Source organism: Suncus etruscus, chromosome 7 (genome assembly GCF_024139225.1).
Source record: "Suncus etruscus isolate mSunEtr1 chromosome 7, mSunEtr1.pri.cur, whole genome shotgun sequence".
Lineage (NCBI taxonomy): Eukaryota > Metazoa > Chordata > Mammalia > Eulipotyphla > Soricidae > Suncus > Suncus etruscus.
The window spans coordinates 80,254,339-80,542,696 of record NC_064854.1 but is presented as its reverse complement, the minus strand read 5'-3'; the positions used below and the strand labels follow the sequence as shown (position 1 = coordinate 80,542,696).

At 35.0% G+C, this 288,358-nt stretch overlaps 1 protein-coding gene, 1 non-coding gene and 1 pseudogene across 3 annotated transcripts; 2 read left to right on the top strand and 1 right to left on the bottom strand.

The window, feature by feature from the left end:
- Positions 1-60,406: 60,406 nt before the first annotated feature.
- On the top strand, positions 60,407-60,539 carry LOC126014810 (small nucleolar RNA SNORA51). The gene has a single exon (XR_007497800.1). It is a non-coding gene; the product is annotated as a small nucleolar RNA SNORA51 (small nucleolar RNA).
- Positions 60,540-94,501: 33,962 nt separating this feature from the next.
- On the top strand, positions 94,502-94,973 carry LOC126014343 (ubiquitin-40S ribosomal protein S27a-like; annotated as a pseudogene).
- Positions 94,974-118,740: 23,767 nt separating this feature from the next.
- Positions 118,741-280,376, bottom strand: BMP5 (bone morphogenetic protein 5). 2 transcript variants are annotated; one of them, XM_049776899.1, is made up of 7 exons: positions 279,887-280,376; positions 213,136-213,328; positions 181,228-181,376; positions 138,998-139,192; positions 123,595-123,671; positions 122,153-122,263; positions 118,741-118,890 (listed from the first exon to the last, which is right to left on the bottom strand). In XM_049776899.1, exons 1-7 carry the CDS (start codon positions 280,374-280,376, stop codon positions 118,741-118,743), a joined length of 1,365 nt encoding a protein of 454 aa, XP_049632856.1. The 2 variants fall into 2 exon arrangements, with proteins under 2 accessions (XP_049632856.1, XP_049632857.1); XM_049776900.1 differs by lacking the exon at positions 122,153-122,263.
- Between the last annotated feature and the right edge of the window lie 7,982 nt (positions 280,377-288,358).

The following is a 288,358-nucleotide window of genomic DNA, read 5'->3' as shown; positions in this document are numbered from 1 at the left end:
CTCCGGCCCCATCTGTCTTTTCTTAAAGTAGACCTTTCAGCTTTTCTTTTATGACTGATTTTGCATCTGTAAAGTTTCTGATCTGTTGCTTATCCGTGAAGCTATATATTCTTCCTTCAAACTTTAACTTGAGTCGGGCGGGTGCAGTATTCTAGGTGAAGCATTCATTTCGTTCAGTTTTGGCACAATATCCCACCACTATCTTCTGTCCTTGAGGGTTTCTTGTGATATGTCTGCTGTAAATCTTAAGGATGCTCCTTTGAATATAATTTCCCTTTTTGATCTTGCTGCTTTCAGTATTCTATCTCAATCTGTTTAATTCTTTGATTTGACTAGGTTGTGTTCTGGTGTGCTTTTCATTGGGCTTCTTTTAGCTGGTACTCTTCTGGCATGCAGAATTTTATTGCCTGCAGTCTTTTCATCTGTGTTCATCAGGGATTTTGATTTGTAATTTTCTTTTTTTTGGCAGCATTTCTGTCTAGTATTGGTGTCAAGGTGATGATGGCTTTATAAAAGCTGTGTGGAAGTGTTTTTGTTTGGTGTCAGTTTGGTTGACTTATCAAGTATTGACAAGGCCATGTTGAGGTCTCCCACAATTATTGTGTTATTATTGATGTCCTTTTTTAAATTTGTCAATAATTCTATTAGATAATTTGCTGGTCTCTCATTGGGTGCGTATATGTTTAGTAGTGTGATATCTTCTTGTTGCACATATCCCTTGATTAGTACGAAGTGTCCATCTTTGTCACTTACAACTTTTCTGAGTCTAATGTTTGTATCATCTGATATTAATATGTCCACCCTAGCCTTTTTAATTGTGTTGTTTGCTTGGGTGATTTTTTTCAGCCTTTTTTTTTTTTTTTTTTTTGGTTTTCGGGCCACACCCAGCGATGCTCAGGGGTTACTCCTGGCTGTCTGCTCAGAAATAGCTCCTGGCAGGCACGGGGGACCATATGGGACACCGGGATTTGAACCAACCACCTTAGGTTCTGGATTGGCTGCTTGCAAGGCAAACACCGCTGTGCTATCTCTCCGGGCCTGGATTCATCTTCTTGATCTATTTATCCACTCTGTGTCTCTTAACTGGTGCGTTTAGTTTATTGACATTGAGGGAGATGATTGTCATAAGATTTAATGTCATCTTTGTTTATAAGTTTGACTTGTCTGTTGGTCTGTCTTGTCTTAAAGTAGATCTTTCAGTTTTTCCTTTAAGGTTGGTTTTGCATCTTTAAAGTTTCTGAGCTGTTGCTTATCCATGAAGCTATGTATCCTTTCTTCAAACTTGAACATGAGTCTGGCTGGGTGTAGTATTCTAGGTGAAGCCTCCATTTCATTCAGTCTTGCCACAATAACCCACCACTGTATTCTGGCCTTGAGAGTTTCTTGTACATATCTGCTGTAAATCTTAAGGATACTCCTTTGAATGTAATTTTCCCTTTTGATCTTGCTGCTTTAAGTTTTATGTCTCTATCTGTAGGATTCATAATTGTGACTAGGATGTGTCTTGGAGTGATTTTCTTTGGGTTTCTTTTAGCTGGTACTTCTCAGTGAAAACTTGACTTTCTTTTCTATCTGGATACATTTGATATCTTTTTCTTGCCTAATTTTTATTGCAAGAACTTTCATTAACATGTTGAATAGTAGTTGCAAGAGAGGGAAGCTTTATCTTGTGCCAGATTTTATAGAAAAGGACTTATGCTTTTAACCTACTGAATGTAATATTTTTCATGGGCTTGAGGTTAATGGCCTTGACTATATTGAGAAAAGTTTTTTCATTTTCATTCTGCTGAGAGTTTTATCATGAATGGACCTACCAAATGTTTCTCTGCATTTATTGATAGGATTAAATGTCTTTTATTTTACTTTTTTTTAATATTATGTATCACATTGATTGACTTGTATATGATAAGCCATCCTGCATCTCTGGACTGAATCATAATGGTCATGTTGTCTGAATTTCTTAATGAGGTTTTGGATCCTACTTGCTAAGATTTGCTTGAATTTCTTTGCATCTCTGTTAATCAAATATTTTGTTCTGTAGTTCTCCTTTTTTTTTGTGGAATGTCTGTTTTTTGTATTAGGGTGATTATAGCTTCATAAAAAATTTCAGTGTTTTTTTCTTCATTTTCTTGAAAGAATTTGAAAAGAATTGGATGTAAGGGTCTTAAAAGGTTTGAAAGAATTTACTGATAGTTAATCTTTGTTCTGGAGAAGGCTTTTGATTACCATCTTAGTTTTCTTAATAGTGATAGTTTTGTTTAGATATGCCAACTTTGGGAGGTATATAAGGGAGTCCAAAATTCTCTACATTTCTTCCAGATATCTTGTTTTGTGACACAGAGCATCTCCAAGTAATCTCTAATTACTCTTTGAACTTAAGTAGTATTTGTAGTAACCTTCCCCTTTTAATATCTAGTTCTGCTTATTAAGTCTCTCCATTTCTTTTTGAGCTTTGATAATGATTTATCAATCTTGTTTTTTCAAAGTTGACAACTCCTGTTTACAGTAAATTTTCAGATTTTTTTTATTTTTCAGTTAATACATTTCTGCTCCAAGCTTATTATTCCTTGCCTCTATTCTGCCCATTTTTTGGTTCATTTTGCTGATCACAGTCCAATTTTTTTTTCTTTTTCTGTCGTTCCAATGCTTCATCAAGAAGATCATTTATTATGATGAAGTAAGTTTCATCCCAGGAATGCAAGGATGATTTAAGATCCATAAATCTTTCAACATAACAAACATCATCAACAAAAAGAAAAATAATACATGAATATATCAATAGAAGCAGAGAAAGCATATGGTAAGTTCCAACACCCATTTTTGATAAAAAAAAAACTCTCAGTAAGATGGGAACGAAAGGAACTTTTCTCAATATAGTTAAGGCTTGCTATCACAAGCCATGGCAATTATTATCCTCAAATGGAGAAAAACTAAAAGCCTTCCCTCTACATTCTGGTACAAGAAACGGCTGTCGTTTCTTACCACTTCTCTTCAACATAATACTGGAAGTATTTGGCTAAAGTGATTAGTCAAGGAAAAGATATCAAGGGGATCCATATAGGAAAAGAAGAAGTCAAGCTCTCACTGTATGCAAATAACATTGATACTCTATTTAGAAAACCCTAAAGAATCTACCAAAAAGCTTTTAGAAATAATAGATTCATATAGCAAGGTGGCAGGCTACAAAATTAGCACACAAAAATCAATTGCCTTTTTATACACCAAATAATGATATGGAAGAAATGGACATTAAGAAAACAACCCCAATCACATTAGTGCCACAAAAATCAAATATCTTGAGTCCAGTTGAACAAATACATGAAGGACCTATACAAATAAATCTATATAACCCTGCCCCAAGATATAAGATAAAACACATTGGGGCCGAGGAGATAGCACAGAGGCATTTGCCTTGCAAACAGCCGGCCCAGGACCTAAGTTGGTTGGTTCGAATCCCAGTGTACCATATGGTTCCCCATGCCTGCAAGGAGCTATTTCTGAACAGATAGCCAGGAGTAACCCCTGAGTGCTGCAGGGTGATTTCCAAAAACTAAAAAAAAAAGATAAAACACGCCAAAATTGAAACACATAACGTGCTCATGATTGGCAGGATTAACATAATTAAAATGGCAATACTCAAAAAGCATTATACAGATTTAATGCGATCTCTCTAAAGATACCCATGACATTCTTAAAAGAAGGGGATCAAACACATTTAAAATATATTGGAACAATAACAATAACCCTCCAAGAGGTAAAGCAATCCTTGGGTAAAGGAATATGGGAGTCATTACTTTCCCCCACTTTAAACTGTATTACAAAGCAATAGTTATCAAAACAGCATGATATTGGAATAAAGACAGACCCTCAGATCAGTGGAATAGGCTAAAGTACTCAGAGAATGTTCCCCAGAAATACAATCACCTAATTTTTAATAAAGGAGCAAGAAATTCTAAATGGAGCAAAGAAAGCATCTTTGCTTTCTTTGGATTAAAGACTGTGAAATCAGACCTGATACCATAAGGTATTTAGAACAACACATAGGTAATACACTCTGTGACATTGAGACAAAAGGCATTTTCAAGGAGGAAACTGCACTCTCCAAACAAGTGGAAGCAGAAATAAACAGATGGGAATATATTAAACTGTAAAGCTTCTGCACCTCAAAAGAAAACAGTGTCCAGGATACAAGAGCCATTCATTGAATGGGAGAAACTATTCACCAAATACCCATCAATAAGGGGCTAATATCCAAATATACAAGGCACAGACAAAATTTTACAAGAAAAAAAAACATCTAATCCCTTTCAAAAATGGGGAGAAGAAATGGACAGACACTTTGATAAAGAAGAAATACAAATGGTCAAAAAGCACATGAAAAAATGCTCCACATCACTAATCATCAGGAAGATGCACATCAAAACATCTATGAGATACCATATCACACCAAAGAGATTGGCGTACATCACAAAGAATAAGAACAAGCAGTGCTGGCGGGGATGTGGAGAGAAAGGAACTGTTATACACTGCTTGTGGGAATGCTGTCTTGTCCAATCTTTATAAAAATTGATATGGAGATTCCTCCAAAACCTGGAAATTGAGCTCCCATATGATACAGCTACACCCTAGGAACACAAAAATACAATACAAAAATTTCTTCCTCACACCTATATTCATTGCAGCACTATTTACAATAGACAGACTCTGGAAACAATGAAGATGCCCTTCAGTAAATGAAAGGCTAAAGAATCTGTGGTACATATACACAATGGAATATTATGCAGCCGTTAAGAGAGATGAAGTCATGAAATTTTGATACCCTCCATTATTTCATCCTCCATTTGTGAGATGGAACAAGATGGTTAAAGTTATGTGGTTCTGTTTGAAGGACAAAGAAAAAAAGTAAAAATAAAATAAAATGGGGCAAAAATCAAACAAAACATGAGAGGAGTCCTTCTAGAGGCCATATCTATCAATTTAAGAGCAGAAAGAAAAATAAGAAAAACAAAACAACAATACAAAAAACAATAAAAGATAAAAAATCAAAGACAAAAACTCGAAAAGTACCAAACCAATATAGCCAGCAGCCACATAATAACCACAGTTGTTTAAAATTTCAAAAATCTGCTAAAAAATGATTGCCTTATGCAAGTACACAATGCTTATTAATTTGTTAAGTATTTATATCTGTGATGTATTTATATATGTATATGTGTATTTATACACATATATGTATATATATATGAATATATATTTATATACATATGTATAGTGAATCCCTATAAATCTCCCTAATAATGATCTTGTTTACATGAGATCTACACTGGTTCCATCCCTGGCATCACATGAAATTCTATGAAAAACACTAGGAGTAATTCCTGGGCATAGCACAGCTTCTTATGTCCCTATACCCCTAATATAAATAAACTAAATAAATTACCAACATATAATGGATCTTCTATTCCATCAATCCAAATTTTGCTATTGTGATATCACTATCAAATACCTCAGTTTCTGCCATTTTGTAAGTCTTGACATGAGAAAATGTGAACTCTCAAATTCTCTTCAATTTTCTGTAAAATTACTCTATTTTTATTTTATTTTGTTTTTGTTTTTGGGTCACACCTGGCAGCGCTCAGGGGTTACTCTTGGCTCTAAACTCAAAAATTGCTTCTGGCAGGCTCGTGGGACCATGTGGGATGCCAGGATTCGAACCATCATCCTTCTGTATGCAAGGCAAACACCCTACCTTCATGCTATTTCTCCTGCCCAAATTACTCTATTTATAACATGAGTTTTCAAACTATCTTGTCAAATTCTAGTAAAACAACATAAAAGATGTGGATGGAGAATACATCGAATTTATGTTTAGCAAGAATTACCTCTTAATGATACTCAAGCTTTCCAAATTACAAAATATCGAATTTTTATTTTCAATTTCTCTTTACAATACTTTATATTTTCAAATTGCATTATAATATCAAATTTATCTCTGCTGCATTATGCCTATTAAAATATTATTTTGTAACAATATACAGAGAACATACACACATACAGAAAACTCATTTAAATATTGTATAGGTATTTGATTATTTTGTTTTTAATCATAAATTTAATAATTTTAGGTGTAATTATAAAAGGCAGTAATTTAAGAGCTGGCACTTTTATATGTTCAACCAGACCTAAAATTCTATTGATAAAGGAAAGAAAATATATGCCTCAATCATTCCCCACATTGCCAGAATTTAATATTTCATTATATTAAACTATATATTTAAAAGTCTCCAAGCAAAATAACATTGCATGATTTTAAAAGGTTATAATACCTCATTTGTAATATATAAAATCACATTTTTCACAATTTTAATGGTTTTATAACTATCACAAGCAAAAATAAGAAAGCAATTAGTGTTATAAAGTTTTGTGGTTTAAGTTATAATTAAATACCTGAAATATCTATCCTCAAAAAAATAGCGATAAGGCACTTCCCTTACACACAGATAATTGTATTTTGATCCTTGACTTTACAGATGGTTCACCAAGTATGATTCAAGCCTCCTGCTCCATCCCCACAAATAACTAGTGCTAATTTAAGAAAAACAAATCAGTATTAGTGGAATAAATGTATTATATTTAGATATTATCTAATTATTTTTAAATCTATTTTACATAAATTTTGAAGTATTTATTAAATTATTTCTACTAACTTACTATGCATATAAAGGTTTATATTTAGCATTCAAAATTAAGTGTGGCAGAAAAATAACATCTCCTATCATCTATTGGTTCTCAATTAGTACTGTGCTTTGACAGAATATAATTAATGACATTTTAGTGAACTTCAAACTAGTAAAATCTTTCCCTCATAATGCACTGTTTGTATTTTAAACAATACTGATTCAATTCAAATAAATGTAAACCAAATTAACATATTTAAGCAGCTGTTTCTTTAACATTTATGCAAATGTAATTTTTATTTTAGAAAATAGTTGTATCTATTTCAAAGCAACAATGATGTATTATATTTATACTGTCAATAAATATTTATAATATCAATTGTATAATTTAAAATATACATATACATGACTTATAATGTCAATATTCCTGTTACATTCTGTTACATACACATTTTACATATGTGTTACATGCATCTGCTGCTATTTCCATTTCTCCTAGGTAATCACTACAATTTACTTACATTAATTTCTACTAATTTTACTGTTCAAAAAATAATTTAAAATCAACTTTTTAGAGATTTGTTTTAATGAAGTGAAGTAATTTTTGAAACTTAGAGGGATGTGAGAAGAGAGAAGAGGGAAGGGTTAATTTGTGTGTTCAGAATAGAATAAAGTTTTTCTGAGTGGATGTATAAAAGTGAAGAAATACTAAGAGACAAGCATGCAAGATACATGTTCAAGGGAGAACATAGGTTTGAAGAGCAAATTTAACATCAACTTTTTGGTATACATGTAAGCTTGGGTTTGCATCAGTGCTACAAACATGTGTTTTGATAGTCCATATATATTGTGTCTGCATCCATATGTCACCCACATCCTCCCACTTGAGATGTGTATTTTCATACTCTAATGTTGGGGTGTGTACTGAAGCTCTTTCTGCCTTTAGACAAACCTGCACATTTTCTTGATTGCACTCCTCACACTCTTCTCTTCTCTTTCCCCTTTCTTAAAATTTCCAAATAAATCCTATTTTTCCTCCAAATAAATAATGATTTATCAATTTCCTTTAACAACCTTCTCTTATGTGCTTAGTTAAGTTATAGATTTAAGTGCTATTACTTATCTTCACATCTATTGTACCCTATGATTTTCCTATAAAAATGTGACTTAATAGGTTTTTTGATGACTACACACCATCATCACCTCTTATATTCCCTTTCTAATACACTGTATTGACTTATTCTATTGACAAAAATATAAATATAACATAAATATTCTGTCAATAGAAATATGGTTGAGAGTTTTCATCTAAGTTAATATTTTTATCTATCTTGCAGTATGCACTAAATGGGGTAAACTGTCTTCATTAAAGAATACAGTATCTATTAATTATCATAGGCAGAAGAAATTTATTCTCTCAAACTGGTCCATGGAAAATTCTATCCTTATTATTGAAGTGACTTAAACCAAGCAAAAATATGATAAGCAGAGAAATAAAAAAAGACCCTAACTATTGGCTAATGCTAATAGAGAGAAGACTGTCTGGAAAGTATCCATGATATTAAGCAGGCCAAAAGGTTCTGAAGTGTGGAGAGTGGTCATGCCGAGCAACAGGCCACTGGAATGCAAATCAGTTTCAAAGCCAAAAGGAAAGTTAGCAGGTGGCCTTGCCCACAATCTGATGTCAACACACTGCTCAACTTGGCCCCTTTAACATCTGGAAGGTTCTCTATTGCTTTTAATTAAGTCAAATATAGGCCATATAGTACTCCTTCATACAGAAAACCATTATCAAAAAACAGAGGTATTGTCTATGCACTGAGTGCCATTTTAGTTATAGAAATTAATATAAGCAATTGACTAATGCACTGTGGCTTTAGTTTTGCACATTTTACATACATTATTTCCACATTTTATAGAATTTCTTTGGAATTTTTATTACAGACCAACATTTTCATGAGAGATGAAATATGTTCTTTTACTTTTCTTATAATTACTATTTAGTACTTAGGAAAAAATTTTATTTAAAAGAATTTTAGAATAACCAAAACACCTTTTAACTGTGTTTATTAAAGATTAAAGTATAATAGTGTAAATTGTCATGGTATAAAATTAACTCTGAAAATTTGAATAAAAATTTTTAAGTTATTTTTGCCTGCTTGTGTACATACACACACAAGTACACACGCAAAACTAAAAGTGAAAATTAGGGCTTTCTGATCCCTGCAGGAGACTGCTGAGGAAGACCCCAGTGAACTTAATCAACTTAATCCCGTCAAATTCACAGGCAGTCCCAGCCCACAAGGCGGTATCATCTCCTGCCTGGTGCATTTATAAAGCCTCTGCATCCCTCCATTTTTGGCTTCCTGATCCCAGTGGGAGACTGAGGAGGAAGACCAAAGCAAAGTTAATCCAATCACGGTTTGCAGGCCAGGAAACAGAGAAGCAGGAGGATCATGGCTGCTTTACATACTGTGCAGCAGCACACGTCTCCTAGCCCATGTACCCCACAACGACACACAGTAAAAGTCGTGCTACAAGCGTGTCAATGAGAGAAAAATGCAGGACAACAGCATGCATGCATAGAGAATGAAGATGGCATCTCTTATGTCCCAGGGAGTATCAACCACATAGTTAAACTTTCAGACAAGGAGTTAAGAGTAGTAATATGGAGGATGCTCATAGAAGTCAAAGAAAAAAATAGATCAAACTGAAGAGAACACAAAGATAAAAATCAAAAAACTCCAAACTGAAATTACAGGACTGAAATACTCAGTAGATGAAATTAAAAACTCAATGGAAAACCTATCCAACAGAGTAACAGCAACCAGGACAGAATCAATGAGCTGGAAGATGAAATGAAGAGCAACTCCATACAGCAGAAAAGGCTAGAAAAGAACCTTAAAGCAAATTATAAGACAATGGAAAAAATCAAAGAATGTAAACAAATGTAAATAGAAGTCCTTGATAAATTCAACAGAAACAATGTAAGAATTATTGGAGTCCCAGAGACCCTGGAAGAAGATCCCAAGGAAGAATCAATAGTCAATGACATCATTACAGAGAAACTCCCAGAGCTAAAGATGGCATGCAACCAAATCCTATATGCCCAAAGAGTATCAGCTAAAAGACCCCTAAGAAAAGCACCCCATGACATATCCTAGTCACAATGACAAATCCTACAGATAGGGATAGAATAATGAAAGCAGCAAGATCAAAATGGAATATTACATTAAAAGGAGCGTTCTTAAGATTTACAGCAGACCTGTTGGAAGAAAGCTGAATAAAATGAATGTTTTGCCAAGAATACTGCACCCAGCCAGATTCACTTTTAGGTTTAAAGGAAGTATACATAGCTTTAGGGGTAAACAGCAGCTCACAAACATTACAAACTCAAAAACAGCCTTAAAAGAATAATTGAAAGGTATACTTTAGAAAAAACTGACCAACAGACACACAAAACTTCTATACCAAGATGACATTAATTCCCATGACAATTCTCTCTCTCAATGTCAATGGACTATATGCACCAAATAAGAGATATAGAGTGGCAAAATGGATCAAAAAAGCTGAAGCCAACATACTTTTGCCTATAAGAAACACATCTAAAAAGTCAGAACAAATATAGACTCAAAATAAAATACTGGAGGACAATCATCAGAGCAAAAACTTTCTTAAAAATATGAAATGTAATTTTCTGATCCCTGCAGGAGATGGCTCAGAGCGTCTCCAGCAAATTATTTCTTCTTGATCCTATCATTTTTTACTGACCAGGCAGTCCAGCCCAAAGACAGTTCCTTCTCCTGCTGCTGTCTTTATAAAGCTCTGCACCACTCTATTTTTGGCTTTCTGCTCCCTGAGAGAGATGACTCAAATAGTTCCCAGCAAACTATTTCAATTTGATCCCATCATATTTCACTGACCAGGGAAGAGTATGGCCATTCTGCTTTGCTCTGCGGCTACATATATTTCCCGACCCATAAACCCCACCACAACCCGTAGCAAAAGTCGAGCTACAACAGTGTCAATGGGGAAACAACACCAGAAAACAGCAAGCATAGAGAATGAAGGTGGCAGCTCTGATGTCCCAGAGAATACCAATCACACAGATAACATGTCAGAAAAAGATTTTAGAGTACTAATATGGAGGATGTACATAGAATTCAAAGAAAAAATAGATCAAGCTGAAGATAACACAATCAGAAATCTCCAAGCTGAAATAATAGAATTGAAAAACACAGTAGATGAAATGAAAAACTCAATGCAAAGCCTCACAAACAGAGTAACAGCTGACGAGGACAGAATCACTGTGCTAGAAGATGAGATGCAGACCAACTCAATACAGCAGAAGGTACTGGAAAAGAACTTTAAAGCAAATAATCAAACACTGGAAAAATACTCAAGAAATGTGAACAAATGAAAATAGAAATCTTTGACTAGCTCAAAAGAAAAAACAATAATTATTGGAGTCCCAGAGACCCAGGAAGAAAATCTTCATGAAGAATCAATAGTCAAGGACATCATTACAGATAAAATTCCAGAGCTAAATACGGCATGCAACCATATCCACTATGCCCGAAGAGTACCAACTGGAAGGACCCCAGGAAAAGCACCCCAAGACACATCCTAGTCACAATGACGAATCCTACAGATAGAGATAGAATACTGAAAGCTTCAAGATCAAAAAGAGAAATTGCATTCAAAGGATCATCCTTAAGATTTAGAGCAGACATGTCACAAGAAACTCTCAAGGCCAGAAAACAGTGATGGGATATCATGACAAGACTGAATGAAATAGATGCTTTACCTAGAATACTTTAGTCAGCCCAATTCATGTTCAGGCTTGAAGGAATAATTTATAACTTCACGGATAAGCAAGAGCTCAGACATTTGGAGATGCACGACCAGCCTTAAAAGAAAAGCTGAAAGATTTACTTTAAGTCAAGAGAGACCAACAGAGGCACCAAACATGACATCAAATGCCATGACTATCATCTCCCTCAGTTTCAATGGACTAAATGCACCAGTTAAGAAACTCAGAGTATCAAAATGGATCAAAAAGTTGAACCTTACCTTGTGCTGCCTACAAGAAACACACATAGTCAGAACAAACATAAAGTCAAAATCAAAAGCTGGGGGAAAATTATCCAAGCAAATAACACCCTTAAAAAAGCTGGAGTGTCTATATTAATATCAGATGACACAAATTTTAGACTCAGAAAAGTTGTAAACAACAGAGATGGATATTACGTACTAATGTGCAACAGGAAGAAATTAAACTATTAAACATATACGCACCCAATGAGAGACCAGCACAATATCTCATACAATTATTAATAAATTTGGAAGAAGATATTAATAATAGCACAATAAATGTGTGAGACCTCAACATGGCCCTGTCAACAATTGATAGATCAACGAGATTGAAATCCAACAAAAATATATTAGCCTTGAAAAGAGAAATGGAAGAAAAAGGCCTAGTAAATATACATGGGACACTTCATTCCCAGAAACCTGGATACATATTCTTCTCCAATATACTTGGATCATTATCCAGGATAGACCACATGCTGACACATAAAACATACCTCCATAAAATCGTGAGGTTAGAAATTTTGCAGGCTACCTTCAAGGACCACAAGGCTCTGAAATTAGATGTGAACTATAAAGTGACACAAAAGAAAAAATTTAACACCTGGAAATTAAACAGCCTACTACTTGGCAACCAGTGGGTCCAAGATAAAATCAAAGGGAAAATCAAAACTTTTCTGGAAAAAATGACAATGAATACAAAAACTATCAGAATCTATGGGAACAGTGAAAGTGTTCCTGAGAGAAAAATGAATAGCTTTGCAAGCATACATCAGGAAGCAAGAAGGGGCATACCTCAATAGCCTAATAATGCAGCTTATAAAATTAGAAAATGATCAGCAAAAGGAACCAAAATAGGGAGAGAGAAGGAAATAACAATAATTAGAGCAGAAATCAATGAAGTGCAAACCAAAAAACCAATCCAAAGAATCATTTTTGAAAAAATAAACAAGATTAATAGACCATTGGCAAAACTCACAAAGAAAAAGAGAGAGAAATTTGACCACCCTTATCAGAAATGAAAAGGGGAAGACAACTATAGATATTGCAGAGATTCAATGAGTAAACAGAGACTACTTTGAGAAACTCTATGCCACCAAATATGAGAACCTGGAAGAAATGGATAAATTCTTAGACTCTTATAACCTTCCACTGTTGAATGAGGAGGACATAGCATATCTGAATACTCCTATCACTATTGAAGAAATTAAAAAGGTAATCAAAGGTCTACCCAAAAACAAAGCCCAAGCCCAGATGGTTTCACTAATGAATTTTTTCAAAACTTTTAAGAGGAACTACTACCAATCCTGGGCAGGCTCTTTCTTGATATTGAAAAAATGGGAACACTTCCAAATAGCTTTTATGAAGTCAACACCACGTTGATACCAAAACTAGATAGAGATGCTGCCAAAAAAGAAAATTATAGACCAATATCCCTGATGAACAAAGATGCAAAGATCCTCAACATAATCCTGGCAAATAGGATCTAATGCCTCATCAAGAAGATTATTCAATATGATCAAGTAGGTTTCATCCCAGGAATGCAAGGTAGGTTTAACATCTGGAAATTTATCAATATAATACACAACATAAACAACAAGAAAAATAAAAATCACATGATCATATCAATAGATGCAGAGAAAGCATTTGATAAGTTCAAACACCCATTCTTGTTTTAAAAAAATAACTCTCAGCAAGATGGGAATGAAATGAACCTTTCTCAATATGGTTAAGGCCATCTACCACAAGCCAGTGGCAAATATTATTCTCAATGAAAAAAAAAAAAAACGCTTTTTCTCTAAATTCTGGTACAAGACAAGGCTGTCCGCTCTGACTACTCTATGCAACATAATACTAGAAGTACTTCTATAGTGATTAGGCAACAAAAAGATATCAAGGTAATCCAGATAGAAAAGGAATAAGTCAAAATCTCACTCATTGCAGATGACATGATACCCTAGTTAGAAAACCGAAAAGCAGGGGTCTCAAACTCAATTTACCTGGGGGTTGCAGGAAGCAAAGTCGAGGTGAGGCAAGGCCGCATAAGGGATTTCACCAAAAAATGTCCTCAAACATCACTATTAACAGTTTTAATTATTTCTTCTGAACATAAATAGAACATTGAGTGAAGATCATGAACAGTTCTTCTGAACATGGCATTTTTTGCCTATTCCTTGCTACCAAAGAATTGACAGTGCTTCTTCTCACAAATCTGAACCACATTTGGCTATTGAGAGGAAGCAGTTAAGAGGCTCAGTATGGCTTGAAGATGATCATCATTATGTCTAGACCTGTACTTTGACTTATTGAAGTTCAATGTGGAGAATAACTTTTCACACAAATATGTGCTCCCAAAAAGGCACATGGTGCGCTTGAACATTCAGGAAAGCTCAGGGAAGCTGGAGGGCAATTCCCTCAAAAATTGCTGATGCAGGTCTGCTGTTCCACTAATCTCCCTGAACTTGGCTTTGAGATCAGAGTTGCATTGTAGGTCAATGAGCTCCATTTGAAGCACAGGAGGGGCATCTTGCACATCAAAGGAAAAGGGGTGCACAAAAATTTGGAAAGTGGCTCTGTGCTTTTTGAAGTCTGCAAATCTGTGATCAAATGTCTTCTCTAGCTTAAAAATAGCATCCACATATTTCTCACCACTGAATGGTATGCTATGCCTGCATCCACAAGTTCCTTGCATGCTGGGAAATGGCAAAGGTTTGTCTGAGAGAGCTGAGATTTCCATAACATAAGTTTTGTGGAGAATGCTCTCATGCTGTCATAGGCAGCACTGATAAGCTGCCCGGGCCTTGTAACATCTTGTTTAGTATTTTCAGCTTATGTGTGATGTCAACAAGAAAAGCTAAGTCCATGAGCCATTTGTCATCACTCAACTCAGAAACAGCATTCCCATCCTTTTCCATGAAGGCTTTCGCTTTTTCTCTCAATTCAAGAAATCTTTCCAGGACATTTCCCCTGCTGAGCCAACTTACCTCAGTGAAATAGAGCACATCTCCATATTCTGACTCCATTTTCTCTAAAAATAGCATGGAACTTCCTGTGCTTTAAGCCCCTGAATCTGTTTTGGTTGATGCATTACAACAACAGACATCCCACTGTCACACGTCAGGCATTTACTGCAAAGGGACTGCTGATGGATAATGCAGTGAAGAGCAATGGCCTTCTCTACACCCTTTTCTTCAAGTCTTTTTTGAACAAGTGTCACCAGTCCATTTTTCCTCCCTGTCATCGATGGTGCTCCATTGGTTATTATTTCAGCAAACTTCTTCCATGGCAAACCTGCATTCTCAATGGCATCACACAGATGCCCAAATATCTCATTAGCAGTGGTCTGGCCATGCATTGGAATTATTGTGAGCAGCTCCTCTGTCAATTCAAAATTGAAATCAACACCACTTTTCTTGAAATTGTCTGTGCTCATCATCAATCTTTCTCTTCACTGCAGGCTTTGATGAAGTCATGATGAAGGTCTGACAAAATCTAATTCTGTAATAAACTTCTCTCCCTTCTCTCCCTTCGGCCTCCGATAATGCAAGGGACAGCAGGCAGGAGCAGCAGAAATGACATCTGCGCTAGGCACAAAGTATTCGCGATTATTCGCTTATTGAATATTCGCAATAAAAAATCGCATTAGTAAGAAAAAAATCGCAAAATATCGCATTAAACTTTTGCATACCCCGAACGGAACTGATCAGGGTATGGAAATGTTTAATGTGATTTTTTCTTACTAATGCGGTTTTTATTGCAGTTATTTGGTAAGTGAATAACATGAATACTGCAATATTTGAAGGCCAGCCAAGGGTTGTATGGTGGGCCACAAACGGCCCGCAGGTCGCAAGATTAGGACCCCTGCCCTAAGGACTCTACCAAAAAGCTTCTAGAAACAATAGATTCATATAGCTATGTGGCAGGCTACAAAATTAACGTACAAAAATAAATGGCATTTATATATACCAATAATGCTCCCCAGGCATACAATCACTTGATATTTGATTATATACCAGTAATGATTATTGATAGATATTATGAAGCCAATCCCATTCACATTACTGCCACACAAACTCAAATATCTTAGAGTCAACTTGACCAAAGATATGAAGGATCTATACAAAGAAAACTATAAAACACTGCTCCAAGAAATAAGAGAGAATACCAGGAAATGGAAGCACATACCCTGCTCATGAATTGGCAGGATTAACATCATTAAAATGGCAATACTCCCAAAGCATTGTACAGATTTAATGTCCCTCTAAAGATACCCGTAGCATTCATCAAAGAAGTAGATTAAACACTTCTGAAATTCATTTGGAACAATACACAGACTCAAATAGCTAAAGCAATCCTGGGAAAGGAATATGGAAGGCATTACTTTCCCTAATTTTTAACTGTATTACAAAGCCATAGTTATTAAAACAGCATGGTAATGGAATAAGCACAGAACCTCAGATCAGTGGAATAGGCTTGAGTACTCAGAGAATGCTCCCCAGACATACAATCACTTAATATTTTATAAAAGAGCAAGAATTTCTAAATGGAACAAGGAAAGCCTCTTCAGCAAGTGGTGTGGGCACAACTGTTTAGACAGTTGCAAAACAGTGAACTCAAACCCCCAGCTAACACCATTTACAAAGGTAAAATCCAAATGCATTAAAGACCTTGATATCAGATCTGAAACCATATGGTATATATAGAACAACACGTAGGTAAAACACTCCATGACATTGACACTAAAGTTATCTTTAAGGAGAAAACAGCACTCTCCAAACAAGTGGAAGCAGAGATAAACAGATGGGACCATATTAACTTGAGAGGCTTCTGCACTTCAAAGGAAATAGTGCCCAGGATTCAAGAGCCACCCACTGAGTGGGAGAAACTATTCACCCAATACCTATCAGATAAGGGGCTAATATCCAAAATATACAAGGCACTGACAGAACTTTACAAGAAGAATACATATAATCGCATCAAAAATGGGGAGATGAAATGAACAGACACTTTGTCAAAGAATACAAATGTCCAAAAGTCACATGAAAAAATTCTCCACATCACTAATCATCAGGGAGATGCAAATCATAGCAACTATGAGGTACCATAGCACGTTACAGAGATTGGCGCACATCACAAAGAATGGCAATAAGCAGTGCTTGTGGGGATGTGGAGAGAAAGGAACTCTAATTCATTGCTGGTGGGAATGCTGTCTAGCCCAACCTTTATGGAAAGTGATATGGAGATTCCTACAGAAACTGGAAATTGAGCTCCCATATGATCCAGCTCTACCACTCCTAGGGATATACCCTAGGAACACAAAAACACAATAAAAAATCCCTTTCTCACACCTATATTCGTTGCAGTGCTATTTACAACCAAGTTGTCCTTCAACAGATGAGTGACTAAAGAAATGTTGTACATATACACAATGGAATATTATACAGCATTCAGGAGAGATAAAGTCATGAAATTTTCTTATACATGGATATACATGGAATCTGTTATGCTGAGTGAAATTATCAGAGGGAGAGAGAAAAACTCATAATAGTCTCACTCATCTATGGATTTTTAGAAAATTAAAGATATTTTTGCAGTAATTCTCAGAGACAAAAGATAGGAGGGCTGGAAGGTCCATCTCACTACATGAAGCTCACCACAAAGAGTGATGAGTGTTGTTAGATAAATAACTAAATTGAGAACTATCATTACAATGTGAATGAACGAGGGAAGTATGAAGCCTGTCTAGAGTATAGGCAGGGGTAGTTTAGGGAGGACGGAGATATGGGACATTGTGATGGGAATGTGGCACTGGTGAAGGGGGGTGTTATTTGCATGACTGAAACCCCCCCAAAAAATAAAGTGGCCATATTAATATCAGATGAAAAAACTTTAAACTTAAGAAAAGTTATAGGGCTCCCTGTGTGTGACACCAGGCGGGGAAAATCCGCGAAAGTACACCGGCCCAGTGGGGCTAAGCTGTGAAAGACTGTGAGTGTGACCTGTCTATGTCTGTCTACTGTCCTCTTGCGTGAAACTCTTGCGAGTGGGGCAAAAAGAGGCTCAGAGGAGCACGGCCGCTCCGCTTCGCTACGCGGCCGTGCACTCTTTCTAAGGAAAGAACTCCATTGCAACAAGAAGGAAAAATCACACTAAGAACGGCGCTATATCACAGAAGCAAACATTTCTCTCTGGACTGTCTTCTCTGTTACATGCTCGGGCCTAAGATTTGACCCAGTGTGAGGCTTCATCCACGGAGGACTCCCCTCCCTTAGAGGCAAGTCAGCCCATCCAGAAAGGGAGGAGCCAGAGGAGTGTGCTGCCTACATCATATAGACAATGAATACCACTACAACACGTAGAAAAACCCACAATACAAGTGTGACAATGGGGAAACAGCGCAGGCCAGCATCAGACATAGAGAATGAAGATGACAATTCTGAGGACCAGATAATGACTGAACAACTAATCAACCTCTCAGATAAGGACTTTAGACTAGCAATATGGAAGGTCCTCAACAGACTCCAAGAAACCATGGATCGAGTTGAACAGAACACTAATAAGAACCAAGAAAATATGAAGGCAGAAATGACAAAACTCCAAACTGAAATAACATGTCAACTAACAGGCCTGAAAAACTCAGTAAACGAAGTGAATGACAAAATGGATAAGCTCTGGGACAGGGTATCAGAAGCTGAGAATAGACTTGGTGCTGTGGAAGATGAGATACATAACAATTCCATACAGCAGGAGAGATTGGACAAAAAACTTAAAGCAAATGAGCAGACAATGGAAAAATTAGTCAAAGAATGGGAACAGACGAAAATAGAAGTCTATGATAAGATCAACAGAAACAACTTAAGAATCATTGGAGTCCCAGAGACCCAGGAAGAAAATTTCCAGGAAGAATCAATGGTCAAGAACATCATTAAAGAGAAACTTCCAGAGCTAAAGAATATATGTGATCAAATCCTGCATGCCCGAAGAGTACCAACCAAAAGAGACCCCAGAAAAACCACCCCAAGACACATCCTAGTCACAATGACAAATCCCACAGATAGAGACAGAATTCTGAAAACAGCAAGATCAAAAGGGGAAATCATGTTCAAGCAAGCTTCCCTGAGATTTACAGCAGACCTGTCACCAGAAACGCTCAATGCCAGAAAGCAGTGGTGGGATATTGTGACAAGACTGAATGAAATGAATGCTTCACCCAGAATACTATACCCAGCAAAACTCACTTTCCGGTTTGATGGAAGAATACATGGTTTCACAGACAAAAAACAGCTCAGAAACTTCACAGACACAAAACCAGTCTTAAGAGAAAAACTGAAAGACCTAATCTAAGACAAGACTACCCAAAAGACACACCAAATTTTGAAATAAAGATGGCGTTAAATCCCAGGACAATTCTTTCTCTCAACGTCAATGGACTAAATGCACCAGTTAAGAGACACAGAGTGGCTAAATGGATCAAAAAACTCAATCCAACCTTCTGCTGCCTACAAGAAACGCACCTGAATAGTCAGAACAAACATAGACTCAAAATAAAAGGCTGGAGAAAAGTTATCCAAGCAAACAACACCCATAAAAAAGCTGGAGTGGCCATACTAATATCAGATAATGCAAACTTTATACTCAGGAAGGTTGTAAGGGACAAAGACGGACATTTTATATTAATCAAGGGGTACGTAGAGCAGGAAGAATTCACTCTCCTAAACATATATGCACCGAATGAGGGGCCAGCAAAATATTTAATACAACTGCTGACAAATCTGAAAAATAATATCAACAACAACACAATAATTGTGGGGGACCTAAACACGGCTTTGTCAACACTGGACAGGTCAACCAGACTGAAACCCAACAAGAATATACTAGACCTGAGGAGAGAAATGGAAGAAAGAGGCCTAGTGGATATATATAGGACACTCCATCCCCAGAAACCTGGATACACATTCTTCTCCAATGTACATGGGACATTCTCCAGGATAGACTACATGCTGGCACATAAAACATACCTCCATAAGATCAAGAGGATAGAAATTTTGCAGACTACCTTCGCTGACCACAAGGCTCTGAAATTATTTGTGAACTCCAAAGGGACTCAGAAGAAACACTTTAACACCTGGAAGTTAAACAGCCTCATGCTCAATAACCAGTGGGTCCGAGATGAAATCAAGGAGGAAATAAAAAGGTTCCTGGAAACAAATGACAATAAAGACACAAACTCTCAGAACTTATGGGACACAGCAAAAGCAGTACTGAGAGGAAAATTTATAGCTTTGCAAGCACACATCAGGAAGGAAGAAGGAGCTTACCTGAGTAGCTTAATGACACAGCTAATAGAACTAGAAAATGCTCAACAAAAGGACCCAAGAACAGGAAGACAGAAGGAAATAACAAAGCTGAGAGCAGAAATCAACGAAGTGGAAACTCAAAAAACAATCCGAAAGATCAACGAAAGCAGAAGTTGGTTCTTTGAAAAAATAAACAAGATTGATAGACCACTGGCAAACCTAACAAAGAAAGAGAGAGAGAGAAACTTGATAACTCGTATCAGGAATGAAAAAGGAGAGATCACTACTGATATGACAGAGATTCAAAGGGTAATCAGAAACTACTTTGAAAAACTCTACGCCACTAAAAATGAGAACCTGGAAGAAATGGATAAATTCTTGGACTCTTATAATCTTCCACGGTTGAAGGAAGAGGATGTAGCATATCTAAACACCCCCATCACCATTGATGAAATTAAAACAGTAATCAAATGTCTGCCGAAAAACAAAAGCCCAGGTCCAGATGGATTCACTAATGAATTCTATCAAACTTTCCAAGAGGAACTACTGCCAATCTTGGCAAGACTCTTTCATGAAATTGAACAAACAGAAACACTTCCAAATAGCTTTTATGAAGCCAACATCACCTTGATACCTAAACCAGACAGAGACGCTACCAAAAAAGAAAATTACAGACCAATATCACTGATGAATGCAGATGCAAAGATCCTCAACAAAATCCTGGCAAATAGGATTCAATGCCTCATTAAGAAGATCATCCACTACGATCAAGTAGGTTTCATCCCAGGAATGCAAGGCTGGTTTAACATCCGTAAATCTATCAACATAATACACAACATCAATAACAAGAAAAATAAAAACCACATGATCATATCAATAGATGCAGAGAAAGCATTTGATAAGGTCCAACACCCATTCTTGATCAAAACTCTCAGCAAGATGGGAATGGAGGGAACCTTTCTCAATATAGTGAAGGCCATCTACCACAAGCCAGTGGCAAATATTATCCTCAATGGAGAAAAACTGAAAGCCTTCCCTCTAAATTCTGGCACAAGACAAGGCTGTCCTCTCTCACCACTCCTATTCAACATAGCACTGGAAGTACTTGCTATAGCGATTAGGCAAGAAAAGGATATCAAGGGAATCCAGATAGGAAAGGAAGAAGTCAAGCTCTCACTGTTTGCAGATGACATGATACTCTACTTAGAAAACCCTAAAGACTCTATCAAAAAGCTTCTAGAAACAATAGACTCATATAGCAAGGTGGCAGGCTACAAAATTAACACACAAAAATCAATGGCCTTTCTATACACCAACAGTAATAAAGAAGAAATGGACATTAAGAAAACAACCCCATTCACAATAGTACCACACAAACTCAAATATCTTGGAATCAACTTGACTAAATATGTGAAGGACCTATACAAAGAAAACTATAAAACTCTGCTCCAAGAAATAAGAGAGGACACACGGAAATGGAAACACATACCCTGCTCATGGATTGGCAGGATTAACATCATCAAAATGTCAATACTCCCCAAGGCATTATACAGATTTAATGCCATCCCTCTAAAGATACCCATGACATTCTTCAAAGAAGTGGATCAGACACTTTTGAAATTCATTTGGAACAATAAACACCCTCGAATAGCTAAAGCAATCATTGGGAAAAAGAATATGGGAGGAATTACTTTTCCCAACTTTAAACTGTACTACAAAGCAACAGTTATCAAAACAGCATGGTATTGGAATAAGGATAGGTCCTCAGATCAGTGGAATAGGCTTGAATACTCAGAAAATGTTCCCCAGAGATACAACCATCTAATTTTTGATAAAGGAGCAGGAAATCCTAAATGGAGCAGGGAAAGCCTCTTCAACAAGTGGTGTTGGCACAATTGGATAGCCACTTGCAAAAAATTAAACTTAGACCCCCAGCTAACATCATGTACAAAGGTAAAATCCAAATGGATTAAAGACCTCGATATCAGCCCCAAAACCATAAGATATATAGAACAGCACATAGGCAAAACACTCCAGGACATTACAGGCATCTTCAAGGAGGAAACTGCACTCTCCAAGCAAGTGAAAGCAGAGATTAACAGATGGGAATATATTAAGCTGAGAAGCTTCTGCACCTCAAAGGAAATAGTGCCCAGGATACAAGAGCCACCCACTGAGTGGGAGAAACTATTCACCCAATACCCATCAGATAAGGGGCTAATCTCCAAAATATACAAGGCACTGACAGAACTTTACAAGAAAAAAACATCTAACCCCATCAAAAAATGGGGAGAAGAAATGAACAGACACTTTGACAAAGAAGAAATACGCATGGCCAAAAGACACATGAAAAAATGTTCCACATCACTAATCATCAGGGAGATGCAAATCAAAACAACGATGAGATACCACCTCACACCCCAGAGAATGGCACACATCACAAAGAATGAGAATAAACAGTGTTGGCGGGGATGTGGAGAGAAAGGAACTCTTATCCACTGCTGGTGGGAATGCTGTCTAGTTCAACCTTTATGGAAAGCGATATGGAGATTCCTCCAAAAACTGGAAATCGAGCTCCCATACGATCCAGCTATACCACTCCTAGGAATATACCCTAGGAACACAAAAATACAATACAAAAACCCCTTCCTTACACCTATATTCATTGCAGCTCTATTTACCATAGCAAGACTCTGGAAACAACCAAGATGCCCTTCAACAGATGAATGGCTAAAGAAACTGTGGTACATATACACAATGGAATATTATGCAGCTGTCAGGAGAGATGAAGTCATGAAATTTTCCTATACATGGATGTACATGGAATCTATTATGCTGAGTGAAATAAGTCAGAGAGAGAGAGAAAATCGCAGAATGGTCTCACTCATCTATGGGTTTTAAGAAAAATGAAAGACACCCTTGTAATAATAATTTTCAGACACAAAAGAGAAAAGAGCTGGAAGTTCCAGCTCACCTCAGGAAGCTCACCACAAAGAGTGATGAGTTTAGTTAGAGAAATAACTACATTTTGAACTGTCCTAATATTGAGAATGTATGAGGGAAATGTAGAGCCTGTTTAGGGTACAGGCGGGGGTTGGGTGGGGAGGAGGGTGATTTGGGACTTGGGTGATGGGAATGTTGCACTGGTGATGGGTGGTGTTCCTTTTATGACTGAAACCCAAACACAATCATGTATGTAATCAAGGTGTTTAAATAAAAAAAAAAATTAAAAAAAAAAAAAAAAAAAAAAAAAAGAAAAGTTATAAATGACAAAGATGGTCATTTTGGACTATTAAAAGGAAATGTGCAGTGTTAAGAAATCTCTTTTGTAAACATATATGCACCCAATGAGGGACCAGCAAAACAATAAAATTGTTGACAAACCTGAAAGAAGACATCAGTAGTAATACAATAATAGTGGGAGAGCCCAGCTCTGTCCTGTCACCTCTTGGTAGGTCAACCAGGCTAAAGCCCAACAAGAATATACTAGCTCTGAAAGAAAAATGGGAGAAAGTGTATGAGTAGATATATATAGGACTCTCCATCCCCAGAAAAATTGATAAGCATTCTTCTCCAATGCACGTGGATCATTTTCCAGGATAGACCACATGTGGGCCCATAACATATATCTTATAAATTCAAGAGGATAGAAACTGTATAGACTACTTCCTCAGATCACAATGCACTAAAATTAGAAGTGAACTACAAAGGATGACAGAAGAAATAAATTAACACCTGGAAATTTAACAGCACACTGCTGAACAACTAGTGGATCAGAGAACAAAATCAAAAAGGAAATCAAAACATTTCTGGAAACAAATGACAATGAAGAAGCAAATTTTCATATTTATGAGACACAGAAAATGCACTATTATGAGGAAAATTTATAGCTTTGAAAGCACACATTAGAAAGGTAAAAGGGGCCTACATAAAGTTTAATTACACAACTTTTAAAATTAGAAAATGATCAACAAATGAAGCCAAAAATAGGTAGGCAGAAGAAAATAATAAAGCTTAGAGCAGAAATCAATGAAATAAAAATAAAAAATTCAAAAGATCAAAGTAAGCAAAACTTGGTTTTTTGAAACAAATAAAGAAGGTTGATAAACCACTAGTGAAACTCACAAAGAAACAGAGAAACTTAATAAACTGCATTAGAAATAAAAAGGGTGAGATTACTAGAGATACTGCAGAGATTCAAAAGATAATCAGAGACTACTTTGAAAAACACTATGCCACAAAATATGAGAACCTGGAAGAAATAGATAAATTCTTGGACTCCTACAATCTTCCACGGTAAAACCATGATGATCTTGCATATCTAAGTAGACCCATCACTACTAAGGAAATTAGTAGAGTAATCAAAAATCTTCATAAAAACATAAGCATTGGCCCAGATGGATTCACTAACGAATTATTTCCAACCTTTCTAAAGGAACTACTCCCAATTCTTTTCAGGCTCTTTAATGAAAGTAAAAAACCAGGAACACTTCCAAATAGTTTTATGAAGCTGACATTACCCTGTTATCAAAATCAGACAGAGATTTTGCAAGAAAAGAAAACTGCAAACCAATATTCCTGATGAACACAGATAAAAGATCCTCAACTAAATTCTTGCAAATAGGATTCAATACCTCATAAAGAAGGATTCATACCATGAATGAAAGGATAGTTTAACATATGTAAATCAGTCAATATTATATACCATATTAACAAAAAGAAAAATAAAAACCATATGGTCGTATAAAAAATGTAGAGAAAGCATTTGATAAGGTCCAACACTCATTCTTGATTAAAACTCTTATCAAGATGTGAATGCAAGGAAGATTTCTCAATATAGTCAAGGCCATCTCCCCAAACAATGGCAAATATTCTCAATGGTGATAAAATAAAAGCATTTCCTCTAAAATCTGGTACAAGACAAGGCTGTCCTCTCTCAGCTGAAATTTCTTGCCTTATCAATTAGGAAAGAAAAAGATTTCAGGGGCATCTAGTTAGGAGAGGAAGAAGTCAAGCTCTCACTGTTTGCAGATGACATAATAATATATCGAGAAAATTCTAAAGACTACAAAAAAGCTTCTAAAAACAATAAATTTATATAACAAAGTGGCAGGCTACAAAATTAACATGCTAAAGTCAAAGACCTACCCACAAAATGGGAGAGACTATTCACCCAACACCCATCAGATAAGGGGCTAATATCTAAGATATACAAGGTACCTATAGAATTAAACAAGAAAATAACATCTAACCCCATCAAAAAATGGGAGAAGTGAACAACTACATTGTCAAAGAAGAAATACAAATGGGCAAAAGGCACATGAAAAAATGCTCCACATCACTAATGAGGGTGATGCAAATCAAAACAATAATGTGGTACCATCTCACGCCACAGAGATTGGCACATATCACAAAGAATGAGAACAAGAAATACTGGTGGGGATGTGGAGAGAAAGGAACTCTCATTTACTGCTGGTGGGAATGCCCTCTAGTTCAGCACTTATGGATAACAATATGGAGATTCCTCAAAAATATTGGAAATTGAGCTCCCATTTGATCCAGCTATACCACTCCTAGGGATATACACTAGGAACACAAAAATCCAATACAAAAATCCTTTCCTCAAACCTATATTCATCGCAGCACTTTTTACAATATCCAGACTCTGGAAACAACCAAGATGACCTTCAACAGATAAAAGCTAAAGAAACTGTGATACATATATACAATGTAATATTATGCAGCCATCAGGAGAGATGAAGTCATGAAATTTTCATATACATGGATGTACATGGAATCTATTATGCTGAGTGAAATTAATCAGAGGGAGAGACACACAAAAATGTCTCACTCACCTATGGTTTTTTTTATGAAAATTTAAAGACATTGAAATAATTCCCAAAATGAAGGCTGGAAGGACCGGCACAATATATGAAGCTCACCATAAAGAGGTGTGAGTGTAGTGAGAGAAATAACTACGCTGAGAACTATTATAACAATGTCAGTGAATGAGAGATGTAGAAAGCCTGTCTCAAATCCAGGTGGTGATTGGGGGAGGGAAGAAATGGGTGGATTGGTGATGGGAAGCTTGCAAGGTGAAGGGGAGTGCTTTTGTTATGACTAAAACAACTACAATTATGTTTGTAATTATGGTATTTAAATAAAAACTTGTTTAATAAAAATAAAGTAATAAAATAATAAAGAGTAGCATGGGATCAGAATGCTAAAGATAGGTGTACAATTAGTGAGCAAACCACCTAACTGAGGTGTGTCTTGTCAGTTATGATGGGTCCTATTTGGATTTTAATTATATTTGAGGATTTCCTGTTTGTGCTTGTATATAAAGTAATTGGACTCATATTTTAACTATGTGCATATTTTCAGTTTGAAAAGGACAAAGAGGCATTTCCAATGTGCAAGGTGGAGTTTGATTCTTTTTTGTTGTTGTTGTTGTTGTTGTTGTTGTTGTTTTCATGTAACACCGAACAGTGCTCAGGGGTTATTCCTGGCTCTATACTCAGAAATCACTCCAGCCAGGCTCTGGGGACCATATGGGATGCTGGGATTCAAACCACTGTCATTTTACATGCATGGCAAAGGCCTTACCTCCATGCTATCTCTCTGGCCCAGAGTTTGATTCTTAAGACAAATTATCCCATAATTTAGGCAAGAACTAAAAGTATGATCTAAAATATGGATGTCAGCTAAATAGGTCTATTAAACTATTTTTAATAAAAATATTTCATCTACTAGCTTGTCATCTAGAGGGATACTATTGCCTTTTTTAAAAGGAATTTAAACTTTTTGTATCTTTTGCCCTCTGCACCAAAATTTGAAGAACAAATACTCATGTTTAGCAAAAAATATATGAATGACCTTATTATACATCATTTTATTTGAAGTTATACTTTTCCAATTATTCAACTTGTGTTCCTATAAGATTTGAAAAATTTATTTAGCTACAGATAAGACTTATACATTTCTTTATTTTGGTTTTGGAACCACAGTCACTTGTACTTATGTCCTATTCCTGGCACAGTGGACAAAAATCATTTCTTTTTTTTTTAATATCTTCATTTAAGCATCATGATTACAAACTTTTTGTAGTTGAGTTTTAGTTATAAAAATATACCTTCCTTTACCAGTGGAACATTCCCACCACCAGTGTCCCCATCTCTCTCCTCCCCGACCTGTGTTCCAGACAGGCATTCTATTTCTCTCACTCATTACCATTGTCCTGCTAGTTGTCAGTGTAGTTATCTCAGAGATTATTTCTTAATGGGCATGGGGTACCATTACAATGCTAGGGATTAAAATGGTCTCTCTGCATGCAAAGCACATGCACTTGCCAAATAAGTTCTCTCTTTTACCCATTTAAAAAAAATTTTTTTTGGGTTGCAACATCTCTCTAGTTTACATCCTTATGTTTTATCAATTTTGGGTGGTGAGATTTCCTAAGCAGTACTCTGAAAGGAGACTCTCACAGTGGTTTTCAATCACTCAGGTCTTCCATTTAATACAAGAACACAAAGATATGTAGTTAGAACTCTGATGTAGGAGGAATTCCCCCAGGTTACCTCAGCTGTATTTATGACCTATAGGACTGCATCCAGTGCTATTTAAGAAACATGGCTGGGGCTGAAGCGGTGGCACAGTGGTAGGGTGTCTGCCTTGTACATGGCTGACCTAGGTTGGACTACAGTTTGACCCTCCCAGCATCCCATATGGTCCCCCAAGCCAGGGGCAATTTCTGAGAGCGAAGATGGGAGTAACCCCTGAGCATCACCTGGTGTGGCCAAAAAGAAAAAAAAGAAAAAAGAAACATATGGTTAAGGAAAAAATTGCACTCAATATTTTAGATTTAGAAGATTTAATTCATAGGTTTTTATTGTTTTTTACTATCTATTCTTCAAGGCAGATAAAATCCTATTATGAAAGATATTTTTAATTAAGAAATAGTTGAAATGATATTTTTCTTTTATTATAAAATTAATTTTTATTGCTTTGAAAATTAATACTTATTTTAATCAAAGAGAAGTGTGGGAAATTCTATTGCTATTTTCTAGACTAAGGAGAGCAAATAGTCAAAAATTTAAAAATAAATCAGAGAGATATCATAGTGAGGAAGTCACTTGCATACAGAAAATCTGGTTTTATTCCCTGGTACCTCATATAGTCCTCAAAAACTACTAATGGTTATCCCTGAGCATAGAGCCAGTAATTATCCATGAGCTCATCCAGGTCTGGTGTAATAAAAATAAATAAATAAATAAATAAAGACAATCACATTTTTACAGGGTGTCAACGCTTGCCATGAATGTGGTCAATCTCTGTTGAAACTTTGGCATCACATAAGAATGATCCATGAACACTGGTCAATAAATAAGCCCTGATAATAACAGTTTGTGTCTCCCCACCCAACAAATAACTCAAGAAAAATTAAAATCTAATTGGGGGAAGATATATCAAGTATCAAAATTATGTATAGGTCTCTGCTATGACCTAAGGTGACAAATCATACATACATAGTACCATCTAGATGTGGGTTATTAATAACCAGTTATATTGAATCTTGGGACCATTCATCTCTAGACAAAGTCTCTAAGGACTTGTGGAGAGAACGGTGAATTTTAAGGCAAACAAATTTAATGAATAAGTATGGGTATGTCCTCTAAGGTAAATATATGCATGATAAATGTTAGAAGGAAAATACTGGGTAAAGAAGGTTAAAGGATATATTAGTTAACAAAGGATAAATGTGATTTAAAAAAATAATACACATTATCTAAGATAGACCACATATTGGGCCAAAAAGTAACCTCAAAACATCAATAGATAAAAATCATATCAATTGTCTTATCTGAACTTTATGCACTGAAAATAGAATTTAATCACATACAGAAATGAAGAAATAACTCTAACACCTGGAAATTACACACACTACTAACAGATCACTCCTGAGTAAGCTGTGGGTTAGAGAAGAAAAGAAAAAAAAAGTAAAAGATACTAAGGGCATCAAGATAATGGAATGTAATAAATCAAGCTCTCACTACTTGTGGATAACATATTATATTTAAAAAATCTTAAGACTCTATATAAAAACTCTTAGAAATAATAGATTTGTATAGAATAGTGGCAGGTTATAAAATCAAAATGCCAATTCCATGGCCTTCCTATATGCAAATACTAGAAGAGAAAAGATTTACAAAATAATCCCATTCATAAATGTGCTTCAAAAAACCAAATACATCACAATACAATTAACTAAAAAGCTGAATAAAGAGAAAACTATAAAACACTATTTCAAGAAATAAAAAAGGCCCAGAGTAAAAGGAAACAAATCTCTTTTTCATGTTTTGAAAGAATGATTATCATCAAAATTGAAAATTTACTTTTGCTTTGCACATACTGACCTAGGATGGACTGCAGTTCAATTCCCCTCCCTCCCATATGGCTCCCCAAGCCAGGAGCTATTTCTGAGTTCATATCCAGGAGTAATACCTGAGCATCACTGGATGTGGGTCAAATACAAAACAAAAAAATTGCAATACTCAAAGCATTGTACAGATTCAATGCAATATCTATAAAAAATACCCATGACATTTTTCAAAGAAATAGATCAAGTGTTCCTAAAATTTATATGGGACAATTAACACACCTACCCCACTAGTGAAAACAAACCTTGTGATAAAGGTGAGAGACATCACTTTCCCCAATTTTAAACTGTATTGCAAAGCATTAGTAATTAAATCAACATGGTGCTAAAATAAGGACAAACTCTTATATTAGTAGAATGATTTGAAAATACTGCAAAGGCTCTTCAAGTATAGATCAGTGACTCTTCAATAAAGGAACAAAAATATAAGGATGATGCAAGGAAAACCTCTTCAACAAATGCTGTTAAGAAAAAAGGGCAATTACATACAAAAAAAAAGAGGACTTTAACTTCATGCACAAAAGTAACACAAAATAAATTGAGAAAATGGGTATTAGATCAGAATCCAAAGGTACATAGAAAACAAGGGAAAGCTCTCTAAATTGTTGAAACTAAAGGTGTCTTCAATATAAGCCACTACTGAACAAGCTGAAATAAAAAATATACAAATGGGACTACATTAAATTATAAAGTTTATGCACCTTAAATGAAATGATAACAAAGATATTAAGACAACCACAAAATTAGGAGAAATAATTTGCCTACCCCCTTTTATGTTAAGGAATTATCTATATAATATATTTTCTATTTGCCTATATATAAGTAACATATATAGATATAATTTACTTATATAAGTGTACATATATATCTTATAAGATATATTAGACACTGGAAGAGCCAATAAATTGGAAAAATAATTTACCTGTCCCTTATATGATAAAGGGTAAATTTAAAAGATATATAGAGCTTTTCCGAATGACAAAGCCAAGAAGATGCTTTCAAATATAATCTCTCCAGGGCTCAAACCCGGTAAACTGTCCCCATCCCATAAATGTGGGGGAGCATTTCTGCCATGTTTTTGAGCACATGAGAGAAATTATAAAAGCCTGCTGCTAGCCCCTTGCCTGCTTTTCTGATTGAGGCAGCCAAGAAGATGCTTTCTAACATGATCTCTTTAAGGCCCAAACCCAATAAGCTGTCCCCACCCAATAAGGTGGAAACAGAGGAGCATGACTGCTCTGCTTCACTCCTTGGCCACACACATCTTCTAAACCATGACCCCCACCACAGCACATAGTAAAAAAACACACTACATGCTTGGCAATGGGGAAACAATGCAGGACAATCCCACGTATAGAGAATGAAGATAGCAGCTTTGTGACTCAAAAAGTACCAACCAGCTAGGTATCCTCTCAGATAAGTTGTTTAGAATAGAAATATGGAGAATGCTCAGAGAACTCAAAGAAAGCATAGATCGAGCTAAACAGACCACGAAGATAGAACTCAGAAAACTCCAAACTGAAATAAGAGGACTGAAAAACTCCATAGATAAGATAAAAACCTCAATGAAAAGCCTCTCCAACAGAGTAACAGAGCTGAGGACAGAGTCAGTGAGCCAGAGGATAATATACAGAACAACTCCATACATCAGAAGAGATTGAAAAAGAATCTTAAAGCAAATGATCAGACAATGGATAAACTACCTAAAGAATGTGAACAGATGGAAATAGAAGTCTTTGATAAACTCAACAGAAACAACATAGGAATCATTGGAATCCCAGAGACTCAGGAAGAGAATATTAATAAGAGGAGTTGGAGGAAGAGTAAGTAGAGGAAGAGGAGAAAGAAGAAGGGGATGAAGAAGAGTAAGAAGAAAAGGGGAAGAAGAGTAAGAAGAGGAGGATGTGGAAGAGGAAAAAGAAAGAAAAAAAGAAAAACAAGAGGAGAAAGAAAAAAGAAGAGAACAAAGATGAGAAAAGAAAGGAGGAGGAGGCTAGTGATGTGGTTAAGTTTGTAGAACAGATGACTTATAGGTGTCAATGCTTAGATTTGATCCCAGATTATCTCGTTCTCATGCTTTAATATTATCACAACTTGTATGAATTTGTGTATAACTGTATGTATAAAATATGTGATATACTTATGCATGCTCACATCTAATAAAGCAACTGTAAAATAAAAAGAATATATAAGGCACTGGAAGAACATGATAAGAAAAAATGCAGTCTTGTTGGATCCCTCTTGTGAAGCTTTTGCAGAATCTTGCAGAAGGAACTCCTTAAATCAACTATTCTGAGGATTCTTCTTGAGGTAAAAGTTGTGGAGACACTAAACCAGATATGGGGGAGGACAGAACAGAGAGATGTCATCTCATGATCAGTGTACAAGGAACCCAAAGAAACTATAGAATTTACAACTATTAAGATGCTAGTATACATAATATATATAATTATATTTACATGCACCTGGGACATTCTCCAGGTTAAACCATAGAATATAAATTGTATAGAATATCTTACTCAGATCATGATGCAGTGAAATAGTAATGAATTACAAACAGAATGGAAAAATAACTTTGAGACTTGGAAATTAAATAGCTCACTAATAAATAATTAGCAGGTCAAAAAGGAAATAAAAGGATTATTGGAAACAAATGAGAATGAGTACACAGATTATCTGAATTTGTATGACACAGCAAATTTAATATTTAGAAAAAATGTATAGATTTGAAGGAATTTTTCAGAAAGGAAGAGTACATAAATATCTAAATGGCATAGTTTGAGAACTAAAACATGACCAAGAAAATAGCCAAAATTAGGCAAATTGAAGGAAAGGATAAAAGTTAAATGTTTGAGACCTGAATGCCACCCTGTCATCCATTGAAAGACAAAGCAAGATAAAACAATAATATCCTGCTCAAATAAGGAGGAATAATACATAAATATATAGGTCATTCAACACCCCCCAAAAAACTGAACACACTTTGTTATCCAGGGCAAATAGGTCAATTTTAAGAATAGATCACATGTAGACCCATAAAACTTACCTTCATAAAAATCAAAAGGCTAGAAATTGTATGAACTACTTTTACAGATCATAATGCACTGAAATTAGAAGTGAACTACAAAGAGGAAAACATTAAAAGCTAGAAATTATTCAGTTCACTAACTAAACAATCAGTAGGTAAGAGATTAAATCAAAGAATAGATCAAAAGATTCCTCAAAACAAATGAGAATGAAAACAAATTATTAAAATTTGTGGAAGATGACAAAATGATAGTAAAAAGAAAATTTATAGCTTTGCCAGCTCACATCATCTTGAATGAAGGGACCTACATAAAGAACTTAATGACACAGTTTATAAAATTAAAAAGTGATCAACAAAATGAACCAAACATATAAGCAGAAGGAAATAACAAAGCTTAGAAATCAGTTAAGTGGAAATCCAAAAAGCAATTCAATAGATCAACAAAAACAAAAGTTGGTTCTCTGAAAAAATAGTACTCCCAAATAGTACTTATAAATCTAACATCACCCAGATACTAAAAGCAGAAAGAGATGCTGCAAAAATTTTTACAGACGAATATCCCTGATAAACAAATTGCAAAGATCCTCAACAAAATAAAATAGGATCCAATGCCTCATCAAGAAGATCATACATGACAAAGTAGATTTTTTTCTGGGAATGCAAGGATGTTTTAAAACACATAAATCAATCAACATAATACATCATATAAACAAAAGAAAAAATAAAATAATGATCATAATGATAGATGTAGAGAAAGCATTTGATGAGAACAACACCCTTTCATGACAAAAACTCTCAACAATTTGGGAACAAAATTAATTTTTCTCAATATATTTAAGGCCATTCACCACATGCCAATGGCAAGTATAATTAATGGGCATAAACTAAAAGTTTTTACTCTAAAATGTGGTAAAAGACAAGGCTGCCCCAAGCACTACTTCAATTTAATATAATACTGGAAGTATTTGCCATAGAAATTAGGCAAGAAAAATATGTCAAGGGCATTCACATAGGAAAGGAAGAATTCGAGCTCTCACTGTTGCAGATGATATGATACTATATTCAGAAAACCCTTATATCGAAAAGCTTCTAGAAACAATAGATTCATAAAGCATAGAGGCAAGTTACAAAATTAATATTCAAAAATCAAGGGCCATTTTATACATGCATAATGATAGAGAAGAAATTAACCTTAAAAATCAATCCCATTATTATTAATGACACTTAATATGTTGAATTTAACATAAAGAGGGGAAGTATCTATACAAAGAAAAACTACAAAACCCTGCTTCAAGAAATAAAAGAGGACACAATGAAATAAAAAAACATACCCTGCTTATAGATTGGGAGGAGTGATATAATTAAAATGGCAAATTCCCTATATAATTTTACAGATTTAATGCCATTCCTCTAAGGATATCAATGCCATTCTTCAAAGAAGTGAACCAAACACTCCTGAAATTCATTTGGAACAATCATTGTCTAAGAATAGCTAAAGCGACCCTTAGGAAAAAGAAGAGAGGCATCAATTTCTCCTACATTAAATTAAATTACAAAGCAATAATAATTAAAACAGAATGATACTGGAATAAAGAGAGATCCCCAGATTAATGGAATAAACTTAAATATTTAGGGAATGTTCCCAAGACATACAATCAATTAATCTTTGATAAAGGGGCAAGAAATGCAAAAATGGATCAAGGAAAGCCTCTTCCACAAGTAGTTATCAGACACATGCAAAAAAGTGAATTTGGACCTCCATTTAACACCATGAACAGAAGTCGAATTCAAGGTTAAAATCATGATATCAGACCCAAACCATAAGGTATAAAAAATAACACATAGGTAAAATACTCCATGACATAGAGACTAAAGTTATCTTCAAAGAGGAAACACCACTGTCCAAACAAGTAGAAGCACAGATAAACAAATGGGTCTATATTAAACTAAGAATTTTCTGCATCTCAAAGGAAATAGTGACTAGGATTCAAAGGCCATCCACAGAATGAGAGAAACTATTCACCCAATACTCATCAGATCAAGACCTAATATCCAAGATATACAAGCTACTGACAGAAATTGATAAGAAAAAATCTATCCCCATCAAAAAGTGGAAAGAAGAAATAAAGAGACACTTTCTCAAAGAAGAAATATAGAGGCCAGAAGGCATATAAAATTCACTACATCACTAATCATCAGGAAGATGCAAATCAAAACAACAGTGAAGTACCATAACATGCCATAGAGATTGGCACACATCACAAAGAAGGAAAACAATCAGTGATGGCAGAATATGGGGGGAAAGAAACTCTCATGTACTGCCGATGGGAATGTTGTTTAGTATAGTCTTTATGTAAAACAATATAAATATTCCTCAAAAAAACCACTCCTGGAAATATACTTTATGATCACAGAAACACAATACAAAAAATGCTCTATGCACTGCTATGTTAATTTTATCTCTATTTATGATTACCAGAATCTGGAAACAACCTAGATGCCCACCAACAGATATGTGGCTAATGAAACTGTGGTACATATACACAATGGAATACTATGTAGCCATCAGGAGAAAATGAGGTCATAAAACTTTCATATACATGGATGGACATGGAAACTATTACACTGAGTGAAATAAGTCAGAGGGATAAAGATAGACACATAATAGTCTCACTCATTTTTGGGGTTAAAAAAATAAAAGACAGCGGCCGACGAGGCACTAGAAGTAAGGTAAGCCTTGCAATCGCTAGCCAAGGAAGGACCACATTTCTATCCCTGGCGTCCCATCTGGCACCCCCAAGCCAGGGGCAATTTCTGAGCACTTAACCAGGAGTAACCTCTGAGCATCAAATGGGTGTGGCTCGAAAAACCAAAAAAAAAAAAAAAGACAGCATTTTAATAATACCCAGAGAAAATTGAGATGAGGAATAGAAGGATTGGCCCATTATATGAAGCTTTCCACAAAGAGTGGTGAATGTAGATAGAGAAATACATACACTAACAACTATTATGACAGTGGTGTGAGAGAGAGAAAGACCGGCAGGAGTAGGGGAGGATGGAGATGGGGGGCATTGGTGGCAGGAAAGTTGCACTGGTGAACAGGTGTACATTTTATTATTGAAATACAAACTACAAACATGTTTGTACCATTGTGCTTAAATATATTATTAAAAATTAAAATATTACATATATACAAAAATTAAAATCAGGTATCCCAGAAAAGGATACTAAAAGTAATAAATATCAATTTTAGACATATCTGATAATCTTTAATTTAAATTTTTCTACTGCCATTAATAATACTGTCACATATTAGAAGAACTGAAATACTTGCAAGTGATAAATAATATGGAAAAATATCTTTTTACTAGTTCAAACATATTTAGATTTTTATATGAAAATAGATATGAAATGTAATATATACTAACATTATTCATTTTCTTTAGTTATTTAACATAATATTTTAGCTATCCATATTACTTTTAGATTTTCTACTGTATTGTCATAAATCAATTCTAATTAATTGGTCATTCTTATTTGGTATTGATAAGTACCTGGAGGGAAATGTCTTCAGAAACACCAAGTGCTTTCAATTAAACTTGAAAATAGATAGTAATAAAAACATTTTAGCATTTACCTAAAAGTTCCTATCATAATTTTTTAAATTTCCTAAGAGTATCTTCCTTATGCTAAATGAATAACCCATGGTGAGCCTTTATATTGCTTCATGTTGAAGGCTGCTTGTCAAAAAATACCTAGCACATAATGAGGGACTTGTAATTTTGGATTATTCCTGGCCAGAATAGTGGAACTAGAGATTGAATTCTCCACATGGTCAATAATTTAACCAACCATGCTAATACACTTAAATCCCAATAAAAAGATTAGAGTCAATAAAGTTTTTGAGTTGGTGAATACATTGATATGTTCAGCGGATGAAATAGGAATTCTTGGTCTCTCTTGCCAAGTTATCTCTTCTAGCTGTTCTTGATATGTATTATTTTATACAAAACTCTATACATAAGTATTGTGTTTGGGTTGAATTCTATTAGACATTTTAGTAAATTGCCAAATGCGTAGATGATATAGGAGCCTTGAATTTTTTAGTTGTTTGCTCAGATATATTAGTGGTCCTGAAACCTAAAGCCAGCATATAAAGTGGGGAAGTACTTTATTAGTGTTTCTTTTCATGTTAAATTCAGTATTAGTTTAATTAAATTACAAAATAGTTTGTGTTCAGAGAGTAATAGGTAAATATAAGTCACTGCAGAATGTATCACAAAAAGTGGGAAATATGCTTAAGTGAAACTCAAGGGAAAATGACAAATTAAAGGTAAGTCTTGATAGAACATTTAATTATTAATTCAATAAATTCATCAAATTACAAAGCACTTTGAAATATTTTATCTATTAATACTAAGGCTAAATTGCACAAAAATTACAATAACTTGTACCAAACCAACTTTTCCAGAGGATTTCCTGGATTTCTCACCCACCCATATAAATAGGAAGGTTCTGTGCCCGTTATTTCTACTGCAAAGTAGAAATTTGGCAAGTATCCAAAGCATTTGAATAGTGTAAGTTGTAACCCTGTAGAATACAGGAACAAAACCTACATTTTAGTCATCATATTTTATTACTTACACATCTTTCTGGCATTGGTGCATCTTGATTTCATTTAAACATTTTTAGTTCATTACAAATAAAAATGTAGGGCTTTCACAAAGAAATACTGGGAAAATATAAACCCAAATATAAACATTATGCCCACAGGATTGTTATAGCAGTTCCAATTATAATGAAAGCAATGTTTTTTTAGCTTTCTTGAATTATGAACATAATGCTCCCAGTATTTTAGAAGCCAGGATTCTATTTATAATGGCCTAGTTCTCACTATGCCAAATCCTTAGCATGTGAACTGAAGCCAGAAAATCAAGAGTCCAAATTATACCATGTAGAATGCCAATGCAAGTTTCCTACCCATTTCCCAAAGCATTATAAGACAAGGAATTTTGTAAGTCTAGGTAAAAATATGCTTGCCCTTGGATCTCTAAGTATGTGTAATGTAAAAAAGTAAAGAATTTGATCTTTATTCATTCATGTCTTGGTTCAAATCTATTTAAAGCAACACTGAAATTACCTTAAACATATTTTCTGGCAAAGAGAAAGCATAACAACATTAACCTACAAAAAGAAATAAAGTCTACATGAGGTCTCATTTCTTTCTTGCAAAACACAATAAAGTTTAATGGTTTCAAAGAAGAAACAAAATTGTTGTTCTGTTAAAAAAAATAATCTAAATAAAGAAAACTCCAGAAGACAAAACACTGCAATTCTACCTACTATCTATAAATCTGAGGTGGTAATGATAACCATTGAAAAACTTTGCTCTCTGATTTAGTAAAATTAGGTTGCTAAGAACCTTCATTTCTATATAAATTTTAATGGGAGCATTGTTTTCAGGGTTTTTTTTTTAACCCACATGATGTTAGGGCCATTTTATAAACTGAAAGAGTGAACCTGGGCTCTATTTTTTCTCTGTTTTCCATCTCCACTTTTTAAATTATACCAAATCTTACAACTGTTATATTATTACCTAGGTTAAAAGCAGTGGAACACTGAGCATTGCCATTATAAAAGAGCCCTATTTTTTGAAACTGCTAAAATTTCCTAACACATATATGCTTAAATTATTTTTTTCTTTCCTCTATGACTTTCTCCAAAAATGAAATCTATACTACTTCTTTCACTTTTAGATTGAAGCAATGAATTGAACTTTTGTAGTAATTTGTTCTTTGAATGCTTTAACTATATTGATATAACAGTTTTCCTATTCAAACAGACAAAGAAATAAAACAGCGTAGACACCTAGTTCATTCATAACTAGTTCCTGATCTCCTAAACCAGTGGTCAGGAAGCTGCGGCTCGCGAGCCACATGTGGCTCTTTACACTTTTTAATGTGGCTCTTCTGTGTGCCTGGCGGCCGCTCCAGAATGCAAGACTCTGCTCCTAACCTCTGTCAGTGAGCTCCCTGTGTGCAGCCCCTGCGGCTGGCTCCAAGAGTGTAAGCTAATACCCAGTATCAACCCCAAACAAAGGTGTTCCCCAACATCATCCTTTCTTAAACCTCTTCTTTTGATATGTAAAAGCCCACTGAATATGTACTTTTGTCTCTCTCTCTTGACCTGAAGCCTCCTGGTATAGGGAATTGGTTTTAATAAAGAAAGAGGTGTTCTAGCTTTTGGGGCTCCAGGCAGAGAGTACAAGGCAAAAGGTCATTAACTCTATGATCATCCTTTCCTGGCTAGCTTGGCTTATTATTTCTTTCCTGCTACTCTGCTTCTTCAGACCAGGTTGGATGGGGTTTAGAAATACAGTGATCATAAAACACATATTTTATTTTGCACAAGAATGGGCATCTTCCATGAAGGGATTCTCAACCCAGAGTTTTCTTTTCCGTGGATTCTCATGTTCAGAGTACTCATGATTAAAGTTGTGGGCTAATGCCCTTAAATGCTGTTTTTCATATTGATTATGACTTTCTGCATAATATAAGTGGTATTCAGAATTTTTTGCAAGAGTGGAAACATTTAATATCTCCTTTTCAGACACAGCTATCCCAGAATCAGATTTTGTAAACACATTCATCTTATGTCTCACTGTAAAAACTACTTGTGAAACTCCCCTGCAGAGAAATATTAAGTTCATAGAGAAAATGAGCAACGTCTGCCAAACACATAAGCTTAGCTACCCATTTCTTGTCCAATGGGGCTGTACAAAGTCAGAGTTCTGCTCTCACAGGAACTGCACTACTTCTTCCCTCTTGCCAACAAGGCCAGAGAGCACCCTTCCCCTTAACAGCCACTTCACATCCTCATGGAGAAGATGCTAGTAGTGGGCATCCATACTCTCACCCAGGGTGGTGAATAGCCTGGATTTGATCAAAATTGTGAATTCCACTGTCATAGAGTTTAGTTCAGCATGGAGTTTGTGTCATCTGTCACAGAGTTTAGTTCAGCATGGAGTTTTTTTTTTAATCCAGTCTATCATACAATGAGTGGGTACAATGTACGAGTGTGCAACTTTAGTTTTTTGTGACTACACAAAAACACTAAGCCATGCACAGTGCATCATCTGTACATACATCAACACATCAGATTATTATTCTCAGTAAAATAAGTCAGAATGAGAGGTATAGACACAGAATAATCATTTGTGGCATATAAGAATAAAAAATGGCAGTATGGTAATAATATCTAGAGAAAATAGGGATGAGGGACAGGAGGACTAGTCCATAATAGGAAGCTTGCCATAAAAAGTTGTGAGTTTGGTTAGAATAGAGAAATGTACATTATGACATTGATAGTTGGAACTATCACTCTGGACAAGAACTGGATGCTGAAAATGGATGTGACATGCATGGTACCCTCTGCAAACCACAGTGTCATAAGGTAATTTGCGATCCTCAATGTCATAAAGGAAAAGAGAGATAGAGAGGAAAAAACAAAATGCCTGCCCCTGACATAGGCAGAGGAGGGTGAATGGGAAGGAAGCAAGGGACATGGTGGTAAGGAAAGTGCACTGGTGAAGGGTGGTGTACATTCTATGATTGAAACTCGAGTATGAATAATTTTGTAAAAATTTGCTTAAATAAAAATTATTTTTAAAATGTTTCAGGTACTCTATCATAATTCCTTTATGATATATCATATGCCTTTAACAAAGTGCTATTTTTGTTTTTTTTTTGTTTGTTTTTGTTTTTTTTTAGTTTTGGGGTCTCACCCAGCAGTGCTCAGGGATTACTCTTGGCTCCATGCTCAGAAATTGCTCCTGGCAAGCACGGGGGACCATATGGGACATCGGGATTCGAACTGATGACCTTCTGCATGAAAGGCAAATGCCTTACCTTCATGCTATCTCTCTGGCCCCCGCCGTTTTTGTTTCTGTGTACATTTTAGTTTGGTTTCTTGCAGTACACACTAAAGTATCAACAGATTTGTTTTTCCTTTCAGTGAAATCACTACTTTTCTCTGGAACACTGTTCTTGCTTTTAAAGATTGCTAAAAGGTTTTTCTCTTTTACCTGTTTCATCTCCACATTGTAGGGTTTCAAATTTTCAGCACATTTTGGTTATCAAGAGGAAACGTTTTGAAACGTTTTGCTTCCTTATTATCAGAAATCAGAGGCTTTTTCCTCCAGAAGGGTGTTCACTATCCAGAATTAACAAATGATCAGTGGATTCAAAAACTGTATTTCATTGTGGATGTTACTTCACATCTAAATCAACTTAATCATAAACTACTGGGGAAAGGAAACACAATTTTTTTCGATGTTAAAAGAAGTTATTTCGTTTAAAAACAGATATCTGTTTTTGCTCAATATTTTGACACAGAAACTTTGATTCACTTTCCAAGCCTGTTGAAACATCGCCAAGAAAATAATTCTGATATTGACATTACCTATTAAAATAGGTAATTAAAACAGCACTTTAAAATATAAGGGAAGTTTTTCTCAAGAGGTTTCAGGATTTCAGAAACAGCAAAGCGATGTTGGCCTTTGTTAAAAAAAAAAAAAACTCTGGATGCCACTGTCACAGAATGAAATTTTTCTCCCTTTAACATCGACATTGGCAAATATGAAATACAATTACTGGACTTAAAAAACAAAGAACTGTGGAGCTCGAAACTTGAACATTTTTGTTCTAATTTAGAAAGATTGGAGAAACACAAATGTGAACTTAGTTCACAGCACAAGGTCTGCTTTGAAAGACCTGGAGAAGGAAGATATGTTGATTTTTAACACCTAAAATAGTATTCCTGACTCATATAATTAACTATAAAAGCTAGCGTCTACTGTTCTTTGTTAGGTCTACATATTTATGCTTACAATAATTTTCATTTAGGAATTTTATCAAGAGTAAATTGAGAAATCGTCTCATCGATGAGAACCTGGAATCGTGCCTAAAATTAAAAACAACATACAAACCTGACTTACTCAAACTATCCAAGGAAATGCAAGGCCAATGTTCACATTAGTGTTTGTGACATTGTCGGGATGTAATTTTCTCTACATTGTAAGGCAAATTTTACAGAATTTAACATTATTGATAAATAATATCGTTCTAAAGTTTTAGTTGTATTGGTTGTGTTATTTGTATCCTCCCAACCTATGTTGATACTTGCATGCAGAATATTCTCAATAAAAACATTGAAACTAAAAACAGTGTACCATCCTATGTATTTTTGGATTTAAAAATGTGGCTCTCAAAATAAATTTCAATCTTGTTTTTGGCGAGATTTTGCTCAGTTGAAAAAAAAGGTTGCCCACCACTCTCCTAAACCAACAAGCAAGATAGAATAATCAACTCTAAAACAAAATGTCTCACTGAAAATCTCTTCCAGACGAATTCACCTCTTCAGAAATTCTGGTATTTTTCAAGAATTCCTCACCACAAAGAGTGATGAGTGCAGTTAGAGAAATAACTACAATGAGAACTATCATAACAAAGTGAATGAATGAGGGAAGTAGAAAGCCTGTCTGGAATACAGGCGGGGTTGGGGTGGGGAAGTGGGAGATTTGGGACATTGGTGACGGAAATGTTGCATTGGTGAAGGGGGGTATTCTTTACATGACTGAAACCCAACTACAATCATGTTTGTAATCAAGGTGTTTAAATAAAGATAATAATAAAAAGTAAAAAAAGAAATTCCTCTTTATCTGGAATTTTTATAACTTAAACTACAAATACATAAATGATACAATATATAATAAAATATTTGAAATTATAGTAGAGCTCTTTAACACAATCATATTGTTTCTACTTGAACTATTCTGCTTTGATGTGATGAAGAGAGACAAAGTAGCCTTTTTTGTGTAACAATAAAACAAGTTTCATTTTGCAATGTTTAGAAATAACCACTTAACCCAGGAATGTTTAGATGTGTGGCAAATTATATGTTTAGATGGATGTCTATCCTTTGTGAATTTTCTGTTTGTTTTTTTTAATTGGGGGATGAGGTACATTGGAACACACCTGGCCATGTTCATGGCTTACTCCTAGCTCTGTGCTCAGGAATCAATCCTGGCAGTTTTTTGTGTTCTATATAAAACCAGCTATTGAACTAGGTCAGCCACCTGCAAGGCAAGAGTTTTCACCTCTCTATTTCTTCATCTCCAAGTGTTCTTTCAAAAGTAATAATATTTGTTATATCTTTTTTCAACTTATCTTCCTTACTCTTCAGATATTACTCATTTTAAAATTCTTTTTATTTAACCCAACTACTATAATATTTAAGCTTTTTCTTGTAAGTTTTAATAAGCATAAAAACCTTGTGACATATATAAGACAACAAATATTCTTATTTATAAAATTTTAAAAATTTTAAGTTCCATCTAAGTAGGAGAAGAAACCTGAGAACACTGCAAGAAAGAACAAAGAAGGGGTGGGAATAGTGGCACAGGTGGTAGGACATATGTCTTACGTGTGCTAACCTAGGACACATGCAAGTGGTGCTGCTCCACCACTCTGATCCCTAGACAGGAAATATTTTTATAGTGAAACAGAAAACACTGTTAACATAAATTTTAATGATATATAAATAATATTAATAAGACCACATTTGGAAAATAACAGATATTTTTGGGGGGGTACTATTCTTTTTTGTGGTTTTTGGGTCACACCCGGCAGTGCTCAGGGATTATTCCTGGCTCCAGGCTCAGAAATTGCTCCTGGCAGGCACGGGGGACCATATGGGGCGCCGGGATTCCAACCGATGACCTTCTGCATGAAAGGCAAACACCTTACCTCCATGCTATCTCTCCGCCTGGGGGGTACTATTCTTAGTGTTTCATTTGGGGGGACCAAACTTGGTCATGCTTAGTGCTTACTCCTGTTTCTACAGTCAGGTATCATTCCCAGGTCTAATGATTAAAGGCAACCAACCTGCTTGCTGTACTCTCGCTCAGGCCTCCAACAGATAAAGATTAATTTTATAGCTCAAAATTTTTGAAGAGCCTGTACCAGTGCTAATCTAATAGGGACCCTGGTTCTATCACCCTGCATCCCATATGGTCCCCCAAGCCAGCAGGGACTTCTGAGCACATAGCCAGGAGTAACCCCTGAAGTCACTGGTTGTGGTCCCAAATCAAAAACAAACACAAAATTAGGAGAAAAAGTAGAATGTTCAAATGTATGGTAACCTTTTGGTAACCATTTAAGGATTTTTTGTGATTTGAGGCTCAACCAAGTGACCTACTTCAATAAAAACAAATTTTTTTTCTAAGTTTTCTTTATCTGTTTTTTTTTTTTTTTTTTTTTTTTGAACGGGTGTAGGGAAAGATCTGCTGGACTGCCAGCATGGCCTACCACCCGCCACTGGGTTGAATCCTCGAGTAGACTGTGCGGACCCCACCCATTTACCTCTTAACGGTTTCACGCCCTCTTGAACTCTTTCTTCAAAGTTCTTTTCAACTTTCCCTTACGGCACTTGTTGACTATCAGTCAAGCTGGTATTTAGCCTTAGATGAAATTTACCACCCGCTTTGGGCTGCATTCCCAAGCAACCCGACTCCGAGAAGACCTGGACCGGTGTGCAGGGGCCCACAACCGGCCTCATATCAACCACGGGCTGGGCCTCGATCAGAAGGAATTGTGGCCCCCACAAGCAGCGTTGGGGAGTGAGTCTTCTGTACACCACATGTCCCGTGTTCCACCCGAGGGCAGGAATTCAGCGCTGGGCTCAAAAAATTTATTTTAAATGTCCTATATGACTGTGAATGCTTCTTAAATACTGTTTAAATTTTAATTATTTTAAAATTGTTATTAAAGTATTATTATTCATATTTGAGTTTTAGACATAAAATACTCCAAAACCAGTCCTACTACCACTGTCAACTTCCTTGTACTTTCTTCTTTTGTTTGTTTGTTTTTGTTTTGGGCCACACCTGGTGATGCTCAGGGATGACTCCTGGCTATGCACTCAGAAATCCCTGATCACTTGGGGGACCATATGGGACACCAGGGGATAGAACCAGGGTCCGTCCTAGGTCAGTGCATGCAAGGCAAACGCCCTACTGCTTGCAGCACCTCTCTAGCACAGGCTCTTCTAAAATTTTTGAGCTATAAAATTCTTTATATAGATAGCTATAAAATTTTTGAGCTATAAAAATCTTTATCTGTTGGAGGCCTGAGAGAGAATACAGCAGGCAGGGTGGTTGCTTTGTAATCAGTAGACCTGGGAATGATACCTGACTGTAGAACCAGGAGTAAGCACTAAGCATGACCAAGTGTGCCTCCCCAAAAAGAATAATAAGAATAGCACCCCCAAAAGAAAATATCTGTTATTTTCCAAATGTGGTCTTTATTAAATGTTTATAGTTATTTATATATCATTAAAACTTATGTTAACAGTGTTTTCTGTTTCACTATAAAAATATTTTCTATCTAGGGATCAGAGCGGTGGAGCAGCAGTAGGGCCTTGCATGCGGCTGACCTAGGACAAACCAAGGTTTGATCCTCTGGCATCCCATATGGTCCCCCAAGCCAGGAGTGATTTCTGAGCACAGAGCCAGGAGTAACTCCTGAGCATCAGTTGTTATATATATATAAAACATATATGCATATATACATATATATGTATTTTTTTCTATCTAGTCAAGAATAGAAATGCTATTTTTGTTGCTTTTTTATGTTTTTTCAGAATTCTGAGTATTGAATTGTTATATTTTAAATAAAGAAAATAAGTAATAGAAGGGAAGTAATGTTATAATTTTATGTTACGACATTTAAAGTTCAATAAACACACATATTTATACTATGATTTATTATTTTAATTTATTTACACATATTTTGTGTTTTCTCTAAAATTATTTGCAACTTAATATATCTTACCATTCTTTGAGAATACAAATATTTATTATTGTAATAATGAGCAAAATATTTCAAAATAATTACATCATTTATACAAATTTAAAATAAAAAATAACCTAATACCTTTATTAATATAATTTATTTTAACTTTTATTACAGGAAATATTCCCTTTTTCAATAGAAAGTATCAGAAGATAATTAACTTTAAAAATCTTTGTTATGGACTAGAGCATTAGCACAGCAGGTAGAAAATTTGCCTTGCACATGGCCGACCCAGTTTTGGTCCCTGGCATCCCATATGGTACCCTGAGCCTGCCAAGGATGAGTTCTAAGCCCAAAGCCAAGAGTAACCCCTAAATGCCTCTCAGTGCTTGCCCCCCCCCCCAAAAAAATAATCACTGTTATGATTGCCAGGAACCTGAGCAGGGGTGGTTGGCATGGGATGGACTCTGGGAATATTGGTGGAGGGAGATTGATACTGGTGGTGGGACTGGTCCTGAAACATTACATGTCTAAAACCCAAGCATGAATAACTTTGTAAATGAAAATGGTTTAAGTTAAAAAAATCTCTTTGAAATCTTATATTACTACAAATACTAAACCATTATATCAAACTTATTCAATGCTAATTAAGATCAGCTCCTGCCATTTCTTTTCATATTTATCTTGTTAAGGCTTATTGTAAAAATCTTAATAAAATTCTTCTGATCTACCTACCTATTCTGATATGCTACCATAGTGTGTGTGTGTATATATATATATACATATGTAAATATATATATATATACATTCCATTGTATCAATGTATTTCCTTCTGACAGAGTTCAAAAAAATGTTGACTTTAGAGTTAGGTAACTGACACTCAATAGGAATATATCAAAATCACTAATTGTTTCTTCAAAATATGTTTTTAGAGTTAACTTAATTATAGATATAAAGCTTATATTAGTTGGTAACCTTATCTTTTAGTTAATTCTAGATAAAAAAAAAAGAATATAAGTCAATACTTTGAAATGACTATTTGGGTTGGATGTGTGTTACCAGTCAGTGCTCATAGAGTCACTGAATAATATTTGCCTACTTGCATCTGATGGTTTAGTGCTTGTTCTGGTTAAATAACAATTCCAAATAATTCAGAACCACAGTAGGTATTGTGGGCCAGGAAAAGGGAGGGGTACAATATGTTTCTCTGAGTTGAGCCTGGAGGACTAGGATTTGTAAGGTATGCCCTCCTGCCTTTGGCACTATCTTTCCAGTCCTTGAAATTATGACAAATAAGGAGGTGGTAAAAGCTCACAAAATAGAAGGCATTATTCATGTTATAAAAGTTGTAATTGGAGGAACTTTCTCCACACTTTTTCCAAAATTTTGAAAGTCAATTTACTGTGTTTTACATAAAGTTTATGACACACCACCACAAAATGAGTAGCATTGGAAAAACCATTCAATACCATTTTCATACGAGTTGGAAAATAAAACATCTGTGAATTACCCATCTTCTTTTTACAGAGAAGAAATATACATTGATTCCTTTGAAAAGTACCATGATTAAAGTGCTGTGGGTAGACTTAACTGAAATTCAGATATAGATCCACATTCATAACTTATTCCACTGGATCATTCCATATCCCCACAGTGTCACCTTAATGTCAAACCTTATACACTACCACTCTGTTCAAAAGCAAGGACAGAGCCAAATTCATGCCTCTTATTTTGAAAAGTCCATGTTTTTCAAAGATTTTGATCAGTGTCTTGTACCCATTAAGTCAGCAAATTATTTTACTGAAAATACAGTTAAAGGAGTGAGGTAAAGATATAAAAAGTAGAATAAAACCAGGGGAGGGAAAGGAGTAGGAGTGGTGGCAGTGTGGGAAAATGGGAATTGAATGGGAAAAACAAATGAGACGCTCTTCACTGAATTTATGGCCTGCAATAGTCTAAGTAACACAAAGAACAAACACTGCTAGGGTCACATAAGCTGAAAAAGGAACTTAAAGAGGAAAACACAGGGACATATGGGCTTTCATGTCTTAAAATTCAGTAAGATTTTATAAAGCACACTTTGTAATCAATCTTTCTCTACCACAGGGACAAAAATTATAGAAAATATATGATTTTACTTCCATACTGACTTAAGTGTTAATTTCTTTGGACTCTGAACTAAGAAATGTCTCTGTTAAACTTCTGAGTGCAATGAAGCCTCAGAATACTTGTCAGTATAATATTTTGTGACTAGCCACGCCTTGCCTGCTTGCCAACTTTTTAGGCTAAAATTATGATAGGCATAGACTTTTCTGTAAAGATGACTGAAGAAGGAGAAAACCACAACTGCATCACCCCCCAATAACTACAAAATTTATGCAAAAATACATAGATTAATCATAGAAAAATATAAGACCCCTAGGAACAAAGCACTACAGAAAGAATAGCATACTCACAACAAAAGATTTCCCACCAAGAAATAAGAAGATATTGTCAAGAAGAAAAAGATTTTCAAGGCACCATCCTCTGTACTGATTAAAAATAATCCTCCAGCACCCCATCCAACAAAGGAGATGGGAATAGACACTAGAAGATATAAATAGGTGTCATCTTGTTGACTTCTCCATCACTGCTTAATGGATACTCTATTGGGTCTCTCTTTATAATAGATTCTAGAAAAATTACTGAGAATAACACTAATCATCCCACTCTAATAAATGAACTAATGGGAGCTTGAGAGTCAATTGCTTAAGCCTAGGAACAGAAACGGATCTGGCCCCTAGAACTTAATATCAGACTACTATTAGGTTCGCTACATCTGTATAGTGAGAAATCACATTTGATTTTCCATCAAAAAATCCTATTAGCAAGGGAGCATCTGCTGCATGTTATACTCCTATAATTTCAGAAAGTGTGCTCCATAATTGAAGTCCCTGCTTCCTCTTTACCCTACCTCAACACAGGCTTCCTAACCATATCTAGTCTATGCAACTAGTATTTATGATCTATAAAATCCTCAAAAAAGACAACAGAAAAAAATAAGCTACCATGAAAAAATGGGCTGATATTTTAACCAATCCTACTCTAAAGAAGATATACAAATGGATATGAGGTACATGAAACTGGATATGTCTAATGATCAGTGAAATGCAATTCAAAATGACAAGGATAATTTCATAGATCAAAAATATCAGAAACTAGTATAGATGGGGATATGGAGAAAATAGAACCTTGTTCACAGTGGTAATGTAAAATTATTTGATCTTTATGGCAAACAATATGGGCAATTCTCAAAAAATAGTACTACCATATTATTTTGTAATTTAACTAAAACACATTTATTCAAGAAACACAAAAAGACCTATATTTAAAAATATATGTATATATACATACACACACACCTCTGCTCATTGCAGCATTTTTTACATTAGAGAACACAGGTGCCCAACAATAGATGAGTGGATAAAGAAATTATGGTATGTGTGCACATGGAACAGTACTCAACAATGGTGAAAGATAAAATTTTGACTTTAGTTAAAACACAGAACTGAATGGTTTCATGCTAAGTGAAATAAGTCTAAAAATAAAAGCAAAAAATGTTTTATTTCACTCATTAATGGTATACAAAAAGTATAGCAAGATACCAGACAAAGCCTGGTAAATGCATAAACTTAGACCACAAAACTGGATTACTCAAGTAGACAAAGTGAGAGTTTTTTGTAGTCAAAACTTGGAAAAACTATTTTTCTTTTAAGCAATATACTTTCTCATTTTAAAAAAGCTACAATACTTTACTGAAGTTATTAAATTAAAAATATCATAGAGAAAAGTCTTAATAAAATTACTTTAGAATTGTGTATCAATGACACCCACGAGTTACTCCTGGCTATGCACACAGAAATGAATCACTCCTGGCTTGGGGGACCATATGGGACACCAGGGATAGAACCCAGGTTCGTACTGGGTCAGTCACATGCCAGGCAAGTGCCCTACCACTGTGCTATAACTCTGGACCCAATAACTAAAAAAATTCTATGAAGGAAATCAACATGTTTTTATAATTTACCTATCCCCAAAATCAAAGGTCTTTTTTTATTTGTTTAAATAAGGTTTAAATAAATTTATAATAAATAAATTATTTATTTATTTATTTATTTATTATTTATTATTTATTTATATAAATAAATATTTATAATAAATAAATTATTTATTATTTATTTATAATAAATAATTTATAAATATATTTATTTATATAAATAAAATATTGTTTAAATAAATTTAAACAATAAATTTGTTTAAATAAAAAAGGTCTTTTTTTATTTGTTTAAATGTTTACCAAATGTACTGACTGTATTGCTGATATATTAAATTTTGACTGATACTGAGCACTACATAAGTAATATTTTTATTTACAATAAAAATATTTACATTCCAGGGAGACATAAATTAAAAGAAAATTTATATGAACTGTAATATTATTCCTTGAAGAAAATTATACCTCACTGTGGAAATCCTAACTTTCATAGAATGTACCCAGTCAGAAAGTCATATTTGTATCAAAACATATACTATTTTTTGTGAGAAGATTCAATTTTTTTCTTTTATGTTTTTTGGGGGCAGAGGTTGGGCCACACCTAGCAGCACTCAGGGGTTGCTTCTGGCTCTGTGCTCAGAAATCACTCCTGGCAGGCTTGACCATATGGATGCTAGGAATCAAACCCAGGTGTGCTACATGCAAGGCCAACACCCTAAGCACTGTCCTACTTTTTTTCTTTTTTGGGGGGTTATGTCACACCTGACAGCTCTCAGGGGTTACTCCTGGCTCTACAATCAGAAATCACTACTGAGAGGCTAGGGAACCATATGGAATGCTGGTATTTGAAACACCATCTTTCTGCATGGTAGGCAAACGCCCCACCTTTATGCTATCTCTCCGGACCCTGCACTGTGCTATTGCTCCAACCCCAAGAAAACTCAATTTTTTATACAGTATAATTATAGAAGTGCTAAAATTATTTATTTGACTTTGGTAGAGCTTAGGCTGGATCAATTTTAAATAACTTATTTTGAATCATAGTAGTTGTTAGGTTCAAACTGTATGTTTTACTTAATAGCAAAGGTCTCATCTTATCTACAAATAATGAAATTTTCTCAAATGGAAACATTGGTTGAATACAAACATAGTGTGAATACAAGCATATAATAACAATTTGCATTAACTAAAACTAACAGGCAGACCTTCAGGGTATATCAGTATTTCAATCAAATCTATAGGTCTTTTAGATTAAATGATACACTACTGTAGTTGCATACAGGATTTCAAAAAAAATGTGCCCTAATGAGGCAAAGAAATATGAGTTGGAAGGGTAACATATTTTAGTATAGTTTCTTACCAGAGATTTATTTCTTAGGTAAAAGGGGAATGAGATAGAAAATGCTAGAAAGACTGAGTATACCTTTTAGGGTTTATCACATAAAAATTGTACTAAATAAGGATAGACAGAAGCCAACAAACTGGATTTGCTATAATATATAATCAAGTATAGGAACCTTGAGCCAAAGATCTTTGTATTCATGATTAGTGACAGGCTTGCTCAACTCTGTGGTAAGTAGTTTGGAAAGTATAACTGAACCCTGCAAGCCTCATCATCTTTATCTCTTTAACTCCCTTTATTTGGAGAGCCAAAAAACATGGAAAAATCTCCTGTGTTTTCATCATAGAGCACCCCTTAATAATATTTATGATAATATGTCTGAAAAGTTAATAAATCTCTTGAGGTGGAAAATAAGCACCAGTGAAGAGATTGTGAAATGGGAAAATCAACAAATGAAGAGCAGTTATATATTCATACTTAAAGGTCATCAACAAAACTTAAAATCAAATTCACATATTTTTGAGAATAGATGACTGTAAATAAAAGTAGCTTTATTATTCAAATTCTGGATTGCAATATATAGTTATATTTTGTTAACATGTTACTAAGATTTTTTTATAGTATGTCTCTATAACAAGTTATATTAAGATGAGTGGTAAAGAGAGATTGGCCACCTTAGATATGTTTGTGAGTCTTTATTCAAAGGTTCATATAGCAACATATAAATGTTGAAACAAATGATATTTACTAAAATTTAATACTTTATCATAAACACAAAGTTTTAAATATTTTTTATGCTTCTGAGAAAAAAGAAAACAATTTTGTAGAACCATATGAAGCTTTCAAAATGGTTACCTATTCATATTGACAAAATTTGTAAGATAACATATACAACTATTACTAATTATCACAAAATAAATATTTAACTGTTCATTTGCTTTGAATCACTTTTCCAACCATGAGTCCAAAAGACTTGAAAGTAGTTATGACTTCTTTTTTAACACTCCACATTCCACTTTTCTAAAAAGCAAATATTGAACTCAGTTAGGGATAAACCTCCCATCTCATTAATTGTCAATAACTTTTCAATTTAAATATTAAAGCATGAATATTAAGTTACTGGTAGAAATTGCTAGATCAATTTTTATAACTCTAATATTAAATATGTGACTAGACTGATTTACAATGCTAAGAAATCCCATTCTACACCAAGATCAATTTTCATAGTGAAAGTATTTTACTGTAAAAGAAAAACCTGACTAGGAAGGATGAGAAAAATTGGGGACATTGGTGATGAGAAAGGTGCACTGATGAAGGTTGTTGTACATTGTATGCCTGTAACTCAATAATGCACAATTTTCTTTGTGGGGTGAGAAAACTATATTTTGACTATTGTAAATAACACTGTAATGAATATAAGTGAGCAGAAGGCATTTTTTGAAATATATCTATATAAACACCATTATTACAAACATGATTGTAGTTGGGTGTTAGTCAAAAAAAAAAAAAACACCCCTGAAGCCTAGGAGAACTCTTTCAACTGTCCTATCTGCCTACTCTGCTTGCCTGGGCCTAAGACTTGATCTAGTGTGGCATCATCAATGGACGGCTCCTTCTTCTTTGGAGGTGAGTTGACCCATCCAAAAAGGGTGGATCCAACTGAACTGTGCCAGTCCCTAATGCCCAGAAAACCTCTTTCAACAGTCTTATCTGCCTCCTCTGCCTGCCTGGTCTAAGACTTGATCTAGTGTGGCTTTATGCTGGACGGCTCCCCCTTTCCTTGGCAGTGAGTCAACCCACCCCAAAAGGGTGGAGACAGCTGAAATGTGCAGATCCCTGAAACCCAGGAGACCTCTTTCAACTGTCCTACCTGCCTGCTCTGCCTACCTGGGACTAAGACTTGATCTAGTGTGGCTTCATTACTGAATGGCTCCCCCTTCCTTGGAGGTGAGTCAAACCATCAATAAAGGGTGGAGCCAGAGGAGCCATCATTTAGCCAATGAATACCAACACAACACATAGAAAAACCTACAATACACGTATGACAATGGGGAAGCAATGCAGCCAGCACCAGGCATAGAGAATGGAAGATGGCAACTCTGATAACCCCAAAACAGGCAACCACTAAGCTAGTCTCTCATATGTGGAGTTTAGAGAAGAAATCTGGAGGATGTTCACAGAAGTCAAGGAAGCATAGATCAAGTTGAAGAGAACACTAATCAGAACCAAGAAAATATGAAGACAGAAATCAGAAAATTCCAAACTGAAATAACAGGTCAAATAACAGGTCTGAAAAACTCAGTACACAAAATGAAGAACTCAGTGGACAAGCTCTCCATCAGAGTAACAGCAGCTGAGGATAGAATTAGTGAGCTAGAAGATGCAATGCATAACAACTCCATACAGCAAAAGAAATTGGAGAAAAGCCATAAAGCAAATGAACAGACAATGGAAAACATACTCAAAGAATGTGACCAGAAGAAAATAAAACTCTTTGGTAAGTTCCACAGAAACACTTAAGAATCATTCGAGTCCCAGAAACCCAGGAAGAAAAACTCCAGGAATAATCAACAGTCAAGAACACCATTAAAGAGAAACTACTAGAATACAAACAACCAAATCCTGCGTGCCTGAAGAATAGCAACTAAAAGGGACCCCAGTAAAAAAAACCCAAGACACATCCTAGTCACAATGATGAATACCACATTGAGACAGAATACTGAAAGCAGCAATACCAAAAAGGGAAATTACATTCAAGGGAGCATCCTTGAGATTTAGAACAGACCTGTCACCGGAAACATTCAAGGCCAGAAGTCACTGAGGGATATAGAGACAAAACTCAATGAAATAAATGATTAGCCTAGAATACTGCACCTAGCAAAACTCACTTTCAGGTTTGAAGAAAGTATACATAGCTTCACAGATAAACAACAGCTCAAAAACTTTACAGACTCAAAACCAGCCTTAAAAGAAAAACTGAAAGATGACACTAAATCCCATGACAATACTTTTTCTCAATGTCAATGGACAGAAAGTGGCTAAATGGATCAAAAAACGCAATCCGAACTTCTGCTGCCTACAGGAAACACACCAGAATAGTCAGAACAAATAGACTCAAAATGAAAGGCTGGAGGAAAATTATCCAAGCAAACAACACCCATAAAAAACTGGAGTGGCCATACTAATATCAGATGACATAAACAGTATACTCAAAAAAATTGCAAAGGACAAAGATGAACATTTTGTATTAATCAAGGGATGTGTACAGCAGGAAGAAATCACTCTCCTAAACATATATGCAACAAATGAGGGGCAGCAAAATATTTAATACAATTGTTGACAAATCTGAAAAAGGCTATCAATAACAGCACAATAATTGTGAGAGACCTCAATAAGCCTTTTAAAAACCAACAAAAATAAACTAGACCTGAAAAAAGAAATGGAAGAAAGAGGCCTAGTAGATATGTATAGAACACTCCACCCCCAGAAACCTAGCTACACATTTTTCTCCAATGTACATGGGTTATTCTCCAGGATAGACTACATGCTGGCACATAAAACATACCTCCATAATATCAAGAAGATAGAGATATTGCAGGATACCTTCTCTGACCACCAGAAACTGATATTATATGTGAACTACAAAGGGACACAGAAGAAAAATTTTAAGACCTGTAAATTAAACAGCCTGCTACTGGGTTCGAGATGAAATCAAAGAGGAAATCAATACTTTCCTGGAAACAAATGACAATGAAGACACAAACTATCAGAACCTATGGAACACAGCAAAAGCTGTACTGAGGGGAAATTGTATAGCTTTGCAAGCACATATCAGGAAGGAAGAAGGCACATAGCTGAACAGCTTAATGATACAGCTTATAGAGTCAGAAAGTGCTCAAGAAAAGGAACCCAAAATAGGTAGACAGAAGGAAATAACAAAGCTGGGAGCAGAAATTAAAGAAGTGAAAATCAAAAAACAATCCGAAAGATCAACGAAAGTAGAAGTTGGTTCTACAAAAAAAAAAAAAGTAAATAAACAATATTGATAGATCATTGGCAAAACTAACAAAGGGAGAGTGAGAAACTTGATGACTAGTATTAGAAATGAAAAGAGCGAGATCACTACCAATATTTCAGAGATTCAAAGGGTAATCAGAAACTACTTTGAGAACTCTATGCCACTAACAATGAGAACCTGGAAGAAATGCATAAATTCTTGGACTCTTATAACCTTTCATGATTGTATAAAGAGGATGTAGCATATCTAAATGCCCCCATCACTATTGAGGAAATTAAAACGGTATTTAAATGTCTGCCCCAAAACAATATCCCAGGCCCAGATGGATTCACTAATAAATTCTTTCAAACCTTTCAAGAGTAACTAATACCAATCCTGTCAACACTCTTACATGAAATCAAAAAAAAACAGGAACACTTCCAAATTGTGTTTATGAAGCCAACATCATCTTGATACCTAAACCAGACAGAGATGATACCAAAAAAATATTTACAGACCAATATTCCTGATGAACACAGATGCAAAGATCCTCAACAAAATCCTGGCAAATAGGATCCAACGCTTCATTAAGAAGATCATCCACTAAGATCAAGTAGTTTTTATCCCAGAAATGCAAGGAAGGTATAATATCTGTAAATCTATCAGCATAATAAACAACATCAATAAAAAGAAAAATGAAAATCACATGATCATATCAATAGACTCAGCTAAAGCATTTGATAAGGTCCAGCATTCATTTTGATAAAACTCTCAGCAAGTTGGGAATGAAAGAAACCTTTCTCAATATATTAAAGGCCAACTACTACAAGCCAATGGCAAATATTATTCTCAATGGAAAAAACTAAAAGCTTTTTCTCAAGATTCTGGCACAAGACAAGGCTGTCCACTCTCACCCCTCCTCTTCAACATAGCACCGTATGTACTTTCTACAGTGATTAGGCAAAAAACATATATAAAGGGAATCCAGATAGGAAAGGAAGTATTCAAGCTCTCACTGTGTGAAGATGACATGATACTCTACTTGGAAAACCAAAAAGACTTGACCAAAAACCTTCTAGAAACAATAGATTTATATAGTAATGTGGCAGGCTACAAAATTAATATAAAAAATCAATCGCCTTTTTATACACCAATAACAGGGAAGAAATGGACATTAAAAAAACAACACCATTCACAGTAGTGCCACACAAACTCAAATATCTTGGAGTCAACTTGACTAAAGATGTGAAAGACATATGCAAAAAAAACTATAAAACCCTGCTCCAAGAAATAAAGAGAGAACACTCAGAAAAGGAAACACATACCCTGCTCATGGATTGGCAGGATTAGTATCATTAAAATGGAAATACTCCCCAAAGCATTGCACAGATTTAACACGATCCCTCTAAAGATACCCATGACATTCCTAAAAGAAATGGATCAAACACTGTTGAAATTCATTTGGAACAACAAACACCTTCACATTGCAAAAGAATTCCTTGGGAAAAATTATATGGGAGGATTACTTTCCCCAACTTTAAACTGTATTACAAAGCAATAGTTTTCAAAACAGAATGGTATTGGAGTAAAGACAGACCCTCAGATCAGTGCAGTAGGCTTGAGTACTCGGAGAATGTTCCCCAGATATACAATCACCTAATTTTGATAAAAGAGCAAGAAATCCTAAATGGAGCAAAGAAAGTCTCTTCAACAAGTTGTGTTGGCACAACTTGCTAGCCACTTGGAAAAAACTGAACTTAGACCCCCCAGCTAACATCATGTATGAAGGTAAAATCCAAATGGATTAAAGACCTTGATATCAGACATGATACCATAAGGTATATAGAACAACACGTAGGTAAAACACTCCAAGACATTGAGACTAAAGGCATCATCAAGGAGGAAACTTCACTCTTCAAACAAGTGAAAGCAGATATCAACAGATGGGAGTACATTAAGCTGAGAAGCCTCTGCACCAAAAAGGAAATAATGCCCAGGATACAAGAGCCACCCATTGTGTGGGAGAAACTATTCACTCAGTACCCATCAGATAAGGGGCTAATATCCAAAATATACAAGGCAATGACAGAATTTTACAAGAAAAAAACATCAGTCCCATCAAAAAATGGGGAGAAGAAATGGACAATTTGACAAAAAAGAAATACAAATGGCCAAAGGCACATGAAAAATGCTCCACATCACTAATCATCAGGAAGATGCAAATCAAAACAATGATGAGGTACCACCTCACATGACAGATATTGGCACACATCACAAAAAATGAGAACAAGTAGTGTTGGCGGGGATGTGGAGAGAAAGGAACTCTTATCCATTGCCAGTGAGAATGCCATCTAGCCCAACCTTTATGAAAATAAATATGGAGATTCCTCCAAAAACTGAAAATTAAGCTCCCATATTATCCAGCTATACTACTCCTAGGAAGATACCCTAGGAAACAAAAATTCAATACAAAAATTCTTTCCTTATACCTATATTCATTGCAGCACTATTTACTATAGCAAGACTCTTAAAACAAAAAAGATGCCCCTCAACAGATGAATGGCTAAAAAACCAATGGAATGTTATACAGCCATCAGGAGAGTTGGTCATGAAATCTGTTCATGGATGTTCATGGAATCTGTTATGCTGAACAAAATAAGTCAGAGAGAAAAGAGAAAGAGAAAGAGAGAGATGCAGAATGGTCTCACTCGTCTATGGGTTTTAAGAAAAATGAAAGACACTCTTGCAATAATTTTCAGAGACAAATGAGAGGAAGGCTGGAAGTTCCAGCTCATGACATGAAGTTCACCACAAAGAGTATGAGTTTAGTTAGAGAAATAACTACATTAAAAACTATCCTAACAAAGAGAATATATGATGGAAAAAGAAAGCCTGTCTAGAGTACAGGTGGGGTGGAGTGGGGAGGAGGAATATTTGTGATATTTGTGATGGGAATGTTGTACTGGGGATGGGAGGTATTATTTAAATGACTGAAACCCAACCAAAATCATGTTTGTAATCAAGGTGTTTAGATAAAATAATATCCAAAAAAATTAAAAGAACACTCCCCTTCAACAGAGCAATATTCCCATTACCAATGCCCCAATCTCCCCCCCCCCTGCCCCGCCCCTGGCAATTGCATTTGAGATAGGCTTTCTTCTTCCCTCACATATTGATATTGTCATTATAGTCCTTAGTGCAGTTATTTCTCTAACTGAACTCACAACGCTTTGTGGTAAGCTTCATATGGTGAGATGGTACTTCCAGCCCTCATCTCTGAAAATTATTTTAATAATGTCTTCTATTTTTCTTATTTTTCTTTTTTTTTCAATGTTTACATCTAAAATTCTTTCTGTCTCCCTTCCTTCCTTTTCTTTTTCTTTTTTTTTTTTATTTAAACAACTTGAGCAGACCTGTGGAGCTGAGTCACTGCGGGTTGGTGCTGAACCACACCTTCAGCCAGGTAGATGGGGAGGGGCAGTTGACCCTGGCTGACCAGACCTGTGGAGCTCAGTTACTCCAACCCAAACCACCAAATGCAAAGAAATATAGGTAAACTAAGGAAGACACTAACAACTGGGGATATGGAGAAAAGTCCTAGCATTTTCCAAGATAACCAAAAACTATGGTCTCCAAAAGCAGCATTGTTAGCCATGGTAAAAGAAATCATGGAATCACTAGCCAGTGAGTTCAAGTAATCCATAGACAAACAAATCAACCAACTCAAAGAAGAACTTTTACAGAAGAAGAGAAAATCCATACATATGGAATTAAAGGAAATAAAAAAATGTCTTAGCAAGCCATTGTAGCAGACTTACACAATTGGAGAATCATATAGAAGAACTTGAAAAAAATACAAAACAAAAATGACAAAAAAGCCAATAAGAAAATAAAGGTAAAGCACTGGAAGAAAACAAAAGAAATAATCTACAGATTGTAGGAATTTCTGAAGGGGAATAATTATGGAAAGGGGGAGAACAAGTGGTTAAGGAAATAATAGTAGAAAATTTTCCACCCTCTGAAAAGAGGCTTCTGTGCAAATCCAGGAGGGGAAAAGAGTCCCTAATAAAATAAACCCTAATAAACCAACACAAAGACATATAATAATCCAAATGGCAAAAGGAAAACAAACAAAAATAAACCCAAATACTTATCAAAACAGCATGGTATTGGAATAAAGAGTGACCCTCAGATCAGGGGAACAGTCTTGAATATTCAGAGAATGTTCCCCAGATATACCGTTACCTAATTTTAGATAAAGGTGCAAGAAATCCTAAATGGAACAGGGAAGGCCTCTTCAATAAGTAGTGTTGGCAAAATTGGCTAGCCACATGTAAAAAAGCAAACTTAGACCTCATTTAACATCATGTACAAAGGTAAAATCCAAATGGATTAAAGACCTAGATAACAGACCTGAAACCATAAAGTATATTGAACAACATGTAGGTCTAACACTCCATGATATTGAGACTAAAAGTATCTTTAAAGAGGAAACAATACTCTCCAAACAAGTGAAAGCAGAAATAAATAGATGGGACTATATTAAGCTGAGAAGCTTCTACACCTCAAAGGAAATAGTGCCCAGAATACAAAAGCCACCCACTGAGTGGGAGAAACTATTCACCCAATACCCATCACATAAGGGATTACTATCCAAAATATATAAGACACTGACAGAACTTTACAAGAAAAAATAACATCTAACCCCATCAAAAAATGGGGAAAAGAAATGAAAAGATAATTTGACAAAGAAAAATAAAAATGGCTAAAGGCACATGAAGAAATGCTCCACATCACTAATAATCAGGGAGATGTGAATCAAAACAACTATGAGGTACCATCTCATGCCACAGAGATTGGCATACATCAAAAAAAAAACACAGTGCTGGTTCGGATGTGGAGAAAAAGGAACTCTTATTCTCTGCTGGTGGGAATGCCATCTGGTCCAACTTTTGTGGAAAGCAATATGGAGATTTCTTCAAAAGCTGAAAGTTGAACTCCCATATGATCCAGCTATATCACTCCTAGGCATATATCTAGGAACACAAAAATACAATACAAAAATCCCTTTCTCACACCTATATTCATTGCAGCGTTGTTTACAATATCCAGACTCTGGAAACAGCCTAGTTGCCACTCAATAGATGAATGGTTAAAGAAACTATGGTACATATACACAATGGAATATTATGCAGCCATCAGAAAGATGAAGTCATGAAATTTTCCTATACATAGATGTATATGGAATCTATTATGCTGAGTGAAATATGTCAGAGGGAGAGAGATAAATACAGAATAGGTCCACTCATTTATGGGTTTTGAGAAAAATGAAAAACATTTGTGTAATGATTCTCAGAGACATAATAGAGGACTAAATAGGTCCAGCTCCTGACATGAAGTTCACCACAGGGATCATTTTGTGTAGTCACAGAAATAATTACATTGAGAACTATCATAACAAAATGTGACTGAATGAGGAAAGTAGAAAGCCTGTCTAGAGTACAGGCCTGTGTAGGGTGGGGAGAAAGTACACTTGGGATATTGGTCATGGGAATGTTGCATTGGTGAAGAATTTTTTTTTGTATATATATATATATATATATATATGTATGTATGTATGTATGTATGTATGTATAAATCAAAAGAAAAGATAAGTCCTACCAATTTTTACCACAGGCCGTGTTCTTTACACTGACTGTATAGAAAGAGGAGGTACAGTAAATGCATCCCATATGCACCTCAAGCTAGGCCTTTTGTCTGGTCTGTTTTGTGAATTGAGAGACAAAAAATAAAATAACTCCCCCCCCCAAAAAAAACAAAGAATAGATGAAATCTTTAAAGCAAAATATGTAAGGCCTTTGCTCGCAAACCGGGAAAAACATATGAAAGGTAATGTGATAGTAGTAGGAGATTTTAATAATCCAATATCACCACTGTACAGATCCACCAGAAAGAAAATTAGAAAAGAAATAAGAGCCCTGAGTCTAGCAGGAGGGGGTTTGGCAGGCTCCCGCCATGCCGGAGGCCTTCCTAACAAGGCCTAGTGGGAGTGCAGGACTTGGGTAACCCCAGCACCCCTCAACCACCTTGCTCCAGATCTCCAGGGCTTCCCCGGGCCACATGCCTGGGCAAGCCAGTGGGTTGGGCCCCTTGGTGGAGCTCGAAGGTACCCTAGGCTTTCCCCCATTATCCATTCAGCTCCTTAGGGAGGGTCTGGGTGGGGCCCTGAACTTCTGGCCTACCAGCTTTTTGAAGTCACTGGTAATCTCTGTCCAGTCTATATTTTCAAAATCGCGCGGGGGCTACACAAGAAACATTAATAGTACTCACTATCATTGAATTGTGTTTTTATATATGCAGAATGTCCATTTTGTACTCTGCCCTTTTGCGTACCCCTTCATAAGATCATATTTCTCTTTAACTTCCTTAACTCCTATCATCATTACTCCTCATTTACCCTTTCTAACTTAAGTACTGTAGAGTCCTAAGTCACAGATCAAAGTGGTGCCCTGGAGTTAACACCCACCCAACTATTTTAAAAGGCATAAAAAGAACACTTATGTCTCTTCAACATTTTATGGGTGTTTTCTTTGATGGCTATAACTTTTGCTGAATATTTTTTATACAGTGATGATCCCCCCATGTTTTTTATTTTCTCTTTGTGAAATGCTCAATATGAAATTTGGTGTGAAAGAATCCCTCAGTTTAATGCTTATGTTTGAACCAAGTCATGGGTATTGTTGGAAATGTTCTTATGCCCCCATATATCTGATAGCACCACGTGGCTTTATTTCTTGTTTGCTTAGGCACACTAAAATGGGAAAATACTATACATACCAATAAGTTCTTATCTAATAGAGATGGGAACACACAAATCTTGTAGTGCAATGAGACCTTACACCCTGAACATTGACATAAAGACCTGGTACAGGCCTCAGAAGAATGGGCATTCTCCATTCACCCCTGATCTAGAGAAGACATCTACAAAACATCCAAGGTTATATATAACATCACCTGGAGGCATTCCTCTACCAGGGAAGACCCTACAGCTGCTCTGACATCGATCTACTCAAAAAAAAACTTCCCTTAACACTAAGAAGACTTAACAAAAACAATGACCTGCTTACTGGACAGGGCTTGCTGTGTTGCCCCTTAATTGTGAGGTTTGTCTATAACATCACCTGGAAGCAATCCTCTACCACAGACGACCCTACCACTGCTCAGACATCGTCCTGCTGAAAAGAGACTTCCCTTAACAATGAGAAGACTTAACAATGACCTGCTTACATGACAGGGCTTCCTGCATTGCCCTTTCATGGTGAGGTGAAACGAGAAGACACTCCACATCATGACTTCAATTTAGGATATGCAGATTCCAGAGTCTTTAATACAGAAACATGATTCCAACAACAGAGACTGTGTGAAAAGTGTGTTGGCACTACGGACAATGTCTTGGATTGGATGATAACTTGCCTGAAGCCTAGAGTTGGTCTTATGCCAGGAAACTTCAGGGGTAGGATCTCTTTGTGTTTTGGCCAAGGTTATTCCTTTCCATGCGTCTCATATTTTGGTGGGCCTATGCAAACAACAATTGCCACTCTAACACCGTTTTTACTGTGCTCCTTTGACTCTAATCCTTAAAATGCACCCACTTAAAATTTGAGGTTAATTTAAGCTAATATGCATATACATGGAAATGTAAAAAATACTATGCCTCTAATGTTTAAGGAGTTACGTAAGTTTTATAGCTTTAGATTGCCTTGTGTGCTGTTAAGAAATATTATAATGTGCTACAATCTGGGGAATTGAGGGACAAAGTAATTGTATATGGATTCTGTTTTATTTATCTTAACGTTCTTTGGCTGAAAGTTCAAAGTTAAGATATCAGCAAGGTGATTCTGATCATTTGAAATAGGCCACTCACTATTTTCTCAGTAGAATGTCAGATGTAGATTCTCTGTGTTTTTTTTTTGTTTTTTTTTTTAATTTATTTAAACACCTTAATTACATACATGATTGTGTTTGGGTTTCAGTCATGTAAAGAACACCACCCATCACCAGTGCAACATTCCCATTACCAATGTCCCAAGTCTCCCTCCTCCCCAGCCGACCCCCGCCTGTACTCTAGACAGGCTATCCATTTTCCTCATACATTCTCATTATTAGGACAGTTCAAAATGTAGTTATTTCCCTAACTAAACTCATCAGCTACTCTCTGCAGGCTAAATGTAAAAGGGGATTCAGCAGCAAATATATATGTAAAATATGCATTTCATGGGCCCGGGTGGTGGCGCTAAAGGTAAGGTGCCTGCGCTAGCCCTGGACGGACTGTGGTTCGATCCCCCGGTGTCCCATATGGTCCCCCAAGCCAGGAGCAACTTCTGAGCACATAGCCAGGAGTAACCCCTGAGCGTTACTGGGTGTGGCCCAAAAACCAAAAAAAAAAAAATGCATTTCATTATTGAATTTTAGCTTAAGGAAGTAATTAAGATGATGTGTAGTATTTTCTGAAAATGACTCTGAAATGCATAAAAGTAACATTTGTATACAGTGAAAGGGATAGATAGGTATGATAACAGAAGAAAAAAAACAGATATCAGCAAGGGGACTTCTTCTGAGAATTATGTTATGGCTGATTGTCCTTCCACTGTAACTTTACCTTGTCCTCTTTCTTTGCATCTTTTGTTCTCATAATTAAAAATTAAAAAATTAAAAAAAAAGAAATAAGAGCCCTAAATGATAAATTAGAAGAATTAGGCTAATAGATTATATAGGGCCCTCCACCACTGGAAAGCAGAATACACATTCTTCTCAAGTGCACATGGAACCTTCTCCAGAATAGACCATGCCTTAGGATATAAATCTAACTTGAACAAAGTCACAAATATAAAGATTATTAGAAGTATCCTATCAGAGCACTATGCAGCAGAGATCAAGATAGACTATAAAAAGTAGCTATGGAGAAAAATCCAATGCCTGGTAATTAAACAACATGCTGCTCACCAATAGCTGGATCAAAGAGGAATTCAAGGAAGAAATAAAAATTTTCCTTGAGAAAAACGATAATGAAACAAATTTTTGAAATGATGGGATGAATCAAAGCAGCCATTAGGGGGAAACTCATAGCAATACAGGCCTATGTCTGGAAAGAGGAGAATGACAAAATCAATTTAAAGGATACCTTAAAGAGCTGGAAAAACATCAGCAAAGAAATATAAATACAACCTGAAGATGAGAAATAATAAAAACCAGATCAGAAATAAACAACATAGAAACTAAGAAAACAATATAAAAAATCAATGAGAACAGGAGTTGGTTTTTCGAAAGAATTAAAAAGTCTGACAAACCACTGGTAAGACTCACCACAAAAAAAGAGGGAAAACTCCCAGATAAATAGGATCACAAATGAAATAGAAGATATTACCAAAAAAATAAAAAATAAAAAAAAAACAAGAATTCAACACATCATGAGGACTTATTATGAAGAACTATACTCAGTAAGGTTAGAGAACCCAGATCAAACAGACAGATTCCTGGAAAAATATCATCTTGCAAGACTTATTAAGGAGGATGTAGAAAACCTAAATAGGCCAATCACATCTGAGGAAATTGAATCTGTAATTAAGAAACTCCGCCAAGAAAAAAGTCCAGGTCCAGATGGTTTTACAGGTGAATTCTATCAAACATTCCAAGAAGAATTACTTCCACTTATCCACAGACTCTTCCAACCATTGAAAAGACATAAATTCTTTCTAACTCCTTTTATGAGGCTAATACTACAGTCACTGCCAAGACTGAAAAGACACTGCCAAGAAAGAAAACTATAGACCAGTCTCACTAGTAAATATAGATGCAAAAATCCTCAACAAAATCTTAAAAACAGAATCCTACACTACATCATAAAGATTTTACACTAGGACCAAGTGGATTTCATCCCAGGGATGCAAAAATGGTTCAACATAGGCAAATCAATTAAAATCATACACCACATCAAAAACAGAAAAAGACAAAAATCACATTATTATATCGATCAATGCAGAGAAGGTGTTTGACAGAATCCAACATCCATTTATGATTAAAACACTCAGCAAAATATGACTGAAAGGAAACTTCCTCAAGATAGTTACAGCTATCTATAAAAAGTCCACAGCCAACATTATCCTTAACAGAGAAAAACTGAAAGAATTTTCACTAAGGTCAGGAACTAGGCAAGGCTGTCAACTCTCTGACTCTTATTTAATATAGTTTTAGAAGTCTTAGCAATGGCAATCAGACAAGAGAAGGAAATCAAAGGAACCCAAATAGGGAAAGAGAAACTGGAACAATTTATTTTTGCAGATGATATGATGATATACATCAAAAACCCTAAAGATTCCACAGTAAACTCCTAGAAACAATTAAACAATACAGTAAAGTGTCTCACTTCAAAGTCTATACACAAAAGACAGTAGCATTCCTCTATACAAATAATGAAGTAGAGGCGAATGGGATTAAAGAGACAATCCCATTTAAAATAATATCCTTGGGCCTGGAGAGATAGCACAGCAGCGTTTGCCTTGCAAGCAGCTGATCCAGGACCTAAGGTGATTGGTTCAAATCCCGGTGTCCCATATGGTCCCCCGTGCCTGCCAGGAGCTGTTTCTGAGCAGACAGCCAGGAGTAACTCCTGAGCACCACCGGGTGTGGCCCAAAAAACAAACAAAAAAAAATATCCTAAAATATCAAGCACCTAGGTATCAACCTTACAAGAGAAGTGAAGGCCCTATATCATAAAAACTTCAAAACCCTTCAGAAATTAATTGAAAAGGACCTAAGGAAATGGAAGAACATCCCATGCTCATGGGTAGGTAGAATCAACATAGTCAAAATGATGATCTTATCTAAACTTCTATATAGAGTCAATGAAATCCCTATCCAAATTCATATATCATTTTAATAACATAACAATCAGTTATAAAATATATGTAGAACCACAAAAGACCCAGGCTAGCCAAGTACATACTGAAAAACAAGAAGCTGGGTGGCATGTCTTTACCTAACCTGAAGCTTTACTATTATGTCATAGTGATCAAAACAACATGGTACTGGAACACAGATAGAGTCCCAGACCAGTGGGTTAGAACAGAATACCCAGAGATAAACTTGCTGCAGACCCTTTATCCTAATGGGATAAAAAAGTCCCTAAGCATAACCTTAGTGGGTTCTTATCCCACTGAGAGTCAAGCGGGAGCACAAAGAGGCAAATATGAAATATGAATTATGAAATATGAAATAAATGAGACCACACAGAATGCATGGGGACTTGCATCTAGAAAGACGAAGACAAATTTTTTTTGAGCTGCGTAACTTTTAAGGGTTGAGCTCTGGAATGCAGGGTGTAATTTTGGAGATCAAAGAAAGTGGGAGATGGTCAGGGAAACAGAATGAAAGACCATGGCTAAAATCTGCATATTAAAGAACCGATACTGAAGGTGAAAGGCAGTTTCTGTTGTGGGTTTGCTTTATTTTGGGTAAGCAGGAGAAACCAGGTAATTTTCAGGGAAGTGGGAAGAGAGAGAAATGTTTTAGAGTTTTGGGGAAAACTGAAAATTGCTTTACTCCTAAGCTAAGTTTTGGAAAAAAAACATGATCTTGGAGCGAAGGTAGCAGAGATCACAGAGAGCTGGTCAGTGGGAGACTTTTGGCGGGATTTGTACTGTCCTCCTTTGTTAGAATTACTGAGGCCTGATTTCTAATAATGGTCAAAAATAAAGAGAGAGATAGTTACAGCCACATTTTAGAATTATGGCCAAACAATCCACGCAAAGGGTCAACTGATTTTGACTGCTCTAAGCGGGCCTTTTTGGCAAATAATTCTTTTTCAGGAGTGCAACAGTTCTGATGTGTGCCCTTCCTGAGTGGGGTGTAACATAAACTCCCAAATATACAGTCAACTAATATTTGACAAAAGAGCCAAGAATTTGAAATGGGACAAAGACAGTCTCTTCAATAAATGGTGTTAGTGAAAAGTTCGAAAGTCCTAATTTAGTTACCCGGCGCAGAGAAATGAAGAGGCTTATGAGTTCCAGCAGATGCTTTGAAAAAGTGCTTTAATACTGACCAGTCAAATGGCCAGGGTCAGAGTTCCCCCAGAATAGAAAGGGGACCAAAGACCTCGTGGGTCCCTCGTCACCCCCTTATATAGGATGGGAAGTGGGAGGGGAAGAAGAGTCCTTGAGGGCTGGACTTCCGCTACGATAACACCAATGATTCGTGAGGTAGGGGTAGAGGTGGGGCCGAGGCAGTGACGACTTCCTTAAGGGTGGGGCCAAAGCCGTGACAACTTCCCTAAAGGGCGGGGCACCCACCAAGGTTGGTGGGGGGGGGGCTGATTTCCCTTTTCAATCCCCACTTCTTGTACTGGAGGCTTCTAATCCTAGAAGCCAATGTGATTTTGGGGCCTTTAGTTTCTGATATTACTGGTCATAATTATTTGCATGAGCTAACCCTGCATGAGCCAATGGCTACCAGAAGTAAAAAGGCTTAGGAGGGGCCCCAGTAGGAGTATTAGATAGGGGAGAATTCCATGCCATAAAGACCATTTTGCTTTAGAGATTTCATTACCCTAGAAGTTATTAGAGGGAACGTGGTCGAAGATCAATTTTCTGTAGCTACTCAGGCTGACAGGGGACTGCAGTTTCAATCTCTAGATAGGGTGAAATGTCATATTTCCCTAAAGGAGCAGTTAACTGGTTTACTTTTACAGTTTTAACACCTGAAAAGGATTAGATTAATTATACAGGGGAATAAGTTACTTCAAAGAAGTGGGTTTTAAATTAGGCCCACTAGAATTTTAATTAGCTACCAAAAATGGTTTTTCTCTCCACCTTTACCTTGTACCTTACCCGGTATTTGAATAACTTGGCTTTTTTCTTTGCACATATACAGCACTGTTGGAGAAATCTCCATCTGGGGCACCCCCATTACTTACAGAGCTTTTCTGAGGATAGGTTGTGGACACTGCAGGTTTTTCACAGTTACTCAGGTTTGGCTGATGAGTTGGTCGGTTCAGCATGAGGTTCTTCTGGCTGGGCATCTCACCCTCTGCAGGAATTTTTAGAGGTGACTTGTCTGTTCCACTCCTCTCCAGGTTTGGAAGAGACTGACCTCGAATTCTCTTCTGAGCTTGAGGGAGAGAGCAGGGCCCACAGGCTGTGATAATCTTCTAGGAAAATCTTCAATTTTCTTACTCAGGCCATTTATTTCAGTTTCTCGCCGGTGCCTGCTTGTCACACCGCCTCAACTCCAATTATTCCTCTGAAAGAGGGCTTTGGGGTTCCCTTACTAATTTTTTTTGATTTTCTGTTTGCATGAGGACTGCTCCCCATGCAGAGAGAAAAGCCATTTGCTTGTATTCTGTGCAAAGCAACATGATGCCATGACATAAATGGTACTAAAAGGTTCTGGGAGAAGAGAAAAAGCAAATATTACTTAAATTACTTAGATAATTTTAGAATTTTTTTTCTGCAACGAAACATTTTATACATTTTTAAATAAAACCATGACCAATTTTATAAAACCTCCTGTGATACAAATATTAATGTTCTTGGTAACATATAATGAAAAATTGCAAAATAATATTTTAATTATGCTTAATTCTAAATATAGAAATTCACTTAGTTTTCTAAACAGAAAACACCAGGAATTTACGTTACACAAATTAATGTTGAAAACCAGAAAGAATGAATACTTACTACTTTTGGTAGAACATGCTTAAAAACATTTACATTTTTTTTTAACCTAGAGACATATTAATAATTATTTAGATTGATTATACACATTTTTTATTACACATTTTTAATTTCTTTTACACTTTTCTTTTTGCATGCAAGGCAAACGCCCTACCATTCGGCTTCTTCTCTTTTTCCTTCCTTTTTTTTTTTTTTTAAGCTTCGCCACTCATTCTTTTGCAGTGGTTCCGCTGCTAAAAATTTTCACGTGCACCGAAAAACAAACAAAATAACAACAGTAATTTGCAACATTTTCTTATTAATTTTTTTAAGAAACCTTTAAGTTAGAAATTTAAATGCTTAAAAAAAATTTTTTTTTTGACTTTCAAACCATTTGCTAGATTTTTCTTTGATATGTAAATGACCTACATTCCTCAGCCAGGTGAGGCTAGGAGGACAATAGTTTGCCCTGGGGCGTGGTGAATTTCTTCACCACGTGGTGAGTTAAAAAGCATTTTTTTTTTTTCGGCTAGAAAAAAAACGGCCAGTTGCTCTTTTTGGCCTGAACGCATGGCAGGATAGTTGGGGAATTGCAAAGTTCAGAAATTCTCCAGGAAAATTTATTCCCGATGGCCATTTGAGAAATCTGGGATTTGCAATTTCCAACACCCCCCGCCAAGTCCCTAGCGTGGACCTTGTATGCGCCAGCTTCCTGGTTGGGTGGGGAGCGGGTTAGGCGGGTTTCGGGCGCCCTCTCGCCGCGCCGCGGGCGGCGGGGGTTGCGCGTTTCGCTGCTGGGACGACTGACGGGCGAGGGAGACGCGGGCTCACCGGCGGTCGGCACCTTTCCCCAGGGGTCGGCCCTTGAGAGGGGGTCGGGCTTGCGTCCCGTGGTCAGACCAAAAAAAAAAAACATAGAACACACAGACAAGAAACAGACAGACAAACAGACAGCGTGGCGCCACAAATAACCAAGCAAAATGCGTTCAAGTAATCTCTGCATTCCACAATAAATCCTAGACAGACAACTATGCCAATGACCAAGTTCTTGAGCTCCAAAAATCACAGACAGACAACCTCTTCAGCAGCTCGGAACGTCTTCCAGCTGCTCTTACTAAACCCCTGGGGTACCACCAGGGTCGTGACCTAAGCAGCCAAAGTTCGTCAACCTCTTGCCCATCTGGTATACGCATCAGATGGGGAACCACACACACCTGGAAACGCATCAGGTGGAAGATTCCTTAGTCACCCGGGGGGACTCTAACCCCCCTATGAAACAAAGTCTGCTTCTACTCGGTTTCCACATCGAGCAAAGAGCTCATAACATTTGCCAAACCACCACAAAGTCAGCTTCCCGCTGGTCACAGACACGGAGCAAAGCGCGCGCTCTCACACACACACATACACATCAGAACTCACCAGACACCTGTTCATAACTCCATGCCGGGAATGAGGACTCCTGGCTGGCTCGCCAAAATGAAAAGTTCGAAAGTCCTAATTTAGTTACCCGGCGCAGAGAAATGAAGAGGCTTATGAGTTCCAGCAGATGCTTTGAAAAAGTGCTTTAATACTGACCAGTCAAATGGCCAGGGTCAGAGTTCCCCCAGAATAGAAAGGGGACCAAAGACCTCGTGGGTCCCTCGTCACCCCCTTATATAGGATGGGAAGTGGGAGGGGAAGAAGAGTCCTTGAGGGCTGGACTTCCGCTACGATAACACCAATGATTCGTGAGGTAGGGGTAGAGGTGGGGCCAAGGCAGTGACGACTTCCTTAAGGGTGGGGCCAAAGCCGTGACAACTTCCCTAAAGGGCGGGGCACCCACCAAGGTTGGTGGGGGGGGGCTGATTTCCCTTTTCATTAGGACAACTAAATAACCACCTGAAAGAAATTAAAAATTGATCCAACCTCACACCTTAAACAAAAGACAACTAAAAATGGATTAAAGGCATTGAAATTAGAACCAAATTTATAAAGTTTATTGAGAACAAAATAGGCAGAACACTTGAAGACCTATATGTCAAAAAAATCTTTGAGGATAGAATGCTAATAGCAAGAACTTTTGCATCAAACCTAAATAAATGGAACTTCATCATCAAACTAAAAAGTTTATGCATGGAGAAAGAAACCCTCCTTAATACTAGAAGACAGTTAACGGAATGAGAAAAAAAATTGTACTTAACATGTCAGATAAAGAGCTGATATCTAGGATATACAAAGCACTCAGAAAGGTTAGCTTTAAAAAATCTAATAAAGCAATAGAAAAATGGGGAGAAGAAATAAATATACACTTATCTGAGGAAGCATGAAAGATGGCCAACAGACACATGAAAATATGCTCACCTTCACTCATCATTAGAAAAATCCAAATCAAGACAACAATGAGGTACCATCTTATATCAGTTAGGATGTCTCACATCAAAAATAACAGGGACTACGTGTGGGGATGGGGTTGGGAGGAGGGAGATTTGGGACAATGGTGATGGGAATGTTGCACTGGTGAAAGGGGGTGTTCTTTACATGACTGAAACCCAAATACAATCATGTTTGTAATCAAGGTGTTTAAATAAAGATATTAATATAAAAAAGAAAAAATAACAGGGACAATTAATGTTGGTGGGGATGTGGTAAGATACGAACTGTCATCCACTGCTAGTGGGAATGCTGCCTGGTCCAACTCCTATAGAAAACAGGGTAGAGAGTGCTCAGTAAACTTAGAATTAAGCTGCCATGTGACCTGGCAATTGCTCTCCTAGGTATCTATCCCCAAGTTGGAAAGACATTCATCCCACAGTATGTGTGCATTCCACTATTTATCGCAGAACTCAACACAATAGCCAAGATTTGTAACCAACCTTACTGCCCAAAAAAAGATGAGTGGATCATGAAGATGTGGAATTTATACACAATGGAATACTACATAGCAGTTAGAAATGATACAATCATGGATTTTGCAGAAACATGCATGGATCTACAAAATATTATATTAAATGAAGTAAGCCAAAAGATGAAGGATAAATACAGAATAATAGCAGTTTTTTGAGGTACTTAGAATATACACCATATATACATAATACTTCATGAACAGATACAATGGTCTAATAGGGTAGAAACTCCAAGCACTGTAGTTGTCAACATTTACTGAGGAGTAGTGTTCAAAACAAGTAAGTAGAAGAGGAACAACACAAAGCCTCGACTATCCATTATACCATAAAGAAACCAGCAACAATAGAAACAGGGCTTAGAGAGAATAGGTAGTAATCAGCCTTTTACTTCAAAAGGCCCATAATAATGTGTTAAGGATCTAATACACAGATATAGGTGAAGAATATGATTGGTTGCCAGAGACTCCAGCGGAAGCATTTCCTAACAAAGTGTTTTAATGCCTTAATCTTATTAGATTTAAAATAAACTTTCAGCTTCTCTGTCCACAGGGGTTCTTGTAAACAAAGGGTGGACACCCTAATTTGACAACTCAGTGCTCAGATATACTAGATACCATATTCAGTTTGCATTATGAAAATGTCTTGATAAAACACTCCAATATGCCCATTTTCTCTGGTTAATGGCCTATAATAGGACCTGAAGCATATGACCATTCAGCCCACTGAAACAGTCAACTGCAAACCACAGACTTATATTACAGGACCTATGCATTATATGCATCTGAGCAAATTAACATTTCTTTTCTCTCTCTTTTCTTCTCTCTTCTCACTACTTATTTTTTTCTCCCCTTTCTTCTTCTACCTTTTCTTCCTCATCATAATCAATACAATCTATGTCAAATAAAAACCACACTGTTACTTTCTCTGTAGGAAAGAAAATCCAATACATAAGATGCAGCAGACAATACTACATAGGGTAGCCATCTACTTAGGTAACCCTCATTAACACATTGTTTAGTACTCGAGGCTAGAAACCTATGTGTATCTTAAACTGCTCCAGCCATTATCTAACCCTAAAACCTTCTTTTAGGAAGGCCCAATCCCATCACTGACGAAATGACTAGAACCAGGAAAAACTTCCTAAATCGGAAGCACTGATCCAATCTCTCTTAGTTGATTTATTAATTTTTTACCTTATTTTTTACTATATTTACTTATTTTTCTGTTCTCTCTTATCTTTTGCTCTCCCTTCCTCTTTTTCATAAGCTATACCTAAGATAATTATTTATCTTAATTCATAGTCCTTAAGAGCTCAGACCCATCCTATTAGGTGTAGTCCTCTATCAAGATCTTAAGAATAGATCACTATTGTATGCCTTTATGTGGGCATGAATACATAGAGAGAGGACTTCTCTATGAGAGTCAAACCTAAATTGTAAACAATCTATGCCTGTAGTGTATATAGTCCCTCCTACATACTATCCCTCCTTAACCCATTTCAGAAATCCTACTATCCCTTCACCCAACAGATCCATTCTGATATCCTGACTTATAAATGTTCATTACCCTCAGTTCTCAACTCACTAAGTATCAATACCAACCTCCTGCCCCAATAAGCCATCATCTTGCTCCCAAGTGAAGGGACACCCTCTCAGCCCAAATCTCGTCTCCCGGCAAGACACTACAATCAACACTCCTGCTGACTCATGTTCTGTGGCCCTCCTTAACCTCCCCAAATGTGGACTGTTTTTTGATACCGGACTCAGCTCCAGAAGAATCCCCAGTGCAAGAACTCTACCCAAGCCCTTTCTGCTGCAAATCATTCTTCAATCTCAACAAGACCAGGGTATGTGATAAAAATGTGCCCTGGTTCCCACCCACCCACAAGAATATCTCAAAAGAAAGCAGGGAAGCAGATAGTGCTTTATAAGTTTAAGACCTATATAATACTACCTCTTACCCTATTTCTCCACAAATGTAAGGTAGTCTCCTGTATTTAAACTTAATTTTATTTATTTTTTCTTTATATATATGTGAGTATGTATTTAAATGTGTGTATATATATACATATATATGTGTTGTTTCTGTTTTCTTTTCTTCTTTAATTCCATCTGTTTTGGTTCTGCTTTATACAAACCTACAAGAAAAGTCTTGTGCGGCAGGAGAGATAGCACAGCGGCATTTGCCTTGCAAGCAGCCTATCCAGGACCTAAGGTGGTTGGTTTGAGTCCCCAGTACCTGCCAGGAGCTATTTCTGAGCAGATAGTCAGGAGTAACCCCTGAGCACCTCCAGGTGTGGCTCAACAATCAATCAATTGGGCAGAAGAGATAGCACAGCAGTGTTTGCCTTGCAAGCAGTTGATCCAGGACCTAAGGACCCATCTGGTCCCCCGTGCCTGCCGGGAGCTATTTCTGAGCAGATAACCAAGAATAACCCCTGAACAATGACGCTTGTGCCCCCCCCCAAAAAAAAGAAAGAAAGAATAAAGAAAAAGTCTTGCCTAGGATAATAGCTCAGGTCAAAACCAAGGCCAGATATGATGGAGCCTGACAATCTCACCCCCAAATGCGTCAGCAATTTAATATAGCACCATTTCTTATTCCAAAGACATACTAAAAAGGGGGAAATTTTATGTATAGAAACAAGCTTTTATCTACTAGGGATAGGAGTGCATACATTTTACAATACAGGGGCACCTTCCACCTTGAACAAATGTCTTGAGGTGCCATTAATTTTTTTGGTTTTGCTATTGTTGTTTGTTTTTTTCCCTTAGCTTTTTTTGTGCTTTGTTTTATTTGTATTTTAGGACTGTGGTTATTATTGTCTTTATTGCTGTGGTGCTTTTCGAGTTTTTTGTTTGATTTTTTTTTGTATTGTTGTTATGTTTTTTTCTTTTTCCCTTCTCTTAAATTGATGTTTATAGCCTCTAGAAGGTCTCCTCCCATTTTTTGGTTTTTTGATTTTTGCCCTATCTTATTTATTTTTTTCTTTCCTTCAAACAGAACCACATAAATTGAACCATTTGTTTCACCTCACAAATTGAGGGGGAAATACCAAGACCAAACAGTCATATGAACTTTAAGTAGATATAAAAAATGATCAAACTTAAACACCAAATCCAAAGCCAAAGACAACAAATCAATATCCAATCTACAACAAGCTAAACACAGAAGGGAACATTTATACTAGCAGTCTGGGAAGTAAAGGAGGGGGATATGGAATGCATGCTTTGAACAGGGGTGGAGGGAGGACAACATTGGTAGTGGGAATGCCCAAGATTCACTGTCACTATGTACCTAAAATATTACTGTGAAAGATTTGTAATACACTTTGGTCAAAATAAAAATTAAATAAAACCAGAGAGGAGTTATACTATTCTGTGTCTCACTCACTTCCCCTGAATTATTTCACTCAGCATAATAGATTCCATGTAATTCCATGTATAGAAAAAAATTCATGACTTCATCTCTCCTGACAGCTACATAATATTCATTGTGTAGATGTACCACCATTTCTTTAGTCATTCATCTGTTAAAGGATATCTTTGTTATTTCCAGTGTATGGCTATTATAAATAGTGCTGCAATAAATATAGGTATGAGGAAGGAGTTTTGTAATTAGTCCATTGACGTTGAGAGAGATAAGTGTCATGGGATTCAGTGTCATGTAGAAGTGTAAAAGTTTGATGTGTCTTTGGTCTGTCTTGTCTTAAAGTAGGTCTTTCAGTTTTTCTTTTAAGGATGGTTTTGAGTCTGCAAAGTTTCTGAGCTGTTTATCCATGAAGCCATCTATACTTCCTTCCTTAGAAGCTAAACTTGAGTCTGCTGGGTGTGGTATTCTAGGTGAAGCATTCATTTCATTGAGTTTTGTCATTATATCACACCACTGCCTTCTGGCTTTGAGAGTTTCTTGTGACAAGTTTGCTATAAATATTAAGGATGCTTCTTTGAATGTAATTTCTCTTTTTGGTCTTGCTGCTTTTAATATTGTATTTCTATCTGTAGTATTTGTCATTGTGACTAGAATGTGTCTTGGGGTGATTTTCTTTGAGTCTCTTTTAGCTGGTACTCTTCAGGCATGGAGGATTAGCTCTAGTAGTTTCTCTGTAATGATGTCCTTGACTGTTGATTCTTCCTGGGGATTTTCTTCCTGGGTCTCTGGGACCCCACTGATGCTTATGTTGTTTATGTTGAATTTATCAAACACTACTATTTTTATCTGTTCACATTCTTTGAGTATTTTTTATTGTTTGAGAATTTGCTTCAAAGTTTTTTTTATCCAATATCTTCTGTTAAATGGAATTGTTCTGCAACTCATTTTTCCAGATAACTGTTTCTGTCATTAACTCCAGTTACTCTGTTGGAGAGGCTTTCCATTGACTTTTTATTGTTGTTGTTGTTTTTCTTTTATGGGGGTCACACCTGGCTGCGCTCAGGAGTTACTCTGGCACTGTGCTCAGAATTTGCTCCTGGCAGGCTCAGGGGACCATATGAAATCCTGGGATTCAAACTGGGGTTCGTACTGTGTTGGCTGTGTGCAAGGCAAATGCCTTATTGCTGTGTTGTCACTCCACCCTCTCCATCGACTTTTTCATTTTATCTACTGAACATTTAAGTCCTGTTACTTCAGTTGCAGTTTTCTAATTTCTATCATTCTGGTCTGTTCAGCTCAATCTATGCTTCTTTGAGTTCTATGAGAACCCTTCTTATTTCTATTCTAAACTCCTTATCTGAAAGGCTAAGAGGTCATTGATACTTTTGGGGTCATTAAAGCTGCCATCTTCCTTTTCTATGCATGCTATTGTACTGCATTGCAACCCCATTGACACACTTGTAGTGTTGTTGTACTATGTGTTGTGATGGGGTTTATGGGCTAGAAGATGTGCGTGGCTATGCATCAAAGTGCAACTGCCATGCTCTTCTGTCTCCACATTTTGTTTAGACATTCTCTTTGCTGGGACATTCTTTGGCTGTCACATGCAGATGACCAGGAATTAGGCAGAAAAAACAGGTGCAACTCTGTATTGTTTCCCCTTTGTGCCCCAAAAAAGGCAGGAGTCCACCCCAATTTTGTGGGCAGAGTCATTGTGTAAGGCCCTGGAAACCTTCTTTTAGCTAGGGTCTTCAGCTATCACAAGCAGGGAACCAAGAATCAGGCAGGAACACAGGTGCAGCTCTTGCATGTCACTGATCCAGGTTTAATCCCCAGCATTCTATATGGTCCCTTGAATTTATTAGTAAGGTTATTAATTTTTTTCTATATCCATAAAATAAACATTCATCTTCTAGAACATTGTGAATCTTGAAATATTGAATAGAGTCTTCTGGTTCAAACATCAGAACACTGGAGAGACAAGGGTCTGGATACACACATTGTCTCAGGAAATAATCCACAAAATGAAAAGGTACAAGAATGAGATCAGAAAATCCAGTACTCAAGCAGAAATTCCAGCCACACAAGCTTTCTGTCTTATGGAAGTTATACAAAATCATGATTTCTGATAAAAATAGATTTAATGGGGAAAGAGTAAAATAAAAAGCATTAATTGGTAGCAATAATTTGTATAGTTACACTTTATGTAAACATGTGACATAGTCTTCATATTTGGGTTTAGAATGTAAAGCCAGGCAAAGGGGCAAAAATGATTCGTAAACCAGTAGATGAGTTTACTTTTAGCCAATTATAATTAGTATCAAGACTGTTTACATTTCATCTGTCATCTATATGCATTTGTACCATGTTAATGTGCAAGCTGTTAATCAAAGGATAGCTGCATAAATCTACATTGTTGTTAGTTAGTAGAGTTTATTGCCCTCTCCTTATTTCCTGGGAGTAACCTCTGACCTTCAGATCAACAGCAAAAATAATTACTTACTTTGGCCAAATTAGGTTGAGTCATTTCAGTTCTGAGTAGCTACCCAGCTGGAGGCAGATGTGCAACTCTCTTGCATGGATCCTAAAGAATCTTCTCCAGTCGTTTATATTATGCTTGTCATTTGTTTATCAGAGGCCAAATGTTTCTCTTTTACAAATGTGTGTAAAACATTCTCAGAATTTCAAACAAAACAAATCAGGGTTAAATATGACCAGAATGCAAAACAAAAATCTCCCATATGTCCAAATTAAACACTGATGTTATCAGAAAACAAGTACTACAACAGCAAACATGCACGTGCACACACAATTTTAAAGTATATTTCCAATAGTTTATTGGGAAGAAGAAAATCTCAGAATAAATTTACAATGAAAACTATTTTACTTATGAAAATACTTTAATATACTAATCCAGAGGAATTTTGGACGAATTAGGGTATTTTGTTGTCCTGACTCCTAGTGGTGTTTGAGGTCAATATGGGTGCCAAGAATCAAACCTGGTCAGCTGGGTGCAAGTCAAGCCTTTAACAGTACTATCTCTCAAACCCTTACAAAGGTATTTTATTGCGAAATTCATTGTTATTTCTTTTTATGTAGATTCTTATGTAAAATAATTTGTATTATTGCTAATGTCTTTAATGGAAAATTTTATGTTATTGATAACTTCAATATTGTTTGCTTAGAGAAGATTATTCAGCTATTTATTAAATATTATTTTAAGCCTATTAGGTACTAGGGACTCTTTGACAGTATAAATATAAATCAGAAAGAACAACGACCTATGGGCACAGAGAACACAAATGCAATTCAAAAGATACAACCAGAAAATGAGTAAACAAAAGTGTCCATTTCAAGTCCACATCAGTGCTACTTGGTCAGTAAACACAATCACTACAAATGCGACAGAAGTGGATTGGCAGCTGCTTTCCATAAAGTGTGAGAAACACTTTAAAATAAAATAAAATATTTTACAGTAAAATACTGTTCCTCAGTATTTGACTTAATGATATGATTTTAAAACCAGGAATGCGAAATGATCAGCAACTGCATGTCTCCTGGATGAGAATAAGCCTGACATATAAGGTTTAGAAAGAAACCTAATATGACCAGAAATTGAAGCTCTAGGGACTTGGCAAGCATTCCTATTTTATGGGGCCTTGGAGGTTATGATTTTATTTTCTATTTATTTTGAGTTTTTCCTTAGCATATTTTTAATCTTACCCTTCAAGGAAAATTGATGGCACAAAATGCTTGAAGATTTCTCTTTATAAGGCAATGAATACAAAAGAAAAATAAGAACAAGGAGGCCTATTCTCATATCTAAACTATCTAATAGGCTTTTTAATTTCAGCAATAAAGTACATGATGTGGTCAAATTATTATTATTATGATTTCACCTATCACCTAAAGCTTGTCAAACACAAGGTGATAAGAGAAATTTAATATGAGATTTCACAACCTGTAAAAAGGCTTTTTTAAAAAATTGAGTTTTGCTTCTGGATTGTCTGACTTGACAGAAGTGACTTTACTAGGGTACTACATAGACACAGTAAATAATTCATAGTATTTAGAAAAATTTATTGTTTTTACTCTAGCTGTTCTTTGGTGTTTCTAAGGTGAATATATTTACTTAAAGTCTATTATATCACTTTTAATTATGGTGAGAGAAATACAAAAAAAATCAGACCATCAAGAGATATCAAATCAATACTTTATATACTGTCTTCCAGATACCAAACATTTAATGCCTACCCAATTAATTACTCATTTGATTTTATTTTTAAATTCATCAAAGGGCTTCCAATACTTTAAATATACATAATTATGAAAACTAGTAAACCACACTTATACAATCAAACTGCTACTATATAATACTTTAAAAGGGTAAACATTCTTTTAAAATTATTATTTTAGGGAAAGAGATCATTAAGGTGCAATGTGATAAATACGTGACCATGAGAATGTACTTTATTTTTTTTGGTTTTTTGGCTACACCCGGTGACTCTCAAAGATTACTCCTGACTATGCATTCAGAAATTGCTCCTGGCTTGAGGGATCATATAGAATGTGGGGGGATCAAACTGTGGTCTGTTATAGGCTAGCACTCGCAAGGTAGATGCCTTATCGCTTGCACCACTGCTCTGGCCCTGAGAATGAACTTTTGAGAGTGGTGTTCTCATCCAATTAAGGCCATATTCAGGACTCAGGTCTAAAACAAATAGTTCAAATATAAGTGGCTAATGATGTTATGCAAGAACAAACTTGGCTTCTTATGTAGCAGGAAAATAATGACTCATCCACATAAACTCTCTTTAGACTTCCCTGATAGTGGAGAAAACTGACAGTGACTGTCAGTGTAGTGAGACTACAAAAGGAACCATTTGTAAAAACAGCACATAGCCCTAATAGGACCTGGGTATAAAGACTGCTTTCCTTCAGATCCAATCAGTATTAATCTCCATAACTGCCCTGAAATGGAGTTTAGAATGGATTGAATCCAACATTTTCCTGCCTGTTAGGCACACCTTTGCATAGTCAGAGTAAATTCAGACTCAGATTCAAATGTTAGAAGACAAACCTTTAACCAGACAACTCTTCTACAAAAGCTAAGGTAGCCAGACAACACTGACCTCAAGTTTAAAAGACTATAAGAGGCAGAGAGATCAATATTTTAATAAGATATGAATATAAATATCAGGAAGATATTACACTCCTAAACATATATGCAACCAATGTGCTGCCAACAAAATATTTAAAACAACTGCTAATAGACTTGAAGAAAGATATTGCAAGTAATACAGTAGTGGTTGGAGACTTCAACACTGCTCCATCACCTCTTGATAGAACAAGAGGTTAAACTCAACAAAGATATACTGGATTTGAAGAAAAAAAAATGGAAAGAGGGGTTTAGTATATATACCTACGTTTATATAGAGAAATAAATAGAAATGGAGAAGACTTTTTAACCCTGAAAAGCATAATATTTATTCTATTCTTGTGCACATGGGACCTTCTCTATTATATACCATATTATGGGTCACAAAACATAACTCCATAAAATCAATAATAGTTATTCTATCAACTATCTTCTCAGACCACTATTCATTGAAAATAGAAGTGAATTACAAACAGAAGGGAAAAATTAACACCTGAAAAATAAATAGCTCACTACTCAAAAACCAATGGGTCAGAGAGAAAATCAAATAAAAAAATAGAAGATTCCTGGAAACATACAAGAATAACGACTCAAACTATTAAAGGTTGTGGGATATAACAAAAATGGCATTAAGATGAAAGTGTACAGCTTTGCAAGAATTTATCAAGAGAGAAGTCAGGGCCTACATTAGTTACCACATGCTTAAGACATTGGAAAATAACCAAGAAAAAGAACCAAGAGTGGGCAGGAGGAAGAAATTAATAAAACTTAGACCAGAAATTATTTAACTATAAATGACAAAAAATAAAAACAAATCAATAGAAGCTGAGTTGATTCTTTGAAAAATAACAAGGTAGATGAACAATTAGCAAGACTCATGAAAAAAGAAAAAAGGCCCTGATAAACTAAATCTGAAATGAAAAGGTGACATCACAACGAATACAACAGGGATTCAAAGAATAATCAGATATTACTTTTGAAAATCTTTATGACACTTAAAGGCATATCCTGGAAGAAATGGATAGATTTATAGACTCTATAGCCTCCCAAGGTTGAATTAATATGATATAAAATATCAGAACAGACATATGACTATCAAGGAAGTTAAAATAGTGATCCAAAAGCTTTCCTTAGGGTCCAAAAGAAAAAAGAAAACATGAGAGAGAGACAGAGAGAGAGACAGAGAAAGAGAGAGAGAGAGAGAGAGAGAGAGAGAGAGAGAGAGAGAGTGTGGCAGGCAGGGTGAGTGTGTATGAGGGAAAGTAGGACTCTAATGTTGGGAAATGTTCTTGGGTGAAGGGTGTTGTACAATGTCAGACTGAAATTCAGTCATGAACAATCTTGTAATCACAGTATTTAAATAAATGTGGGAAAATATGCTTTTCATAAACAAAGGCAGATAGATTCACTATTAAATTCTTTTAAATCTTTAAAGAGGACCTAATTCCAATCACCTTGAAGCTCTTCCAGGAAATTAAAGAAACAGAATATTTGCCATAAAGCTAAAATTTATGTTACTACCATAATAACAAAAGCAGACAGAGACACCACAAAAATGAGAATTACAAGCATTTAATGAATTTCATCATTGATGTACACAGATGCAAATATACTAAATAAAAAAATACTAGACCAAAGCAATAGCACAGTTGTAGGGTGTATTTCTTGCACGCACCAACCATGAACAAACCAGGTTTTGATCCCCAGTCGATGGCATCCCATATGATCCCCTGAACCTGTCATAAGTAATTTCTGAGTGCGTTTCAGAATGTGTGGCCCAGAAATCCCCTCGAAAAACATATTAGCAAATACAATCCAACAATTCATAAAAAAAATTCAAAAGGTCACATGCCATGACCAATTAGAATTCATCTCAGAGATGCAATAAGCAATTCAAACAACATAATACACCATTATAATAAAAGCAAAAATAAAAATTATTAGATCATTTTAATTAATATAGAGAAAACATTTGAGAAGAGCTAGCACTTATTCATGACAAATACTCTCAACAAGATGGGAATTGAAGAAATGTTCCTCAATAGAGTAAAAGACCTTTACCACAAGCCCCTGGCAAATATAAAAATTAGGGAAAAAATGGGACTGGAGAGATAGCATGGAAGTAAGGCATTTGCCTTTCATGCAGAAGGTCATCGGTTCGAATCCCGGCGTCCCATATGGTCCCCCGTGCCTGCCAGGAACAATTTCTGAGCATGGAGCCAGGAATAATCCCTGAGCACTGCCGAGTGTGACCCAAAAGCCACACCAAAAAAAAAATTTAGGGAAAAATCAAAAGCCTTTCCTCTAAGATATGGCACAAGACAAGCTTGCCCTTCTTGTGCATTATAGTACTTCTATGCAATATAGAACTGGAATGCTTGCCATAGCAATTATAAGATAATAAGATATATTGGGCATCCAAATAAAAAAGGAAAGAAATCAAGCTATCACTGTGGATGCATGATACTATAATTAGAAAATCCTAAAAATTGTACAAAAAGCTTATAGAAAAAAGAAAGAGATAAAGAGAATAAAAAAGTCTTCCTCAGAGCAAGCAGGTAGAATGCTAGTTTTGAGGGTGGGAGGGAAATTTATTATATTGTTGGTGGGAAAAGGGCACTGTGAACATTGTTGTATATTGTATAGCTAAAACTCAATCATGAAACACTTCATAACAATGTTTCACATGGCAATTTAATTAAATAATTTATCTATGAAAGGCTTCTAGTAATAATAGGTTTGTATAATAAAGTGGTAAGCTACAAAGTTAATACACAAAATCATGGCCTTTCTATATACAAATAATGAAAGAGAAAAATAAGATATTTTAAGAAACAACCCATTCACAATTGTGCATTAGAAAATCTAGCTTTGGAATCTAACTAAAGAAGTGGAAGACATACATAGAAAACTACAAAAACAGAAGAGGCAATTTTGAACTAAACTGAGCTAAGTCTATGCAAGAACATGCCAAGGAGAAAAAAAAGAATGGCTGCCATAAACTCCATGGTGCCGCCCTTGCTTACCCCCTGAAAAAGGGGGTGTGATTCTGGCAGACACTGCTGAGAAAATAGCCAGTTATGCCCTAGGTTAGTGCTTGGCAGAATAGCAATAATGAGCGTATTAAACATAAATGCATAATGAGATTTAACAATGCCAAGTAGATGAAAAACTGTGTACCTTTGCCCTTTGCCATTAAACAAGAATTGCTGGAACAAACCCTATTTACACAAAGCTGCCTTACCCAAGCTAGAAGAATTTACAATATTTTTGCTGCCTTTCCCAAACTGGTAGAATCTACAATATTATTTTTGGAACGGTTACTTAGTAACATGTAAGTTTGAAGAATATTTGATTTTTTAAGAGTTGCATCTGCTCCTTTTAATAATAGTTCCCTAGTTTAGAATTAATATGCAATGAGTTTATATTTTGTTGACTAAAAACTTACTAGAAAAAATGACATCCATGAAAAAGAATAAGTATATTTTAAATTTTTGTTTAGGGTAAATAAAATGGATGCTAGTAGTATAAATAATTTGTTGAATACATATAATGTCTAGATGTCTGTCTAATATTGTGCTTACTCATAATGTTTAACCCTGTGGCTAAAAGTTATGTCATGCTTGACCTTCTACAAGTACCTACTATTGATAATTTTTTGCTTAAATATGGAAGGAGAACTCTGTATAAATAGGACTCGAATCCAGCAACTTTTGAGTGTGTCAGGTGTCTAAGTACCCACCCTTTGCTGACTCCTAGTTCCAGTCTTCTATGTGAAAATCTCTGAAGCTCCTCTCAGTCCTGCCTGACTCAGCTGGGCTCTGGCAGATGGTGACCTGCAGTGGAGGGAGCAGGTGTGGGCTGCAGGTGGCATTTTCACTTAAAAGTACCATTTTGAATGGAACTGAGATTAGCCCAGACCAAAGTGTGGCCCTCCTCTTCACTCTGTGATTGCACATTTCTTCTAGCCAAGGTGCCCCACCACATAAAAAAACATTTCCACACTACAAAAATCTCAATGAGAAAACAACACAGAACTCTACCACATCTAGTGAATGAAGATGGTAGTTGATATTTCTGAAAACTCAACTAATATCAACAACCTATACAATCTCTCTGATAAGTAGCTTAGAGAAGAAATGTTAAGACTGTCCAAAGCACTCAAAGAAACCAGAAACCATGGAACTGACAGCCCATAAGACTCAAGAGGATATGAGTAGAAATGAGAAAACTTTAAACAAAAATAATATATCTGAAAACTTGGTAAGTTACATAAAAATTTTTACTAGAAAATCTCACCAGCAGAGTAACAGCTGCTGAGGACAAAATCAATGAGATGAAAATGAACTTCATAATACCACCAGGCAACAGCAGAGGATGAAAAGAGTCCTAAAATAAATGAACAAAAGATGAAAAGCAATCTTCAAAATAAACAGATGAAAATAAATCTTTGGGGAAAATTTAGCAGATACAATGTAAGAATTATTGTGGTCCCAGAGAGCCAGGAAGAAAACTCTATAAAGAAGCAACAGTCAAAGACATCATCACTGAGAAATTCCCAGAGCTAAAGAATGCTTTCATCCATATACTGGATGCCCAGATTCTGGATGTTTACAGAGATCCAAATAAAAGCACTCTAAGTCACATCCTAGTCACAGTTATAAAAACCATAAATAGATAAGTAACACTGAAATCAGCAAGATAAAAAAGATAAATTACCTATAATGAAGTAAACTTAAGATTTACAGCAGATTTATCACAAGCCACTCTCCTGGCCCACAGGTAGTGTTGGGAAAAAAAGCTCAATGAAATAAATGCTTCACCAAGAATACTTCACTCAGTCTGACTTTCATTCAGGTTTGATGAAGGACACACAGATTCATGGATAAACAATGTAGATTCAAAATAAAGCATAAAATAAGCACTGAATGGTCTACTTTAAGTCAAGGTTGACCCCATATTTACACCAAGCTTCTCAAAAGACTATGGCACAAAATCCAATGACAATATCCCTCTCAAAGTAAATGAACCAGTGAAGAGATATAGACTGGCAAAATAGATCAGAAGAAGTAATCTAACATTTTACTGCCTTCAAAAAACACAATTCAATAGTCAGAGCAAATTCAGACTCAAAGTCAAAGCTGGTGAGAATGGTCCCAGATATATAATCTATTAATCTTTGGAAAGAGGCAAGAAATGCAAAATGGAGTAGTGAAAGCCTCTTTAACAGCGATGTTGGGATAACTGGTCAGCCACATGCAAAAAAGTGAACTAGGAACTCCTAACACAGTGCACAAAGATTAAATCCAAATGGATTAAAGACCTTGATATCAGATTCAGAACCATCAGGTTCTAAAGTTCCGAATCATAGACTAATAAACACTCCATAAAAATGGGACTAAATGCATCTTCAAGAAGGAAACACACTGTCCAAACAAATGGAAACAAAGATAAACAAATGGGACTATATTAAACTGAGAAGCTTCTGCATCTCAAATAAAACAGTAATTATAAGAGTCCAAGAATTTATCCATTTGGATGTACATGGAATCTATTATGCTGAGTGAAATAAGTCAGAGAGAGAGAGAAAAACGCAGAATGGTCTCACTCATCTATGGGTTTTAAGAAAAATGAAAGACACCCTTGTAATAATAATTTTCAGACACAAAAGAGAAAAGAGCTGGAAGTTCCAGCTCACCTCAGGAAGCTCACCACAAAGAGTGATGAGTTTAGTTAGGGAAATAACTACATTTTGAACTGTCCTAATAATGAGAATGTATGAGGAAAATGGAGAGCCTGTCTAGAGTACAGGCGGGGGTCGGGTGGGGCGAAGGGAGACTTGGGACATTGGTGATGGGAATGTTGCACTGGTGATGGGTGGTGTTCTTTACATGACTGAAACCCAAACACAATCATGTATGTAATTAAGGTGTTTAAATAAATTAAAAAAAAATAATGTGACTAAAAAAAAAAAAAAAAAAAGGAGTAAATTCTAATTTCAACTTAAAACTTGTCTGAAAGCTTCTGATCTCTGTTTTGTGTTTGGGTAGTAATCTTAATAGTGTATGTTTGTCTTAAGACCTGTTCAAATAGTACTGTCCAGGAAGAAAAGTAATGACTTCACTTGAATTAAACCTAGATAGAAAAAAAAAAGTAAAGCCTCCTCATTTGTAACAGTGGAGTAGTACATCCCATTTTAGAACATGATAGTATACCTTGCTTGAATAAAAATAGCATTTAATAAATAATTGTGTAAATAGTTTATGAATAAAGCTGAACTGTGATATTGTGGCATAACTTCTGCTTTAATGTTAAACCTCTTGTTATTTAAATACTGATATCAAAATAACTGGCTTCAAAATATAATTGCTACTAAAACAATTTTATGTACAACTGTGTAGGTGATTTAAAGTTCTGGGCCCGGAGAGATAGCACAACGGCGTTTGCCTTGCAAGCAGCGGATCCAGGACCAAAAGGTGGTTGGTTCGAATCCCGGTGTCCCATATGGTCCCCCGTGCCTGCCAGGAGCTATTTCTGAGCAGACAGCCAGGAGTAACCCCTGAGCACCACCGGGTGTGACCCAAAAAAACAAAAAAAAAAAAAGAAAAAAAAAACAGTAATTAGTATACAAAGGCCACCTACAAAATGGGAGAAACCATTCATTGGATAAGGAACAAATGTCTAAGGTACATAAGGTACAGACATAACTTAACAAGAAAAAAGCTTTAATCCCATAAAAAAATGGAAATAAGAAACGAACAGACACTTTCTCAAAGAAGAAATACAGATGGCCAAAAGGCACAAGAAAAAAATGCTCCACATCATTAATTATCAGGGAGAGGCAAATAAAAACAACAATGAGGCACTGGTAGGAATGTGGGGATAAAGGAACTCTCATTAAATGCTGGTAGAAATGCAGTCTAGTCCAGTCTTTATGAAAATAATATATATATTGCTCAAAAAAACTGGAAATTGAGCTCTCATATGATCCAGCAATACCACTCCTAGGGATATACCTTAGGAACATAAAAACACAATACAAAAATGCCCTCGCACACCTATATTCATTGCAGTGCTCTTTACAGTAGCCAGAATCCAAATACAATCCAGATGACTGACATCAAACCAGTGGCTAAAAAAACTGTAGTACGTAAACACAGTGGTATACTATGCAGCTGTCAGAAAAATTTTCCTATACGTGGATGGACATGGAAACTATTATACTGAATGAAATGAGTCAGAGGTAGAGATATAGACACAGAATAGCCTCACTCATCTGTAGGATTAAAGAAAAATAAAAGACAGTATGGTAATAATACCCAGAGACAATAGAGTTGTGGTTTGGAAAGAACAGTTTATGACATGAAGCTTAGCACAAGATTGTTGAGTGCACCACCACAAACTACATCAACAACTATCGTGACAATAGTAATGAGTGAGAGAAATAGAATGCCTATCTTGAAGATAGGCAGGGCGTGGGAAAAAGGAAAATAAAGGACATTGGTTTTGGGAAGGTTACACTGCTAAAGGCGGGTGTACTTTTTATGACTGAGACCCAACTACAAACATGTTTGTAACCATGATGCTTAAAGATATTTAAATAATAATAATAAAGGAAAAAATAAAAGGTGGCATGTTTGGGCCTGGAGAGATAGCACAGTAGCGTTTGCTTTGCAAGCAGCCTATCCAGGATCTATGGTGGTTGTTTCGAATTCCGGTGTCCCATATGGTCCCCAGTGCCTGCCAGGAGCTATTTCTGAACAGATAGTCTGGAGTAACCCCTGAGCACAGTCAGGTATGACCCAAAAATCAAAAAACTAAAAAAAAAAAAAAAAAAAAAAAAAGAAGAAGAAGAAAGAAAAAGTGGCATATTTAATGGAGCCTGATTGTATCTTTATAAAGTCTAGTCAAAGGATGGAAGACAATCCAAAAATTCCCTTAAAAAGACTGGGGTGAAATGGGAGGTAGGACAAAAACGGAGGTGTAGGGAGGACAATTTGGTGATGGGAATCCCCCCTGATTTTATGTAAATATGTTCCTAAAATATTATTGTCAACAATATGTAAGCCACTATGATCAAAATAAAAATTATATTATATATAAAAAAAAAGACTGGGGTGGTCACACAAATATCAGACCACATAGAATTCACTTCAGGGCTTAGTAGACATATACAGGGTTTTTCATCTCAAAAAGCTTAATACACTTTCTTTTCCAGTGAACATGGAACTTTTTCCAACACAGCCCATATGCTGGGACATAAAACATAACTTCATAAAATCAAGAGAAATTCTAGCAACTATCTTCTCAAATTATCATGCAATGAAAATAGAAGTGAATTACATAGAGAAATGGAGAAATTATTTTAACACTTGAAAATTAAACACTCACTACTAACAAACAGTTGGACAAAAGAAAATCAATTAGGAAATCAAAAGATTACCAGAAACAAATGAGACTAAAGACACAATTATCTGAATTATCAGAATATAGAAAAAAGTGATATTAAGAGAAAAATTTCAGCTTTACAAGCATTTATCAGGAATAAAATGGCCTACATAGATAATTTAATAGTACAGCTTAATAAATTTAAATATGACCAACAAAATCAGCCAAAAGCAGGCAAGAGTAAGAAAATAATAACAAACAAAAATTAATGAATTGGACATCCAAAAAATAATCCAAAATATCAATGAAGCAAGAGTTGCTTAAAAAAATAAACAAGAGCAATAAACCATTAGGAAGTCTAACAAAAAACATAACTTAAATCAAATCAGAAATGATAGGGAGAATGTCACTACAGATACTAGAAAAGTTCAAAGAGTAATTAGAGTTTACTTTGAGAATTTTTCTGTCACAAAGCAAGAGAACCTGAAAGTAGATTAATTATTGAACTCATAACCTTCCAAATTTGAATCAAGATTACCTCAACAGACCTATCAATACTGAGAACATTGAAATGGTAATCAAAATGCTTCCCCAAAACAAAACCCCAGGCCCACATTCACTCACTAGTGAATTCTTTCAGATGTGTAAAGAACACATACCACCACTGCTTTTCAGACTCTAATAGGAAAATAAAAACAAAAGCAGTCCCAAACTGTTTTTTGAAACACCGTGATGCCAAAAGCAGACAAAGACACTACACAAAAAAGAGAATTACAGGCTGATAACCTTAATCAAAATGTATTTTAAAAAATCTTCTATAAAATACAATAAAATAGAATTTGACAACTCATCAGGAAAAGTCATACACTCTGACCAAGTAGAATTTATTCCAGGGGTGCTAAGATGGTTTAACATATATTAGTCAATCAATATAATACAACATATCAATAAAAGGAAAAAATATGATCATATCAAATGCAGAATATTCATTTGACAAGTTCCAGAAACAATTAATGATAAAAGATCTCAACAAGATAGAAATTTAAGGAACGTACCACAATCCCATATCAAACATTATTTTATAATCAATAAGGGATATATAAAATCTTTTTCTCTAAGATCTGACACAAGATAACATTGTTCCCTCTCACCACTTCTATTCAATTGAATACTCGATATACTTGCTGTAGCAATTAGGCAGGAAATAATATCAAGGGCATTTATACAGGAAAAAAAGTATTAAAGATCTCACTCTTTTGCAGATGACATGATGCTATATTTAGAAAATCCTAAAGATTCCATGAAAATGGCATCTGGAAACACTAGATTTGTACAATAAATTTTCAGATTATAAATCAATATGCAAAAATACATGGCTTTTCTGTTTACAGATGAGAGAGAAGATATAATAAAAACAATGCCATTCACAATTATGCCTCAGAAAATCAATTACTTGGAATCATCATAACTAAAGATGTGAAAGACCTATACAATGAAAATTACAAAACATTAAGATATAAAAGAGGACAAAAGGAAATGGAAATACATACACTGCTCATGAATTGGAAGGATTAACATGATTAATATGGCTAGTGCTCCCAAAGCACAGTACAAATTTAGTGCAAATTCTATAAGGATACACATGATATTTTTGAAAAAAATCAAGCACTCTTGAAATTAATATGAAATAATAAACATTCATGACTGGCTAAAGCAATTCTTAGGAAAAAGAAGATGGGATGCATCACTTTCTCCAACTTCAAACTGTATAATAAAGCAATCATCATTAAAACAGCATGGTATCAGAATAAAGTCCTAAGGTCAATAGAATATACTAGGACAGAACTTGGACAGAAGTCCAAGCTACATAATTAATATTTAAGTTCAACTATATGATCAATTTTTTTTATTTTATAAAGAACAAGAAATAAAATGTGGAGCAAAGAAAGCCTCTTCAACAAGTGGTGCCAGGAAAATTAATCAAGTATATACAAATAAGGAAACTCAGAACTCTGTTTAATGGTATGCACAAAATTAAATAGAAGTTAATTATATACCTTGATATCAGACCTCAAACTCTAAGGTACATAAATAAATATCAAGGCAGGAAAAAAAGAATAACTATGCTGTAAACCAAGCAAAATTATATAGCCTAATAAAGAAATCTCAAGATCGAAAAAAAAATGGATTTAAGAATGCCTGTCCCGGGGCCGGCGAGGTGGCGCTATAGGTAAGGTGTCTGCCTTGCAAGCACTAGCCAAGGAAGGACCACGGTTCGATCCCCCGGCGTCCCATATGGTCCCCCCGAGCCAGGGGCAATTTCTGAGTGCTTAACCAGGAGTAACCCCTGAGCATCAAACGGGTGTGGCCTGAAAAACAAAACCAAACAAAAAAAAAAGAATGCCTGTCCCGAATAAAGATAGGGGGTGGTATCACAAAGAATGAGAATAAACAGTGTTGGCGGGGATGTGGAGAGAAAGGAACTCTTATCCACTGCTGGTGGGAATGCCGTCTAGTTCAACCTTTATGGAAAGCGATATGGAGATTCCTCCAAAAACTGGAAATTGAGCTCCCATACGATCCAGCTATACCACTCCTAGGAATATACCCTAGGAACACAGAAATACAACACAAAAACCCCTTCCTCACACCTATATTCATTGCAGCACTATTTACCATAGCCAGACTCTGGAAACAACCAAGATGCCCTTCAACAGACGAATGGCTAAAGAAACTGTGGTACATATACACAATGGAATATTATGCAGCTGTCAGGAGAGATGAAGTAATGAAATTTTCCTATATATGGATGTACACGGAATCTATTATGCTGAGTGAAATAAGTCAGAGAGAGAGAGAGAGAAAAACACAGAATGGTCTCACTCATCTATGGGTTTTAAGAAAAATGAAAGACTTTCTTGCAATAATAATTTTCAGACACAAAAGAGAAAAGAGCTGGAAGTTCCAGCTCACCTCAGGAAGCTCACCACAAAGAGTGATGAGTTTAGTTAGAGAAATAACTACATTTTGAACTGTCCTAATAATGAGAATGTATGAGGGAAATGGAGAGCCTGTTTAGAGTACAGGCGGGGGTCGGGCGGGGAGGAGGGAGACTTGGGACATTGGTGATGGGAATGTTGCACTGGTGATGTGTGTTGTTCTTTACATGACTGAAACCCAAACACAATCATGTATGTAATCAAGGTGTTTAAATAAAAAAAATAAATAAGTCTCTAAAAAAAAAAAGATAGGGGGTGGTGTAGGAGGGAAATGGAGGGCATTGGTGCTGGGAATATAGCACTGGTGAAGGGGGTGTCCTTTTTAATAACTGAAACCCAACTACAAGCATATTTGTAAGCCTGGTTTTTAAATAAAGACATTACTTAAAAAAAAGAACCGTTATGTCAGTGCCTGTTTATTTTGGATATTAGTCCCTTACTAATTGGTATTGCGTGAATAGTTTCTCCCACTCAGTGGGTGGATCTTATATACTGGGAACTATTTACTTTGAGGTGCAGAAGCTTCTCAGCTTAATATATTCTCATCTGTTTATCTCTGCTTTTGCTTGTTTGGATAGTGCGGTTTCCTCCTAAAGGTGTCTTACGTCTCAATGTCATGGAGTGTTTTACCTACGTGTTATTCTAAATATGGTTTCAGGTTTGATATCAAGGTCTTTAATTTATTTGGATTAGCTGAGTTTTGAGTTCTCATATTTTGCAAGTGGCTAACCAGTTGTGCCAACACCACTTGCTGAAGAGGCTCTCTCTCCTTGCTCCATTTAGGATTTCTTGCTCCTTTATCAAAAATTAGGTGATTATATCTCTGGGAACATTCTCTGAGTTACTCAAGCCTATTCCACTGATCTGAGGGTCTGTCTTTATTTCAATACCATGCTGTTTTGATAACTGTTGCTTTGTATTACAGTTTAAAATTGGGAAGAAAATGCCTCTCATATTCCTTTTCCCAAGGATTGCTCTAACTATTCATGGTTGTTTATTGTTCCAAATGAACTTCAGAAGTGTTTAATCCTCTTCTTTGAAGAATGGCATGGGTATTTCAGAAGGATCACATTAAATCTAAAATGTTTTGAGGAGTATTGCCATATGAATGATGTTAATACTGCCAATCCATGATCAGGGTATGTGTTTCCATTTCCACGTGTCCTCTCTTATTTCTTGAAGTAGGGTTTTATAGTTTTCTTTGTAGAGGACCTTCATGTCTTTAGTCAAGCTGACTCCAAAATATTTGAGATTGTGTGACACTAATGTGAATGAGGTTGTTTTCTTAATGTCCATTTCTTCCCATCATTATTGGTGTATAAAAAGGCCCTTGATTGTTGTGTTAATTTTGTAACCTGCCACATTGCTATATAAATCTAGTGTTTCCCATCAGAAATGGAGAGAAGAAATAAACAGACACTTTGTCAACGAAGAAATACAAATGGCCAAAAGGTATATTAAAAATTGCTCCACATCACTAATCACCAGGGAGATGCAAATCAAAACAACTATGAGGTACCATCTCATGCCACAGAGAATGGCACACATCACAGAGAATGAAAACAAGCAGTGAATGACAGAGATATGGAGAGAAAAGAACTCTTATTCACTGTTGGTGGGAGTCTAGCTTTTATTAAAAACAGTATGAAGTTCCTCCATAAAATGGAAATTGAGCTCCCATTCGATCCAGCTATACTACTCCAAAGGATATACCCTACGAACACAAAAATAGAATACAAAAATTACTTCCTCACTCCTATATTCATTGCAGCACAATTTCAATAGCCAGACTCTGGAAACAACCAAGATGCCCTTCAACAGATGAATGGCTAAAGAAACTGTGGTACATATACACAATGGAATATTATGCAGCCATGAGGAGATTAAGTAATGAAATTATCCTTTACATGAATGTACATGGAATCTATTATGCTGAGTGAAATAAGTCAGAGGAAGAGAGATAGACGCAGAATAGTCTCACTCATCTATGGATTTTAAGAAAAATAAAAAATATTTTTGTAATAATTCTCAGAAATAAAAGAGACTAGGGCTCGAAGGTCCAGCTCACGACATGAAGCTCACCACAAAGAGTGGTGAGTGCAGTTAGAGAAATAACTACATTGAGAACTATCATAACAATGTGAATGAATGAGGGAAGTAGAAAGCCTGTTTAGATAGATTATAGGCGGGGGTGTGGTGGGAGAAGGAGATATGGGACACTGGTGATGAGAATGTTGCACTTGTGAAGGGGGATGTTTTTTACATGACTGTAACCAACTGTAATCAGATTTGTAATCAATGTGTTTAAATAAATATATTTTAAAAAAGAACACTGAATTAGAAAAAGTACACTCCATATTGAATGTAAAGTCAACTTCAAGGATGAAACACCACTGGCCAAGCAAATAAAAGCAAAGATCAACAAATGAGACTACATTACTACTACTACTTCTGCACTACAAAGGAAATGGTGATTAGGATAAATAAAAGGACAGCCCACAAAATGGGGCAAACTATTGACCCAATATTCATCGGATTGGGTGTGAATATCTGAAATATACAAGGTACTTATAGATAGAGCTTAACAAGAAAGAAACATAGAATGATATCCAAAAATGGGAAGAAGAAATTAACAGAAACTTTCTCAAGTGATGGCCAAACAAAAAAAATTTAATAAAATCTCCATATTATTAATTGTTAGGATTATTCAGATCAAAACAATGATTTATCATCTCCCACCTTATCAGTGCTGATAAGGATGTGGTGAGAACTGGACTCCCATTTACTGCTGGTGGGAATGTAGACTGGTCCAACCTTTTAGTAAACAATATGTATTTTACTAAAAAATAAATTAGGAATTGAACTTCCATTTGATCCAACAATATCTGCCCTAAGAATATACCTTACAAATTTAAAAACCACAACACAGAACATTCCTCCACTCTCCCATGTTCATTGCAGCATTATTCACAGTATTCAGAATCTGGAAACAACCACATGCCTGAGATCAGATGAGTGGATAAAGAAACACTGGGTTATCTACACATTGGAATAATACACAACTATTAGGAAAAATTAATTCATCAGATTTTCTTATACATAATCTAGATAATATTATCTTAGTGAAATTAGTCAAAGAAAGAGGAACAGACATAGAATGATTGTAGACATTTTTAGGAGATATAAAAACTTTTTGCATGGGCTTTTCTTTGGTCATCTGTGGTAAACCACATCCATTTTTATTAAAATGCTTACAGGGAAGACTATCACTCTCAAGATTGAGATTCAGATACGATAGAAAATGTAAAGGCCAAGATTCAGGACAAGGAAGAAATTCCTCCTGAAAAACAATGGTTTATCTTTGCTGGCAAACAACTTGAAGATGGACGTACTCTATCTGACTACTACTGGTGCTAAGTATAGGAAGAAGTCTTACACCACTCCCCAAAAGAATAAGCACAAGAGAAAGAAAGTTACTTTGTCTGTCCTGAAATATTACAAGGTGGATGAAAATGACAAAAATCAGTCGCTTTTGCCGAGAATGCCCTTCAGATGAATGTGGTGCTGGAGTTTTTATGACCAGCTACTTCGACAGACATTATTGTGGCAAATGCTGTCTGACCTATTGCTTCAACAAACCAGAAGACAATTACCTGTATGGGTTAATAAAGGTCATGAGCTCTAACATTAATTGTTATGTTCTGGTCAATTGATTAAAGAGTGATTTTTAAACATAAAAAAATATTGCATGGTATTAATATCCAGAGACAATAGAAACAAAGACCAGGAGTTCATGGTAAAAAGTTTGCCACAAATAGTGAGGAAGTGCAGTTAAGTTAGAGAAGAGATTTATGATAATAATAGTAATAGTTGGAAAGTATTTCTTTGGACTAGAATTGTGTGCTTAAAAGAAATAAAGTTATATGCATAATATCCCCTCAGTAATAATATCGCAAAACTCAGTGTCAAGAAGATAAAAAAGGAAGAGAGAGAAGAAAAATGTCTGGAACAGAGGCAAGCAGGAAAGAGGTTAAGGGGAGAGGTCAGATGAGGAAACCTGGAGACATTAATGGAAAGAAATATATACTTGTTAAGTGTGTTATATATTGCATGACTGAACTCATTTATAATTAACCAAACTATTAAAATAATACAAGCTTTAAAGCCTAAAAAAATTAACACTTCCCCTTCTTTTTTACATTTTTGTTGTTGTTGTTGTTGCATTGAGCTATGTTATATGCATGTTTGGTTGTGTGTATTTTGGAGGTTTCATATTAAATTATGATTCCAGTACATATGATCTATCTCTCACCAAGAGTCACACATTTTCATAGTTGTGCTTTCTCTCTCTCTCTGTCTGTCTCTCTATCTCTCTCTCTTTGTCTCTCACTAACACATGTAAATGGAGTGCATTGGATATCATACAATTCACTGTGATACTAGGGATCTCATACAATAGAGAGAAATAAAGGAATCATACTCAAAATATATGGGAGACACTAAGGCTCAAATCCTCAATGCACAAGAGCTGCTTTTTGTCCCTAAGCCATCTTTTACTCAAGGTGTTGAGTGATGTAGTGATGATAGTACAGACAGTAGGAGAACTTGCCTTGCATGCAATCTAGAGCTTAATCACCTGCACTTAATATTGTCCTTTTGTCCTTTTGCAGATAGGAGTGAGCCCTGAGCACAGAGCCAGGTATCACCACAAACATTACCAAGTTTGACTCCATATCAAAACAAAATTTACTGTTATAACTCTTTGAAATTTTAAAAATGTTGTTAAACCTTTCTGATTCAACAAGTTTAATTAACCAATCAAAAATGTATTTTCGGGGACCAAAATAATAGAACAGCAGTAGGGCATTTGTTTTGAATGCTGCCGACCCAGGACAGACCTGGGTTTGATCCCTAGCATTCCATATGGTCCCCAGGCCAGGTATTTCTCCCCCCACCAAAAAAAAAAAAAAAAGCCCACAAAAATGACTTTTTTTCAGTTACATTCTTATGTATATAAACAAAACATAAGGAATGATATTTTTCATTAAAGCAGTATATCATACTAAATTTTATGAGAGATAAAAGGAATGTCTTTGTTTTATAACTTGGTCCAAGGACCATTAGAAAGGAATAGTTGGAGATATGAAACACAAGTTATATTCTCCAAGCAGATTAGTATGTACAGTAGTAGCACAAATAAAATTTGAAGACAAGAACATGGCTACTTTTGCATAAAAATGAACTCAGTGGCCCGAATGCCCTAGTTTTCAAGGTCATTAATCTTACTATGGTTTTTGTTTGTTTGTTTGTTTGTTTGTTTGTTTGTTTGTTTTTATTGGAGGGGCACACCCAGCAGTGCTCAGAGATTACTCCTGGCTCTTCCCTCAAAAATCGCTCCTGGCAGGCTCGGGGAAGCATATGGGATGCAGGGATCAAACCTGGGTCTGTCGGGTCTGTCAAGTACATGGCAAACACCCTCCCACTGTGCTATTGCTCCAGCCCCGATCTTACTGTTTTCTAAAGTGTGGTCACTGGGGCCTGAGAGTACAGTGAGTAGTACACTTGCTTTGAATGTGTCTGACCCATGTTTAATCCACAGCAATAAATACGGTCCTCAAAGCCATGCCAAGAGTGATCTTGTGGACAAAGCTAGGTGAAAACCTTGAGCACTGGGTTTGGCCTGAAAACCAAAATAAAAAATAAAGGTTAATTAACAGAAAAAAAATACACAAGTTCATCCACATCCACCAATGCACAGAAATAAAGTAGCTTTAACTTTATATTCTGGTTTAAAATAAAAAGAACATTTTTTTAAAAAGAATATTTATTTTTAAATCAATTCTTTAATTGAATCTTGGTGCGATACATAGTTACAAAGTTATTCATGATTGAATTTCAGTCAGACAATGTCCAATACCTTTCACCAGTGCATATTTCCTACTATCAATGTCACAGTTTTCCTCTCACCCAAGCCCCTGGGTTGTGTTTAGGGAACTTGTAAGGGAAATTGATTTTTTACAATGATTCCCAATATAAAGCTGACAGGTTGAATTCAGTTACCTTTTTTCCAGTACATTTACCACAGATTGACCACTGACATTTCTATATGCTTAACTTAAATTATTAAAGTATCAGAAATTGGGACCGGAGCAATGGCACAGCAGTAGGACATTTGCCTTGCATGCAGCCAACACAAGACTGACCCCAGTTCGAATCCTGGCATCCTGTGTGAATTCTGAGCCTGCCAAGAGGACTTCTGATTGCAGAGCCAGAAGTAAACCTTGAGCAATGTTGGGTGTAGCCAAAAACAAAACAAAACAAAACAAATTAGAAATCATAATTTCTTGATATAAAATTTAAAAAAATCATAAAAATTTATCCTCAAAAGATTCATTAGGTGCTATTTACTGTTTGTCAATATATTTAAGAATTTGTTGAATATGAGTTGATTTATTAAAAATAAATAAAAACACTATTGGAAAAGCTATGTGTACTCATGTTCATTGATGTTTTATTTCAAGTAAGTAGGATATGAAAACAACCAAAGAAAGCAAAATAAGACATTTAATGGCATATTTTACAACCATAAAATGAATACATTTTGAATTCATCAACATGATTGGAACTTGAGGGATGTGTGCTAAAAGAATTAAATCATAGAGAGACAAATACGTACGCTTGCATAGACACTTGAAACTCTATGAGATATATACTATGTATGGGACATAGGATGGGTAAAAGGGTAAAAGTGATCAGAAATGATAAATTAAACGAACACATGGTATGCTGACTGTAGCAAATATTAAATATTTAAATATTTAAAAGTTTCTCAGCAAGTTCAAAATTCTCATCACAAAAATGAGAACTATGCAAGGTAGCATCAGTACACAAGATTATGTGATCATGTCACAACATACCTATATATCAAATTATTTTGTTGTTTATCTGAAACTGTCAAAACTGTCATATGAAAAATTTATTTTGATTTAAAATAAAATTGTTATTTGAAAGCAATATGAATTATATTAATATAAACAGACTTTCTCATTTATTAATATTATATTTTATGTATGCAGTATAGGTATGCCTTTACATTGTAATGAATTAACCATTATTTTAAAAAAATGAATTTTAGTTAATCTAAATTTAAATATATTATTTGGATTTATTATCTTGTTTACAAATCTCTTACTAACTTACCTTGTTACAAAATTTAGAAAAAAGGATTCAGGATAAGCTTTGTCTTTAAGTAGACAATTTTTAAGACAATCTTCTGATTTTCTTTTCATTTCAGTATAGACCCTCTACTTTATCATAAAAATATTAATAGCAAAAAAATAGAAAAATATTAATAGCATGAATACACTATCATCTACCTACATTCTATTGAAGAAATTTTTAAGAAGAAAAAAGGTTTTAAATCAGGAAACAAAATATGTCAGTCTATCGAGGCACAGAAACTAGAAAATGTAAACTTGGATTCTAAGTCAAATGGAGGAAGTATTGTGGTTAATTGATAAGGTTATTGTTTAAAACTTGTTTTAAAGAATTGAAAAATGATCTATATAAAATATGGCATATGAAGACCTCTGGGTTTAGATGGTGTCATTTGACATTTTTGGATATAAATTTGTGGATTTTATGTTTATGTTTTTTTTTCCTCCCAGTAAACTAAATTGCAAACAATTTTAATTAAAAGACTATCTTTTCTTGTTTTATTCATTTATAGGAGGACAAAAGATGTCAAAAGGATTTGGTCTTTGTTTTATTGTTTATTTTTTTCTACTGTTGTCATAACAAGTTACATTAAACCTATGTGCTAAAACAACACAAATACTTTAGCTACAAAATCAGTCAGAAATCTCAACATTTTTTTCTCTCTTTATAGAGCAGAACTGAGGAGTCCACAAGACAGACTTCCTGAGCAACTCCAGGGAAGAATTTCCTTCTCTAGAGTCACTGAGGTTGTTGATTTAGGTTGTTCCTTGTGGTTGTAAGGTTGAGGTTTCTATTTCCTTGGTAAACTGGTGGTTGGTCTCGTCCTCTAGAGGCAATATATACACTATGGCTTTTATTTTCCATTCCTGCATCTCTAAACTCAAGTCAGGAGAAATAGCTCAATGGCTGAGCACACGAATTACTAAATTACATGAAGAGCTCCAGTTTTAATCATCAGCATCACAATATATCCAGAACACTTCCAAGCACAGTATCTACAGAAGCTCCTGATCCTCACCAGATGTGATCCCCAAATAAACAAAAATCAAAACAAAATAAAATAAAGATAGTTCTCTATCTCTCTCTCTCCCTCTATCCCCCTCCCTACCCCTCTCTTTCTCTCCCTCCTTCACCTCTGCTTCATCTTTCACCCTTTCCAGTGGTGTATCTTCGATTTCTATATTCTACTTTGAACAGTTCCTGTAATTATATGGAGTCCAGTCATATAGTACAATATATTCTGCCAATTTTAGAGTCACGACTCTAGTAATCTTAGTTATTTCCTGAACTTTGGTCCCTTCATTTGGCATTTGAGTAAATAACTTAGAAAAGAGAAATTTAAGGTCACTTTTTAAGAATCCTGCTTTACTATAAAAAATTTTGTCACACTGGCAACTCCTTTTAGATATTTCCAACCCCAAAATTATGAACTAGGTCAAATAAATGCTAATTTATTTGCAAGCTCTCTGACTATGCTTAGTCATTATGTAGGAAAAACAGATACATTCAGCAAGTGTCCAATAAAGTAGATGAAATATTTGTCTTCTTTTATTTTAAAAAACCTTCTTAATAAAAGTTCTTATATCAAAATGCAAAAAAATTGCCTACAAATATACAGTTTATTATATATAAATATATGTAGCTATATGTTAAAACGGCAGAAAGACATATCCAAAGACCTACAAAAGACAGTTGGTTACTGATAATTATAGAAAATCCCTTCATTTATGTAACAGTACTTCATAGTAAGAACTATTTTATTTCTGTCTTTAAATATTGAGAATTCTTGACCTTATCCTCTATTTAAGTTGGATGAACAATACCAAGTCCAACACTTTACATTTTTCTGAAGACTATACTACAATAATTTTATATATTGTTCAAGTATTGTGTTGCAAAAAGTAGAAACTATGAGTGAAAATTAAATAAGTCATTTTCTGGCAGAAATTAATATCAAATAATTTATTATGTAGAAATATCTGAGCATATTTATTCAGAGTTATCAATCCTCTAAAACAATGTTTTTTATTTCTGGAAGGAGGATTTAATAAGGAGAGACATAATGAACATTATCTAAGATTCAGACACCTACTTCCAGGTCTGTCCCTGTTGATAGTTGTTAAATTTCCAGGTATTTCTCAAGTGAAAACTCAAATCCATATAAACATATATCGGATAAACACTAATACCGTTTATTAGGTCTGAGAATATCAGTTGTATAAAAAAAGATTAAAAGTCATCTAATCCCATCAAAAATGGGGAGAAGAAATGAATAGACACTTTGATAAAAAAAAAAAGAAATACAAATGACCAAAAGGTACATGAAAAAATGCTCCTCATCACTAAACATCAGGGAGATGCAAATCAAAACAACTATGAGGTACCATCTCACACCACAGAGATTGGCACACATCACAAAGAATGAGAACAATCAGTGCTGCCGGGGATGTGGAGAGAAAGGAATTCTTACACACTGCTGGTGGGAATGCCATCTAGTCCAACCTCTATGGAAAGCGATATGGAGATTCCTCCAAAATCTGGAAATTGAGCTCCCATTCGACCCAGCTATTCCACTCTTAGGGATATACCCTAAGAACACAAGAATACAACACAAAAACCCCTTCCTCACACCTATATTTATTGCAGCACTATTCACAATAGACAGGCTCTGGAAACAACCAAGATGCCCTTCAACAGACGAATAACTAAAGAAACTGTGGTACATATACACAATGGAATATTATGCAGCCATCAGGAGAGATGAAGTCATGAAATTTTCCTATACATGGATGTACATGGAATCTATCATGCTGAGTGAAATAAGTCAGAGGGAGAGAGAGATGCAGAATAGTCTCACTCATCTATGGGTTTTAAAAAAATAAAAGTCATTTTTGCAACAATCCTCAGAGACAATGAGAGGAGGGCTGGAACTTCCAGCTCACTTCATAAAGTTCACCACAAAGAGTTTTGAGTGCAGTTATAGAAATAGCTACACAGAGAACTACCATAATCATGTGAATGAATGAGGGAACTGGAAAGCCTGTCTGAAGTACAGGTGGGGGTGGGGTGGGGTGGAGGGAGATTTGGGACATTGGTGGTGGGAAAGTTGCACTGGTGAAGTCGGGTGTTCTTTACATGACTGAAACCTAATCACAATCATATTTTAATCAATATGTTAAAATAAAGAAAAAATGGAAAAAAAGAAAAGAAAGAAAAAGAAAAAACTATATTCCATGTCAATTTGTTGACTCATATATCAAAAAAAAAGATTAAAAGTCAAGTAATTGATTTTGTATGAGTAATTGATTACAGAAAGCAGCCATAATGGATAAAACAAATAAGGTCCAGACATAACTTCAGTAACATACTTCTTGAATCCCAGAGTTTGTCTCATATTTAATAATGTAAAAAATACCAAGGAGATTGTTTTATCTATTCAATGTGTTCATTTACATTTTGGTAATGTCTGTAATATAGTATTTGACAAGAATGATAAATGGTACTACAAAACACACACTTTGTCTTCAGAAAGGTGATAGTCTTATACTATAGGAAATATATGAAAATCAACTATGGGATTTATGTCTATGCATTATAAATATTTGATACATTAGATTAAATAGCTTAATCTTCATTGACCTGAAGCATATAAAAATAACTCTGGAAATTAGATAATTAAAGATAAACTGTCTTAAGCAACACTGCTTGGTTAAATTATTACAATGAAAATATGGGACAATAAAAACATCCAACCTATTTAACACATTTTTTCTACCAGCACACACTCCCTGATTCCACAAAGCTGTTTTCATCAGCTTTGGTTAAGAAGATATCCACAGTTTTGGCATATGTAAAAGTAATTGCCTGTTACATCAGATGAATGGGACACTTAACTATGTAAAGATATGGCCAGCTGTTCATTTATTCAACCATCTTTCATTTTACTCATATTAGTATAAAACTTTAGTGATTATCTCATGGGAATTCAAAAATCTCCTTGGTACCGGAGATGAAGTTTGTAATTGCTTTTTCATATTGACACTTCATACATTCTTGAAATTAGAAGTAGTAATACTAATATAAGGATCTCATTGACAAAATAAACCTTTATAAAAACTATAATCAAAATTATATTTATTCAAAAAAATCAAATTTCAATTATATCTATTTTATGAAAAGAACTGTTATATTTACTTAATTAAAGGGCTTTACCATGTATATATTAAAATAGATACCTTAAATCAAAAGCACACTAACTTGATTTTCCTTTAGTTGGTTAATCTATAAATTTAAGGGTAAAATAAATGTTTCAGATCCTAATAAAATATTTATAAACCAGCTATACAGTTTCCTCAGTTCAATTGGGTTTAATTAACAGAAACTAAAATGAAAATAGAGACTAAATTAGTGAAACTAACATGTAGCCAAAATTTTTAAAAATGAGAGAACAGACATTTCCTTAAAAAAAATACAGATGGTCAAAAATCACATGAAAAAATGCTACATATCATTAACCTTCAGGGAGATGCAAATCAAAACAACAATGAGGTACATCTCAAGCCACAGAGACTGGCACACATCACAGAACAAGAACAATCAATGCTGAAGGGGATGCAGAGAAAGGAACTCTCCTTTACTTCTAATGAGAATGTAGACTGGCCAGCCATTTTGGAAAACAATATGAATATTCCTCTAGAACTAAAAATTGAGCTTTCATATAGTCCAGCAATATCACTCCTAGGGATATACTTTAGGAACACTAAAACAACAATACAAAAAAAGCCCTCTTCAAACATATATTCGTTGAAGACTGTTCACAATAGTCAAAGCTAGAAACAACCAAAACACCCCAGAACAGAGAAGTGTATAAACTTTTCTACATCTGCACAATGGAGTCGTGAAACTGGGTTGAATATGGAGAATATTATGATGAATAAAATGAGTAAGGGAGAAAGTGATAAGCATGAAATAATCTCATTCATTTGTGAGATATAAGAAAAAAAAGATAGTGTGGTAGTACTATTTAGAGACAATAGAGGTAAGAGCAGGAGGTCCAGTCCATGGTAGGAAGCTTGCCTCAAATAGTGGAGCAGTGCAGTTAAGGTAGAGAAGGGACCACCATGACAATAATAGTTGCAAATGATTACACTGGGTAACTGGGTGCTGAACAGTAATAAAGTGACATGCATGGTACCCTTTCATTAGCAATAGTGCCAACCAAAGTGATTAAAAGGATAAAGAAAGGAAAGAGAGAGAATGAGAGACCAGTAAAATATCTAACTCAGAACAGGCAGAGGGAGTGTGAGAGGGAAACTGGGGACATTGGTGGCAGGAAATATGTGAAAGGTGGTGTATATTGTAAGACTGAAACTAAATCATGAACAACTGCAATCCTGGTGTTTAAATAAAAAAGAAAAACAACCCACATTTTTTTTTTAAAAAAAGTACATTATTTAAATTCAACTATCTGAACTGCCTTTAAAAATAAATACAAATTTCAGTTGTCAATCTATTTTGTCCTTTATTACCCACCTTGGCATATATCTTTTTCTTTTTTATTAATATCTTTATTTAAACACCTTGATTACAAATATGATTGTAGTTGTGTTTTAGTCATGTAAAGAACACACTCCTTCACCAGAGCAATATTCCCACCATCAATGTCCGAAATCTCCCTCCTCCCTACCCCACCCCCACCTGTACTTTTTGTGGTGAGCTTCATGTCATGAGCTGGAACTTCCAGCCCTCCTCTCTTTGTCGCTGAGGATTATTGCAAAAATGTCTTTTATTTTTCTTAAAACCCATAAATGAGTGAGACTATTCTGAATCTCTCACTCTCTCCCTCTGACTTATTTCACTCAGCATAATAGATTCCATATACATCACGTATAGTAAAATTTCATTACTTCATGTCTCCTGATGACTGCATAATATTCCATTATGTATATGTATCACAGTTTCTTTAGCCATTCATCTGTTGAAGGGCATCTTGGTTGTTTCCAGATCTGACTATGATAAAGAGCACAACAATGAATATAGGTGTGAGGAAGGGAATTTTGATTTGTATTTTTGTGTTCCTAGGGAATATCCCTAGGAGTGGTATAACTGGATCATATGGGAGCTCAATATCCAGGTTTTGAGGGATCTTGATACCGCTTTTTATAAAGGTTGGACTAGATGGCATTCCAATCGGTAAATAAAAGTTCCTTTCTCTCCACGTCCCCACATGCATTGCTTGTCCTCATTTTTGTGATGTGCGCCAATCTCTTTGGCATGAGATGGTACCTCATAGTTGTTTTGATTCGCATCTTCCTGAAGATTAATGATGAGGAGCATTTTTTCATGTACCTTTCAGCTATTTGTATTTCTTCTTTAACAAAGTGTCTGTTCATTTCTTCTCCCCATTTTTTGATGAGACTAGATGTTTTTTCTTGTAAAGTTCTGTCAGTGCCTTGTATAGTTTGGATATTAGCCACTTATCTGATGGGTATTGGGTGACTAGTTTCTCCCACTGAGTGGGTGACTCTTGTATCCTGGGCACTATTTCCTTTGAGGTACAGAAGCTTCTGAGTTTAATATACTCCTATCTGTTTATCTCTGCCTCCACATGTTTGGAGAGTGCTGTTTCCTCCTTAAAAATGCCTTTAATCTCAATATCATGGAGTGTTTTTACCTACGTGTTGTTCTATATACCTTATGGTTTCAGGTCTGATATCAAGGTCTTTCATGCATTTGGATTTTACCTTTGTACATGGTGTTAGCGGGGGGGGGGGGTCTGAGTTCTCTTTTTTTGCAAGTGGCTAACCAATTGTGCCAACACCACCGTTGAAGAGGGTTTTTTGCTTCATCTAGGATTTCTTGCTCCTTTATAAAAATTAGGTGACTGTATGTCTGGGGAACATTCTCTGAGTACTCAAGCCTATTTCACTGATCTGAAGGTCTGTCTTTATTCCAATACCATGCTGTTTAGATAACTACTGCTTTGTAATACAGTTTAAAGTTGGAGAAAGTAATGCCTCCCATATTCTTTTCCCAAGGAACGCTTTAGGTATTCAAGGGTATTTATTGCTTTAAATGAATTTCAGAAGTGTTTGATCCAATTCTTTGAAGAATGTCATGGGTATGTTTAGAGGAATCGCATTAAATCTGTACAATGCTTTGGGGAGTATTGCCCTTTTAATAATGTTAATACTGCCAATCCATGAGCTCGGTATGTGTTTCCATGTCCTAGTGTCCTCTCTTATTTATTGAAGCAGTGCTTTATATTTTTCTTTTTATAGGTCCTTCACATATTTAGTTAAGTTTACTCCAAGATATTTGAGTGTGTGTGGCACTAATGTAAATGGGGTTGTTTTCTTTTCTTTCTTTCTTTTTATTTTTTTTTTTTGTTTGTTTTTGGGTCACACCCGGCAGCACTCAAGGGTTACTCCTGGCTCCACGGTCAGAAATCATCCTCAGCAGGCTCAGGGGACCATAGGGGATGCCGGGATTTGAACCACCATCCTTCTCCATCCAAGGCAAATGCCCTACCCCTGTGCTATCTCTCTGGCCCCTGGGGTTTTCTTAATGTCCATTTCTACCTGTCATAATTGGTTTATAAAAAAGGCCTTTGAATTCTGTGTGTTAAATTTGTAGCCTGCCACATTGCTATATAAATCTATTGTTTCTAGAAGCTTTTTGGTAGAGTTTTTAGGGTTTTGTAAGAAAGTATCATGTCATCTGCAAACAGTAAGAGTTTGAATTCTTCCTTTCCTATCTGAAATCCATTAATATATTTATCTTGCCTAATCACTATAGCAAGTACTTCCAGTACTATGTTCATAGGAGTGGAGAGAGACCCACTGGTTGTTCAGTAGCAGGCTGTTTAATTTCCAGTTTTTAATGTTCTTCCTCTGTATTCCTTTGAAGTTCACATTTAATTTCAGAGCATTGTGGTTAGCGAAGGTAGTCTGCAAAATTTCTATCCTCTTGATTTTATGGAGGTATGTTTTATGTGCCAGCATGTGATCTATCCTGGAGAATGACCCATGTACATTGGAGAAGAATGTGTATCTAGGTTTCTGGGGATGGAGTGTCCTATATATATCTACTAGGCCTCTTTCTTCCATTTCTCTTTTCAGGGCTAATATATTTTTTTTTAGTCTGATTGACCTATCAAGTGGTGACAGCCCATGCTGAGGTCTCTCATAATTTTTGTTTTATTATTGATGCCCTCTTTCAAATTTGTCAAAAAATTTATTAGATAATTTGCTGGTTTCTCATTGGGTGCGTATATGTTTAGTAGCGTGATTTCTTCCTGTTGCATATATCCCTTCATTAGTACGAAGTGTCCATCTTTCTCCCCAACAACTTTTCTGAGTCTAAAGTTTGTGGCGTCTGATATTAATATGGCCATCCCAGCTTTTTTAAGGATGTTGTTTGCTTGAAGGTTTTCTTCCAGCCTTTGATTTTGAGTCTATGTTTGTTCTGACTTTTCAGGTGTGTTTTTTGTAGGCTGCAGAAGGTTGGATTCATCTTTTGATCCATTTAGCCACTGTGTGTCTCTTAACTGGTGCAATTAGTTCATTGAAGTTGAGGGAGATGATTGTCATGGGATTTAATGTCAACTTTGTGTATAAGTTCGACATGTCTGTTGATCTGTCTTGTCTTAAAGTGGACCTTTAAGTTTTTCCTTTAAGGCTGGTTTTGCATCTGTGAAGTTTCTGAGCTGTTGCTTATCCGAGAAGCTCTGTATCCTTCCTTCAAACCTGAATATGTCAGGCTGGGTGCAGTATTCTAGGTGAGGCATCCATTTCCTTCAGTCTTGTCACAATATCCCACCAATGTCTTCTGGCCTTGAGAGTTTCTTGTGACATGTCTGCTATAAATCTTATGGATACTCCTTTAAATGTAATTTCCCTTTTTGATCTTGCTGCTTTCAGTTTTCTATTTCTGTATGTAGGATTCATCATTGTGAATAGAATGTTTCTTGGGGTATTTTTCTTTGGGTCTCTTTTAGCTGGTACTCTTCGAGCATGAAGGATTTGATTGCATGCAGTCTTTAGCTCTGGGAGTTTCTCTGTGATGTCTTTGACTGTTGATTCTTCCTAAGAATCCCCTTCCTTGGCCTCTGGGACTCCAATGATTCTTATGTTGTTTTTGTTGAGTTTATCAAAGACTTCTATTTTCATCTGTTCATATTCATTGAGTACTTTTTCCATTGTCTGATCATTTGCCTTAAGGTTCTTTTCCAATCTGTTAAGTTCTATGGAGTTGTTCTGCATTTGATCTTCCAGTTCACTGATTCTGTCCTCAGCTATTGTTACCCTGCTGGTGAGGTTTTCCATTAAGTTTTTCAGTTGAGCTACCTTGTTTTTCAGATCTGTTATTTTAGTTTGGAGTTTTCTGATTTCTGTCTTTGTGTTCAGCTACAGCTGTTTTCTTTGATTGTCATGAGGATCCTTCATATTTCTATTCTAAACTCCTTATCTGAGAGGATATTCAGATGGTTGGTATTATTTGTGTCATCTGAGCTATCATCTTCATTCTTTGTGCTTGGTGTTTGCTTTCAAGATTTCCCCATTGTCATACTTGTAGTGTGATTTTTTCCTGTTTTGGTGTTTTGGTGGGGTTCATTTGTTAGAAAGAGTGTGTGGTCAGGAAGTGAATTGGAGTGGCCATGCTCTTCTGCAGCCTCTCAGAGAGTAATTTTGCTGAGCCCTTCTCGGCTCACTCAGGAGAGGTTCAGGACACAGAACAGTAGAGAAACACGCACAGGCAATCACACATCAGGGGCAGATTCCTCTTGCCTGACTTCACAGACAAAGGATCTGCCTTTCTGCAAATTACCACTCATAGCCAGTTTTCACTCACAGACTCAGTCTTTCATGGCTTTTCCGCCTGGGCAACTCTAAAAGAGCGAGTTTGCTGAGCTCTTTTTGGCCCACTCAGGAGAGGTTCAGGACACAGTACAGTAGAGAAACATGCACAGGTGACACTCATAGTTTCTCCCAATTGGTAATCACACAGCAGGCGCAGATTCCTCCTGCTTAACTTCACAGACTAAGGCTCTGACTTTCTCATCTTTTTTCTCTAATACATATACTGTTAAAGCATACGTTCTGTTCCTTTATTTTTCTTAATGTATTTATTGGTTTTCGGGGTGACACCAGGCAGTGCTCAGGGGTTTCTTCTGGCTCTAAGCTCAGAAATTGCTCCTGTCAGGCTCGGGGGACCATATGTGATGCTGGGGTTCAAACCACCATCCTTCTGCATGCAAGGCAAGTGCTGTATCTCCATGTTATCTCCCCAGCCCTGTTTCTTTATTTTTGAAGAAAAATATATTTATTTGGAAAGCAATGCAGAGAGAGCGAGATATATGGTGAGGTGTCCATGAGATTTTACATGGAAACAATAGCAAAGTTCATATCTCAGGCCATTTTCTCAGAAAGAAAATGCACCCTAAAGTAAGAAAGTAACATAACAGACAGGATATAGGCAAAATGTTATTGTATAAGAAAAGGGAGATGTAGGCAACAGCATTCTAAAATAGAAGCAAGAGGATCAGAGAGATAACACAGTGGTAGGGCATTTGCCTTGCAAGTGGCAGTCCCAGGACAGACCTGAGTTTAATTCCCAGCATCCTGCATGGTCCTCAGAGCCTACCAGGAGCGACTTCTGAGCACAGAACCAGGATTACTCCCTGAGCGTTGCCAGGGTGGCACAAAAAACAAACAAATAAATAAATATATAAATAAAATAAAAATAACGAAGAAAGAAAATGTACATCTGAGGCAGATGCAGACAAATGTTTTGTTGAAGTCTTTTCATTGCTTTTATTAAGTATAAATCATTTTAATTATGTATCATAGTATATTATTGGTGCTGCTTTCTGCAAGATTTTTATTGTTATTGTTAATGTCATTTGACATAGAAATGCAGGCAAAATATTATTTTTGTACTCTGTTTAAAGGACAAGGTAGCTAATGTAATATTGCATAGAACTTGTCTTTTATTTCACAAGAGCCCATAGTTAAATGATTTTATATGACCTGTTTATATATAATTATCTTTTTCACTGAACAATTTCTCTAATTTTTATTGTCAAATCAATTCATTTTAAACTGTAGCCAATTTGACAAATTTAATGATTAATTTATTTAAATTGAAATATATTTCTTGATCAAGTATGGCACCATTCTACAGTCACTTCCCATATAATATTATGAAAAAGATAAAAGCTAAGAATATTTAGATGGCATTTGGTTGTTCGGTAAAGCACCAACTTACAAAGTGAGTGTCTGGCCTGAAGAATACAAGAAGGCATGTCAAACCTTGAGGAACGAGTTTTCCAGATAAACAAACAAGACATAGTCCCCAAATTATTTAAAACAGGAAAGATCTAAGAATCAAAAGGGGAATGATGAATAGGATTGTAATCTTTCTATCCTAAATATTAATCAAATTTGATTAATTGGGTAGAAAATGTCATCCTTTTGAGTTCTGTGTGAAATTATTTTCACATTTTACTTCACTCTTTCCTTTGGTGGGAAAATTATTGTTCATATATTGACTCATTTTATTAGATTATTTCTATATATGTTCTCATGTTTTATTTTCATTAATTTTTTCCTTAATTTTAGAGAATATAATGTGAAATAAGAAAATTTGTGGCAATTCAATCTAATCAATAATAGCTACTTTTTAGATAATAGAGGAATAATTTGTTCCAAAAATTGTGTGTGACAAAAATATTTCTAATTATATTTTATTTTTTCACAGATATTATATTAATCAAATGTGGTACATTTATTCTAAAACTCATTTGTCTTCCTGAATTTATTGATATCTTCTTATAAGAAAATTCATGAAAGGAAATGCAGACACATATTTCTTTGAAACATGAGATCGATTTGGGCACATGCTTCTAAATCTACTCACCTCATCAAAAGATCTGAAAGACTTGGGTCTGGAGCTATAGCACAGTGGTAGGTCATTGGCCCTGTATGCAGCTGACCCAGGACGGACCTGGGTTCGATCTCCGGTGTCCCATATAGTCCCCCAAGACAGGAGGAATTTCTGAGCTCATAGATAGGAGTAACCCGTGAGCATCACCAGGTGTGTCTTCTCCAAAAAAAGATCTGAAATACAGCACTCCCTCAGAGAATTGTTAGAAATTGTGGCTAAGATTGCTTATAGAAAATTTAAATCTGAATGATGGCCTTATGAGATGCTTTCTCTTTTAAATCTTTTATATCATTAATGTATTTTTCTTTTTTTAATTTGATTGATTGATTGATATTTGTGTCACACCCTAGACTCAGAATTACTTTCAAGCTGTGCTGGAAAATCACATCTGAATTGTTCAGGGGACCACCTAGTGCTGGAGTTCAAGCCTGGTCCTTCCACATGCAGAGCTCTTTGGCCCACTTAGTTTTGTTTAATTAAGAACTCATAAGCATGTAATTTTATGTCAATGACATTTTATACAAATATTATTGGATATAATGCCTTTTCTATATTTTCACCACCGTCATATTCATTTTCTGAAGACAAGATGGACTCTTTTAAATGGAAAGAACACGTTATTTTATTATTAAATTGTATTAAGATGCCATGTAAACTAGTACTGAAATTTTAATTTCAGAGAAACTTTCAGAGATTTAACTCGAGTTAAGCTTTTAGAGGGATTTAATGGAAGTTTAACTCCAACTAAACTATGTCAGTACAAAGAAATAGCCTTAAGACTTGATTAGAAGGACTAAGTTAATGGTCATTGAATCAATACCTATTTCCATATATATTTCAATATACAGGTTTTGGTATGACTAATCTAATAAAAAAACTAAAGAAATCTTTTACTGCTAGTATCTTTTATCTACAGAAGGAATCTTATTACTTAGTTTTAAATAGCATTATATGTTGATGACTAACAGATTTATATCTCTGGCCAAATTTTTTATATATATAAATATATATTAATCACATAATATATAATTAGTATAAATGCATGTTATATAATATAAATATATAATACATTATAGAATTATAATTTATATTATATAATGTTTATATTATATCATATGTTATATATGGTTATACAATTATATTGGATAATAATATAATCATAATAGCATAATATAAAATATATATTTATCATATTATAATATATTATAACATTTTACAATATATTATATATTAATATCAATTATATAACAAATTATTAATATAAATATTTATGACATGATATATATAATATATTTATTTGTATATAATTATATATCTTATATATAAATATATTTATATTATTTGATGTATTATACATATTTATATATAAAACAATACTTCTGTGGACTACCTTAATTAGAAGTTAAAATGTTGAAAAATCAACTCAAATCTTTGGAGCCATCCATCCCATATTATATTGAAAATGAAAAAATTCTCTTTCAATTTACTTGGGCCACACTCATGAGACACAAATCTACATATCTTTTCTCATATACCTTTAACAAATTCTATTACCAGCCTTTGAAAAACTTCAGATTTCAGTTATATTCATCATTTTTATATTCACTAGTCACACTAATCCAATTAAATATACTTTAGGACCAAATGTTTCTATACTCCTAATTTCTCTGCTTATGCTTTTACTGCATCCTCCAAGATTATCCTTACAACAGGCAACATTTCTTCTTAATTTCAAGATATAACTTCTCCTACTTAAAAACAGTGATGTTTCCCCAGTAAATTCTAAATCCTTATGACTTATGGTGACCACTGAGACCTTAAATTATCTGAATTCCTTTTACCAATCTCTTACCTCATTTTTTGCTGAAAGAATCACAATGTCTACTTTGGTAGGTCTCAGAAATGCCAGTTTTTGAAACTGTGATGCCTTTTTACAACTATTTACATAAACTTTTCTTTTCTTTGCTTCAACTTTCTATCACCACTATATGACTAGAATGCAACATATCCAGCCTATATGGAGACTTTATAGCCACAACTTACCAAATATTAGAAGTAGCAACTCATATTGGGGGACCAGATTGCATTTCTTGTTTCTTTAAAATCGTCAAAAATTAAAAGGAGCCCTTGCAACTCCCACTTGAGGGGAAGAAATTTAGTCCCTCACGATTTCAATCTTTACTACTCCTCTCTGTGTTTTCTATTTTTCCATTAAAATAATAAGGTGAGCAGGAATACAATGGGTAGAGTACTCACCTTGCATATGGGTGACCTGGGTTTAATCCCAGGGAACCCACATGACTTTTTTCAAGTCCTGCCAGGAGTGATCCCTGAGCACAAATCCAGAAGTAAGCCTTGGCACAAATGTATTTAATGCCTCCCCCAATGCATGTGGAAAATTGCCTGCACACAGACATACATATACAGAAATAATACAACAAGCTAGCTGCTATTTCCAAATAAGTCATGGGATATCAACTCAAAAATTATCTTTATGATCATTTACTTATTTTGTTTGTTTGTTTTGTTTTGAGGTCATATTTGGTAGCTCTCAAGGGTTACTTTTGGCTCTGAGCTAAGAAATCACTCCTGGAATGCTTGGGATCCATGTGAGATGCTGAGGATCAAACTTGGGTCGGCTGTGTACAAGGCAAAAGCCATACTCGCTGGCTCTTTTATAATAATTTCGAATAAATTACAATAAGCGAATAAAAATATATTCATCTTCCAGTTTGTAAAAAGTACAAGGGATTTTTTTCTCCCAAATAACTGTCATAGATGATATAATGTGATGCACAACAAAAATAAGAGTGTTTCTAGAATTTATTGGAAGCTATCAAGCCCATCTGGTTTGGTACATTCAGACTTTGTAAAGAAAGCAGCAAATGAGAAGGGACTTTGGGAATCAGTATAAGCATGTACTTAGCATATAAGCAGGCAACTTTTGGAGAAGACATTCGACTAAATGAAAAAATACTATCAAGGCCCAGAAGCTACATTAGCATACTATAGGTCCAGCAAGTAGCTTAGAGTCTTTTACATTTAATAATAGCCCTGAATAGTATGAGATGAGTCATTAGGAAGCTATATTTAATCCTAAGTTTTTTCAAATATTCCTCCTTTTCATCATTACATCTCCAGAATAAGGCTTGTTCACTATACTTGTTTTAATTAATTTCCTAAGTAGAATCATCTTAGAAAAGTTTAAGGATGTTGTTGAACATAATACTGTGGTCTTTCATCCTTAAGACAAGTTGTTTGAGAATCACTAGTGCCAATTAACTCAAGACAATATCATTTTAAGTTAAGATAAAATCACTTTGATTTATTAATTTCAGGAAGAAATCTTCAGTCTCATTTTGAAAACTCTTATGAGAAAGGCAAACAAATGAGTAAGCAGCAATAACATGTCCTATTTTACAAAAGTGACACAATAATTTAAAGGTGTAATCTTTCTGAAGGACATATTGTTCACTATATAGTTGTGCATCTTAAGGAAGAAAGATGTTCTAATATACTTTTATATCCTTATTATAAATGTAACCTGACTTAACATAAAGTTTCTGAAAGTGAAAGTGGGTGAAATGAACAATATATTTTATGTTTGTTTGAAAGCAATATATATCCTGTAATACTCTTCAGAGTTCATTAAGTTATGCTTATTAACAAACACATTTGTTGTATTAGAGTTATTTTTTGTTAAATGTGTTATTTAATGAGAAATGTTTGTTTTAGTACTAGATGCTATATGTTTAAGTTTCCTTTGTAGTTATATTAAAATTGACATTTTATATTATAAGATAAAATATTGGCATACATAAAGCTTAGAGATTTGAAGTGATTATTGCTATTGTTAAATCTTTTATTTTCTTTGAAATAACTAATTTTGGATTAAAGCATAATAACATTTTTACTTATTATGATTAGCTCAGTTTTCCCTTGGGTAAGTAATGCATTCATATAATTTTACTATCAAAAGTCCTATGTTTGGATATACCTCTGTTTAACAGAATTAGGGAAATAATGCTATAACTTGAGCCATTGTCCTTATGGCTTGAAATACAAAATTTTCCAATTTGGGCCTTCTGTTCAAAAGAGTTATATCCCCTATTTTCATTAGGGCAAAATGGCATAATCTATATTTATGTATATTTATCTTTAGGTATATTTATGTTTCTTCATATGGTAGTAGTCACTATGAACTGGAGTAGGAAAATAAGTTTTAAAATCTCATTAATTCATTGTTTTAGGCCCTGTCTATAAAAGTTGTAGTGAGATCGCTTTTGCAGTGCTTCTTCTCTGATACTCATCCACATAAGCTGATGAATTTTAATTCAGTGAACCATGTATGGACAGAAAATAAATGGATAGGTTAAGATTAGAAAAAAAATGTTCTTAGGAAAAAAAAAATTCCCCCAAGCAAATGGACAAATTAAATGCACCCAGGGTCACAGAAAACAATCTTCTCAAGCAACTTGCTCTTCCTCAGTCCCTTTGTTTACCACTGTGCATGCTTTAAACTCAATGCAAAGTGCTCTCTAGTTAAGAGAATATAAAAGAATATTTTACCAGATAACAATTTAAGGAAATCCCAGGCCTCATTTCCCCACCTTTTTAGCTCCTTTCCTCAATTCCTACTGATTCAACCAATTAGTTCTTGTCCTCTGCTTTCTATCTTAAATTCCTGAGGCCAAGAACCTGAGCACTGTAACAATTTGAGATTTTATTGTGTCTTTCCTTTTCAGGCCTTGATATAAAATTGCACTTTAGAATTGAAAATTCCATAACCCATTTCCCCACCTTTTTAGCTCTCTTCGATTCCTATTGAATTCAGCCAATTAGTTCTTGTCCTCTACTTTCAATCTTAAATTCCTGAGGCCAAGAACCTGAGCACTATAACAGTTTTTTGATAAAAATCCAAACTTTATTAATACCCAAAATTTAATAAAAATAAATAACAGCAAAACTTGAGGCCATGAATTAGCACAGCATATAAATGTATTCATGATACATTTTTTGTTATGCATTATAGAAAGTCAAAATGCATAGTAAATACTATGTTCAGCCCATCATTGAGTGTTTATTATAACAATTTGAGATTCTATTGTATCTTTCCTTTTCAGGCCATGATATAAATTTGTTTTTTAGAATTGACTTCACAGCTGCTCCTGTGAATATAAAACAAATATTTAATGAAAATTCCATGTTTTAAAATTTCTAGAATGTCTTTGTAAATTTTTTTTTGTTTTGGTTTTTGGGTCACACCCAGAAATGTTCAAGTGTTATTCCTGGCTGTATGCTCAGAAATCGCCCCTGACAGGCACAGGGGACCATATGGGATGCCAAGATTCGAACCACCAACCTTGTGCATGAAAGGCAAAATGCCTTACCTCCATGCTATCTCTCTGGCACCCAAATTTCTTTGTAATTTTAAGATTTATATGTGTATTCCACATTCACTTGTTTTTTAATTCTAATACTAATACTAATACATTCTAATACTTTCAAACAAACTTTAACAAGTAGTACAATTCACTTTGAAGTAATTTTTGCAGAATTTTTATTCTCTTTGAATTGCTAACTTGATTGCCAATGATTATTACTTTTCCTTCTAATATTAATAGAACCAACCATAACAAGTCATGATACAATAGAGATATATAGATTGATATTAGCAATGTGATACTTTCTCAGCTAAGATATCCTCATTACACATCTAACATTAAAATAATCCCACACCTTCTTTTCTCCACACCCTCACACACCCCAATGCAAAAGACAGAACAGAAAAGGAGGTTATCTGAGATGGAAATTGGATGATTGATTGAGCACTTAACAGAATGGTTATGAGGCAATTACATGTGATTGAAAATGGGGATTTCTTCTGCCTTCAAACAAATTGTAGCATAAGCATATGTCAATGTCTTGAGAGGTAAAATTTGCCAGACCTTATATTAGACAGGACTTTAATTTAGACTTGCTGCTGGTGACAAAGGACTGTTAAAAAATATAGCTCTTTCATTGAAAAGAGATAACTTTGAATTCTTGCATTTTCTTGTATTAAACTAATGCGATCTGTTTTGCCTTAGCTTAAAATAATTTTAATATTTTTCTCTATATTTATTATTTTGATAAAGAACTGGGGCCACTTTCCAAAGCAAAACATATCTAAAGCATAAAATGTTAATACTACACAGTAAATACAAACCTTTATAACTAGCTAAATCACCTAAGTAGTTTAAATCTTGTTAAACCTGGTTGGGTAATTTTTATTTCTAGTAACAACTTCAATGTTTCTAAAGTAATGTTTGCTAAAGTTAGTTGTTAATACAGATGATAAGATTATTTGCACATACAAATGTAAACATATACAATAGCATATACCTATATAAGTGATTTTCAAAATAAATACTGATGTAAATTATTTCTAAAATGAAAGAGAGCAAGTGATATATTTTTATCTTAATCATATATTGCTATTTTAATATATCTTTATTGCTTGAATACAATAAAATATTTCATCCAGGAGATGATCTTATGTTAACATAGTAGTGGATTATTTATTAACAATACAACCAGTTTGCCACTTAAAAACAAAATTAAAACATCATTTAATCTAAAAATATCTTATAGCTGATAGTCTCACTTTATGACACACATTTCATACATTTTGCATGTCTCTTAGAAAAAGAACCACATGAAGGAACACATAGAAACTAGCATTTTAAGTTTAATATATTTTAAAATATAGAAATATATTTAAACAGCACATTTAGAGAATATAATAGTATTCCTTTTCAGTTCTTACAATGGTACACCTTTAATTAAAAATATATTACTTAACATACTCCCATTATAATTATCAATTTTCTTTAAGGTAAACCATATTTTAAAATATTGAAATAGAACTAAATTAGAAACAACCCTAAAGCAGTTCTGTAGTAACTTCTGGCATAAATTTTATTTCAAAATTCCCAATGGATGAGTAGTAGATGTTTTATGAATATTTTAGATAATTGTAAATAAGCCAAAGCATGGAATCACATATATAGCAAATTAGCAATCTAAATGTCATTCTTCAAAAAGTCTGTGTGTGTGAAAAAAGGAGCTAAGAATTAGAAAACAGAGAAAGAAAATAAATTAATTTCAGAGGAAAGAACATACATGCACATATACATACACATACCTTCCCACTTGGAATCATTTGTGCTTGGAAGGTTTACAAAATCCCCTTACAAAATAAGGTTTTTGTTGAGCTCATTCTCAAAGATATGAAAAATGGATTTAAGCTGTGCTTTTGAAATGGCAATTCTGTCAAAACCATTCTGTGATTTTTTTTATTTCCCCCAGTTTAGTTTCAGTTTTTTAACCGTAAATAATATCTTTTGCATCACATTAATCAGCAAACTCAGTTATAAAGTAAAGCTAAAGAAAATGGCTCTAAAGGCATTTTTGCTCTGGTGTATTTTATATATAGTGACAATTGTCTTTGAAGAGAGAAGAATGTGAAGACACATGTAAATAAATGTTTCTTTATCTTGGACTATTTTTAAATGTTGTGGAGACATGTAGCAGTAGTAGTCTAGATTGTGGGCAGGCATGATTTATTTGAGGTAAGAAGGTTGTACTGTTATTTTCTGTATTAACTGGGAAAGTTATGGACACAGGCTCAAGATGGTCTCTACAGAATTCTTGAAGCTTTAATCTTTTTGAAAAATAAACAACCTAGAAGCCAGAAAGAAACATGCTCCTATAGTTATACCAATTCTGGTAAAGCAAACAATCAAAAAAGCTATGTGCATTCTTTCAGCTTCTATGTTCTGCCTACTGCTCATTGATTCAAATCCATTTCAAAATTTTACTTTAATAAAGAAGAATCTTACAAAAAAAATCTTGTGTTGCATTTTTCTTTAGGTTGCTCTTAAAAATATTTATTTGTAAAAATAATTTATGCCATTGTTTTAATTGGCAGAACCTAACCATATGCATTTTAATTTCTTTCCCCAAAATATAAGTCAAAGAGTTCAAATTTTAGAAAATTAACACTCTATTAGAAATAAATATTTGAAATGGTATTTGAATACACTTGGTAGCCAAACATACAATGTAGTGACCTATAAAATATATTTTATTAAGTATCTGCAAAAAGAATATATATCTTTAAATAAATAGAAGTAACTATATACATGATATTGTACATAGAGAGATGAAATTAGCGAGACTAATTTTACAATTCCCCTTTTGTCTGAAAGCAGTGCTTTTATTGTAATCAGAACCTTAATCAAAACTTTTCTTATTACCATTATTTATTTAATATTAGTGACAGCCACATGAGCGCACTACCATATTTCTGTATTTTTTCAATATAACATTGGAACTGTCATCAAAGTACAGCACAGAGATGGCATTTAATTTGGTCGGAGCACAACAAGGTTTTGGTACATGGTCAGGAAACATCAGATGAACCTGAGAATGAAAAAAAATGTTTTGTTTTGTTTTTAAAGAAATAGGTAGACATTTTGTCTGCAGCTTTAAAATAATATGCTTTTTTATCACACATTCAGCCATAACCTTAAGCTACTATAGTGTCTACTTATGTAGAACAGCAGGAATGGGCATTAGGGACTGGTATGGAAGGACATATTCTTAGACATTACCATTAAGAATCAACCTACTCATTCTAATTAAGTTCTGGAATCTGAAAACATATTCTAACAAGTAAGAAAAAAAATCTCTTTATGGAACAGTTAGTGTAAAAATTTCCCTGGGGTAAAAGAACATGGCAACTATTGCTGGATGACTTTAGTTCAAATGATTATTTCAAATCATTTCATGAGTAGTACAGAATACAAATCAATGAAGTAGCCCACATGAACCGTAGAAAGAGTTGAATTTAAATGATCTTAAAGGATAATTAACAATAAATCATTAGTGTTATAGCAACTTTTAATTTTCTATGGTAAAGGGAGTATAAAAATCACAGCAAATTAAACTCCAGGTACAATCTAAGGCTTGCTTTAAGCAATGATTTCAACTCTTCCCCACAGAATTTTTAAAATATTGGCAGAAGTTTAACTCAATTTAACCCCTTTTTAAAAAGTTGCAAAGAGCAGGCTAAGTAAGCTAATTCAGAAGCAAGTATAGATATTTTATAAATTGCATAACTATTACTCTCTTCCTGCTCAGGCCTAAAAAATGGTAACATTACATGGAAATTTTTAGTAAAAAAATTTTAGCAAAGGGCTTAGACTTATTTTTGATCAGATTGGCAGTCTGCCTCATTTGCAATAATTGAGGAAAGGCTAAAAAGTGGTTCCCCTTTCACAGACACCTCTCCCAGCCTTTCCCCAGACAGAGTTGATGGGAAGTCCCACCAATAACTCTGAAGGGATCTGCAAAAAGCAAATATAGCTTCTTTAGAGTTTTGGCTGCACAAATTCCTGGCTGAAACTATATAGGAGGCCTACAAGTAGACAGAAACAGCAGGAAAAATGAGGTGAGCTGACATGAACTTGAAATATTCTAAGACCTCACTTCGCCTTCCATAACCCCCCAGGTACATGATTGATAACCCAGATTTAATGGCCTTGGCAACCTCAGGAAGCAGTCATTGAAAAAAAGCGGATGGTTCTTAAATAATTTCTCAAATCTATTTGTCACAAGCATGTTTTTCTTTAACAACAAACATTCCTATCTTGTTTCACATACTTCACAGAACAAACATAGAAGGGCACAATACCAGAAAAAAGATCCAGGCTTCCCATAGACACTTCAAGTTTGGCAATGACTTATGCCCTACACCCCAGGATCATAAAGCAAAAGTGAAATCTTGTTCCAAATCTATGTAAATATTTTTATGGGTTTTTTTTTTGACAGAGCTTTCTAAACTATAGTCCTCAGAGCTGAAAAGTAAAAACAGTTAAAATGAGATAAAAATAAGAAAAAATATTAAAGACAGATTTTTGAAGTTTTTTCACTAAGCATTGTTTAGCCATAGGGAACATTAGCTGTATTAGACAGATGTACAAAGGAGTAAAAATCTGCTTTCCAAATCAATAAAAGTACAATAGAAAGAGAGACAAGATTTTAGTGGCATTAGTGGCATTTCTCCATAAGGTAATAGTAACTGACACTCTATGAGCATATAGAGCAACAGTGATCTCAGATATATCCCTTTGAGGTCAGAAATACTAACGCTCTCTTGGTTGAAAGATTTTCAGGTCAATGTGAATTTTCATAGCCAAGGACAGAAAGCCATTCTTTCTAGACATTATATTGACCTGTGGAATTGTGCCTACTACACAATTATTCTGGCAAAACATTCCAATTACTGAGTCCTCATGAAAGAAGTGTTTATCTTCACAAAAAACAAACATGAAGGAATATCAGACTTTTAAATTCCAGGAAGAATAACTTGACCAACTACTTCCTAGATGGCATAGAAGCCGACAAGCTCGTTGTTCACAAATTAATACAAAGAGTAACATGACTAATGACTACTGTTCAAATTATATATTTGTCCAGGACCTGAGGGGCTGAGGTGACCTGAAAGCAAATTTTATTCTACCTTCATCCAATCATCCCATGCTTTGGTAGTTTCTGGAATGGAAGGGTATTGTAAGTACTGTTCCTCTCATTTCATTGAAAACTCATCTCATTTTCCTGAGAAAACGTTCCTATCTAAAGGGCTAGTATTAATGAAAAACAGAAGTGGATCCCCTAAATGCTGTCACATTTAAGATCCCTTTTTGCTTTACATTGTATGGAGACACAGAATTGAATTTATTGGCATGTGGTGACTCTAATATTTTCTACACACAACTATCTAAATGCAGAGATGTGTGCAAAATACATATTGGTTTTACCTTTTTCTCTTTACTCCAAATTTCTCCTGAAAGCTTTCAATTAGGCCATGGTCTAGTCACCACAGAGGTGACTCTGTGCTCAGCTAATTTTTGGAGTAACTACATAAAGATGGAAGTAAATTACCAAGTCACCCAAGGATTTAATCTGTTAACATATACATGCCACTCTATTGAAAGGTAACAACTCTTTCCATCAGCTTTTTTATTTTTAATTAATAGAAGAAATAGTAGAAAAATAATGTTCTGAACAGTCATTTCTCAGAAATTTAAATAGTTACCTTTCCTTTGAGTCATAAACTAGTCACATCATACCCACAAAATAGTTTTCTTCTACTAGTTTCTTTCCTTCCAGCAAATAATGTGTGTTGTTAATTCTTATGTCTAAAATATGGTACCAAAAAGTAAAGGTAAATATTTTACTTACATTATGCATTAGAAAACTTCCTTAACAAATATTATGGGACATTCTTAAACAATTAGAGTAACAGTTCTCTGATGAAATTTAATACAATTACTATTAGTTTTCACAAAGCTGACTGATAAATTGCTAAGTCACAAACAGTCCCCTGGAAGCTGTGTGGTGAGTCTCCTGGGGCAATGAAGAAATAAAGATAGAATGACCACTTCATATGATTGCTCCAATATGCTGACCTTAAAATTGGAACAATTCTAAAATTAAAATTATTTTTTAGACTAATTTGAATCTATAAATTATACCTGCAATTGCCATTTTGGCTCTGGGTTATGATAGAGGAACGGGGAAGACAATGCACTGATAATTATAAACAAGTGTCTTCCTTTTACATAATTTATGTAATATTAGCATTATAAACCAGTTTTAATTCTACAAAAGCAAGGCATACCAAAGTCTGAACTATGGCATGATTGGTGGCATTCATATGGGCATTGAGTGGAAAAGAACATTCTCCATCACAATAAAATGCAGCATATCCTTCTGGTGCTATAATCCAGTCCTAAAATGCAAAAAAATAAATAAATAAAAATAAAAAAGGGAGAGACAGAGAGAAAAGTACATCACCATAATAAAATGAAATAAATTTTAAGAATATTTAAATATACTTATTCTAGGTAGATTTCTCTTTCTCTAACCCTTATTATTATTAAATTGAAATTTACAATAAAAATATAAATATCTCGAGGGCTGGAAAAATATACATATCTCACAAATCGTCTTCTGTAATATCTCCAAGATTGCTAAAAAGTATATTTGTTACATGAATTCACCCATGTGTTCATGAATAAAGTCATAATCATAAAATAGCTTTGTTATTTAAACAGGAAATGATGAACTCTGGAAAGTTTAAGTGAACCCAAAAGGGAAAGAATAATAAACATAATTTAAATAATAATAATTACTTCCTAATGAGTCATTCTTGGTTTGAGAAACTTGCCATTCTATTCATTCACATATTAACTTAAAATCTCCTTATATACATATATACATATATGGTACTCCTTATATGTAATACATTAGCAATATATTTTTAAAAGAATGAATGAAAATTGTTAATGACAAATTTTAGGAAGCTAAAATACACATACAATAGTTGTAAATTTTTCCTCTGTAGATGTGCAATGCTGTTCAAAACTTATTGAATTATTCATTTTGAAATTTTAACAGGAAATGCAGCCCAGATGTTTATCAAAAATGATAAATTTTAAGTATGTCTCAGTAAGAGTCTATATGCTAAGAATCTATTATAATAGTCTAAAAACTTAAAAATAATAGTCTAAAAACTTCAATTAAATTATTTAATTTGATTATGATCTAACATAACAAAGACTTTATAGTTAAGCATTATTTTCTAGACCACTATTTCAAAACTATGCAGAATAAAGAAATTATTCTGACAAAATTATTAAATAGAAAGCTCTGGAATATTTAAATAACACCTGACTATCCTTTTTTGGGAGGCACGCCCAGTGACACTCAGGGGTTACTCCTGGCTATTCGCTCAGAAATCACTCCTGGCTTGGGAGATCATATGAGAACCGGGAGATTGAATCAATCTGCCCTGGGTCAGTCACATGCAAGGAAAATGCCCTCCCGCTGCGCCATAGCTCTGGCCCCTATCCTTTTATTTTTATTTAATGCAGTTGTTGAAAATGAATCCTGCCAATTATGTTTACATGGTGAAAATATAATGGAGACATTTTAGAAATGCATAAACCAAATAATGATACTAAAGACAATTGGTTTCTGTGTTGGGAAAATGCTGACAATGATTATAACAATATATATTAAAATAGATGAGTAGCACCTTAGTTGATTGACTGTTCTTACCTGCCATCCAAGATCTCGGAAACTCACATATAGTTCATGCTTCTTGCAAGCTTGTTTTTGTTCACTTGTATTGTAATCTGAAGATTAAAAGTAAATAAAATTTAAACAATGATAGCTAATCAATTAAACTTTTTTTATTTTGTAAACCAATTGCAACTTTTAAAAAAGGAGCTATTTGAAGCTGTGAAATGTAAGTTTTAGTCTTAACATTAGATTTAAGATTTCTGGCAAGTCACTTGTCTTGTTTTTTTTTTTTAATAAATTATAGCAATACTATTTATTTTGTAAGATACCAATAAGGATTTTACTAAATCCACTTTGTAATAGTAGATAGACTGAAGCCTGTAATTACTGAATATTAGCTATTTAATACATATTCTCTCACTAATTGATTCATGGTCTATTAGCACTTTGTATGAAAATACACATTCATATATGCAGTTTATATAGGTTCATATAGGTTTATTTTATATCTTCCATGAGGTAGACTTTAAGAAGTCCATTGGAGATTCTATTGGTTCTCAAAATTCTTCTGGTTAGGTGCTTGAGAATCACTTCATTTATATTTAGGAAGCAATTTAGTCCTGGGGAGCAAATCCAAGGCTATCTATCACATGCAAATTATGAACTCTAGCTCTCTGTGAAATCCTCCCACCCAGCTCTTCAGTTGGTTCTATCTTAGCAGTTATCTTAAACTATGATTTCTAAAGTTAAGGTTTTGATAATTCCTTCCAAATATTTGTGTCCTGTAGATGTCTCCCTTCTTTAATTGTACCTTCCTGGTTAGAAACATTTTAAAACAAAACTTAGTCAAATAATATTCCTTATTCTTATCACACTGACTACCAAACTTTCAGGATTTCCAACATACTCTAAAGCAGGGGTCTCAAACTCAATTTACCTGGGGGCTGCATTAGGCAAAGACAGGGTGAGGCAGGGCCGCATAAGGGATCTCACACAAAAAAGTCCTCAAACGTCATTATTAACAGTTTTAATTATTTCTTATGAACATTGAGTGAAGATCGTGAACAGTTCTTCTGAACATGGCATCTTTTTGCCTATTCCATGCTGCCAGAGACTTGACAGCGCTTCTTCTCACAAATCTGAACCACATTTGTCTTTAGAGAAGAAGCAGTTGAGACCCTCAGTATGGCTTGAAGATGATCATCATTAAGTCTAGACCTGTACTTTGACTTATTGAAGTTCAATGTGGAGAATAACTTTTCACACAAATATGTGCTTCCCAAAAGGCATATGGTGCGCTTGAACATTCGGGAAAGCTCAGGGAAGCCAGGGGGGGAGCAATTCTCTCAAAAATTGCCCATGCATGTCTGCTTTTCCACTAATCTCCCTGAACTTGGCTTTGAGATCAGAGTTCCATTGCAGGTCAATGAGCTCCATTTGAAGCACAGGAGGGGCATCTTGCACTTCAAAGGAAAGGGGGTCCACAAAAATTTGGAAAATGGCTCTGTGCTTTTTGAAGTCTGCAAATCTGTGATCAAATTCCTTCTCTAGCTTAAAAATAGCATCAACATATTTCTCACCACTGAATGGTATGCCTGCATCACAAGTTCCTAGAATGCTGGGAAATGGCAAAGGTTTCTCAGAGAGAGCTGGGATTCCCATAACACAAGTTTTGTGGAGAATGCTCTCATATTGTCATAGGCAGCACTGATAAACTGCCTATAGCGGGCCTTGTAACATCTTGTTTAGTACATTCATCTTATGTGTGATGTCAACAAGAAAAGCTAAGTCCATGAGCCATTTGTGATCACTCAACTCAGAAATAGCATTCCCATCCTTCTCCATGAAGGCTTTCACTTCTTCTCTCAACTCAAAAAATCTTTTCAGGACATTTCCCCTGCTGAGCCAATGTACCTCGGTGAAATAGAGCACATCTCCATATTCTGACTCCATTTCCTCTAAAAAAGCATGGAACTTCCTGTGCTTTAAGCCCCTGGATCTAATTTGGTTGATGCATTTCACAACAACAGACATCACATTGTCACACGGCAGGCATTTACTGCAAAGGGACTGCTGATGGATAATGCAGTGAAGAGCAATGGCCTCTCCACACCCTCCTCTTCAAGCTTTTTTTGAACAAGGGCCACCAGTCCATTTTTCCTCCCTGTCATCGATGGCGCTCCATCGGTTATTATTCTAACAAACCTCTTCCATGGCAAACCTGCATTCTCAATGGCATCACACAGATGACAAAATATCTCATTAGCGGTGGTCTGGCCATGCATTGGAATTATTGTGAGCAGTTCCTCTGTCAATTCAAAATTGAAATCAACACCACGGACATAAATTGTGAGCTGCGCAATGTCTGATATATCTGTGCCCTCGTCAAGAGCAACTGAGTATGCATCAAAACATTTGACTTTCTCACACAGTTGATGATAAATGTCACCTGACATGTCAGAAATGCGCTCTGCCACAGTGTTGGCAGAAAGGCTGATTTTGCTAAACTGACCTTTCTTTTCCAGACAGATAATACTTGCAGCCTGTAACATGCATTTTTTAACTAACTTTCCTTCTGTGAATGGTTTCCCTACCTTAGCAATCATCTCACTAACCTTTTAACTAGCTTTGACTGATGCAATATTCTCTTTGGTTGCTTTCTTGAAGAAATCTTGTTGCCTCACTAGACATGCTTTAAGACTGGCAACCCGCTTGGCTCTCTCATTTCCTTGATATTTGGCACATTCCTCAGCATGTTTAGTTGAATAATGGCATTTCAAGTTGTATTCCTGTGCACTGCAACTTTCTCTGAGCAAATAAGACATGTGGGGATGCCTCTGTGCTCAACAAAAAAAATACTGCGTCTCCCACTTTTCCTAAAATTGTCTGTGCTCGTCATCAATCTTTCTCTTCACTGCAGGCTTTAATAAAGTCATGATGAAGGTCTGACAAAATCTAATTCTGTAATAAACTTCTGTCCCTTCTCTCCCTTCTCTCCCTTAGGCCTCCGATAATGCAAGGAACAGTGGGCAGGAGCAGTGAAAATGACGTTTGCGCTAGGTGCAAAGTATTCGCGATTATTCGCTTACCAAATATTCGCAATAAAAATCGCATTAGTAAGAAAAAAATCACAAAAAATCTCATTAAACATTTGCATACCCCAAATGGAACTGCTCGGGGTATGTGAATGTTTAATGTGATTTTTTTCTTACTAATGCGATTTTTAATGCGATTATTCCATAAGCGAATAATTGCGAACACTGCGATATTTGAAGGCCGGCCGCAGGCTACAAAATGTTGTACAGAGGGCCACAAACGGCATGTGGGCCGCGAGTTTGAGACCCCTGCTCTAAAGTTAGCTGAGTATATACCTACTATTCTCCCTGATTCTTCCATTCCTCCCTACACCACTCATTTCCTAAAAAAATGTCCAATTAAGGTTATCCACACCTCTAAGTATGGAATATTTGTGCAGTGGCTTATACATTCTATAATATTTGGTCTCATTACCTCTCTGACAAATTCCCTACTACCATTCTTGACATGGTCATCTCTTGCACACAGATCAGTCTTTCCCCCGTTTTAGAGCTTTCATTCTCAAATCAGCTTTCTTTGAAATTCAGAGAGATAGGCTGGATTACCTATTTCCTATGAAGATAAATTTTATATTTAAATCTTCACTGAAGCATTATCTTCTCTTGAATGTGTTCACTAAATATCCTATAAAAGAGGGAGCCAGAGTGATAGCACAATGGTAAGATGTTTAACTTGCATTCAGCAGCAGAACCAGATGGACCCAGGTTTTATTCCCAGCATTCCATATGGCCCCTGGGTCTGCCAGGAGCCCCCCAAACAAACAAAAAAAAATCCATAAACATTTATAACTAATGCCTAATGTTCTTTCTCTGATACTCTCCATATATATATGTTCTATATATATATATGCATAACATATATGCATAAAAATAACATATATATGTGTTTTGGGGCCACACTGGTGTTTCTCAGGTGGTTCTCCTGGCTCTGCATTCAGAAATCGCCCCTGGCTGGCTCAGGGACCATATCGGTTGTCAAAGATCGAAACTGATCTGTCCCTGGTCAGCTCTGTGTAAGGCAAATGCCCTACTGCTTTGATATCACTCCAGGCATTTTTTTAAATACACTATGTTGTTTATTTGCTTACTGCTTATATCAATTCTTATCTGTTTCCTCTACTAGAATATAACTCTAGAAAGGCAAAAATTATTGGTAAATGGAAAGATGGTGCAGCAGGGAGGGTGTTTACCTTGTACACAGTCTACCAGTATTCAGCCCTAGCATCACTTGGTCTGACCAGTAATGTCCTCTGAGCAAAGAACCAGTAGCAAGTTCTGAGTACTGCCAGGTATAGCCCCAAAATAATGTATATATCTCTATATAGGTATGTATATACATTATAAATTTGTTTATTTTATAACAAATATATATATATATCTGGATTTATGATATATTTCAAATGTTGGAAACAATGCTTTCCATAACAAGTATTCAATAAGTGGAAAAATTAATAAGGTGTTTCCTTATTATTTTTTATATATCAATTCCATAGTATTTGCAATGTAATTTTAATAAAACATGAATTCTTACAGTAGTGGTGAAAAAGAATTAAGATTAAATACATAATCCCACTCTTATATTATGGAAAGTATAATAGTAAAGAAACAGAAACATTTACAGAAAAAATAATTTTCTATTCTATCCTCTTGATTTAGACTCTTTCTAATACAAACTTTTGAAAGAAATACTTAGGATAAGATAGCAAGAATTATTTAAAAATAGAGTTCAATAAATTGATAAAAATAGCTAACTTTGACAGTCACCTCTGAAAATATAGTGGAACACTTTACATTTACATTTTATGTATATTTACATTTTACAATATATCTTCAGGTGCCAACTTTAGCTAAATTATCCTCAACCTCCAATAAAAATATAAATGCATCAAAGAGCCAATGGGCCCATCTTAATAGGTCCTGTCACCCACCTTTTATAGTTATTTAATTATTTACTTAATATCATGTAGAAAACATGAGTAATCATATTTTTCCTTCTAGACAAGTTATTTCAATGGTCTTGATTTCAAGAAACTTAGTATGCAGGTAATGGTGAAAAGGAAATGAAAGAAAATATAAAGAAAATATAATTTTATTCTTTGTGTAAACAAACATACAATAAGAACATAATAAGTGGATACATTATCATACTATATTTAGAGAACAGTTGTCTTTAGTTGCCACAACATACATAAACTTTTAGGGGAGCTCAGCCCACCAGATGTATCCTCATATTTTCCTGGTGGGAAGAAAAGAAATAACCCCCACGGGGTTCCTCAAAAGGCCCTCTGTGGATGCCTTTTTCACCTGTGTGGATGGTTGAGGAATTTCCGCAGAGATGCTTGGCATTACAGTTTCAGTCATTATTTGGCTATCTCTCCTTTGTAAATCTCGGGCATAATTGTGGCCTCTATCAAATAATTTGGCTCAGAAATTCCAGCACCAAAGATTACTATAAGAACCCCCTTTTCTGAATAATATTTAGTACCTAAAAGCAAGGACAATATTTTTTCTCTTTTTCAAATATGTCCTTGCAGCTGCAGTTTCTGGTAATCAAGGGCGAAGCAGTCCCTGGACTATTGACTCTCCTTAGAAAAAGGGAACCACACCTAAGGGGCTTTGGGTCCTTCCTTAGCTTGACCTCTAAAATAGTAGAGCCCAGCCTAGTGAAGATCAAGTTCCTAGATATTTTCTACTTCCTAATAATCCCTGATTTTGCATTTGAAGTAAGCTTGCAAAGAGTTTATTACCTTCTCCTTTGTAATTCAAAATCCTTATAGCTCACACCCATAGCAGTAAACATGTTTACTGCTAAACTTTGCTATGTGATTGTAAATCATTCTTCTCTATACCTATGGTTGGCTTTACCCCTATATATCAACCTGCTTAAAAAATTAAACTTGTTGCATTCCTGTCAGATGATGTGTTGACCCCACATTCTCTGTGTGTGGTATCATTATTTCATATTTCCTCTCGTGAAGAATTTGCTCCCCACTAAAGATGCTGAGAAACAAGATGCCTGCAGCATTTAGTACTAAATTGCATGAACTTTTCAATAATTATAATTTTGGGAGTCTCATAACTGGTACTCAAAGATACAAAGGTTATTCTCACTGATTTTCAACCAATGACAGTGGTTCAATGCATAAGGTCACCCTAGCAGTGCTTAGGGCCACCCTTAAACATACTTGGGAGTGTCCAGGGCTTTTAGGGATGAAAACAGTAGTGCTTAGGGTACCATGTAGTGTAAGAGACAGAACAGTAGTTGGTGGTATGCATGGTTTGCAACTTAAACTTGTAGCCTATCTCAGACCTTAATATTTAAAATAAATTTTCATTCAGATATGCATTAGATCAGGCATCGGCAAACATTTTCTTTATAAAACACAGCAAATATTTTAAATTACAGTATCTCTTTTGCTTCTCTGGCATAAAAGTAGACATAAATATCATTAAATGAATGATTATGACAATACTTCTATACAAGCTAATGAATGCTAAACTTGATTTAATTGACTATATATGAAACAAAATATTCTTTTGAGTCTGTTTCAACATTTAAAAATTTAAAAAGCATTTTAGCACCTGAAATGTACAAAAACAACCAAATGATTAGTTTAGAATCTCAGATAATAATACACTGTCAACTCTGTATTCAACAAACATAAAAATAAGTATTCATTTATACTTGCTTTAATTAAAAATAACAAATAGAAATAAAAACATTTTAGTCAATAACACCTACAGATTCATGTGAACCATCATAAGCTAGTTATATGATTTTTAAATTCCATGTTTATGAAACAAGGTAAAAACACTTAAATGTCAAATATATTGATTCTATCTATGCATTTTTCCATGCAGACTAACTGATGTGTATAACATTATATAGAGTCAACGGTCAAAGAAACTTATTACAGGGTCTGGTTACAGGAATTGAGACCATATCATCTCCTTTTCCTATCAAAAATAAAATTTCAGTGAATTTTTAATCAAATTAATAAAATTAATGCTAAAAATGTTAATAAAACAATTTTAATTTATATTTAATAATTCATAGCAATCACTACTTACTAATTTGTATTAATTATATTCTATTTGCATTAATTATAGTATATTAATATTATATAATATTACATATTATGTATTAATTGTATTATATTGATTATATTAGTAATTATATGTAATTAACAAACATATCAATTATAAATTAGTTATATCATATCTATGTATTCTAATTTATATTGTTATTAATCATTAATGGTAGAGATTAATTAATAATAATTATTGTTAGCATTGAATTAATATTAATAATATAATATGTTATGAATCAATATCATTGCAATTCATATATTCAAACCAGCAAAGTCTGTAGTTATGTTTATTACATTCCTAAAGGAATAAGCTGTGAGAGTTAGGGCAAGGAAATTAGACTTAAATCTTTTAAAAATTACTGATTTGCAGCTGCCCTTAGCAACATGAAATAAAGTAGATATAGTGCTACTGTTGATGAACTTATCTACAAATGAGAAGTTATATCAGAAACTAATAAAATTTCCCATTGCCACAGCTGACAATAGAATAATATGCTTATATTCTTCAGCTATAATAAAAGTGATATAGACAAAACATTTTAATGGAAATAGTATTGAAACTCTAGTGATAAAATATCTAAAGTATTTTTAAATATCTTTAAGGTGAATTTCTGAAAAAGAATAAGCATAATCTAATAATTCAATCTAAAATAATTTTTGTCAGAGAAGAAAAAAGTCAGAAAGTAAAAGACATGGAAATTAAACAGTAGAATAAAAATGAATTTTTAACATTTGCATAAGGTTTCAGTGGTCTGTCCATTCATCACTGAAATAAACCACCAAAGAAATAAATGAGAACTAACTTAGCCATGAAGATGTCAAAAACACGCAACTGAGTATACAAGGGGTTAAGGTACTTGTATGAAGTTGACCTGTTAGATCCCAGACACTGTACATAAGTTTCCTGAGCACCACTAGGAGTAACCTATAAATACAGCCAGGCATGGCCCTAACCCTTATCCTCCAAAAGAGAGACAATTTGTTAAAACTCCATTAAATTATATAGGCTTCTTTTTATTTAAACCTTCTTATTAGGTCTTTTAGGAACCTGACTGTAAGTACAATTGGTAGGGTACTTGATTTGTGTGTTCAATCCCACACACTCCATAAGGTCTCTGAGCTTGCCAGGAGTTATCATTGAGCATGGAGCTAGAAGTAAATCCTGGACATTAGGTGTAGCAGAAAAATTAAAAATAAAAATGTAGATCTTTTAGAGGACCAAATACATATCTATAAATTTAAAAAAATCAAAATAGAATTTACAATTTAGGCAATAACTGAAATATGCCAAATGCAATATATTTATTTGTTCAAAACAGATCATTTTTTAGAACTATCAAACTTAGTTCCCCAAAAGAAAGCTTAAAAAGTCAGCACCTTTAACAATAAATTTTAATTAATTTTCAAAAATTAAAAGAGGATGTAAGAGACAAAGACACAAGAATGACATCAGACTATTTAATAAAACATATGACTATCAAACTTAGTTCCCCAAAAGAAAGCTTAAAAAGTCAGCACCTTTAACAATAATTTTTAATTAATTTTCAAAAATTAAAAGAGGATGTAAGAGACAAAGACACAAGGATGACATCAGACTATTTAATAAAACATATGTTGTAATGCTTTGGTAGAAGTTATACTTATGATTAACCCCCCCCAAAATAATAATGAATTCCAAATGAGGCTCACTTCAAAATGCTACTAACACTCTTGCCTAATTATCATCTTAATCATCTTGTCCATTGCATTTCTTACTTGAATTTATGCCAATCCTCTTAGAAATTACTGTTATGGTAGCTAAATATCTGGTGGTATTCATGTATTATTCCAATTCTTTTTAATCATGTATAGCAAAGCTTAGGGGATCATAAGAAGTGCCAAGACCAATCATGTCACCTACATACAAGGCAAGTAGCTACCTTCTGCACACTTTTTGGTCCCTAAAAAAATTATTTTTAAGAAGCAGTTCTTCATTTTTATTAGCATATTATTAGTACTGTACTTATTACATAATGGCTGCTTGTATAACATTTTATAAATATTATTGTTCAATAAATTATTATAGATATTCTCTCTGAATTTTCTCTAGAATATTGATAGTATACAAAAGGCATTAATGTATATTAAGATTTGTCTATTAATATATATAAATGTGTTCAGAAGGTCTGGTCAAATTTGATCAAAAGCTATAAAATTCCTGTAATTTCTGAAGTCTTAAAAGCCAAGAAATCTTCTCATAAAATAAACAAAAGTATGGGTAGTTATTAGAGAGGGAGAATTTTCAGTGCTTCCTGATGTAAGAGTATTAAGTACTTATATACTATTCCTGGAAAAAAAAGCCTTATACAATTATATTAATATAAAATAATTATTATTAATGCTAAATAAACATATATCACTTGTCTGGTTCTTATTCACATTTAATTATGTCCTTATACTCTATGAGGCAGGTATTAATAATAGTCTCAATCCACAGAGGTATCATTTCTAATAGTATATGATTAACAAGTGATTGATCATCAATTAAATAAAAGAAGGAAACATAGTAATAAATTAATAAAGTAGTAGATAAACAAAAGAGGCAGTGGAAGAAAAAAACTAGAAATATGAATCAAAATGAATGTTTTAGAAAGGACTTTTTAAATGTCATATATTATGAGGGCAATATATCGGTTTTTACTTTAAAAATCATTTGAGTTGGGAGTTAGAGCAAGAATATGTGGTCATGGTGTTGCCTTGCATTTGGTAGACCCAGGCTTGAAACCATGAGGTCCACAGAATTCTAGGAGCAATCTCTGAGCATAGAGATAGGAGTAGACCCAGATCACAGCTGTGTGTCCTTCCAAATTTTTTTTTAAAAAAATGTGGATTAGTGGGGGATATGGGTTGCAGGAAGGGAACGGGGATGGGGGTAGGACAAATTTGGTGATGTGTACTCCCCTGATTCAATGTTAATATGTACCTAAAATACTACTGTGAAAGATATGTAAGCCAACATGATCAAAATAAAAATTAAAAAAAAATATCATGTGGATTAGAACATTCTCACATTTGTAGCCTTTCAGAACTTTCACTGGAACAGTAACTTTGGAGTTCTAATAAACATCAAGAGTGACATGATTAATTAATTAAATGGATACATGCTAGACTGAATATAGTGTAACATTTGAAAAGAATATTTTGTTTGTTTGTTTGTTTGTTGTGGGTCACACCCAGCAGTGCTCAGGGGTTACTCCTGGCTCTATGCCCAGAAATCACTCCTGGCAGGCTCAGGGGACTATATGGGATGCCGGGATTCAAACCACCGACTTTCTGAGTGCAAGGCAAATATGCCTTACCTCCATGCTATCTCTCCAGCCCTGAAAAGAATGATATTCTTTAATTAGAAAAAATGGTTAAACTTAAATATATTGTTAAATACATAAAACAAACTATAAGATATTTTGGAAAAGGTTAAATATGATTAAAAAAGAAATTTTGATTGGTATATAGAGGGAGAAATACATAAACAGGACAGATATTTAGGGTGATAGGCTATTCTCTATATAAAAATATGGATATATGACATTATATATTTGTTTAAATCACAGAATTGACAAAACTGGGACTCACCCTGAAGGTAAATTGTAGACCTTGGGTAATGATATTTCATTATATAAAAGATATATAGATTTACATAAATTTATACTTTTAAATGTCATATATTATGAGGGCAATATATCGGTTTTTACTTTAAAATCATTTGAGTCAGGAGTTAGAGCAAGAATATGTGGTCATGGTGTTACAAATACAGCATTCTGGTGAGTGATATTGATCATTTGAAATTTTGCAGGGGTAGGAACACAGGGGGTGAAAGATCTCTGCAGTTATAATCTCAATTTTTTTATGAAATTAGAACCATTTGTTGTGGTAGTGAGTTGGCATCCCTTCTGCTGCTCCTGACACAGCGCTCAGGAATTACTTCTGGCAGTGTCCAGAAGATTGTGTGGAATATTGAGGATCAAACCCAGGTTGGCTGCGAGCAAGACAAATGACCTACCTGCTGTACTATCACTTTGGCTGCAGAACTATTTTTAAAATAGTCCTTCAAGGTATGTGTCATCTGTTGTAAATAAATTCCCACGTTGTGAAATTACCCGACACATCATATTTCCACCTTCAGGCAGGCAGGTCTGAAGAAGGATAGTTGTGAAGAATTAAAAAGTCAAGTCAGGAAAGAATCATGGAGTCAGTTTGCTCTATTCTTCATGATCTCTCCATGCTCCAAGCCAAACCACATTTTTTGTTTTATTCTCCCAGTATTCTACCAGGTCGGGGAGGGTAGAGTCAGATCTAGGTAGACATTTACATTTCTAAGAGATAGGTCAAAAGGAAGAAGGAAGTTTGGGAAATGCCACTGATTTGGGTTAAAAGTTGAGTGTCATTTTACAATTTCACCTTTTCTATTCAAAACAAGTGTTTTGTTATACTGTTCTCTGCCAGAATTGGGACACCAGATCAGAACTTATAAAAGTGGTTGTTATTTTGCATAGGCACAGTAAAAGTTGGCTGTAAAAGCCTCAAAGGCTAAACTGTGCATACACTACTCTCAAAACAGTCAGCTTTTTCCAGATCTTTGTCTTATACATATTACGATTTTTTCATAGACTTCTCTGAATATAAACATTAGAACCTTTCTGCAGATATATTTAATTCAAAAATTATTAAACATTCTTACACTGAACTTTGTATTACAAGTCAATAGCATCCAAATTCCTTTTGCATCAACTTCTGTGGACAGACATTAGAACATTTTTGCAGACATAATTTGACAATAAAGTGCTAAATAGTATACACAATCAAGCATTATAAATCTAAACTTTAAAAATCTTTTGCATTTTCTGAAACTATACAAATAAATATTAAACCACAAAAGTATCTGTTTGCAGATACTAGTAGCTATAAAGCAGTCGCTATTAAGATCTATACAGGTATAAAACACATTTTAAACAGCAATATAGTGACTGATGCACATAGGACCTAGAAGAAAGTTGCAGAAAATTCTTAAAGCAATTTCTCCTCATTTGGGCTTCAGATAGGCTTTGGTCCTCCATCTTCTACACCGTTTCATCCTTCTGTATTAGGCTCTAATGTCACCTGGAATGGAAAGTCTTGTACTTGGGCCAGAATCTGGATGGCAGACCTATTCATCTCCCTGCTGTTGATCCTCCTCCAATAGGGCTTTATCTTTGGCTTCTACCTCATCAGTAACCTCGAGAAACTGCTGCTACTTGAGGGGCCAAGGTGCTTGCACAAACCACCTTTAGTCGAAGATAGGCTGTGGGAATTGGCCTCTGGGATACTATTCAGAGTCTTTTACTCTCTTTCCTCTAACTGCCTGCTTTTGTCATACCTGAGGGGACCTTTGCTACTATGGGTGATGGGGCAACTGAGGGAACAGACTAAAACAACATGAAGCCATTAAGAATGGGAGCCATGTGCACCAATGTTCTGGTCATGGGCATTGTACATCCATGATGGTGATAATCCATTGGAGGGTCAAATAACTCACCATTATTGTGGTCTTCTTAGGTCCTTGGTCGTGTTCAAGCACTAGTTGTAAAATAAATGCCTATGTTGTAAAATCACCTCACAAACTCTATTTCTACCTTCAGATGGACAGGTCTAAAGAAGCAGCGTAGCCACAAAGAATTAATAAACCAAGCCAGTAAGGAAAGAATCATGGAGTCAGTTTGCTTTTTGCCTTGTGGTCTCTCCATGCTCCAAGCCAAACTACCTTTTCTTTATTCTCCCAATATAAATTCCACCAGTGGAGGGTGAGGGGTGGGTATGGAAGAGTCAGATTCCAGTGGACTTTTGCATATCAAAATGATAGATTTAAAAGAAGGAGAAAGTGGGGGAATGCCTTTGTTTTGAGTTATACCTTAAAACTGTGTAATAAAAACAACATTTTTAAATAAATATGTACATATATAGGGGCTGGAGAGATAGTACAGCAGTAGGGCATTTACCTTGCACATGGCCAATTTAGGATGGACCTGGGTTTGATTCCAGGCATCCCATATGGTCCCCCAGGCCTGCCAGGAGCAATTTATGAATGCAGAATAAGAAGTAACTCCTGAGCGCCACTGGGTGTGGCCAAAAAAAAAAACAAAACAAAACAAAAAACAAACAAAAATACCCATACAAATATAAAAAGTGTAGGGTAGGGTGATTGCCTTGCACAAAGCTAATCCTATTAGGAGTCATATAGTCCATATAAAATTCCATATAGACCCCTAAGTCCTACCAGAAATAATTTCTGAATGCAAAGCCAGGCATTCTTCCTGAGCATCACCATCACAGGAAAAAAAATTAAATAATGTTTCCATTTCACTGACTCTCTAAGACATGATCTAAGAAATCACCATGGGAAGGTCTTTCGTATCAAACATATGATAGGCAATATTTTCAAGTATTATTGCAATAAAATATGTTTTGCTATTTGACCTGCTTCAAATTCTAACACTATTTTTTGCCATTCTAATCTAGTCATTGAACAACATGTAAATTACAGTAGATTCTTTAAAATCTTATGCTCTTAGTACATTGTATCAGAGAGAGTTACTAAAGTAAAAGTAGGGGCTGCAACCACTTCTAAGATCCACCCCCACCCAAGATTAAAACAAAAGTCTACTGTGTTGCTTCACTGTGAAATAAGAAATGTTTCCTGTAATACAACTGCTCAAATTTCATGCCCCAAACTTGAAGAACAAATACATGTACTTTTTGCAGAATATTTGAGAATAGTAGACTTTTGCATATTTATCTAAAAAATAAACTTTTTTACATGCAGTTAATATACATTAATTTATTCAATAAATATCTTGGGGTTTCTTTTTATACACTGTTTTCACTATTCTATGTGTTCCTTTTCCTCATAGTTTTGGAGACAGAAATAAAAAAAATAAGAATTTAGAGGGCAAAAGTCTTAAAATAAAAAGTGATTAGGGCAAAGTAAGTAATAATGAGCTGAGTTTTAATATTCATGTACTAATTTCTATGCTTAATAATGTTTGCAGAAAAATGTAATTAAACAAATACTTACTACAACTCTTCTCTTAACCATTGACCTGATTTTTTAGCCATGGAGTCTTGCACAGTATTTTATTGTAAGAGCAGTACTTGTTATTTATATTTGGATAATTTAAAATTTCACTGGCATTTCAACTTGCCTATATATCAAATTTTGTGTTTATATTGGCATTCCCTTTCCTTAAACCTCTGTCTGTTAGGCCAAATCCTCTGAGACTTCTTTCCATCTGCTTGATTACTACCTATTGAAAGGTTAAGTCTCACCAACACAAACCAGCTACTTTCTTCTTCCTTGTTATCAAAATATGAGCTTGTTCCAAAACCATCTACCACATATTTCACAGAAAAGATTGCCAATGACAAAGTTTTTCAAAAGAAAAATATTAGTTTATATTAGAAAAATTTTGTACTCTCAATGGTGTTAGGGAACTGGTGAAAAGTTTTGTGATTTCTGTTCCATGTGTTTTATTCATCTCTAGTTACATAAATAACTAAAGTAAATTTGCTATTTTGGTCAAGAAGAGAAGATAAATAAAAAAGTTCACCAATATACAAAAAGACTTTGATGATTTCAGCTCAGGAGCACTTCGGCCAGAGGCATTATGAAGTTTAATAAGCATGAGACTTTTACTTTTCCAGCTGTAATTTCCTCAAAAATTATTTACTCTTTTATTCAAGGCTTAACAAACCATTTTCTTAATGCAGTCTGCTACACTAAATTAAAATATTTCAACCAACTTCTGAACTTTTCTACATGAAAGGAAAACTATATAACTTTGACAGACTGGTATTTACTAGGAAGAAAAGTCTAAGAAAGTTATTTTTTGCCATCTTTCACATTAAGCAATTACAATTTTTGTCAAACTAAATACCTTTAGTTTTTTGAGGATACCTTTATAATAGCCTTGTAATAAAGCACCAATATAATATTTTACTTTCAAGACAGGCATTTTAATTTATTTGTTAGAAAATTATTTTGAAACATTACTATATATAGCAAATAATTCAATGCAATGTAATTGCATATAAAAGTATTTCTTCCTATTTATATTGATGCATAGAGCAAATAAACTTGCTTAGATTCTAACATAAATTCTGGATGTTGGAGTTTGATTGCAGTTTGATTACAGCAAGGAAAGAACCCTACCTCCTCTGGCCCCTATGCTCTGACTTTCTTACCTCCAACACTGGACATTCTGGAGGATTCCTGATGAGCACTGGATTTATTGCGGCTTTGATTTTTTCTTTTGTTTGCTGCTCTCACAGACCGAAGAAGCACCTCACTTGCTTTGAAGAAGGCCACCATGAAAGGTTGTTTTGATTGAGGCCCCTGGCGTCCCACCAGACCAGCTGATTTGATGTTAATACTACGTCCTAGAACAGAATACACAAGCACTTTGTTCAGTAAAAAGAAAGAACATTTACCTGACATGAACTAATTTGAGAATACTTAGAAAATGAAGAGAAGCTCCAAAACATCATCAAAATATTTGCTTGAAAGGTCAGAGAATCTTATAAATTATAAATTTATTGTCACAGACAAATATCCAAGTTTTTCTTTCTTTCCTTTTTCATTTTCTATCATTCTTCCATCATAGAACTCAGTTCAGGAGCGGCTCTTCATGACTACTACTTCTCAAAACCACTAGAAAAGGCCTGATTGGCAATGTCTACATTAAATAACAATGTTGAAAATATTAGCTATGGGCTCTTCTGCATTACTTGCCCTATAATTTTCTCTAAGTGATAAAAGCTGAATGGCTGGGAGGGTGTTTCTACTTCTTCAGCTTATTTCAAGCCTTTCAAGTGTTAATTAGTCCTGATAGCCTTTCCTTCCCTTTCACCTCTGACCTGTGCCCAATAAACTTTGCAGAGCTGCATTCTACTTAAATCTCTTCATAAGTCATTCTAGAATCCTCAAATGGACAAGGAGCTTAGGCTTCAAATTTCAGTGCTTTCCTAACAAAAAGAATTTTGAAGTAAACATGGAAATTTCAGAACTTTCATTCCTCTGAGACAAACATGAATTTTTACTAAAAAATTTCAAAAAGTGTAAACCAAGCCAAAAGGAGAGAAATGTCAGGGCCTTTGGAGATCTGCCTTTGTGTCCACACTAGATGCAGTCCGGGTTTATTTAAGCCTACTTGCTGTTCAGCTGAGAGTAATTGAAGTCTGGATGAGATTAGAAGTCAAGACATCCTATCAACTACAGTAGATGCTGATAAAATTTCTTTCTATTTGGATAATGAGGATGACAGCTATTATAATACTAGAATAGTGCCTAAATATTGGCATACTTGCTCTATGTTTACTAGGGATATTTTGAGTTTTCCATGCTTTAATAAATTGGGTCCTAGAAATAATCTAGAACTTAAATATAACAATTCTCTCCTTTCAAAATTAATTCTCCTTAAGCATTTTAAATTTTAAAAAATTTAAATTTAATTTAATTTAAATTTTAAAAAAATTTAAAATTTTAAAATTTAAAAAAATTCACTAAAAATAAGACATATAGCATATATTTTACTTTTTAACATGTATAAATAAAGTAATACATATATAACATATACACATATAAATAGCATATACATATATAACATATAATCAATGAAAACTTTGCTCTTTAAAAATAGCCAAAGAGAGCCATTTAATCTTAAATGATAAATTTATTTGGCAATTACTCAGATCTCATGCAAAATCTACACTTTAGATACAAAGTCATCAATCTTTTGAGAGTAATATATCATGCAGTTTAAAATATGGACAAGATTGGCTCTGCCATGCTCCCTGAAAGACACGCATATTTTTATAACATATTAATTCAGTAAACCTATATATTACCTCATTTTAAGATTAGACCCACCTTCCAAGAAAGACAATGAAAACAGACCTTGAAATGGCAGTTATGGTATTTTAGCAAATAAACTCTTGCTATGAATAAAGTTTATTTTGTTGGAATAAACATTTTCATGTATACGTGTATTGTGCAGAGACGTTGTATGTCAGAAAACTGAGATTGTGTCATGTGAGGTTCTGCAGCTGTGGAATGGGACATTAGAGGTTCCTAATAGTCACCATTTAAAGAGAGAAGTAGGAAGAAAGAAGAAAAAAAGACAAAGAAGAAAAGTATGTACCATTGCAGACAGGAGCAGCAGCAGCATCCTGCCTCACAAATACTCCTATATTCACTCCTACCAAAAAAAGAACTTACAAATAATCAAAGAAGTAAACTTTAGACAAATAAGCATATAGGTTTCTCTTTTAAATGTAAACTTACAGTGACTCTATGCCAGAGTCTATATTTCTTAGAAAAACTCTATCACTGGCATAAATGAATGAGGCAGTTTGATTTGTGGTCAGAGCAGTTTCCATTCTACTTCCACTGTAACAAATGTATTAATTCAGCTCAGACTTCCTCCTTCTGGCAGCCTTTTTGCTGTAAAAAGAGAAATTAGAAGTTCTAGCCAAATACCATACCTTGAACTGACCCACTTCAATACATAAACACTTTTACAACATGTTTATTCAGGTGTAGCACTTGAAATTGGTTTAAGATGTTTCAAGTGACAGAGAGCTCAGGGAAAAAAAAAAAGAACTTAGAAAGTTAACTGTTATGGAACAGAATAACTGGCAATCTGTTCATATATTTTAATATTTATTTATTTTTTGTCCTGTAACACAACATAAGGATAAATGTTGTGTTTTTGTTTTTACTTTACTGAAATGTTAACATTAACTAAATTTTCACTTGGATATATTGAAGACTAACTCATTTTTAATATATGATCTTTTTAATATTGAAATAGGTTGCCACAAGATGTTCACAAATGGAATACAGTAAATCGGTTTCCATTTATTACAACACACACTGACCCTTTAACAGTTCAGTAAGCACTTAACACAAAGTTCCAAGTTTTCTTTAGTTTGCAAGAGGGTTTCTTTTATTATTATTCTAAAGGCTTTCAATATGTTTATTTTTATCTGTGAAGGAATAATATGGCTTTCAAGATTTATGTTCTGAAAACTGTAAAGATGTGTGTTACAAATATGAGGTTCTTTGACTCTACAAAGGTGGACATTGTATGTGGGGTAAAGTATTCTTCCAACCAACGGGAACTCCTTTTAAAATAACTTGTAATATTATTAAGTTTCCTCTTGGTTTTCTTTTTACTTCAGCAATGAGGTGACTATTAAGATTCCATAAGTTAATGCTTTCTCTGTTACTCTTGCTCTAAAACTATATTTTAGATACATGAACTATTTTGCCTTTTCAGAAACAATACACCAACACTGATTCTGTTGACTAAGTCTTCTGAATGACTGAACTTTATAGGGAGGACTAATGGGAAATAAGACTATATTGTATATGAGAACAAACAATCTTTAAAAAACTATCCTTTAAAAGGCAGGGTTTTATCATTTAATACATAGTATATTTTACTTATTACAAAAATATATATGTGTGTGCCTGTGTGTATACATCCTTAAATAATTTTGATTCAAGGAAAGTATTTATTGGTATATGTCATTATAGATTTTCTTTGCAAAAATGAAGCTTCTTTTTGATTTTTAGTTTTTAAATATAGGTAGATAATGTGGATTGTGCATTGAATATTTAGTATAAATAAAAATGAGGCAGGAAAAAGAATATTAAAATTAAAAGGTGAGATAACAATTTGAATCCAACCTTAATATCATTAGGATTCAGACATGTCTAAGAACAGTTTAAACATGGTGGGTTTAATTCACAAGGAATATTTCTAAATAAGAATTAAGCAACTTCAAGGAAGTGAATTTATCCTCAGGAAAAGATGCACACCAAAGCAAGAGATTTAGATTCACCTCACAATGTGTCTAAGTGCAGTGATTTTTGGGGATTGGGCCATACCCAATTGTGCTCAGGGGTTACACATGGCTCTGCTTTCAGAAATTCTCATGGCGGTGCTCAGGGAACCATATAAAATGATGAGAATGAAACCAGGGTCTGCTGTGTCAGCAAATACCTATACACTATACTATTGCTCTGGCCCCTACATGCAGTGATTTTGATAGAACAGTTTTACCAAAATATAATACAAAATATTAGGTTAGACGTTAACACTACTTTAGAATCTTATACAGCCCAAGTGGTAAAGAAAGATTCTCTGTATTTAAAGGTGATTTCTTAGCAATTATAGGACCAAAATACAAATGTCAGTGTAAAACTTTAAGATTCTTCATAGATCAGCATCAACAATGATTAAAGAATGGTGGGAATTCAAGCTGCACTAAGCAGTAATCTGATAGTGTTTGAGTATTTTAAGGTACACCAAATAACTATGCCATCATCAGTATACTTTGTGCTATATATGTGCCTCTTCCAGCAAGAAGGAAGTATATGTTATCTACCAAAAGTGGCCATAATTGGAGTTGAGAGTTCAAGACTTAACAAGCTCTTTATAATTTTGTATCAGGGGAGAAGGGCAATATTCGAGAATTATATTTACAGATGTTTCAAGATAGTCATTTCCAATATAGAATCATATATGTAAACTGGCTTAATAATGAATCACCTCAAATCACTGATTTTGTATTTCAGATCATCACATTGGAAAATCTGACTTTTTAAAAAGCTTTAATGACATGTTGATTTTATAAAGATAAGTGGCTCCAAATATTTGTATTTAGTTTCCCTCTACCATACAAAGATAAAAAAAATTCATTTGAGGAATTATCAGTCTTAACCTTGATATCACTTGAAAATATTTGAATAAATTTTAGTTTGTTTTTCTCCCATACATATGCTTAATGACTTAATGCTTAATGACTACTTAAACCAAAACACCTGTGATTGAACTTGAGCACTAATCACCTTTTAAAAAATGTCTTGCAGCACCCTTTATGGGCTTACTTCATAAGAAAAAAATAGTATATTGTTTCTCATTCACATTCCTCCTGGTATTCAGTTATTTTTAATCTGTGATTAAATTTGATTCTGATACTCTTAAATTCTAGTTTCTATGACTTTAAATTATAGTGTTGTATTGCTCTATTTAGAAACAGATGGTTTAAAATATGCAGAATTCTCTATTCAGCATATAGACTAATTCACATTGTATCAGATTTAAGAAATGTGGAAAGATAGTATTGTCTACTCAGATGCTAAATACTAAATCATACCTAATTATAACCTCAAACTAAGTATGCTGTAGTCTAGCTATAAATTTTGACTGTTACAGTTACATGGAAAATTTGCATAGCTTTTAGTTCTATAGTAAAAGAACAGTCCTATTGTCAGATATAATCACATAAACTTGAGATGCAGTAAACTGTACCTATATTCATGCTCAGAAAACTTCCTTGTTTTTATATTGTTTAGATTGCCTTTTAAGCTACAAAACCCAGAAAAATGTGATTTTGAAACTATTTCACTTATTCTAGAAACTCATAGATATTGCAAATTTGAAAAAATATATTTTCAATGATTTAGTGCAAGATATTAAGATGTCTGAGTTATTTCCTTAGTAATTCTGAGGTTCTATTTAGAAAAATACAATTTCTTTATATGCCCTACTTGTTGATTTTTCCATTATTTTCTTTATAAATAGTTAAAAATAAGTTATAAAATAACTACATTTTATAGTATCATATATTCATTATATATTTAATAATGTAGAGTATTAAAATCAAAGGAAGGAACATATGCAAAAATTAACAAAGAGAATTCTAACTACAAAAAATGACATAGTTGGAAGTTTGAAATCCACAGAAAGTAATAAAGAACTTTATCCTGATGCACCAATCTAACTGTCGGTGAAGAAAAAGAAATGTGATTCTAATGTCTAGTAACATAGCAGTAATAAAGTTTTTCTTCTGATTGTCATGTACAAGGGCTTTATAGAAGGGATTTAATACCCAAACTCTCAATTCTTTGCAGAAAGGTCTGATATTCTAGTCTGGGAAAATGGGTATCCAAGAAGATAAGGGGTATTTGGTCAGAAACACTGGTGTGCAGATGGAGTGTAATGGGAGAAAAGCATAAATGTTTGAGAGGGGAAGTTCATGCAACTCTAGGAAGAAGAACCTAAGGAAGAACAGCCCAGAATCATAAAGGAGCAGGCCAGAAGTTTGTGTCAAGATTGGAAGCTGTCCAAAACGTTCAATTGTTTTATTGCACTGAAGGTGGAACTTGAGGTGATGGGAAAAGAAAAGTTTTCTTCCAGGGTCATCAGTCTTAAATAAAGAGGCTTACTGTCTCAGGCAAGATAAACTGAAATGTGCTTTTTCCTGAGTCCGGTCATTTGCCTATGGGAATATGAATGTCATAATAAGAATTGTATCTACCGTCACATAGCACTCACTTTTTAATAGTTCTTCTCTTTATATAGTACCTTTCCCCCTGTGACCCTAAAAGCTTTACAGACATCATGTGTCACATGACTCCAAAATAATGATCAGCATTGGTCTTACAACCCTCATTTATTTTAAGACAGCAGAAGCATTCTACTCATAAAAATGTGGGAAGAGTGAGTTATTTTTAATCTTTTTCGAGTTATGTGGTTATCTCTATATAATAAAGCATAAATACACAATCCTTTTAAATTATGGGAGATTTTAAACAAAACTATTACAATGCAGAGTTTCAAAAAAAAAAATCAACCCAAATTGTCTTTTAAAGCTATTACTTTCTATTATGATTTTAGAATCATTTTTAGAGTTCAGACTGATTTTATTTTATTTAATAACTGTTAAATTAGTTTAATATTATATTCTTATAGCTTATCTATTGAAGATGAAAATAATCTTGGAAATGAAATTAATTTAGATATTTATGACTTGCTCTTTAAAGGAAATGTTTGTTTTATACCAACTTTTATGTTTGATTTAAAAGAATTTTTAACATTCAGAAAAGTAGAGTCCATTAATGTAGAAACTTCCCTTTCAATTTGATATGTACACCTAAAAGGGAATACAATGCTACTTTCAGAATCTTTAGTACTAATAACACCAAAATGGAAGAGAAATCAAATGCTTTTACTCATAATAAAGAGAAAAATAAAGAAAATAATACTTTTTAAATTAGGCAGCAAAGAATAAGCCATTATTTAAAGCAGAAATAATATATTTTATCAAAAACAATGAACAAAATTAAATATTTAGGCATTTTATTTCTTCTCACACAAATTATATGACAAAACACTTCTGAATGAAGAGAAGCATAGTTTTTCCCATCAATTTCTCATAGTTCTGATTCAAAAAAATATCAAGACGCTGATAATGGCGCTGACCATTCCCTCATAAAGCCCAAATGGCAGTATGACTGTACAGTGGCTCCTGAGTTGTCTATATATAAAATATTAGCTGGTTTCCAATGATGTTACCTTTTGTAACATGGGTACAAAAAACAATATTTGATATTACAACATGGAGATTTCATATTTTTGTCAACTATATTACTTCACAGAAAAATAACTGAGGTAAAATCCACATATAAATCAGCTGGTTACTAAAAGTAAAAATCATAACTTTCAGGGGCTGGAGAGATAGCATGAAGGTAGGGAGTTTGCCTTGCATGAAGAAGGTTGGTGGTAGGAATGCAGGCATCCCACATGGTCCCCTGAGCTTGCCAGGAGTGATTTCTGAGTATAGAGCCAGGAGTAACCCCTGAGCACTGCCGGGTGCAACCCCAAAACCAAAAAAAATTAAATTAAAAAATCATAACTTTCTTTTTAATATCTTTATTTAAAAACCGTGATTACAAATATGATTGTAGTTGGGTTTCAGTGATGTAAAGAACACCCCACTTCACCAATGCAACATTTCTATCCCCATTGTACCAAATTTCGCTCCTCCCCACCACACCCCTGACTGTACTCTAGACAGGCTCTCTACTTCCCTCTTCATTCACATTGTTATGATAGTTCTCAGTGTAGTTATTTCTCAAACTGCACTCACCATTCCTTGTGGTGAGCTTCATGCAGTGAGATGAAAAATCCAGCCCTCCTCTCTTTGTCTCTGAGAATTATTGCAAAAATGTCTCTCTTTTTTTTAAATCCATAGATGAGTGAGACTATTCTGCATCTCTCTCCCTCTGATTTATTTCACTCAGCATAATAGATACCATGGACATCCATGTACAGGGAAATTTCATGACTCCATCTCTCCTGATGGCTGCAAAATATTCCATTGTATATATGTACCACATTTTTCTTAACCATTCATCTGTTGAATGGAATCTTGTTTGTTTCCAGGGTCTGGCTATTTAAAAAGCACTGCAGTGAATATAGGTATGAGGAATGGATATGTGTTCCTAGGTATATCCCTAGGAGTGGAATAGCTGGGTCGAATGGGAGCTCAATTTCCAGTTTTTGGAGGAATCTCCATATCACTTTCTATAAAGGTTGGACTAGATAGCATTCCCACCAGCAGTGAATGAGTCGCTTTCTCTCCACATCCCAGTTAGCATTGCGTATTGCCATTCTTTGTGATGTGCGCCAATGTCTGTGCTGGGAGATGGTACCTGATAGTTGTTTTGATTTAAATCTCTCTGATGATTAGTGATGTGGAGCATATTTTTCATGTGCCTTTTGGCCACTTTTATTTCTTCTTGAGTCAGTGTCTGTTCATTTCTTCTCCCCATTTTTGATGGGATTAGATTTTTTTTGTAATGTTCCATCAGTGCTTTGTATATTTTGGATATTAGCCCCTTATCTGATGGGTATTGGATGAATAGTTTCTCCCACTCAGTGGGTGGCTCTTGTATTCTGGGCACTGTTTTCTTTGAGGTCCAGAAGCTTCTCAGCTTAATATATTCCCATTTGTTTATCTCTAATTCCACTTGTTTGGAGAGTGCTGTTTCCTCCTTAAAGATATCTTTATTCTCAATGTCATGGAGTGTTTTACCTACGTGTTGTTCTATATACCTTATGGTTTCAGGTCTGATATCAAGGTCTTCAATGTATTTGAATTTTACCTTCATACATGGTGTTACCTGGGGGTCTGAGTTCGCATTATTGCAAGTGGCTAACCAGTTGTGCCAAAACCACATGTTGAAGAGGCTTTGCTTGCTCCATTTAGAATTTCTTGCTCCTTTATAAAAAAAATTAGGTGACTGTATGTCTGGGAAACATTCTCTGAGTACTCAAGCCTATTCCACTGATCTGAGGGACTCTTTTTATTCCAATACCATGCTGGGGTTTTTTTTTTTGTTTGTTTGTTTGTTTGTTTTGTTTTGTTTTTGGGCCACACCCGGTGATGCTCAGGGGGTTACTCCTGGCTATGCACTCAGAAGTTGCTCCTTGCTTGGGGGACCATATGGGACACCGGGGGATCAAACCGCGGTCAGTCCTAGGCTAGTGCAGGCAAGGCAGGCACCTTACCTCTAGCACCACCGCCCGGACCCTACCATACTGTTTTGATAACTAATGCTTTGTTATAAAGTTTAAAGTTGGAGAAAATAATGCCTCCCCTATTTCTTTTCACAAGTAGTTCTTTAGCTATTCTAGGGTGTTTATTGTTCCAAACAAATTTCAAAAGTGCCTGATCCACTTCTTTGAAGAATGTCATGGGTATCTTTAGAGGGATAGCATTGAATCTGTATAATGCCTTGGGGAGTATTGCCATTTTGATGATGTTAATCCTGCCAATCCATGAGCAGGGAATGTGTTTCCATTTCCCCATGTCCTCTCTTATTTCTTGGAGCAAGGTTTTATAGTTTTCTTTGGATAAGTCCTTTCTGTCTTTAGTTAAGTTGACTTCAATATATTTGAGTTTTTGTGGCACTAATGTGAATGAAGTTTTCTTTTTTCTTTTTGTTTTGTTTTGTTTTGTTTTGTTTTTGGCAGCTCTCAGGGGTTACTCCTGGCTCTATGCTCAGAAATTACTCCTGGCAGGCTCAGGGGACCATATGGTATGCGGGGATTCGAACCATCAACCTTCTGCGTGAAAAGCAAATGCCTTACCTCCATGCTATCTCTCTGGCCCCTGGGGTTGTTTTCTTAATGTCCATTTCTTCCGTATCATTATTGGTGTATAAAAAGGCCATTGAGTTTTGTGTGTTAATTTTGTAGCCTGCCACCTTGCTATATGAATCTATTGTTTCTAGAAGCTTTTTGGTAGAGTCTTCAGGGTTTTCTAAGTAGAGCATCATGTCATCTGCAAACAGTGAGAGTTTGACATCTTCCTTTTCTATCTGAAATCTGTTGATATATTTCTCTTGCCTAATTGCTATAGCAAGTAATCCAGGACTATGTTGAATAGAAGTGGTGAGAGAGGAGAGCCTTGTCTTGTACCAGAATTTAGAGGAAAGACTTTTAGTTTTTCTCCATTGAGGATAATACTTGCCATTGGCTTGTGGTAGATAGCTTTAACTATATTAAGAAAGGTACCTTTCATTCCCATCTTGCTGAGTTTTTATCAAGAGTGGGTGTTCAACCACATCAAATGCTTTCACTGCATCTATTGATATTATCATGTGATTATTTTTTTGGTTTTGGGGTCACACCCAAAACCAGGGGTTACTCCTGGCTATGGACTCAGAAATCGCCCCTGGCAGGCTCAGGGGACCATATGGTATGCTGGGATACGAACCACCATCCATCTGCATGCAAGGCAAATGCCCTACCTTAATGCCATCTCTCTGGCCCCATAATCATGTGATTTTTTGTTGTTGTTGTTGTTGTTGTTGAGTTTGGGTTTTATGTTGGTAGATTTACAGATGTTAAACCATCCTTGCATTCCTGAAATGAAACCTACTTGATTGTAGTGAATGATCTTCTTGATGAGGCATTGGATCCTATTTGTCAGGATTTTGTTGAGGATATTGGCATCTGTGTTTATCAGGAATAATGGTCTGTAGTTTTCTTTTTGGAAGCTTTTTTGTCTCATTATGATATCAAGGTGATGTTGGCCTCAAAAAAGCTATTTGGAAGTCTATCAAGTTTTTTAATTTCATAAAAGAGCCTGGCCAGAATTGGTAATAGTTCCTCTAGAAAAGTTTGAAAGAATTCATTATTGAATTTATCTGGGCCAGGGCTTTTTTGTGGGGGGCAGATATTTGATTACTGTTTTCATTTCCTCAATAGTGATGGGGTGTTTAGATATGCTATGTCCTCCTTATTTAACCATGGAAGATTATAAGAGTCCAAGAATTTATCCATTGCTTTGAAGTTCTCATTTTTTGGTGAAATAAGAGTTTCTCAAAGTAGTCTCTGATTACCCTTTGAAACTCTGCAATATCTGTAGTGATATCTCCCTTTTCATTGTAATACAAGTTATCAAGTCTATCTCTCTGTGAGTTTTGCTAATGGTCTATCAATGTTGTTTAATTTTTTTAAATAGAAACTTCTGCTTTTGTTGATGTTTTGGATTTTTTATTGGGTTTCCAATTTATTGATTTCTGCTCTGCTTTGTTATTTCATTATGTCTCCCTAATTTTGGTTTCTTTATTGATCATTTTCTAATTTTATAAGCTTCATCATTAGGCTATTCATGTATGCCCTTTCTTTCTTTCTGGTGTGTGCTTGCAAAACTATAAATTTTCCTCACAGTAAAGCTTTTGCTGTGTCCCATAAATTCTGATAGTTTGTGTCTTCATTGTCATTTGTTTCCAGGAAAGTTTTGATTTCCTCTTTGATTTTATCTCGGACCCACTGGTAGTTTAGTAGAGGTTGTTTAATTTTCAGGTGTTAACATTCTTCTTCTGTGTCCCTTTGAAGTTCACATCCTATTCCAGAGCCTTGTGGTCAGCGAAGGTAGTCTACAAAATTTCTATCCTCTTGATTTTATGGAGGTAAGTTTTATGTGCCAGCATGTGGTCTATCCTGGAGAATGACCCATGTACATAGAAGAAGAATATTTATCCAGGTTTCTGTGGATGGATTGTCATATATATGTATATGTATATGTATATGTATATGTATATGTATATGTATATGTATATGTATATGTATACACACACTAGGCCTCTTTCTTTCATTTCTTTTTTCAGGGCTAGTATATATATTTTGGGGGGGGTTCAGTCTGGTTGACCTATCAAGTTTTGACAGGGCCGTGTTGAGGTCTCCCACAATTATTGTGTTATTGATGTCCTCTTTCAATTTTGTCAATAATTTTATTAGATAATTTTCTGGTCTCTCATTGAGTGTGTATATGTTTAGTAGTTTGATTTCTACCTGCTGCATATATCCCTTGAATTAGTATGAAGTGTCCATCTTTGTCCCTAACAACTTTTCGGAGTCTAATGTTTGTGTCATCTAACAGATGTATTATTTCTAACAGTTAGAACAAATAATTTGTGTTTTCTGACTTAACCCTACAACTTCCCTGTTTCTAATCTATTTTTTGAACTTAAAAAAAAAGAAAGCTCTTTTCATGTTTTCCTTTCTTTTCTCCTTTCTTTTCTTAAATTGATTTTCATAGTCTCTAGAAGAACTCCTCTTGTTTTTTGCTTGTTTAAATTTTTGCCCCCCTTTTGTCTTTTACTTTTTTTTTCTTACCTTCAAACTGAACCACATAACTTGAACCATCTTGTTCTGCCTCACAAATAGAGGGGGGAAAATGAAGGACACTAAGACCAAACAGTCATATAAACATTGAGTAGAAATAATAAAAAAAAGTTTGTGTCATATTATATTAATATGGCCACCCAAGTTTTTTTGTTTGTTTGTTTGTTTGTTTTTTTTGGTTTTTGGGCCACACCCGATAAGGCTCAGGGGTTACTCCTGGCTATGTGCTCAGAAGTTGCTCCTGGCTTGGGGAACCATATGGGACACCGGGGGATCAAACCGCGGTCCGTCCAAGGCTAGTGCAGGCAAGGCAGGCACCTTACCTTTAGCGCCACCGCCCGGCCCCCAAGTTTGTTAAGGGTGTTGTTTGCTTTGATTATTTTCTTCCAGCCTTAGCTTTTGAGTCTATGTTCTAACTTTTCAGGTGTATTTTTTGTAGGCTGCAGAAGGTTGGATTTATCTTTTTAATCCATTAAGCCACTCTGTGTCTCTTAACTAGTGCAATTAGTCCATTGAAGTTGAGGGAGATGATTGTCATGGGATTTAATGTCATATTTATGTATAAGTTTGACTTGTCTGTTGGTCTTTCTTGCCTTAAAGTCACCTTTTAGTTTTTCCTTTAAAGCTGGTTTTGCATCTGTAAAATTTCTGAGCTGTTGCTTATCTGTGAAGCTCTGTATACTTTCTTCAAATCTGAATGTGAGTCAGGCTGGATGCAGTATTCTAGGTGAAGCATCCATTTCATTCAGTCTTGTCACAATATCCCACCACTGTCTTCTGGCCTTGAGAGTTTCTTGTGACATGTCTGCTTTAAAGCATAAGCATGATCCTATGAATGTAATTTCCCTTTTTGATCTTGCTGCTTTCTTTTTTTTTTTTTTTTTTTTTTTTTTTTGGTTTTTGGGTCACACCCGGCAGTGCTCAGGGGTTACTCCTGGCTCTATGCTCAGAAATCGCTCCTGGCAGGCACGGGGGGACCATATGGGATGCCGGGATTTGAACCACGGACCTTCTGCATGAAAGGCAAACACCTTACCTCCATGCTATCTCTCCGGCCCCTTGATCTTGCTGCTTTCAGTATTCTATCTCTATCTGTAGGATTCATCATTGTGGCTAGGATGTGTCTTAAGGTGTTTTTCTTCGGGTCTCTTTTAGCTGGTACTCTTCGAGCATGAAGGATTTGATTGCATGCAGTCATTAGCTCTGGGAGTTTCTCTGTGGTGATGTCTTTGACTGTTGATTTTTCCAGGGATCCTCTTCCTGGGCCTCTGGAACTCCAATGATTCTTACGTTGTCCCTGTTGAATTTATCAAAGACTTCTATTTTCATATGTTCACATTCTTAGAGTAATTTTTCCATTGTCTGATCATTTGCCTTAAGGTTCTTTTCCAATCTCTTCTGCTTTATGGAGTTGTTCTGCATTTCATCTTCTGTCCTTGGTTGCTGTTACCCTGTTGGACAGGCTTTCCATTGAGATTTTTAGTTTAGCTAACTTGTTTTTTAGATCTGTTATTTTAGTTTGGAGTTTTCTGATTATATCTTTGTATTCTGTTCAACTAGAGATATGTTTTCTTTGATTTTCATGAGGATCCTCCATATTTCTATTCTGAAAGATTAATCAGGTGTTTGGTATTTTGGGGGTCATCAAGCTATCATCTTCATTCTCTGTGCATGGTGTTTACCTGCGAGTTTCCCCATTGTCATGCTTGTAGTGTGATTTTTTTCTGCGTGTTATGGTGTTATTTAGAAATAGCGTGGGGCCGTGAAGCAAAGTGGAGCTGCTGTGCTCTCCTGGAGCCTCTAGGAGACAGTTTTTGCTGGGCCCTTCTGTGCTCTCTCAGGAGAGCTTCAGAGACTGAAAGGTAGAGAAACAGGCAAAGGCGACATATCCCCTCAGTCTCTCACAATTGGCAATCTCAGAGCAGTGCCACATTCCTCCCACCTGCGTACACAGACAAAGGATCTACCTTTCTGCAGGGTCAATGCTGATAGCTGGTTTTCAATCACTAAGTTTTTCTTGGCTTTGAGAGAAACACGCAAAGGCGACAGGCCCCATCAATCTCTTCCATTTGGTAATCTCACAGAGGTCTCATTCCTTCCATCTGCCTTCACAGACAAAGGATCTGCCTTTCTGCCAGGGCACCACTGATAGCCATTTTTTCACTCACTCAGTCTTTCTTGGCTTTTTGTCTTGGGCACCACTAGGAGAGCGATTTTCCTGGGTCTTCTCGGCCCTCTCAGGGGAGTTTTTAGGAGACAGAAAAGTAGAGAAACACACAAAGGTGACAGCCCCCCTAGTCTCTCCAACTGTAATCTCACACCTGCCTTCACAGACAAAGGATCTGCCTTTCTGCTGGGGCAATGCTGATAGCTGGTTTTCACTCACTCTGTCTCTCTTGGATTTTTGGCTTCGGCACCTCGAGGAGAGCGATTTTGCTAGGCCCTTTTCAGCCCTTTCAGGGGAGGTTCTGGAGACAACAGAGTAGAGAAATACAGAAAGGCGACAGGTCCCCTCAGTCTCTCCCAATTGTAATCTCACAGCAGGGGTAGATTACTCCTGCCTGCCTTCACAGGCAAAGGTTCTGCCTTTCTCAGGAATCATAACTTTCAAAAAAGTCAAGGAGATGAAGTATTGAGGTTAGCAATTTAGTATTTATTAAATTAAGACATCAGCAGTTACAACTAACTATTGATAAAATTTTTATTTGTTTGTTTGTTTTGGTTTTTGGGCCACACCCCTTTGATGCTCAGGGGTTACTCCTGGCTAAGTGCTTCAGAAATTGCCCCTGGCTTGGGGGTACCATATGGAATGCCCGGGGATGAATCGCTGTCCTTCCTTGGCTAGCGCTTGCAAGGCAGACACCTTACCTCTAGCTCCACCTCGCCGGCCCCTATTGATAAAATTTATCATCGTTTTTACTTCTCACTATATGACAATGGTTACATTAAAAATGAAGTAAAATAAGGGTTTGGAGGCTTTTATTAAAAAAAATAAGGCTTTGGAGATGTGTCTGATTTTTAATCTAGCCTTCTCAATTCTAAATAAATAATCTGTTTCCTTTGAGTACTGTATTTGGATTATGAAAAATTTACTTTTGTATGTGCTCCATCATATGGAGAACAAACATCTTACACACAGTTCTGTAAGTTATACTGTCCTCATGAAGAAAAGTTTATAGGTGTATTGAAGCGATAGTACAATACATATGATGTTTCCCTTGCATGCATCCAACCTGGGATGCATGGCATTACATTATGGGCCCATGAGCACCATAAGGAGTAATTCCTGAGCACTGACAGGCATGGCTCCTAAATAAAACAACATTTCCAGCAATTTTTTTTAAAAGAACAGTGTATAATTGCTAGTTTTACTAAATTTATGACAGATATTTACTAAGTACTCAACATTTTATACAGGCTATGAAATAGAAGAGTTTCTATTCCACTGGAGTCAAAATTTCTCATACTAAAGATAAATTATCATGTCTTTATATGGAACTGGAATATATATCTTCCCTATCAACATTACTTACCTGTGGCATTTTGAAGCTGGTGAGTGCCTGCATTCTGGGGCTGCGGGATCGCTCTGCCCTGCCCTGCCTTTGTTCACTCTGAGGACTTCGGGGAAAACTCCTATCTCTGTCTGCCTGAAACTGTGCTTCTGAACTTCCGAAGGTTTCCTCAGGGGCCTAGGGAGCGCACCCCCCAAAAATCTGCATTTTGAAGCTGGTGAGTGCCAGCATTCTGGGGCTGCGGGATCGCTCTGCCCTGCCCTGCCTTTGTTCACTCTGAGGACTTCGGGGAAAACTCCTATCTCTGTCTGCCTGAAACTGTGCTTCTGAACTTCCGAAGGTTTCCTCAGGGGCCTAGGGAGTGCACCCCCAAAAAAAACTGCATTTTGAAGCTGGTGAGTGCCTGCATTCTGGGGCCGCGGGATCGCTCTGCCCTGCCCTGCCTTTGTTCACTCTGAGGACTTTCAACTAGAGGCAGCAGAAGCACTCAGCCGCTTTGCTTCCCTTTGCAGCCGCGAACTCTTCCTAATCAATGAACCCCACCACAACACGCAGGAAAAACCACACTACAAGCATGACAATGGGGAAAACTCGCAGGCAAACACCATCCATAGAGAATGAAGACGAAAGCTCGGTTGATCTAATAAATTACAACCACCTGATTAACCTTTCAGATAAGGAGTTTAGAATAGAAATATGGAATATGTTTGTAGAACTCAAAAAGAGCATAAATCGATCTGAAGAGAACACAAAAACAGAAATCAGAAAACTCCAAACTGAAATAACAGATCTGAAAAATACGGTTGCTCAACTGAAAACCACAATGGATAGCCTCGCCAACAGGGTATCAGCAGCTGAGGAGAGAATCGGAGTACTGGAAGATGAGATGCAGAAAAGCTCAACACAACAGAAGAAATTGGAAAAGAACCTTAAGACAAACGAACAGGCAATGGAAAATGTACTCAAGGCATGCGAAGAGATGAAAAAAGAAGTCTTTGATAAACTCAACAGAAACAACATAAGAATCATTGGAGTCCCAGAAACCCAGGAAGGAGATCTCCAAGAAGAATCAACTGTCAAAGATATCATCAAAGAGATACTCCCAGAGTTAAAGCCTACATGCAATCAAATACTGCATGCCCGAAGAATACCAGCTAAAAGAGACCCAAAGAAAAACACCCCAAGACACATCCTCGTTACAATGACAAATCCCATAGATAGGGATAGAATACTGAAAGCAGCAAGATCAAAAAGGAAAATTACATTCAAAGGAGCATCCCTAAGACTTACAGCAGACATGTCACAAGAAACTCTCAACTGCCAGAAGACAGTGGTGGGATATTGTGACAAGATTGAATGAAATAAATGCCTCCCCAAGAATACTGCACCCAGCCCGACTCACATTCAGGTTTGGAGGAACAATACACAGCTTCATGGATAAACAACAGCTCAGAAACTTCACAGATTAAAAACCAGCCTTAAAGGAAAAACTGACAGGTCTACTCTAAGACAAGAGAGACCAACAAACACAGCAAACTTATCTACAAAGATGACATTAAATCCTATGACAATCATCTCCCTCAATGACAATGGACTAAATTCACCAATTAAAAGGCACAGAGTGGCAAAATGGGTCAAAAAGATGAATCCAACTTTCTGCTGCCTACAAGAAACACATCTGAATAGTCAGAACAAACATAGACTCAAAATCAAAGGATGGAAGAAAATTATCCAAGAAAACAACACCCTGAAAAAAGCTGGGGTGGCCATATTAATATCAGATGACACCAACTTTATACTCAGAAAAGTGGTAAGGGACAAAGATGGACACTATGTACTAATCAAGGGATATGTGCAACAGGAAGAAATCAGACTATTAAACATATATGCACCCAATGAGAGACCAGCAAATTATCTAATACAATTACTGACAAATCTGAAAGAAGAATTTAATAATAACACAATCATTGTGGGAGACTTCAACACAGCCCTATCAACACTTGATAGGTCAACCGGACTGAAACCCAACAAAAACATACTAGCCCTGAAAAGAGTTATGGAAGAAAGAGGACTAGTAGATATATACAGGACACTCCATCCCAAAAAACCTGGATACACATTCTTTTCCAATGTACATGGGTCATTCTCCAGAATAGACTACATGCTGACACATAAAACATACCTCCATAAAATCAAGAGGATAGAAATCTTGCAGGCTACCTTTGCTGACCACAAGGCTCTGAAATTAGATGTGAACTACAAAGCCACACAGAAGAAAAACTTTAACAATTGGAAATTAAACACCCTGCTACTGAACAACCAGTGGGTCTGAGATGAAATCAAAAAGGAAATCAAAACTTTCCTGGAAAAATATGATAATGAAGACACAAACTGCCAGAATCTATGGGACACAGCAAAAGCAGTCCTGAGAGGAAAATTTATAGCTCTACAAGCACACATCAGGAAGGAAGAAGGAGCATACCTGAATAACTTAATGGCGCATCTTAAACAATTAGAAAATGACCAACAGAAGGAACCAAAAATAGGGAGACAGAAGGAAATAATAAAGCTGAAAGCGGAACTCAATGAAGTGGAAAACCAAAAAGCAATCCGAAAGATCAACGAAAGCAGAAGCTGGTTCTTTGAAAAAATAAACAAGATTGATAGACCATTGGCAAAACTCACAAAGAAAGAGAGAGAGAAATCTGATAACCCATATTAGAAATGAAAAGGGGGAGATCACAACAGAAATTGCAGAGATCCAAAGGATAATCAGAGGCTACTTTGAGAAACTTTATGCTACAAAACATGAGAACCTAGAAGAAATGGAAAAATTCTTGGACACTTATAACCTTCCACATTTAAGTAAGGAGGATGTAGCATATCTAAACACCCCCATCACTACTGAGGAAATTGAAACGGTAATCAAACATCTACCAAAAAAGAAAAGCCCAGGCCCAGATGGTTTTCCTAATGAATTTTTTCAAATCTTTCAAGAGGAGCTACTACCAATCCTAGCCAGACTCTTCCATGAAATTGAAAAAAAAGGAACTCTCCCAAAAAGCTTTTATGAAGCCAACATTACCTTGATACCAAAACTAGACAGAGACGCTGCCAAAAAAGAAAATTACAGACCAATATCCCTGATGAATGCTGATGCAAAGATCTTCAACAAAATCCTGGCAAATAGGATCCAATGCATCATCAAGAAGATCATACACTACGACCAAGTAGGCTTCATCCCAGGAATGCAAGGATGGTTTAACATCCGTAAATCTATTAACATCATACACAACATCAACAACAAGAAAAATAAAAATCACATGATCATATCAATAGATGCAGATAAAGCATTTGATAAGGTCCAACACCCATTCTTGATCAAAACTCTCAGCAAGATGGGAATGGAAAGAACCTTTCTCAATCTAGTTGAAGCCATCTACCACAAGCCAATGGCAAATATTATCTTCAATGGAGAAAAACTAAAAGCCTTTCCTCTAAATTCGGGTACAAGACAAGGCTGTCCTCTCTCACCACTCCTCTTCAACATAGTACTGGAAATTCTTGCTATAGCGATCAGGCAAGAAAAAGATATCAAGGGAATTCAGATAGGAAAGGAAGAAGTCAAGCTCTCATTGTTTGCAGATGACATGATACTCTACTTAGAAAACCCTAAAGACTCTACCAAAAAGCTTCTAGAAACAATAGATTCATATAGCAAGGTGGCAGGCTACAAAATCAACCTACAGAAATCAATGGCCTTTATATACACCAATAATAATAGGGAAGAGATGGAAGTCAGGAAAGCAATCCCATTCACAATAGTGCCACACAAACTCAAATATCTTGGAGTCAACTTGACCAAAGACGTGAAGGACCTATACAAAGAAAACTATAAAGCCCTGCTCCAAGAAATAAGAGAGGACACACGGAAATGGAAACACTTACCCTGCTCATGGCTTGGCAGGATTAACATCATTAAAATGGCAATACTCCCCAAAGCATTATACAGATTTAATGCGATCCCCTTAAAAATACCCATGACATTCTTCAAAGAAGTGGATCAAACACTTATGAAGTTCATCTGGAACAATAAACATCCTCGAATAGCTAAAGCACTCCTAGGGAAAAGGAAAATGGGAGGCATTATTTTCCCCAACTTTAAACTGTACTACAAAGCAATATTTATTAAAACAGCATGGTATTGGAATAAAGACAGACACTCAGATCAGTGGAATAGGCTTGAGTTCTCAGAGAACATTCCCCAGGCATACAATTACCTAATTTTTGACAAAGGAGCAAGAAATCCTAAGTCGAGCAGAGAAAATCTCTTCAACAAGTGGTGCTGGCAGAACTGATTAGTGACTTGCAAAAAAGCGAACATAGACCCCCAGTTAACATCATGTACGAAGGTAAAATCCAAATGGATTAAAGACCTTGATATCAGACCAGATACCATAAGGTATATAGAACAACACGTCGGTAAAACACTCCATGACATTGAGACTAAAGGTATCTTCAAGGAGGAAACTGCACTTTCCAAACAAGTGGAAGCAGAGATTAACAGATGGGAATACATTAAACTGAGAAGCTTCTGCACCTCAAAAGAAATAGTGCCCAGGATACAAGAGTCACCCACTGAGTGGGAGAAACTATTCACCCAACATCCTTCAGATAAGGGGCTAATATCCAAAATATACAGGGCACGGACAGAACTTTACAAAAAAAAAACATCTAATCCCATCAAAAAATGGGGAGAAGAAATGAACAGACACTTTGATAAAAAAGAAATACAAATGGCCAAAAGACACATGAAAAAATGCTCCTCGTCACTAATCATCAGAGAGATGCAAATCAAAACAACGATGAGATACCACCTCACACCACAGAGATTGGCGCACATCACAAAGAATGAGAACAATCAGTGCTGGCGGGGATGTGGAGAGAAAGGAACTCTTATCCACTGCTGGTGGGAATGCCGTCTAGTACAGCCTCTATGGAAAGCGATATGGAGGTTTCTTCAAAAACTGGAAATTGAGCTCCCATTCGACCCAGCTATTTCACTCCTAGGGATATACCCTAGGAGCACAAGAATACAATACAAAAACCCCTTCCTCACACCTATATTTATTGCAGCACTATTCACAATAGCCAGGCTCTGGAAACAACCAAGATGCCCTTCAACAGACGAATGGCTAAAGAAACTGTGGTACATATACACAATGGAATATTATGTAGCCATCAGGAGAGATGAAGTCATGAAATTTTCCTATACATGGATGTACATGGAATCTATCATGCTCAGTGAAATAAGTCAGAGGGAGAGATCGACGCAGAATAGTCTCACTCATCTATGGGTTTTAAGAAAAATAAAAGTCATTTTTGTAACAATCCTCAGAGACAATTAGAGGAGAGCTGGAACACCACCTCACTCCATGAAGCTCACCACAAGAGTGGTGAGCACAGTTATAGAAATAACTACACTGAGAACTACCATAATCAAGTGAATGAATGAGGGAACTGGAAAGCCTGTCTGGAGTACAGGTGGGGGTGGGGTGGGATGGAGGGAGATTTGGGACTTTGGTGGCGGGAATGTTGCACTGGTGAAGAAGGGTGATCTTTATATGACTGAAACCTTATCACAATCATTTATGCAATCAAGATATTCAAATAAAGAGAAAAAAATGGAAAAAAAACCATTACTTACCTGTAATTCTGCTTTATTTTACCTATAAATTATATTTGGTAACATGTTATAAAATAAGTGTGTATGAATTCAAAATAAACTGTATTCTATGACAAGAAAAATATACAGAAGAAATCACTACACAATTAAAATCTTTCTTAGTGCTTCTGGTGATGCTGCATGATTGATTGTCACTTTTTAATGCCTTTTATAAGCTTTGACAGATGCTTTAGTTTTAGTTTGCTTACTCCTGCAAGCTTATATCAAGTGTTGATATAAGTTGATATGTAAGTTAAAATTGGCAAACTTAATTCTCAGAAGCACAAGACTTTAGAGACTTCTGTGGAATCTACTTTATTTATTTTTTAATATAATTTTCTGTGGAATCTACTTTAAACTATGGTAGTCTGTCTTATTTCTTATTGTCACATTAAAATTTCTGTGTCAGTTGTTAAGTGCAATCTAACTGTGTGCTCCTCATGGTCAACTAGGAAAGAAAAATCAAACAATCATCTGACTATACAACAGATCCTACACACCACCATACTATCTGAAAGCTTTGGAAAACATTTCAAAACAACTGATATAGCTTAGGTCATTTTTCTTCTTCACACTAAAAGATTCTTTCATGACTGAGGAATGGAAGAAATGGAAGAACACACTTTTCAACTGCCTCTTATGTATTAATCTTCATTAACCTAGATATTAATCCCCATTCTCAAATGACATCTTACTGCTTGGTTGACACCTCTTATGCTTTATGTTAATTAAGAGTCCTTTTCTTCTTACTGTGTTTCCTGCTTATGAAGAAAACCAGCACTGCTCTAATTATTTTTGCAGTAATTCTTTAAGAAATATGTGTAAGCAATAAATCAAAAGTTAGTAGAAAAGGCAATTGAAAAAGATAACTCTAATGTGATGAGAATAAGATGAATCTCCTAATTTTTAAAACCCTAATTGATATCACCATAAAATACATTTATTTATTAATAAAATCAGAGTAAGTGTTTACAATAGAGAATCTTACAAAGAGCAATATATTCCTGACAATAGAATTTGTTTGGCAAGATTGGTACCAAACACTTTGCTGCTTCAAAGTTGCTTTTTATGAAAATATCAAAACTAGAAATATGGGTATAGCAAAAAGACTTCCATATTTCTTTTCATTAAATAAAATAAAATGATAAACTATATCCTTAGAAGACTAACATTTTTGTCTCTGATTATGTTAAGTCAAAATGCTTTTTGAATTTTATTTATAATGTAGTGGCAAAATTTATATAAGCAAAGTATGTTTTGTATGTGGCTCACATTCATATATAAATATTCTGTATGTTTAAACAAGAAAACAAACTTTAATTTTTTTCCATTTTATTTTATTGAAACTATTGTGATTTACAAAGTTCTTCATAGTTAGATTTCAGAGATATAATGAGTCAGGACCAACTCCACCACCAGTGTTGATCTCCCCCCACCAGTGTTCCCAGAATGCATTCCTATACCACCACACCACCCCTGGCCTGCCAGTTTAACAGGCTTATTTTAAGTTTATATTGTTATAGTTTGGGTCTCTTGAATCTATTTTTGTAGACTTTAACTTGGATATTGAGTTCTGTTCTTTTAGTCTCTCCTACCTAAGAACATTTGGCCCCTAGACCCCATTCTTTTTTTTCCTCCTGTTTGTAGAAAAATGCAGAAATATGAGGTAAAACAAAGTAATCATTGTCCCAAGGTTCTTTGAAAAAAGGGAAGGCAGTTTTTGCATAGGTGCAGCAAAGTTGTGGAAAATAAAAAGAAAAATCCATTGGCCGAAAAACAGTGTGTCCCGATCAATAAAGCATCTTGCCATAAGACAACCTACAGGCTCCAGGCATACTAAGTTATCTAACCCCAAAGTTTTCCTTTATGATCCCAGTAAATTTTTTCCTTAATCACACTTGTTGAGGTCAGGCTTCAGTAATTAGTTTTTGCACAGATCTTATGTCAAATTCTGGGTGTCACAGAGTGTCTTCTGGTTTCATCTTACCATTAGGAGTTGAGACAGCAAAACGTGCCCAGCAAACAACTTTGCTCTTTTGCAAGTCATTAGAGTGTCTTATGAATCCACAGTGGAGTAAGTAGGTACCAGGGCAGCATTAGGGCCTTCCCCAGTAGAAGTTTGATTCCTGCTGCTGGTGCAAAACACCTCACTGATTCCAAAGGAAGGATCCACTTTTTTGTTTTATTTTTAAGATACACCCAGTGATGCTCAGGGATTGCTCCTGGCTCTGCACTCAGAAATTGCTCCTGTCAAACCTAAGTCCTTCCTGGGTTGGCTGCATGCAAGGCAAACACCCCACAACTGTGCTACTGCTACAGCCCAAGATACAAATATTTTTAAGACATTTTACGGATTATGATCCAGTGAAACAAAGTTTTCAACTCATTAATGAAAATATTCTCTAAAAATACTATTTAAAAATTGTAATTATTTTTATTCTACAGACCAAGAATCAATTAGGTAAGATCTACTTTAGAGTAATGCTTGAGGAAAATTATTGATATATAAAATAAGCTTGAAAAAAAATAAAGTCATGTTTCTTCAATTGAATATAGGACATGAACTCATTAACTCTTCCGTCCAAAATATGAAGTTTTGGAAAATCAGTCTAGTTTACCATATTAAACTCTGGTTCCTTATGTCAAGGTGAGGGTGGAGGTAGCCATGCATACTGTCATATCAAAAACATATTTCATCATCAATTTTTCTCTATTTTCTGTGGAAAATAAATTAGGCTATGGCTGAATTGATAGTGCACTATAAAAATATCGCATATATGTTGCCTAGTTACAGGGTACCCTAGCAAATGTCTTTCATATCTCCCCACTTGACATGTGGGCATTCACAGTTTCATATCTTGATGCTGTGATGTGCACTGGAGTTCTCTCTACATTTGAAGATACATACCCTCTCTTTTCCTCTTTATTCCCTTCCTTATATTTTCTAAATAAAACTTACTTTATTTCAAAAAGTTAATTATTATTACATTATTTAATTAAAAATAATATAGAAACATTTAAAAGGGGGGCAGAATGGTGGCGCAAGCTGTAGTGTTTGCCTTGCACATGCTAATCTAGAACGGACCATACATAGTTCAATCCCTTGCATCCCATATGGTCCCCCAAGCCAGGAGCGATTTCTGAGTGCATAGCCAGGAGTAACGCCTGAGCCTCATTGGGTGTGACCCAAAAACCATACATATATATGTATTTCTTCAGTTTGAAATTCATACTTTTTATGAGAGCCATGGTATATTACATATGATATAATATATTATCTCTGTTATAAATATATTATATAGATATGGTATGTTAAGTATGATATAGCATATAGTATATGAGAGAGCTATATCTGAATTAAAATCATTTTTAGAGTCATGGACAAGTTTCTTGAACTTTCCAAGAATAAGTATTCTTATGTACAAAGGTAAAAGCAGTTAGGAAGGTTTACTAAGTTATTTGTTGCTAATTGTGCATTCTGTGTAATTGGTTTTGTTTGTTGAGCTATCATGTCTTCTATGGCAATTTTTACAACCCATTTCAGAATCTTAAAAATTATCACAAATTATATTTTAGTGAATTTTTAATTATTCATTACCATATAACTGTGACAAGCAATATTAAGTAAATTATTTGTACCTACCAGGGGGGTAATTTTGAGGGAGGGTGGGAAACTGCGGATAATTGTGGAGGAAATGTTACAATCTTGGTGACATTGGTATTGGACATTTAATGCCAGATTAAATAACTATTATGAAAAACTTTATATACCAAGGATGTTTAAGTAAAGTAATAATTTTTAAAATAACAATATCAATAAATAAGAAATAAAAACAAATATAGAAGATAAAGTAAACATTGCATTCAGAGAATTTAACAGACTTGATATTTAGGATACTCAGTAACTACTAATTTTCATTTGCTAATAATATTACATTGATTGATAATTATAGCAAACAAATGCCTGGGAGATTTATTTGGGTGGGTGGGGGGAACACAGCTGAAAGTGCTCAGACTCACTCTTGGCTTTGTGCTCAAGGAACACTCTTAGTGAGCTCAGAGGACCATATACACTGCCAGTGTTTTAACGTAGGTTAACTGTAAAACCATACTATTGCTCTAGCCCCAGAAAGCTTATTTTAATAGGAGTTAATCCTGCACCTAGAAAGTAATAATTGTATCATGAGAAATTTAAAAGTAGTAAAGGAGTCATTGATGCTGGTCAAAAGTAAAACCAGTTCCCCAAAGAAGCAGATATTTATTTGGAACTAAATTTTGAGTCATCATTCAGATATATGAAGTATACATATAAAAAATGTGGTAATGAATATTGTGGGATGAACAAAAATATTCAATAATGTCCCAATATTTTATTTAGTTTCTTTATCATAAAAGGAATAATGATTATTTTACTCTCTATTATGGAGTAGAAAAAAGCAGGCAGAATAAAATGGGTATATTTTGCTCTACCATAAGTCTTTGCATACTAGAAAAGCCATAGTTTACAGCTCACATCAATTTAGAAAAGCAACAAATACTGATTTAATCCCATATGAAAAGGAAGATCAAATCAATTTTATTTTTAGTAGAAATCAAGTCATTTTTACATTTAGGATATCAGAAATCTTCTGAATGAATAATTTTAGTAACATTTACTTAAAATGATGAATGCAATTGATTTGGAGGTGATATTTTATTCAAACATTCCCCATAACTTTCTTCACCAAAAAAAATTTTTAAAAAATCACATATACAGACAATGGTTACTTTAAATTTTTTTTTTCTTTTGTTTGTTCAAACCTGGCAATATTCCTGGCTCTGCATTCAAGAATCACTTTTGGTGGGATTTAGGGGACTTCCTGGATTACCAGGGACTAAATCTAGATCTGCTCATGCAAGGTAAGTGTCCTGCCTACTCCAGCCCAGATAATTTGTTTTAATGTTTTATTTCCAGAAACTTTACTAATTAAAGATTTGAACTAATACCTTTAGTTCATGGCTAGTTGAAATGTGCCTGTACTTAAGCATTTCCTCTCTCTCTCTCTCTCTCTCTCTCTCTCTCTCTCTCTCTCTCTCTCTCTCTCTCTCTCTCTCTCTCTCTCTCTCTCTCTCTCTCACACACACACACACACATACATACACACATGTGGAGAGGAGAGAAGTAGGAAAAAAATCATATGCCTCAATAAACTTAGGTTCATGGTCTGTACCAACTTTCATTATAGTTTCCCAACTGATTTTACATTGGTATTTTATTTTTTTGCCTATATGTTTTTTGTTCTGGGTAACTCAGCATTACTCAGATATTATTCCTGGTTCTGTGTTTAGGGATCACCCATAACAAACAGGACTTGAGGAACTCTTTGAAGTCTTTGAGATCAATCTAGATGGGCCACATGCAAGGCAAGTGTTCTACCTGCTGTACTATCATTCCAACCGTGATCTACTGATTCTTTTGTTTATATTTAATATTAGGCTAGTTTAAGATTCAATATTTAATTCAATGTGTATCTTCTGAATATTATGTATAATGCGTAAATACAAAATGAAGGTTAAGCCTATAATTTGTAATTTTCTGAGACATTATCTCTTGACAAAAGGGTCAAATGGGGGTTTCTACAACTATCTATAACTTACTGGTCCATAGCCAGAAACTTCCATTCTTAGGGCTATTTTCCCTTGATTTTTTTTTAATTACACCTAATCTTCATACACTCTTTATATACCCATTGAGAAAATGGGTAAGTTTATTATTCCTTTTATTTATATGATTACTATTGTTTAAATAGTAGTTATTTACTATTATTTAAATATCCTCCAATGTATTCCTAATTATTCATTCCCAAACTCAAACAAATTTTCCTTAACATTGAACAGTACACATGGAACTACTTAAATTTACTAATACGTATTTATAATAAAGTATAGTAATATATATGTTACTTTTTCAGACTATTGAGTAAGATATGTGATTCTTTCAGGTTCTTGAATGTAAAGCCTTCATCTTTCATTTATTTGAAAACAAATGTCACCATAAATTCAAGAAAAGGGAGCCATGTGTTATATAAACAGAAAAATGATTAAATTGCTCTGTAAAAATAAATCTAAGATAAAGGAATATAAATAAAATATTATCAAAGAAAATATAAATAGAATATTATCAAATCTCAAGCTGTAAGGATTATCTCATAAGTGAATATAATTCAACTACTTGAACTTATATAAATAATAGAGATTCTAGAGTCAAAATAGCAGGACTAAAAGAAAAATAACACCCTTGATCTCTGAATTTCTTCTGCTACTTATTAGCATATGACAGCTGATATTCAGATTAACCAGCCACATAGATCATATAACCTGACATAGATAATGAATTATCTGACTACCAAGGTCTTAAATTGGAAATTTTTCCCCTTGAAGTAAAACAACTATAAAGAAGTCCAAATTAACATAATAAATTAATTAAGTCATATACTTCTATTTAAAAACAACTGATTTAAGGGCTTAATAAAATAAATGTAAGCAGATATTCTAATAGCTTCCCATTTCTTGTATACATACCTGCTCATATATTTTAAAGGTAAAAAATATAAAGTTAGTGGCTTGTACTTTGCTTTACATAACAAAGTCATGAGGAGCTTAACATATAATGTTTTTCTAATTTGTAGTATGTTCTCTGTAATTCAAAAAATGCGATACATTTTGAAAATTGAATTTTATATACAATTTGTAGAAGCTACTATAGAATACTGTCATTTTAAAACAAAATTATAAATATACTAAATTCTATAGTAAAGAGCAATATAAAGAAAAATTAAACTGAAGTTAGGGGAAAATTACTAAATCTGTACTCTTATTTTATTTATTATAGACTTAATAGTTGCCAATTTTCAGGTACAAACAAACAAAAAATATAAAAATATAAATTATAGAGCAGAAACCATGGTGAAACCCTGAATAACAAAGTTTCAAATATATACTGGCAATTGTCTTAAAAATTAAGTTAAACTTTATTTAAAGTTTGCACAATAATATTAAAAATAAAGTGAAGTTAAATTGTTAGGAATTTTGCAAAGCTCTGATATTTATATGATTTCTAAGAATGAAAAATCCTTTGTGTATCAACAGAAAATTGACAGCATGGTAGTAGGAGTGTGGGTTATACCCGGGATCAAACCCAGAGCTCCAACATGAAAGGCTTGTTTTGTACTACTTATGCCACATCTTTATTCATCTATCTATTTATCTATATCTATGTTTATTAATTTAATTGGGGGTTGCTATCATCTATTATATTATCTTATCAGGGTTTTGGAGCCACACACCATGGTTCAGAGGGTTACTTTCAGTTTAGGGAACTGTTACCTTTTTCATGTCAAGGAAATAGTTGCTGACAAGAATGAGCTACAAACTGAGAAGCAGGCAAAAAAGATCAGTTGTTTATTTGCATTCCAAGTCTTCTCTGGTGTGTTCTTCCAATTAATTCAAAAGATATTATTTTATAGGAAATGTCATTTACATGCTAGGGTGTTATGTAATTTATAAATATAGAACAAAATATTGGGACTATTGGACTGACAATATCAATGACTCAATATTTATTTAATCATATGGCCTATAAGCATTAGAGCCTATGTTTTTACAATTATTAAAGCAGCCATCTTATTGTGTAAGGTTGTTAAAAGTTTAAGTAGGTTTTATAGGTACTTAATAAATATTTAATAAATATAAATAATTATTTACTTAATAAATAATTTATACTGAGGACTTTCTGAACCAGAAGATTGTCTGATACATATATCCAGACTGACATTAATTTTTCTTATTTTAATTGATGTAATTTGTTATTCTCCCAATAACTATGATTTTCTAATAATAGAATGGTTGGCCTTAAAATTCTATAAAAAAGGAGTTGTAGAGATGTCCAGGGATTAAAATACAGGCTTGCTTGTGGTTACCCTGGTTCTATACCTGGCTCAATATGTTCCCAGGCATCATCAAGTGAAAACATCAAGGCTCTGAGTACTGCCCAGGTAGCTCAGATAGTGTTCCCTCTTCGTGGCTTGAAGAGCTTGCATGCTCAAGCCTTTGCATTGGAGGCCTGGCTTTGTTAACTAATAATTGCCCTGTAAATAATCAGACCTTCTGTGCTCTGCTAGACACTCTCTGAAATGGCCATATTTAAAAGCATTGTACATTCTAAGATGCCTATGAATAATCAGAGTAATTTATTAATGGATCATGCATGTTTCTGTATGTTTATTTAATGACTACACATCTTCAGTTACAATGTGTTTCAAAATGTCATGCCACCAAATATCCTATTAATCAAAACTGATAAACTATCAGATATGATCTTACTAACATTTGAATTGGCCTGTTGCCAAATGTTTATTTGGTAGATTATTATTTGTGAACTTATCTGAAACTTTTAAATCACCTATAAAATAAAAAGTAATTTTCTCCAAGACTCCAATGGGCCTAAGGATGAGTATCAACTAGATTACACGAAAGTTGCTGTGTTATCTAGTCTAAGTCGTATGAAGACTCGAAACATATCACCAGGTGTTCAAATTTTTATACCATTTGATCTTCCTCATATTGTCTTTTATAAAGTCATTTTATCGATTTTACATTTGAATTATTAAATATTTTGACATAACCAATGAGTCTACTTTTCCTAATGGCTTCTTGAAATCATTTAGCCCAAATGTAGCACTCTGTTGTTTACTTTTATTCCAAATTTAAGTTTAATATTCATACTTTAATCTTGTTCTTTTTGTTTGTTTGTTTTTGTCTTTTGGACCACACTGAGCAGCGCTTACTGGTTAATCTTGGCTCTGCGCTCAGAAATCGATCTTGGCAGGCTCGTGGGGACAATATGGGATGCCAGGAATGAAACGTAGGTTCATTCTGCGTAGACCACAAGGCAAATGCCTACCTGCTGTGCTATCACTCAGGCCCCTTTTATCTTTTTCTATTTAGCAATAATAATAAGTGTTTTTATATGAGGTACAAATTATTAGAAATATACCACAACTTTGAGGCAAAGTGAATTTTAAGTTTTATAAAAAAAATGAATTTATATGGCCCAGAACAATAGTACAGTAGGTAGGGTGTTTGCCTTTCATGTGCCAAGGAAAAAGGACAGACCACTGGGTTCAGTTACCAGAATCCCCAAACGTGAATGCAAAGCCAGGAGTAACCACTGAGTGCCTCTGGGTGTGGCCCAAACCCCACATAAATAAATAAACTTATAATGTTTCTTTCCATTAAATGATATTATGAAAAATTAGCATTTTGATTACTTGAATACAAATGATCCAAAAGCATACGACTGAATTTTTCTTGATGTATAATTGGGTTTAACTAGAATGGGAAAAACTCTGGCAAATAACATTCTGAGTCTGCCAAACTTCTATATCTACAAATAAGACTTTTTAAATACATTTTAATAAACCTCATCTCTAATTATACTATAAAATCAAAATGTTGAGAAACTAACTAATTTCTTTGGTTTAAATTATATAAAACATATTAAAGAGGGATTTTATACAATTTGATACAGTCAAGGATGGGAATTTACATTAGGCCACTGACTAAAAGCAGGGAGTTATTTTATTTGATTTTCTTTGTGTGTTTGCTATGTTTTGCTGAAACAAACATGTAGAGCTCAAAGAGTTATCTATTCTGTGCAAAAATCAATCAATAAATTAAAGTTTTCTGCCAAATACTTTGCAGTTCATTTGTCAAATTTCTGAAATTAATATTTCATAAACTGCCATATTTTTATTTAAAATTTATTTAATCATCTTTGTTTTTATTTGTAGGAACACAATAAATAAAATTTTAGTGATGTCATCACTGACTTTCTTTTCACATAATGATTGAAACTATATACCATGAAACTATATAAACACCATGACTTGGTTAGAGCCTGGTAAGCCTTCAGAGTTAAATGTTCCATAGCAAAACTAAATAACAACAGTTTAAAATCATTTACCTTTTTAAAAATTACATTGTTTTATTTATTGTAGTTTATGTCATTTTTATAGTTTTAAAGTTTGTGCTATTCATATGTAGGATTGCTCACTCAACCATTACCAAAAGACTCATTACCCTCCATCAGTGTTCCCATGTCTCATCTATCTGGAGTTCTTAGTTTTTCCCCACTACTCCCAATGTTTGGTAATTTATTTGCATTCCAGTATCCAGAAGGAAAGGGGTTGCCATTATTCAGTGCTACCCACTTTTTTATCTCGTTTTTACTTTTTATATTCCATAGATAAGTGAGATCATTCAGTATCTATTATTTCTCTGGCTTATTTTATTTAACAAAACTCTAGTTACAAAAATATTACAGAGAATTACATTATTTCATCTTTCTATTACATAGCAGATACAGGTATGGCCATTGAGCAACACTTATTAAATCACACATTTATCCAAATCTCATTCAACACATGTTTTTAGTAACTATATCTTACATTGTACCAAGTACAAAGGCTGTAACAGTAAAGGATAGAACCCATGCATGACACATAAAACATAAAAATGCTGTAGTCTTTTTTAAAGGTTGGCATGCTTTATTTTATTGTTTGATTTTTATTTCAATGGATTTTTAATTTAACCATGGTTATTATTCAGTCACAAAATGTCCAGCACCCATCGCTTCACTAGTGCACACTTTCCACCACCATGTTCCCAATTTTTCTTCCCGTGCTTTCCCCACTGCCTTCCTCTATGGCAGATACTTTTCTTCTTCATTCTCTCTCTTTCTATCTCTCCCCGCCTCTCTTCTGTTACTTACTTGTGTATCCTTTTAAACACTGTGGTGGTTTAAAACTGTGGTGGTTTACTACTGAAGGAGTATTATGTATATCACTTTATCTCCTTTCAGCACCAGTTCATGTCCAGAAGGACAATTTCCTACGATCATTGTCATGGAGGTCCTTTCTCTGCCCTAATAACAGTCCCAGCTCTTTGCGGTAAATTTTCCACCATGGACCAGTCCGCCTAGGCCATATCTCTATTACCTCTGGGTATTTTTATCATAGCTCAAAGGAAATGGTGACTAGGATACAAAGACTGTGCATGGATTAGGAGAAACTATTCTCCCAATACATCTCTGATAAAGGTTAATACCTAAGATAAATAAGTAATAGTAGAACTTAATAAGAAAAATAATCTAAACCCATCCAAAATTGGGAAGAAATGAGTAGACATTTCTTCAAAGAAAAAACACAAATGGCCAGAAGGAACTTGAAAAATCTTCCACATCATTAGTTATCAGGAAGATACAAAACAAAACAATAGTGAGGTATCAACTTGCACTTCAGAAACAGACGCACCTATTAAAAAAGAAAAAAAAACAACAATGCTGGCACAGATGTTGAAAGGGAGTCTCATTTACTGTTGGTGGATATGTAGACTGATCCAGTCTTATGAAAAACAATAGAGATACTCCTCATAAAACTAGAAATTGAGCCACCATATGACCCAGCAATATCTCTCCCTGAATATACCCTAGAGATCCTAAACCTCAATGCAGCAAAGGATCTGCATTCACTGAATCACTTTTCACAATAGCTAGCATCTGTAAACAACTTAAGTGTCAAGGAGCAAATGGTGGATAAAGAAATTGTGATTTATCTACATAATGGAATACTATGTAACTGTTAGGAAAAATGAAGCCATGAAATTTCTTTATAGATTGATATGAAGAGTATATGCTGAGTGAAATGAGTCAGAGGGAAATGAGTCAGATAGGATGATCACAGTCATTTGTGGGATATAAAACAAAAAGACATATTCTTTTTCCTTTTTATTTTATTTTATTTTATTTATAGCAGTGGGTTTTTTGTTTGTTTTTGGGTCACACCCATCAATGCTCAGGGGTCCCTCCTGGCTCTACACTCAGAAATCGATTTTGGCACCCTAGGGGGACCATATGGGATGCCGGGATTTGAACCACTATCCTTCTGTATGTAAGGCAAACATTTTACCTCCATGCTATTTCTCCGACCTCGACAGTGTTTATTTTATGACTTAGATATAGAGTTACTGCACCTTTACCACCACCAAAGTGCTCAACTTCGTCTACCATTTATTATCTTTATGTCACTTCAAACCTACTACTTCTTTCTCCCTCACTCTACTAGTACTAAGTAATTTCAGTCTTTTAATCAAAGGCCAAGAGTTCATTCTTCAACATTGTCCAGTTCTTTTTTTTTTTTTTTTTTTTTATGCACCTCAAAGAAGTGAGCTCATCTGATATTTGTCTTTCTGTCTTATTTTGTTTAACAGTGCCCTCTAGTTACATCCGACTTGATTCACAGTTAATTATAAGATTTCATAACTTTTCATCACAATAGTAATTGTTGTAGACAAACAGCATATATGCTTTTTTCATGACATACAATTAATATATTGAATTACATATTCCAAATCTCCAAATAAAATCTTTAAATAATTTTCTTCAAATTGCTTTTTTAATTGTATCTACAGTCATGGTTTACACAGGCAAATTTGATCCTGCCAATTAAACTATTATTGACCTTTATTAAAATTGCCATTCCATCTTATCTTCTGTGTGTATTGAGTCACTTTGTTTCCTCATTCAAAATTTATCCCCTTACAAGTCCCTTCTTTCTTATGTAAAATTCACTCATTTGTTAAATGTTCTTTCATGTCTATCCTGTTTGAACTTAACTCATATTTTCTTTAGTAACTTGATATCTCACTAGATTTTTAGCAGTTGGGAAACTTTTTTCTTCCTAAAATTAGTTACATACATCTGTCTCCTAAACTATATTTTCTTGTATGTTTTGCCACTCATTGAGTAGCCTTATGTGGTATAAATGAAGAGAATTATAATCAACAAATGAACTTGAAAGCTGGTTTTTACATGAATTGCCCTCAATAACTTTTATTGAGGAGAAAATAAACACATTTAGATCTGTTATTAAAGTAAAGGAAGGTCAGTATATTCTGAAACAGTATCACATTAAAAACATCAGTGTCAATAAGGACTGAAGCAGTATTAAACCGAAGAATCTGTAGATACATATATATAAAGAGAAATGGAGCATGCCTATTCTCTAAGAGGTCACAGTTAATAGCTATGATACCCACAGGGTTACTTGTTTTTTCAAGACAAGATGTGGTCTCCATCAAGTTGAAATTTGTTATAGCTACTGCTAAAACACAAAAGTCAATTTGCCAAACAAACTATATCTTTTAAATTTTTTTCTTGATAGAGTACCAAAAAAAAAAAAAAGAAAAATGCTTTATACCTCAAACCTTATTTTTAAGTAAAAAATTTAGAAACTTTTGAAAAAATAGTAAAATAGCTTCCTTTAGGCTCAAGAAAAAAAACTTCCACTGAAATAATACAACAGTAATATAAAGTTAAATTACTCCTAAAATAGGAGACAAATCTACAATGGAGAGAAGAAAAAGATAATAATAGTCATCACAGAGAAAAGGATAAATTAAAAACATATAGAATCTAAATTCTATAGATACTAAAGAAAAATAGAACCAAATAAAGGACAGTGTAAAAAAATAAATAAAAAAAGTTTCAGGGCTAAAACAGGGGAATGAAAGAGAAAGGCTGGTCATGTTTCACAGATCTCTTAAGCTGTTTAGTTAACATTTCAAGCATATTCCTAAGGAGAAGATTGGAAGAAGCACATACCACCAATTTGGTTTTCTTTTTTTTTTTTTTTTTTTTTTTTTTTTGGTTTTTGGGCCACACCCGGTGACGCTCAGGGGTTACTCCTGGCTATGCGCTCAGAAGTCGCTCCTGGCTTGGGGGACCATATGGGACGCCGGGGGATCGAACCGAGGTCTGTCTCCTAGGCTAGCGCAGGTAAGGCAGGCACCTTACCTCCAGCACCACCGCCCGGCCCCGAATTTGGTTTTCTTGTTTGGGCCACATACCAGGAAAGAAACAACTGTTCAGCTCCACACTGCTGATTTTTGTGGTTACCGTAAATGTACAGTAGTTTAATATTGTAAGAATTCTTGGAAGATTACTTAAAATGTGCCTTTGTCAGTCTATATTTAATGCTTGACCTTGAAAATCTTCAACAAAATTTTAAAGATTTAATTGTAAAATAACTGATAGTTGAAAAAATTTGAAAGTTTCCAGACACCACAGAAGGACCTAGGGGAGAGTAAAAGAGCATGTACAGAGCCTGTATTTATTCCCATGACAGTATACCTCAAGAGCAGAGAAACCTTATATATCTTAGGCAAAGAGAATTCCCTTTCTAATATCCCCAATATTTACTGTGCCTATGCAAGAAAAAAAAGAGAAGCACAAATCAAAAATATTTTTACTTTTGTTATTGTTGTTTTTCTTTTGTGCTTTGTTTTGTTGTTATTTCAGGACCGTGGTTATTGTATGACTGCTGCCTATATTACTCTGGTGTCTTTTGAGTTTTTTTGTTTGATTTTTTTAATCTATTATTTATTTTTTTGCATTGTTGTAATGTTTTTCTTCCTTTTATCTCTCTGCTCTTAAACTGATAGAGATAGCCTCTAGAAGGACTCCTCTCATTTTTTTCTTGTTTGATTTTTGTCCCATTTTATTTTATTATTATGTTTTATTATTTTTTTCTTTTTCCTTCAAACAGAATCACACAACTTGAACCATCTTGTTCTGCCTCACAAATGGAGGGAGAAATAATGGAGGGTACCAGGACCAAACAGTCAGATGAACATTAAGTAGAAATAAAAAAGAATCAAACTTAAGCACCAAAGCCAAAGCCAATGACAAAAGATTCTATATCCAATTTACAATATATTAGACACAAAGAGGACCACCTATACTAGCAGCCTGTGGGATACAAGAGAGGGGTAAGGGATACATGCTGGGAACAGGGGTGGAGGGAGAACAATATTGGTCCTGATTCAATATCACTATGTACCTAAAATATTACTGTGAAATATTTGTAATCCACTTTGATTAAAATAAAAAATTCCAAAATTCTGCATTGCAATTAAAATCTGTGAAAATGTCTGAATTGTTTGGGTCTATCTAAAACTTTTATCACATTTCCAATAAATGAAATTACTTATAACAAATCAATACCTGTGGCATTTGAAATCTTCACTAGACTACCTCTGAAATAATTCTGTATGTACGATCTTTGGATATACAAGAATTTATTGTATTATTCATAAGCTATAACTCTGGTTATAGGCAAAATAGTGCCACTATGAAAATAATTTGCTTACTGAAATAAAATGCCTTAAAAGACACTCAAATTAGATCCACTTTACTGAACTCTGGCTATTAGAATTTAGTGTAATATGGCAAGGAGAAATAATAAGACAAATACTGATCTTATCTAATCTTGCAAGAAGCTAAAATCAGTAAAACATAAAGCACCTTTGCTAATTAATCATTCCTTTTTTTAACTATTCCCCCTTTGGCCTGGCCTTAGGATACTGAGTGTGATAACAGACAGTAGTGTTGTCTGTTTGGTATTCTTCATCTTAAAAATGATAAGTCAAGCTAACAAATCTAAATTGTGTTCCAACTTACTACTGTGAGAAATATAATTGTAAATCACCTGACACTTCAGAATTGAATTTAGAAAATGTAGTCCTTGTGTGGCAAAGGTTGAAATAGCTCTAAAACTTGCCTTGAATTCCCAGTCCTATTGACCAAATATCTCATGGTCCTGCTTTGTGTCACATTCAACTACAGTCCTCACTAAGTCGTTTCACAAGCACAAACCAAATGAATATGTGTGTGCACAAGAATATCATTCAGAGATTCTTAAAAATAAAGATTTGGCTTTTCTTGATCTGGAGGCTAGCTCTAGCCGACATGGGGTCTGGGGAGACCCCAGTTCAAAGGCCTTGTCCCTAGCTTGGGGGTTCTGGGAGCCTTGGTAGGCTCCCAGCCGTCCCCTCTCCTGTCCCCCAGCCTCCAGGCCTTCCCTGGGACCCAGCCCAGATGGCCAGAAAAGGTGGGTGTTCGGTGGTCCCTCCTGGAGGGGATCCCAAGCTTTCCCCACCCTTGCCCCAGAGAAGAGGAGGGGGACGGCACAGGGAGCAGGGCGGGTAGATCCTGGCTTCCGGTTCTTTACCGAATTATTTCTTGATCTGGAGGCTAGCTCTAGCCAGCATGGGGTCTGGGGAGACCCCAGTTTGAAGGCCTTGTCCCTAGCTTGGGGGTGCTGGGAGCCTTGGTAGGCCTCAGCCATCCCCTCTCTTGCCCCCCGGCCTCCAGGCCTTCCCTGGGACCCAGCTCAAGCGGCCAGAAAAGGTGGGTGTCGTGTGATCCCTCCTGGAGGGGATCCCAAGCTTTTCCAGCCCTTCCACAGTGAAGGGGGGAGGGCACAGGGAGCAGGGCGAGTAGATCCTGGCTTTTGGTTCTTTACCGAATCCTTTCTTGATCTGGAGGCTAGCTCTAGCTGGCATGGGGTCTGGGGAGACCCCAGTTCGAAGGCCTTGTCCCTAGCTTGGGGGTGCTGGGAGCCTTGGCAGGCCCCCAGCCATCCTCTCTCCTGCTCCCCGGCCTCCAGGCCTCCAGGCCTTCCTTGGGACCCAGCCCAGGCGGCCAGAAAAGGTGGGTCCAAATTGGGGGTTGCTGAGAGCTGCTCATTTTTATTAAGGCAGTCTCTGGCAATTTCTTACCAATCTACATGTTCAAAACCGCATGGGGGCGATAGCCCCTGCGCACACAGTAAATATTAATAGTATATCCTATCCTTCAGATATGTGTTGTGTATGTAGAATGTCCATCTTGTATTCTACCCTTTCGCACACCCCTGTAAACCTCATTTTCGCTCCTTAAATCTATCACCCCCAAGCATCAATACCCCCCATTTACCCTTAACTTCAGTACTTCATAGTCCCAATCACAGCTTGGGGAGTGTTCCAGCCGTTCCCCTATTTCCCCTTGGACTCTAGACCCAGCCTGAGTGCCACCTCGGGGGGGGGGGGCTGCTGTGGGTTCCAGGTGAACTCTATTAGGGCTCTCCAGGCTTCCCCCCCTACTCTAAGGAGGAGGAGCAGAGGGAGGGGCCGGGTGATAGCTGGCTTCCCGTGCTTTGATCCTGGAGGCTGGCTCTTTCCAGGTATGGGGTTAGGGGACACCCCAGACCCAGACCGCAGGCATTTTCCCTAGCTTGGGGGTGCTGGAGGCTTGGCAGGCCTCCAGCCATTCCCTATTTCCCCCTGGACTCTAGGCCCGGCCTGAGTGCCACCTTGTGTGGCCTGCTGTGAGTTTCAGGTGGACTCTTTTAGGGTCTCCAGGCTTCTTCCCCTCCCTACTATAGGGAGGAGGAGTATAGGGAGGGGCAGGGCAGATAGCTGGCTTCCAGTGTTTTGATCCTGGAGGCAGCCTCTTCCCAGGTATGGGGTTAGGGGACACCCCAGACCACAGGCATTTTCCCTAGCTTGTGGGGTTCTGGGAGGCCTGGCAGGCCTCCAGCCATTCCCATATTTCCTCCCTACTCCAGGTCTTCCCTGGTTGCCAGCCCAGGTGGACTCTATCGTGGTTCTCAGGCTTTCCCTCTTTCTCTCCCGACACTAAGTGGGGGACACATGGAGTGGATGGCAGGCCGATGCAGCACTGGTGTATGTCGGGACATTATATCATGACATTCACTGGTATTTTTTTTCATTGGTCTCCATTTCAAAAACCATATATATTTAAAATAAAATGGGAGAATGGACTTTTAGTTTGGGAAGAGACCATTTTGGGTCGGGGTACCATATATTTTCAAAATAAAAATGAGAGGATGGACTCAGGCTGGGAAGAGGCCAGTACTCTTTTCCTACTTGTTTACTCTCAAGGACCTCTTGGCCTCTTCCTTCTTTTATTGTGTAACTGTGGTTGCTACCACACTAGGTTTCTGATTAGTTCCGATAAACGGTGACAATTGAGTCCACTGTCTTAAGCTAGATTGTTTATTTTCCCCACTCTTTATCTTTTCTCCTCTTTGTGAACTGTTCAAAAAGGTATTTTGATGAAAGAGTCCCTCTCCATCTTTCCTTCCCTTTATTATTTGTTAAATAAGGAAGTTTGTAGAAGTGTCCCTTCATTTAATGTTTATATAAGGACCAAATCAATTGAATTGTTGGACTTGTTCTAGCATCCCCATAGGCACCAATCTTGCCATGTGATACTGTTCTTCCTTTGCATAGGCACATTAAAATGGGAAATTATATACAAACACGTTCTTATAGAGATGGGAACACACAAGTTTTCTTAAACGGTGACAATTGTGTCCACTGTCTTAAGTTAGATTATTTATTTTCCCCACTTTTAATCTTTTTTTTTCTCTCTGTGAACTGTTCAATAATGTTTGTTGGTGAAAGAGTCCCTCAGTTTAATGCTTATGTTTGAACCAGGTCTCAGGGATTGTTGGACTTATTCCTGCGGCCCTCATATGCGCTGATAACGCCAGGTGGCACTATTCCTTGTTGCATGGGCACATTAAAATGGAAAATACTATACATACAAATAAGTTCTTATCTAATAGAGATAGGAACACACAAATCTAGTGGTGCAAAGGAACCTTACACCCTGAACATTGACATGATGACCTGGCACAGGCCTCAGAGGTTTGGACATTTTCCAGTCATCCCTGAACCAGGGAAGCCATCTATGAAACATCCAAAGTTGTCTATGTCATCATCTGGAAGCAATTCTCTACCAGGGAAGACCCTATGGCTGCTCTGACTTCGATTTACTCAAAAGAGTCTTCCCTTAACACTGAGAAGATTTAAACAACAACAACGACCTGCATACTGGACAGTGCTTTCTGCATTGCCATTTAATTCTGAGTTGAAATTAGACACTGCTCCACACCATCCAGACTTCAATGTAGGATAAACAGATTCCAGAAACAAGATACCAACACAGGATACCAACACAGAAACAGGATACCAACAACAAACACTGTGAAAAATATAACTGCATGGGCACTACAGACAATGACCAGGATTGAACAAACTAGTTTGCCTGGAGCCTAGAAATGGTCTTATGTCAGGAAACTTCAGGGGTAAGGTCTCCTTGTACTTAGGCCAAAAGTTTTTCCTTTCCATGATATTTCCCCATATTTTGGTGGGCCCATGCAAATGGTAATTGACACTCTAACATTGTTTTTACAGTGCTCCTTTGACTCTTAACCTTTAAGAAACCACTAGCAAAAATACCTGGAACTGAAAAAAAAATGGTTTACATTAGTGTTAACATACATGCTTTTAGTTACACTAGCATTCTGGGGGATAAAGGAGGGAGAAAGGGATATATGCTTGGGAACAGGGATGAAGGGAGGACAAAACTGGGAATGATGGATATTCCCCTGATTCAATGTTAATATGTACCTAAAACACTACTGTGAAAGATATGTAAGTCATTATGATAAAAAAAATTGCGTTTTATTTAGAAATGTTCATTGACTTACATGCATTATTATATTATATTAATTATATGTTATGTTATGCTATGTTACTATATTATGTTATGTCAGTTTATCTCATTATGTTAATCGATTTTGTCTCTTGAATAAATTCTTACAATAAAAAAATAACCACACAAAAAAAGCCACAAAACAGGGACTGGAGAGATGGCACATGGTGGGGCATTTGCCTTGCACATAGCCGACTGGGGATGTACCCGGGTTCAATTCCTGGCACCCCATATGGTTCCCAGAGTCTGCCAGGAGTGATTACTGAGCAAAGAGCCAGGAGCAACCCCTGAGTTCCGCTGGGTGTGACCAAAAAATCTAAATAAATAAATAAATAAATATTTTTTGTTTTTGTTGTTTTGTTTTGTTGCCCGCACCTGGTGACACTCAGGGCTTGCTTCTGGCTATGCACTCAGAAATCTCTCCTGGCTTGGGGGACCATATTGGACACCAGGGGATTGAACCATGGTCTGTCCTAGGTTATCTTCATGGCAAATGCTCTACTGTTCGCATTACTGCTCCAGCCCCTAAATAAAATTATTTAAAAAAAACCCTGCAAAACAAATAAAAAGGATTTACAGGAAAAAAAATAAAAAATAAAGATTTGCTAAAATACGTTTTACAAATACTGGAGGTACAGTATTTGATCAAATAAAAATTATGTTAAGAACCAACTTTAAATTATTTTGTATTATTTGTGATTCAGTTATCAGATCCTCATTTCTTTCCAATCTAATTTTATTATTGGTAGTATATAAGGCCTGTTTCCTTAGCAACATTTTCAAATATATATATAATCCTTTGTCATTCTTTAGGTAATTTGTGCATGACAGTATTTTTCTTCAATATAGTGTTCTAGTACTCTTTACGAATGAAGTAATTGTATAACCATAATCATAATTATGATATATGTCTATAGTACTATGTAATATCACTTACCAGGGCTTTTATAATACAGTAGTGCTATATATATTTTGCATATTTATCTTCAATATTAGACTCTTTGAGAATAATAGTAACAATATATCTTTACACCTCAAATCCCACTGCTATTCTAGTTAAAAAAAGTATATTGAGAGTATTTTCAAAAGAAACAATTATACAATTAATACATTGCACTATGATCTGTAATGTGGTATTTATATACCATAAAACATAATTCAACTATATCACATAAAGTGTAATAACTCCTAATACATATATATATACATATTTATATAGTAGGACACTATAAAAGTGAGCTACTTACCATCTCCTGTTTCTGCACAAAGCTGTAAACCCAAATTGTTCTGTGGATTAATCACCCAATGATTGCTGGTTATGGTGATATCAAAGACAAGCCAACCCACATCAAAAGCTTGGGTCTTTCTTGTGTCTATCAAGAATAGATCTGCATCCCTAAGGAGAAAAATAAACAATTTTCAAAAAAGTTATAGGTTGAACAAAGGTCATGACCCTCTATATTTAAGTAAAAGCATCAAAATGCTCTCTTTTATAAAAATAATATCTTTATTCAAGCATTATAATTATAAGCATGTTTGTAGTTGGGTTTCAGTCATAAACAGAACACCTCCCTTCACCAGTGCAACATTCCTACCACCAATGCCCCCATCACCTTCCTCCTATACCATCTGCCTGTATTTGAGAAAGTCATTCTACTTCTCTCACTCACTATCATTGTCATGGTAGTTGTTAGTGTAGTTATTTCTCTAATGGCACTCACCACTCTTTGTAGGAAGCTTCATATTCTGAACCAGTCCTTCCAGCCCTCATCTCTATTGTCTCTGGGTATTATTACGATAATGTTCTTTATCCCTTATATAAGTGAGACTATTCTGTGTCTATCTCTCTCCCTCTGACTTATTTCACTCAGCATAATAATTTTCTTGTCCATCCATGTATAGAAAAATTTAATGACTTCATCTCTCCTGATGACTGCATAGTATTCCATTGTATATATGTACCGCAGTTTCTTTAGTCATTTATTTGTTGAAGGGCATCTGGGTTGATTGCAGTCTTTAAACTAGCAGGAAATAATTAAAAAAACAAAAGGGACAAGTACCACAAGTGATGAATAATAAAATACTGAACATTGTGCGTTTCCCAACCTAAAACATAGGCAGTTTAGTAATTCTGAAAACAATTTTCATTTTGGGGTGTTATCACTGGCCTTTCAAACTAACCTAGTGGTCTTGATTTTGTCCCTAATAGTCAATATTCCATGAAAGCACTCTGTAACAGCATTCTCAGCCAGTTCAATGGCAAAAGTAAACTAAATGAGATGAAAATAAAAGTTGCTCCTGCTCTAATTTAGTATAGAGATGTAGAATTTCAAGAGATGGAGTACAGAAGAAAATATGATGTAAGCATCTGTTTTCAAGATAGTTTTTCATTTTTCCTTAACCATTATATATTTATAATATTTCAATGGTTAAGAGTAGTCAAGCAGAATGAGTCAGTGTATTTAATGATAAATTCAATGAATTGAGCAGTACATTTACTCAAACTCACCTTGATTTCTATCTGCATGCATTAGTGCTCTAATCTAGGAATATTAACACGAATGCTTAAAGATAACATTGACATGTTTTTATTAATATTTATTTATCAGAATGCTAACATTAAATTTACAAATAATGGATACTTGTAGAATTATAAGAAATATTTTTGTTAATTTTTGACCATAAGAAACTTCTGAACTAAATATTCTGACAATTTTCAAAATTTATCATACTGGTGAAATTGAATCTTAGGTAGGCTAAAGAACACATCACAGTTCCTTCAAAGTAGAACAGACATATATTATTATGTATTTTGTGACCTTTCATACTAGATTGAAGATGTTTAAGAGCATATTATTCATATAGAGGTTATCAAAACTGTCAATCTATACTAAATAATGTTCTATAGAATTTGCCATTTATTTGCTTTAAAAAATCACTTCAGTAGTGACAGAAGTAAACAGAAGCAAATCTGAAATAAAGCTGAAGCAAGAGCATCTAGTAAAAAATTAAAAATATAGAATAACAATTAAAAATCGAAATAATTTTGGTAGAGATAAATTTAACTCAGTAACTATTTAGAAGCTATATACTTGATTTATGGCATTCTTCCATTAACCTAGAGATGTTAAAACTAATGTACTGTGTCCTGCTACCATACTATGAATTACATAAGAAATTTCCATTCTCCATCAGAGCATTAAATTGCTCAAAAAAGTATGGATTAAGACAGTTTTCCATATCCAATATAGGTCTCACAATGAGATACCTCAGGTATAAAATAAATACGTTTTAACATAATGCAAGTATTTCATTAGTTATAATATGAAATGCAAAGACCCATTATATTCACAATATAATAAAATATCAAATTTCATATCTTTCCCCACACTTGGGAAATTCACAAATGAAATTCAAAATATATGGATCATAAAATTAGTAGGACTCTGGTAAATACAGTTGAGGCTGAAATCTTAGATATGATTTCACTATTTCAGAGTCTGTTTTCATTTGGATTATGGAAAAAATCTTATAATAAACTCTAAAAATCTTAAAATGCCAGATTTTGGCATGAATCAAAATGTTTAAAAAATTAAAAGGAAAATAGAAAAGTATAAAAATAATTCAACTATTTAATAGAAATAAGCATTCTTTATATGAATTATCTATTATTGTAAACATTTTTCTAAAACAGGAGATCCCTAAATTATCCAAATTTATGTCTTAATATTTTAATATGTCCACAATGAGAATAATTTCAGTTTTAGTGAATTAGATTTAGGAAAAAACACAACCAAAGAAAGCAAGAAAGTGCTAAATTTTAATTATATAAATCTCAACTTACAGGGATGTAATTAAAGACAAACATTATTGTATGAAACTTTCATAAATTTCTATTTCACCTCTAAAATTGTAAGGCTCAAATGTTTTTGTATGCTTCATGATTACCTATGGTTGAGAGTAAACTATTTTATTTTCTAATGATAATATCTTTCCTTAAATTTCTCCTTTCTTTACATAACAAACTCTTCTGTGTTACCTACAAACATCAGAGTGTGCTTTTGGAGAATTAAGTTTATGGCTAATAAGCACAATGATGAAAATTCTGTAGATTTACTCATATAAAAAATCTTCCAGAATTGTATTTTACAAATAAATCTCCTTTATGTGGCAGTAATTAGATATAGTTTCCTTGAACATTCTTTGAAATTAGCTCTTCTATCCCTGGAAATAGTTTAACTATTCACTCCCTATAATAAACTTCTGAAAATTGTTTTGTATTACTATTTTACCTGCTTTTAATTGTTAAAAAATTATGATATATTCTTATAATACCTAACAAGAGATAATTGTAAGCATTAATATTTTATAAAAGGCAATAGGAAACATGTATAATGTATAGAAAACATAATTACCAAAATATATCCACAATATAATTATTTTCCATTTTATATAAAAATGTAACATTAATGAACCAGAGAGATATAAGCTGTTTGTCTTATTTGCTGGTTGAATCCTCAAAAGCCATATGGGTCAAGGAGTCCACCAGGCATAATCCCTGAGTAATCCTAGTGCACCACTACCTATTGTCACCAATACATATATATGTATATATATTTATATTAAAAATTATATATTCGTTAAAATTACAGTGTGCATGTGGCAAACAAAATATTTAAAAGTAACTTAAAAAGACCAAAAATATTTATTTTATAGTTCTGATGACTCCACGTCCAAAATCAATGGTGTCATCAGGAGCACACAGGAGTTGCCATCTCCTTGCCTTGGCCTCTCAGCTCTGGAGAGAGGATGATATGATGATATACATTGAAAACCCTAAAGAGTCCACAGTAAAACTTTTATAAACAATTAACCAATACAGCAAAGTAGATGGCTACAAAGTCAATACACAAAAGATCGTAGCAGTCCTCTATAAAAATAAAGTAGAAGAGAAAGAAATTAAGGGGTCGATTCCATATAAAATACCAAGTAAATTCCTATCAAGCGCCTAGGAATAAACCTTACAAGAGAATTGAAGGAGCTATACTATGAAAACTTCAAAAACACTTCAGAAAGAAATTGAAGAGGACCTAGAAATGGAAGAACATACCATCCTTATGGATAGGTAGAATCAACATCATCAAAATGGCTATCTTACCTAAACTTCTACATAAATTCAATGAAATTTCTATCCAAATTCAGACATTTTTTAAGAACTGTAACAATCAATTATAAAATTTATATAGAACCACAAAAGCACAAGTTAGCCAAATCCATACTGAAAAACAAAAAGCTGGGTGGCATCTCTTTACCTAACCCAAAGCTTTACTATAAAGCCATAGTGATTAAAACAACATGGTAGTGGAACAAAGACAGAGTCTCAGACCAGTGGGTTGAAATAGAATGCCCAGGGATATATACCCAAATATACAGTCAACTAATGTTTGACAAAAGAGCCAAGAACTTGAAATGGAAAAAAGACAGTCTCCTCAACAAATGGTGTTGGAACAATTGGATATCCACCTGGAAGAAAATAAATATTGAACATAACCCACATCTTACAAAAAAGTAAACTCAAAGTGGATTAAAGACCTAGAAATCAAACCCAAATCTATAAAGTTCATTGAGGAAAAAATAGAAAGTATACTTTAAGACCTGTATATATAAAAAAAAAGTCTGATGATAGAATGCCAATGGCAAGAATTTTAGCATCAAACCTAAATAAATGAGACTACATCAAACTGAAAAGTTTCTGCATGTTGAAAGAAACTGGATAAAGCCAGAGGACAGTTAATGGATAGGAAAAAAATTTTGCACTCAACACATCAGATAAAGGGTTGATATCTAGGATATATAAAGCACTCAGAAAAGTGAGCTACAGAACATCTATAGATGTTATATTATATAGATATAACATATATATGTTATATTATATAGATATAAACCATAGAGAATTAGGGAGAAGAAATGAAAAGACATTTCTCCAAGGAAGACCTGAAGATTGCCAATAAACACATGAAAACATGTTCACATTCATTCATCAATAGGAAAATTCAAATCAAGACAACAATGAGGTACCACCTTACACCAGTGAGGATAGCCCTAGTCAAAATAATGGGACCAATTTCTGTTGTCAGGGACGTGATAAGAAAAAAACTCTCATCCACTGCTGATAGGAATACTGCTTGGTCAACCCCTATGAAAAACAGTATGGAGAGTGATCAGTAAACTCAGAATTGTGCTGCCATATGACCCAGCAATCGCACTTCTGGGAGTCTATCACCAAGACACGAGAATATTGATCCCAAAGTATGTATACACTCCACTTTTTATCGCAGCACTCAACACAGTAGTCAAGACTTGAATCCAATCTCGATACCAGTTAGAAACGATACATACATGAATTTTGCAGCAACATGGATGGATCTCAAACATATTATGTTGAATGAAGTAACCCAGAAGAAGAAGAAGGATAAATACAGAATGATAGCACTTATTGAGGTATTTATAATATATACATATATGCATATTATTTTCTATGAAGAAACACAAAGGTAGAAACTTTAAACACCATGGGTGTTCACATATAGCAAGGAGAACTGTTAAAATCATGCAGAAGAAGGGCAACACAAAGCCTTGTTTATTCATTATACCATAAAGAAAACAGCAACTATGGAAACAGCAGTTTATAGAGAACAGGTATGTAATCATCCTCTAATTACAAAGGTCTATAATAATGTCTTAAGGTATTTATCTATAGAGTCAGGTGAAGATAAAAAGCCATAGGCGCTTGCTGCAATGATTAAAAAATATATGTTCTATTTTTATTTTTCCCTTTTTTATTATATTTTAGCATTTTGTATATAAAAAATCCCTTCACCAGTGCAACATTCCCATCATCAATGCCCCAAGTGTCCCTCCTTCCCACCCCACACCGACCTGTACTCTAGACAGGCCTTCTAATTTCCTCATTCAGTCACATTTTGTTATGATGGTTCTCAGTGTAATTATTTCTGTGACTGCACCCATCACTTTCTGTAGTGAGTTTCATGTCGTGAGATGGACCTTCCAGTCCTCCTTTATTTTGTCTCTGAGAATCATTACAAAAATTTCTTTTATTTTTCTCAAAACACATAGATGAATGAAACCATTCTGTGTTTCACTGACTTATTTCACTCAGCATAATAGATTCCATATACATCCATGTATAGGAAAAATTCATGACTTCATCTCTTCTGACAGCTGCATAATATTCCTTTGTATATATGTAAAACAGTTTATTTAGCCATTCATCTATTAAGGGCATCTAGGCTGTTTCCAGAGTCTGGCTATTGTAAACAACGCTGCAATGAATATAGGTATGAGGAAGGGATTTTTGTATTGTATTTTTGTGTTCCTAGGGTATATCCCTAGGAGTGGTATAGCTGGATTGTATGGGAGCTCAACTTCCAGTTTTGGGAGGAATCTTAATATTGCTTTCCATAAAAATTGGACTAGACAGCATTCCCACCAGCAGTGAATAAGAGATCATTTCTCCCCACATCCCTGCCAGCATTGCTTGTTCTCAATCTTTGTGGTGTGTGCCAATATCTGTGGTGTGATATGATATCTCATAGTTGTTTTGATTCGCATCTCCCTGATGATTAATGATGTGGAGATTTTTTGATGTGCCTTTTAGCCATTTGTATTTCTTTTTTGTCAAAGTGTCTGTTCATTTCTTCTCCCCACTTTTTGATGGTGTTAGATGTTTTCTTCTTGTAAAGTTCTGTCAGTGCCTTGTATATTTTGGATATTAGCCCCTAGTCTGATGGGTATTGGGTGAATAGTTTCTCCCACTCAGTGGGTAGCTCTTGTATTCTAGGCACTATTTCCTTTGAGGTGCAGAAGCTTCTCAGCTTAATATAGTCCCATCTATTTATTTCTGCTTTCACTTGTTTGGAGAGGGATGTTTCCTTCTTAAAGATGCCTTTAGTCTCAATGTCATGGAGCATTTTACCTACATGTTTTTCTATATACTTTATAGTTTCAGGTCTGATTTCTAGGTCTTTAATCTATTTGGATTTTACCTTTGTACATGGTGTTAGTAGGAGGTCTAAGTTTGCTTTTTTACAAGTGGCTAACCATTTGTGTCAACACCACTTATTGAAGAAGCCTTCCCTGTTTCATTTCGGATTTTTTGCTCCTTTATCAAAAAGTAGGTGACAGTATGTCTGAGGAACATTCTTCGAGTACTCAAGCCAATTCACTGATTTGAGGGTCTGTTTTATTCCAATACTATGCTGTTTTGATAACTATTGCTTTGTAATACAGTTTAAAGTTGGGGAAAGTAATACTTTCCATATTCCTTTTTCCAAGTATTGCTTTAGCTATTCTAGGGTGTTTATTGTTCCAAATGAATTTCAGAAATGTTTTATTTACTTCTTTGAAAAATGTCATGGGTTGGAACATTGGTGGTGGGAATGTTGCACTGGTGAAGGGGGTGTTCCTTACATGACTGAAACCTAATCACAATCATTTATGTAATCAAGATGTTCAAATAAAGAAGAAAAAAAGAAGTAGAAAAAAAAAAGAAAAATGTCATGGGTACCTTTAGAGGGATCACATTAAATCTGTACAAAGCTTTGGGGAGTATTGCCACTTTAGTTATGTTAATCCTGCCAATCCAAGAGCAGGGTATGGATTTTAAATGTCTCTCCGAAAAGAAAAACCCAGGCCTTGATGGATTCACTAATAAATTCTTTCAAATCTTTCCAGAGGAACTACTACCAATTCTGGCCAAACTCTTTTATGAAAATTGAAAAAACGGGAACATTTCCAAACAGCTTCTAGGAAGCCAATATCACCTTCGAACCAAAACCAGGCAGAGATACTGTCAAAAAAGAAAATTACAAACCAATATCCCTGATAAATACAGATGCAAAGATTCTCAATAAAATTCTGGCAAATAGAATTCAATTTCTTATCAAGAAGATCATTCATTATGATCAAGTTGGTTTCATCCGAGGAAAGCAAGGATGGTTTAACATTCGTAACTCCATCAACATAATACACAACATCAACAACAAGAAAAATAAAAAATCATATGATTATATCAATAGATGCAGAGAAAGCATTTGATATGGTCCAACACCCATTCTTGATAAAAACTCTCAGCAAGATGGGAATGAAAGTAACCTTTCTCAAACTAGTCAAGGCCACCTACCATAAGTCAATGGCAAATATTATCCTTAGTGGAAAAAAACTAAAAGATTTCCCTCTAAATTCTGGTACAGTACATGGTTGATCCCTCTCACCACTCCTCTTCACTATAGTAGTGGAAGTACTTGCTATAGTGATTAGGCCAGAAAAAGATATCAGGGGAATCTAGATAGGAAAGAAAGAAGTCAAGCTCTCACTGTTCACAGATGACATGATACTATATTTAGAAAACCCTAAAGACTCTATCAAAAAGCTTTTAGAAACAATAGATGCATATAGCAATGTAGCAGGTTATAAAATTGACACACAAAAATTAATGCCCTTTTTATACAACAATAATGATAGGGAAGAAATGGACATTAAGAAAATAACCCTAGGGGCCGGAGAGATAGCATGGAGGTAAGGCGTTTGCCTTTCATGCAGGAGGTCATCGATTCGAATCCCGGCGCCCCATATGGTCCCCCGTGCCTGCCAGGAGCAATTTCTGAGCCTGGAGCCAGGAATAACCCCTGAGCACTGCCGGGTGTGACCCAAAAACCACAAAAAAAAAAAAAAAAGAACCCTATTCACATTAGTGTCACACAAACTCAAATACCTTGGAGTCAACTTGACTAAAGATGTGAAGGACCTATACAAATAAAACTATAAAACCCTGCTAAAAGAAATAAGAGAGGACATGCGGAAATAACATTATGTTTTAATCCCCTAATTTTACCAATTATAAAATAATTCATCAGTTTCTGTGTCCACAGTGGTTCTTGGAAACAAAGGATGGACACCGTAATTTTACATCTTGGTGCTCATTCATATTAGATACCATATTCAGTGTTTATTATGATAATGTCTCGATAAAATAATTTACCCATTTCTTTTTGCTCATGTCTTCTAGTAGGATCTAAATCATATGATCTTTCAGACCACTGAAACAGTTAACAGTGCACTAGACTTGTTACAGGTCCTACTCATCAAGCACATCTTTGCAAATTACCATTTCCTCTCTCTCTCTCTCTCAGTATCTCTCTCTTCTCTGTTTCTTTCCTTTCTTCTTATTCTACATCAACTCAGTCTAGGTTAAATAAAACTCATGCTGTCAGTTTCTTTTTTTTTTTTTTTTTTTTTTTGGTTTTTTGGGTCACACCCGGTGACGCTCAGGGGTTACTCCTGGCTATGCGCTCAGAAGTCGCTCCTGGCTTCTTGGGGGACCATATGGGACGCCGGGGGATCGAACCGCGGTCCGTCCTAGGCTAGCGCAGGCAAGGCAGGCACCTTACCTCCAGCGCCACCGCCCGGCCCCTTTTCTTTTCTTTTTTTTTTTTTTTTTTTTTTTTTTGGTTTTTTGGGCCAGTTTCTCTCTAACAAAAGTACCACGATATCTAAGATGCAAAGGATAATACTACATAGGGTAACCACCTCTTATAGTCCACATTACCACATTGCTTAGTACTCTAGACGTGAAAACTATGTGTATCTAAACTGCTCCAGCCACTATCTATCCCTGAGACTTCATTTCTCAAGGCCCACCCTTGTAAGTGATGAAGTGCCTAGAAACTGGAAAACCTTCCAACTCTGATGCAACGGTCAAATTTTTTTTATTTTAACTTTTTGTTGGGGGGGGGGGTGTCACACTCGGCATCGCTCACGGATTACTCCTGACTCTAGGCTCAGAAATCACTCCTGGCAGGCTCAGAGGACCATATGGGATGCAGGGATTCAAACCACCGACCTTCTGCATGCAAGGCAAACACCTTACCTCCATGCTATCTCTCTGGCCCCTATTTTAACTTATTTCTACGCTATTTACTCATTTTTCTTTTATCTTTTCTCTTGTTTTGTCTCTTTCTCTCTCTCCTAATCTATAACTAAACTAATTAACTATTTATCTTTACTTAATTCAACTATTTCTTAAGAGTTTAAACCCATCCTCTGAGGGTCAGGCCTCTAACAACAACTTAAGAATAGATCACTAATGTCTGTATTTATGTGGGCATGAGTTCATAGACTGTGGACTCTCCTCTGAGTCTGAGGAGTGCCAACCTAAATTGTAAAAAAACCCATGCCTAAAGTGTATATAGCCCCTTCCATAACAATCTCTCCCCCCCCTTCAGAAATCTTTCTATCCTTTCACACACATCATCATCATAATCCTATAATCCTCCTTATTTATCTCTCTTCACCCTCAGTTCTTAACTCATTAGAATGACTGCCTGCCCCAATAAGTCATCACCCAGCTCCCAAAGGGAAAACAACCTCTCAGCCTCACATCTCCTGCCCCAGCATGAAACTACAACCAACATTTCTGCTGCCTCATGCTATGTGGCCCTTTTTCTCACCCCCACCCTGCCAAATGTGTACTGTTGCATGATACTGGATTCAGCTCTAGAAGAACCCCACAAGTACTGTATCTGATCCCTTTTTGTGCAAAGCATTTATCAAACTAAAAAAGATCACCGTGTGTGATGAAAATGTGCACTGAATGTCACCCCCCACAAGATGATCTCAAAAGACAATGTGGAAGCCTAGATTTCCTTTATATGTTTAATATCTCTATAATAATACCTCTATTTTTGCTTATTCCCAAATGTAAGGTAGCCATCACTGTATTTCTCTCCAATTATTATTATAAATTTATTTTTATTTATTTCTTCTATTATATATTATATATAATATTTATATTATTTTTATTTATTTCTTCTATTATATATTATATATATTCTTTTTCTCTTTAACTTCACCTGTCTTTGTTCTGCTTAGTATGAAAACCTTTAAGAAAAAGTCTTGCCTGATATAAAAGCTCAGGTCAAAACCAGCCTGACGTTCTTACCCCCAAATGCACCAGCAATATAAAAGCACCATTCCTTTTTGCAAAGGCACACTAAAAAGGGGGGATATTATGTATAGAAACAAGCTCTTACCTAATATAGATAAGAATTCATACATTTTATAATACAGGGGCACCTCCTACCCTGACATGTGTCATGTGGACCCAACCTAGACTCCTTGTGATCAAATAGCAAATGTCCAATCCCAACCGAGAGCCCAGACATAGAACAGACACAGTTCCCTGCTACAGCACCAGGACCAAACTCCCCCTGGGAGTTTGTGCCAGGTTTGATATGACATCCTGACAACGAGGAAATGGCAACAACTTGATCTAAGAGCAGGTTGTCCTATCTAATCACCTAACGGTAAGAAATCAGAAGACACTTCATCCTTTAATCTGTGCAAAAAGCAAGATTGCTAACTACAGAAGACTGATCTTGACAACCATGACTGTGCAAAAATTATCCTGGGACCAGTAAGAAAGACCCTAGCCTAGGCTTCGGCCTAGGATTTGTACCATAACCAAGATCTCTACTTTGACAACTACGACAGAGCAGTACTTCTGCAAACATAACAAAGGGATCTATCCTAGGCTTGTCCTAGGATCTTTGTGTGCAAAACCAAGACCACCAATTACAGAAGATTACAACAACAGTGATGGAACAGAACAGCTAGAACCATAAAGAAAGACGCTATCCTAGGTGCCATCCTATGACTTGTGCAAATATCAAGATCTCCCGTTAGAGGCCCAATTCTATCAGCTGCAACTGAATGGAAAGTTTTCTGGCACCATAAAAATTCCTTTCTAATTTCCCCAATATTTACTGTGCCTATGCAAGGAGAAAAATAAAGGAAGCACAAATTAACTTTTTTTTTTTTTGGTTTTGTTATTGTTGTTTGTTGCTTGTTTTTTCTATAGGTTTTCTTTTTTTGGTGTGTTTTGTTTTGTTTTTATTTCAGGACTGTGGTTGAGTGGTTGGTATCTTTATTGCGGTGGTGCTTTTCAAGTTTTTTTTTTAATTTTTTTTAGTATTGTTGTTATGTTTTTCTTTCTTTTTCCCTTTCTTCTCTTAAATTAATATTTATAGCTTCTAGAAGTACTCCTCCCATTTTTTGCTTGTTTGATTTTTGTCCCATTTTATTTTATTTTATTTTTTTCTTTCCTTCAAACAGAACCACGTAATTTGAACCATCTTGTTCTGCCTCACAAACTGAGAGGAAAATAATGGAGGGTACCAAGACCAGACAGTCATATGAACATTAAGTAGAAATAAAAAAATGATCAGACTTAAACACCAAATCCAAAGCTAATGACAACAGAATCGACATCCAATCTACAACATGCTAGACAAAGAGGGGACCACTTATACTAGCAACCTGGGGGTAAAGGAAGGGGATACAGGATACATGCTGGGAACAGGGATGGAGGGAGGACAACATTGGTGGTGGAAAATGCCCCTGATTCAATGTCACTATGTACCTGAAAAATTACTGTGAAAGATTTGCAATCCACTTTGATCAAAATAAAAATAAAAAATAAAAAAGATTCTATGGGCTGTGAAAAGAAGCATTTATGGAGCCTGTAGTTATTCCCATGACAGTATGCTTCAAGGGTGGAGAAACCCTGTATCTTTTAGGCCAAGGAACTTTCCTTTCTATTTTCTCCAATATTTACTGTGACTATGCAAAACAAAACAAAAACAACCTTGCTTATTGTTTGGTTGTTGTATTTGTTGCTATGTTACTTTTTTTGTAGTTGCTGGTTTTGGTCTTTTGTTTGATTTTTGTTTCTTTTTATTTGGTTGTTGTTGTTGTTGTTTGTGGGTTTTTGTTTTTTGGACTTTTTGTTATGATTTTCTTCCTTTCTTCATTGTTCTTTTTAAATTAATATTTATAACCTCTAGATGAACTCCTCCCATTGTTTTGTTTGTTTTTTCTTTTTTGTTTTCTTCTTTTCTTTTTTTTTTCAAACAGAACCACATAAACTGAATCATCTTGTTGTACCTCAGAAATTGAGGGGGAGGGAATGAACGGTACCAGAATCAAACAGTCATAAACATTGAGTCGAAATAAAAAATGATCAGACTTAAACACCAAACTCAAAGTTAATGACAACAGAATTAATATCCAATCTTCAACAAGCTATACACAGAGAAGGACCAGTTATACTAGCAGTCTGGGGGGCAAAGGAGAGAGATGCTGGGAACAGGGTTGGTGGGAGGAACAACAACGGTGGTGGGAATACTCCTGATTCAATAATACTATGTACTTTAATTATTACTGTGGAATACTTGTAATTTACGTTGGTCACAATACAAATTATCTAAAAATAAAAATAGGTGTTATCAGGCTTGGTTCCATTGAAGCTGTGAGGAAAGGACTTTTTATTAGTCTCTTCCCATCTTCTCCCTGTGTTTTACAGCACTTTCTTCTTTGTGTGTCTTTAGCTACAAATCCCCTAATTTTAAGGACTATGAGTACATTAGATAAGGAATCACTCAGCAATTCCAGAATATTTATTGTTCTCTTTGAAAACTCACCTTTATCTGCATATTCAGAGACACTAGACGCTAAAACTTTAACAGAGAGAGAGATAACAGAATATAATTAAATCTGTAAGATATTTTGAAAAAGCAAGAATAATAATTCTGGATGTTAATAATTGATTTATTGACATTACAGCAATATCAACATTTAATATTTTCAAAACAGTGCTATAGGTCAAAATAATCTCAAACAATTAAATGAAGTCATATAATGCTAAATACAGATTATTAAACAAGAATTTTCAATGTGCAGAGAGACTTATTGAATATTAATTTTGTATAAAGTATAGGTACTCAAAGATAAAAATGTCATGTATAGATTTACAATTAAAATTAAATGTAAATATATTTAAGCAGCTCTTACTTTCATAATAATCAGCCTTTTAAACATACTACTGGAAATTAATAGATTTGTAAAAATTGGTGTGCTAGGTTTTGTTTTTATTTATTTTTTATTTTTTAAAAGTTTCTTTTATTTTAGGCACTTTGGTTTATAATACTGTTAATGATAGGGTTTCATGCACAATATATTTTTGCACCACACCTCTACTACTGGTCAGGATTCCCTCCCCATCCACCCTTTCCCAGAACTTAGATACTTCCCAGAAATTCAGTACCACAATTTATGTGAGTAAGGAAAAACACCAGAGAAAGTAATGCTGATCTAAGAATCTTTGTTTATTGGGGATGTAAATACAATAAGGCATACCTCTCCTAAGTGAATCTTCCTGAAGATTCATTCCTCAGGTTTGACATTAATTTGGCCCTCTAGTTTCAAGTTATCAGAGAGACTTAAAATTGTATGTGTAAGGGTTCAAAGAATCAGTCTTGGCTACCTCAGGGTCATGTTCTAAGCACAATATATAAATGTGTTTGGTATGGAGGTAGTTACATATGCGTGTATATTTATGTTGGCTCAAATAGGATAGAATACTGAAAACATCAAGATAAATGGGAAATTACATTCAAAGGAGCATTCTTAAGATTTACAGAAGACATGCCACAAGAAACTCTCAAGGCCAGAAGACAGTGGTGGGATATTGTGACAAGAATGAATGAAATGAATGCTTCACCTAGAATACTGCACCCAGCCTGACTCATGTTCAGGTTTGAAGAAAAGATACATAGTTTGACAGATAAGCAATACCTCAGAATCTTTATAAATACAAAGGCGGCTTTAAATGAAAAGCTGAAAGGTCTACTTTAGGACAAGACAGAACAACAGACAAGTCAAACTTATACACAAAAATATGACATTAAATCCCATGACAATCATCTCCTTCAACTTCAATGGACTAAATGTACCAATTAAGAAACATAAAGTGGCTAAATGGATCAAAAAGCTGAATCTAACTTTCTGCTGCCGACAAGAAACACACCTGAACAGTCAAAACAAACATAGACTCAAGCTCAAAGTCTGGAGGAAAATCATCCAAGCAAACAACACTATTAAAAAAAAGGTTGTGTGGCAATATTAATATCAGATGACATAAACTTTAAACTCAAAAAGTTGTAAGGGACAAAGATGGAAACTTCATACTAATCAAGGAATATGTGAAACAGGAAGAAGTCACGCTACTAAAATTATATGCACCCAATGAGAGAACAGCAAAATATCTAACACAATTACTGACAAATTTAAAAGAGGATATCAGTAATAACACAATAATTGCTGGAGATCTCAACCCGGCCCTCTCAACACTTGATAGGTAAACCAGACTAAGACCAAAAAAAATTATACTAGCCCTGAAAAGAGAAATGGAAGAAAGAGGCCTAGTAGATATACATAGGACACTCCATTTCCAGAAACCTGGATAAACATTTTGCTCCAATGTACATGGGTAATTCTCCAGAATAGATCACACACTGGCACATAAACATACCTCCAAAAATCAAGAGGATACAAATTATGCAGGCTAACTTTGTCTGCATAGTGAATTATGCATAATTAGAGATGAACTACAAAGGGGCACAGAAGAAAAACTTTAACAATTGGAAATTAAACAACCTACTACTGAACAACCAGTGGGTTCAAGATGAAATCAAGAAGAAAATAAAAACTTTCTTGGAAACAAAGGACAATAAAGACACAAACTATCAAATTCTAAGGGACACAGCAAAAGCAATACTGAGAGGAAAATTTATAGCTTTGCAAGTACCTAAGAGGAAAGAAGAAGAGGCATACCTGTATAGCTTAATGAGGCAGCTTATAAAATTAGAAAATGATCAACAAAAGGAACCAAAAATAGGTAGGCAGAAGGAAATAACAAAGCTTAGAGCAAAAAACAATGAAGTCAGGAAAAAAAATCCGAAAGATCAAAGAAATCAAAAGGTGGTCTTTGAAAAAATAAAATTGATAGATCAATGGAAAAACTCACAAAGAAAGAGAGAAATAACCTTGATAACTCATATTAGAAATAAAAAGAGAGAGATTACTACAGACATTGCAGAGATGCATAGGGTAATCAGAGACTACTTTGATTAACTCTATACCATCAACTATGAGAACCTAGAAGAAATGGATAAATTCTTGCACTCTTATAATTTTCCAGAATTGAATAAGTAAGATGTAATATATATAAACATCCCCATCACTATTGAGGAAATTAAAATAGTAATCAAATATTGGCCCAAAAACAAAAGCCCTAACTCATATTGTTTTACTAATGAATTCTTCCAAAACTTCAAGAAGAACTACTTCCGATCCTTGCCAGGCTCTTTCATAAAATTGAAAAAAATGGGAAAACTTCCAAATAGTTTCTATGAAGACAATATCACCTTGATACAAAAATCAGACATAGATACTGCAAAAAGAGAAAATTAAAGACCAATATTCTTGATGAACACAGATGTAAAGATCCTCAACAAAGTCCTAGCAAATAGGATTCAATACTTTATCAAGAAGATCATTCACTATGATCAAGTAGGTTTTATCCCAGGAATGCAATGATGGTTCAGCATCAGTAAATCTATCAAAATAATACACAACATCTATATCAAGAAAAACAGAAGCTACATGATCATATCAATATATGCAGAAAAAACATTTGATAAGGTCCAACATGCATTCTTGATAAAAAAAAACTTTCAGAAAATGGGAATGAAAGGAAGTTTTTCAATATAGTTAAGGCCATCTACCACAAGCAAATGGCAAGAAAAGTTTATCAAGGACATCCAGATAGAAAAGGAAGAAGTCAAGCTTTCACTGTTTGCAGATGAGACGATACTACATTTAGAAAACTCTAAAGAATCTACCAAAAAGCTTCTAGAAACAATAGACTCATATAGTAATGTGGCAAGCTACATAATTAACATACAAAAATTAATGGCCTTTTTATGCATTAATAATGATAGGGAAGAAATAGACATTAAGAAAACAACCTCATTCACATTAGTGTCACACAAACTCAAATACCTTGGAGGCAATTTGACTAAAGAAGTGAAGGACCTGTACAAAGAAAACTATAAAACCTTGCTTCAATAAATAAGAGAGGACACTTGACAATAGAAACACATACCCTGCTCATAGATTGGCAGGATTAGCATTATTAAAATGGCAATATTTTCCAAAGCTTTGTACAGATTTAATGCATTCCTCTACAGATACCCATGACATTCTTCAAAGTGGATAAAGCATTTCTAAAATTCATTTGAAACAATAAACAGAAACAAATAGCTAAAGCAATTCTTGGAAGAAAAAACATGGAGGCATCACTTTTTCTAAATTTAAACTGTATTACAAAGTGATAGTTATCAAACCAGCTTGGTATTGAAATAAAGACAGATCCTCAGATCAGTGGATTAGGATTGGATACTCAGAGAATGTTCCCCAGACAGACAATCACATAATCTTTAATAAAGGGCAAGAAATCCTAAATGGAGCAAGGAAAGCTTCTTTAACAAGTGGTGTTGGCACAACAGTTTAGACACTTGCAAAAAAGCAAACTCAGACATCCAGCTAACACCATGTACAAAGGTAAAATCCAAATGGATTAAAGACATTGATATCAGACCTGAAACCATAAGGCATATAGAACAACATGTAAGTAAAATACTCCATGACACTGAGACTAAAGGCATCTTTTAGGAGGAAACAGCACTCTCCAAACAAGTGGAAACAGAGATAAACATATGGGAATATTTTAAGCTGTGAAGTTTCTGCACCTCAAAGGAAATACTGCCTAGGATACAAGAGCCACCCACTAAATGGGAGAAATTATTCACCCAATACCCATCAGATATGGGGCTAATATCCAAATTTTACAAGGCACTGACAGAATTTTACAAGAAAAAACATCTAATCACTTCAAAAAATGGGGAGAAAAAATGAACAAACACTTTGTCAAAGAAATATTAATAGTCAAAAGCACATAACAAATAAAAACTCCACATCACTAGTCACCAGGGAGATGCATGTCAAAACAAATTTGAGGTTCCATCTTACACCACAAAGATTAACGCACTTCACAAAAATGAGAGCAAGCAATGCTGGCATGGATGCGATGAGAAAGGAATTCTTATTCACTGCTGGTGTGAATGCCATCTGCCTTTATGGGAAACAGTATGGCGATTCCTCAAAAAATTGGAAATTGAGCTCCCATATTTACCAGCTATACCACTCTCACGGATATACCCTAGGAACAAAAAATATATAATTCAAAAATTTCTTCCTCACACCAATATCCATTGCAATGCTATTTACAATAGTCATACTTTAGAAACAACCATGATGACTTTCAAAGGATGAATGGCTAAAGAAACTGTGGTACATATCTACAATGAAATATTATGCAGCCATCAGAAGAGATGAACTCATGAAATTCTTTTATACATGGATGCACATGGAATCTATTATGCTGAGTGAAATAAGTCAGAGGTAGAGAGATAGATACAGAATAGTATCACTCATCTATTGGGTTTTAAGAAAAATAAAAGACATTTTTGTAATAATTCTCAGAGGCAATAGAGATTGGGCTGTAAGGTCCAGCTCCCAATATGAAGCTCACCACAAAGAGTGGTAAATGCAATTAGGGAAATAACTACACTGACAACTAACATAATGATGTGAATGAATGAGGGAAGTAGGAAGACTGTCTCAAATATAGGCGAGGTTGGGGAAGGTAGGGATGTGCAAGTTTTGGGGCATTGGTGATGGGAATGTTGCACTGGTGAATGGGGCATTCTTTAATGACTGAAACCCAATTACAATCATGTTTGTAATCAAATCATATAAATAAAGATATTTAAAGAAAGAAAAGTAAAAATACACATATTATAATAACATATTTTAAAAACAAATATTGTAGTATTTAGAAGTACTGTTTTTTACTAATATTTGCACTAAAATCTGTACTAAGATAATTATTTTTTTCATATTTAATGATTCATCTATACTCTTTGCCAATACAGTATATATAGTTTTGGAAATAGTCTTATATTAATGTGGAGATATTTTTAAGCTAGAAAGAATAATCAATACTCAAGAATAGGTAACAAGGTAGGAACATTATTTTTCTCTGTAATATAATAAAAAAAATCTATAATTTGTTTTATTTTGTTTTCGAGTCACGCCTGGCTGTGCTCAGGGGTTACTCCTGGCAGGCTCAGGAGACTATATGGGATGCAGGGATTCGAACCACTGTCTTTCTTGGGTCAGCTGCATGCAAGGCAAAAGACCTCCCACTGTGCTATATCTCTGTCTCCAAGAAATCAATCATTTTAAAGGGGTTGGAGAAATAGCACTAGTAGCAGGGCACTTTTTAGTATTTGGCTGACCTGTGTTTGATTTCTGGCACTGCATGTAGTTCCCCAAGCCCTGTCGTGTGATCTCTGAGCATAGAGACTAAAATAAGCTCAGAGTATAGCACTGTGTGGCTGAAAAACAAAACAAAACAAAACAAAACCAAAAAGCATCAACCAAAATTAATAGTTTTAAAGACTGCCAAGCATTTTTAAAAGTATTGAACTACTGTGTTTTTTTGTTTCTGTCTTTTTTCCCTCATCAACTTAACTAGAACTAAATGTTCTAGATTTCTCTTTTTTGTTTTGTTCTATGCTAGCTGTAAAAGAAATGTTTTCATGAAAAGAAGACTGATAAAGCTTCTCCAGGCTATCGAGTTGCTCACTTGCTTTCTTGCTTGATGTGCTGACTCTCCTTGTTGGGGACAGCTGGGTCTGCAAGGATTTTAGCTACCACTGATTGTCAACTGCATTTGTTACTCCAAATTTGGCCCCTCAATGTGTTCATCACATCACTTTCTTTTTCTGTCACAGCACCTTTTTTCCCTGGGGGTGTATTTGTTGAAGTGAAAACCTGTGACTAAATATGTCAGTTTCTTTTGCAGAGCATCCCAGTGATTTATGATAGAAGCTCTTAAGTGAAGACATATGTTTCAATGTCTCCTGGAAATTTCAGAATACTCCCTTACGTTCTACTTTTTACTCCTTAGTCTTTTATTCAATTTGCGTTTTTCTTCAATTGCGTTTTTCATTTTTAGATGTTTGTACTGCAAAGATCCGACTCATCATAGCCTTACATGACCAGTTTAGGCAGTTTCCACAATTACAAAAAAAATAAATGTAATAAATCTGTCACTCCTTATGAGTCATCATGGTTTTATTTCACATATAAATACTCATATGATCCCTGGAATGCTATTTTTTGTTTGTTTGGGGGCCACACCTAGAGATACTTAGGGGTTACTCCTGGCTCTGCACTTGAATCACTGCTGGTGGGAATGGGGTAGCATGTGGTGTCAGAGATCAGAAACGTGTTAGCCGTGGGCAAGGCAAATGCCCCACTGCATGTACTATCACTCAGGTTCTGATATGTGATCTCATTTAGAAATAAAGTCTTTGCAATAGCAATTTATGCAGTTAAATTTAGGTCAGTGGAGTGAACTTTCAGTTCACTTTCAGTGGAGTAACTTTCAGTATGAAAACATTGAGATAGATTCAATTGAAAATAGAACATAAAGTCAGATTCAGAACCTGAAATTACATTGACACTATCCTAGGGATACTAACAAATACTACACTTAGACTTAAGGAAGACAAATTCTCCCCTTAGAGATTTTTAAAAGAATAAGACCATATAAACTCCTTGACTGTTTAAATGGTTGGTAGTGGTGGCAACTTTTATTTATTTCTCTTAAATTGTAGTCTTAGAAACTGCAACATTTTTTCATTTTTTTACAATTTTAAATATTTTACAAAATTTTTGTTGGCCTAACCATCTAGATTTGGGTCATTAAGTCATTAGTTACTTACAGCTTTGTAAAACTAATACTGTCTTCTAGCTCTATTTTACATATTTAATATCAGTTTTTTCTCAGGCACATAAAATATTGATAAAATAGAATACAAAGTTGCAAAGAGGTTGGTTGTGAGGAAGCTGTTGATAGATGGCCAGTTTAATGAAGTCATGAAAATCAAATTGCAATGGTTCAAGGGGATGAATAAAAGAGAAGATATTGAAGGGATTGAAAAAAGACAACTTGCAACCATGATTTGGGGAAGAGAAATAGAAAACTTTTTGCCTGTGAGTACACAAGAAAATCAAATGGAGAATATTTTGTAGTTAAGGTAAGTAAAAGAAGTTAGTTACAGCGAATACCTCCACATTTAGAATATAAACTCATGTTAACAATCCACAAAAAAATGCACATTGAAAACAGAACTTTCCCAGGAGATAATAAACTGGACCCTCTCTCTGTCTACAATATTTAGATTTCATATGCAAAACATTCTTTTGTTTTGTTTGGGGCCACAACCAGTAACACTCAGGGGTTACACCTGGCTATGTGCTCAGAAATTGCTCCTGGGTGATGAATCAAAATCTTACTCCTGGTGGACCTGTGGTGAGTGTGGGACTGCTTCCCTCCCACCCCTGACCATGAGTGTACACCCCTGTGCCTGGAACCTGTGGACCTGTGGTGAGCTTGAGACTGCTCCCATCCCCCTCACCAACCTTGAGTGCACACCCATTTGCTACTTGGGACCTTTGGACCTATGGAGAGCTTGGGATTGTTCCACTTCCACTTCCCAGTGACTCTGAGTGTGAGCCCCTCTGCCTGGGAACAGCTAGAGACAGCCTGCCCCCTTCCCCAGACCACAAAATGTGCGAATGCCCTAGATAGTCAAACTTTCACCACATAGGCCCAGTCAGCACAAACTTAACAGTCAAGTTCCCCAGATAATTCACAGCCCATAAAACAGGATAGCAAAACATTGAAGCAGTTTGTAATATCCCTATCATACTTAGACAAAATACTTGGCTAATAAAAAATAAAATAAAAATAAAATCTAAATTGAATATACCCTCAAGCATCTCTAATACAATCAGTACAGCAGACAACTTTATTAAACAATAAGAAAACTCAACACTGAAAACCACTAGATGCAAAAAATTTGGGTAAACTAAGAAAGACATTAGCAGCTGGGGAAACAGAGAAATCCTATTAAGGTTCCAAGTCCACCAAAACACATGAACCCAATAGAAGAGAATCTAAAAGCAACAATGAATACCCTAGCAATGGAAATCCAAGAATCACTAACCTGTGAGATTAAGAAATCCATAGATGAACAATTCAGCAAAATCAAAGAATAACTTTTATAACAGATGAAAGAATCCATACAGTTGTAACTAAGGGAAATAAGAAACATGTTAACAAGCCATAATAGCAGAATTACAAACAAGAATTAATAGAGGAACTTGAGGAAAAACTACAAAATAACAATGACAAAGAACTCAATAACAGAGCAAGAGATGAAACATTGGAAGAAAAAGTTAGAGACCTAATGAACAAAGATAAAAGAAATAGCCTACAAAATGTCATAATTCCAAAAGAGGAGGAAAAGGGGAAAGAAGAAGAACAAGTAGTGAGAGAATTAAGAGCAGAGAATTTTCCCACCCTTTGGAAAGAGACACCATTATAATTCCAGGAGGCAAAAACTGTCCCTAATAAAATAGAACTGAAAGACCAACACCAAGACATATAGTAATCCAACTGACAAAAAAAAAAAAAGAGAGAAAGATGAATTCCTTAAAGCAATAAGGTAGAGAAAAACCCTCAAATACAAGGGAAGGGATGTAAGACTAAAACCAGACCTCCCATTAGAAACATTCAAGCAAGAAGAGAGTGGAGTGACATATTTAAATTACTAAATGAAAGAAACTTCCAACCTAGAGTACACTACCCAGAAAAACTCATATTTATGAGAAGGAGAACTAAAAACATTCTTAGACCAAAAAAAAAAAAAAAAACAACCCTCATGCTATTTGCACTAACCAAACCATCTCTAAATGAACTCCTCAAACACCTGATTGTAACAACAACCACTCTAATACAATAGCACAACAAACCTATTTGGCAATAATCTTAAATGTCAATGGGTTAAATTCCCTCATTAAAAGACACAGAGTAGAAGAATGGATCAGGAAACAAAAACCAGATATCTGCTGCCTCCAAGAAACACACCTAAAAGAACAGGACAGGCACAGGCTTAGAATTAAAGGATGGAAATCAATTATTCAAGCCAACAGAAAAAAAAAAAGCTGGGACAGCCATTCTTATATCAGACCGAATTGCATTCAACCTTAAGAAAGTGCTCAGAAACCAAAAGCGTCACTACCTACTGATCAGGGGAACATTAAACCAAGAAGTACTAACGCTGATTAATATTTATGTGCTGACTGAAGAGCCAGCAACATATGTAAGGCATATGCTCACAAATCTAGAGAAACATGTAGAAGGAAATGTGATAGTAGAAGGGAATTTCAGTTCTCCACTATCACCACTAGACAGATCCACCAGGCAGGAAACTAGCAAAGACTTAAGAGCCCTTCATGAGAAATTAGAGGAAATAGGACTAATGGACCTATACCAGGCTCTTCACCTGAAGAAAATAGAATAAAAAGATTCCTTGAGATGAATGATAATGAAAAGACAAGTATCAAAATCTGTGGGACACAGCAAAAGCAGTAATTAGGGAGAAACTCATAGCAATACAGACCTATGTCATGAGAGATAAAAATGACAAAATCAACAGTTTACAAGGACACGTGAAAGATCTGGGGAAAAAAAACAACAAACAAACCCGAACAGAACCAGAAGAAAAGAAATAATAAAAACCAGAACAGAAATAAACAACATAGAAACAAAGAAAACAAAAAAAAAATCAGTGAGACCAAGAGCTGGTTTTTCGAAAAATAAACAAGATAGACAAGCAGCTGGCAAGACTCATAAAAAAGGGGGGGGTGAAACACCCAAATAAATAGAATCACAAACGAAAGGGGAGAAATGAGAAATTACAACAAAACTCCAAGAAATCCAACACTTATTATAAGGACTTATTATGAAAAACAATACTCAGTTATGCTAGAGAACCCTGAAGAAACCTACAGATTTCTGGAAAAATATCTCCTGAGACTGAATAAAGAGAATATAGAAAGCCTAAACAGTTCAATCACATCTGAGGTAATTGAAATAGTAATTAAGAAACTTCCCCAAAACAAATTTTATCAAACACTCCAAGAATTACAACCACTGATTCTCAGGCTTTTCCAAAATATTGAAAAGAAAGGAATCCTTCCTAACTCCTTTTACAAGGCGAATATCACACTCATTCCCAAAGTGTCGGCCAAGAAAGAACTACAGACCAATCTCACTGATGAACATAGATGCAAAAACCCTCATCAACATCTTAGCAAACAGATTCCAACCGTATATCAAAAAGATTATACACCATGACCAAGTAGGTTTCAACCCAGGGTTGCAAGGATGGTTCAACATACCCAAATTAATGAACATCATACACCACATAAACAAGAAGAAAGACAAAAACCACATGATCATATCAATCGACACAGAGAAGGCATTTGACAAAAGTCAACACCCATACATGCTGAAAACACTCAAAATTGGGCTGAAAGGAATGTTCCTCAAGATAGTTAAAGCTATCTATAAAAAGCTCACAGCCAACATCATCCTTAATGGCAAAAAATGAAAACTTTTCCACTAAAGTCAGGAACTAGGCAAGGCTGCCCACTTTCCCCACTCTTATTCAACATAGCTTTAGAAGTACTAGCAATTGCTATCAGACAGGAGAAGGAAATTCAAGGAATCCAGATAGGGAGAGAGGAAGTCAAATTATCTCTGTTTGCAGATGATATGATGATATACATAGAAAACCCTAAAGAGTACACAGTATAACACTTAGAAACAATAAACCAATACAACAATGTGGCTGGCTACAAAATCAATAATCAAAAAAAAAATAGCATTCCTCTATACAAATAAGAACTAACAAAGTGGAAGAAAAAGACATTAAGGATTCGATCCCATTTAAAACAGTATCTAAAAATAGCAAGTATCGGGGCCGGGCGGTGGCGCAAGAGGTAGCTAGCCTTGGACAGGACCGCGGTTTGATCCCCTGGCGTCCCATATGGTCCCCCAAGCCAGGAGCGACTTCTGAGCACATAGCCAAGAGTAACCCCTGAGCATCACCGGGTGTGGCCCAAAAACCAAAAACCAAAAAAAAAAAAAAAATAGCAAGTACCGTTTTTTCCGGCATATAAGACGACTGGGCGTATAAGACGATCCCCCAATTTTGCAGTTAAAAATAGGTTTAGGCCTATATTCACTGTATCAGACAGAACATTCCTGTGCTGCAACTGTATGTACCACAGTGAGACAATCACAACAAGCAAAGTTTCAAAGGTTATACTGTAATAGACTTCCTCTCTGACTCTGGCCAACCTGAGCAGGCTTTTTACAGTGTAGATTCGGGTCCAGAACATTGTCTTATATGCATGCATAAAAAGCCTGCTTGGATGGGCTGAGTTAGAGAGGCGGTCAATTTTCATTTAGCAGCATATTGAAATATTTTTGGGATATACTCAGCATATAAGATTACCCCCAATTTTTGGTTGACTTTTTTTTGTTTCAAAAATCATCAATATATATTCAAAAGTCATTATATGCCGAAAAATATGGTACCTAGAAATCAACTGGACAAGAGAAGTGAAAGACCTCTACCATGAAAACTTCAAAATGCTCCAGAAAGAAATTGAAGAGGACCTAAGGAAATGGAAGAACATCCCCTGCTCATGGATAGGAAGAATCAACAAATTCAAAATGACTATCTTACCTAAATGACTATGTAGATTTTAAGCCCTGTCCAAATTCAGACACCATTTTTAAGGAACTAGAACAATCAATTATAAAGTTTATTTGGAATCACAAAATGCTTAGGTTAGCCAAATCCTTACTGAAAAACAAGAAACTGGGTGGCATTTCTTTACCTAATTTGAAACTGTATTATAAAGCTGTAGTCATCAAAATACCATGGTACTGGAACACAGACAGAGTATCAGACCAGTGGGTTAGAAGAGAATATTCACAGATATACCCACAAGTATACAGTCAACTAATATTTGACAAAGGATCCAAAACCTGAAACGGAACAAAAACAGTCTCTTCAACAAATGGTGTTGGAACAACCTGTAAGAAACTAAAGATTTATCCATACCTCACACCTTACACAAAAATGAACTCAAAATGGATTAAAAATCTGAAAATCAGACCTGAAGCTTTATAGTTCATTGAAGGAAAAATAGGCAGAGCAGTACAAGACTTATACTTCAAAAAGGTCTTTGATGATGTATTGTCAATGACAAGAGTAATAGCATCAAACTTAAACAAATAGCACTATATGAAACGAAGTGTTTCTTTTGTCTGGCAAAAGAAACACTGGATAAAATTAAAAGACAGCTAACAGAATGGGAAAAATCTTTACACTCGACACATCAGACAAAGGATTGATATCTAGGATATATCTAGTATATCTAGGATATACTCAGAAAGGTGAACCTCACAAAACCCACTAAAGTCATAGAAAAATGTGGAGAAGAAATAAATATTTGCTTCTCCAAGGAAAACCAACAAATGGCCAAAAGACACATGAAAACATGTTCACCAACGTTCATCATTAGAGAAATCCAAATCAAGACAACAATGAAATACCACCTAACACCAGTGAGGATGGCACACATCAAAATTAATGGGACCAATCTCTGTTGGCGAGGATGTGGTAAGAAAAGATCTCTCATCCTCTGCTGGTGGGAATGCTGCCTGTTACATCCCCTATGGAAATCTGCATGAAGGATGCTTAATAAACTCACAATTGAGCTGCCATATGATCCTGCAATTGCACTACTGGGTATCCACCCCCAAGACGAAAGAACATTCATTCCAAAGTATGTATGCACCTCACTATTCATTGCAGCACTATAGCTAAGAATTGGAACCAACCTCGATACCCAACTACAGATGAATGAATCATGAAGATGTGGTATTTATACACAATGGAGCATTACACAGCAGTTAGAAATGATACAATCATAGATTTTGTAGCAACATGGATCAATCTTCAAAATATTATGTTAAATAAAGTAAGACAGAAGAAGGATAAATAAGAATAATAGCACTTCTTTGAGGTATTATAACACATACCACATCAACATACAGTAATCCATGAACAAAAACAAGGGTCGAAAGTGTAAAAACTCCAAACACCGTAGGTGCCAGCATATGATCCAGCTATACCACTGCTAAGGATATACCCTAGGAACACAAAAACACAATACAAAAATGCCATGTGCACACTATATTCTTTTCAGCTCTATTAACAATAGCTATAATCTGGAAACAACCTAGATGCCCAATATGCACAATGGAATACTGTGTAGCCATCAGGAAAAATGAAGTGATGAGATTTTCCTATACATTGGGTGAACATGGAAACTATTATGCTGAGTAAAATAAATCTGAGGGGAAGAAATAGACACAGAATATCCCCACTCATCTGTGTAATTTAAGAAAAATAAAATACAGTATGGTAACAATACCCACAGACAATAGAGATGAGGGCTGTAAGGACTGACCCATGAAAAGAAGCTTACCACAAAGAGTTGTGAGTGCTGTTAGAGATATAACTACACTAACAACTATTGTACTAATGGTAGTGAACAAGAGAAATAGAATGCCTGTCTCGAATAGAGACAGGGGGTGGGGGGATGGAGATAGGTTCATTGATGGATTGATGGTGAGAAGAGGAGTTTAGTTTTTATTTTGGGGCCACAGCTGGTGATGCTCAGAGGTTACTCCTGACTATGCACTCAGAAATTGCTCCTGGCTTAGGGGACAATATGGGATGCCAGGAGAACAAACTGCAGTCTATCCTAGGTTAGCACATGCAAGGCAGATGCCTTACTGCTTGTATCACAACTTTGGCCACTTACAAACATGTTTGTAATCATGGTGTTTAAATAAAGATATTATAAAAGAAATTGGAAGTTTGAGATTATGCAGGCACAACCTCTAAAAATTCAAAATATAAATTAAGAAAATGTTACCATAGCAATGAAATCTTCCTGAGTGGAGATCGTGAGTGCATTCTGAATTATATTCATAGAAATAAAATGCATATTTTAGAGATGCGAGAGAAGGAAGATGATGAAACACAAAGCTGACTGTGAACTGGAATGATGACAGCTTAACTAAATATATCCAAGTTGTGAAGGTGACTAATGACATGGAACAGACTATCTTAAATTGTTTTAACTTGGGGCCAGAGAGATAGCATGGAGGTAGGGTGTTTGCCTTGCATGCAGAAGGATGGTGACTCAAATCCTGTCATCCTATATGGTCCCCCGAGCCTGCCAGTAGTGATTTCTGAGCATGGAGCCAGAAGTGACCCCTGAGCACTTCTGAGTGTGACCCAAAAACCAAAAAAAATTGTTTTTACTAATGAAATACAAAAATTTATGTTCATTACAGAACATTAAGATTGAAGTATACATAACACATTTTCTTTGGGAAATATGTCAGTACATAATTTGTCAAAAATTAAATTAAATAAAGCACTTAGCATAGTGCTAGACACATGGTGAATGGCCATTAACTGACAATATACTGACTGCTATTATTGGTAGTAGCAGAACTGGCATGATCACTTTATTGGCTTTATTTCTTTCTATATTTACAAATAAAAATTTTAGATATATTTTTTTAAAAACACGCTTCTCTTTTTGCTTTTCTTATTGTACAAATTTTTTTCAATTAGCTCCAGGGAAGAACTCCTGTCAATGTCATCTCCCAAGGTCCAACCTACATGAAAAATTAATTTTTCCTTAATTTGTATTTCCATAACACTTAGTACATAATTACATCATAGTGCTTAGCACATTGTTTTATAGTTTTTAAAGTTGGTGTAAGGCAGGCCCACAACTTTGAAAAAAAAGTTTGAAAAAACTGTTTGCAGTCCCCAACTTTGAGTTTTGAGCCTTTGAGCTTTTCAGATCTTAGTTACTGGGCCTTCAGTTCCCTGTGCCTGCTACATGTTACGCACTCAGTATAGCATACCAAACTCAGCTGAATTATTTGGAAAATTCAATCATGTGAAAAATTCATTTCCCAATAATGCCATATATATGAAGTGTGACTGATGAGCAATGCCTCCTATATAGAATTTGAGATTGGCAGACTAATATGAAGACTAAATAAGGGAAAGCAAGCATTTTTCCAAGAAAAATAGAGCTTTAGATAAATATCAGAGCACTCATTTTACACATTAAAATGAATAATAATAAATAGTTGAAGTGAGAAAAATCGTGTGAATAATATAATTTTTAAGAGTTTAAATCCAAGATAAGTGTGAATAGTTGACATAACACATCTTTCTTTATTTGTATATGACTACATCACATCATCAAAAAATGCAGACATGTTGGCTAATAGATTATCTAATACATAAAAATATAATAAACAAACTATAAACATATAAATAAATACAATATATTATAGTGTTTATTATGTTATTTTAATTTATATTCTAATATATTAATACTTAATTTTAAAACAGCATTGTTATTTAGTATTAAAAATGTAACATTCCGGGGGCCGGGCGGTGGCGCTGGAGGTAAGGTGCCTGCCTTGCCTGCGCTAGCCTAGGACGGACCGCGGTTCGATCCCCCGGCGTCCCATATGGTCCCCCAAGAAGCCAGGAGCAACTTCTGAGCGCATAGCCAGGAGTAACCCCTGAGCGTCACAGGGTGTGGCCCAAAAAAAAAACAAAACCAAAAAAAAAAAAAGTAATATTCCACACTTTATCTCAGAAGAAAAATAGTAACATATTTTACTAAGTTCAATGAGTGGATTGAGATTTATTTACAAAAACAAACAAACAAAAAATCACTTCTCCAAGTTGCCATGTTCACACCAGAACAACTCCATAATAAAAAAAATCATAGGTACACTGGCTACGCAACTGAAAACTAACAACAATCAAAAATAGAGAATGGGCCAAGCCACCATTCTACCAAATCTATGCCTGCTGATCCATCATCCAGAATCAACATTTTGCTTATGCCCTGCTTCATCACCCTTCTACAATTCTCTGTAGGAACACCAGTCGAGTGCAGGCAACTTAACCTTGCATCCTCCTTCCAGGAAACCTGGCAGCTGCAAACACACCCCTAAAACCCACAGTATCAGTAATATACTGAACAACTTCATTTTTTGATGCTGTCACCACTATAGGAACATACCAATTTAACGGAATAGACAGCTAACAAGAGCTTACTAAACATTCTGCCATTGTATTTAATTGCTTCATTAAATACAATAATTCATTAAATAAAATAATTTTCATAAATGTGCTTGCTAATATACTTCTTTTATTCTATTTTGTTTAAAATTTTCCTTCTCTTCTTTTTTCTTTTTTCTTTATATTCTTTTTTAAATAAGCTTGCTATGGCTTATATGGAAACAAATATATTATGGTAAATTCTGTCAATTATATGATGTTTTTTCCTTAAAATTAAAAAAACGACTCACTACATACAAATAGCTTCTCTTAGAGATAAAAGTATAATACATATTTCTTTGCCTTAAGGCCTGTTACTGCTCTGAAAGTAACAATGAATATAAATTAATTTATTAAAATGTATCCTTTCAAACAGTATTTTATTGAAGATTGAGTACTATTATCTCAAAACAGTCCATTGCCAATAATTTTAAGGAAGAGTTGGTAAAGTAAAATTGATAATGGGGCCGGAGCAGTGGCACAAGAGGTAAGGCATCTGCCTTGCACGCGCTAACCATGGTCCGATCCCCCGGTGTCTCCTATGGTTCCCCAAGCCAGGGACGATTCTAAGTGTATAACCAGGATAACTCCTGAGCATCACTGGGTGTGGACCAAAAAACCAAAAAAAAAAAATGATAGCAAATTAAAACCTTGCCAATATTGTGTATTCTGATATGCAATATCCATTTCTTAGAAGATGTTTTAACAAGTAGACTTTCAAATACATTTGAACTCAGAAACATTTTATTTATTGCTTTAATGAATAAAACTATTATTCTGCAGAACAGCCAATTTAAAAAACTCTTGGCATACTAGAGAAAAGTGGCAATCTTAGGAATTAGATTCATTCATCAAGAAGAGATAATTTCCTTACAGAAGGAACATGATAGAAGAAGCATGACTATCTTTAATATTACAGATCTGAAAGAAGGGCATGGTTTTTAATAGAACCAGATATAATGAATGGAGGTTAGGATAAAATGGACTTTATTTCAATAAAATATTTTTAAAATATTTTAAAATGTTATGACTTTTTCAGCAAAGAATGGATAATCACTTCTGAAATTTATTTGCCATTAACTTTTATACTGAATTAAGGGCAGAAAATTACCACTAAGATTCTATTATAACTCTTCTGTCTGATGACTCATTTGCTATAATTACCAACTTATCTACTCACATATCTTATGTATCAGACATATGTAAAACAAGCACTCTACCACTGAGATCATATCTATCTATGTGAAATCAAAGCCTCATGTATATGACATATGCCTCATATGAAAACATGCTACAATATATGTGAAACATGCACCTAGATAGACATATCACCTATCAATGCAAACATAATATTTTACTTCGAAATACACAAAACAAAGAAATAATTTATTATGCATATGTTTTATTAGGAAAGGTAAACTTCTCTTCTTTAACTTATAAAACACACAGTGTTTCAAAACACTTTAACTAAAAAATTCATGTCTTGCATGAAATGTCTTGCATATGGCCAACTAGGTTCAATATCCAGAATCCTATAATGTTCCCTGAGACCTGCCAGAAGTGAATGCTTAGTACAGAGCCAGGAGAAAGACCTGAGCATCACTTGATGTGGCCCTAAATCTAGAAGAATTATAAGAGATAAATTTAAATGTTCATATATTTATAATAAACTGAACATTTTAATACTTAAAAATGATGAAACAAAAATCTTGTAAAGCAAACATGGGAAGCCTAAGACTTCTATGAACATTAGCATAACATATGAAAAAATTGAGAAATGTATAATTGGTTTTTCAAATCAATTACTTATTCCTTTGCTTTTTACAAGTTTTAAATGTCATTACTCTCAAAACAAAAATGAATTAATATAGTACCTGGATTAAATCATGTATACTATCATAATTCAATGTTTACTATGATAATAACTTAATATAAAGTTGATACCTATTAGTGTATTCCTTGATGATCTGATATATGCTTATCTTAATTGTTTCATTTTCAAATCGATTGTTACTCCGGTCTTTGTATATTCGAAATTCAGCTGCCGTTACTGCTTCTCCATGAGGAATTTGAGTCAGATCAAACCTGAATTCTTTGTAATGCCTTCGCTGATGAGAAAAATCCTTGTCTCTTTCAACTGGTTTAAAAAAGAATAGGAAGGAAAACAAAGTTAGTTTTTTATACAGCATGAAAATGTTAATGGGACAAAAGATATATCAGGTAAGGCACTTACTTGTCTTGCACACAGTTAACCTGATTTTGATTCACTGGCATTCAATACAGTCCCCAAGTACTGCCAGAAGAAATTAGTAGAGTCAAAAGTAAACCCTGAACAAGGTTGGGTGTTGTAAAAAAACACAAAAATATAAATGACGGGGCCGGAGAGATAGCATGGAGGTAAGGCGTTTGCCTTTCATGCAGAAGGTCATCGGTTCGAATCCCGGCGTCCCATATGGTCCCCCGTGCCTGCCAGGAGCAATTTCTGAGCATGGAGCCAGGAGTAACCCCTGAGCACTGCCGGGTGTGACCCAAAAACCACAAAATATATATATATAAATGACAATTACTCCAGCTTTCAAAAATGAGAATAAACAGTAGTCTATTTTAAAAAGTGGGAAAATACTAAACTAGAGACTCATATGTGTTTCCAGTTGAAGGAAATTCCACAGACCAAAAACCTTTTGTTCAATAGCAATATAACCTCTGTGGTTTTACATCAATTCCTGGATTCTAAGTGAAAGGCTCTCTAAATAAGTTATTTATTTATTTATTTATTTTGGGCCATGTCCATTTGATGCTCAGGGGTTACTCCTGGCTATGCGCTCAGAAAATGCTCCTGGCATGGGGGGGGGGAGGGGACCATATGGGACGCTAGGGAATTGAACCATGGTCCATTCTAGGCTAATGCTCGCAAGGTAGACACCTTACCTCTAGTGCCACTGCTCTGGCCCCTAAATAAGTCTTTTAAAGTGAAGGTTGTAAAATGATTACTACCGTATTCCCACAAAAATAAGACATCCTCTGAAAATAAGACCTATTTATAGGTTTCCTTCTGGGTGAAATATAAGGCATCATCTGAAAATAAGCCCATTCCCCCAGGCTCTGTCTCATTAAAAAAAAAAACCAAGTTACCATAAACTGGTTGCTAGAGCCACTTCGACTGGTGTCTATAGGACTTACAGTTTCTCTGGTTTGTGTTGACAATTACAATACTGCCATACCATATAGAGGTAATAAATTTTCTTTATTTTCATTTAACAATAAGTATGTACCATATTCTTCTTCATGTAAAAATAAGAAATTCCCTGAAAATAACACATAGACAATCTTTGGGAGCAAAAATTAATATAAGACAATCTTATTTTTGGGAAACAAGATAGCATGTATCAAGTACAGAATACAGAAGGGCTCATACAGGAATTAGGAATATTTTATTTAAAAAAGAAAACCTCTAGAGTTTTATATGAACTCAGGGTTGAGATTTAACACAACTAAAGGAGAAAAAAAGAAAAAAAAAGACTAAAAAACTGCAAGGATGTAAGGCCTGTTTATGAAATTTTAAGGGTCAGGTAAATAAAACACATGAAATTTCACAAGAATCACTACTCCTAAAATGCTTTCCCTAAAGCTATTTTTCCCTTTTAGTAAATGATATTTTAAGCATATTAATAATCTCTTGATGATTTAGTGTGATCTTTTATATAAAATCTCTCAAAAACCTTTATTTGTTCTTACACAGATTTGAAATAACTGTTCCTCCTCCAATAAGCTTCCTAGCAAATGAAGTCAGATGATTTCCCCCATGGAAATATTAAAGAATGGAAAGAAATTTAGTATGGTTATATATTATCAGGTGACCTGTGAAATAGCACAGAAAATAAGGCACATGCCTTGTATACAGTGGGCACCATTTGGTCTCCAGCACTACATAGTCCTCAGAGCACTGCTGAGTGAAGCTTTTGTTGGCCAGCTTAATCTCTAGTACTATATAGATGAAACTGCATGGCATGCTTGAGCTTTTGCATTGAACCCCCTTCTAATCAGCCAAGAATCACTTAGAGGGGTCATTACTAAGCCTCTTAAACACTACTTTATAGTGCTCTCCATCAAACAACAACAAACCAACCAACAAACAAAGCAACAAGTGTATTCTCTAAAACATTCTGTAAACATTAAAACTTTCTTTAAAAAAAAATACCTGGTCAAATGTTTAAAAATACAATATGAGCTAAAGCTCATCAGCAGTGTCTTGTTTCTCTAACCTCAGGTTACCTAGTATAAAATAGGCAAAACTGACAAAACAAAATTAACAAAGAACTTGTACAAGTTGCCTCCTTATAGCTGACACCAATGCTGTTTCAATGAAACTATAACATTTTATTGATAAAATTCTTGCTGCAAGAAGATAAGAAATGTATGTGTTGAGGCCAGAGAGATAGCATGGAGGCAAGGAGCTGCCTTGCATGCAGAAGAACAGTGGTTCAAATCTTGGCACCCCATAATGTTCCCCGAGCCTACAGGGAGCAATTTCTGAACATAGAGCTAGGTGTAACCCCTAAGCGCTGCTGGGTGTGATGCAAAAACTAAAAAAAGAGAAAAGAAAAGAAAAGAAAAGAAAAGAAGAAAGAAAGAAAGAAAGAAAGAAAGAAAGAAAGAAAGAAAGAAAGAAAGAAAGAAAGAAAGAAAGAAAGAAAGAAAGAAAGAAAGAAAGAAAGAAAGAAAGAAAGAAAGAAGGAAAGAAGGAAGAAGGAAGGAAGGAAGGAAGGAAGGAAGGAAGGAAGGAAGGAAGGAAGGAAGGAAGGAAGGAAAGAAAGAAAGAAAGAAAGAAAGAAAGAAAGAAAGAAAGAAAGAAAGAAAGAAAGAAAGAAAGAAAGAAAGAAAGAAAGAAAGAAAGAAAGAAAGAAAGAAAGAAAGAAAGAGGGCCCGGAGAGATAGCATGGAGGTAAGGTGTTTGCCTTTCATGCAGGAGGTCATCAGTTCGAATCCCGGTGTCCCATATGGTCCCCCGTGCCTGCCAGGAGCAATTTCTGAGCATGGAGCCAGGAATAACCCCTGAGCGCTGCTGGGTGTGACCCAAAAACCACAAAAAAAAAAAAAAAAGAAAGAAAGAAAGAAAGAAAGAAAGAAAGAAAGAAAGAAAGAAAGAAAGAAAGAAAGAAAGAAAGAAAGAAAGAAAGAGAGAGAGAGAGAGAGAGAGAGAGAGAGAGAGAGAGGAAGGAAGGAAGGAAGGAAGGAAGGAAGGAAGGAAGGAAGGAAGGAAGGAAGGAAGGAAGGAAGGAAGGAAGGAAGGAAGGAAGGAAGGAAGGAAGGAAGGAAGGAAGGAAGGAAGAAAAAAGAAATGTATGTGTTGTATAAATAAGATCAACAGATTAAAAATTTTTGCTCTTTGGACTTTCTTCTCTTTCTGCTCAGGCCTAAGACTTGATCCTGTGTGGCTTCCTGCCCAGAGTGTCCCCTTCCAAGAAGATAAATCAACTTGCCCACAAAGGTTGGAGCCAGTTGAATTGTGCTGGGTCTTTGAAGCTCAGCAGACGTCCTCTGGACTTGCTTCTCTGCCTGCTCTGGCCTAAGACTTGATCCTTGTGGCTTCCTGCCCTAGGGGTTCCCCTTTCTTGGAGGTGAGTCCACCTGCCCACAAAGGGTCGACTAGCAAATGAATAACACCACAACATGTAGAAAAACTCACAATACAAGCGTGACAATGGGGAAACAATGCAGACCAACACCAGACATATAGGATGAAGATGACAACTCTGATGACCTGAAAATTGCCAACGACCTAGTTAGTCTCTCAGATATGGAGCTTAAAGAAGAAATATCGAGAATGTTCACAGAACTCAAAGAAAGCATAGATCGAATTGAACAGAACATAAAAAGAACCAAGAAAATATGAAGACAGAAATCAAAAAACTTCAAACAGAAATCATAGGTTAAATAACAGGTCTTAAAAACTCAGTGAAAACTCAATGGAAAGCCTCTCTAAAAGGGTAACAGCAGCTGAGGATAGAATTAGCAAGCAGGAAGATGCAATGCATAAGAACTCCATACAGCAGAAGAGATTGGAAAAAGCCTTAAAGCAAATGATCAAAGAAAAAATTACTCAAAGAATGTGACCAGATAAAAATAAAAGTCTTTGATAAGCTTCACAGAAACAACTTAAGAATCATTCAAGTCCCAAAGTCCCAGGAAGAAAATCTCCAAGAAGAATCAATGGGCAAAAACATCAAAAGAGAAACTACCAGAGTGAAAGAATACATGCGACCAAATTCTGCATGCCCAAAGAGTACCAACTGAAAGAGAACCCAGGAAGAACACCCCAAGTCAAATCCTAGTCACATGACAAATCCCACAAATAGAGACAGAATACTAAAAGTAGCAAGATAAAAATAGAAATTACATTCAAGGAAGCATCCTTGAGTTTAGAGCAGACCTGTCAAAAGAAACACTCAAGGCCAGAAGGCAGTGGTGGAACATAGTGACAAAACTCAATGAAATAAATCGCCTAGACTACTGTAACCAAGAAAACTCACTTTCAGATTTGAAGACAGTATACATAGCTTCACAGTAAACAACAGCTCAGAAACTTTATAGACTCAAAATCAGCCTTTAAAGAAAAACTGGAAGATCTACATTAAGATAATACTGACAAATAGACACATCAAACTTTGACAAAAAGGTGGCACTAAATCTCATAACAGTTATCTCTCTCAATGTCAATGGACTAAATGCACCAGTTAAGAGACACAGAGTGGCTAAATGAATCAAAAATTTCAATCCAACTTTCTGCTGCCTACAAGAAACACACCTGAATAGTCATAAAAAACATAGACTCAAAATAAAAAGCTGGAGGAAAATCATCCAAGCAAACAACACTCTTAAAAGCTGGAGTGGCCATACTAATATCAGATGACACAAAAATTAGACTCAGAAAAGTTGTAAGGGACAAAGATGGACTTTTTTGTACTAATCAAGGGATATGTACAGCAGGAATAAATCACTCATTTAAACATATATGTACTCAATGAGTGGCCAGAAAAAATTTAATACAATTGTAGACATATCTAAAAAAGGATCAACAACAACACAATAATTGTAGGAGACCTCAAGACGGCCCTGTCAATACTTGATAGGTAAACCAGACTGAAACCTAACAAAAATATACTAGACCTGAAAAGAGAAATGGAGGAAAGAGGACTAGTAGATATATATAGGAAACTCTACCCCCAGAAACCTGGATACACATTCTTTTCCAATGTACATGGGTTGATCTCAAGAATAGACTACATGCTAATACATAGAACAGACCTCCATAAAATCAAGAGGATAGAAATTTTGCAGGCTACCTTTGCTGACTACAAGGCTGTGAAATTAGATATGAACTACAAAGAGACACAAAAGAAAAACTTTAAGACCTGGAAATTAAATAGCCTACTACTGAACAACCAGTGGGTCCAAGATGAAATCAAAGAGAAAATCAAAACTTTTCTGAAAACAAATGACAATGAAGACACAAACTATCAGAACCTATGGGAGACAGCAAAAGCGGTACTGAGAGAAAAATTTATAGCTTTGCAATCAAACACCAGGAAGGAAGAAGGGGCATATCTGAATAGCTTAATAACGAAGCTATTCTATGATAGAATTAGAAAATGATCAACAAAATGAACCAAAAATAGGGAGACAGAAGGGAATAACAAAGCATAGAGCAGAAATCAATGAAATGTAAACCCAAAAAAACAATCTGAAAGATCAAGGAAAGCAGAAGTTGGTTCTCTGAAAAAAATAAACAAGATTAATAGATCATTGGCAAAACTAAAAAAAGAAAGAGAGAAAGTGAAACTTAATGCCAATAGCAGAAATGAAAACGGGGAAATCACTACAGATATTGCAGTAATTCAAAGGGTAATCAGAGACTACTTTGAGAAATTCTATGCCATTAAACATGAGAACCTGAAAGAAATGGATAACTTTTTGGAGTCTTATAACCATCCACAGTTAAATAAGGAGGAAGTAGCATATGTAAACACCCCCATCACTATTGAGGAAATTAAAATGGTAACCAAATATCTGCTCAAAAACAAAAGCCTAGGGCAAGATGGATTTACTAATGAATTCTTTCAAACATTTCAAGAGGAACGACTACCAATCCTGGCCAAACTTTCATGAAATTGAAAAACGGGAACACTTCCAAAAACCAAGACCACAAATTGCAGAAGACTGATTACAACAATGATAATGGAACAGGACCTCTAGAACTGTAAAGAAAATCTCTCTCCTAGCCTTCATCCAATGAACTACGCAAATACCAAGATTCCTAGCTACAGAGGGCTGATGTTATCATCCAGTCACAGAATTTTAATGAACTTGGCTCTCATTATCACATTTAATAAAATCCATCCCTTTTTCTTTCCTTTAAGTTTTTCTTAAGTTTCTCTTTCCCCTAGTTTTCCCCCAAATCCCATATATTTAAAGTAGTTTTGATGTAATTTTGGGGGGGGGGACGACGGGACCCGTGTGTCCCATGTTGTGTCACATCTTGCTATTAGTTCTTAGTGTGGAGGACACAGCACACCTTCACCATCACTGCAGGATTTTTACCCTCACTCAAAATGGCAAAATGCAAACCTAAACGAAAATATTAAAAACTCGTGGCACTGACACAAAAGAGGCAAAGACTGCCGTTTTTAAAAAAGTGAATATGTCTTTTGAAAAACTCATTGCAATAGTCACGGATGGAGCACCGTTGATGATTGGCTCAGTAAATGGACTTGTGGGTCTTTGTAAAGGTGATGACGCCTTTCCTGAATTTTGGAACTTCCACTGCATCATCCATCGTGAGCAACTTGTGTCCAAAACACTGAATTTAGACCATGTTATGAAGCCTGTGATGGAGATTGTGAACTACATCAGTACGCACGCCCTTAATCACCAGCAATTCAAGAACCTCATTGTAGAACTTGATGCAGACATGCCTGGTGACCTGCCACTGCACAGCGCAGTAAGATGGTTCTCAAGAGGCAAAGTAGTTTCATGCTTTTTTGAGGTTTTGGAAACAGTAAAATTGTTTATGGCAGAGGTCTGTTTCAGACCCCGAGTGGCTTATGGATTTGGCGTTTTTAGTGGACATGCTTTCACACTTCGATAAACTAAACGTGGACCTACAGGGGAAATTAAAAACTCTTCCTGAGCTGACACAAAGTGTGTTTTCCTTTGTAAACAAGTTGAAGTTTTTAAAGCATACATTCAAAACAGCAACCTACCCCATTTTCCTTCTTTGCACAGCACCCTGCAGAAGACCAATGTTAAAACAGATATAGCTGGATACGTGAAACAACTCACAAGAGAAGTTTATTTTGCAATTTGAGGACTTGGACCAAAAAAGACCACAGATCACTCTTCTCATCGACCCATTTAATGCTGACACCGACTGCCTGAAAACCCCACTTGCTACTGATGAGGCAGCAAGTGAACTAGAAATGATTGAGCTACGTGAGGAGGATAGACTGAAATCTCTTTTGAAGGAAGGCCATGTTATGTTTTGGAGAGCTGTGCCAACTGAAAAATATCCATGTGTATAAAGAGCCGCTCACAAGCTTCTGTCTATGTTCTCATCAACATACGTCTGCGAGAAGCTGTTTTCTATTTTGAAACACATGAAATCAAAGCACTGGTCCATTCTGATTGACACTCATATAAAGGAACTGCTCCGAGTGGCTACAACTGAATACAAACCTGATTTGCGGATTACTGAAAACAAAAGATGCCAGATATCCCACTGAAATTATCATCCATCACTCCAACAAGGTAACAAAAAACACCTGACTGAACATGTTATATTATGTGTTTAATATATTATTGTTAAAATTATATGATTTTGTGTGAGTGTCTGTTTTGGCAGGTCACTGCGTGGTGTGGCTCTCTGTCTCTCACAGTTTAAAATTTTGGCTCTTTGTGTCGAACTTGTTCACCACCCCTGGATAAAAGAGTCCATCCCATTTAAAATGGTATCTAAAAATATCCAGTACTTAGAAATCAACCTAAAATAGGGATTAAAGACTTATACCGTGAAAACTTCAAAATACTTTAGAACTGAAAAGGACTTGATGAGGACATCCCATGATCATGGGTAGGAAGAATCAATTTGATCAAAATGACCATCTTACTTAAACTACTGTATAGATTCAAGGCATTCCCTATTCAAATTCAGACATCATTTTAAAGGACTTAGAACAATCAAGTATAAAGTTTGTGTGGAACTACAAAAGACCTAGATTAGCCAAATCCATATAGAAAATCAATCCATATTGACCAATTACAACAACAGTGATGGAACAGAACTTCTAGAACTGTAAAGAAAGACTCTAGCCTAGGTTTTGTCCTGTGAAAATATCAAGATATCTAGTTACAGAGGTCTGATTTTATCATCTACAACTGAGCAGAAAGTTCTCTGGCACCATAAAAGAACCGTGGGGTGTGAAAATGAGCGTGTACGGAGCCTATAGTTGTTCCCATGACAGTATGCTTCAAGGACAAAGAAACCCTATATCTCTAGGCCAAAATAATTCCCTTTCTAATTTTCACAATATTATTGTGCCTACGCTAATACAAAACAAAACAAAACAAAAGAATGCACAAAACCTTGCCACACCAGCCTTCCTTCCTTTTCTTTTTAAATCATGCTCATGGTTAACGTGGTTGTTTTATTGTTGCTGTTGTGCTTTTTAGTAGTTGCTTGTTTTTGTTTTTATTTTGTTTTATGACTTTAGTTTTGTTTGGTATGTTTTTCTTTTTTCCCCTTTCTTCTTTTTATTTAAACACTTTTATTTTTTTGGCCACACTCGTTGATGCACTCAGAAGTTGCTCCTTGCTTGGGGGGACCATATGGGATGCCGGGTGATTGAACCACAGTACATCTTAGGCTAGCGCTTGCAAGGCCTTACCTCTAGTGCCACAGCTCTGGCCCCCATCCGTTTCTTCTTTTGAATTCATGTTTATAACCTCTAGATGGACTCTTCACAGTGTTTATTTTCTTTTCGTTTTTTTTTTAACAGAACCACATAACTTGAATTATTTTGTCCAGCCTCATAAATTGAGGGGAAGTAAATGATGGTACCAGGACCAAACAGTCATATGATCATTGAATAGAAATAAAAAAAAATATCAGACTTAAACACCAAAACCAAATTCAATGACAGCAGAATTGATACCCATTTTACAACAAGCTATACACAGAGGGGACCACTTACACGAGCAGTCCAGGAGGGAGATATGGGTTGTATGCAGGGACAAGGTTGGAGGGAGGACAACACTGGTGGTGGGAATATCTCTGGTTCATTGTCACTATGTACCTTAAATATTAGTGTGAAAAATCTGTGATATATTTTGTTCACAATAAAAATTTAAAAAGATAAACAAGAAACTGGGTAGCCTCTTTTGAACAAACTTGAAACTTACTACAAAGCCCTCATCTCTGCAAATTATTTCAATAATGTCTTTTATTTTACTTAAAACATATAGATGAGTGAGACTCTTCTGTGTGTCTCTCTGTCCTTCTGACTTATTTCACTCAACATAATATATTCCATGGAAAACCAAGTACAGGAAAATTTCAGGACTTCATTTCTCCTGATGGCTACATAATACTCGATTGTGTAAATGTACCACAGTTTCTTTAGCCATTCCTATGTCATCTTGGTTATTTCCAGAGTTTGGCTATTGTAAATAGTGCTGTAATGATTATAGGTGTGAGGGAAAAAATTTATATTGTATTTTTGTGTTCCTAAGGTATATCACTAAGCGTGATGTAGCTGGATCATATGGGAGCTCAATTTCCAGTTTTTTGAGGAATCTCCATATTGAACTAGATGACATTCCCACTAGCAGTGAGAGTTCCTTTCTCTTCACATCCATGCCAGCACAGATTGTTCTTATTCATTGAGTTGTGTGCCAGTCTCTGTGGCATAAAATGGTACCTCATTGTTGTTTTGATTTGTATATCCCTGATGATTAGTGATGTATAGCATTTTTCATGTGCTGTTTGGCCTTTTGTATATCTTCTTTGACAAAGTGCCTGTCCATCAAGGGCTGACTTACAAGATTGGGGAGTATTGTCATTTTAACGATGTTAATACTCCCAATATATGAACAGGGTATGTGTATCCAATTTTTTATGTTCTCTTTTATTTCTTGAAGCAGTTTTGTAGTTTTCTTTGTATAGGTCCTTCACCTCTTCGGTTAAGTTGACTCCAAGATATTTGAGTTTGTGTGACACTAATGTGAGTGGTGTTTATTTTAGTGCCCATTTCTTCTCTATCAGTATTGGTGACAAGAAGGTGATTGCATTTTGCTTTTTAATTTTGTATCCAGCCATTTTTCTGTATGAATCTATTGTCTCTAGAAGCTTTTTGGTTGAGTCTTTAGAGTTTTCTAAATATAGTATTATGTGATCTGCAAACATGAGAGCTTGATTTCTTTCTCTGCTATCAGGTTGCCCTTAATACCATTTTTTTGCCTAATCTCTATGGCAATAATTTAGGAATATGCTGAATCCTAATATAAATTATCCTTCCTTCCCACCCACCCTTTTCGCCACCTTATCAAATCTCTTTTTTCTTCTCATCCCTTCAATCTTGACCTGTTATCTCTCACTATTTAATCCTCTTTACCTTTAGCTCTTTACTCCTTAGGAACTGGGACCTTCCCTCTACCTCAGCAAGGTGCCATCCATTCTCAAAGTGAACAGACACACTCCTGGTCCCCATATTTTACCTTGGCAAGAAGCTGCAGCCATTGCTTCTGGTGACTCATTCTATGCAGACCTTTTTCTCCCATCTCTATTCAATATGGATGGTAGCTTGCTACTGGGTCCACCTTTAGAAAGATCCCCAGCTCAAGGACACTATCTGATACTTGACTGCTGCAAACCATTTCCCAGAAATCTACAAGACCAAAATGTGGAAGAAAATATGCCCTGGACCTCATCCTTCCTCAGACTATATCAAACTTTTTAATGTGACTATCTATATTTTTATGCTACTGTAGACACATTTCCTTAATAGTTATACTTTTCCATATGAACAGGCACTCTCTCTATCCTTTTTTTTTGCTTGTTTTAATTCTACCTAGTAAGAAAATTCTTACTTGGGTTAAGTCTTACTCAGGTCAACACCAGGGCACAGAGACTACATAGCATGTTATTTTTACCTACAAACACACCGATAATATAATTTAGCATCATTCCTTTTTGTATAGACACACTAAATATGGAAATGTTATGTATAGAATATGTTCATGTAAAATAGTATAAGAGCCGTAAATTTTATAATGCAGGGGCACTTTTGACCCTGGATATTTGTCTTGGAGACTTGACTTAGAACTCAGTTGATTGGATAGCAACTGTCCAACTCCAAACCCCAAATTCCAACCTTAGAAATGGCACAGTTCCCTGCATCAGCACGAGCAATCAAGCTCCCTCTGGGGGAATCCGTAATATGGCTCTGGCACCAACTTGTTCCAGGGTAGTTTCATATGACACCCTAATGACAAGAAAACAGCAACAACTTGGTATAAGGGCAGGTTGCCCTACCTCACTAATAGTAAGATGAAATCATAAGACACTCCATCCTAGGATCTGTGCAAAAACAAGATTTCTAATTATAGAAGACTGACTACAACAACTGCCACTAAACAGAATGTTTCCTAGGATTATAAAGAAAGACTATCTGGGGCCCGGAGAGATAGCACAGCGGCGTTTGCCTTGCAAGCAGCCGATCCAGGACCAAAGGTGGTTGGTTCGAATCCCGGTGTCCCATGTGGTCCCCGTGCCTGCCAGGAGCTATTTCTGAGCAGACAGCCAGGAGTGGCCCCTGAGCACCGCCGGGTGTGACCCAAAAACAAAGACAAAAACAAAAACAAAAAAAAAAAAAAAAAAGAAAGACTATCTGGGGCTGGAGCTATGGCACAATGGTAAGGCCTTTGCCTTCCACACAGCTGACCCAGGACAGACTGCAGTTCAATTCCCAGCATCCCATATGGTCCCCAAGCCAAGATTGATTTCTGAGCACATTGCCAAGATCATAATCACTGATTCCTGATCATGGGCTGGAGAGATTGCATGGAGGTAGGGTATTTGCCTTGCATGCAGAAGGATTGTGGTTTGAATCCCTGCATCCCATATGGTCCCCAGAGCGTGCCAGCAATGATTTCCTGGAATAACTCCTGAGCACTGCTGAGTATGACCCAAAAAAAAATCAAAACAAAACAAAACAAAAAAAGACTGATCATCACTGGGTGTGGCCCAAAATAAAACAAAGAAGGAAAGACTTTATTCTAGCCTCATTCTAGGATCTGTGCAAAATGCAAGAGCTCTAATTACAGAAGAATGACTTTGACAACCTCAACCTGTTACTCTAGCAGTAAAGGGGACTAAGTGTGGAGATATGGGAGGCAGGCAGGGAACTATGGTGAAGAGAAGCCAACACTGGTGGTGGAAATGACCCTAACTCACTTTCATTATGTACCTTAAATACAATTGTGAAAGACTTGTACTTCACATTGGTTTCAATTTAAAAAATTAAAAAAGAGAAATTGGTGATGACAGTTAGCTCTTTAAATATGTATGTCTCCTAATGTTCATTATAAATCTGTGTCCAATATCTATACCACCTACAAGTTGACATCCATTCAACTTAGAGACTCATTTGTCACTAGTTTCTCAGCAATATACACAAAAAATTACATAATGAGGGGCTTAGACTGCCAGTGTATTATTATTATTATCATCTAACAAAGCATAAGGTTTCCTCAAGAGAAATTTTATAATACTGATTGATTGAAAAATGTCTAAATGGACCAAAATATAGTTTTTCCATTCAGTTTCAACTTATGGCTATTCCACTGAGATATAAAGTTTACTTAGTTCAATTATTTACCATGCACTTCATTTAATTTGCACAAACTTGCTTATATCTATAAATTTCTATAACTTGCCTAAATGCCCACAACATAAAATTGGCAAAAACAAATTTCATCCAGTGGATAAGATTTTATTTCCAAAGTTCTCTAGATAACCCTGATATTTTTTTTTACAGAATTTTTTTTTTACAGAATTATCTCTTGGAAAGATTGAACTTCTTTGAGTGTTCACTCCAATCCCAGACTAGGGATCAAACCCATGATCTAAAACTTTCTATAGAATGTTGAGCTACATCTATGATTATTACTACTTCTATTTTGTTTTAGGATGCTTCTATTCTATAGTGAGTCTTATTTCTGAGCTTGTTCAATTCTTTATTATTCATTCCCTCCCATCTTTATCATGTTTTATGTTCATTTAGTTAGCATTTATTTCATTTATTATCTAAAACAAACATACAATTTGCTCTTAAATTGAACAGTATAATTTCATTAATATGCATTGCCACCATTATGCTAAAAACATTTTATAAGATAATTATATCTCATCAGCTGAATCTCTTCATTTTTCCAGCTTTTCCCTCAGTGGACACATTACCAAAGCAACACTCCCAAAACAGAAAAAGAGGCTGAATTGATAGTACATCAAGTAGACCATTTGCCTTGTATACAGTCAAACTAGGTTTGGTCTCCAATATCCCATATGATCCTTTAAGCACAGCTAGGACTAATTTTTAATTGCAAAGTCAGGATTAAATAGAATTATTGCCAATATGGCACTAAAGCCAATTAAAAATAAAGCAAAATAGAGAAAAGTAATTTTACATATATTTCACTGCAGTAAGTATAAATTTAAGTAGTCAAAAGTATTTCTAAGCAGTGCTTCAGAATCCATTCCATATTCAGTCCATTGGGTCAACTGTTCAATACTTGGGCCCAACAATGAATTGTTACTGAGTTTTGTCAGAACCAGTCACTGTGGTTGTCAAGAAAACATTGGTCTCTATAAAAGCTCCTTGGTTCTCTGTAAAAGGCATTTTCCCAGAGCCCCCAAACAAGTATTTATAAAAAAAAAATAACTGCCATAATTTCCATGTTCATTTCATGATGATTTGGGTAAATATCAAACTTTCTGTTTCTTCAAATATCACTGTGTTCTATGTAATTGTGATTTCTGGTACACTACATAGGGTCTCCCAAGCACAGCTAACCTGAGTATAAAGCAAGAGGTAAGGCATGGACACAGATGTTTCCTAAAAAAACACAAAAAAAAGTAAACAAATGCCCAGAAGTACTGTAATAGTGAGTGAGTTAGGAATCTTGAACAATAACAAAAATTTTTAAAAATTATTTATTGCCTGAGAGCTTTTTATTCTTATTATACAACTTTTATTTTTTCAATTTAATCTTTAATTTACATGTCCTATTATTAATATATCATTAATTTCTCACATAATGCTTATTATCATATCCAAAAATTTTTGTATTACCGGATTTAAATTATTCAAGTCTCCACAAGTCTAAATAAATTGCTATTTGATGTATAAGGGGCTTCTAAATTATAATAAAAATCAAAGGAAAAAAGAATCTACAAAACAACAAAACAAAAATAGAAAAATAGAAAAACACAAGTTGCCAGTTAGCACATTTAAGTCTGCCATAATCCCAGCCTATAAGCATGATGGCTGAATCCACAAGACTGCTGCTGTGCAGGTCTAGCTTCCTCAGTGAAAATGGGAGGCGGGGAGGGGTGCTGAGAAAAGGCCAGTTTTGTCCTATGTTAGCACTTGGCAGGATGCAACAATAACCTTATAAACTTTAATGAATAATGAAAACTAACAATGCCAAGTACATGACAAAACTGTGTGCCTTTGCTGTTTGCATTTACTAAATTGCTGGAACACATATTTACTTACATTAACCTGCTGGAAGAATTTACAGTAATATTTTTCTCAATATGGTAGAAAGAACAATAATATTTTCCCAAGCTTCGTAGAATTGATAATGATATTACTAGTTAGTTATTTAGTATTTTGTAGGCTATGAAAATATTTATTTCTTTTTATTATATACATCTGCCCTCTTTTTTACAATAATTCCTTGGTTTAGTATTAATAGACAATAGGCTTGTATTTTGTTGATTACTAGTTGACTAGAAAGAATCATATTCAAGAGGAAAGAATAAGTATTTCTCTAATTTTTGTTTATGGCAAACAAAACTGATAATGAAGTATTTATAATATGCATGCAATGTGTAGATGTCTGTCTAGTGATTGCTAATCTTATGGTAAAATATGTCATGCTTGATTTACACAACTTTCTACTACTGATAATTTTTTGCTTAAATATGAAGCAGAACTCCCAAATTGGATTCCTTTGTCTCTTCTGTCTCCTGAAAGACCCAGGGAAAAATATCTCCCAGAGGCACCCCAGCAGAAAGGTACAATTCTTTGTCTGTAAAGACAGGAGGTGTCTGGCCCCTGCTGTGAGCTTGGTAACAGGAAGAGAGACTGAAATGATGTCTTGCCTTTGCCTCTTTCTCTTCTTTCTCCTGAAACTCTCCTAAGAAGACCAAGAAAAACTCAGTCAAAACTGAGAGGCTCAGTTTTCCAAGAGGCTCCAGAAGAGAGCAGCTGCTCCACTTCATAGCTGTGTGCTCTTTCAAACTAATAAACCACAACATAACACGTAGAAAAAAATCACACTACAAATGTGACAATGGAAAAACCACAAGCACATATCAGGAAGAAAGCAGGGGCATATCTGATTAACTTAATAATGCAGCTTATAAAATTAGAAAATGATCAACAAAAGGAATGAAAAATAGGTAGACATGAAGAAATAACAAAGCTTAGAGCAGAAATCAATAAAGTGAAAACCCAAACAACAATCTGAAAGATCAACGAAAGCAGAAATTGGTTCTTCAAAAAAATAAACAAGATTAATAGATCATTGACAAAACTAAAAAAGAAAGAGGGAGAAACTTGATAAACCACATTAAAAATGAAAAAGGGAGATCGCTACATATTGCAGTAATTCAAAGGGTAATCAGAGACTACTTTGAGAAACTTTATGCCATAAAATGGAAAAAAATTTGGATTCTTATAACCTTCCAAGATTGAATAAAGAGGATGTAGCATATCTAAACACTCACATCAGTATTGAGGAAATTAAGATGGTAATTAAATGTCTTCCCACAAACAAAAGCCTAGGCCCAGACAGATTCACTAATGAATTCTTTTAAACCTTTTGAGAGTAACTACTACCAATCCTTGCTATACTCTTTCATGAAATTGTTTTATATGTGGAGAACTTCCAAATAGTTTTTATGAAGCAAACATCACCTTGATACCAAAACCAGACAGAGATGCTGCCCAAAAAGAAAATTACAGACCAATATCCCTGATGAACACAGAGGCAAAGATTCTCAACAAAATCCTGGCAAATAGTATCCAATGCCTCATCAAGAAGGTCATTCACTATGATCAAGTAGGTTTCATCCCAGGAATGCAAGGATGGTTTAACAACCATAAATCTGTCAACATAATACACCAGTGGTGAGCAACCTTTTTTTTCAACTGAGCCAAATCTCGCCAAAACCACAATAGAAATTTATTTTGATAGCCACATTTTTATAACTGAAAATACATAGGATGGCACACTGTTTTTAGTTTCAGTAAGTTTTTATTTATCGAGAATATTCTGCATGTAAGTATCTACATAGGTCAGGATGAGAATCAAAGGAACTTTTCTCAATATAGTTAAGCCATCTACCACAAATCAATGGCAAATATTATCTTCAATGGAGAACTAAAAGCTTTTTCTCTAAATTCTGGAACAAGACAAGGCTGTCTTCTCTCACCACTCCTATTCAATATAGTACTGGAAGTCCTTGCTATAGCCATGAGGCAAGAAAAAGATATCAAGGGCATCCAGATAGGAAAAAGATATGTTAATCTCTAGCTGTTTGCTGTTAGAAAACCCTAAAGACTGTACCAAAATACTTCTAAAAACAATAGATTCCTATAGCAATGTAGCAGGCTACAAAATTAACAGACAAAAATCAATGGTCTTTTTATACATCAATAATGATGGGGAAAAAATGTACATTAAGAAAACAACCCCAAGTCTAGCGTTGGGGGGGGGGGTTTGGCAGGCCACCGCCATGCCGGAGGCCTACTTAACCAGGCCTAGTGGGGGTGCGGGACTTGGGTAACCCCAGCGCCCCTCTACCACCTTGCTCCAGATCTCCAGGGCTTCCCCGGGCCATATGCCTGGGCAAGTCGGTGAGTTGGGCCCCTTGGTGGAGCTTGAAGGTACTCTAGGCTTTCCCCCATTATCCATTCAGCTCCTTAGGGAGGGGCTGGGTGGGACCCTGAACTTCTGGCCTCCCAGCTTCTTGAAGGATCTCTCCTTCCTGGGAGCCGCGAGTCTAGCAGGAGGGGGTTTAGCAGGCCACCGCCATGCCGGAGGCCTACTTAACCAGGCCTAGTGGGGGTGCGGGACTTGGGTAACCCCAACGCCCCTCTACCACCTTACTCCAGATCTCCAGGGCTTCCCCGGGCCACATGCCTGGGCAAGCTGGTGAGTTGGGCCCCTTGGTGGAGCTTGAAGGTACTCTAGGCTTTCCCCCATTATCCATTCAGCTCCTTAAGGAGGGTCTGGGTGGGGCCCTTAACTTCTGGCATCCCAGCTTCTTGAAGTCACTAATAATCTCTGTCCAGTTTATATTTTCAAAATCGCGCGGGGGCACAAGAAACATTAACAGTACTCACTATCATTGAATTATGTTTTTATGTATGCAGAAGGTCCATTTTGTACTCTGCCCTTTTGCATACCCCTTCATAAGATCATATTTCTCTTTAACTTCCTTAACTCCTATCATCATTACTCCTCATTTAACCTTTCTAATTCTAAGTACTGTAGAGTCCTAAGTCACAGATCAAAGTGGTGCCCTGGAGTTAACACCCACCCAACTATTTTAAAAGGTATAAAAAGGACACTTATATCTCTTCAACATTTTATGGGTGTTTTCTTTGACGGCTATAACTTTTGCTGAATATTTTCTTATACGGTGAAATCCCCCCTTTGTTTTTTATCTTCTCTTTGTGAACTGCTCAATATGAAATTTGGTGTGAAAGAATCCCTCAGTTTAATGCTTATGTTTGAACCAAGTCATGGGTTTTGTTGGAAATGTTCTTACGCCCCCATATATCTGATAGCACCATGTGGCTTTGTTTCTTGTTTGCTTAGGCACACTAAAATGGGAAAATACTATATATACCAATAAGTTCTCACCTAATAGAGATGGGAACACACAAATTTTGTAGTGCAATGAGACCTTACACCCTGAACATTGACATAAAGACCTGGTACAGGCCTCAGAAGAATGGGCATTCTCCATTCACCCCTGATCTAGAGAAGACATCTACAAACATCCAAGGTTGTATATAACATCACCTGGAGGCATTCCTCTACCAGGGAAGACCCTACAGCTGCTCTGACATCGATCTACTCAAAAAATACTTCCCTTAACACTAAGAAGACTTAACAAAAACAATGACCTGCTTACTGGACAGGGCTTGCTGTGTTGCCCCTTAATTGTGAGGTTTGTCTATAACATCACCTGGAAGCAATCCTCTACCACAGACGACCCTACCACTGCTCAGACATCATCCTGCTGAAAAGAGACTTTCCTTAACAATGAGAAGACTTAACAACGACCAGCTTACAGGACAGTGCTTCCTGCATTGCCCTTTCATGGTGAGGTGAAACGAGAAGACACTCCACATCATGACTTCAATTTAGGATATGCAAATTCCAGAATCTTTAATACAGAAACATGATACCAACAACAGAGACTGTGTGAAAAGTGTGTTGGCACTACGGACAATGTCTTGGATCGGACGATAACTTGCCTGAAGCCTAGAGTTGGTCTTGTGCCAGGAAACTTCAGGGGTAGGATCTCTTTGTGTTTTGGCCAAGGTTATTTCTTTCCATGCCTCTCATATTTTGGTGGGCCTATGCAAACAACAATTGCCACTCTAACACCGTTTTTACTGTGCTCCTTTGACTCTAATCCTTAAAATGCACCCACTTAAAATTTGAGGTTAAATGCACCCACTTAAAATTTGAGGTTAACTTAAGCTAATATGCATGTACATTGAAATGTAAAAAATACTATGCCTCTAATGTTTAAGGAGTTACGTAAGTTTTATGGCTTTAGATTGCCTTGTGTGCTGTTAAGAAATATTATAATGTGCTACAATCTGGGGACTTGAGGGTCAAAGTAATTGTACATGGATTCTGTTTTATTTATCTTAACGTTCTTTGGCTGAAAGTTCAAAGTTAAGATATCAGCAAGGGGACTTCTTCTGAGAATTATGTTATGGGTGATTGTCCTTCCACTGTAACTTTACCTTGTCCTCTTTCTTTGCATCTTTTGTTCTCATAATTCAAAATAAAAAAAATTAAAAAAAATATAAAGGCCAAAAAAAAAGAAAAAAAGAAAACAACCCCAGGGCTGAAGAGATAGAATGGAGGTAAGGCACTTGCCTTTTATGCAGAAGGATGATGGTTCGAAAGCCCGGCATCCCATATGGTCCCCTGTGCCTGCCAGGGGCAACTTCTGAGCATAGAGCCAGGAGTAACCCCTGAGCACTGCTGGTTCTGACCCAAAAACCAAAAGGAAAAACAAAACAAAACAAAACAACCCCATTCACCTTTGTGCCACACAAACTCAAATATCTTGGAGTCAACTTGACCAATGACATGAAGGATCCATACAAAGAAAACTATAAAACTATTTCAAGAAATAGGAAAGATCACACGAAAATGAAACACATACCCTGCTCATGGATTGGCAGAACTAACATCATTAAAATGGTAATACTCCCCAAAGCATTGAAGATTTAATGTGTTCCCTCTGAAGATACCCATGACATTCTTCAAAGAAATGGATCAAACACTTCTTAAATTCATTTGGAACAATAAACACCCTCGAATAGCTAAAACAATCCTTGGGAAAAAGAATATGGTAGACATTACTTTCCCCAATTTTTAAACTGTATTACAAAGCAATAGTTATCTAAACAGCTTGGTATTGGAATAAAGAAAGACCTTCAGATCAGTGGAATAGACTTGAGTACTCAGAGAATGTTTCCCAGACATTCAATCACTTAATCTTTTATTAAGAGGCAAGAAATCCTAAATAGAGCAAAGAAAGCCTCTTCAACAAGTGGTGTTGGAAAAACTGGTTAGCCACTTGAAAAAAGTGAACTCAGATATTCAGATAACACCTTGTAGGAAGGTAAAATCCAAATGAATAAAATACCTTGATATCAGACCTGAAACCATAAGGTATATAGAACAACACATAGGTAAAACACTCCATGACATTGAGATTAAAGGCATCTGCAAGGAGGAAATAGCACTCTTCAAATAAGTGGAAGCAGAGATAAACAGATGGGAAGATATTAAGCTGAGAAGCTTCTGCACCTCAAAGGAGATAGTGCCTAGGATACAAGAGCCACCCATTAATGGGAGAAATTATTCACCCAATACCCATCAGATAAGGGGCTAATCTCCAAAATATACAAGGCACTCACAGAACTTTACAAGAAAAAAATCCAATCCATCAATAATTGGGAGATGAATAAACAGTTTGTCAAAAAAAAAGAAATACAAATTGCCTAAAGACACATAAAAATGCTCCACATCACTAATCATCAGGGAGATACAAATCAAGACATTATTGAGGTACCATCTCACACCACAAAGACTCGCACATATCACAAAGAACAAGAAAAATTGGTCTGGATGGGAGGTGGAGAGAAAGGAACTCTTTCATTGCTAGTGGGAATGCCATCTAGTCAAGCCTTTATGAAAAACAATATGGAAATTCCTCCAGAAACTGGAAATTCAGCTCTCATATGATCCAGCTATACCACTCCTAGGGATATATCCTAAAAACACAAAAATACAATTCAAAATCCCTTCTATATTTTTGCAGCTCTATTTACAATAGCCAGACTTTGGAAACAACAAAGATTCTCTTCTACAGATGAATGGTTAAAGAAACTGTGGCACATATACAAAATGGAATATTATGAAACTGTCAGGAGAGTTGAAGTCATGAAATGTTCCTATACATGGAATCTATTTTGCTGAGTGAACTACGTCAGAGGGAGAGAGATAGACACAGAATAGTCTCACTCATCTATAGATTTCAAGAAAAATCAAAACATTTTTGCAATAATTTTCAGAGACAAAGTGAGAACAGCTGGAAGGCCCAGCTCATGATATGAAGCTCACCACAAATAGTGGTGAGTGCAGTTAGAGAAATACATACACTGAGAATTATCATAACAATGTGAATGAATGGGTGATGTAGAAAGCCTGTCTAGAGTACAGGTGTGGGTGGGGTGGGGAGGAAGGAGATTTGGGATATTGTTGATGGGAATGTTGCACTGGTGAATGGTGGTGTTCTTTACATGACTGAAACCCTAATACAATAATATTTGTAATCAATGTGTTTAAAAATATTATTTAAAAAAACACAATAATGACTTGCTGTTTTCTTAAAACCCATAGATGAGTGAGACTATTCTGTGTTTATCTTTCTCTCTGACTTATTTCACTCAGCATAATATTTGTTTGTCCATCCATGTATAGGAAAATTTCATGACTTGGTTGCATAGTATTCCATTGTATAGATGTACCATTTTCTTCAGCCACTCATCTGTTGTCAGACATCTGGTTTGTTTCCAGATTTTGGCTATTGTAAATAACATTTCAATAAATATAGGTTTGCAGAAAGCAATTTTGTACTGGGTTTTACGAAAAATAGAAGACATTTTTTAATAATTCCCAGAAACAATAGAAAGGAGGCCTGGAAGTTCCAGTTCATGATATGAAGCCCACCACAAAGAGTGGTGTGCTGTTAAAGAAATAACTATATGAACAACTAACAACTAACATAACAATGTGAATGAATAAAAGAACTAGCAAGCCTGTCTCAAATACAGGCGGGGGGTGGGTAGGGAGGTGGGAGATTTGGGACATTGGTGATGGGAATGTTGCACTGGTGAAGAGGGGAGTTCTTTATATGACTACAATCATGTTTGTAATCAAAGTGTTTAAATAAAGATATTAAATAAAGAAAGACTATTCAGGAGGTTATCACTTCTAGTGGAGATCATTTCTTGATTCTATTTCACAGACACATTTATATCATGGAAAAATTGAAACATTCAGTAAAAAAAACAATGATGAATGCCCTGTAAAATTAAAATCACCAGCTTCTTATGAATTAAGATAATCAAAATTTGTGCTTGTCATATCTTCTTACTTACATGAAAAGATAGACTACATCTTGATCACATCAAAACATAGTAAAAGTCATGTGCTATTTTTTATTACATTATAACATATGCTTTTAAATATTAAATATAATATTTTAAATATTATTAAGTATTATTATTGATAACAATAAGCACCACAAAAAAAGCCATGGTCTTGAGTTAAAAAACATGGCGGAGCACCTAAAGAAAGAAAAGAAAAGAAAAAAAAAACAATATAAATATAAATGGGGACAACAACTTTAATATCCACACCAAAACAAATAAATCGACAAAAAGTAGATAGGTAAATAAAAATAATAATAATAAATGAAGAAAAAATAATATATAAAAGATAAAAAATGTTTTGTGCTTTTTGCAACATCTACTGTATTATGACTTAGATCCCTGCTTATTTGAGTTTATTTTCATCTGCTTCCTAAAAAACTCTTTTAAAATGCATTACCAGATATAAAGCACATAGAATAATGAAACTTCAATAAAACATGTATTTTGTCACTCAAAACAATCATAAAATTGCAATTAATATACTTCTGCTTCTAGGAAGCAGGTTCTAGTGTATTTTTATCATTTCTAATGAATTATATCATGTAGAGCAGCCTACATTGGCAGCACTAGAAAATGGGTGTATTATTATTATATATATTTTTAAAATAAGTAACATCAAAACATATAAAGAGTAAGATATAAAGATTCAAAGTTTGATTAATGGACTGATAATGGAAAAAAACAGCTAGATTGGGTTTGTAGAACCAATAAATTGCATTCTAACAGCATTAAAGATTAAGGTTCTGTGTTTAAATACTTTTTTACATTAAATCTTATTATTGTTGAGTCAAAACATAATAGAACCTCATGACTGAATGGTCTTTTTTTTTTCTAAACAGGTATCTCTTTAACTAAATTTTCCATAAATACATTAAATAGAAATGTCCCGACTAAATATTTTCATGTCTACAATAGCTGAAGAACAGATTTAATTAACAGAAGATTGTAAGTATCTATTCAGTGATTTATCTGTCTCATATGAAGATGCATTTATGGGCAATCAGTCTTAATCTCCCACACAAGGGCTGTAACTTAGAAGATACAAATAGAATCAGTAGCAGCAAGAAAAGATAGCACTCTCCTAAGAGCCTTGCCAGTTGTTGAAAGAATACAGATCATTGTTTCTTGCTGAGTGCAAAAAAAATATTAAGAGATTAGTCATAAATTTTAAATTATCTGTGATGAATTTTTAAGGAAAAGAAAAAAAGCAAAAATAGTGATTACCAAAATGTAGCATTGTTAAGACCTCCTTCACTTAGTAGTCCACTGAGAAATTCATACTTGGACTTATAAAGGCCTATTCATTTTATCAGAGAATGTAAATGTACAAGTTATTTGAGAAGATACCATTTCAGATATGGTCGACTTCACATTCCAGAGCCCCTAAGAGTCTCTTAACCCAAAGCAATGTGTCACTTAAAGAACAACAAATTGTACCCTGAAGGGGATTATTTCAAAGAACAATTTCAATTTTTTCAAAGACTTCATACTATCAGTTGTAATTCTAAGTTCTTTATGAATATAATTTTACACAAAATAAATATCTTCATAATATTAAGTATAAACTACTGAAATATGCTGACTAAAGCACTTTTATTTTATAAATCAATTTAAAATATATGCATTTTTAAATATAAAGGTAACTATGTCATATTAATAGGTTATTTTTATTTAAATTATAAACAATTTGGGGCACAAACAAAGTTATCTAAAGAGACTTTTAAGATTTTATAAGAGGATCTCTTTGTATCTGCCCTACATAAGATATGCCCAGCACTCACCTCTCTGTGGTAGTTAGCATATATGTCAATAATGACTATACATTTCAAGCATTGACAAGAAAATTGTTATACCTAACCATCACTTTAATAGACACACACTTGGGGCCGAAGAGATAGCAGGGAGCTACGGCGTTTGCCTTGCATGCAGAAGGACAGTGGTTCGAATCCAGGCATCCCATATGGTCCCCCAAGTCTGCCCAGAGCGATATCTGAGCATAGAGCCAGGAGTAGCCCCTGAGCACTGCCAGGTGTGACCCCCCCAAAAAATAGTCACACACTTATTTGCCCCACATTCCCACATTATATATAAAAGTAATTAACTTTTTTACTTTCACAAAAGTAGTTAATTATGAAGCCAGGACACAAAAATTGAATTTAGGGATGGCCTCCAATTCTATCCGAGGCAAGCACAGTTGATGTTTTCCCTACATTTATGAAATTTTTCTCTTTTCTAGTGTTGATGTCCTAGACCACAAAACACTAAAAATCTATACAAATAAACAAGTTGGGCTTACTTATTTGTTTGAATATACATGGTGGGTTGGATGTCTCAAGAAAAGAATAGTAGAAATAACTTATTAAATTTGGGTGAATATTCAAAAGACACAGGTCTTTTCTCTTGAGAAGCATAGTTAATTTCATTGTTCTATACTTTATTTCTCCAAGGGTCAGGCGCCAAATCCAAGTCCTATATATACAAGGCCTGGGCTTTCTCTTTGGGTCCTATTTCCAAGCCACATTTTACATTTTAAAAGTTTTATTTTTAAAAAAATGAGAAGAGAAGGAGAAAGTCATAAAGAAGCTAGAACAAGAAAATTCAGTCTCTAACTTATTAGAGAACCACCTTGCTCTTTCTCCTCTACAAATATATTTACCTTAATTATTCCAAAGATTACTTTTGTGAAATTTATACACTTATAATTTCCCAAATATTATTAAAACCGTTCTAGGCCCAACTAATTGCTCAGGTGATATAAGCACAGAGGAACCAAGCCTGAGAAGGACAGATATAAAAAGGTAAAACATTTGTCAGAGTGAGGGAGCTAGCTCAGACTACTAGAATGCATGTAATATTGAAGACCCTAAGTGCGATTCCCTGGCATCACATGACTACTTAATGAACACTGTGACAATTAATGTAGCCTAGGGTGGTGACCCTTGAGCACCAACTCTACCCCAGTATTTATGGAGAGAGTCCTATTTAAAAAGAATACAATTGTGATAAGGATTTTATAGGATATAAGTAAGGAGAGGCAGAATAGAAAGGAATAAAACATTACAGAAGAATTGGTGAGATAATTTTGAGTTTCATTAAAAGATTTATCACTAGTCAGAAGAGAGTTCATAAAGAGGTGTGGTATCTGACAGCATAAGCAGTTACTAATAAACAGTGTGAGTTTGAAGTTCAGTAATAGAATATGAGGAGTAATAAGAGTTTACAGGTACTGATCAATGCTTTTCTATATATACCATATCTTTATTAAATTCTGTTTCTAGTAATTGAGGGCAGGGTTTTTATTTTATTTTATTTTATTAATATCTTTATTTAAACACCTTGGTTACAAATATGATTGTAGTTGGGTTTCAGTCATGTCAAGAACACTCCCCTTCACCGGTGCAACATTCCCTCCACCAATGTCCCAAATCTCCCAAGGACAGGGTTTTTATTTGGTTTGTTTTTATTTCTTAGTGGGGCCCATATATGCAGTGCTAAGAGGTTATTCCTGGCTCTGCACTCAGATATTAGCCCACTTCTAGTGGGCTCAGGGACCACATGAGATGTGGGAGATCAAATGCATGTTGACCATGTGCAAAGCAAATGTCCTAGCCATTGTACTAACACTCCAGCCCCAAGAAATCAAATTTTTTTTTGGTTTTGGGACCACACCTGGTGACACTCAGGAGATACTACTGGCTATGTGCTCAGAAATGGCTCCTGGCTTGGGGGACCATGTGGGACGCTGCAGGATCGAACTTCAGTCCGTCCTAGGTTAGTGCTTGCAAGGCAAATGCCCTACCACTTGTGCCACTGCTCCAGCCCAAGAAATCAAAATTTTTATATTCATCTTTATTTCCTAATGATAGTTTTATTTCCTAATGATTAGTTTCCTAATGATAGTATTTCCTAATGATGTTTCTCCATGTTCAGAGATTTTTTTCATTTTAATGCCATAAAGTCTTCCCTGAGTGGGAAGTCAGGGATAAGCCCTGAACACTGCCAGGTATGCCTCCAAAACAGAGACAAAATCAACAACAAAGTGTACTCTGAAAATTTCTATCCAAATAAATTCTCCTAATGGGAAGCCACAGCAATTTTTCTTTAACTTTCTTCTGATAATGGAGATACACTATATTACAGGTAAGAGTATTGATTTGAAGGGACAAAAACTAAAGTTCAATCTAAATTCTCTAGCTTATTAAATGAGTACGATATTAATAAAACTATTCCAGCATTATGAAGAGTACAAATGTTGAGGTGCTTATATTATTGGTTTGATCCCAACCATTAGAGATGGTTCCATGAGCAATGTCAGGAATTATCTGTAAGTACGTATTCCAAATAAGTATTTTTAGAAAAAAATTGCAAATAAAAGCCTGATGGTATCAAACTGATTACTTGACTAAAACAGAGACATTTTGAGCATCAAAATGTCAGTTTCCAGACCAAAATGAAAGCACAATAAATAGGACTTTTGCCTTGGTGATCCCCAATTTCCCCCCAAGATCAGCAGGAGTGATTCCTATATGCCAGGAGTTATTTACCCTTGTGCACAACCAAGTGTGGCTCAAAAATTAAAAAAAAAAAAAACAACTTTCTTCTTTACTTAAAATACAGGTTTAGAAAAAAATGAGATTAATTTTAATTATTTTGCAGTTGAACAGTAGAGTTACAAAATCTTCAGACTAGATTTCTGTACTCTGGATGCATAAGACAAATTACTTATTTTAACACCCTTTGAGTTGCATCTTCACATTAAAGCAATACATATTTTGATACTCATGTATTCCTTTCAATCTAATCAAACTTACTGGTTCTTTTTGTTTGTATTTTGATTTTGGAGGACACTTGACGGCCCTCAGGGGTTACTTCTGGCTATGTGCTCAGAAATCGCTCCTGGCTGGGGTAACTATATGGGACGCCGGGGATCTAATCCAGCTCCATCCTGGGTCAGCCGCGTGCAAGGCAAACACCCTGCCACTGTGCTATCACTTCAACCCCAAATTTACTGGTTCTGACCTGATGCCTCCTAAAAGGAGTCTAAAATTTTATATGTGATAAGATTGTGAACTCTGATGTATATAAAATACTTTCACTTTTGCTTTCCTTAATTAAAGGCATTTTATATAAGAAATTATAATTTATAATTTTGAAAACATTCAGCTTTTAAAACTCAAAAAAATTTTAAACTCAAAATTAGGGTAGAATACAAAAGATTGCATCTGATTAACTCATTTTGTATAAAAATGGGCATTACTTAATGAATGAATCTGTTTAGAAGATTGTAAATGCAGACATCATGAATTTCAGTCACACTGTTTATAAGCATTTAAGAAAAGTATGTGTTTGTTAGAAGAAAGTCTATGTAAAGGTACACTGATACTCACCTTTTGCTAATTATTTAGTTCTCATGTTTTCTATGAGTTTTAAATATTGCCTCACAGTTATAAGTCAATAATTCTAATCTCACCAGATTTTACTAAACGACCTCATGAATTTTTCTGTGCTATCAGTAAAATAAAACAATCCATTTTTAAACATTTGAAGGTGACTGAAGTTACAATTGTCACCATAAAGCAAACAGCCTTTCTTCATATCTTAAATACAATGAAATGAGTTTATCTGAAGAAAGAACTGACAAGACTGGAGTTTTGTGATTTTGTGTTGTTGGTGTCCCTCTATGCCCCCAAATTACTCAGTGCCTTCCCTAACGACTGATCATTAAAAACACACTGAAACTCTCAAATGTGTTGAGTGACAAAAAGGGCATAGTTTAAGACTATGATTGATTAGACCAAGATTGATTAGAGATAGTAAAATGTCACGAATCACAAGAATTAGCTATCATGCTACTATGAAAATACAGGCATCAAAGATCTATTGTTCCTTGAATTCCTCAGACTTGAAATCTATTTTCACAAAGACAGTGATTCTAATTTTAAAAAAATCTCAGTATAATTTGCACATGATGTCAAAGTGAAGTAGTGCCTGATACATGCCATTAGGTAGGCTTTCATATGTTAAACAAATTATAGTGATACAATTTGTGATGCATTAAGTGCCGCTATGAAAGATACTAAACACTTTCTCTATTAAGATAAACAAAAAAAATGAGAAATGAGAAAATTGAAAATATATTAAGTTTGTTCAAACTTTATAGGGGAAATGAAGTAGGCTTAAGAGAATTCTCAGTGTACAAAGGACATGAAAATTATAGTAGAACAAATAAATGTCTTTTCCAAATTAGCTGCTTTAAAAGTGAAATCAGTATGATAACTTTTATAGCATTCATTCAAGCTTGTTCCATAGTTCAGTCTATCATTTTGAAACAAAAAAACCTATTTTTTCTTGCCAAATGATTTTCAAAATTAAAGTCAGTTATATTAAAGATAGAAATGTCATTGATATATAAATATACTTGTTGACATTAAAAGCCATTGTACATTATAAGGATTAAAAGATTTTAGGGATAGGAGTAAAAGAAAAACAATAATCAATAATAATCAACTAATAATATTTTACAAATATACTTTATAGCTACTTAAATTTGTTCTGAGGGAAGGTCCACAGGTGGCCATTGGTGATCAATGTTTGATTTTTACAAAGTGCTTTTTCAGTACCTCCCTCATTAGATTTTCTTTGACAACAGTAGCATTTTTATATAATTTATTTCTCTATACTTATCTCCAACCTCAATTCCTGGTTTATAATAACTCTTAAGTATATATGTAGCATGAATTGATATCAGAATATATAAGTGACTGATTCTTATTATTTTTTGTTTGTTTTAGGAATTGGTGTTAGGAACAGTGATGTATTCTGTTAATCCAACTCAGCAAAAACAAAAACCTTCAACTATTTATTCTTAAGTGAGTGTTGTACATGTAATATCACATTATTATTCCTAATGATATATTTATTTTATCTCTTACTCTTAGACTTTTTTTGATATCATATGTGTGTAGGTGTGTGTGCTTGTATACATATAAAGCCATATAATGCCAGGGTTTGTTTTAGGGTATTTGTGGATATTTGTTCAGGGATCACTCTTGGTGGTGCTCAGGGGACCCTATGTGTTATTGGGGATAAATCATGGTTGGCCATATGCAAGTCTAGTGCTTTAGTTCCTGTCTTTTCTTTCTGTCCCGATCCTTTCTTTTTTGACAGAAAGAAAAACAATATGCATACAATCACACTATCTATACTGGCTCTTAAAAGCACTTTAATAGAATCTCTATGTTACTATAATAGATATACTATCCTTGAGGAAGGATAAAAGGTAATGAGAAATTTAAGTAACATTGCTCCATTATTTTATAAATGCTTAATAGAATTGTATGAAATTGATGTGCTGAATAAGCTGTGCATTATATAATACTTCTCTGAGTATAATAATTCATATATTTTCATTTATTTTTCTCTAATTTCATAAAATATAATAATTTTATAATATATATGATCTAATCAAATCACTAACTGCATGTTTATCATTATTTTAGCTTTACTTTAAAATGCTTTAAATAGATTTCATGTCAAAAACATTATTTGCATTAAGAGTTTATTGTTTTAAAAACATATTTTAACTGTGTTTTTCCAACATAATTTTTGAATGTAAAAGCTGATTTTTCAGTAGTATATATGTTCATTTGATCAAACATGTATGCCTTACTTAACATTTTTAAGTACATTATAAAAATTCTGAGTTAGATGAATTTTAGATTATATTTAAAGATGTTTTTCTAGAATTGACAGCCAACTTCAAAACATGTGTTAGACTTAATATAAATGCAACAGATGCTAGAAACAATAAAGAAAGCACATAATCTTTCCACATTTACTTAATGGTATTAGAGACAAGGGATTCTTTTTTTTTTTTTTTTTTTTGGTTTTTGGGTCTCACCTGGCAGTGCTCAGGGGTTACTCCTGGCTCCATGCTCAGAAATTGCTCCTGGCAAGCACGAGGGACCCTATGGGACGCCGGGATTCGAACCAATGACCTTTTGCATGAAAGGCAAATGCCTTACCTCCATGCTATCTCTCCGGCCCAAGAGACAAGGGATTCTTACCAATCTTAGATCACAGGGTATTCATCTGTGCAGTCTCAGATTTTGGTTCATCTGGTTTCACACTCCTGACTGTTTCCTTTGTATTAGGATTTGAGATCAACCACAAAACTTAGAGCAATATTTAGCTAGGATTATTGAGCAGTATTTGCTTTGAGTTCAAACTACACAAATGTTCCATCTTTCTTTAAGATGCATACTTGGAGTGAACAAGAAGTCTTCTGAGATCCAAGACAGAGGATTTTATTTTTAATTCAAATTTAATAACTTCCTAAGTCTCAAATCTAATTTTATATTGCTTATCAGATGCACTTGTTTTTGAATCTTTGGTTGCTGGAAGTCTATTGTTCAATAATACATTAAAATATTACATATGTGGGCCCAGAGAGATAGCACAACGGCATTTGCCTTGCAAGCAGCCGATCCAGGACCAAAGGTTCGAATCCCGGTGTCCCATATGGTCCCCCGTGCCTGCCAGGAGCTATTTCTGAGCAGACAGCCAGGAGTAAGCCCTGAGCACTGCCGGGTGTAGCCCAAAAACCACACACACACACACACACACACACACACACACACACACACACACACACACACACACACACAAAGAAAAAACTATTCCATATGTATTGTTAAAGAAAGTAAAATGTTACAATAAGAAAAGTTTGGTACGAACTATATTTAAAACTTGTATCCCTCTAAATATTAAAAAATGGTGATATATATAATATATGGCCTTCAGAAATTAGGATAAAGAGCAATTATGAATTTAGCTTAAAGAAAGATGATTGGATTACTGTGAAAGATTTGTAATTCATTTTGACCACAATAAAAATTAAAAAAAGAAAGAAAAAAAGAAGGTTAATTGGGAAGCAGACAGATGGCACCAGGAGATAAGTACTTCCTTGTATGCAACCAACCCTTGCTGAGATCCTTGGTATTACAGGAGTGTTACCAATCCCTGAGTATCAGAGTAGGTCACTCCTGAACAACAATAAAAAAAATTTTGTGTGTGTAGAAGGTACATTAAAGGAAGATGGATTCTTAGATTGTTCATCACTTATGAACTGCTGAGTGACTATTCTGACATGTTAGCATAAGTATACAAGTTTTCTGGATGAGGAAACTAAGGCATAGTTAGTAGTCATGGACAATGGCAGTAGGGTAGTAATAAAAAATGTTTGATGGGGTGAGTGAGAGCAATAGCACAGTGGTAGAGTGTTTGCCTTGCATGCGGCCAACATAGGACGGACCCCGTTTTGATTCCCTGAGCCTGCCAGGAGAGATTTCTGCGTGCAGAGCCAGGAGTAACCCCTGAGCACAGCCAGGTGTGACACCCCCCCAAAAAAAATAATAAACAAAAAATTTGGAGTGGGGTAGAAAGTAGAAACACAGTAATTAGTCAAACTTGTGCAGGTTTCTTTCCTCACCGGATTTTTAATATATTGATAACCAGGCCTTTGATTTTAGACAAGAGAATAAAAAGACTTGTCACAGAAACCTAAACATTCTGAGAGAAAAGATTATCCTCACAAAACAGCAATGAATATCTTGTAAAAAAAAATGATAAACATGTCCCACCCATATTCTCAAACTTCTTATCTATTTCTAGCTTTCCTTATTAAATAAGGGAACAGAACCAGCACACCCAGTCACAGGAACCATCCCGTGATGGAGGTAAGTCCCGGGAAGGATGGCCAGCCTCAAATAAAGTTGGCGCTGCCCAAGAGAAGAATAGACACCAGGGAGACCTTTCTTCCAGTTGCACAGATTATATCAAACAATAGATTAAAGGGCCCTCTGTCTTGTTAACAATGGGGCATCTCCCTGTAACCAGCTCTCTGCACCCACACCCAACCCCAGGCCCACAGGCCACTTTAGCTCTCCCTAGGTCCTGGAGCTCAAGCACCGTCCAAGACAACCAGGAAAATCACAGGCAGAATCGAAGCAGCCACAGTGGGGTCATGCCCCTGAGTTTTGTATCCCCCCCAGCTTTACATCCCCAGGTCTGAACCTTGCTAAGCAAAGAGATGTGATGTCAGTCTTTCATCTCCTGCCCCCACCCTTGCTTAGTAAAAGAATGTGCTCTGATAAAACTTAATCATGATTAAGTAAAAGGCACAAGTTGTGTGTCTGGTTGGATTAGCCAACAATGGCACCAATTCTTAGAAAAACAGGACATACCTAAGATAAAGTATGCTGCTCTCCTTAAGGTTTAGCAAGCCCAGCTAACATTGACATTTTGTGGAATTACCCCTCCGACCCTGCCTCTTTCACCCCTGCCTCTTTCAATAAAATGAAACTGTTCTAAATAGGACCCCCACAGTGTCTCTCTTTCTCTCTCTCCTCTCTCTCCTCTCTCTCTTTCTTTCTCTCTCTCCCTCCCTCCCTCCCTCCCTCCTTCCTTCCCTCCCTCCCTCCCTCTCTCTCTCTCTCTCTCCCTCTCTCTCTCTCTCTCTCTCTCTCTCTCTCTCTCTCTCTCTCTCTCTCTCTCTATTTCTCTCTCTCTGTGCTCTCTCACTCTGCCGAAGGGAATCTTCCCATCTTTCCAATCTCTTTTAGGAGCCTCATTGCTGGAGAGACTTGGTTCCCCCTTGCTGGCCAAGTTGGGGTCAGGACTCTCCAGGAAGGTAGCAAAACCTGAGCACAGAAACCCCCTGACACCCTCCTTCCTCAGGGACATATGGGGGACATGTGGAGCAAGTGGCAGAAATCCCAGGCAGCACCAACCCTGCCAGTCATTGCCCAGGCTGCAAAGGCAAAAAATCCCTTTAGCAACTTGGGGCTGGGAGCACTGAGGAAGAGGAATAGAAGTAGTAGGTATGATATGTTACCTGGGTACAATTTTTTGGGTGGGTAGGGGCACTAAGCCCTTTGCTGTTCTGAACTACTATTGTCAACTGCTGTTGTACATACTGCTATGTGTAAGGGCGTAAATATATTTATTATGTTTGTAAAATTCATTCTGTACAATTGCAGATCAAGTTTGCTCTTCTATGAAATACGGGATATTGTGTTTTAAAGACCATCTTGGAATACAATTAGAGAGCTTAGTATTTTGATGTACTAAGGCCTATTTTAAGTTTAATATTTTACCTTTGCAGAAACTTTAATTAAAGATGTTATTTAAAAATTTTTTTAAAAAGAAGTAGTAGGTAGGTAAGCTCTGCTGGGTGCAGGCGCTGCTTGGCATGAAAATAAACAGTATCAATATCATCTGCATTAACTTAGGAAGCAAGCCTTGTATTTGTGTATATGTATTTACTATGACTTGCCTCATATCTGAGACCCAAAAAGCCATCTACCTACCCGTCTGTATATCTGTCTCCTATATTTGAAGGAGAGGTGTTCCATGTCCTATTCTATTCAGGGACTATTCCTTGTTGTGTTCTCGGGAAAGATCCCTAGCGGTGCCCAAGGGACTATAAGTGTTACCAGGGATTAAACCTGAGTCAGCTGCCTCTGTCCTATCCTACTCTGCCCCACCACCACCACCCCATATATTTTTATAGTTCTAAATGGTCTCAAAAAGAAACTTGAGTTTTAATGATTCACACAATTCCTCATTTCAGGAAAACATCCATTTAGATTGCAACTGTTAAAATCTAATCACTGTCATCACATTGAACCTTGCATGTGGCAGATATATACTATGGGTTCTAGGGAACATACCCTTGCAAAAAAAAGAAAAAGATAAAATAATAATATAAACCTTCATTGTTATGTTTTAAATAAATAAAGATCTAAATTGACAATTTTGGTGAAATTTCAAAATATAACTTCAATATGTGTTCAGAATATACTAAAACTATATCAAATTCTGGGTGTGGCTTACTTTGAGAAGATAGATATCCTTGTGAAAAGCAATTCTAATTAGTTTTATTTTGTCTGAGGGACAGTTAGAAATTACTCCTGGCCGTGCTCAGGGGAAACATATGGGATGCTGAGAATGGAACCTGGTGTAAGTACCCTACCAGCTGTACTATCTCTCTAGGTCCGCAAAACTAATACATCGTCATTTTTAGGGGGAAATTTCACCTAAATTTTAACATGTCATTGGGAATAAAATATTTATCCTATATTTTCCTACCACATTTTCAATGTGATAGGAATCATATCATGATTGATTTAAATTCATATATACATATTGGCTGGGCTAAGAGGTTCAGTTATTTAGGTGTGGGGTTTTTTTGGGGGGCGGGGGGGGGGGACAGGGGGATTGGTTTGCTTTATTTCGAAAGGTTACCTACCCAACTCTGTTCAGGAATGACCTCTAGTGGTGCTCCTGGGCCTTATATGGTTTGGTGGTTTTAAACAGGTTGATGCAGCTTTATGCAAGGAAAATGCCCTATCCTCTGTACCGTCTCGCAGGCCCTAAACACTATAGGCATATGTTTTGTATTACATACTACCATGCAAATAAATAAGTGAAAATCTGGTTTTACTTATATTAATTGAGTATCTTTTATTTGCATTATTTGTGGATGAGAGGGTACTATACATATTTATACCACTGTTGTGCCTAACATTACATTGTTCAATGATCAGGGATATAAATTTTCATTTTTCTCTCTCACTCTGCCTGTGGCTTGGAGTCTCTCCAATTTCCAGTGACCCATTTTTCCTTTCCAGAATGCCAGATATAGATTCAAGAGGAAAGGCAATAGATAGAGCAGATATGCAACACTTGAAACTCACCATATAAATAAATGTCTAAAAAAGGAATTTTCTGTCCAATACTGTTTGCAGTAAAATATTACAAGTTTCCTAAATTAACTTTAAGTTAAAATTAGAAAGATGACTTTAAACAGTACTAACTTAAAACAAAAGCATAGGCATGTAAACTACACTGCTATTAGTACATTATCAATGCATTTCAATGTAATATGAGTGAAACTGGTCTTTCTTAAATGGAATGATAACACGATTTATTTATTTGTGTTGTTGTAGATAGTATGGCTTAATTTTCCCTAGCAAGTAAGAACAACAAAAACATAACAAAGTAGCACAAATGTGAACCTAAGATATCTAAAAAGACAAATACAAGCAAATGAACAATTATAATTTAGTTACTTACTAAAGATTTAAAATATACCATTCAATGAAGTGAGGGTATTTATGCATTTTATGGAACAATATGTGAAAATATATAACTAAAACTAAGATAATACAAAATGGAAATTGTTTTCAAAAGTGTTCAACAAAGAAGTTAGCATTATGAATAAGTGAATATTAACCAAATCTTATATATATATGTGTGTGTGTGCGTGTGTGTGTTTTACAAATATGCACACATAGAACTATTTAACAAAAAATAGAGCCTATTACAAAAGTGAAAATTGGAATTTTTTTCACTTTATAAGGGCTTAGACCTAGAAGTAATAGCTCAATTGTCAACATGAAAAGATAACTTGATAGTTCTTGATAAACCAAATTATGTGATGAATCAGAAAAAAAGAGAATTTTGTCACTGAAAATTATGTCACAGATTTCCAGTTGACAAATTCAAGGTAGAGAATTAAGTTGTCTTCTGCCTATTCATATATGAGTCAGTATCATTAGGAAATCTAAGATTTCCAATCTTCCCTGATAGTTATCTTATAATACATTCTAAAGAGCTCTGTCAATTCTGAATATAAGTAAATTTCTTGTAATTTCTCATTTCTTTGTGAAACATTGGATAGAAAATCCATTGATTTATCTTAAATAACATTGAAATATTTGATTAAATTTTTAACATTTTAATTAAAGCATCAATTGATCTACAAACAACTTTATGCAACTATATTTTCTTTTTTTTTTTCTTTTCTTTTCTTTTCTTTTCTTTTTTTTTTTTTTTTTTTGGCCACATATGATGATGTTCAGGGGTTACTCCTGGCTATGCACTCAGAAATCACTCCTGGCTTGAGGAATTATATAGACACCCAGGGTTTGTACCACAGTCCGTCCTAGGCTAGCTCGGGCAAAGCAGACACCTTACCAGTGCACCACTGCTCTGGCACCTGAAACTGTATTTTCACCCATTATTTTTGGGTCCAGGAAACATATTCTTTTAATTTTTTTGCCTAAAGCAAATTAAGGTTTTGTCTTGTTTTTAATCTACTGCTCAAAGACCCACATAGTAAAAGTAAGTTAAGAAAATAATTAACATCTATAATTTTTTTCTATATTGAACTTGAGCAATAAAATATTTTTAATCAAAATAACATTGGATCATATAAAATAAAATAATTAAAAGCAAAAACTTTCATATGTCTCAGGTATAATCCTACCAAATCCTAAATTTAATTTTATATATTATATACTTTATATATTATATACTTTATACTATTTAACTAAAATAGATATATGAATAGATGAATAGAGAAATAACAATAGTTTGATGGAAGATAATTGTAGATGAATAAATGAAAGATAATTTGCTTTGGCTAAATTTCCTAGTTTTTCTAAATATTTATTAATAACTATTAATATCAATTAACATAAAAAACGGGAAGTAAAATGATAAATCAGGCTAAAGGAGATAAATTTGGACTTTTAATGGTGAATTAAATGTGGTTGATATATATATGTATATATATACATATATTGGTTTTCAATGATAATCAAATGGAAAATGTAGAATGTTATAAAACAATGTTAGCTCAATAAAAACATGTTTGTAGGGGCAGGAGCGATAGCAAAGCAGTAAGATGTTGGCCTTGCATGAGGCCAACACAGGACAGACCCTGGTTAGAATCCCGGCATCTCATATGGTCCCCTGAACCTACCAGGAGTAACTAAAACGGAGGATGAATCATGGTGTGGAAGCTTGCTACAAAAAGTGGGGAGTGCGGGCCGGCGAGGTGGTGCTAGAGGTAAGGTGTCTGTCTTGCAAGCGCTAGCCAAGGAAAGATCGCGACCACGGTTCGATCCCCCGGCGTCCCCTATGGTCTCCCCAAGCCAGGAGCAATTTCTGAGCGCTTAGCCTGGAGTAACCCCTGAGCATCAAATGGGTGTGGCCGAAAAAAAAAGTGGGGAGTGCACTTAGGGAAGAGAACAGACCAGTATACCAATGAGAGTTAGAAATTATCATTGTGGGCAAAATGTGGGTTCTGAAAGGAGGTAAAGTAGAGAGAGAGGGAGAGACAGAGACAGAGAGAGAGAAGAAATATAGCTGCTACAGAGGAGGGTGGGGAAAAGGCAGTGGGGAGACAAAGGGAAATGGGACATTGGTGGCAGGAATTGTGCACTGGTGAAGGGGTTGTGCATGGTGTACATGGTATGACTAAAAATCATGAACAATTTTGTAACTGTGTATCTCATGGTAATTCAATTACATAACTTATTTACAAAAAACCATATATATTAAAAAAGAGCAAAAGCAAGTAAGCTTTTAAAATGTTCCATTTATAACTTGCCAATTCTTTTACCTGTACTGCTGTCATCAAACTTTATTAATTTTATCTTATTTGGGTAATTGAGTATAAATATTGCCAGGTTCTATTTCCTATGACTTCTTTATAGAAAACTTTTATAAAATTAAATGCTACCAATATGGGGATAACATAATATAATATAATGAGGTCATATAAATTTATGGCTCAACAATTTATACATATTTATGACCTTGTTTAAATGATATATTTAATCTAGAGTAATTACCTTTATATAATGAATTTTCTTTTCTTTTTTCTTGGTTTTTGGGCCACACCTGGCTGTGCTCAGGGGATACTCCTGGCTATCTGCTCAGAAATAGCTCCTGGCAGGCACGGGGGACCATATGGGACACCAGGATTTGAACCAACCACCTTTGGTCCTGGATCGGCTGCTTGCAAGGCAAACTCCGCTGTGCTATCTCTCTGGGCCCATAATGAATTTTCTTTATAATTTAATAAATTACATTGTTTTCCAAAACAGGCTCAAAATAATTCACAACAATTTGTTAAAATGTATTAGGGGTTCTGAGAGATAGCAGATGGTGGTTTGAATCCCGGCATCCCATATGGTCCCTGAGCCTGTCAGGAGCGATTACTGAGTGACCCCTGAGCACCACTAGGTGCGACCCCAAAACAAAAAAAATGTAATAGTTACTAAATAAACAAAATATCAATGTTTTAATTAATAGTTTTCTAAAATAGTTTGCATTGCCTTCTAAAATCTAGTAAATATATAGCTTAGCTATTATTATAAGTAATCTTGAAATCCTACAGAAATATTTAAGACAAATGTTAAAAGAAAATGTAATAATATGTTTAATGAAAAGCCTATCAAAATATTTTCAAAAAAACTTACATGTTTAGTTAAATACATACATTTTCAAATATTGAATTTGGCATATTAAATTCATTTAAGTTAATTTCAAAAGCAAAATATAGACATCTTGTATATAAAATACAGCTACAGTTTAATTCACAATGTACATGACTGTCAGCTGTATTTATTATAACTTTTACACACATAAAACTACTGTGAAGTTATTTGAAATGTGTCAAAATTTGAAATCCCCTAGAGGATATTCACCAAATTTTATGGCTAATATTTTTAAACAACACATACACATAATAAGAAACAGAAGTGTTATATTTACTCCAGTATATATTTAAAATAAGACTTCTATTTTTGCCAAGAAGTTTAAGTTTCTTTCACAACAAATCAAATATTCTGAGTAAAAGAACATAAGCGGGGAACTTTATTAGTTATTCCAAGATGAGATTTTACTATTCACATAATTTAATACCTAAAAATAACTAAATCACTCTGTAGCAAATTTACCTGAAATTTAACAGTTTCTTTGGAACAATTTTTGAAATGAAACTGTAGTTTGGGAACTTTGATGTAGTTGTATTCAGAAGTTGAAGAGATTTCTATAAGAAATGTTAATTAAATAACATTTCACTTACTATAAAGTGTCATCCACACTTTACTATAGTGTCATCTACTAATTAGAAGATGTGTTTTTCTGTTATTTTACTTGAAAATCCTTGAGAGTAATAGAAACACATTCATACAGTTCCTTTAAAGTTGCTTAAGTAGCAAATACATTTACTGTACTAGAAAATAATTTGTAGTCTAAGAACATGCTTAGAGATAGAGTACATGCCTTGCTGTGCAAAGGCCTAGGTTTGATTCCTACACAGCTTGAAATGGCCCTGGCTAGACTGTGTCACCTGGAATAGATTTATTCCCCCTCCCCCTAGCAAAACTGGGTATAGGCAGGATAGAAGCTAAATCAACAGCAAACAAAACAAAGTACATAATGTGGAATTATAAAAAAAAAAAAAAAACTCAGCAAGAAGCCTTTTAGAGAAACAAGAAAACAAGCACTGGCTTCTTTCCATATTAAAAGAGGCCAGAGTTTTGCAACATGAGCAAGAAAAGTTACTCACAAAGATCAAATGTTCCAAGATCCCATGCTGTCTTTGAATAGTCACCAAATTAAATCTCTGCAAAAGGTACGGCACTTGCCTGGAACACAGCTAATCCAGCTCTGTATTTGCCCATGGAACAGCTCCTAGACCTAGAGTATTCCTGAATGCAGAGCCAAAAGTAAGCCCTGAGCACAGTTGGTTGTGGCCCCATAACAGAAACCATAATTTGTAAGTCTATAAAAACAAGCTTCCACAAAGGTAAACTAAAAACATTTTAAATGAATGGGTTATTTTGCAGTGATGTGATCAAATACAGAAACTCACACATAGAGCAAGTGCTAAAGAATGTAAATTGGTAATTTGGTAACAATCCTAATGTTAACAAGAATTTATGTGAAAACTCAGGTACACTAGAAGTTTAACATGGATGGGATAAGTTAAGTGTAATACAAGCACTATCTTTTTGTTTTTGTTTTGTTTTCGTTGTTTGTTTTTGGGTCACACCCGCAGAGCTCAGGGGTTACTCCTGGCTCTACACTCAGAAATGGCTCCTGGCAGGCTCGTGGGACAATATGGGATGCCGGAATTCGAACCACCATCCTTCTGCAAGAAGGCAAATGCTCTACCTCCATGCTATCTCTCCAGCCTGGCACTATCTTAAATTACTTTTTACCTGTTATTCTATAGTGTGACCATGTAAAAATTAAATATTAGATGATAATTGAAAATAAAAGACAAGGAAATAAAATAAAATAAGAAAGAAAAAGAAAAGCAAAAGGATAAATTTTGGTTTTGTTCTAGAGCTATATCTGGCTATGCTAAGGGCTTACTCCTGTCTATAAATTCAGGCAAAATTTCAGGTGCTGGGATTGAAGCCAGGGTCAGAAGTCTGCACAGCAAGTGCCCAACCCACTGGACACTTTCTCAACTCCCAATTTTGAATAGTCTTTATTTTACTATAAACAGATGGTAATCATTGCATAGGATATCATTATTAGAGATAAATACTTCCCAAAGTAGCAAAGAAAAGATGGCAACATAAAAGATAAAACATGGTTCATGGGCATATTATTTAAACTTCACTTGAGAAATTTTATATTAGGGGTCGAAGAAATATACAGTATGTAAGATACTTGTCTTGCATGCAGCTGATCAGGCTTTGATCCCCAACATCACATATAATTCCCTGCACATAGCCAGAAGTGATCCCTGAACCTAAAACCAGAAGTAAGCCCAAGTACTGTAGGTGTGGCCCTAAAACAAAATGTCCCCCATAGTCACTTTAGTAAGTAAATAATCTTTCTTATACATTCTGTGTTCAGTTAAATCCATACTATTTGGCACATTTATTGCCATTCTCATACGCAAATAATAAATTTCTTATTTTTAGCCTCAGATGAATTTATAAGAATCACATTTCCTGTCTGTTATTTTATTTCACTTATAAACATTATCCTATTGAGGTATCATAGTTTACAATACTACAAACATGTTTACAGAACTGCTACACTAATTTCAGGTGTTCAAGATCTTTCCACCATTATCTCACAGTTCCTTTTTTTTCTCAGTCCGATTGATGATATATCAGTGCTTGCTTATATAATAATCCCTCTTTTTATTTCTTAATATTCTATAAATGAGTGAAATTATCTAGTATTTATCTTTTATTTTCTGTATCATTTCACTTAGCATGACCATCAATTATATCTAAATTGTAGCACCTGTAAAATGTTCCCCATCGCTGAGTAATATTCTATTGTGTATACAGATTTCAATGTCAGGGATGTTATAAATTTTGTGTGATATACATGGGATCCATAAGTCTTAATGTGCTTGTCTTCTTGGGATGTAATGTAGGAGCAGAATTTATCATCTTGAGGGTCTCAGGTCTCATCCATGCAAACATTTTTCCTTAAAAAGCAGTACATCATTGGATCATTAATCCTCACTGTTTTTTTTTTAAATGTTATAAGCTTAAATCTTTTCATTAGTAATAGGAACAAGCAACTATTTTATTGTTTCACCTGCAAAGACCTAACAATATATTAAATGTATAAGAATAAATTTCGGGGCAGGTGAGGTGGAGCTGGAGGTAAGGTGTCTGCCTTGCAAGCGCTAGCCAAGGAAGGACCACGGTTCGATCCCCTGGCATCCCATATGATCCCCCCAAGCCAGGGGCAATTTCTGAGTGCTTAGCCAGGAGTAACTCCTGAGCATCAAACAGGTGTGGCCCGAAAAACCAAAACCAAAAAAAAAAAAAAAAAAAGAATAAATTTCTCCCTTAGATTCTCCTCTTAATATTAGATTTGAGGGATAGTTGATAATTATGTGTACACAAAATGTATTTAATATCTTTAATGCAAAATGTACATATAAGTTAAAATTAATTGTTTGGTTTGGTGGCTTGGGGTTCATACCTGGTGGTGTTCAAAAAATTGTCTTAGTGCTCAGGGATCACTCCTTGTAAGCTCAGTGGAACATATAGGGTTGAAATTTGAACCTAGATAAAAATCTCTCTAAAAGGCAAGCTCCCTACCTGCCCATATTATTTCTCTGGTCCGAAAGTTAAAAGATATTTGAAGATTCAAGCACTCTAAAACATGGGCAAAAAAAGCAAGTGACAAATGCTAACCATAGACTATCCCAGACCATATATACACACATATGGTGTGAATATAAGAATCTGGAGTTAAAAGAAATTAGCTCTTGGCTTTGTTTGCACAGCTACCCATTACCAGAATTGGGCTTCAAAGGTAATGAATTGGAAAATACATCCTACTTCTCTCCTCATCTTTCCTACACCTAAGTTTATAAATTCCAGAATATTGTCATTGTCCAGGCTAACCCAACAGGTATTTTCATGTTAAATCTTTTGTTGTCTCTGTAATATAGTACATTTTAAGAAATATCCTTATACACTTAAAATTAACTCACATTTTGTAATTGTTATAAATTTCAAAAAATCAATAAGAATAAAAACTACAGAATAATCTATATGTGCCATACAAATATTCATTTTACCTCACCAGGAATGCAAAAGACTCAAGTATAGGCAGATACATATACTATGCCCTCAGATGAAACTCTCACAATGGAAATGATGCTTCCCAAAATCCTAGTCTCCCTGCCTAAAGATAAATTCTATTATTCTTTGTTTACAAAGGAAGTATATTAAAAGGGAAGTAATGTGTGAAAATTGCTTGTAAGCTACTTATTACAGAATTTAGATTCTAAAGGTTGTCTTTTCAGATTATACTTATATAAGTATTCTTTATTTGCATGTAATGTGTATTATGATAAACTATTTAACATTCAAATATTGGTAACATCTCTAAGTATTGTAAAAGTAAAAATCATACCTAAAATTATGCAAAGAAGACTTCAAAAAAGGAAAGATCACATTATTAATGTTTTTATAAGATATCACTAATATTCTCAGTAAAATGTATATTTAATTTTACTCCAGCTAATTTTACTAAGCAGAATAAATGATCAGACAGATGCAATTTGACTCTTAAATTATTAGTAGAAAAGAAGATTTTTAAAACTTCTATTACTTACTTTCTAGGTCAAAACTTCTAGTGAGCTAAAGCTACATTTAGACTTCTCTATATGAGTTCAAAAGTTTTTATTTCCAACCAAAGAACTTTTTGTGTATGTGTATTTTTATACTGCCCAAAAAGTGTCCTGTTTGTTGTTTTCTGGAAGACTACACTAGTGAATAAATAAACATCCTGCAAAAATACTACTGATTCCTGGTTTATGGTTAACCAATACTCTCAGTTTGTTATAATCATATAAAATTCAAAAGAATGTAAATTTTAAACAGAAAACTGAATTACAGTCCCTATATTCCACACTAAAACTTTTTGTCATTCAGTACTGCTCTATTAAGTATAGCTGACTGGCACACTATCCATAATTCATTATATTCATACTATTCATAAATCCAATGCATACCCTTTTATATATACATACACTCGTGTAAGTATAGCTGCTGCCAGTAATAAATGACATAACAATGAGAAGGAAAAAACCCTCATTGGCTTAATTTCCTGCTATAGACCTGGGACTGAAAATAGTACCTGACACACAATTAGGGCTTAATAAATATCTGTTGGTGATTGAGGAGCTGTGCCGTGACCTGTAGGTTGTCACAGGTAGTTGCAGGTGAATACTATTATGTCCTAGTGTTCTATTTCAATTTTATAGAATCTCTAGAGTCTGTCAACCCTGAAATGCTATGTTAACATGTATGAACTAGATGAATGTAACAAAGATGGGACAAAGATGGCATAGAATCACTTATTTTTTTTATTTGTAGCCATACAAGATTTGGGGTTAAACTAGCTTCTCACATCTAGAAATGGAGCACAGTGGTAAAGCAGTGCCTAGTATGTGAGGCACCTGGGTTTGATCCCTGGTGCCACAGAGGTAGGGAGAGTTCATCTAGTTGGCACATGATGTTATTTTTATAAAAAATAAGGCAATGTTGCTTTCACATTTTTAGGAATGAGTACCCATATCACCTACCTGTAACACTCATCTTCATCTTTCAATAACTACGACTATAAGAGAACCTCAATTTGGGCTCAAATTTGATTACCGGTAATTTAGCATATAATGTCTAACACTCCTATGCAATAGTAGTTGCATAGTAGTAGTATGTATGTATTATTATAGTAGTAGTATTTATGAGTCTACTGCATTTCCTCATTTGCCAGACACTGTATGATTTAACTTAGATGTATATATAGAGAAAGCAAACAAACATAAAACTAAATAAAAATAAAATAAACTTTGGAAAATTAGGTCAATAATGTTTACCAGCAGGAAATGAGGTGAGGAGTTTACATCAGAACAAAAAGGATAATGTGAGTGAAGGACAGAACGGCCTTTCATTTAAAGTAGTGTGCATGCCTATTTAAAAGTTGATTTTTCTTTTCTTTTCTCTGCTTTTAGTTTTATGATGACACTTTGTACTTTTGAGAGGCTATTCCTTGTTCTGTGATCAGGAGTCACTCCTGGCAGTGTTTGGGGTACCATATATGGTGTGTGGATTGAATCAGGGTTAACTCCATTCAAGGCACTAGTCCTAGACTCCATACTCTCTCTCTCTCTGGTACTCATACATTAATTTTAATTAGGCAGATATACACCTGAAACTTACATGCAATCTAAGTTTATTTATTTTATTCCAAATTGCTTGCTGATATTCTCATTCCATTTCTTGCAGATACTGTTCATTTGTGACATAGTTAAAACTAGCTTTCTGGTTTACATTATTATGTAACTTTCCATTACTATTAGATTTATTTCCCAAAAAAATGTGCTTAAAAATAGGTGAACAAGAAGCCACAGAAGGACAGAAGTGAAGGCTCATTCAAGATCAAGAAATAGTGTTGTTCCATCACTAACCAACAAATTTTTAATATGCAATAAACTGAAAATCATTTAGCACTAGAAAAACTCTCAGCTGTTATCCTGCTCTATATTTTTTTCTTTCCTAGAAATTTATTTAAATTAAAACATGTAGCTTTTGGATCTGACTCTTTGTGACAAAAAAAAAATGCTTTGTAGATTTTATTCTCGGTTTGGTATGCATCAACAAAAATTCTATTGAATGGATATATCCATTTGATGAATAAAGAATTTTTAAGTTATTTTCACTTAGAGATAATTATAATGTGAACTTTTATATATATTTATAAATATTTTTTAAACCTAAGATTACTTTTTACTAGGGCATAATAGGGTTGGCTATATATAAGAAAACTGCCATAATTCCTGTACTATCTCTCTAGTTAATTTATTTCTTGACTCAAAATGTATCTAATAATTTGATTTTTCAATACAGATGAGGTGTTTCATTTGTTTGTTTGGGTTTTTGTTTTTGTTTTTTGCTGTTAGAAAATGTAATTTGAGTGGTGTGAGAGATAACACAGCTGATCCAGGATGAACATATGGCATCCCATATGGTCCCCAGGAGCAATTTCTGAGCACAGAGCCAGGAGTAACCCCTGAGCACTGCCAAGTGTGACCCTAAAACAAAAAAAATTTAAATAAAAAAAGGAAAAATAATTTGAAATTTTTATTTCATAAATATCCTGTTGGGAGTTACTTATTTATTTTTTTAGGTGGGATGGGGTTTGGGCCTTGCCTAGCAGTGCTCAGTGTAGGGCACTGGGTTATGAACAAGGAGGGACGCCAATTTGTAAAGAATCATATGTTGTAGACATCTTGGGCTTCTCCTTCTCAAGCCTAAATTTCCATTAACACAGACCAGAGTTTCCTGGCCATACCAGGAAGGACACAAGGGAGCAGTAGGAAGGTACCCTAGATGATCTTAAAGATCATGAGAGTCTAACCTCCTTGTCCCATCCCTACATAAACTAGCTTGTGACCTTGGCAGTGGTTGTCTCCTCTGGGAGACTGCCCTGACTGGTCAGTTTGGGGTTGTTGCTGATGGAATAAAGTTTTGTTTTGCTTTATTTCAATTGTTTGGTCTTGTCCTTTGACTCTGGATCTTAACACTCAGTTCTCATTCCCAATATTATCAGAGACTATAAAATTTAGGATTTTTTCATGCAATCTTTGAACTATATCTTTGGCCTGAAATGTCTTTTAAAATATTATCCTATGCTCCTAGAAATATGCCCTAGGAACACAAAAATACAATACAAAAACCCCTTCCTTACACCTATATTCATTGCAGCTCTATTTACCATAGCAAGACACTGGAAACAACCAAGATACCCTCAACAGATGAATGGCTAAAGAAACTGTGGTACATATACACAATGGAATATTATGTAGCTGTCAGGAGAGATGAAGTCATAAAATTTTCCTATACATGGTTGGACATGGAATCTATTATGCTGAATGAAATAAGTCAGAGAGAGAGAGAGAAAGACGCAGAATGGTCTCACTCATTTATGGGTTTTAAGAAAAATGAAAGACATTCTTGAAATAATAAGTTTCAGACACAAAAGAGAGAAGGGCTGCAAGTTACAGCTCACCTCATGAAGCTCACCACAAACAGGGATGAGTTTAGTTAGTGAAATAACTACGTTTTGAACTGTCCTAATAACGAGAATGTACGAGGGAAATAGAAAGCCTGTCTAAAGTACAGGCCGGGGTTGGGTGGGGAGAAGGGAGATTTGGGACATTGGTGATCGGAATGTTGCACTGGTGATGGTGGTGTTCTTTACGTGACTGAAACCCAAACACAATCATGTATGTAATCAAGGTGTTTAAATAAAATATAAAAAATAATGAAAATCGTAAGAAAAAATATATTATCCTATGAAGCATTATTTAAATATAAAATGTCATTGTGACTGAAAGATTTCAAGATAAGTGAGTAAGTAATAGACATACCTATATGATGCAAAACTATGACATAGAGATCAGATTTAGCCAAAATGAAAGTGTGGCCCTCATTTGGCGTTCTATAGGCACCAAGGTATCTATTATGTTAAAAGAAGCAGGAGACCCTGAAGTATTTATAAAACTGTGATGCATACTTTCCCTATCACTATGAATACTTGAATAACTGAAGGGAGCAAAATTGTTTCAAAACGTTGGAATTTTCTAAAGAAGATTTATTTAGTTTTAAAAATAAATTAAAATACTAAGGAAAAAAGTTTGGATGCAGTGGATAAATGCTGCACTGCTGATAAGTTAAAATAATTGTGTATTATTTCTCTTCAGTCTAAAATATGGCTTTTAAGTCTTGTCATCAAGTAACTTAAACTAATGTGCCATCTTGATTTTTCCTATTTTATAATTAAAGTCAGAGGTGATTTGAAAATAAATAATATATAATAAATCAATTTTATTTTATTTTGATTATCAAACTGAGGCTTCTTAAAAACTCACACATTCTTCATTTTTGTTTGCTTAGATCACACCCAGCTGTGCTCAGGGATTATTCTTGGCAGACTAAATGGATTTTATGAGTACTGGGATTGGACTTGGTCAATTGCATGCAGGTCAAATGCCTACCGTACTACCCCTCCAGGACCATTATTTTTAATTTTTTTGTTTTTGGGGGCCACACCCGTTTGATGCTCAGGGGTTACTCCTGGCTAAGCACTCAGAAATCGCCCCTGGCTTGGGGGGACCATATGGGACGCTGGGGGATCGAACCGCGGTCCTTCCTTGGCTAGTGTTTGCAAGGCAGACACTTTATCTCTAGTGCCACCTCACCGGCCCCTATTTTTAATTTTTATTGTAGCTATCAGAGTTTACACTTGGACAATTATTTCAAAATGCAGATGTGATATATTTTTAACCTTCTGAATATATGGCAATGTTTCAAGTTATTTACACATAAATGACAAGTGGAAAATAAGTAAACAAATAACTGAAATGAAAAAATATTAAAATAAAATAATTGTTAAAGTCCTGAATAATAGATACATAAGATAAATCTCAGGATCATAATTTTTTTAAAAAACTATAATTAGGTTATCAAAATACAGCTATATCAATATGCAGTATTTATTTGGAAGAAGGCTTGTTGGATAAGAAGACATACAAGAAGACATAGAAGAAATAAACAAGTTTAGCTAGAAGGTTGAGAGTCTAAGGAATGGGGCAAAAACGAACTGAGGACTCTTATTTCTCAATTACTTGAAAACAGGCACCTGCAGGAATGCCCTGCTAGTGAGAGTCCTGTACTCAGTCATTTATCTGCCACCTCTCTGGAAGACAATCTTCAGAACCTTGACATTAGCTTCCTCTATTATCACACTCACTTAGGCTTGAATAGTATTAGATATGATTTTGCTTCTTAGCTGCTGTCCTTTCTCCTCCCATGTTGATTGTCTCTGAACAATAAATACTGTACTTGAAGAGCAGTCAGCTCTTTTCAGTTCTCATTTCTTTTAAGTCTGTCTTGTTTTCTTTTTCTTTGTTTTCTTTTGGAGCACACCAGGGGTTTCTCCTGGCTCTGCGCTCAGAAGTCACTCCTGGCAGACTAGGAGGACCATACAGGATTCCATGGGCCCGAACCCGGGTTGGCCTCTGCAAAGCAAAAGCACTACCTGCTCTGCTAGGGCTCTGGCTCCTGAGTTGTTTTCTTGAACCCCTGCTTTAGGCCTGTTTACCCAGGACCGGACTTCAGGCTGGACTCCTGTAAGGTGCACACGAGGAGGTACACAAGGCTTTGTACTGGTTGGACTCAGGGTTTCTGAAATTAACTCCTGGTTGGCTGCCTGCCAATGTAAGCAAGGGCTTTAACTGCTGTATTATCACTTGAGCCCATAAATATATTTTATTTAAATTTTAGTCTGGCAAAATACAGTGAGAATTTATAGGTAGTGAAGTCAGACATTGAAACAGATTTACTGAGATATAATTTAGTAATTTTTTGAGATTTTGAAAACAATTCAAAGTTTAAACTAATAATTCATTTTAAAATGAGTAGAAATTGTGCAAACACATTATAAGGATATCTACTTCAATAGAGTACATGCCAGCAAAAATTGAGAAAAGACTATTCAAAACTAAAAGAATATTTGTGCAAATGATGAACAGGCAAAATATGATTGTTTAAATTCACAGATAGAAAGTAAATAAAATGAGAAATATCACACAATAAAAAAGAAGAAAAAACTAATGCTACAATTTTGTTAAACTCTTTGGAAAAGGTATATTTAAGAAATTGGGGCTGGAGAGATAGCACAGTGGAAGGGCATTTGCCTTGCACACAGCCAACCCAGAATGGACGTTGGTTCCATTCCCAGCATCCTATATGGTCCCCTGAGCCTGCCAGGTGCAATTTCTAAGAGCAGAGCCAGGGGTGACCTAAAAAACAAAAGAAGAAGAAAAAAAGAAATAAGACCAGGGATGTGAAAACCATATAACTTGAAGACTAGAGTTCAGTTACTGAAACTTGCAAGAAGAAAAAGAATAAAGGGGGAAAAATAAAATAAAAGTTGAAAATTATGGAAATATTTATGGAATAATTATGGAAGAAATATGGAAAACTATGGAAGAAAATATACAAATATATTAATAATTGTTGGTATTAAAGCATGAAATTAATATTTTCTTTGGCTTTTGTATTTTAAATAGGAAGTGACCATATTGTTGATAAATTAGATTAGTCTCTGCTTGTCATAACTCCCAAGTGGGTTTTTGCTTATTTGTTTGCTTTGTGTTTGTTTGCTTCAGGCCATATCTTGGTGATATTCAGGGCTTATCATGTTCAAGGATCACATTCTGCAGTGTTTAGGTACCACTGTTAGGTGCTGAAAATCAAAGTAGGGTTGGCCACATGCAAGGCAAGTGAGTTACCCTCAAATAGTTTTTTTGTAAAAATAGTACTTCTAGGGACAAATAGAATTAGCTGCAAGAACAGAGTGCCTGTCTAGCATATTTTATTATTCTTTTTTATGCGTTGTTCAAATGTATTTACCTTTTAAATTTCAAATAGCACTTCTTTAAACAGAATACAAATACTTTAAATGAAATGCTTTAGAAAATACTGCACAAAAATTCTAATTTTAAAAGAGCAAATTATTGGAAGTGCTGGGAGATTTTAATTGATTAAACATGCATTCAGTTATATGTCTATGAAGCTAGTCAAATAAAAATCAAATATAATTTTTCATTCATTCACAAGTAATGAATATTATTTGACTTTCTAAGTAACTCAGCTTTAATAATCTTTCACAATTGCCTTTATAAAATTGGTTTCTAGTTAGATAGAATAAAATCAGTTAAGTGAAAGAGTAATGAGGGAGTACTTAAAGAAAGTGCAGAGGGTGACATCCAAAGTATTCACCTTTACTCTGCAGATTTACCAGATTTTACTAGCAGAATCTGACTCTTAGTTATTTAGCTAAAAGCCAATACCAATAATGGGACCTGCTTTTTATAATTTAATTTCCCTTGATTAATACTAAAATTGAGTAGGCCTCATATATTTTTAGAATTTTCTTTGAAAAATTGTTCCAGAAATGGCATTTTTTAAATTTTATTAATCATTTCTATTTTGACCAAAGTGGACACAATTTTTCACAGTAATAATAAAAATCTTTCACAGTAATATTTTTGGTACATAGCAGCATTGAACCCAGGGCATTCCCACCACAAATGTTGTCCTCCCTCCAACTCTGTTTCCAGCATGCATCCCATATCTCTCCCTTTTCCCCCCCTGGCTGCTGGTATAATTGGTCCCCTTTGTGTCTAGCTTATTGTAGAATGTGTAACGATTCTGTTGTTGTTGGCTTTGAATTTGGTGTTTAAGACTGATCTTTTTTTTTAATTTGTACTCAATGTTCATACAACTGTTTGGTCTTGGTACCATCAGAAATGGCATTAAAAAAAATACCCCAAGGCCTTTAGTTCAAAAGTTATCTGAGGCATAGAAATAATACATTTAGGATTTTTTGTTTTGTTTTTAGCGGTATAGAAGCAAGACAAAGGTCAATGTAAAAAAACTTACTTGTGGGACTGGCACGATAGTGCAGCAGGAGGGTGTTTGCCTTGCATGAGGCTGACCGAGGACAGACCTGGGTTCTATCCCCAGCATCCCATATAGTCCCCTGAGCCTGCCAGGAGCAATTCTGAGCACATATCCAGAAGTAACCCCTGAGCGTCTGGTGTGACCAAAAAAGAAAAAAAAACCTTACTTGTATTTGTAATAAAATAATTAGGGCTAAGTCTGGTATAAATGAAGAAATGTATATGAACTGTAGTATATACAATATTTTAGAGAAGACTGAGAATTCTCCTATAACTGGCAGGTTAGAATAGCATTTATCTGCCAGTTTTTACCCACAGAAATTTTATAAACTGTAAGTTAGAAGATACTTCTGCAACCCAAATTTCCACATTAGTAGGTTTTTCATGAGAATCATTAGCTGATACAGAATTTAGTAAGAAAAAGTTGGGGTAAACCTCTCATATCATATTCCTAATTGCAGAAATTCTGCTAGTATGGCTTTCTTTACTGGTAGGCAAGTAGGCAGTTTTCCAGCATCCAAATAAACTATCAATTTATTCAACTCTGTAATCACTGCTTTTAAGGCCTATAACTTGGCAAATCTAAGATTCTGCCTATCTTCTACTTGTTGCTCACACTATGTTTAACTTTCAAAGGTGAAATCAACACAGATAATCATTTTTTTCTTATTACTACTCACCAGTGAAGTTGATGGCACTAAGGTCAGTACCCTTGGTGTGTGTGCAGTTTTCATTTACATCTCTCAAAAGTCTACAGCATCCAAGATCTATCAAAAACCCAGAAGATCTCAGGCCCAGGATTAAAACTTTTGGTAAATTCACTACTAGAGAACTTTTCCAAAAATATAAAACACTAGTAATGAAGTGGAAATATTCCAAATCCAATACACAATATACTGAAAAAATATGTAGAGATTTACAGAGTTCAAACAATGCCCCATTTAATAATGTAATGTAGTTGCATTTAGAAAGATAACCCAAAATGGGATTGATCTACTATAAATTCAATTTGTCTTCTGACAAGATGTAAGACATTGGACAAATAATCTAACATCTCAAGATCTTACTTTGCTCAGCTATAAAACACAGTCATTTTTATGAGAATTCAAGTGCTATTAGCACACTCACATGTTCTTCATAAACATAGAATACCTTAGGATACAGCAAATTTTCAAATTAGAAAATGCTACAGGTGTAGATTCTAGATTCATTATTTTTCTTCGTTAATTGTATATATTCTATTGACATAAGTTAAAATTAAAAGACAAAAATTGTAATAGTTTTACCAACAGACTTACATGAGTATTTTTCACAAAATTGTTGATGAAAGAAAAAATCAATAGAATATGAGTCAATTTTCTCAGCACCACTTTGAAATAGTGATTGTCTATGACCTGATATCCAGATTAGATTCGAAAGGAAGTCTTTATATCCTTTCCTGGAATTCTCATGTTAGAGAATGTGTCTCCCTGGAGTCATTAAAATTTGAATCCACATCACATTCAGCACGTACTGTATGAAGTAAATACTGAACACAATCTTATTAGCACAGTTTTAAGTAAGCTAGGGTGAAAGTGTAAGATTTAGTTCAAACAACTTAATTTTAAAAAAATCACCTGAACTGTGATTTTCTGAATGATACATATAAATGAGTGATTAAGCTATGTTTATGCTTTGTGATGTGCAATAAGCATACTATATGCAATGTAAACCTTAATTTTAGGATTTTTTCCCTTGAAAATCACTAAAGTTTTCACATTAGAAAAACTTTACATCTGCACAAGAAATGCTGGGACAGAAATTTCAGTGAACTTGTGTTCTCCCTTTTATTTATATCTTAGGAATGCAAAATGGACCTTGTGTTCTACTTGTTGCTATTAAACTGCTGTTGATTCTTCCTACTTCTTGATTTCTTTAAAGGAACTATAGATTGAATATTGCTTACTAATTTACTTATGATTACTTAGTGCTAGAATTTTGATGTGATTTTTTTGCATATGATTTTGAGTGATTAAAAAATATTCTGGAACAAGACTCAGGTGTTCCATATGTAGTACTGGCTTGTGGTCTTGGAAGCAAAACAAGCTTGGACTTTTCTAAGTGCTTGATCCATTAAATTTATAAAATTTATCAAATGACTACATAAATGATCTTTCAAAACTCCTAATTCTACAAATGTGTATTCTGGGATCATATCACATTCTGGAGGGAAATATGTTGCAGTACATAAAATAAAACCACATCAAATGTCCAAAAATACTTTAAAAATGATTAAACATTATTATTATTGTTGTTATTAAAAGTTAGATTCTTAGGTTCAGAGTCATAGTACAGCAGGTAAGGCATTTGTTTCTACACAGTTAATTGTGTTCAATCCCTGGCACCACATATGGCTCCATAAACCCCATCAGGAATTATTCCTGACACAGACCAGAAGTATGCCATGAGCAGTGTCAGGTGTGGTCCAATATACACACATAAAATGTAGTCCAACAGATAATAGTTCCCATACTAATTTTGTATTACTAATTGGTCACCTTATAACATATTTGGCCTCAATTTTTACAACTGGAAAAAGGGAGATTAGAAAAATATTTACTAAACCATAATTGAGATGCATAAAAATTGAAATAATGTCTGCCAATTATTTGGCCAATTTATTGGCACAAACATTATACTTATATTACTTTAATGATAATTCGAAATATACATAATTAGAATTATTATACCTGACATTATATATTTTAAATATATATATATACACATGTATACAAAAATTATTAAATACTGAGTAATATTTTATATTGGTTTGGTTTGATTTGGGGCCACATTTGTTGGTGGAGAAGGCTTATTCCTGGTTCTGAATTCAAGAATCACTCCTGGTGGGGGTTCATAGGACCATATGGTATATTAGCAATCAAAAGTTGGCTGAATTCTAGGCAATTACCCTATCCATTGTACTATCTCTTCATCCCCAAATGCTTATCAATTCTTTTCCAAAGTCAATAACAGAAGACTATGGGCCAGAGCAGTAGCACAGTTTATGCTCAATTTGCCTTCAATGCAGTTGACCGAGTATTGATCCCTAGCATCCTATCTGGTACCCTGAACCTGCGGTAGTCATTTCTGAGTGTAGAGTCAAGAGTATCCCCCGAGTGCCGCTGGCTGTGGTCCCAAAGCCAAAAACAATAAGAATGATAGAAGAGCTATAACTGATTTCAACATAATGTTAGCGAATAGAAAAACTTTTTCTTTCTTTTTTTAATCTTTATTTAAACACCATGATTACAAACATGACTGTAGTTGGGTTTTGGTCACAAAAAGAGCACCCCCTTCACCAGTGCAACATTCCCACCACCAATTCAAAATTTAATATGAATAGGGGCTAAAGCAATAACTCAGCCATAGGGCATTTGACAATTGCAAGCAGCTGACCCAAAATGGTCAGTTTGATCACCGGTGTCCCATATAATCCCCCAAGCCAGAAGCGATTTCTAAGCACATAGTCAGGAGTAACTCATGAGCCTCACTGGGTGTGGCCCCAAAACAAAAAAAAAATCTGAAATCGATTATTTTATTATATTGGCATTTATTTATGTATGTATCTACTTAAATTTATTTAAAATTTATATTTTATTTAATTTATCATCAAATTATACATCCAATAATCATACTACCTTTGTTCAACATGTTATAAACTAATACAAAGTTATTAAATTAATCTTTTCTCATTCAAAATATTAGAAGATATTGAAAGTCAATAATATTTTACAATATGGATAGTGTAAACACTAGGTGTCAGGGAGTGCAGTTTGGGCAGAGAAGGAACCAAAATGACAATGATTTTAGAAATGATCACTCTGGTCAGAACTGGGTGCTAAAAGGAAATAAAGTAATATGAATGATAACCCATCAGTAACAATATTGCAAACCATGGAGGAAGACAGAAAGGAGGAAGAGGAGGAGGAGGAAATGTTCATAGTGTTGTACATTGTATAACTGAAACTAAAACATGAACAATTTTGTATCTCACAGTGATTCAATTAAAGAATGTATAAAATATAAATTTAAAAAAATAAAAAACAATATTTTATACCTTTATTTAAACAATGTAATTATAAACATGACTAAATTGGATTTCAGTCACAAAAAGAACACCCCTCCCCTTCACCAGTGCATTCCCACACCAAAACACCCCATCTCCTCCACCCACACCCCCTGCTGTATTCAAAACAGGTATTCTACTTCTCTCAGTCATTAATATTGTCAGATAGTTAGTGTAGTCATCTCTCTAACTAAACTCACCACTTTATGTGGTGAGCTTCACATCAAGAACAGATCCTTCCAGCCCTCATCTCTGTTGTTTCTAGGCATTATAACAATAATGTCTTTTGTTTTTCTTAAAACCCATAGATAAGTGAGACTATTCTGTTTCTCTCTCCCTCTAACTTATTTCACTCAGCATAATAGTCTCCATGTCCATCCAAGTATAGGAAAATGTCATGACTTCATATCTCCTGATAGCTGCATAATATTCCATTGTGTATATGTACCACAGTTTCTTTAGACATTCATCTGTTGAAGGGCATCTTGGTTATTTCCAGAGTTTGGCTATTGTAAATAGTGCTGTGATAAATATAGGTGTGATGAGGGATTTTTGTATTGTATTTTTGTGTTCCTAGGGTGTTGCAAGTCAGCCTCTGAAGAGGTTGACTGATGGAGGGATGGAGGATGAGATCTTTCCCCTCCAGCTCAGAGCTTGCGTCTGCCACCCTGTTCAGCCGGCGGTTCTGAGGTGAAGCGGCGGGTAAACAGCTCTCAGACAGTCAGGCTTGTGGAAATATTAGCTTTATTCGGTGGACAAGACTGAAGTCCAAAGTCTCAGCATCAGTTCCAGTCAAAAAGCCCCTCGCCTTCCACAGACCCTTGTTTATATCCCCCAGAATCAGATACCACCCAATGGTGGGATCAGATACCACCCAATGGTGGAAGCAGAATCAGGTACCACCCTAGGGTGGGGGCAGAATGCCAGATCATACCCTAGTGTAGGGCACAATCACCTATCAGGGTAGGGTCAGTAGCATAATAATTCCATAAAATGTTTACATACACAACACTAGGGTATCCCTAGGAGTGGTATAGCTAGATCATATGGGAGCTCAATTTCCAGTTTTTCGAGGAATCTCCAAATAAAAACTATTTTTTAAAAATAGAAATCATGGGCCCGGAGAGATAGCACAGCAGCGTTTGCCTTGCAAGCAGCCGATCAAGGACCAAAAGTGATTGGTTCAAATCCCGGTGCCCCATATGGTCCCCTGTGTCCCATAAGGTCCCCCGTGCCTGCCAGGAGCTATTTCTGAGCAGACAGCCATGAGTAACCCCTGAGCACTGCCGGGTGTGGCCCCTCCAAAAAATAGAAATCATAAATAAAAATAAAAAATTCTTATGATTTTTAAAATATTTTTTAAAAAATAGAGATCATAAACAGATCATAAGTGGCCTTTTATGTGGTTTTTGAAATCAAAACCATAAATTATAATTTGTTTGAAATATTTTCATGAAAAATGTAATGATATTAATTTAAAAAATGTCTCATTTAAAGGAAAATATAAAACAGACCAATGTCAGAAGTCAAAATACTTAAGGATTCCAAGTAGATAGTACTGCAGGTAGGGCTCTAGCCTTTTATGCCTTTCTCCTAGATTTGAATTCCAGCACCACATGCAATCACAGCTGGGAGTGATCCCTAAGCCCAGAGCCAAGGGTATGATATGTACTACTGATATAGTTCCAAAGCAAAAATAAAAACAACCAAAATAAAATACATAAAGTCTACTAGTTGTCTAGTTCTCATAAATAACCACCCACAAATCTTTGAGCCAGAACTGTATTATATAGAAAGCTATTAAAATTATAAAAATAATGATGAGATAAATTAAAATTAACTCTTAATATGTTAAACATGGATTTCATTATAAACAAAAACCTCCAGGACTGAACGGTATTTGCTGCAATGGCTTTTTTAATTGAGAGTTCAGAAGTTTTTTCACCAAGATTTTTATCATAAAACAATTGTTTTTCTTCCCAAGAACTAAAAACAAATTTAAAACTATAATAACAGGTCAAATTATAAAAATATGCATTAAAACTATTCAAGATTTTTTAATATTTTGAAGGGTCTTTTAGAGAGTGACATGTCTACAACCAAATATTTTCTAATTGTGTATTATTATTTTGACTTGCAATCAGTTTCCTCTTCTCCATAACAAGCAAGAAAATAGAAATGAACTAACATAAAACCATAGGTTTGTTCAAGAAATTTGACCAGAGATAATATAAAATTCAATTTTCAGAATGCATCAAAAATTATTATCTTTGAGTGTGTAAAAAGAAACTCCTAGACTCCAGGAAGTGCTGTCATAAACTTTTCATGACATACTTCTGTGAGGGACACAGTCCATCAAAGACCAACTGATATACAGAGTCAATGAAACTCAAGGTTTATTTTCTCTTGGATAGAAGAAATATCATATGCATAATACCCCACAATTGCAACAGTATTTGACAAATTCTGAAGCGTTGACTATAGATGACTTTTACCTTAGGAGGTCCTACATTCAACTCCAGTGAAGTAGTTTTAGTAGCAATAGTGATCATGAACCTACTTTCCTCGGGCAGGTTTAAAGGTCTAAAATCCTACTTTATTAAGCCTACTCAAAATTCGATATTATGATCTCCACTTTTTAAATAAGAAAACAGCTCTAATTAAAAGGAATATTTTACTAGAATAAATACTGTCAGTGCAAAGCTGGTTTCAAAATCAATCTGACCTAAGGTTCTTACACTTAGCCACTATTGAGATACTTGGTTCTGACATAGTAAAAGAACCAAATACTCTTTTATTACTCTCAGGGAACAAAATCAACAGGATATTTAATAACACTTCAATTCTTCCATCAGGTTACTTTAAAAGAATCCTACATTTTTTTAAGTTACACTAGACTATAATAAAAGAAAATTGGATTAAAAATTATCATCTGTAGTGTATTAATATAGGTTACACTGGGAAAAAATGTTGCTTGCTTGTGATAAAAGGGCAGAGGGACTATTCTGCTACAAAGCTTAGTTGCTATGAGAAGCAACTTTCCCTTGGGCATTTATTTAGCTTAATTCAGTTTGATATAAAATAGTTTTTATATATCAAATAAAATCTCTGAACCTTTTACAAGTATTTTTCACATGCCATGCTTATTTGTGCACTTCAACTCATGAACTCCCAAAATTGTCATTCTCTTTAATCTTTTTATAGAATACAACAAAGATAACATATAGATAGTTAACTTGCACAGAAGCTGGAGTAATTTAAATCTGTTGTTGAATTGATAATATGTCAATTGAGTTGTAAAAATATAAGACATTGGACTCAACTCAAATTATGTTTAAGTACTGATTCCACTTAATTGGTGCTGTTTCCTTACATACAAAGTGGGTATCATAACATACAATTCAGTACTTTCATCAGTACATGTATAAGGCAATGGAAAGTGAGATCTAAATATTTATTGATTGGTCATGCTCTCTGCTGAGTATTTCTGAGTTAACTTCATGGGATCTCTCCTACTAAAGTCATTATTGCTCCCTGAGTACTACATCCATACAGCTTTTCTTTCGATCTTCTGAAAACTATCTGCTGCTTTTCAGGTTGCCTTACCACCATCTTTGCTTAATTTCACGAAAAGAACAAAACGAAGAACCCCATTAACAAAACACTAACATAAACACTGAAATATTAAGCTCTCCTCAAATGATTCCATTTGACTATGTTCTATATTTTTTAGAAACAATTATTTACTACTGAAGGTTTTTTAAAGGACTCACAGGACTTTCTATAACCAAACATAAAGGGTCAGTTCAGGTACAACTGACTAGTAACTGCATAGGCTCCATTCTCAAAAGGACAAAGCTTTTATTCACTTAGAATGTGTAATTATGTTTAACAAAGGGTGTGGGTTACATTAGCATTTTTTACTGGCCTCCACAAATTAGTTACCCACTCCTAAAAATATGAAACAGATGATAAATCTAATTGCACCTCTAGTAGCAGTAATAGACATCTACTGAAAGCTCACTATATTCTAAATACTCCTTAAATCATGTGCAATAAATATATAATATTTTCAACATTATTGAGGAAAAACACTATTATTGTTGACAAGGTTCATTCAGATCAAAAACACATTTAAGGAACCAGAGACAGAGAACATTTATGCAACTAATATCATAATGCCATGTATAGAATATGGGCTTTAACCCAGGAATTTGGTTTTCATTTATGTCAGTATCTTTGGTGATGGAAGAAGAGAAAAGGAAATATAAGTTTTAATTTATAATTAAAGCAATGTGATACACTTAAATTATTAAAATAACTATTTCCAAAAGAGGAGGGCTAAAGAAAAAGTTATAATAAGTGCAATATTTGTGCATAGGAAATAAAATTAAATTAATCATTTTGTGACAGCATATGGACAATCAAAGGAGTTTGCAAATGTACCTTATACCTTGACAAGTCACATAGACTTGAAAATTTATAAATTCTATTTCTGACCTTTTAAAGTGATCTTTGGAGCCAGTGAGATAGCATAGTGAATAAGGTTATTTGTATGAGGCAGACCCAGTTGCTACTCTGGGCACCATATATGATTATTTGGGCATCTGTAGGAATTACCCCTGAGCAGAGGAGTAGAGTCCTAAGCACTTCTAAGTGTAGTCTCTAAAAACAAAAATCTATTTTCCTCATTCCTAATAACCTAGGAAGATATTAAAACAAAAATGTTATTTATTCAAGGAAAAATGAAATAAAAACAATATCTGAGAGATAATTTAATTAAATTGAGCAATTTCTAAAATACAGAGAGCTTTCTTCAGATGCTAGCACTGTGTTTCAGTTTTGTTAAAAACTGTTATTGGGGCCGGAGCGGTGGTGCAAGCTGTAAGGCTTCTGCCTTACAGCTAACCTAGGATGGACCGTGGTTCAATCACCCAGCATCCCATATGGTCCCCCAAACCAGGAGCGATTTCTGAGCGCATAGTGAGAAGTAACCCCTGAGCGTCACAGGTATGGCCCAAAAAACAAAAAAGGAAAATAATGTTTTAAAAATAAAACCTGTTCTTTTTTTAAAATGCGTTTTTAAACAGCACAGTAAAGTCAGAAATCTTCATCTTAGAAACTATAAAATAATACATAATCTAGATATAGTCTCAATATTGATTTTCAAGTTTATATACTACTAATGTAATTCATTACCTTCTAAGTGAGACACATTGTTTATAGTTGTGAAAAGTTGTGACCATTGTTTTTTATCCAGACTCACTAAGATATTTCTTAGAGATCAACAAATGATTTTTTAAGGACCAGAAAGATAATACAAGGGTTAGATGATTGCTTTGCATAGAAAATTCAACCAGGTTCAATTCATCACATAGTCCTTTAAGCATTGAATCCCTAAGTCACATTCAATAATAAGACTTGAGCCAGTATGATCTAAAACAACAAAACTTTAGTAGAATTTGTTTCTACATTTGTAATTATAATTTTATCACACTCATTTTGACAAAACATATATATATATATATATATATATAAGGGTTTATTACTTGTTTCTGTGGATTTTTGCAAAAATTTCTGAAATACAGTAGGTGTGACTGAAACCATAACAGGTATAATGCAAAAATTAAGACTGATAACTGTATTTTAAACATCCTAATCTAACATCAAAATCACAACAGATCTTCTCCCCACCCCACCCCCGCCCTAATAAAGGAATTTGTTATCAAGGTTGACTGGTATGTTTTAAAGGCTATCTTACTAGGGTATTATTTTAAGAACTGAGCAAAAGAAGATAAACCACAGGGCCCAGCCAATAAAATATGAACTGAAGATGCAAAGAGGCACTCATAAATATTGCTTCCAACAACGGATTCATTGTTTCCTTCTAGCTCTCTCCCTGACTCCTCTGATTTCAGCATTGCACAGCAATCCTCTCCGTGCATTGTCATGCAAGCCTCTTCCTTGATCCTGTGGGTTTTTCACGCTGAGCTACAACATTATTTGACAGTAAATGTGAATAGTCTGTTCATATTCCCTGTACACACATACATAGAGAGCCCCCTATTCTGCCCCTTTCTTTATCCTACTTCAGCATTTTAGTATGTCAAGATGAAAGGCTTTCCCCCTGGCGCTGATGTGGCTGAGGGTGTTGAATTAGCTGCTGTGTCAGTATGAAGTAGACGAAGATTTTCCAACACATAATTTACCTGCACAGTTTCGAGACTAGCCTCTAATGACTCATGTCATTTGTTTTATTTCCTTTCAAGTGCTTTGGGGAAAAAAAATGTATTCCTTTCTCTAGTTCATCTTTATTTGTTCTCTATTTCCAAAGGTTAATCTTGATCTCTTTATCCTTTCCATCATTTCATACTATACTTAATAAGGGGAAAATAGTCCATTATTAATATATATCATCTGAGTTGTAAATAAAAACAGCATAAATAAAAGTGTTATATAAGACAAAAGTGAATTGCTTTTTTGGGTTGTGCTATTTTGGTTCAATGCTAAATTTTCTTCTCTTTTTTTTTCTTTTGTCAACACTTTATTAATATTTTTTAGATCTAATGCTGCCCTTTCTTATACATATTTCTGTTATTACCCAGGTGTGGCTTAGAAATTGGATGTCTTGGCAATGCTGCATTTTCTTTCCTTCCCCTCTTTTTTTAAAATAATATCCCCCCTTAAATTTTCCATTTAAATTTTAAGTCTGTTATAAAATAGACAGGAACGAAAAACACAACAACAGTTAAACAGTGTCATGGATCCTCAAGGAGACATGAGGGAGGAATAAATGGGTGGTGGAGAAACAATTGCAGGGTGGGAATAGCAAAGTCCAGTGCTGCTGTACTAGGGAGCTTTTTTGCTCAGGATGGGTGGAGGTTGCAAGTGGTACATAAGAACCTTTTCCTTTTCAACCAGAGAGAAAACAGGAGACTGTACCTAAGTGATCAAGTCAGAACTAATCGATTTTCAGCTAATCTAAGCCTCCAAATATAAAGAAACTGGGACCAAAGACAGACCCCAGGAAGGGTGGAAACAGCAGGGCTAAGGTGCCAAGAAAGCCCTGGGCTAGAGACCATAGAGTCAATGAGGAAAGGCCAAAATATGTGAGGGCTGAGGGGAGGAAAGAGATGCTGCAGATACTTAAAAATGAGGAATGAAAGGGAAGGAATTAGAAATTTCCAGGCCCTCTATCACACATTTCATGTTCTCTGTTCTAGAGGTTACTTTTTACTAAACTTTTGAAACAAATTATTTATGAGCGATCACTAAAACATGCAGCAGCAACAAGCCCTTTTAATTAGACTAAGGTTATAACTATCTCTGCAGCCATGCCCACCATTTAATAATAAAACTGTTATATGAAGAACAAGAAGTCCTTGATCATTTTAATGGATACCAGGGGTAATTAAAGAAGAGAGATAAAATTCTCCCCATAATAATAGAAAATTTCTAGTCTCTTCAAAACTTCAAAGTTTTAAAGAATAATGTTTTACCTAATATTATAATCTGTGATGCCAGACATAATATTCTAATATTCTAATGGTTTTTCTACATCTTATCATCTTTCCTATCCAATTTTCCCTACACATACACAAAAAATAATTTATGTTTATGAGAGTGTTTATGTTACACAAGTGTTAATAACCCTGTTGGAGTGAGTGCATAGATAGGCATCTTTTGGTAAATCTGTACAGCATTTTCTCGCCCCCAGGCAATTTGAATTAGCCATAAACAACAAATATCACTGAACTTGTTTCAAATCTGTCAACAAAGGACAAGCATTTTAAAATTATAGAACAAGGAAAGTTGAAAGATTTGGAAAAATAAGGCTCAGCAGACTTTATTTAGGTTCCCCTCCCCCATTTCATAAAAGAGGAAGCTAAACATGTTGAAATAAAAAATCAAATTTATAGTTACATTTGAAAATTAATTTTTTTGAAATATAATGAAAGTATTTGACTTCAACCTACTAAAAATCAATGAGTCAAAAACCATTATTAAACCCAGAGTTCTCATTACAGAAATACACACTAAAAACAAATAATCCAGAATGAATTTCTTTTTTTACAGCTTTTTGACATTTTCTCTAAAACATCTGCAATGTTATTTCATTTGATTTTGAAATTGTCAAGAAATCAAAAAAATTACTTTAGTATAACTCATGTATTTATGTAACTAAAAAACACTTAAATATCACAAGCAAATAAACCAATCCTTATGTTCATTTGTATAGGAATTTGACATGGAAACACCTTGATAAAGAGAAGATTAAAAAGCAAAAGTTATCAGATATATTTTTGTTACAGTAAACTATTGTGAAATTGACTAAGCAAAAAGTCCAGCAAAAATTTAGTAGTTTAGGAACAGAACAAGGAAGTCAACATGTAAAAGTTAAAAACTAGGAGACTGACAAAAGTTGGCTTATAAATAATAAATACAGCAGAATGGAAATCTGTTGGAAATTATTCTTCATAATTAATAATATTTGTTTCCTCAAAACAAAATAAAACAATTTTATTTATCAATGTTTTCTCTAATGATAAATATAATTATATTTATCAATAAAACACAACTCAAAATAAGTGATTTTATATATACATGGCCTTAAGAAATTTTTGATTAATTTTTAACTGAATTCTGTCTATTTTTGATGAACATAAAATTTTGAATTTTAAATGGTAGATCTTAAAAAAACTTACATTTCTGAATTTAAAATGTCTTTTTCTTAGTGTCGAAAACATGTTGGATTATTCTTTCAGAATAAAGATACATATATAAAAACTATTCTTTTATATGTAAATGACAAATGCAAGCACTAATCAAAAGGATGCTACTGGCTTCTTTATATGTAATTCATTTTAGTATGGGGAATGTCAACAGATTCCTTTCACATATTTAAATACCCACGTGACTTCCTTAATACAAATCCCTTGACTATTGCTAATTTGATCATTTGTTCTTAGTCTTCTCTAAAGATACATCTTTAAAGATGTTAACAAAATTACTCTGAGTCATCTAAAAACAAGAAACTAATTTGTAGGAAATTTTGTTCATGAATATTACATTAAAGTACACTGAAATTCATAGTGCAGTTTATTATGACACTAACTTCTTTCCCTTTTAACTATGCTTTGACCCATTTATTCATTTGTTATGGAAAAAGTATAGAAATTAAAGTTTTTTACTAAGCAATAATTTGTTGCAAGGCATCTGAGAACTTATGGACTAAGAAAAATAAAACAAAATCATGACTTAAGGTTTTTCAGAGACTAGCAGAAAAAAACCCTCTTAGAATTAAAATCAATTTTTTAGTAATTTCATGTAAGACATTTAGTTGAAATTATTAAAGAAAAATATGTTTTATAGCTAAAAATAAATCATTAGAGTTCACAGATGATAAAAATATTTTAAAATTTTTATCTAATATATGTAGAGTCAACTGAATATTGTATTTTATGTAATAATTAGTAAACTGCATTACTATAATCTAATTAAAGTACATAAACCTTATTGGTTTAAAATGTAGGTATTCTTTTAATGATAAAATACAGTTTTAAAGCCACTGACTAAAACTTTATCATTACTTTTTTAATTCTATGTAGACTTATATGAAGCAATGGTATACAGATTCTAAATGATAAAAAAAAACTGCACTCCTGTTGTGAATGATCAAAATAGTCAATTTTAATGTAATATATTTATTGGGATATATTCATGACTGAGGTATAGTTTCTCAAAAAATATAACATTTTCTTCAGTGGCAGATTTTAAATAATATGGACTTATTTTTTAGTGATTTATTTTATAAATATATTAGTTATGCTGGCCTGAATTTTTCCTATTAAAATATTCAAACTAATTTAGATAACTGAATAATTACAAAGAATTTGCTACAAAGTAAAATGTACTAAGAGTCACAGTTGTAAGCCACTTATAATAGAAAATAGCAATCAAACCCATGTGAATTAAGCTATATTTCCATGGCTTCAAAGTTCTAAATTAATCTTATTAATTATATGGTGTGAGAAGCCTTCAAAACACCTGATTAGGGCAACTAATGTTGACATCCTAAAACATATTATTGAGTGCTTTGTCTTTATTAACATAAAACATATGATTTATTAAATACCTTATTCTTCATGCTACAATACCTAAGAAAAATGAACAGAGCATATTAAACACTATATATTAAAAAAATACCCACATGTTGTTATGATTTCTTGCTGTCTGACTTTTTAAAAAATTTCTTGAATGTAGTGTATGAGAAAATCTAAAATTAAGTGCTACCCCCCCATAAATTATAAGTCAAGCAGATTGCATTTTAAAACAATATTTTAAACATTCTTAAATTGCTCTTTAATATCTGAAATTCAAATATCGATAAGATATATGGTGTTTTGGATTACATTTTATCATTTTTGAATGTGTCAATTAGTATGTTTTTACCTTCAGTTTTTCTAAAACAATAAAGTAATTACAAGAAAAATGTTATAAACTTTAAAATGGTATGGTTTTGCTAGTATTGTGAGAAAATATAAGGCACCAATTTATTATTTGAATGTCAATATATTAGAACACCAGGAAGTACAAGCATTGAATGAAACATGAGTATTATTCACAAATAATATTGCTAATTAATGACTTTTCCAAGTAGGTTTTGCCTCAAACAAAAAGAAAAATTTTGTAGAGTTAAAGACTACCTGAAAATAAATCAAATAGTCACACTATGTTTTAAACATTACTCAAAGAAATGTAAGATCTAAATTCCTTATCTAACATAATTTTTATAAAAACTCAAACTCTTTGGATTTTGACTTTCTATTTACAGCAGTATTTTATCTGAGTTAATTTCACATCAATATTTTCACATTTTTGTCTCTCTTAAGTTTTTAACTTAGCATTTCAGTCTATATTTTTATGTTTTTAAATAAATAAACAAAGAAGTTCAAGATGTTATATTTACTTTCCTGTCAGTAAGGGTTTTCTTTGCCCATTGTATAGCATACTATATAAATTCTTCCTTTAAAAACTATTTACCTATTTATTCACATTTTACAGGGGAAGTTTGAAATATGAACAAAATCTGAAAAATATCTAAATCTATTTAAATCATAGGTGCTTGATTTTAGCTTTTCACATTAAATATATGTGTATAGACTTTTATACACACAGACACACATTTGTAAATATATGTGCAAGAATGTCTGCCTACAATAGAAATATATTGTATCAATGAAAAGTAGAAAACAGAAGCAGGATAAAAAATGAAAAGGCACAAAATTTTATTGAACTATGGCCACCTACCAACTAGCTACTTCACCATATGCAAACTTCCATTCTTAATAACAAAGATTAATAAATAAATGAACAACATACCTAAATTAACAAAACTCATGACCATGTCAGCATCATTCAGAAAGTTGGTATCATGTAGGCTGGCTAGAGGAGGTCTCTGGGTGGACAAGGGAGTCGTTCGAGATAACTGTATTCGACGAGAATACCCATTGGAAGAGGCTGGGTATCCCTTTCTTGCTCCTCTGGTGTCTCCCACCAGGGATGCCCTTGCTGAGTATTCTGAGTCTTCAGGATTTTCTTCATTGGCCATTGCATTGTAAAGGTCCAACATAAAGAGAGGTGCTGAGGAAGCTTGTTTTCCAGGTGAAAATGGTCTGGGTCTGTGAGGCAAGCCCAAGATAGAGAGAATTTCCCTCTGTATTTCCCGTCTTTCATGGTTCCGCAGTCTTCTATAAATAAAACTGGAGTGAACATGATTGTCTCCCAAACCTCCTTTTGCATAACCCAGTAGAGTCCAGCAGCTCCAGATGAATCCCACAATACCTCTAAGTATAAATACATTCAGATGCATTTTTGTCCTAAACAAAGTCCTTTTAAGTCCTTGTGCTCTTAAAAGAAAAAGGAAAAAAAAAAAAAAAAAAAGAAACCTAATTCTTAAGAGGTGCACTTTTCTAGTAATAGAAAAAAAAAATCACCTATTTTTGATGCCTGAACACAACATCTCACTGATTTTCCTGTTCTATTTTAAATATTTTGGAATGTGTCGAGAGTAGTTATTTCTAAGAAAGCAGAAACTCGGGTTTCCAATTATCCACAGTTGTTAAAAGTTTTTGCTGTAATGATGGAGAAGCCGGCTACTATTTTATCAGATGGCTTACGCATTCCTATATTGAGCTTTTTAAAAAAATATAACCAGGCCTTTGGTGTTTGAATTAATGCAGTTAATCTTCTGGTATACTGTAGTTTCCAAAGTTATCTTCACTTGCTCTTGAGTTCTTCTCAACCCTTGAGCTCTTTTCAAGACAAATCCAAGACAAATTTGTGATGTCTGAATCACAAATATATGTTGATCTGCACCTTGGTGTTGGTATATATATTTGTCCCGCAGCTTGTTGATAAGATTGACATCTTTTGTGTCCTCATGGTGTAAAATAAGACTCAAGTTTCTACTATTCAAGTAAATGTGTTTTCCTGAATTTACTTGAAATCCCTCCTATAAGTCCACTCAATCCCTTTCTCCTTCTTACAGTTAATTCCACCTCCAGCAGGCACAAATATACCAGCCCCCTTCAAGGGAGATCTAAAGAGTAAAGTAAGCACAACCCTGCTGGGAAAGAAGAGGCTTCTCATTGTAATCTGAAACTGCTAAAGCAAAAAGAACTTAACCCTTTTGCTGCCAGAAAAGCCTCCATTTTCAAGGATTTTATAGCCAGACATCTAGCATACCACAGCAAAGTGTGGGGAATGCAACTTCTAAAAAGGTAAAAAAGTGAGCTTTCAGACAGCTTTCTTTCAGACATTTTGCCACCGATTTAATATAGTGCTCAATTAGATCTTTTAATAGTACACATTTAGTACATTTCTATATTAAGTTTTAACTTAAGACTTAATATGTCTCAGACTATTTTTGAAGTTATTTCTATTTTTTCCAAAGTTATTGTTTTGCTACATAAAAAATAAAGGGAGATCTGAAATAAAGATATGGATATTAGACTTTGTTCAGAATAAAATATACTAGAAACTTACCAATAAATATATTTCACTTTCTAAAGCAATAGTTGCAATAATTCAAAACATTGATTATATAGCCCAACTTTAAGATTCTTTAAATATCCCAATCTTAAGAAAACAAGTATATTCATATTTCCACTTTTAAATCAAAAAGGTCAAAATACAAATAGTCTAAGACACATTTTTAGATCATTTCAACTCAGTAATTTGATTTGTTTTAACCCATATAAACACAAATAAAACATTCATGACTACTATAGATTAAAATTTACATCTTCATAAATTGGTAGCTATAATGAGAAAAATGTACACCTTTCAAGAATAGCATATTTAATCCAAGGAAATGAGTAAAGTATGTGTAAATACTTAATGTTTAATGCTTTTAAAATTTGAAAGTCTAGAGTATTTTTGTGAAGCTATGTTTCCTTCCAAGTTCTCATTTAACCTTAGGGCTCACACTACTTTTCTGAGATAGTATTCTGATACTGTTGCTTTTCAAGCAAATACTAGAGCTATTATAAACCTAATGTGGTTTTTTTTTCCTTTATAGAGAAGTACCTAATTTGTTTTTTAATTTCTCTTTAAATAGTTTCTTGGATTCTTTAAAGCAAACCGTATTTCTGACAAATCTTTTTATGGATGAAGGCAAGACACAAAAATGGGATAAGTCTATTGCATTGGGTTTTGGGGGGGGGTGCCCCCCCACGTGACGCTCAGGGGTTACTCCTAGCTATGAGCTCAAAAATCGCTCCTGGCTTGAAAGACCATATGGTGTATCGAACTGCCATCCTTCCTAATTAGTGTGGGCAAGGCAAACGCCCTACCACTTGCACCACCTGATGAAGGATGGCTTAATATTTACTTTGATTGTATTAATTTTTATTAATGGCTATATGGAATGCTACAGCAGGAAATTAAACACTTGTATACATGGAACAATACTATAAAATACTGAGCACATAAAGAGCAATAATTCAAGTTGGAAATAAGTAAAGGATTCTCAAAAAGGAATTTCAAAAAGGAATTGTTTAAACCACTAAAATTCTTGACATTGCTTATTTTATAACTTAACCAACTAAGAAATTTGGGTCATTGGTTTAGTTTCAAATCAATTACTTTGAGATGAAATGTTCTTCCTCTGCACATATTAAGCATGTATTACAAGGTTTTGTATTATGATACAGTCTATTGCAATTTTACTCTGAATTTAAAAATAATCAATGTTATGAATTTGTTTCATTTAGTAAAACTGACCAAACTATAGGATGAGACTATTTTTTATCATATTTCATATGTGTTGATTTATTTTCTAAGATACAAGTGTAAAATAACACTGAATTGAGGTGGCATGAGCCTCAAAAACTCATTTTGCTAAAGAATGATTTATAATATCAATCAATGTAACTTTAATTGTTTAGCCAGACATCTAGTGAACCTCTATTTAGAGGATCAATTTCTAGTGTTAACAGACTTTTTAGTCACCCTCCCCCACTTTCCTTCCCACATCAAAAAAGTTTTGGCAAACATTCAATTTTCTTAAGGCTCAACATGTACAGTGAGAAAAAAGAAAATAAAGGGGGAAAACCTACCAGGGATAAAGAGAAAATGCTAACTACCAATAAGTTAAAAATCATTTTCAATGAAAAGTAAGTGAATTCTAGATCTTGGCATCCCAAGTGATATATTTGTAGCAAAGTATGTTGGAGTAATTTGAAAGATATAGTATTCTTCAACATCAAAGTAAAAGCAGTGCAAATTTCAGAGCATTCATTTAAACTTTGTATATGTTATCAACATTTGAGAAATATATATTAAGAAAGAAGTTAGGGCAGGAAAAGTACAGAGGGCATAAAAGGAATTCTTCCTGAAGGTAAGAAGAATTCTAGGAAAGGATCCTTCTTCAAAACCACTCACAATGTAGGTAGTAATATAAATGCTTTGTAGATACTAGCTAAATGCCTTTTTAGGAGGGATTCATTCAGTTTGTTTCATTGTAATTTTTTTCTATTTACGCAGCTCCTTTCCTCTCTAAAATTTGGAACACTTAGTCCATGAATATGTAAATCAATTATGTCAAATAGAGTAGATTCCCTCTTTTCTCCTGGTCTTGAAAAAGAAAAGAGCACAAAAGAAATTTGTAAAAATGTGTTAATATGTTTGTTCTGGAAGGCTCTTTTCATTTCATTTATGGTTTTGTTGTTATATTGGAATGTGTGCAGTGTAGTGGTACAGAGGGAAGGCAGAATGGTGCTACACCACCACCATCTGACTTAATATTTGACTGCAGAATCCTGATAGTGAATCTACTGAGAGACTACAGTTTGTTTGTTTTGCTACCTGATTAATAGTGGTTAGGAAAGACTTGGAAATATTTGGTATTCTTTTTAGTAAATAGCTATGTTATTGAATATTTTCAAATGAATAGAGAATTTTTCAATTGCCTTCGTTCCTGAGATTGTTTCATGTGTACAGGTAATAAATATTGGCTTACTAGAAAATATAATAATACTTAATTATTAAAAATCAAAAAAAGAGAAATGAAATAACTATCTAAAAGTCTGTAAAAAGGCTCTATTTTGCTTATCCCACTACAACTTTTAGACCTAATTTTTCACCACCTACTAAACTTATAAAGTATTTTAATTCATAGGGCTGACTATTAAATAATTATGTAGGTAGTTGACAAAAAAAACATTTTTTGAACAAACCATCATTTAAAAAAACATTCACATTCCAATGTAATCCATGCACTAGTTATTTACTGAAAACCTACTACGTGACTGACTATAGATTTAGCTTAGGCAACAAAAAGACTAGAAGTACTTGTCCCCACATAGCTTGCAATCATGATAGTATTATTTATTTTCATTTAAGGGATAGCACTATTATTTGAATTCGGTTTTAATATTGGGAGAATTCAGAGCCAGAGAGATGGCACAAAGGTTAGGCATTTGCCATGCATCCCATATGGTCCCCGGAGCCTGCCAGGAGCAATTTCTGAGCAAAGAGCCTATAGTAACCTCTGAGCACTGCAGGGTATGACCCGAAAACCAAAAATATATATTTGGTACTAACAGTGCATTTTGGCAGCTCATTAATATTTGAACAAAAGCTGACTTTTTGACAAAGATGAACAAAATTCAAAGGACTGTTTCCCTACTAGAAATAGAACAATTTCTATCCCTATTAATTAATACTTCATTTACATTTCAAATGCTTAATGGATTTGCTTTGTTTTACTGGTCCTATTTTGAAGTCACTTAATACAATGCAATAACTCACTGACAGTGACCATTCTATGTTTAAGATAAATTAGCAATCATAATAGCACCTGCTAAAGTTCAAGGCGGTGCTAATGTAGACAAGACATAACAAGGTGAAGTGAGATCTGAAAATGACTGGGGTGTGGGAAAGTTACTTGGTAAAGCACTTTATAGTCTGCCAGATTCACCATTTTAAAGTGAATGTTTTTACACATTTCACTACTTTTTGTTTTAGAGCCATACTCAGGTAAGCAAAGAGCTTAATATTGGCTTTTCGCTTAGGGATCACACCTGGCAATTTTCAGAGGACCATATGTGCCACTAGAGATCTCAAGGCAAGTCCTGTACCACTGGCCTTATCATCTATACTCTCTCTCCAATCCTATAAACAATTTTTTATTTTTATTTGGATCAACATGAGATATGCAGTTATAAAATTGTTCATATTTGAGTTTTATTCATAAAATGCCCAACACCTTCCACTGATGCACATTTTCCATCACCATTGTCCCCAATTTGACTCTACATCCTACATATATCGATCAATTCAATATCTGTACAAGTGTTGGAAGATTATGAAAGACATAACTGATAATTCATTCCACTAATGCCCATGAACTGCAAACTAATATTCTAGCTGGAAAATAAAATCTGCAGGGGTTGGAGCAGTGGCACAAGCGGTTGGGTGTTTGCCTTGCACATGTTAACCTAGGACAGACTGCGGTTTGATCCCCCAGTGTCCCAAGTGATCCCCTAAGCCAGGAGCGATTTCTGAGCACATAGCCAGGAGTAACCCCTGAGTGTCACCAGATGTGGCCCAAAAAGAAAAAGAGAGAGAGAGAGAGAGAGAGAGAATAAAAGAAAAATTTTAGATGTGATGGTAAACAGAAAATGTACAATTTGAAGTAATTAAAAATAGCAATACAAAATTGCCTAAATATCATGCTTATTATCATCTGTAAGACTAAATGTTCCTACTTTCCCATAGCAATATTCTCCTAACCTAACCCTGGGAAATAAACACTATTTTACAAAATATTCATAAAATAATATTTCTATTTATGCTCTGAAAGTATAATACCCTCTACCACAATGATTTTTAGCTAGGTGACACATTAGTATCACAAATGGGAAGTAGGATAATTAAGAAAAACTAATGAATAGGGGTTCAGAGCCATGGCACAGCAGTAGGGCATTTCCCTTGCACACTTCTGACCTAGGATAGTCTGCAGTTAGATTTCCCAATGTCCCATGTGGTCCCCAAACCAGGAGGGATTTATGAGCTCATAGCCAGGAGTAACCTCTAAGTGTCACCGGGTGGGGCTCAAAAACCAAAAACCAAATATAAAAGGACAAGTGCAGAATTATTTTGTGTAATTGTAACCCCTGACCATCACCAGGTATGGCCCTAGAATCCCCTCCCCGCAAAAAAAAAAAAAAAAAAAAACTAATGAATAGGTTATAATAAAAATTAATTCAAAATCCTTAAGGAGAGGCATAGACTTCAATAAATTTTAATAGTGATTAATGTGTTGCCAAAGTTGAGAACCCCTAAAAAATAGGCTTAGCAATATCTAAAGCACATTTGTATAATAATAGTGTTTCAGTATTAAAATAAAATTTCTAAGTTAAAACACGAAAGACCTTTGCTCTCTCCTTGATTGTGGCTCAGATTCCATATTTTGAAATAAATTATTTAAATAAAAACAATGCTTGCATAAGAAAACCTTTTGCACCCACATATACACTGAATACTATAGCTTATTAATTGCCTCTAATATAGCAATAAATAAACAGTTCCTAATCTTTCCAATTGTAGAAGTCTAAACAATCTATAACTATTTCTAGGAAATTTATATTATTATATGAGAATTATAATTATTATATTATTGTATGAGAATGTAGAACTCAAAAATGTAATTTGTTATATAAAATTATACAGAATTATAAAGAATATATTTTACACAGTTTTCCATCATCTTGCTCTGGCTTTCAATTCTTTCTTGAATTATAGCATATTATGAATCCGAGTCTATTCTATTGCATACTACTTTAAAATTTAACTTAATAAATAGGTATTTGAATTCATGTGACTGGTGACCTTCATGGCTACACTGAATAAGTTAGTTTTGAATATTTCTTTCCCTGGTTTTTAGATGAGAGAGAGAGAGAGAGAGAGAGAGAGAGAGAGAGAGAGAGAGAGAGAGAGAGAGAGAGAGAGAGAGAGAGAGAGAGAATGTGTCTCTGACATACATGTGCATTTCTGAAATTTCTTCTAGTGGGGAATCTCCTTTCCATCTTTATTTCTCAGTCACTATCTATATTTGAAAGCTATTGATTGTCTCCTCTTAAAAACTGCATTCTTTTGATATCTTTTGTTCTTCTATTTTCTAATGAACTCTTTATCTTGGTGTCTCCAATTTTAAAAGCTTTATTTCTCTCTGGGTTTCTTATCAGACTCTTTCAAGTGTGTAATGGTTTACTTCATCTCTCCCCTCTCACCACCCCTTTCTTCCTGCAGAGTAATCCAATCTCTCATGCTCCTAATCTCTAGCTTCTTCCTTCTAGAACAACTTTATTTTCTATGACTGCATGTTCATTAGAAAAAAAGGAATAATTTCTAATTGCAGTATGGTGCTATTCTTTCTGTTTGATAAATGCATCTTATTTTAAATAGTTTCTTTAGAAATGTAGGTAAATTCTATAACCAATCTCTTAAATCAGTGTTTTCAAATATAGATAAGTTTTAGAAATACTCATACTTTTAATATTTCTGGTCAATTTTAAATAATAAACAAGAATAAAACAATAATAACTAAATTTTTATAATAAATGCCTCTTTTAGTGAAAACATGAGACAGTAATTAATTATTGAAACTATACCCTGATATCAGTTCATACCTAACATATTGAACAATCATCTCTTATTCCCAAGAATTATTTTCAATGCAGTATTTTTATATTCTGACATAAAGCATGTATTTCTTAATAGAAGGTGCTAATCCAAAATTAAAATTAATTAAATATTATCTTCTAAAATGTCTTTTAAGACTTCTAGAAAAACTCCTTTTTTTGTTTGTTTGTTTTGTTTTGTTTGGGGGCCATACCCAGAAGCCCTCAGGTGTTACTCCTGGTTCTGCACTCAGAAATTGCCCCTGGCAGGCTCAGGGGACCATATAGGATGCCAGGGTTTGAACATGAGTCTATCCCAGGAAGGCTGCATGGGATGCAAACGTCCTACCACAGTACCATCACTCCGACCCCTTCTAGAAAAATTCTTTCCTTTTTTCTTTTCTTTGGATTTTGGGCCACACCCAGTAGCACTCAGGTTTCTCCTGGCAGGCTTGAGGAACCATATGGGATGTGGGACTGAACCCAGATCAGTTGTGCCTAAGGCAAACACCCTACCTGCTGTGCTATCACTCTGCCCCATAGAAAAGTTATTTAGATATGGTGATTATTAATTGTCTACTATCTAAAAGCACCTTTCCTTGTTTTTTTGGTTTTGTGGCCACACCTAGAGGTGCTCAGAAATTAGTCCTGGCTCTGTGCTCTGGCA

Excerpts from the sequence above, each read along its gene's own strand:
- BMP5 (XM_049776899.1), bottom strand. The coding sequence starts at position 280,376 with ATGCATCTGAATGTATTTATACTTAGAGGTATTGTGGGATTCATCTGG. Across the intron at positions 181,377-213,135 it reads ATCAAGGAATACACTAATAG|GGATGCAGATCTATTCTTGA; the intron begins GTATCAACTTTA and ends TTTTCTCCTTAG. Across the intron at positions 122,264-123,594 it reads TCCGAGATCTTGGATGGCAG|GACTGGATTATAGCACCAGA; the intron begins GTAAGAACAGTC and ends TTTGCATTTTAG.